This window comes from Maylandia zebra, linkage group LG15, assembly GCF_041146795.1.
Source record: "Maylandia zebra isolate NMK-2024a linkage group LG15, Mzebra_GT3a, whole genome shotgun sequence".
NCBI classification, from domain to species: Eukaryota; Metazoa; Chordata; class Actinopteri; order Cichliformes; family Cichlidae; genus Maylandia; species Maylandia zebra.
The window spans coordinates 8916236-9204593 of NC_135181.1; the positions used below are offsets into that span (position 1 = coordinate 8916236).

The 288358-nt window shown below is 39.2% G+C and overlaps 11 protein-coding genes and 2 long non-coding RNA genes across 23 annotated transcripts; 7 read left to right on the forward strand and 6 right to left on the reverse strand.

Annotated features, from left to right (window-relative positions):
* Positions 1-1043: 1043 nt before the first annotated feature.
* si:dkey-71h2.2 (low density lipoprotein receptor adapter protein 1) lies at positions 1044-105691 on the reverse strand. Of its 5 annotated transcripts, none has more exons than XM_012916616.3 (10): positions 105352-105691; positions 82606-82748; positions 79154-79266; positions 71163-71277; positions 70730-70802; positions 70490-70576; positions 68252-68379; positions 67058-67092; positions 63338-63366; positions 57636-62235 (listed from the first exon to the last, which is right to left on the reverse strand). In XM_012916616.3, the coding sequence occupies exons 1-10, from the start codon at positions 105434-105436 to the stop codon at positions 62189-62191; spliced, it is 855 nt and encodes a 284-aa protein (XP_012772070.1). In that variant the 5' UTR covers positions 105437-105691; the 3' UTR covers positions 57636-62188. The 5 variants fall into 5 exon arrangements, with proteins under 5 accessions (XP_076729934.1, XP_012772070.1, XP_004541958.1 ...); XM_076873818.1 differs by lacking the exon at positions 57636-62235 and adding an exon at positions 62249-62760; XM_076873819.1 differs by lacking the exons at positions 57636-62235; positions 63338-63366 and adding an exon at positions 1044-1843.
* Positions 5731-15893, forward strand: blk (BLK proto-oncogene, Src family tyrosine kinase). Its single transcript, XM_004541898.3, has 14 exons — positions 5731-5822; positions 6777-6863; positions 7037-7133; positions 7259-7289; positions 7640-7733; positions 7831-7929; positions 8061-8164; positions 8279-8428; positions 8926-9078; positions 9171-9350; positions 11064-11140; positions 11900-12050; positions 13550-13681; positions 13807-15893. The coding sequence occupies exons 3-14, from the start codon at positions 7038-7040 to the stop codon at positions 14007-14009; spliced, it is 1470 nt and encodes a 489-aa protein (XP_004541955.1). The 5' UTR covers positions 5731-5822; positions 6777-6863; position 7037; the 3' UTR covers positions 14010-15893.
* fndc4a (fibronectin type III domain containing 4a) lies at positions 27712-50159 on the forward strand. The gene is made up of 6 exons (XM_004541899.3): positions 27712-28836; positions 35908-36023; positions 38117-38321; positions 45141-45230; positions 47808-47941; positions 49146-50159. The coding sequence occupies exons 1-6, from the start codon at positions 28761-28763 to the stop codon at positions 49185-49187; spliced, it is 663 nt and encodes a 220-aa protein (XP_004541956.1). The 5' UTR covers positions 27712-28760; the 3' UTR covers positions 49188-50159.
* Positions 105692-109369: 3678 nt separating the features above from the next.
* si:ch211-278j3.3 (E3 ubiquitin-protein ligase RNF19A) lies at positions 109370-133152 on the reverse strand. 2 transcript variants are annotated; one of them, XM_004541897.3, is made up of 10 exons: positions 132856-133152; positions 124490-125034; positions 123519-124006; positions 120355-120560; positions 119117-119264; positions 116498-116660; positions 116016-116130; positions 111952-112083; positions 111554-111803; positions 109370-109888 (listed from the first exon to the last, which is right to left on the reverse strand). In XM_004541897.3, exons 2-10 carry the CDS (start codon positions 124640-124642, stop codon positions 109600-109602), a joined length of 1944 nt encoding a protein of 647 aa, XP_004541954.1. In that variant the 5' UTR covers positions 124643-125034; positions 132856-133152; the 3' UTR covers positions 109370-109599. The 2 variants fall into 2 exon arrangements, with proteins under 2 accessions (XP_004541954.1, XP_004541953.1); XM_004541896.3 differs by having other exon boundaries at positions 111554-111824; positions 132856-133151.
* LOC143412597 (uncharacterized) lies at positions 118854-120504 on the forward strand. The gene is made up of 3 exons (XR_013093114.1): positions 118854-118872; positions 118949-119048; positions 120364-120504. It is a non-coding gene; the product is annotated as an uncharacterized LOC143412597 (long non-coding RNA).
* A 2155-nt stretch (positions 133153-135307) lies between the features above and the next one.
* znf513a (zinc finger protein 513a) lies at positions 135308-146792 on the forward strand. 3 transcript variants are annotated; one of them, XM_004541891.5, is made up of 5 exons: positions 135308-135523; positions 136269-136378; positions 139711-139845; positions 143543-144304; positions 144415-146792. In XM_004541891.5, the coding sequence occupies exons 2-5, from the start codon at positions 136339-136341 to the stop codon at positions 145371-145373; spliced, it is 1896 nt and encodes a 631-aa protein (XP_004541948.3). In that variant the 5' UTR covers positions 135308-135523; positions 136269-136338; the 3' UTR covers positions 145374-146792. The 3 variants fall into 3 exon arrangements, with proteins under 3 accessions (XP_004541948.3, XP_014267240.1, XP_076729936.1); XM_014411754.3 differs by having other exon boundaries at positions 144421-146792; XM_076873821.1 differs by having other exon boundaries at positions 135308-135481.
* Positions 146793-148018: 1226 nt separating this feature from the next.
* On the reverse strand, positions 148019-175041 carry snx17 (sorting nexin 17). Its single transcript, XM_004541890.3, has 15 exons — positions 174230-175041; positions 168832-168906; positions 167006-167123; positions 165521-165585; positions 163745-163855; positions 161107-161197; positions 158988-159075; positions 155805-155874; positions 155123-155215; positions 154623-154826; positions 150858-150986; positions 150430-150507; positions 150215-150289; positions 150076-150117; positions 148019-149973 (listed from the first exon to the last, which is right to left on the reverse strand). The coding sequence occupies exons 1-15, from the start codon at positions 174287-174289 to the stop codon at positions 149872-149874; spliced, it is 1401 nt and encodes a 466-aa protein (XP_004541947.1). The 5' UTR covers positions 174290-175041; the 3' UTR covers positions 148019-149871.
* A 534-nt stretch (positions 175042-175575) lies between these two features.
* atraid (all-trans retinoic acid-induced differentiation factor) lies at positions 175576-179267 on the forward strand. The gene is made up of 7 exons (XM_004541889.3): positions 175576-175717; positions 175907-176040; positions 176591-176659; positions 177273-177344; positions 177425-177546; positions 177642-177742; positions 177834-179267. Exons 1-7 carry the CDS (start codon positions 175625-175627, stop codon positions 177936-177938), a joined length of 696 nt encoding a protein of 231 aa, XP_004541946.3. The 5' UTR covers positions 175576-175624; the 3' UTR covers positions 177939-179267.
* Positions 179268-179389: 122 nt separating this feature from the next.
* Positions 179390-184965, reverse strand: eif2b4 (eukaryotic translation initiation factor 2B, subunit 4 delta). Its single transcript, XM_004541888.3, has 13 exons — positions 184875-184965; positions 184380-184417; positions 184095-184275; positions 183780-183995; positions 182883-182965; positions 181834-181925; positions 181620-181734; positions 180868-180944; positions 180655-180757; positions 180398-180531; positions 180043-180220; positions 179785-179965; positions 179390-179672 (listed from the first exon to the last, which is right to left on the reverse strand). The coding sequence occupies exons 1-13, from the start codon at positions 184894-184896 to the stop codon at positions 179473-179475; spliced, it is 1620 nt and encodes a 539-aa protein (XP_004541945.1). The 5' UTR covers positions 184897-184965; the 3' UTR covers positions 179390-179472.
* Positions 184966-187036: 2071 nt separating this feature from the next.
* On the reverse strand, positions 187037-189744 carry LOC101472088 (uncharacterized). The gene is made up of 2 exons (XR_190951.4): positions 188904-189744; positions 187037-187483 (listed from the first exon to the last, which is right to left on the reverse strand). It is a non-coding gene; the product is annotated as an uncharacterized LOC101472088 (long non-coding RNA).
* Positions 189745-197145: 7401 nt separating this feature from the next.
* Positions 197146-202700, forward strand: nme6 (NME/NM23 nucleoside diphosphate kinase 6). The gene is made up of 6 exons (XM_004541884.3): positions 197146-197411; positions 197647-197749; positions 199234-199336; positions 199563-199602; positions 200261-200421; positions 201508-202700. Exons 2-6 carry the CDS (start codon positions 197657-197659, stop codon positions 201657-201659), a joined length of 549 nt encoding a protein of 182 aa, XP_004541941.1. The 5' UTR covers positions 197146-197411; positions 197647-197656; the 3' UTR covers positions 201660-202700.
* Positions 201813-219318, reverse strand: baalcb (BAALC binder of MAP3K1 and KLF4 b). 4 transcript variants are annotated; one of them, XM_076873824.1, is made up of 5 exons: positions 219192-219318; positions 205930-206105; positions 205473-205686; positions 204036-204235; positions 201813-202644 (listed from the first exon to the last, which is right to left on the reverse strand). In XM_076873824.1, exons 3-5 carry the CDS (start codon positions 205651-205653, stop codon positions 202480-202482), a joined length of 546 nt encoding a protein of 181 aa, XP_076729939.1. In that variant the 5' UTR covers positions 205654-205686; positions 205930-206105; positions 219192-219318; the 3' UTR covers positions 201813-202479. The 4 variants fall into 4 exon arrangements, with proteins under 4 accessions (XP_076729939.1, XP_076729938.1, XP_004541942.1 ...); XM_076873823.1 differs by lacking the exon at positions 219192-219318 and adding an exon at positions 206628-206837; XM_004541885.4 differs by lacking the exon at positions 219192-219318 and adding an exon at positions 206598-206837.
* Positions 219319-250244: 30926 nt separating this feature from the next.
* Positions 250245-282979, forward strand: LOC112436027 (uncharacterized). The gene is made up of 6 exons (XM_024805216.2): positions 250245-250490; positions 251118-251345; positions 251582-251735; positions 251935-252007; positions 252254-252596; positions 282892-282979. Exons 1-6 carry the CDS (start codon positions 250396-250398, stop codon positions 282977-282979), a joined length of 981 nt encoding a protein of 326 aa, XP_024660984.1. The 5' UTR covers positions 250245-250395.
* The last annotated feature ends 5379 nt before the right edge of the window (positions 282980-288358 follow it).

The window sequence follows — 288358 nt, forward strand, 5'->3', positions numbered from 1 at the left end:
GCTTTAAGTTTCTGTTATTAGAGGTGTGGCCAGTTGTGCTGACTAAGTAGCTAGCTATTTGCTAGGCTTCACCTGAGCTTATTTGACTTACTGTGTTTCAACAATTCATTTGTGTTGTTTGGGCCTTTTGGCTGTACCAAACAGCAGAAATAATGCCAACCGTAAGAAGCGTGCGATGTCACCACACCAGTCAAAAAAATTAGTCTAGTCCAGCAACCAACAGGTATTTTTTGTCCATTTAGTAAGCAGGGATGAGAATAGAGATCTTTTACATTATATGTCAATGTGCCTACTAAATAACTCTTTCTTAAAATATGTAGGAAAGCATAGTCTTATATAAACGAGCTCGTTTAAATCATAGTTATGTGTTTAAACATGCTCCAGATTACAGATGGAAGCTGTCTGCGATAAGGGCAGTCCCAGTTTGTTTACAGAGGAGGAAATGTGATCAACTGTTTTTCAAAATGAGTTTCACTGAAAGCAGAATCTGTTTTCAATTCGAAATGTCATCAGCATTTAATTCTAATCCTATCGAATAAAAATATTTGTTACTGTCTGGCAAGAATGTTGCAGGAGTGTTTGATTTGCTGAGATGAACTGAATCCTCAAATCTTCTGGAAAAGCAAAGACCTTTTGAGGAAGCACCTGCCCGCTGGCACAGGATAATTTCCACAGTAAACACTGGAAGAGTGAGGAACGTCATCCGGAGCACAATAATAAGGGGTTTTCCCGCAGCTATGTTTACCTCAGAGCAACTTGCCCCTGGAACAGCTGCACAGATTTGCTCCCAAGTACATTAATGCAAAATCCTACTGCATGTGTTTTTTGAAAGTTTCATAAGCAGCCTTTAATTAAGGGCAGTGCAGCTACTGGTAACTTAGAATCTTATAGTCATGCATTATTTTCACCTTAAATATGCAAAGGAAGAAATAACTGCTAGATAAACATGCTGAATTCAGCAAATTATAGCTGCTATCTTATATACAGTATACTGTCTGATTAAAAGTGCTATTACAGTGAATTTGACAAATGAAGCTATAATACAGCTGAACCAGTGGTGTGTTATGTCTGCAGTACAAAGAGCATAATATGGGAAAATAGTACAAGGAAAACTGAAGCTCAACTAAAACTCATGAACATCCTGGAGGTACAGCAAAAGGTTTTCAATACATCGGGGGAGCTCAATTGTTCCTTCTTTATTGACAATCACTTTGTCTTTTTATGGCAAATGTAACAGAAAGACCTTCTCTCAGTCTATGTGTGACAGAGGATAAAAAAGGTTCCCACACTGAGAGGAAGTCAAAGAGGGGCCACTTCTGATGCGGAGGGGGATCAAAATTGAGGAAAGTGCGTGCGTGTGAATGTGCGTGATCTAGGTATTACTCATCTTGTGGGGACCACAATCAAAAATGGACAAAAAGTACACGTGTGAGTGGATGTGTGTCTGTCTGTGTATCTAAATAAATAAAACCTATGGTAAGATTTGAAACAACACTAGCTTGCTGCACAGAAATCACTGTAGAGCTTTTCTGAAAACACCCCCACCCCCACTAACACACAATTATAAAACACGCACATTTGCAGTCACACGCAGTGCACACTCACATTAATAATGGGAGTTGAAAGTATCTATTGGCAGCATGTATACTTTTGGCACAGAGGTGGTCAGAAGTGCATTTACTAAAGGAGACCCACGCTCCCTTTCTTTCCCACTGTTGTTCAGGTTATCCTGTGGGGCCACTTATGACCCTTCTGCAGGCAGGATGCAATGTCTGGGGACCCCAACAGAGCTGTACACGAGCATCCGCCAAGCCCTGGGAAGAAAACAAGGGCTGATGGAAAACTAGAAGAAAAGAGTATAAAGAGAAACGGCAGTTAGTAACCAGGACGCACTCAATAACACTCACCATGCACCTGCAGCCTGTGTGTGTGTGTTGCTTTGTGTAAATGTGTGTACATGTGTGTACAGTGAAGCAAGGTTGTTCCTTCAGTGAACTACAGCATAGCACAATCCCCACACACAGCACAGGTGGTCCAAACAAAAACCTGTGAAGTGTTGCCCAGAGAGTAATATCCCCACGTTGTGTGTTGTATAAACCCCCCCATAGGAAACAAACACTTCCGGTGTTGCAAGATTTATTGTTCGGTGCACTTATAGGTTACAGTATACTGTGACTGATATCTTCCTTATACGGTTCTTTGATTTATTCTCAATATTTAATAGCAATTTAGCATGCACGGGAGACATGAAAGGGTCATAATTACTGCTAGATAACTCAAGGACATATTGTTTTGTGTTTATTGTCTCACTCTGAAGAAGAGGGGTGAATTCCCTTGGCAGTGCATTGTGTGGTGAAAAAAGGAAAGACCTGGTTAACTGTTTTGTATGGTGTGAAAAACCAAAGCATTGTTGTACTTTGATAGACTGACCGCACACCATCTTGCTAAATTTTTGCCCCAGATAAGTCACGTTTGCATTCGATTTCACATCTGCACACCTGCACCACATACATCACACAGAGGAATCCACAACGGTTCAACACTATGCTTCTATAGGTGATGTCATTGTAAAGGTCATATATACATAGAAACGCCAAGAATTAGTCACAAATGATTCCCCAACTTTGAACTGACCTACTGTAAGGACAATCTGGGATTAGAATAAGTCTGGTTACACCCTCTAGTGTCAACACTGGGGAACATCGGGAAGCAATAAATAAACAGACATTATATGTATTTCAGAACTGCCTATTAATTCCTTGTATGCCCTTCTATTTGCAGGCAACATTAAAACAAAACCAAAGAAAATATATACTGCCAAACCTAAGTCTCCTTTTGACTAGTGCTATAAACAACAATAGTATCAGAACCATTAAAAGTAAGCTAACTAACATAAGATTAAATTATGGCCACATTTTTGCCCAGTAACCATTTTATATACCAGCAGAAAGATGTCCTATCGATGCTCGACTCACTAACCTAAAGTGTATCTTTATTAAGTATTTGGTGGTATTGCATTGAGAAGTCATTATAAGCAACACACAGTCGTGTGAAAAAGAACATTGTCATAACACTCATTTCATACATTGCAATATTTATATGAAAAACACTAGTTAACACTAGCTTCTTAAGGGACCTTAGGTTCTTATGCCAGTCATCTATCGTCTACTGTCAGAAATCTGGGAGTAGTGCTGGACAGTTCCCTCAAATTAGATAAGCAAGTGGCTGCAGTGGTAAAAACCAGCTTCTACCAACTACGCCAAATTTCGAAGGCAATGCCTTACCTACGACACAAGGACCTTGAAAGGCTCATTCATGCTTTCATAACCTCTAGACTGGACTATTGTAATTCTCTTTACTTAGGCCTCCAACTCTCCCTCATCCAACGCCTACAATTAGTCCAGAATGCCGCAGCACGCCTTTTAAGCGGCACTAGAAGACAGGATCATATCACTCCTATTCTAGCTAACCTCCATTGGCTTCCTGTCAAGTACCGTATTGTTTTTAAAATTCTTCTATACACTTTTAAAATCTTAAATAACTTGGCACCCAGTTATTTGATTGACCTTCTTAATTTATATATCCCTACAAGGGCACTCAGATCCTCTAATCAGGGGCTCCTAATGCAACCAATGTCTCGACTAAAGACGAAGGGGGATCGTGCCTTTGCTTTTGCTGCACCAAAACTGTGGAACAGCCTGCCGGTTGATGTCCGTGCGTCGGAAACTATTCAATCTTTCAAATCACGGTTAAAAACCCATTTGTTTAAGCTTGCCTTTCAAACTACTTAGCTTAATTTCTTCCCGGTTCATGCTTGTTGCAATAGTACCATCCTATAACTGTATTTTTTGTTGTTGATTGTTTTCTTTTGCTGTAAACCTGCAAGTATGGCTCGTCTGTGAAGCACTTTGTTGTACCTGTGACTTTTAAATGTGCTATAGAAATAAAATTGAAATTGAAATTGAAATTAAGGTATTTGTGTATGCACAGCTCTCTTAATATCCTGTAACAGCATTTGAGGTCTGGACTTTGACTGGGTCACTAAAACATCTTGATTTTTTCAGACATACTCTTGTAGGTTTGCTGCTGTGCATTGTCCAGCTATTATTGTACAAGATCCAGTTTCAGCCAAACTTTAGCTGTTGGACAGATGACCTCACATTTGACTCTAAAATACTTTGGTTTAACGGTGAGTTCATGGTGGAGTCGATACCTGCAAGGTACCCAACTGCCATACTAGACAGTGGTATGAGGCGTTTGTGATAACATGCTGTGTTTGGTTTTGGTTTGTTTGGCAAAAGCATCATGGCCAAACATGTTCATGCTGGTCGTGTTGGTTGAAAAGACAGTATTTAAGTAGTCTAGGTTTATTCAGATCCATCTTTGCAAGCCTAAAATGCTCATTTTAGAGAGAAGAGCGTTTCCCCTTTGTGACCTTTTCAAACCGGCCATACTTATTCAGTTGTTTTGTAAACATGCTGCACTGAATGAGGCATTTAGAGTCTCAGATGTGGCTCTTGGGTTACCTTTACCTTCTTTATTGCTATGGAAGCCGTATGAGTGTTGTTTGTTTTTTACAGTACTGCACAGAGTGCTGGCATAACATTTTCATATGACTATATTTAACTATTTTGGGGTTTCCTGTGTAATAGAACTTATTGCATACAGCCTTTATAATGAAAAAGTATCAGTAAATCAGTAAATGGGAATTGTGAAATCTTGCTCTGTTATTACATGGAAACAGACTGAAACTGGGTGCATTTTTTGGATATACACATTCACACTTTACTGTTTTCTGTGGTCATCAGGCAATATAGGCAAAAGAAGAGCTGCAAGGCCCTCATTTGTTGCTATTGTTACTGCAATAAAAATATTAATTAACACAATAGCAATCAATTATTGACATTAAAACTTGCATAAAATTTATAAAAGGGGTATATTACCAGGGTGGTTGCACATCCCACTAGTAGCTAAACACTCCCTCTTGTGGCTCGAATTGTGTATTGTTTTACAGTATTACTGTAAACATGTTTCTTGACACTGAAAGGTAAAGATATGAGTAGCAGAGGCCAGCAGAGGAACTGAAATGTGTGTCATGGAAACTATGCCCTGTTTCTTTATCTTGCATCTTATACACTTGAGCAGACAACACTCCACCACACCTACATTTAACACCAATCACCCAGACACACAATACAAAACAGTGCAGACGTTTCTTTTTTCCATCGCATTGTTGATTTGATACCAAAGGTCATTTGCATTTTTAAAAAAAAGATCACAGGCACAAATTTTGCAAATCATTGACCGCATCTACACATTCTGAAGTACAACGAGCTCTACTGATAACTAACCTAAAGTCCTTCTTGACCAATAACTTTGAGGACCATACATTTGTGAGTTTTAATAGATGAAATACAGTTATCAGTTGTGCTCACTTACTAATTGCAGGACTGGGGCGGAGTAACTACTGCAAGTGAAGTTTAATCAGAAGATTATTTTTGCACTCTGTAGGTAGATCATCTGCCTGAGAATCAAGGGAGAAATATAAGAGAGCAGATAAAAAAGCAAACTGCTGTCTGTTTCCAGTAAACTGAATGTAACCCCCAAGGGGAGGTCCTGGTCTTCACTGTTAGAGAGAGAGAGAGAGCGAGAGCAAGAGAGAGAGAGAAATTAGAGCAGAGCAAAAGAGAGAGAGAAACTTTCCAAACCAAAATGAGTGAGTGAGAGTGACACACTGACAAGCACTCAGTTTTCAATGAGGAAATTGAAGACATTTTGCATCTGGAGTACTTCTGAAGACACGAGCCAAAGACAAGCTAAAGGTATTTATCTGCTGAATGAAAATATGACGTTATAGAGCAGTGACAGGGACTGAGAATTTCTAGATATTGTGAGGTAGTGGTGAACATAATAGTGTAAGTATTATTTTATTTAAATAATGTTGTACAATGTTGGTAAAACACATCACAAATTAAACAAAACATAACGCATAACGTGGATGATAAAATATGTGCGATAGAAAATTGGCAAAAGTATCAAGACTAATTATTATTATTAATTTTCATTCCAATTATCACTTTCTTTTGGGTGAAATCCATAAGTCAACGGTTTGTGTAAAGCCTCCCTAAAGTCATGCATTTCTTCACATGACATTTTGTTATTACAAACCACTGAATATTAAAGCACTGCTCTTGCTGTTTTAGGTGTAATTTTCCATTTTAAGACGTAATTAAACCATCGATATTCATAATACGGTACTTACGCTTACAGTATAAAACACACACAGTCCAAATCTGCTACATCGTTATTTTATCAGTGTTGTGTATTTGCATGTGCAGTCATTATCTTTAGCTTCTGTAATACACATTACATCAACTATATTTGACTTTGTGATCTAAAAAACACTTTTAACTTTTAACATTAACACCTCATACAACTTGCTTCAGATAAACAACAGTTCTTGTTTAACACCATCACTTAGTTTGGTGACATTTCTACACCAGTGTGTTTTTAGCTATTTTTAGCCGTTTTCTTTTCCTCTATTTTTAACTGGAACATGACAATGAAGCCCCACCGTAAACTGTACATGCTAATGCAATGGTAAAGAGCTGTAAACACATTTTCACTTCCTCTTTTGAGAGCCAGTTTTAGTTTTTTTGTTTTCTTGTTTCAATTTTATTATTTTTCTTGGGTCACCTGTTACCAAGCGATACACCTAAAGAGACGCTCACTAAATACATTTTAGCAATTTTGAGTCATTAGATGTCATTTTCCAGCACCGGGCATGAAGTCAAAGAGCAGGCCCTGCAGTGGGAGGAGTGGAGACTAAAAACAGCAGCAGTAAAGCTCATCTGTTTGATCAGGTAACAGCAAAGTAATAAGCACATTGTAGCTATGTGAATCTCTTTCCAGAAACTTATTGGATCATTGTTTACTGATACTACACTAAACAGTGCATTCTGTAATTAGATATGTGATTTTAGTAAATGTTAGCGTCATGTAACGTAGCTAAAAGAGGTTTCCACCAAACACGCAGGATGGGCTGCACTTGCAGTGGCGAGAAACAAGAAAAAGAAGAAGGATTCCGCAAAGGAAAACACAAATCACACGCCTCCCCGTCATCAAACCATATAGTAAGTAAAACACTAAAAAGATTTACTCGGATGTGAAACTAATTTTACTCTAATTACCTCAAAAGGTTTACTTGACACACTGGACATAATCAAAGTCTTCTTTTTTTCCTCCCAATTCTTTCAAGGGACGAAGTGGAAACGCCTATACAAATAATGGTAATCACAAACTTCCTTGCATATATCAACCATCATAGTGGAAAGTGACAGGCCTGCATTCACGGACCCAACTGCTGCTGCGTTAAGAGACATTAGTGGCAGTAATAAGAGCTACAGTTTTGTGATCAAAATCTTGGTTGAATTTCCTCTGTTCTCTTCTGGGGAATAGATGAGATTGCAAACACATGAAAGTAATGTTAATGTCACAGATGTAAAATAACACAGCGGTTGCTCGGAGAATGAAAACAATATCGCCACAAATTGCGCATGTTAGAACACAGGATCACGTCAGGTAAAAATTAGATTAAAAATACACTTTTAAAGAAACTCTGTGCTCTTCTTTCCTTTAGATGACACTATATTTATTGCACAACACGACTTCAAAGCGACCAACGACAGTGATCTGCCTTTCAGAAAGGGAGACAAACTTAAAGTATTGCAAGAGTAAGTCTCGTTCTATGGTTCCCACAGTAGTGAAAGTGACAATAAAGAAAGCGCACAGAGAAATAAAATGAATTCGGCATGTTTGTCTGGTGTACAGAACCGGAGAATGGTGGCTGGCCCGACTGCTGACGACTGGACAAGAAGGCTTGATACCATCGAATTATGTAGCCAGAGCAGATACGCTGGAAGTGGAAAAGTAAGCTTGAAATATTATGAAATGAAATGTAGCACACATCTATTGATTGATTAATGCTGTTATACGGGGTTTTTGTATTATTATATTCAGGAAGAGTGACTTCTGTGGTTTTGTGGTGCTCTCTCTTGCAGATGGTTTTTCAAGGATTTGGGCAGAAGAGAAACCGAGAGGCTACTTTTAGCACCCGGAAATAAACCAGGATCCTTTCTAATTCGAGAGAGTGAGACCTGTAAAGGTGACCACCATCAGTATCTTTCCGAGATCATGCCACAACTCACATTTTTAGCAGCTACCTCTATTTATTTTCATTGTGGTCAATAAACCCAAATGTCCTTTTTTCCCCTCTCAGGGTCATTCTCGCTGTCAGTCAAAGATTATGAAGGAGAAAGAGGAGATGTAGTAAAACATTACAAAATCCGTTGTTTGGACAAAGGTGGCTACTACATCTCCCCTTCCAACACGTTCCCGACCCTACAGGAATTGGTTCAATACTATACCCGTAAGTAACAACTACAAATACAACATCTCCACCCTCAAAAAGTTTGTATTTTCAGAGATGTATAATTTAAGAAACCATATCTATGCACAGGATTTTCTGTTTCCATGTTTCCAATTCAGCATTTATAATTGTAAAACCTGCATCTTGCATTAATTGGACTCATATTAAGCTTGCTGCTTTGAATTCTAAAACATCTGCAGTGACTTTGAATTAAAGGGGGAAGTTCGACCCTTGTGATGTGTTGTGCATTTCCTGAGTGAGAGGAGTGATAGTCTTTCCACTCCTGCGACTAAACCACAAGATAAGCAGGCCAGATCTTGAGAAAGGTTGTCTCAAAGATCAACTTATGAAAAAGAAATGCACGAACAAACATGCTTTTAGAATTATCTAATGAAAGATGAGATGTATAGTTTCTGTAACTATATTTATCACTTGTGCAAAGAAAGATGGAAAAGATTTTTGTTTGTTATATCTGAATGTATCGTATTTGGGTGCAGACACGGCAGATGGGTTATGTCAGCGACTGTATGCTCCCTGTAAGCCTATGGCCCCTCAGCAGCCATGGGCCCATGATGAATGGGAGATTCCTCGAGAGACAGTGAAAATGGTGAAGAAATTGGGGGCCGGACAGTTTGGGGAAGTGTGGATGGGTAAGGGAAAGCCACCGATCAAACTGTTTGAAGACACCTAATAAACCAAGACGGCAAAGTCAATAAAGCATTCTGTTTGAATTATTTGGCAGGTTACTACAAGAACACCCAGAAGGTTGCTATTAAGACCTTAAAGGAGGGGACAATGGCGCCTGAGGCCTTCCTTCAGGAGGCCAACCTGATGAAGCAGTTGAGGCATGACCGACTGGTACGACTTCATGCTGTTGTCACTAAGGAGCCCATTCTTATTGTCACCGAATTTATGATCAATGGTAAGTGAAACAAAGAAGAGTTTTAAGAGTTGCTAATAATTAAATATTAACTACAATATATATATATAATGTAGTACAAATTGGACTTTCACCAATAAATTAAAACAGAAGTAATCTGGTACTGATTTTCATGATTGTTTTTTAAAACAATTTACTTGAAAATATTAAAGAACATAGTCGCAGTGGCATTAAGGGCTGTCTTGATTGTCCGAACAACACAAGTGTTTCCAATAAACAAAAATATCTTTTTGGAAGCAGTTCGAAACTGTGGGCAAAGAGCGATTTTTTGGTTAGTCTTAATTCTATAGGCCAACCAAATATAAGATTTTTAAGATTGATACAAACACCAACATTTGGTGATTTGTAAATCTGATATTCCAACATATCAGCCAATATTGTTTTTCTTCCAGAGACACGAAATACAAACAGATTTGCATAACACTTGTTATTTATTTAATCATTTACACTCTTCACTCTGATTGGATCAGCTTATTGTTGTTTTTTGTCAACAGGGAAGTTGCAGAGTGCTCTCTGCTGAAGGGTGTTTTCTCCCCTCTCTTCTTTACATTTTAAATTTTCAGTCGTCATTACAAATTCCAGTACTGATAAACTGGCAACTAACTTGTATCATTCAATAAAACAGTAATACCTGACACTTCCCAATTAGTACTAAACCAAAAAGAGTGTTGATAACATACAAAATTTAGCAAAAATGCAAACCTTCTAACGATGCAGCTGGTGGTGTACCACAGCGCCACAGCGCCTGGAAGGTGGGAGGCGCCCAGTTGATATCGCTGATAAAATAAACCATAGCACAAGTTACGGATGTTTGTCACCCAAGGCCTAACTTTACTCATGCAGAAAGCATTTAACTTATGAACTGAATTTTACCCAATTGCAACTGATTAAAAGTTGGTTCCTTTTCTGAAGCGTATCACTGGTGGGAAACATGCTTTGAAGCATATTACTTGTTCTTCCTGACTTTGCTTTTATCATTTGCGGAAATGTGTGCGAACCTGTTGACGTCAACTATGCAACCATTTTTTGGCAAATGTTATAGAGAAGTTCACAGTCATAGCCGCTACGGTAACAACAAGGTGGGGGCGTAAAAAAACATCTGCGCCAGGGCCGATCGCAGAGTTGTTACGCCAAAATATATATAAAAATATATACACGTGGACATTAAGATAACATAAGATGACATGAGATATATGTTACACTTTTTCTTTTTTATATTCATCCCAAAGTTGAGGAATATAATGTATTATCTAAACACATTAACAACAATATTTGTGACTCTTTTAATATTCGTCTTTTGCAACTGTTTGATTATATGGCTATTGCTTAAGGCCTTAATGTTCGGTGTATTGGTGTGCTAAATGAGATTCTGTAGTAAAGGCAAGCTAATTTAAATATCACACCTACTGACTTCACCAGGAAATGAATATTAAAATCTTTGGTTTGGGTTTTGATTAGACTGGTGCTTGTTGTACTGACTCACTTTAGACTGAACAGACGGCTCTTATTATGGCTAACGGCTAGACAATTAAACACTCTGCCGTATCTTCATTTTTCAAAATGTGCACCAATCCAAAAGCCCCCAACAACAACTGGAACATTACAGAGCTTTTCTGTTAGGAGATATGTAGGTAGAAGTTTCAATTAAACCACAGTAGTTTCAGATAATATGTGCTTCTCTTTTTTTATTTGCAGGATGTCTTCTAGACTTTCTAAAAACAGACGAAGGGAAAAAGCTAAAGCTAAATAAGCTGATCGACATGTCAGCACAGGTAGGAAACTTCTAATAAAGAAATTCAGTTACATGATTTCAGTTAACTATCGTGTGTGCATGACATTTTCAGCGATAACAGTCACTGATACTGTAATCTTGTAAATGCCAAAACATTTCTTTTTGCTCTGAGTGTTTCCATAATTCTTTCATTTGTGTCTCTTCTGCTGCTTCTGACTGTGATAGTCAGCGTGACTTTAATCTTTAATTAAAAGATGAGTGTATGCTTTGTTAAAAAACAAATACACTAGCCATCTGGCTGACCTCAATGTCTATTTTTACATTCTTGCTGCTCTACAGTAACATTTTGAAAGTACCATATACTATGCGCTTTGGCATCACACACACGGAAACTGTCAGCAGATGCTATGTGGTTTCTGTGGTGGTGCTTTTGCTTGTCTGATTTGAAAGCCTCACCCTACGTCAATTATTAACATCCGGACAGGAAATCATGCTATTTTTCCATCCACAGTGAGCTCCCCCAGAACTCTTTTGGCCCTCCAAAAAACTTTTGACTTCCTGAGAGTTGGCACATCCTGTTAAACCCACTCTACTGTCATTTTTTTTTACAATGTGAACATAAGTATTAACACATACAGCTCGCTGTAGAGGCCTCATTGCATGTGCTCGGCTTTTATAAGACATTCAGATTCCTATCAAACTGATGTGCTGTTGTCTTGTGTGTTTTTACGATGGAAAACCAACATTTCTTGAATTGACATTTGATCTAACAAATCTGCTATTTCTTTGGATATACCAGATAGCTGAAGGCATGGCGTACATTGAGAAGAAGAACTACATCCACCGTGATCTGCGTGCAGCTAACATACTGGTCAGCGAGACGCTGCATTGCAAGATAGCAGACTTTGGCCTGGCCAGAATCATCGAGTCAGAATACACGGCTCAAGAAGGTGCAGTAGTTTTGACGTAAACGCGCCTCCGGTGCCACAAACAGGATTTTAGAAACACTCGCGTCACAAAGAAACGCTGATGTCTTGTCTGAAGACACATTTCCATCTCCTTTAGAAATTTATGACCCAAGTTTTCCTTCTTCTATTAGTAATATAGGTTGTTTTTATATAATGTATTTTTCTGTAGTTTTCAACATTAAGGACGACAATCAATAGTGTCTGATAAATGTCTCAAGAGGGCCTTTAGTTAATATACAGCAGAATATAGAATTCAATTCTTAACTTTAAACCAAAGTGCTCAATAATTAACAGATAATTAAATCATATTAAGTAGTGGAAACGTTAAAAAAAAATGTCTACACAGAAATTTTGACCTTTTTTGTTTAAGATACTGATTTTTTTTTTTAATAACTTGATTTGTTTCACAGATTAAGAAACCATCACTTAAAATTGGTAATTTCACATTACTTATTTCTATTGCGTCCTTCTCCTAGCCTGCACTTGTGCATTAATACTGTAGCGTTCGTTTCATTGTGTCGGGCAAGTTCTGGATTTGCAGCAGCATGCATGCTCTATTGCAATGAGTTGGTTGGTATGTGCTGATTTTTGGTGGGCAGGTTTCCGTAGCTTATAGTTGCTGAGATTTTGTTATATTTACTTTTGTTTCAAAAAAAGCAAAGCAGTAAAACCATGTTTGAACTGAGTTACGGGGTTTGTGACTATGACTGCGGTGGTACACACAGGAGTGCACGCAGCACGATGCGTCGTTCATTATAAGGAAGATTTTTGAAATTGTTTCAAAGCACTCTTGTTGATGCTCGTCGGGAGCGATATACTGCTTGGTGTGTGCGCGTGTGAGGGCGAATGTGTAAAATAGAAAAAATGTGATTTCATTTAATCATCTGAGCTTAACTTTAATTGAAAAAGGCACATATAGCACATATAGCATTCAATCACCACTTCACATGTAAGCGCAGCTGCCGAAATCCTTTTTTGAGCTGAAGGTCATTTCCTCTGTTAGCAGAAACTCACCCTCCTCCCCTACCAAAATTAGTAAAGAGTGATTGCTTCAATTATTTTTAAAACAGCATATTGTGTTTTTAAAGTATGTTATAAAAGTGTGAGTACAATGCCCATAATTTTCAATCAGGTGTATACAAGTGTATATTCTAATATCAATATATATTTGGAATTGTATTTACATTTTGTCTAACTCTGTGAATTAAAAACGTATAAATCTGTCACAGTGATTGAAAATCTTGTAAAAAAAACAAGAAAATAGAACCCACAGATTTATCAGAGCGACAGAATGATCTGTAAATTCTCTAATGGAAAGCTTTCTCATTATTTCAGAGTATTTCCTGCCCATTAATCATCCCACATTAAAAGGAAAATAAACATTTACACAAATGCGAACACACCTACATATCCTTCACAGTGAACAACAAGTAACACAACTTCCTTCCATTTTTTTCCTTTTACTTTTGTCTAATAATCAGGTGCTAAGTTTCCCATTAAATGGACGGCTCCAGAGGCCATCAACTTTGGGACGTTCAGCATCAAATCGGATGTCTGGTCCTTTGGGATCCTCCTGACAGAAATAGTCACCTACGGAAGAATACCATACCCAGGTATGGGTTATTTGAAATAACTTCATATTCACAGAAAACAGCTCAAATATTGCTTTGCTATCTTATGAAAAAAAAAAGTTACAAAGTATCTGTCAAAGTGCATGCTTTTTTTCTCTCTTCATCAGGTATGACGAACCCAGAGGTGATCAGGAGTCTAGACAGGTCATACAGGATGCCATGTCCAGACGGCTGTCCAGAGGAACTGTATGATATCATGATGGTGTGCTGGAAGCAGAAGCCTGACGACCGACCGACTTTTGAATATCTTCAGAACACTCTCAACGACTTTTTTATTGCCACGGAAGGACAATATGAGATGCAGCCGTGATGACAGAAAAAGAGAATGTTTTTCGTTGTGGACAATGAAATCTCTTAAAAAACCATGACTTGAATGGATAAAGGACCACATAGCTTTTTGATGATACTTTTTCTTTTAAATAGAGTGATGGATACGTTTTTCACACCTGCCTTCTAAGTGAATGTTAAAGATATTCATGGCTTCTTCTGTCTGTAGCGGATATCAGTCAGATATGCAACGCGGCTTCATGTCAGCGCCTTTTCTCGATGGAGCATAAGGTTGCATTCTTAGAACTGATGTATGATGCGTATTAGGACGATGGATATACAAATACAGTTCACTCATGTTGTAAAGCAACATCTGGACCCAGAGAAGTCAGCACAGGTAAAGTTGCAGATTAAACATTTGCATGGTACAGAAACTAGAACCCTGAGATTACATGCACAATACTTTGCACTTTTTTTTATTTTTCTAAAAAAAATAAGTAATTCAGCAGATTTTTTTTAAGTGCTTAGCAAAGAGACGTTATTCTTGCATTTATGTCTTTTGTAAATAAGAACTTGTAGTTCTTGTATTTAAATCAAAAATTTGAAATTACAATGCTGTAAAAGCATTTCTCATGTAGGGCTTTAGTGGTGACTATCACTTTTTACAGTTTGGTGTTTGAGACAACGAGGATGTGTCTCAGTTCACCGATCATTAGAGAAAATAGCAGCGTTTGTGTTTTGTTTTGTTTTTTAAAAAAGACGTTTGACATCTTAAGTGTGAAAGTAAAGCTAACACTCTGGATGAAACAAAAATAAAAAGAACTTTAAAATACATCACCTCCCTCGTGAAAACAAATGGCAGCAATGTGTAGACTGAGTTACTAACTCTAGTTTCGATCATGTTAAAATGATGAAAGGGGTGACTGACCCGAACATACCCCCCATTTTGAACGGCAACCCATAGGAAGCCTTTAAAAGCAGCTAACTACTAAATTACAGCAGTCTTCAACTGAGCCTTCCCAGGGGGAGCACAGACAGTTAGTGATAAGAGACTGGAATGGCTGTGTTAGCCAAGGGGTGAAACTCTGCCATTTCCTGAATGGACAGGAAACAGGAAGTGTGCGTCAGCATTCCTAAAATGCCACAAAGCTAGAACAGTCTCGCATACCAAGTTAGTAGTTGTCTTCACATTTTTCCTCCTGAAATACATCCGTTTGAAATTTACTTTTTGTTGTTATTGCTGATTGAGCGCCTCTGAATTTTGAGGGAGAGGGAAATTGTCATTTAACATAATAGTGATGGTAAATAAAAACCAAAACAACTTCAAGTATTCTTAAAATATATAAAACATTATTATTAATCTTATTCAATAAGAGCACATGAGAATAAACATGCATTATATCTAAAAATGTCTGCCATGTCTGTTTAAAAAAAATATGGCAGGTGATTTTATGTTGACATTTGTAATATAAAACTGAATATGTTTTAAAATAGCCTGTAAAGCCAGTTGAAATGTTTTTAATATGCCTGACCACTGGACTTTTTCCTTATAAATACAAATTAATCTTTAACCTCGCAGAAGACCCAAAGACGTTTCAACATTTTTAATCTCTCATATGATCCATGAATTCTGTCCCATGCATACTAATATCAGATATGGCAGGTGCTATGTCAGCATCAGCGACAGTGTATCAGTGTTTTACATTTTCTTGCTGTTGTTTTTTTAATGATTGCAAGCATGAATGTGTTAATAGTAGTTTAATTTCAGTTCATACTGGTTAATACCAGCAGTGTCTTGGAAATCAATTATATAGATTATTTATTCTCTGTAATTAGATTACTCTTTTCACCTTGTGGACAATGCAAATCAAATATGAAAATGCAAATACATGTGTATTTTTAAAAAATTAAAGTGGGAAGTGAAAAACTGAAAGGCCACAGGGCACAGTGCCGCAGTTCTTTTATACTCCTATCATCCTGCAGATGTCAGTGTTACACAGTATAGCATTCTGTAATGTATCTACAGTATAATGCATGATAGCTTTGAAAATTCTGGAAATTTTTCATAGAGGTATTTGAGAATAGTCCTGGTGAACTCACCGGAAACAGTAGTGTATATCAAAGTACTTAATAACAAAATGTCAACACTGAGTCTTAAGTTGCATTTAAAGTAAAAAGGGTTTATTTGCATACTGCTAGTTTCTCCCAACTTCCCCTAAACTGTTTTCATAAAATAAAAAGAAGGCAACATGCCGCTCTGCCTATGGCCAAAAAATAATATACTCACAAATGCTGTATGTTCTCCACCTTGTTCACAGCTGTGCTCACAAATTCTTCATAAATCACATATCAGTCTGAGCAATTACACAGAAATCCACACAGCTAACCATTCTGTCACGCACTGATCCTATCACAGTCATCTGTATGTATTTAGTCTCTGTCGCTCTAATTGGCTTTCTTTGCATCTGAAGGCCGTGTTGAAAGACATTTACACGGCAACACACACACACACACACATTTATTTAGGCTGTTTTTTATGTTAATTTCGCTCTTTACCGTGAATGAATTATCTATTCAACATCCAAATAAACTCATCAACTGAGGATGAGCGTATTAAGTTATGAGGCAAAGCCAAACATCGACACAGCAGTCTGTCAGCCAATCAACTGAAAGGATCGCCATTAAGAAAATCTCACACTGGAGAATGATTGATAAGAAACATCACCCTGAAAAGAGCTTCATGTTAACGCAAGATGACAAGACGCGAGGGGTAGAGGTTTAAAGGCCAAATCATCCTCGCTCCTCCTCCTGTGCATGACTGCTGGCTTAGAGTAATAATGAAGGGAAACAGTGGCTCGCACACAGATTAATGAGTGATCCCCCCAGAAGGCAACACATCATTAGCATTTGATAGCGATAACCCTGCATGGCCCTCTGGGACAAAAAAACAAACAAAAAACAAGCACATCACCACAGATGAAAAGAGATGTGCTTTCATCTTCCAATAATGTCTTCAGTGGTGTTTAGTTGGCATTATGCTCCTCATAAACATGTTTTCTCTTGGTCTCTCTCTTGGGCTTTGATGTCATTAAAATGATGGAGTCCATCAATCAAATGTGTTCGCTCTAATAGAATTGAGGGCTCTTGAACCCGTGACAGACGATGTTTCCAGAACATTTTACCAGAATAGATAAGAAAGTGCAGATAAGGAAAGAGGTGAACAGATGTAGTCATGAATTTCACTGAAATAGCTCTCACAATAGCAGCTATTTTGTGTTCTCTGATTAAACCTATGAAAAAATAATGACTTGCATCTCTCTCCTGAAACATTACCTAATTTTATGGGCTGTTTAACAACTAATGTGTAATACTTTGAAAAAGAAGCCCAGCTCTTTTCATGCGTGCGGTATGAAATGAATCTGTAAAAACTTGCTGTGCACGAGGTCAAGAAGTGAGATAAACAGGCCATTTTCTCGTGTACGCAGAAGAAAAATATGTCTAATGTTATACTATATCTCTGCGATGCCTTTTACAACACTCAGAAGCTCAATTTCAAGAGCTTATTCACGTAACATCACTCAATGGTGAAGATGCTCGGATTTGTGTTTTCTCACAAATCCAGCTAATTTTTAAATGTTAAATCCATCAAATCGTTGCATGTACAGCAAACACAGTTGCTCGAAGAACTGTTAACTTAAAAGCCTCTCAGTTCTGGAGAGCACTGTTTGCTTTCACATTAATTTTGCTTTCAGACCCAAAGCAAGAAGATGACCGACTACAACCGCAGCAAACGAGAAGCTTATAAAAGAACTCAACTGTCAGCACAGAGGCAGAAAGACAAAGCCTGGGACTAGCTGTTGAACATAAAGGAACCAGGATCAGACATTTCCCCTCACAAGTAGGTGAAAATCAGACTAAAGCTTTAAAGGGATTGCAACATTATACAGCAAGACACCCCAGCCAAAACAGGTTCAAATACAGACAATATTTCCCCAGTAAAAACTGGGGGTGTTATGACAGCAGACGAGCGCACAGGCCTACAAAGGTTGATGCTGTTTCCATGTACATTGTGATATCGTCGCATTATTACAATAAACAAAACAAATTGTTCAATTCCAACTACTTTGGTAAACTGTTGTAACTAACAGTCATTTAAACATAAGGCAACACATTTGTGCCAGTCATGTATACGTATATGTAAATAATAGCTTCTCTGCCCTGATGTTACATTGATAAGTCTGATTTGCGACCTACATGGTGTCTATCAGGTATATGTGTGGAAACGTATGATAGTCTATGCTACAGTATCACGCTCACCACCACCGCTTTAAAAGGAAGTGATGTGTTACACGCTTGCTTCTCTTTCTCCTAATTAAGTTGTGTCTCATGTGCTGTAGAGATATCGCCCTAAATTTTCATGTAATCGCAAGTGTTGTGTTAAGACTTTTCTAATTTCTTCCCCCAAATTATTAAATCAATACTTAATCAAAGCACTCAAACACTCACCAGTCATTTTGTTAGGTGCAACTGTTCGACTGGTACCTAATGAGTCAATCATATGACAGGTATTTCAGAAACTGCTGACCTACAGGGATTTTCCCATTGCCATGAGTCTACATCAGGGGTGCCCAATCCCGGTCCTCGAGAGCTACCGTCCTGCAGCTTTTAGATGCATCCTTGTTCCCACACACCCGAATCAAATGAATGGCTTGTTATCAGGCCTTTGCCAAACATGATGGCATGCTGAAGAGGTAATCAAACCATTTGATTCAGCTGTGTTGGAGTAGGGATGCATCTAAAAGCTGCAGGATAGTAGCTCTCGAGGACTGGGATTGGGCACCCCTGGTCTACATGGTCTGAGAGTCTTATCTTTTATCATCAGAAAGAAATAACCAGCTCCTAGAGGACAGGTGGAAGAGGATGGGCAGATGATTCCTGGAGCCAACAATTCCTAGCTGTATTTCTCCATCCTGCTCCAACCATGACAGGTTGTATAAGCAGCTGAAGAGAGCAGGTCACCAGGAAGAAGGTCGATGGTGCTGTCATAGGGGACAAAGATGACACTTTGTCTTTGCTGAATACCTCCTGTAGGCCATGACTACACCATCAACCTTCTTCCTGGTGACCTGCTCTCTCCAGCTGCTTATACAACCTGTCATGGTTGGAGCAGGATGGAGAAATACGGCTAGAAATCGTTGGCTGCAGGAATCGTCCACCTGTCCTCTTCTTCCCATCCTCTTCCCCAGTAGGAGCTGTTCTTTTCTTTGTGGTGATAAACAATAAGACTCTCAGACCATGTAGACTTTTGCGGGATCAATGACATCACAGTAAAAAATAAATATCCACTCTAATTAGCTCCACTTTTGAACCCCTCCATGGAACATTTGGTCCTCATCCAAGAGGGTGATGAATGAAAAACAGTTTTTAATACACCTCTCTGACACTTTGAGTACCTGGTCATGCCTTTTGGACTTACAGATGCTCTTGCGGTATTTCAGGCACTGGTAAATCATTTGTTAAGTCGTCGTATATCTTGACAACATTGTGATTTTTTTCTAAGACCTTGCAGTAGCACCAAGTTCACAACTACATTGTATTACCGCAGCTTCTGGAGAATTGACTCTGTGTCAAAGATGAAAAGTGCAAGTTTCACTCACCATCCATCACATTTTCGCTCTATATCTTAGCAGGGGGGCAGATGAAGACAGACATGCAGTCACAGAATGGCTCATGCTGACTTCACAAAAAAAGCTACAATGCTTCCTTGGATTCACCAATTTCTGCTGCTGCATCTGGAACTACAGTCAGGTAGTTTGGTCCCCAGATTCCGAAGCGGCCTTTTACAAATTGAAGGAGCCGTTCACCTCAGCAGGCTTGCTGGTCTCTGTTTTTTCTTCTTTAAAATCTCCTATCGCCCAGGTTCAATATATATCAAGCCAGATGCTCTCTCATGCCAGTTCTCAGAAAATGCAGTCAGCTGGATCAGCTGGACAAATCCTGCCGGCATCCTGTACTGTTGGAGCTCTAACCTAGGATTTGGAGGAGACCATCCAGCGTGCCCTGTCAGACGACCCTGACTGACACCCCATCGCTATGTTCCTACCACAGCCTTTTCCACTGTTATCCACTGGGGGCTCACTGCTACTTTGCCAGTCACCCTGGGGTAAGTAGAATGTGTTTTCTCAGACTATTTCTGGTGAGACACACTCAAGAAAGATGTCGAGAAAGATGTCTCAGGTAGCAGCCTGCACAGTCTGCACCTGAAACGCCAGGAAGAGCAGCATGCAACTGCTTCAGCCTCTAGCAGTTCCTCACTGGCTCTCATCTTGGTGGATTTTTTCACCAGTTTACCAGCCTAAAATGGTAAGCAGTCATCTTATCAATCATGGACAGATTCTATAAAGTAGCACCCAAAATCTAGCCACTGAATTTGGTATAAACAAGATGAAACTATGGGTCAATCTTGCCTCTAGTGGTGTAATAGTGTGGTGGATATGACACACTTTGGGCCCTTTAGTACCAACTGGTGATCATTTAAATGCCACAGCCCACTGATGCCTATTGATCCTGTTTATCTCTTTATGCCTTCAGTGCAGACATCTTCAGATGGCTGCTCCATTACGATAAGGCACCATATCATAAAGCTCAAATCATCTCAAAGTGGTAAACATGTCATTACACTCTAATAGCCTCCACAGTCACCAGATCTCAATCCACCAGAGCACCTTTGTGTTGTGCTGTGATGGGATATTCACATCATGAATGCATAGCCAACAAATCTGCAGCACCTGTGCGATTCTCTCACATCAACATGGACCAAATAGCTTCTATATCCTGTATCTTTTTTTGGAGCTGTACTTTTCAAAAGAAGATACAGGAAATGTTTGTGGTGTTTACCAAGAAAGCACCTACTTACCAAGAGTGGTGTCAGTTAATATAATTCACAGCTGTTATCTCGTGACAGTGTTCTAAATATAAATATAACTAAATGTATAAATATAACTAGCTTATTAATATAAGCTGAAACTGGATGACTTGCCTGTGTAAATGAAACAGTGATGCATCGCTTCTTGAACTGCACCCACACAAGAATCCCTTGTATTGACTTTATTGATAAAGTATTATTATCATAAAAGAATTGTCTTCTTAGAATCCAATTTTATATTATTTTCATAGAAAAAATGTTTTTAAAAACAATGATAAGGTTGTATGCTAAAGTAAGAACCATAGCAGTGGCAACTGTGAAACTGCAAAGGTACAGGAAACTCTATGTATTGCAACATCGACATAAATGACTTCTAGGCAAGTGATCTAAGTCTTCCACTCATAAATGCACATTATTTCCATTACATTTCAGTCACTCGAGCAGTCTTCTGCACTGTTCATGACCTAGACAATCGATATATTATGTAACAGCTCTGATGAACTCTGCTGAAAGTCCATTTGGCCAGTATAGTTTTTAAAAGTGTCACATTTTTCAGAGTGTCTGAGTGAGTGAGATTGCTTTCATGCACAGTAAAACCATGTGGCATATACGACTGTTATTGCTGATGTCAGTGTCCTTGAGAAGGACTCTATTCATATTTTCAATGATCTGGAGAAGAAAAATCCACCTTTTCTGTCTAAATTGGAAGCTAGTATCGGGCACCAAAAAACATTTTTATAAAGGGGTTGGGAGAAGAAAAGAGAGCAGCTTGTGCTTTAAAGATCTATACAACAAGCTGACTCAAATAAAGGCTTATGCACAGACCACTGCTGTTAATGGAATTTTCTTTGATGAAGCCAAAAACAAAAGAAATGGGCACACAGGGGGTAAAATTTATGACTGTCTGCTTCCTTTCTTTGGATTGACTGGGACGGATTTAGGAAACCATCTGCTAGATTTATTATTTTTCCTGATATATGAGTCTGTGTCAATTAATTTACTGTAGGAAACAGTAAAACCATGACGCAAAAATATAACCCCACCCACACAAATGTACAGACGTATTTGGTAACTGCGCTGTGGACGTGTTCAAGGGCACCAGTAACTACAGGGAAATGTAACTATATGTGCACTGGTGCAATAAAAAGTAGTAAAGGATCATGTTGGATAATGTTGGCCTGAAATGTAGCCACTGAATGTTCTCGCAGACTTTCTGCCTGTACAGGAGCATTATTCTAGAGACCGATCACCTCGGAAGGTATGACTGGGAGCATCGATAGAATAATTAACTCCTAATAAGCACATACACATTTTACTGGAACGTAAAACACTCACATTGCTGTCAACTTACAGTATGTAATGTGATGCATGGCATCTTAATTTATTCAAAATACAGTGCAATGCCAGTGTTCATCTTTAAACCCCTGCTGTCACCATATCTGTTCTCTTTAAGGATTGCATGGTTTTTATTTATGTACACTCAACAAAAATATAAACGCAACACCTTTGTTACTGCTCCCATTCCCCATGGGATGGACGTAGAGACCTAAAATTCATTCCAGATACACAATATAACCATCCCTCCCAAACAGTGGTCACAAATCAGTCCAAATGTGTGGTAGTGGGCACATCTGCTATATTGAGATAATCCATCCCACCTCACAGGTGTGCCACATCAGGATGCTGATCTGACATCATGAGTAGTGCACAGGTGTACCTCAGACTGCCCACAACAAAAGGCCACCCTGGAATGTGCAGTTTTTTGCGCTATTGGGGGTCTGGGGACCCAGAACCGGTCAGTATCTGGTGTGACCACCATTTGCCTCATGCAGTGCAACACATCGTCGCATGGAGTCTATCAGATTGTCAATTGTGGCCTGTGGAATGTTGGTCCACTCCACTTCAATGGCTGTGCGAGGTTGTTGGATATTCGTGGGAACTGGTACACGCTGTCGTATACGCCGGTCAAGCACATCCCGAACATGCTCAATGGGTGACATGTCCGGTGAGTATGCTGGCCATGCAAGAACTGGGACATTCTCAGCTGCCATCTGCCCTGAACAATGTGAACCATGATTCATCCGTGAAGCGCACACCTCTCCAACGTGCCAGACTCCATCGAATGTGAGCATTTGCCCACACAAGTCTGTTACGGCGACGAGCTGGAGTCAGGTCAAGACCCCGATGAGGACGACGGGCATGCAGTTGAGCGTCCCTGAGACGGTTTCTGACAGTTTGTGCAGAAATTGTTTGGTTGTGCAAACCAATTGTTCCAGCAGCTGTCTGGGTGGCTGGTCTCAGACGATCTTGGAGGTGAACCTGCTGGATGTGGAGGTCCTGGGCTGGTGTGGTTACACGAGGTCTGCGGTTGTGAGGCCGGTTGGATGTGCTGCCATATTCTCTGAAACGCCTGTGGAGACGGCTTATGGTTGAGAAATGAACATTCAATGCACGGGCGACAGATCTGGTTGACATTCCTGCTGTCAGCATGCCAATTGCACGCTCCCTCATTGCTTGTGGCATCTGTGGCATTTTGCTGTGAGACAAAACTGCACATTCCAGGGTGGCCTTTTGTTGTGGGCAGTCTGAGGTACACCTGTGCACTACTCATGATGTCAGATCAGCATCCTGATGTGGCACACCTGTGAGGTGGGATGGATTATCTCAATATGGCAGATGTGCCCACTACCACACATTTGGACTGATTTGTGACCACTGTTTGGGAGGGATGGTTATATTGTGTATCTGGAATGAATTTTAGGTCTCTACGTCCATCCCATGGGGAATGGGAGCAGTAACAAAGGTGTTGCGTTTATATTTTTGTTGAGTGTATATAGACAGCTCAAAAAATAAAATAAAATGAAATAAAGAAACACTTAGAAAGTGTTGGATGGACTGAAACATAATGTCCTTCTATTAGACTTAGGTCAGGTGATCATTGGTTCCAATCAGTGGTATCAGTTCCTTCATCCTCCAGGAACTGCCTGCATAATCTCGTCACATGATGCCAGGTATTGTCACTCACCAGGAGGAACCCAGGACCCACTGCACTAGTGTAGGGTCTGACAATGAGTCAGCCCAAGGATTTCCCCAACCTAATGGCAGTTGGGATGCCATCGCCTGTGGAGGTCAGAATTTCCATGGACATGCCTACCCACACCATCACTGACCCACTACCAAAAAGGTCATGTTAAATGATGTTGCAGATATCTCCACATCTTCTTCCAGACCCTTTCATGTCTGTCACATGTGCTCAGGGTGAACCTGCTGTCATCATGTCATCTGTGAAAAGCATAGGGTGCCGGTGGAGGACCTGCCAAGTCTGGTATTCTAGGGCCAATTGGGCTCCACAGTCCCTACAAGGCCCACAAGAGGTTTTTGGGTCCTCAGGCCATCATTATGAAGTCTGTTTCTGATTGTTTTGTCTGAGACATTCAAATGTGTGGCCTGCTGGAAGCCATTCTGTAGAACTCTGGCAGGACTCATCCTGTTCCTCCTTGCACAAAGAAGCAGGTACCAGTCCTCTTGATTGGTTAAGGACCTTCCACTGCCCCGTGCAGCTTTCCTACAGAAACTGATGTGCCATCCTGGAGGAGTTGAACTACCTGTGCAACCTCTGTAGGGTTCAGGTATCGGCTCCTGCTACCACTAGGCACACTGACACGAGCCAAACGCAAAACTAAAGACAAAACAGAAAAGATGCAGAGGGAAAAAATGTCAGCAGCCTCCACCTGTAAAACCATTCGTGTTTTGGAGGTTGTCTCATTGTTGCCACTCTAGTCCTGGTGTTCATTTCATAAACACTAAAACAGCTGAAACTGATCAACCCATAGGTTTAACAGACATGCTATACTCTGATTATAGTGTTCCTTTATTTTATTTTATTTTATTTTATTTTGTTTTGTTTTATTTTATTTTAGCAGCGTAATTGGTTTTGACTGGCGTCCCAAAGAACATACTCTAATAATGTGAAGAAAAAAACAACAAGACGGAAATTGCATGCAATATTTATGGGTTGTGTTCCTATTAAGTATTATTAATAGCATTCAGCAATTTACTACCACAGCTACATAGAGTGTTTTATAATGTCCTTTTACAAAATAACCATTAACTTTAGAACTGCTTCATACCCAAGCCAAAAAACTTTTAATGCATAGCAATATTTCTAATATTACACTTCAAGTATCTGAAAATAACCTGGCGGAGCAATAAAGAGTCTATGTCTGCTGTCATTTGTTAAGTCCCTGATATCTCATTACTCATAAAGTCCTTTTACTGGCCACTGAACACCAAGCAATTAACACTTTAAGTCTTCCTCGTGTCAAGTGATGCTTTCCTTTAGGGACTTTAAACCCCGGGATGCTAAAGAGATGCTTCCTGAAAGTTTTATTCAACTAAATGTAGACCTAATAGCACAGAGAAGAATTCAAAGTAAAGAGGAGGAGAGAGAGATAAATAGGTTTCAAAAGGGAGCCAAGGTGTGAAGTGACCTTCTACCTTTAAAAGGTTCTCTGCATTTCATGCATTTATTAAAATGAGCCTTTTAAGACACCACCTGCATAAAAAGATGTTTTGGTTACGTGAAGGTACAAAAATACTGCCAGAGGTTTGTAAAAGCCATTTTTTTCTTTCTTCAGAGTATAAGGAATGAATCTCAGTGAGTTTACCACAAGTTCGGAGAGTAGACAGAAAACAGTCAACAGTTCATAATGAGTTTGAAAATATACACTAAGAAGCAGTCAGTGTGAATGACGATCAACAAGACAAATGAACTGTGAAGTTAGTTATTAAAGCTCAAATAGTATTAAAATGGTTGCCTGGGTCTGATTTTGTAGGGGTTTTTTTCATCTTCATTGTAACCTATAAGCAAAAGAATCATCACTACAAAGTACGGTTTCATTGTACAGCACATACATTCCACCAACTGAGTTGCCAAAACTGATCTTCACCTCATAATGTAATCATTCACAGTATACTGTAAATTCTAATTTACATTGGAAATGTGTACAATGCACTCATAGTGAATTTTTCAAGTTTAAGCAAGAAGATAAAAACAGTTTAGAGCACTTAATATATTAAGTCCAACATTAGTGAAGTCTAGTCAGAATTGCAATTTTAAACAACTAATTTGAAAGTAATTTTTAAAAAATATAAAAATATTTTGTGGTTAACAAGAGTCTCATTTACTTGTTAAACCATGACGATTGACTGCCTGGAAAATGGCAAGTCAAACTCATACTTGCACATTTCAGAAATCCACAGTGATTAATGAAAACACAGTTTGATTTTCACCTTTCTGACTGACACTGCTCATCTGAAAAATGAATTTACACCAGTGGAAGGACAGTATGACAGTGAAGTGTGAACATTTTTGGTGGCATGATCTGTAGATGGGGCCCAAGTCGCACAAAAACAGGCTTAGTTTGCACAAGTTGGCACTGGTTACATAAAACAAGTCACAAAGCATGATTTCATTTCACCTGTGATGGGTTAAAGTCACTACAGGAGACAGTAACATTTTTTAAAGGCAGGAAGCTACTGCCATAGATTAAATAAAATCCAAATCACCAAGTATTAAACATTCAACTGTTTGGGATCTAATTCCTTTTATTCATTGTCTCCTGTTTTCAGATGGGTTTTTTTTTTTTTGCCTGTCCCATTTGGATCTTTAGCCATCAGAAATGTTGTCTGAAGGCCAAGAAAGATGCCAAGCGGCTATTTTTAGATGTTTAAAAGTGAATCTAAGTGAAGCTTGTGCTGGAATGTCACTCTGGATTTTATCATTTTATTTGAGATCCATTTTAGTGGACTCGAGCAGTGGCTCGAGATTGATCTTGGGATAATCTTTGGTCAATCTCTGTCTTTTGACTCTCATAATAAATCTGTGACCCACTCCTGCTTCTTTCATTTAAGAAATATTGCCAAAGGAGGTTTAGTACATTGTTTACAAATCACTGCAAAACTATCCTGACTTCCAGTCTTACACTGAAGCTGTAATAGTAGATAGAACTGGTCTGAATAAACTAATCTTTACATCTATAAAAAAAACTTTTTTATTACACTATAGAGAAAAGAAGTTAAGCTTGATGCAGAAGCTGAAAAAGAAAAACAACAGCACACGTCTGCCTCATCACAGAGTCCTCAATTTTACCATCAAACATCTGTATTTATATTGACTTTCATGCTGAGGGAACATTCACAAAAGAATACAGTCAATACAGTGAGTGCTAACCACAATAGACCCACTTTTCTGAGCTCTCATGAAGATAAATGCCATAGAAATGTCGGCCACAAATAGACAGCTGTCATGGCAACTCCATATCTAATATATAAAACGTCGCATCCGTCTGCTCAGACTCACAGAAAACTGGACACTAAAAGGTTAAGAGCGCTAATTTAGTTGGCAGAGTTATGAAAAAGAATTAAACGCACGATTAAGTTTTGAGAGGGTACGTGAGTAAGTGTTATTTTACTTCTTTATTCCTAGTAATTGAAAGATTTGCCACCCGTCCCCTGCTTTACAGTAACAAGAACCCAAATATTTGATGACTTCTTTCCTCTTGTCTGAATAAAGACCGCAGTAGCCCTGCGTGCGGCTGGCAGATTCCCCGTAGATAAGCAATCTGCCTTGAAACGCTCGTCCCATGAGGCAATGCACTCAGCTTATCAACGTGATTCATCTTCCTGATTGTTTGGCGTGTCTTAGGGCGCTGTGCAGTGTGCGGTGGGTGAGAGGCACATCGACCTGCTGCAGCTGGATGGTGGAACGAAATGCTAATCATCCGGTATTTATGATCAGCGGTTTAGTGCATGTGAAAGAACGGGAGGACAGGCTGTCTGTCCCATTGTACTGCCATTCACTCACTCCCCTGTTGCTTCCCTCACAGCACAGGCCAGCCTATTGCGGTAAACATTAGCCCCTGGCACTGCTGCTGAAATATTAAAGCATCTGGAGGAGGGTGTGCGCGCACAGGTAGGCGTGCAGCTGCTCCTCTCCTCTGATGACACGTGGAGGATTAATCAGTGCAATGCGCGCGCTTTGGCAGAATAGCTAAGTGTTAGGAACATCGCTGGTCTCATTGGCTACTTGGAGAGAGCGAGAGGTGGGGGGAGGCTTTTAAAAAAAAAAAAAAAAAAAAAAAAAAGGTCCGCAGGATGACCAGCCCCGCGTGCCGTGCGTGAATAAACACGTACAGGTCCGAAGCTGTAAACAGTTTAAAAAAAAAAAAAGAAAGAAAGAAGAAGAAGAAGAAAGAAAAGAAAAAGAAAAGAAAAGAAAAGAAAGGAAAAAAGAAAAAGAAGAAAAGGGGGAAAAAAAACCTTAGAGCGTAAGGGCTCGGCGGAAACTGGAAAACTTAGGCGCTGTCCATGGTGCTGAATTTGAATAGCCCCTCGCCGTCCCCTTGGGCCGTGGGGGGACCGGCGACCCCGCTGTGAAGCATCACATTGTTCGGCGACCTGCTCGTACCTGAGCTCACCGGATGATCGATGATCCGGAGGTCGGTGGTGATGGTGTACGATTCCAACCGGCAGGTTTAGAAGGACAGCAGACTCGGTCTCGGTTCGCACGGGAACATGGATGAAGGACTTGTGGGATTAAAAGCCCGAATGAAGACAACATGTCTCTGAGGAGGCGGCTCGCTACGTACTTTCACAGGTTATCTGTTTACTGAGCAGATCGAGCCCGATTCCGCTAGAAGCAGCAGGAGGAGCAGGATCTCAGTCACTCATCCCTCCATTCATGAGAGGAATTCCAATACGTTGCAAAAAAGATGAACTGCTGTAATTTAGTAACCCTTCAATAATAGGAGATTTGCATTAAAAAAATATTAACATTAATCTAAGAAGAGCAAATACATCCACCAAGGCATGGCTCGTCTTCTTGTTTTTGTCAACTCCGTGGTCCTGTTGCTTTTTGGCAGCGATGTGTTCTTGGTGGGAGCAAGTAAGTATGAGCCTCTCAAGCAGACTCAAATTAATTATTGTGCCTTCTTGTAGCCTTGTAAAATGCGCCATTACTCAAACTATTACAGCCCTTTGGAAGGGTTTACGCACCTCAATCCCACAACTCATTCATATACATCAAATACGTGCTAAAATACGATTATGCCGTTGCATCCAGCTTATAACACCTGTTTAACCTGCTGTATGATCTGGGCCTTACATTATCACTATTCTTACCTTATTTACTATCTCTAAATCACTAATAAAACCAGATATAGTGTTTGCAGTGTTTTAAATATACCTTTGGTGTTTTGAATAGCCTGATTACAGATAAACAAAAATCAAACCAAAAACTATTTTAACAAGTCTATCAAAAGAGCACATTCTTGTTTCCCCTCTACTCAATTTAAAGGTAATATTATGTGCAATTCTACTAAAGACAATTCAGTTTAGCCTGTTTTAATTAGACATCCAAATCCATACATTTAATTTCACTACAACAACACTAGTTGCAGAGCCAATGGCGCCTTAAGTTCAATGCAGCAAAGAGACAGATCACCAGTGCATAAACTGTGGTTTGTTTGCATTCTTTCCATTGCGAGGTCCGCTTCAGGCTTAAAATGTATGAATCCTTGCTATTTCTGCCACAGAAGTCTCCTGAGCCTCTGTGTGCATGCATCTACAGTATCTCTGTCTCTTTATCTGTCTACCTCTATCACTTTCCCCCTCGCCTCTCAAGGGAACTGAGTCCTACATGTGATAGCGCCTTGAGAGAATCAGATTGGCACTTCACGGTTTCTGTGGGTGGGTGTGCTCTGTCTGCCTCAGACACCTATTCAGAGCTTCTTCTTTTTTTTTTCGAATGTTTTGTGGCTGACATGTGACGCAAAAAGGCATCTCTGATCTCTGTGGAGTTTGCCCAGAGCGTAAGCTTGTCACTGCTGAACACATAAATGTTACACTCACAGATACAAATGTGGCGGCTGCTCTGAGGTTTAAAGTAAATTGAAATAAATGCTGGATTCATTACCGCCAGTCCAGACTAAGCTAGGAGAGTGCTGGATTCAGTCATTTAGAAGAAGGTGTGACTTAATTTTATGATAATTCGGTGCATGGTGAAGGTATGGAAAAGGATCATTTCAAGTCACTTGGAAGTCCAAATGAAAATGTGTATTTATGGCAAATGTTAGTGTAATACAAAGGCTCTGAAATTTATTTTTCCTTCATTTTCATGTCTTATTTCATCTGGGCCAAAAGCTTTTTCTGCAGCTTGTTAAAAACCGGTCTTGAAAGTAACGCATCAAACTCATCACTGCTCTTCCAATTTTTGAGAAAATTCCAGCACTTTCCAGACAAAACCAAAAGTGAGATGCAGTTCTTCCTTAAATCAATCAGTACAAGCATCCACACTCAATTTCTGTCATTCTAGGTGATATAAAAGACTTGAATAGTAGTACCTACGTTAACATTCACACACAAGCTAAAAGCAAGCACATTAGGAAATAGATCCCACGTGAGCGTCAGACACTAAACAAATGTAAATGAAAACTTATTGGATTTACTGGCTTGCCGGGCTCATATCATCCTTCAAATTGGCAATATGCTGTTCATAAACCTGGTGACACATTCATGACAAATAGATGTTCTCAGTTACAGATGAATTCATTAGTATGAAAGCCAATATTTGCCCATCTTGTCATAATTATCTGCCGTGACACAGTATTTATTTTAAACAGACACACACACATAACGAGGGGGAAACGCAAGGTAGATTTTCAGCGTGTTTTTGTGTGTCACTCTTGTCTTGTTCAGATGTCTGCAGAAACCAGTAAACACCCACTGTTGGTGCACATTACACTTTGAGGCGGATAAAGTGATGTCCGCTTGAAACTGAAAAGGCTCAAGGTTGGGCCAGTGATTATATTAACCTTAGAGCGGTGCCGTGTCCCATCTGGTCTCACTGCCATTTCACAGCCTCTGGATCTGCGAGTAATAACACAGAGGGTACCTACAGTAAAGAAAGGGGCGCTAAGTGGTCCTACAGTCAAGGGGATCTGAATTGTGGAGGAAAAGACGCAGGAGCTAGCCAGGCCCGCTTACACACATAACCACTTCAGACTGCTGTGGCAAAACTAAATAGAGAAGTGGATTGAAGCGAGAGACTTAAGATCACATCAAATCACTGCTCCCGCATGACATCATGTATGAAAGAAGAGGATTGAGAGTGAAACAAGAGGGAAAAGGCATTCGCAGGTAATACAGGGATGCACGGTGCTGCAGCGGAAATAAAAGCAGCACAGCACTGCTTAAAAGCTCGATAGCAAGCAATTTACAAGCAGATGTGTGACAACCTCCTGTTGTGCAGAGGAGAACATTTAGACTTCCCATGACTGACTCTGAAATATGTCCTGATGAAGCCATTTGAAGATTGACTGGACAACACGTCAAAATCGGAGGCTCAGTTCTTCCCTTTATTTATGTCAGCAAGAGTTTAATTTTACGAGGGAGGTAGACATTATAAGTATTAGATAAGGATTAAACTATAAGTAGTCCTTCAAACTGTCACTATCTTAGAGGTAATTGAAATGTGACTAATAATAAAGGAACATTAAAAAAAAGCCATTGTTCTGCCTTTAAATGTATTTTTACCAGTAAACAGATCAGTCCCCCTGGACCGTTTATGCCCTCTTAACTAAACACAAATTCATGTTAGGCAGCTTTTAAAGTAGCAGCAGCAGCAGTGTAGACGTTTACATAGAAAGACTGCAGAAAACATCAATACAGTTCAATTGAATTCATTTAAAAAAAATGTGGGAAGAATGGAAAACCACCATAAAATAGGTCAGATATTGTGATATCCAGCTGTAGCAGATTTTTTTTATATATGGTCATTTCATGAACCTTTTACAAAATAACATTAATAGATTTAGAAAATCTCTACACATGGGGAACAAAGCTGAATATCTACAATGAGCGACAGTGATCTTCAGGCACTCAGACAGTGTGTTAAAAGCAGTTATAACTCTGTAGTGGACATCACTGCATGGGCACAGAAACACTTCCAAAAACACACGCGATCACTACCCAATTCATCTATTCATCAAAAAATGGAAGTTAAAACTCTTGTGTGTGAAGAAAATCAGATATAAAAAAAGATCAGAAAAATGGTCCAGTGTAGGAGCTCATTTACATTTAGGTGAAACTAGGTTTGAATTTGTTTACATTCTTCTTCGAGCTAAAGCGGAGAGAGCATCAGTCTTATCAGAACACTTGGAGGACCACGCCTTCAAACACGCCCCCTCTGGGTCTTTTCTTTTATATATGCTCCCCCCCCCCCCAAGCTGTTTGTTCTCATTTTTGTGCCCCACCCTCTCTCCTGGTTTTCCACTCCCTTCACTTCTTCACTTCTCATTAGTACATGGGGATCTGCCAGGCCCGGGAGCCGCCTCCAGTCCCCATCGAGGTCTTCCCCAAACGGCAGCTCTATTCTTGATTAAGCCATTCACCTTTATCTACTAAAAAAACCCTGCCCAACCTAAAATAAGGCCCAGCTAGTGAAAGTATGTAAGATAGCATCCATGACTGTGTTGATGGCATACATAACTTAACTGAAGCTCAAGTTATCAATGAAGGAACCATTAATGTTGAGTGGCACAAAAAGATTTTGAAGCAACACAGCACAAAGCAACACAACCAGACAACTCTTTTTTTCCCCAGGGAAAGCGTTGCTTATTTCAGCAAAACAACAACAAATCTCATTTTGCACACATTCAATCACAGCGCTGTGATAAGACAGTCTGGGGTCTGACTGGGGACAGACCTACAAAACGCTGTTGAGGAGATGAAATCCCTTTTCAAGGCATAATAGGATAATGTCTTATTCCCAGCCTTAAAAATTCCTGTATTCCAAATATTGTCTTGTGTTGACAGACTCAAATCTTATAGATTTGAACTATAAAATGTTTTAATTTCAACATTTAATATTTTGTCTTTGTATTAATTTCACATAAAGATGCAGTTTAAAATACTTCAAAATCACTGAATTTTGTTTTTATTTTCATTTTTCACAGCGATCAAACTGTTTTGTTTTTTGTTTTTTAAAGTTGACTAAGTAAAAGCATAATCTCTCATTTTCCACTTCCAAATTCCTGTTTAACCATCGTGTCATGCTTATGCATTGCTGGGATAAAAAGCATCATAAGCTGTCTTCATACAGTAAATCTGAACTTTTATTTTCTGACCATAAAACATATCCAATTAGTCTTATGGTGTAAAGCATGAGCAGCCAATAAGAAAACAGGCAGTTCTGCTTCGCAAGCAAACATAGAGGTCAAAATAAGAGATGCTGCCCCTTTATCTGGCTCCGATAAACTCAACCTGGGCTCATTTCCACATGGCTCATCAGCCATTCAAAGATCCACCAGCCTTTTCTCCATGTCTGTGTGTGCACTCTGGTTAGATGGGGCACTAGCTAATGTGCTCTGCTTTGGCTATAAGCTATGATTCATCCTAGCAGTGCTCCCACATCCCGAGAGGGATGTACCTATTGCCTTTTTATTTCAGATCTTACATAATGCATTCCGTTGAGTGGGGCTTACCCCAGCCACATGGCAGATAACAAGTACTGAAGTCTCTGCCATGACAATCATTACTGCAGTGGAGAACATCAAAGAAGCTAGAGGGGATCATTTGAACTTCTGGGCTGCACATTAAACACAATGCTGTCTAATAAGCCAGCTGTGATTCAGTTTTATAAATGTAAACACCTATTTTGTTTATTTAGTCTTTCATATGATTGAATAGCAGTTTTAAATGTAAGCATTTCAGCAAATCCTTCATTTATAATGCCTCATGCTTCAGGTTTAAATATGCGCGTCCCAGTCAAATTTGCAAGTAATGGATACGGCACCTTATAGGAAGCGGGCTTCACGTAGTGCATTACATTAGCAATGATTCAAGGCCCGATTGCCCTTTACTGTCACGTGCTCCATCATCACCAAATGATCCGCAGACAGAGCATCATGGATACGAGCTGTTTCTTTACCCATGCGCGACTTCGTGTGACCTTCGTTACCTAAAGGACAATGAGCTAAAGAGAAATGAACACGTCCCATCTGGGATGAATGCTGCCCCCTGCTTCTGGCGAAGGCTCACTTTAGGGCACGTGCTGATGGCAATCAAGCCTTAATGGTCTGTCGCTCTGTTAACAGCGGAGTCAAGTGTGACCTCGCTAAACAACGAGCACGGGTAACTCTGCTGCAACAACAACTGAAGCTTCTGTGGAGCTCTGTTAAAAAGGCGCCATTACTGTCAGTCAGTCCCAGGATGTTGGGATTTAATTTGAGTGATGAAAGATTTGAGCATAAATATGACATATTCGCAGTCAGAAGACAATTAAACACTGTCACAACAGAAGGTCGTACATGATTGTACATATATATATCTACAATGTCCTAAAGGATTTCCAAAGTTCAAAGAAAATCAAAAACTATACAAGACTTTCTGTCAGTCTTAACACTGCATAGCCCCTTCTTACATAAAGTTGTTCTCATTACATGGACAAAATGAGGAAGATATAACCTCCAAACCTCTGTGTTACCCCCCTCCTCCCACCTCCCCCGTCCTCCCCCCGACTATCTCCACAGAACATTAATTTCCTCTCGCACTTTCCATCACAGGGTAAGAATTAGCCCGGTCCCTTGTTCAGCTCATTCACTCCCTTCCACAAACCAATCCGAGCGTGTCATGAGCCAGAGAAACCGAGCATCATGCTCGTGATTGACCCTGACCCCCATGTGCCACGTAGTGCCATGGGAGCTAGGGCAGGGAGACTGATAACCTTGTCTGACCCGGGCTCCATGGATCCACCTCAGTGTCACCTTTTGCACAGAACAGAGCGACTGCTGCTGATTCTCTCAAAGATAAAATAGGAGGCAGGAGTACCAGAGATTTAAAAAAAAAGAAAAAAAAGAAGAGAGACAGACGTATGTAGATAAGCGCGACTGAGCCAGGAAACCGCACATCATCTGAAAAACCTCTCAATTTCATCATTTCGGCTTTCATCTTTCTTTTTCAAGCAATATCTTTTATGGTCCATGCACAGCACATGCTGTGATCTCAAGACAGCTGTGTTATGTATTATTAAATCCATGCTGCATGACTTTACAAAAGTGACTGAAATACAAATTTACTTCATAGCTGTCAATTAATGCTCACTTTGAGGTGAATCGTTAGAGCAAGCATTACTTAAAGGGGCCAGTTGTATATGTTTTACAAGGTCTTCTTTGATGTCATTGCAGAAAATTTCCACTCATGTGACATTTTCCACATATCACCAGCTACCAAGAGGCCATTAGAAATAATGGTAGCAACAAAAGGCTCACAGATAGTGTCCAGGTTCCAAACTGTCGAGCCTGTCCCATCTTACCTATTCATCTGACCTGAGTGATTGCTTATCGCTGTTCAGGCCTCCCCCCGTCACTCTGTAATTCTCCTGCTCTTCGCTTGCCCCCGCTTTTGTTCCCACTTTGCAATCAGCATGTGTACTGGCAACCAAATCATGATAGATGGCTGCAAAGTGACAGGCTGAAGAAGCATAACCCTGTCTAGAGAGGTGAACATGATATAGACCACTATAAGGCTAGTCAGTCAGGCTGACCCAGAAGCTTGTCAGGACTAGTGCAAATATATTTGCAGGTTCATTTAAAATGCAAGTACACAGGTTATTTAAATGAATTTATTTGTCATTTATTGTAACTTTTGGGTTAAAAGAGGCAGGGAAATACTGGTCCCTTCAAAAACACACATTACAAATAATTAAAATAAGTCCAGAGTGTATTAACGGTTTGTGGATGCCTGTAGAAATAGATCTATTCCTGACCTGAGTACAGTACATTACATTTTACAAGTAAGACTGAAAGAAGTGAGTATGTGGGTTCTCTGAATCTTAGACTTCAGAGTACCAGCACGATTTTAGAGACCCCTCATGAACACAGATGGCGTGGGTCTACTCAAATATCTGGAAAAGCTGCTGGATTAACAGATCTCTCTCTTGCTGTTTACTCTCCTCCAGACCGGCCACCAGCTCCTGTCAATGTGTCTGTCATGCACCTGCGAGCCGACTCTGCAACTATATCATGGGAAGTTCCAGAGGGGGACATAATAATTGGTTTCTCCATCTCACAGCAGGTAATTCTTAAAACTTCAAATGCAAAAAAAGGAAAGAAAATTAAATTCAAAGCTTCCTTCTTTCTTTCTTTTTTGTTGTTTTAGCCCTTTTGATTTGTAAATAAGCTTTCATCATTTCCTGTTTTTGGTGCCAACATGCCAGCAGATAGACTGGTGAAGTGGTGCATAATAATAACCTGCATATAATTGGTACTGGCTGAATGGAGCATGGCTCTTAGCATGAAGCTAGAATAAAACCTGGTATGCCCAATTTGCAGAGAGAAAACATGAATGCACAGAAGTATGTGACGCTGCCAAAAGTGCATTTTTTTTTTTCATAATGAAAAAATTTCAGGCTTAAAATAGGAAAGCCAGTAAATGCTAACAACGAATGACAGAATGCAATACGCTGCTGTAATCATGTTTACGCTTTACGCAGCTGAAAATATTATGCACCCATTTACTTTGTTTTTCATTCAGTGTGACTGATGGGCTGAACACGACACCCACTCTCCTTCTTCCTCCTGTATAGCAGCTGCATTTGAACACCATCAGCATTCGCCTTCAGTGTCTATGGCAGTTTAATCAGAAGATTATTCATTGTTTACAGACAGCTACATGACTTTTTTCTCTCCCCCCAACAATAAAATCTCTCTGTCAAGCGCGGCCATAGAAATAAATAAGAAGACATTTGGCCTGACGTCACTCTAAGTGCAGATTGTTTGTGAGCGCTGAGATCCCTGCATGTTACTGGAGGAGTAATTCTTTTTTGCTTTAGGTCCTGATTGCTCCAATAGCGTTCGGAGAAGTCAAAGATAAAGTTTGAGATTGTGAAAACTTGTCTCCCGGCACTTGTGGTCTAACTTAATCAGACATCAATTCCTAGTCGAGACCCCATATGGTGAAAATAAAGTGCCAACTGCTAATATGATAAAATACTCAGCATGACTTTCACCAGAACCTGGAATATTTTCTGGTTGGTCACCTCTACCTCACATTGGTTCCCTGATTGTTTTTTTAATGACACTGGAGAGAAATACATTGTTGACTATAGCACTAGCATAAAGAAAAAACCTCATGAGGTGAAACAAAGACTGTCTTACCTTTAGAGCCATTTTGAGGTTGTATTTATGCTATCACTGAATCTACTCTGCTCTTTGCTTTCTGTTTAACCCTGCGATTTCACGCATTAACAATATTGCTAAATATCCAAATCATTTTTTAATGTTTCTGTAATGGTTATTCTACCAGTACTTGCAAGTTCCTTAATCCAAATTCTATTTTTAACGCTTTAATATGATTATTGTGTTTATCCATGAATTTTCTTATTTTTTGTTTTATCAAAAAGCTGGAAAAATAGTAAAGCGCATTATTATTCATTATGTTTTGATTAAGATGCTAATTACATTTATATACCTGCAATCCTGAACAGAAAAATGAGTTTTAGTGGTTAAATGTTAAACTCGATTAATTTCTGACTTGTCAGAGTAGTCACATTTGGTTATGTGCCTAGTAAATAAAAGATTTTTAGTTTTTGGCAGATTTCTAAAACATTTGTGGTATCTTATTTTTATGACTGGTGATCCAATGCATTTTTTAAACAGTGAATATTTTAAAAAAGATTGTACTTTTTTTTGGTCCGAATCTCAAGGTCTTGTTCAAAGAGAATTACTGTGTTTCGCTCTAGAATATATGTATGGTGGGTCTTTACCACAGAGTGTATATTAAGGAGTGACATAAAAACGACCTAAAATCTGCATTCTTTCTAACCATCAGCAAATGGGTTGCTGGTCTTATTTTGCACAACATGATGTTTGGTTTGTAAGTGATAGTGCAAGGAAAACAGATCATAGAGCAGGTTATGCTTTAGGGTGGACCTAACTTTTGATAAATTGTTAAAGGTGAGTGGGCAGCAGAGACACCCCTCATTTGTAATGTCTGGTTTAAAAGAACCAAGAAGGTGCCAGCCTAAATGCTTAGCTCAAGACTTCATTCTATAGTGCTTGCGTTACAATACAAACACTATGTAAACATTTGTTGTGAATTCACGCCAAATAATAGAGAACTGGATTCAATTCACTATCGCTTTGTTTTTCTTCTATTCAAACATTCAGAGGCAGGATGGACACATGCAGCGATTCATCCGGGAGGTCAACACAACCAGCCGTTCTTGCGTTCTTTGGGACCTGGAGGAGGATACAAACTATATCATTCAGGTCCAGTCTATTGGCCTCTATGGCGAGAGTCAAGCCAGCAAGAAGGTCCATTTTCATACCCTTAAGAAGTCAGACCGCTTTCCTTCCAACAGCTCCAACCAAGGTATGGTACTCTGAGACCTTGAGCAAAATTCCTCTAAAAAAAAGGGGGGGGGGGGTGTCTCACAACATGCTATGAGTCATTGAAGCTGTAGGCAGACATGATCAAGATTACTGCTACGCTTACAAATCATTGAGACCTGCATGTCTTCGACATGCTGTGGAAAGAAAAACAAAATGTGGCAAGAGCAGAATTCTTGACAGTTCTGCAAAGAGAACAAAATGATTCTCAAAATGAGATAAATATGTGGATTGCTATTGTGTTTCAAACTGAATACGCTCTTCATTTAGTGTCCGAGGAGCCTTCAATCTTCTAATCAGTCATTAAACGAATTAAACAGAGAAGTACGCGGCTAGGTGTTTGGTATTATTGTGTGCTCCACACAGAACAGCGAAAACGAAAAACAAAAGCAGCAAGTTGTCTGAGGAGATAAGAAAGAAAGGATTCCAAGGCATGATGAAGGTGAAGACTACAATACATCTCCAAGCAGCTTGAATCCTGTAACCAGAGATTAAATCTAATTAATAAGTTTGAGGGCCACAGGACTGCAGCCATCCTATCTGGAGATGGATGCAGAGAAAAACTGACACAAGACTGAATAGAAGTTTAGAATGTGTAGAAGGGAAGACAACCAAACTTTGAAACAGTACAATAAGTCCCTTTGGAGATTACAAAATCTGTCAAAAACTTGTTTAAAGCTAAAAATTATATTTCTCATTTATTGGGAAAATAACAAACTGAATTCATGTTTTTACACCCAAATGTGAGGCGGCACACTCAACCGGATTCTGAGAAGTCGCAACTTAATCAAGCGCAACATTCAACATTCACTAAAACTCATTTTACTGTTCAGAAATTCCAATGAATAACTGTAATTTAGCATCTTAATTTAAAAAATAATATATATATTTTAAATGTTTTCTTACAATTTTTTTTTGTAAAACTGAAAAATTGAACGTTTACAGATGAGAAACAACAATTATTTTTTGGCATTAAAAACATAATTCAGAATAAAGACTCCGTACATACTGCTGGATTAACCATTCCTAAACATAAAATGTGATTTTTGTAATTACCAAAATTTTGGGTAGCTATGGCATAAACCTTACACTGGGTGATTGTGTCAGAATTGTCGATGCAACACCTACTGTGCTTTACCATTTTTTAATCGATTTATTTATTTATTTATGGGTTTTTTTTGCAATTGGTGACACATGGTGGCATAAATGTGTACAGAGTACAATAAAACAAAAAAATCATCAGAGTGTCAGAGAGATCTACTGTGTCACAGCTGCTCTAACAGACCTCTAACATCTTAAAGCACCCATATTGACACGATTCAGAAGTGAGCTCTGAGTCCCAATCTTAACTCAGCCATAAGAAATCACACATTCAACCTGACAAAATACATTCAGGAAGAGTGAACAATCTACCAATCTATCAGATAAGACATGTGGAAGTCTAATTAAGTGCCAGATTCCTGCGATTGGCTTAAACAATCGTTATAAACGATTCGGTTAGGGTGGGCAAGATGCTGTCAAATTTGTCTAAGTGCAGTAGAATTGATAAGTTCACAAGAAGCCACAGCACCAGTTTTGTGCATTATGTAACACATTTGCTTTTAATTTTACACGGTTTGCCACGGGCCTCTTCCCCGAGGCACAGGCAGAAGCAACCCATTACAGGCACTCTTCCCGCTGTTGCACTAAAGCCTCTTCTTACTCCTGAATGCTTTTAAGCACCCTAACACTGAGAATGAAATGCAGTAAAGGTTAGACAAGAGCAAGTAACCAGAAGCTTCCTCTCAGAGCAGCTCTCTTGCAGGTGGGGGGAGTGGGTTTCAAGGTGAGGGGTTTTATTTCTCCTAGAAACCAACACATTATTGACAGAAGCTTCAAGCAGGTCTGCTGCCAAACTGCTCTGAATTTATGCAGCTCTATATCACTCTGGGTGTTCCTGTTCAAACTCTAGAACACCTCATATTCCATGTGTCGGATCAGCTCGCGGGCAGGAGAAAAAATGAAGACCGTGACCTAAAGAGAATAAGTTTAGTATCTCTCAATTTCATACAGCTCAGATGTGGAAAAGGCTATTTGCTTGTTATATACTTCAGAGCAAAGTCCTCTGGTAATCTTCTCCGCAGTACTTCAGCCACGATTGTGGGATGAGCCAAATGCATTAACTCATAGAATAACGGCAACATTGCTCTAGAAACACGCCTGACGCTTCAAAAACTGTTTTGTAATTTTTATAGTCTTGTCAAAGTCGTGAATATACGGAAGTGCTGATGCAAGGGAATCATAAATGTTTCTGTTCGGCTGACACAGGTTGCGTATCATTAGTTAAGCTGGCAAGCCTGGCCAAAGCAAAGAGGAAGAAACTAATTCCTGCTCAGCACACGAGTCTGCTCTCATGCAGGAACTGACATTGCATTCCTTTCCTGTTGCTTTACATTAAGTGTCCAGGAAATTATTTTTTTGGCACTTGTGTTTTTAACTTAAGTTTTCTTTAAGTAAAAAAATTGACCTCGGAAAGCTAAATAACCATCAATATATCTCAATAAATTGCTGAGCAAGAGCAAAGACATGGCCGGTGCAGACGCTTGGAAAAGATTTATTATGCAACATTAATCAGGATTTGTAGCCTCTCGAGTCATCCAACTGGGTCAGAGAAACAGCCCATTCAGTGATGCTCCTCATTTGTAGGATTTTGTTTTGGTGCGTAAAAGACATCAATGTCAGCTTTCCATAAATCTAATGCCGACACTGCTGACTCCTCACGCCCAAGCTTTAAAGTCCAATCACATCAAGTTTCTAGGTGCAACTTTTGTGAACCGCATTACTCAACTTCTCTTTTCTTGTTTGACCCTGTATCAGTATTTATGATTTCAATTTTCTTGTCAAACCTAATTCAGACTGAATTACATTCACACGTGGTGTGACTCACACAAACCATCATACACCAATTGAGGGTGTAGAGTATTGTGATTCTCCAATCAATGACAGCATCCATTCTTACATTTCACCCATGAAAACCTGTCCCAGCTTAACTCTTATAATAAGATCTGCAGGTTGAGCTACAGGAATCCAATGTGACCCATTTTTCACTAAGCATTCACCCACATGTTAAAAACAGAACTAGGCTGTCTGGTGGTCACAGCCCACAACTGGGTTATAAAAAAAAGTTTTCCACATTCAGGAGTGAATGTCTTAATGTTAAAATACGCATATAAAAATATCTGAACACTACAAGGGATCAAGCAGATGAAAAGACAGCAGACTCAGCTAGCTTATTATTTATCACAATATCAATAACAAAAAAGACTCCCCTAAATTTCTGCATATTAACAACAAACAAACAAACAAACAGAAAACGCAGTGTCTGTTATGTTTTTAATTTATAATTTTTTGAAATCTTAATGCGCACTGAGTTCATGTGATATTTTTTGTTGGAGATCTTCCTGCTGACTGTTGTTCCATAAAAGTCATTTTATCCTAGCTGGCTCCAGCACCACAGAGCCATTTCAGAGGTCCTTTGTCACAGCCAAGTGCCTTCTATTGAAACTAAATTGATTTGTGGTATACACCAGACAACCCAGAGTCAGAGCTATGATACATATGAATCAATAGGAGGGTTTTTTTTCTCTCTTTTTTGTGAACAAAGCAATTTTATTAATAATGTGATTACATATTGGTGTATATTATTTACCTGGGCTGGCCAGACTCTGCATCCTCCCATTTTCTATGAAGTATTTCCTGGCAAGATTCAATAAATACATTGGAATAGACTGCAGCACTCCTTTTATAGCATCGATGTCACTTTCCAAAGTCTATTTCAGCTTCATTAGTTTCACAGAAAGCTTGTGTGAGTGTATGTTTATGTGTGTCACCTGTCCTTCAAGAGAAGTAAGCTGTAGTTCTGCCTTTCACTTGATTCCCCTTTCAGTCAAATTTCAACTATACCAAGAAGATATATATATATATATGTATATATATATATATATAGATATAGATATAGATATATATATATAAGAAGAAATGAAGAAATGAGGAATGATTCAAATTTTTACACAGTACTATACATGCATATGCAATTGCAAATTTAAAAAAATTACTTGCACTTGAATGGAATTAATTTTAGTTAGATAAGCTTAGTTTAAATTCCAGTCACATGAATTTGGTTCGCAAAAGATTCAAACTTTCAGACAAAGTTGGGTAAACTAACACGTTTTGATTCAAACACAAAAATCATTCCGTAGCACAGCAACTGAGAAGAAACCGCTGACACCAAGTAACTTCCAATCCACTTCACACGGTGTAACAAAAAGGAAGAGTATTTTCAAAGGATGAAGACTTTGAGCAGTCTAACCTAACTAGGCAGGTGGTCCCCTTAGACACAATTACTGCATGATGCTTCAAAGCAGAGCTTAGCTGTCTCTGCTGAGTCAGAAGCTACACCTATAGGGTCTCCTACTAACAGCAGTGAGACAAAGGCATGCCACACACTGTCTAATAGCTTCATTATGATTCATACTTGGGCTTATCTCTATCTGCATTCAGTGATTTATATAAGGTTAAAGGCTATTACTCTAGAATATTATGCAACCAAAATAGCTGCAAAGAAATACTCTTATTATTATTATTATTACTATGTAAGTATAAGCATTATAAGTATATGCTTATTATGACTTTCATGGGGGCAACATGCATGACAAAAGCTGGGGCACAAGCTTGTTTATCACTATGTTACATCTGTTATTGCGAACTGAAGAGGCTGTTTTCTATAACTCAGCTGCTCAACGGCATGGGGCATCCTTTGTCACATTTGCTATATTACAATGTTCATGTGTTTGGGCAACACGTCCAAACTACAAGCGGGACAATTCAACTTTTGAACTTTTTGGGAAACATGGCTGCAACAAAAATTGTATTTACTTTCATTGTGATAATCAGTTAATAAGTCCGATCTTGAAGCAAACTTTTTCAGTGGAAAAACTTTTAAAGGAGCAATGCAGCCTAAAATAAAATTGCTCATTCTAAAGTAAACATTATGAAAGACTTCAATGATGCACCATTGTGGCATCAGCACAGAATCCCTGGTGTGTTGTCGCAGTTCACAGCCACAGCCAACATCTCGGGATTAGGGGGCGAGCAGAAGCAGGGTCGACTAATTATCTCTGCACAAATTATTTGGTGTACAGGAGGCAGCGAAATCTACTCATTCCTCTTTAGCACAAATTCACACAGCATATATGAGTCTGCCACCAACATAAAAAATTTATGAAACAACACATGGAAATGTTATTCAGATCTTTGTGTTATTACAGCATCATGTTTCTGCATATATAAGCCAATGATCCAAAGGGTAATGACCACTCACATCGAACAAATAAACAAGTCTTATTTTACAACACTTAAAAGATCTGGTGCCAATATCTTGGTGTCAGATACATTAGTAACCTGAGTTGTTTTGGTGGCAGAAGAAGGAGACATACAAGGTTATAATGGTTAGGTTTATCAGTGTAGTATATGCACACTATACAGCCTGTACCAGTGTGCTCTTGCAAGTGAAGTTTGATCATTAGATCAACTAAAAAACTTCTAAAAGGAACGAGAAGTTCAGTGGAGAAGTAAGAAGTCTCACAGATTGCATTCATCTCTGAAGCCGGTCTTTGATGTACCGTCATCAACCCAACGCTTCCACCAGAAGTCTCTCTACGCACAGACCCGGCTACGTTTTCAGAAGTATCTTGCAGTGTAGACACCAAGCCTTCCTACATATAAATGTTGAGTCCAAAGTAAGGTTCAGAACTTTTTCATCAGATTGGGATATCAGCTGCAACTCCTATCTCTCTCACATAGCACACAGCAAAAGACCATCACACTCACGAGGTTGCTGATTGGGTAGTCTTGAGGAGGCGTAACACAGGCCTCAGTACTGGACATACACTCGATATTTCACTCATACTAAAGTTTGGATAAAGCTGAATGAGTGTTTTTGTTTTTTGTGGCATAGGTTTACAACCAGAGCTGGCAGCAATCCTGGGTGCTATGACAGTTTTTCCACCACAACTTAACAAGATATTGGTATCCATGGGAACAAAATGATGGAAGTTGATGCTAAGAAAAAAAAAGAAGAAAAAAAAGGGGAAAAAGTTAATTTATCATGATTTTTGCTTTAATCCCTTCAAATATCCAGTCATCTGTAATTTTACATGTAGTTCCAAGTCTTTTTGGCAAATTAGCATCCTGCTTTTCTCTTTAATTTGTGGTTGATTTTGACGATGTACTCCTACTTCTGCCCTCTCGCCGCTGACATCCTCACACTATCAAGATGGGGGAAAATGTGACACTCCAATTGACCCAACTATCTGACTGTTTTTATGCGAAGAGAGCTGAGTGTCTGGCATTTGAAGCCAGTTTCTTGACAACTTGATTCCATAAAAGAGGCAATTGGGAAGAGTGGGGCTCTGGAAGAGTTCCATCCATACGAGCTGAGAGGCAGTTTGGAAAGTTTCTAGTCAATCCACTTAAAGGAGGATTAATGTTACAAGATTGATGTGTGGGAATGCCCACCAAAACTACTGTAGTTCTGTTAAATGGCATAACTGTCATGAAGGGTAGAGAAAGTATACATTTTTGTCAATCCGTGCAGACACAAAGTGAGTTTGATTCATATTATAAAGCAGACAGACTCTCTCAGACTGTGCCAGACTATTATTTCTACTCCATAAAATGTCCCAGTGGATTGTATTTAAATGCGCAGTGCCTCTTAGAGTTCATATTTAGTGTTCTGATGTGCTCTGTCTGTCCTCTCTCCAAGATGACCCCACTGTGCAGGGACTGGACAAGTCTCGACATCTACAAACTGGAGAGATGATCATAATTGTCGTGGTCTTGGTCATGTGGGCAGGTAAGTTTGTAGATTTCATTCAATTAAAAAAAAAGAAAGAATGAAGAAAAGAAAGAAGGACCAATAAGCAGGAAGAGGGGGGAATAAATATTCAGTGTGAAGCTCACTCAGGATCACTTTAGTCACAATAATAATTCTAATGTGTGCTTTGTACGATGACAGCAACATCACTCCTCCTTGCACCCACCATACAAAACAGAGCATCAGTAAAAACTGGCGGGACACTGATGAAGTAAGAAAAAACATAAAACAAAGAATCCTGAATCAGATTCAGGATCAGCTGATTTAGTATGAGACTACTTCTTATATTCAGGTATCATTAGTCTGACAGGAGATTGAGTACTGTCTAAAATGCAAATGTTACAGCAGTTGTTTTAAGTTAAATGAAAGCTCTGCAAAAAAAAAAGTCAGAACTATAATGGGACAGTTTTTTCACAGTAGGTAAAACCTGCGGCACAGCAATCAAGTTTAAGCTAAAGTACAAAAAAATGCAAGTGGGTCTGTCTGTAAACTAAATCTGACGACTGCGCAGCAGTGTCAAACCAACATCACACTTTTCTGAGCATTCTCGTCTTCTGGGGTTCTCCTTTGAAGTAGTGCGATGATTAATGAAGTGTTGAGGCATAATGAGAAGTGGCGTATCTGTCAGGCAGCTAGGAGCAGGGCTTCCCACCCACGAGGACCAGAGTGAGATGTTAAATAATACTAATGAGAGAAACCAAGGTAACGCGGAAGCTGTGAAGAGCGGGAGTGAAAGACAAGAAGCAACCCGTTTGGCATATTCATAATGGACTCCACATTTGTTATCCGTCAAGCTTAATGTCGGATTTACCTGATCCTCTTTGAATTTATTCATTTAGAGTTAAAACTTAAGACACTGCTCAAAGAAATCAAATCAAATAATAGGGAATAATTGATTCTGTCAGTGTAACACAAAGTCAGCTACACTTTAGGAATATCAATCAGTGCAGTTTGGAGCGGAAACCATCGTGAATCCAACCTGACCGAAGAAGCTTCTCGGATGAAAGCTGAAACGTCTTCAAGCAACTTAAAGAAGTCCAGACGCTTTTCTTTCTAAGCTCCTTAGACTACGATGACCTGGATGACTGAGAACCTTCACAGATATATAACCTGACCAATCTTTCTCTAGCTTTGCTTTTTGCTCGTGGAGTGAGCTGGGTTCTAGTGGCAGTTATGCCAGTTGAGCTGGATGGTGCTGGTCAGTGAGCACAGGTCACTAAAGGACACTGGGCCCTTTAGTGGGAGTCTATTCGTGACAGTTTGGTCAAATTCCTGCACATGAGATCATTTTGAAGCGCTCTGGCAGCGCTCCTCCAGCTCCTCCTTGCACAGAGGAGCAGATACAAGTCCCACTGTTGGGTTGATGCCCTTCCACAGCGCTGTAACTGTAGAAGGGCATCAATCTTTATGTAACTATCCATGTTTTGATAACTCATTCACACACTTTTGAGACTGCTGGGAGGCACAGCAAAGCTTCTTGTGACAGCATGTGTAAGTGTGTGATCCTAGAGATTCTGGACTACCTGTGCAACCCTGAATGGGCTTCTGGGATTGTCTCATGCTACCAGAAGTGACAAGCACACTAACAAAAAGAAAAACTAGAGAAAAATCAGTCAAGAAGGAGAAGGAGAGAGCAATGGTCTGTGACCACCACCTGCAAAACCTTTTTAGGGGCTGTCTTGGGGTTTCCTCTCCAGTGCACCTGTTGTCACTTTCATTTGCACCGAAGCAGCTGAGATGGATTCATAACAGTTTAAACTTACTAACGAGAAATTAATGTTCTAACATTTAACTGTCTGTCTTATATTGTGATGATCAAGTGCTTCTTTAATTTTTGGAGCAGTGTGGTATAACTAAGTGATTTTTAATATAGTGCTAATCTTTTCTGCTATTCTGTTTAAGATTTCAATGTACTAACTTAGTCCTGACTAAACCATACTTAAAGTGTAAAGAAAACAGCAATCAGACATACAAAGCTGTGTAGCTGAAGTTTTTGTGGATACTCTCATTCTCCACTTCCGCAAACGCCTTTGTAATTCTACGACAAAACAATGAGGATAGATGCAGAAGTACCCACTCGTACCTTTCTGCAGAGGGAATGACGTGGCTGCAATGCAGGAGACGACTTACATGATGCATGAATAATAATTTAACGAATGCGTCTCAGAACAGCTCTGTAACTCTCATTACCAGGACTGTATATCACTTTCTGAATATTTAATAAAAGCGCCCCCATAAAAATTCATGACCTCAGTGAAGCAAGGAAGATAATTGAGAATATACAGTACTTATCCAAATTGGAGGCAAATCTGCATCTGGCAGATTTAGCAGTGAAAGAAAGCAAAGAGTATAGTGAATGACTCTCCTCCAAGCTTTGAGATAAAGGCGCAGCCGTCACCCTCCCGTGGGAACAAAATTCCATTATCCACATGGCATTTCAGCATGTGCTGTTAGAGGAATTGGTGACATGACAGTGATTGACAGCTGCCTCACGACTGAATTCCTATCCTCTTTTGTGTTTTGTTGCAAATGTGCCCCTGTCTCACCTCCTGGCAGCTGTTATTGCCCTATTCTGCCGGCAGTATGACATCATTAAGGACAACGACTCCAGCAACAATAAGGAGAAGGCCAAGCCGTCGTCAGAAAGAAGCACGCCAGAGCACCACAGTGGAGGACTGCTAAGGAGCAAGGTGAAGTCTCAGGACTGAGGCCACACAGAGACGGAAATATTTGAATTCGGTTCTTGTTAAGCTTCACACCAGCCTCAAACAGCTGTATATATACATCCAAGTAAAGTCTCTCTATACACACCATATGTATTGCTATTTCATATTCCACTGCTATGACAAAAGTTTATTTTCTCTCACTCTCTTGACATACTAGTTGAGCTGAAACTTTCCCTGAGTTGATGGCTGAAGTAATACACTGTACGCTATCACAAATCTGATCTGAGTCACACCAATCTAATAAATTTCCACTGGAGGAACAAAATCATCCATTTTTCAGTAGGCAACTGTCCAATATTTACACATATAAAAATGTACAAACCTGAGACTATACTGGTCATTAAAAGTGCAGATTAAGTCCCTTGTCTTGAACAATACGTAGATAAAGCACCGGCAGAGCCTTAAAGAAGCATCAGACTGGAGTGGATAGATTAATGCAGAGCCCACGACCAATCAATTATCAAGGTCACTTACACTGAGAATTTTGACCTCAAGCAAAAATGTAACATTGCTAGACACTGAGTTCTCTCATCCTTATTAGGTAGTTGTCAGACACCTTGGATCAGTTTTCTCTTCTTAGATTTGGTGACTAGCACACTTGGTTTAACTTGAACCCAATAAATGTCTTAAATCATTTATTACTGAGACAGTGACAGCATACAGTTTGCTCCTTAAAGACAGAGTGGGGCCACATTTTGTCATTTCTTTGAAAAAGCAGAAAATTAACAATTCATCAACTGATGTAACTTGGAAGTACATGTTTAAAGTATTTTACATGCAAAATAAATTTTGACATTTCTTGATATTGATCAATCATTGGAGCTATAACTATATATTATTAAAATTAGTTGTTTTGTATAAGACGGTGCAACTTGAGTAAGCTAGCAGTGGCTTGCAACATATGAGCCAACACTGTCCAAACAAAATACAAAAGTATCAAAAGTATCAAGTTCAACAAAAGATAGAGCTGAATAGTTTAGTTTGTTTAGCCTCATGGCTGCTACTTTATTTCCTAAGGTGTTGCCATAGCTGATGGCAAATGTATTAACCACTACACCTAAAGCACAGTAAGGCTTTCACACTCCACGTTTAATGGCTCTGTTAAATTCTGAGATCAAGGCATCCATGTGAGCAGTGACTAATACTTATTTGTATTTTGTTTTTGCAGTTTCACCCTTCTGTGCCATCAATCAACATCATTGAAGTTTGAGAAGAAGAAAGCCAAACTTAAAATCCCATCTCTTCTACCATCAAAGCGTTTCGACCTTTCTCCCTGACGAGGGGGATGAAAGTAGAGAAAAGGAGAGAAATATACAAGGCTTCTGTTGGTCATCAGCAAAGAAAAAAAAAGTGTTGACAAAATACCTGCATGCACCCAGTATTTGTAGGAAAATGCAACACAAACCGACAGACACACTCCGAATGCCATCCAGTAATCCTATAGAAATCCACAAATGCCTACACACAGAAACACCAGAGAGTAAGTACAACAGAATTCTACTCCTGCGGGTTCATTGTACATAGATTAATGTTAACCCATGGTGCAGTTAACATTGATGTCTTTGCCAGGTGCTTGGTATATTATTGCAATACAATACACACAATACGACGTATAATCTCTGGGAAGCCTGTCTTAGTGACTTTAAATACGCAGTGTATTTTTGATATTGGCATGTGCAATTAGACACCACGTTCACACGTTATAGACAAGTGCAAATAGTATTAAAAACTGCCTGGTCACTAATGTATATTATTTTCTGAATACAGTCAGTAGACTAATAAGGCGAGAAAGCAAATACATTAATCTAAAATTAATTTGCTACATTTCTTAGTTGTTGTTTTTTAACCTAATATTACAGTTGAACTGCCCTGGTCTGGATGTTTTTCTTCATACATCATGTAAAACAGATATCTCTGTACATACTTCATCCATTTCCTAATAAAGTTGCATGCAAGTTATTTGCGTGTAGAATAGCCTTCAATGTGCATTCTAAGCTAGATGCCCCAAAATAGGGAAATAAACATGATTGCAGTACAATTAAGCTCTTAATGTTTTTATTCTTCTATTTTATCTGCTTTTAGAAAAAGGCACTGTCATTTATCATCCAGTGTTTTATTTCACATCTTGTACATCTTCTGCAAATTGTATTTTCTAAAGTGTAAAATAAAGCTTCTTTTGAAACTCCCATTACTAAATTGCAGCTAATGTAATAAACTTTCTCTCACCGAAAGGCATAAATCACTTTAACGTTGCACAAATTGCACTCTGACATATAAAAAGAACGTCAAATGTTACAAAGGTGCATGGTGTACATTAAGCGGGAGTGAGACTTACACCAGGAAAGTGCATTTCATGCACAAATTGCTTGGCAAGCCCCCTCACAAAAACGTGTTTTAATCCAAGTAATACTCTCCAAGAGCTACAAATTAGCCTGTTAATGATGTGGTGGCCAAAATCTAAACTAGGTTTCTTCACTTCCAGGTATAAAATGTGCACAATGCTTAAAAATTGACAGATTAATTTCTATCTTGTCACAGCAGTTTTTCTGATACAACATAAAAGCTCTTTGTGGCTGGTTTCTTACCAAAACGCTACATAAATAAATTTTACTTACTTAATTTTACTTACTAACTTTTGGAATATGCTGGAGAAGTAAAACAAATACAAAAAACATTAAAAAAAGAATCAATAAATAAAAATCTCATCAGTAAAAACTTACTATTTTACAGGTTCTAAACCTTTGCCAAACCTTTGTCACTTAACTTTCTGTTTGAGTTTGTGGTTACACACTGTTTTGTTTTTTGTTGTTTTTTTCCCCCCAATAGGTTTAAGGACCAGAGGAAAGATCACGATACAGCTGGGACAGTGATATCATGTACTGTTATGGGTACTCACAGGGACTTGGTGGAGATAAAGTCATGTCTTGTTAAAGCTCTCCAAATCAGCATGAGAAATGGCTGTGCTTAAGCTCTTCTTTGAAGTAATAAGACAAACACTCTATAAAAATCTCTAGACTAATGTCATACAAACCGTATATTACATTCATATAGCAAACAAAGCATTACCATTCAGGGATGTTTTTATTCACTGATCAAAGTGAAAAAAAAAACCAGAGCCAACACTGACTGAAAAACTGAAGTTATTTTAATGGCCACTGGAATTTAGCTTCAAAGCAAAATTGTCTGTTACTCAACACATGTAAACATGTTTAAAGATACAAAAATCGAACTTTTTTGACTCATTTAAAATGTACTAAGCTATGCATTGTTAGCACTGTGACCACTTTTACTGACACGTCGATGCTAACACATGCAACTGTTTCTGCGAGGCTAGCTTCTGCTAGACTTAAATTTTTCTTGGACTCTGGTGGTGTTGGTAGATTTCAGAGTAAGTTTATTAGCAAATATTTGATAAACAACATGGTATTTTTCACTTATAACTTTTTCAGCAAGCACCTGTGCCATGCGTCCAAGTAGTCTATGCAACTTTCTTACCAAGCTAGCCAGAATTAGCTGATATCAAAATATGGTCACTTCATAGGACTAAAGCTGAGGCTTCAAAATTCAGGCTTCTAAACCAATGAATGAATGATTGCCCTGTTCAATCTATGGTACAAACATCTGAATGCACATAAATACCTATATTTGCTGCTAATAATAAACAATCTACTTGCTTAAAATGGTCAATATTTACACGTTAAAATAGCTCAGAACAGTTGGTTAGTGCACCAGCAGCTGCTGCATTCATTTATAATGAGCCTTTAGTTATGAGACTGTCTGCTGCGGTGCTTTAGAGAACAATGAGCCATTTGATCTAGCCTTTAAACTAGAATGTTCCTAATCAAAAATGTAATTACACTAAAGTATCTAAGAATACAGCGCATCTTAAAATAGAAAGAGATTACAGTGTCCTGGGGATTAATAGGTAATATTGTATTCCCTCTTAACTCACTGTCCGTGCAGCACAGCAGACAATTTTTATTAGTTGTCCAGGTGATTTATGGGCTGTTAGGGCCAAGTGGTTAGATTTTAGATGTGATTCAGAGATCCAGGGATATGGTGAAGCTATAAATAAATAAAATCTATAAAAAAAAAAGGGTTTGCATTGGAGTCTACCTTCATTATTGTATTGCTTGGCCCCATCTTTCCAATATTAGCTTTCTCCTGTCTGTCAGTATTGGAGCCAAAATAGATAGGCAATGACGATATATAGAAAGACATTTATTGCAAGCTCACTGCAAGTTATTACAGTTTATATTGTGTGTTCTAAAATTCCAGTTTTATAAATATATTCATATTGGCCCCACATGCATATACGTGAATATGAAAAGACTGATGGTTCACAGGCACTGAAGAGCCAGCACATCCATATATATATAACTACATCAGTAAATGTGCTAAAAATGAAATGCAGGTTATGGCCCTCCCTATGATAACAATCTCAACTGCAGTGAAGTGTCAGCCTATCTGACCTCCACAAGCTGGTCTCTCCGGAGTCTCAGTATCAAATGGTACAACTATTACATACACAATATTAAGCCATTAGAGCAGGGCAGAGCACCTTATCAGTCACTAATTAGCCATCACAAAATTGTGTTAAATAGGCTATTAGCAATCAATTACACACTTATGAATACTAAATGAGCTGTTCATTGCCATATCCCGGGACACAAAGGACAAATATGACATTGGTAATCAACATATCCCTCGAAAGTTAAACAGTAATTTCAAATTTAGAATGACTGTTTAACTACGTCAAGTGTAATATTTTGTCCCGCGGAGCTAAATGAAAATAAGCCTTTTTCTTTCCCCATCATACGTGACCTTAATTTAATGTCTATGTCCAGAGGTGATTTGGATTACCACTCGTGAAGCAAAACAATGACAAAGCTATTTATTGCTGCTATAAAAAAATAACTGGTGATGGTACTGAATATTCTTACTCTTGCGATTTCTTTTCATGCACTAGGGTTTAATTGACTGCTGCAGACTTTGCTGACATGACATGCAGGTGAGCTCTGCTTCGTCACGCAGTGAGCTGAGAGCAGTTTAAGTGGAAAGATTTATGCACTCCAGTATAATCAACAAAACAAGGCCTGTGCTGCATCAACCCCAGTTTACACATATGTAATGGAAGCAGAAGCAGCACACTAACAATGCTGTTGTTGTCAGTGTGACAATACAATGAAATAACACAGTGTGCCTTTTTAGTCTCTAGTGAGTTCTCTGAAAACATCAAAGTGGAGATTTTCTGTCACTTTTCTTTGTTACTTGTGACAAGCTGATCTTCTTTCTGAGGGTGGGCCGGGTACTCCACACTCTTTGTTCACAGAGTCAGTGATTTCTGTCACACAACAGGTCTGTCATACAGCATTTTCATCATAGTGAAGTTTTCTCTGAAATGTTTAACTCTTCTGATCTAAAGTAGAAGACAGGCCTTCTTTGATCTCATGAATCTGATTAGTCAGTTCTCTATACACTGATCAAACATAACATTCTGACCACTGACAGGGGAAGTGAATAACACTGATTCGCTCTTCATCATTGCACTTGTTAGTGGGTGGGATATATTAGGGATCAATTGAACATTTTGTCCCCAAAGCTGATTTGTTAGAAGCAGGAAAAATGGGCAGGTATAAGGATTAATGTTTGATGATCAGATGACTGGATGGGATTTTCCCATCTTCCTGATCTGCAGTAGTCAGGATCTATTAAAAGTGGTCCAAGGAAGTAACAGTGGTGAACCTACGATGAGGTCATGGGTGGCCAAGGCTCACTGATGTACTGTACTTGAGGAACGAAGGTAGGCTCGCCTGCTGCTTCCAGATCCAGCAGGCGAGCTACTGAAGCTGAAATTCACAATTGACAATTCCCGACCCATGTCCATAACTGAAAACGCCAATAATGAGCACATGAGCAACAGAACTGGACCACGGACCAATGGAAGGAAGTGGTGTGGTCGGATGAATCATGTCTTCTCTTGCATTACATGCATGGCCAGATGCATGTAGGTCACTTACCTGCGAAACACCTGGCACCACACATTACTTTGACACATACCATCTACTGGAGGATTGCTGCAGACCATGTAAACCCTTTCGTGGAAATGCTATTTCCTGATAGCGGTGGCCTCTTTCAGCAGGATAATGAGCCCTGACACAAAGCAAAATGGTTCAGGAATGGTTTTAGGAGCAAAACGGTGAGTTTGAGGTGTTGATTTGACCTCCAAATTCCCCCGATTACAATACAATTGAACATCTGTGGGATGTGCTGGACAGACAAGTACAATCCATGGGAGGCCCACCTTGCAACTTTTAGAACTTAAAGAATCTGTTGCTAACATCTTGGTACCACAGCACAGCTTCAGGGGTTTAGCAGAGTCCATGCCTAGATGAGTCAGGGCTGAGTCAGAGCTTCTGCCATGAATCTCTAATATTTTAATCCCGAAACGTGATTGATTATTATCTTAAACACATATTTTTTTTAAACCACTTTGTGTCAGAGCTGATTCTCATTCCCACTTCTGCACACAGTCTGATAATGAGATTGGAGGCACCCTACTGCGATGCATCCTTGGAAATGAAAATATTTGCCAACCATAATTAATTGGTCTAAACAAACACTCAGATAGCTGACAGAAACACAAGCCCACAGAGCTGATCAGATTGGGATTTTTAAACGTGTGATAAAAGCCCTTGACACTTCAGTGAACTGTTCAGATGAGCTTGTACAGAAATATTCATTCTTTAAAGGCTTTCTCAGAAGTGTGATCATTCTTCATTCAATTAAAAGAAATAAATTGTTAAAAATCTGCAGTAATGTGCAAAAGCCTTGAGCCACCTCCTCATTTCTATATATTTTGATAGGAAAATATTTATTGAAATACGCAAACACAAAGGGAAATAATCCATAAAGTGTTTGAACAATTCTAATAAACTTGAAAGTCAATATTTGGCATGACTACCCTTATTCATCAACACAGCCTGAGCTCTTTTAGACAAACTTTCTTGTAATTTCTTTAAGTAGTCTTCAGGAATAGTTCTCCAGACTTCTCAAGGACATTCCATTCTCCATCAATTCATCCATTTTCCAACAAATTTCCCACGTGTTGGACTAATAAAGTTTATCTTATCTTATCCAGACAATCCCACATTGCTTCAATAACATTGAGGTCCACTGATTTTCAGTGCAGTTCTTGTGCAATATGGCATACTTCTGCATTTTCTTCTTGTTTCCCTTCCTTTATGAATTTCTCCTTGACAGCCACTGTTCCAATGAAAGCATTTATGCTGAGACAAAAGAGCAGAAGGATCAACTGAAGGGTCAGATGCATCTCTCGGGTCCTGTGTCAAATCTTTGCTGTATTTTCCCCACCGATTTTTTAAGGACATAACTCTTTGTTATTCACCTTTCTGGTGCAAATAAATGAGGAGTGTATATTATTGTTTACACTTACATTTATAAAATCTACTATACTAATCTATACTTTTATTAACATTTCACAGCATTTGTGCTGCAGTTCACCTGATTTTGTTTATAATGTTGTATATTGCGTTATCATCACTGACAATCAAACATAGGTGGCACCGTATTTGTGTTATGTTGGGTATGGTGCAATATTTTAAATGACTTTCATGTCAATTTTGGAACATATAATCTATAAATCCAACACAACTTAAGGTGAAAGAGCTGCAGAGGTCTGTGAACACAGTATCAAAACCAGCAACATCAATAGAAGGTGAGGTTTTACAGTTACAGTGGGGCAAAAAAGTATTTAGTCAGCCACCGATTGTGCAAGTTCCCCCACCTAAAATGATGACAGAGGTCAGTAATTTGCACCAGAGGTACACTTCAACTGTGAGAGACAGAATGTGAAAAAAAAAAAATCCATGAATCCACATGGTAGGATTTGTAAAGAATTTATTCGTAAATCAGGGTGGAAAATAAGTATTTGGTCAATAACAAAAATACAACTCAATACTTTGTAACATAACCTTTGTTGGCAATAACAGAGGTCAAACGTTTACTATAGGTCTTTACCAGGTTTGCACACACAGTAGCTGGTATTTTGGCCCATTCCTCCATGCAGATCTTCTCGAGAGCAGTGATGTTTTGGGGCTGTCGCCGAGCAACACGGACTTTCAACTCCCGCCACAGATTTTCTATGGGGTTGAGGTCTGGAGACTGGCTAGGCCACCCCAGGACCTTCAAATGCTTCTTACGGAGCCACTCCTTTGTTGCCCAGGCGGTGTGTTTTGGATCATTGTCATGTTGGAAGACCCAGCCTCGTTTCATCTTCAAAGTTCTCACTGATGGAAGGAGGTTTTGGCTCAAAATCTCACGATACATGGCCCCATTCATTCTGTCCTTAACACGGATCAGTCGTCCTGTCCCCTTGGCAGAAAAACAGCCCCATAGCATGATGTTTCCACCCCCATGCTTCACAGTAGGTATGGTGTTCTTGGGATGCAACTCGGTATTCTTCTTCCTCCAAACACGACGAGTTGAGTTTATACCAAAAAGTTCTACTTTGGTTTCATCTGACCACATGACATTCTCCCAATCCTCTGCTGTATCATCCATGTGCTCTCTGGCAAACTTCAGACGGGCCTGGACATGCACTGGCTTCAGCAGCGGAACACGTCTGGCACTGCGGGATTTGATTCCCTGCCGTTGTAGTGTGTTACTGATGGTGACCTTTGTTACTTTGGTCCCAGCTCTCTGCAGGTCATTCACCAGGTCCCCCCGTGTGGTTCTGGGATCTTTGCTCACCGTTCTCATGATCATTTTGACCCCACGGGATGAGATCTTGCGTGGAGCCCCAGATCGAGGGAGATTATCAGTGGTCTTGTATGTCTTCCATTTTCTGATGATTGCTCCCACAGCTGATTTTTTCACACCAAGCTGCTTGCCTATTGTAGATTCACTCTTCCCAGTCTGGTGCAGGTCTACAATACTTTTCCTGGTGTCCTTCGAAAGCTCTTTGGTCTTGGCCATGGCGGAGTTTGGAGTCTGACTGTTTGAGGCTGTGGACAGGTGTCTTTTATACAGATGATGAGTTCAAACAGGTGCCATTCATACAGGTAACGAGTGGGGGACAGAAAAGCTTCTTACAGAAGACGTTACAGGTCTGTGAGAGCCAGAGATTTTCCATGTTTGAGGTGACCAAATACTTATTTTCCACCCTGATTTACGAATAAATTCTTTACAAATCCTACCATGTGAATTCATGGATTTTTTTTTCACATTCTGTCTCTCACAGTTGAAGTGTACCTCTGGTGCAAATTACTGACCTCTGTCATCATTTTAAGTGGGGGAACTTGCACAATCGGTGGCTGACTAAATACTTTTTTGCCCCACTGTATACGCTAGACTGAAGAGTTTCCAGCCAGAGGAAGATTAGAAGTTAGATAAATATACATGTACTTTCCTTAAAGTCCTTCTTTGAATATTATCAGGGGTCACAAATCATTCTATCCATGCATGCAGTATTTAAAACAATTTTCACCTGAGTTTGTACTTTAAATGGCCGTGTAAATGACACTACACAGGCATTTTTATTGATAGCCAAGAAGAATCACCAGACACTACAAATGGTGTGCATTTTTTTAAACCTTTAATCAGGCAACAGCGGTCGACAGAATTTAGAGACATATTGATCAGACAGCCAAAGTGCACGTCCTTGGTTGTGATTGACCAGTAAACTGGGAAATGTTTGAGAAAAGTACAGATTGAATAAAATACTGTGGACAGTTTAGCAGAAAGAGCTAAATCAATAAAGACAAAGCAAACTGAAATGTTTGATTTTGAGCTGTTTGTCTGCAAACCGAACAGCTATTTTAAAGCTTCTTTTCTGAAGATTTTTTAAAACTTCAAGTTCAGAATCATTTTGATATTCTGGTAGTGTCCAAACAGGATCGTAGAAATTAAACAGCACGACAGAAGGCTTCTAGTTTAATAAAACACAGGCTTCTGTGGACTGGTTTCTTAATCCTGTAATTAAAATGACATTTCAGCAAAATGCAGAGTTTGTACAAAGTCCTTTATTATGCATAAATATGTAACAAACCATAACAGCCTCAAAATTCTGTACACAATTTTACACAGATTAGGACACCTGCTTGTGAATCATACACAAACTGCTATTAACATAATATCACAACACTGCTGGAAACCCACTATTTGCATAGATAGAAAATAAGCACCTTGGTAAAGTAAATTCATACTGTAAACGTCAGTGTTTATTTGGGGTTAAGAAGTACAGTAGGTTTTCTGAGAGTACTTGGCTTCCCCAGTCGAAACTCTTTCTCATTTTTTAAAAACCTAACAGCCTAAAATGCTTTCTGGGCTCAGAACCTCACAGGGTGATTTGTATTCAGTGCACATAAGACTCAGTTTGGCATGCTGTACCTCCAAGTGCTAGTTTCTCTCTCTTCACTCCCAAAGACAAAAGTCTCAGCTGTGCCAAAGAACCGCATCCAGTCAAGATTTGCTGGGAATCTGCCACATTGATGGCTTGCTGTTTCCAGTATACTAGCTACATGAAACAATACTCAGAGGAGCCTGATGGAATTATCTGCGTCATAATGTTATTAATCCAGGACTTTCTTCTTCTTACATTAGATTACTTTTTATGTTTTATTAATTTACAAATAATAATTTAGCTTTAAGCCTATACAGTACCACAATTTCACCTGGACGTTTTTTGGGACTTTAACACCATGACCATAGAGAAACTGTACAACAAAACCTGCCCATGCACTTTCTCTCATGTCTTTGGCCACTCGTGGATTAATTGTGCTGTGCAGGCAGTAACAGAGCTTTGAACGGCTGTTATTTCCTACGTGCCAAAAGTCACTAGCTTATCACTTTAACAACATTACAGTGCAAATAAAACTTAAAGTGTTTCGAGAATGAGTGTACATGATGTGCTCTGTCCTTATTACAACGCCCAGGACAACATTTCGTATTTAAACTGAGCTCACTACTACATTAATGATTACTACAATGTCATTTAGAAATATTAAGAGTGGTACATTAAAGATCATGGCACATTATCATGGTTAATGTGCCATTTTTTTTTTAAAACTATGCAACCTGTTTTTGCTATAACTGCTGCAGCATAAAGTAAAATAAAGGTTTAAAACCATAAAAAAAATGTTCCCAATATCTTTAATAGTATGTTTTAGTAGTACGTCTGTTTCTAAATTACCTGAGGTGTAAATGTAATACATTATCATAATTTAATATTATTATTATTATCCGGCTCCACAGGTTGAAACTATTGGGGGTTTTTTTTTAAACGGCAGATTTCACAGATTTCGCAGCTCTTGGACAGCAGCCAATCTTAAAATATCTAACGGCACTGAATCAGCAGACACATCCACACAGGAATCCATCAGTCAATCAATGACGGGTCTGAAAAAGGTGAGTACAGATCATTTGTGCATTACAGCATCGCACTGGCAGCGCACTCTGCTGACCTCCAAATTCACAGTCAATACTAAAGTGAACACATCGCTTCCTAGACCATCCTTGACATGACACAGGGCATTTCTGTTATCCATACTAAATAGTTTCGCTTTAAAATTTGTAATAGAGTTGGTATTTCAGACAGTCAGGAATGAAACAGTGTAATTAAGCCTCATGTCGTAACCTGATAAGCCATCCAATTATTCTGCAGCGGGTGTCATGACAACAATACGGAGCTCCCTGCTACCTCCCACCTACCACCGCCACAATTATTTTCAGTCGTGATGCCGTGAATACAGAGAAGACCACTTCAACCAGACTGTGGCACAATATAACATGCTCTTGACAACAAACAGCATTTGAGTGGTGGATATAAATAAACCGCACAGTCTAATAAAAAAACAAGAAAACAATTGGAATGTATCATTTCCATTAATGAAAAGAGATGTTTAAGAGAAAAGGAAAAGCATCCTTTAAAGAGGACAGTGTGAACTATGTAACTGAATATAACAAGTAAAAAAAAAGAGCGACTCCTGCAGTAGTAAAACCCAGTCATTTAAATCTGTACAATCGTCTAACCTAACGCAAAAGCACACAAGCATCTACACATCCACGTCCCAATTAGTGATAAAAAAAGCCCACCTGTGAAAAGCCCTGATTCTAATCATCCTACTTCATTTATAATGATACAATATGTATACATACAGTAAATAGGTACAACTTTGACACTGAAAAAATACAGCATATGGAAATAGGTTTCTTTAGTCTGATTTTGGGCTTGAAACACAGTTTCCATAACCTAACAGCATTAACAGTAACATTGTCTTTATGTACAGTGACAGCTGAATGAATGAGGAGATGCTAAACTCGCCGTATTCCAGTCGGACCGTGATGATCGTTACAGAAATCTCAGCCTGTTACTTTCGAGAGTAAATTCGCATTCATATTTAGCATTTAAGACAGAAAGAAAAACAACTATGTAAACTTTTATGTATGCAGTGCAAACCATAGGCAGATCACTCATTCACCCATAAAAGGCTGCATATGATTAAAATTTGCTTATCTTTTTTTTCTTATTTTGCACAACTACAGATCTTCGGCATAAAGCCTGGGGTGCAAATTGGTAGTGTGGTGAACTTTCAGACTTTAGCTGCTGCATTGTAGAAAACGGAAGGCAGGATTTTGGAATTAGTAGTCACAACACCATCTCACCCTCTGTTAGTTCAATTTTGATCACTGTTAGCATACATTTTTCTATTTATTACAGTTGTAAATTGCCAGAGTAACCGTTTTAACATAAAAACAGCTGGTTGTTGTGTGCATCCCTAATGGTCTTGAAGCTTTAGTTACTTAGTGAATACATAATTTTAAACCTGATAATGACACTAAATGCAAAAGGGATACCAAAATACTTTACCTATAAGGAAAAATAAAACATAGATAAAAGGTTCTTTCTTGACCTTGAAAATAACAATCTGGTAACTTTCCCAACATCCAAAGTTCAAGGACTCCTGAAGCTTTCTGCCTTATGTTTCCCAGCAGAAAGATGCACTCGGATTTAACAATTTCTGGGTCCTGTAACAAAAGACAGATGAATAAATTGGTAGTTAAATTCCCTCTTCTCATACATTATCTCTATTATAAATATGATGGATTCCAAACCCCCCCACCCACTGCAAACAATGACCCGATATATAACAAACTGAACCATTCCCATGACAACCTGGCACATCTATCTGCTGGGAAAGGTCACAATAAGTGAATGAAGTGAATACCCCTCAAGCAGTGAGAATTTGGGACCAAAAAACTACGATCATATACAGTTAGCTGGAGATTAAATTTAAGTACTCCACTTTACTTTGTAAATGTTACAAGTATTCTTCTTAAAGAAACATTTCCTTATTGACTGTGTTGCCAGGGAAAAAAAAACCTGACACACACTTTTATATATCTCTGTGTCTAATGGGGCCTTCATCCCCCAAAAGAAATGCTTTGTTCGATACAACAAACTGGATGATTCGTGTAAAACCCATTCAGCATCATGACAGAGTGTTCACTCCAGTGTCTGATGATGACTCCTAACACTGGACTTCCTCCAGCAAGTGCTGTGACTGGCAGCTGTTACTGCACCAAAACAAACAGCAAGATTAGAGAGTGCTCACATTTTCAGAAAGCGATAGCAGGCATATATACAGTGCACGCATCTTTGGACTGTGACGTTTGTGCAGTCTTTACTGTAATTTACAAGTGGAATCCACATGTGGAAATGTTTCACAAATTATTACTAAAAGGAGGAGACTCCAAACTTCATCCTGTGTGATTTGCATTGTGTACAAATTTGTGGTCCTTGCTCTCTTCGCTGTGGTGTATTGCACACTGTGTGCACCAAATTTTAAGATGGCAGGAGATGGCTGTTTACACTGAGAGAAGTGGGTTTTGACAGGCAGGCATTCATAGAAATAACATTTCATGATATCAGGGTATTCACTCTGGCTTCTCTGCAGCAGTGACTGAATATCAAATACAGGCTTTCTCATTCAGTTTGTGCACCGGGGAGGGTGATATGTTTTTTTCTTTCTGATTGAGTAAAGCATGCTGTTTTTGTCAGCCTGGGTACTGGAGCGTATGCTTTTTGTCTAATTTCTGTGGTGCTGTACGTCGGGCAGCTATTGCCGGTATGTTATTTAAACTCATTGTTGCAGACAGGCAACAGATTCTCAGTGGAGACCTCCGGGAGACTCAAAGCTGCATTGTCAGAGATGGGTTCGGAGCGGGACTCGGCCAGTCTGACAGAGACAGAGAAAAGCAGAGCATTGCTAGAACATTTTTTTCAGAAGACAAAGGGGTTTACAGTCTATACAAAGGTTTAAAAAACTGACAGAAGAAGGAAGCATATAATGTAGCAAGGTCACAGACACAAACACACAACGCCAGAGGATGTTGATTTGACTCAAAATGACAAAGAACAAATGGGAAAAGGGAGTGCTAGTGGATAAAGTGCAGCGTGTGAGGTCGTGAGTGGCAGACAACAAGAAAATTCAGTGTTTTTGATGTTGTTCGGAAAAACACTGGCAACACTGAAAACAAAAGCCAACTCCAAAATTGAACAGAAGCGCTACCCTCATTTATTTGGTATATTATATTTTAACAATAAACATTTTTCAGCACGCCAATGGCTTTGATGTGCAACTTAATGATTAAAATTATATCATTCACTCAGTCACTTTTTTTGCACTGGTGATGGACAGGATGACAGACGAGGTCAGGCAGGAGTCTCCGTGGGCTATGACGTTTGCAGATGACACTGTGATCTGCAGTGAGAGTAAGAAGCAGAGTAAGAAGAGTCTGGAGAGGTGGGGGTGTGCACTGGAGAGAAGAGGAATGAAAGCCAGTAAAAGCAAGATGGAATACGTGTGTGAATGAGAGGAGACAGGTGACCGAAGGATAGCAGCAAGAGTGAAAGGGACGGTTTACAAAGTGAAACCTGTTGAGGTATGGTTTGGTAATGGTGGCACCAACAAAAAGACAGGAGGTTGAGATGAAGATGTTAAGATTTACATTGGGCTGGACCACTAACCAAGGAAATGTAATATTAAAATTAATATTGAAAAACAGATTTTAAGTAATAGTTTAATCCTAATTGAAATCAAAATAATCTTTTCAGGTAAAAACAAACAAACAAACAAACAAAAACTTTAATGTGGCTCTGAGCGTAATATCATCTTCTTATTAGTGGAGTCACATACGTCCAGAGGCCAGTGCTTTCCCCTTGCAGAGAGCAGATTGGACTGGGATAATAATAGTTAGGATTTTTCACATTAGGCCTGAAATAAGGAGGCAGAGCAAGCATGTACTGTCCTAAAACAATACATTTATCACATCACTTACCAGTGTCTGTCTCCTCTGTTTCCATGTTGCTGCGTGCCAGATACAAGACAGAAGAAATCAAGACAAAGTGAATCAGTGCTAAAGGTTAGGATAAGTGAAGAAAAGGTGATAGGAACTGTTCTGGTAAAGGGCATCAGGAGTGTACATGCACACATTGTGAAGTGAGCTGCCCCACTTTCACCATGCGGTTAGCAAAGTGACACACAAAGAAGCCTAAACTAAACTAAAAAGAACACTTCAGATTTCAATGGGGAGAAGTACTTCAGTGCTAAATTGGCTGTTACACAGGGTCGCCGTTCATTTATGAAATTTTAAATACCATAAATGAATCATTTTAATTAAACCAGTTTGAACTGAAGCTGAAGTCAATAGTTGTGAGAACTTTTGGCTCTGCTAAAAATAGATTTTTTTAATGAGGTCTAAATCCTGACCTGTGCAGCTAAGTGTTAATTAAAATTATTCTACTGAAGTTGGTTTAACGGTATCAGCTGCAGCTCAACTCGCAAAACTACAAAGTGCTACCAGTGACCCCTAGAGGTCATGCTGCTGCTTACACCAAAGTGGATTAAAGAGATTTAAACTGAATCGCCAAACCGCAGACCAATAACGTGACCCCGATGCTATATTTAAACAAGCGCACTCGTAGATATACCAGGAAGCTGAAGAGGCACTGGTGATGGAAACTTACTGCAGTGTGTGCAAGAGATTCAGACAACCACCCAACCCCAAACCAAACAGACAATTCCTATACAAACACCTAATGTTATGAGCTATACAAAGTTAGAGCAAGAGTAAAGCAAGAGTAAAATACTTCACCAAAAACATTTTTAATGGGTACTAGCAAAATTCTTTGCCCCTTAAAGACGACCCTGACTGCTTCCCCAGTACCCTTAAGGACGAGTTTTGACACCTCATAATATATAAAGACATGGTTTAAGACCACTAGAATAGTTTCTGGGTTTTTTAAAGGGTAGCTGTAAAGGCAGAGACTACCTTCACTAACATTTGAGGCAAACCCAGTCATTCTGTTGTATAAGCAGGCCTGAAATATAACAGAAACCACTCAGTTCACAAAAGAGCTTTTTCTATTTAACAGTAAATCTTTGGCAGTTAAACATACTTACATTTTTAGGAACCAAAGGGCTAGAGAGTAGATAAACAGCAGAGACATTTTAAAACAGAGTTCTCCTTGAACATATGAAGAGCCACAAATAAAACCCTCCTCTGTTGTATCTAAAGGCATTCCCGAAGTCACATACAACATTAAATAGGTGTGACAGCCATGAAAACTCAATGTCACCCAGATTCTTCAGAGTTTCAGGCCGCGTCTCATTCACCAGTGCTGTACCACAACTGCAGCGCTTGACATCCTTGCTGACCCCTGCAGAGCACGTTCACTCTAAACACTTCAAACTCCTTTAGTGCGACTCCCAGGACGTCATATTTAGTAGACGTTTATCTAGAGTTTCACCTACCCACTATTTGACAACTGTCCCCATCCCTGCTGAGAAGTGCCTGAGTGATGACCTGCTTTCCTTTTCTGCTCTCCACGCATGTAAAAGCAACTTCCACAGAAACACACATGCAGAAAATCCCTTCGTCGAATTTACTCATTTGCCTTCCCCAAAACTTCCGTTAGCCACAGGCAGCACAGCTTAACGAGTGCAATGTCTTTAATGTGTGCAGCACCATCTTTCTGTAGCTCTTCTCTGTCTTTGTAGACAGATTTTACAGAGCTGTAGGATGTATACACAGTCTCAGAGACTGAAAGCTGGCTACACAACGAAATTAAGAGTCATGCAGACAATCATACATTTTGTGAGCTGCGAGTTTTCAGAGTGATCAAGTGCATTAAGTAGTAACAGGTGAAATATACTATGTTTATATATTTAATTTAAAAGATACCCAATTTAAAAATTGTGTATCTGCATGCAAGGATTTGTAACAATCAGGCAGAATTGGGGGTATTCCTTCACATCAGTTGTCACATTGACGTGTGACTTTTTCATATCCCTCATGTCTCACATTTCACCCGAGACTCACATTCCTGTCTCTGCAGGTATCCTACACCTATAAAAAGTCAATTTTACAAGCTGTCACACATCGTGGTATAAGCGCTGTATCGTAATCCTAGTTCAGTGACAAGGTGTTGATGCATTGTGGAGCTCCCGCACTGGTTTGAGCTGGTGTGCTCCTGAAACCTCTGTCTGGGAAAGTGGTGATCTTGTAGCAATCAAAGGAGGTTGCTTGTTCCACATGATCTCTATGAGTCAATTATGCTTGATGTTTAGAACAAGCTTACAGCTTTAAGGGTGCATGTTGTACAGTGATGCCCTATAAAACAAATAATGTATATTTATGGAAACCTATGAATAAAAATTCAGTCAAATTCACCTTTTCAAAAAAGGTTGGCCATTGCGTATAGAGCTAAATAATAATACAGATTTTCAAAACAAAACGCCACGTCATTAAAAATAAACACACAAATAAATAAGGAAATAAATTCCTCCTTTTAATGTGAAAACAACACATTTCACAGAAGCTGGGTGAGGGGTGATGAAAGACTGGAAAGTTTTTTTAATGCATTGGTGTGTACAGCAGTAACAGCATATAAATGTTTTTGGAGCAACACATGCTGTGGTGTATACATTTTTCAGGAAAAGCCTGGAATATTTCATCAAAAATGCTGATAACACCATTCTGCATGTACTTCAAAAGAGCGGCTCAACAGGAAGAGAACCAGGGTGTGCAGCCTGGAGTCCAGAGCTATCACCCCTTTAAAACATTTCATAAATTATGAAATGAAAAATAAGGCAAAAGAGTATCTGAACGGCCTCGGAGAAGCTGAGATTCTACAAGAAGCAAGAAAGGGAACATATTTTCTTTTCAAGACAACAGAATCTGGTCTCCTCAAGTTCACAGAGTTAAAAGAACAGTTAAATGATAATTACTATATTATTACTATACAGTAGTAGCACTATTTTCTTTTTTCTTTTTCTTTTTTTTTTTTAAATTGAAACACGTTTATCTTGTAAATAAGACACTAAGTCTCAGTGGGATTACCTGTAAAAATAAGGTTGAATAAAATAAAAGACAAATTTGCAGAATTCTGACACTAAATTTGGTGGAAAGGTGCCTCTCACACAACGGTCATATTAGTGGAGGATTCACAACAAAGTGAAACAGCGCAGCATAACTCCAGAGTGTGTAACTTGTAACTTGCAGAAGGTCTTTTGCATGAGTCAGATCATTTCTAAAGCTTTGAATTTTTCACACAACTCTTTGGAGATCAGATAATCCCACTCAACTATTCACAGTAAGAAATTTTGATTATGCCCACCCAAACCTTTGCATGCCACTGTGAAAATATCTTAAGACAGCTGCTTTGAATATCAAGTTATTTCACCAGTTTCAATGCCATCTTTTAGACCAAGGTACCTTGGAAAATCACGTTTATCACATTCGCCTGCTTATTTCAGTTTCTATGTGACTTTCAATATCTGTTTTCAAAAGAAAAGATATTTCATCCAAAGACTCAAAGGCCCTCAGTGTAACTCAGGAGCTATTCAACTGTAATCAAAAGGCAATATTCATTGTCACAATGTGTTGAATACATTTGTTTCTTATGGTAGTATTTAAATATTAGTGTGCATAAAACAAGAAAATCAGATTTTATTCTCATTAGCGCTCTGCAGAATTACAGTCACGAACAAAGCTCACCTTGAGAATGCATCCTCAAGTCCATCTTCCACATCCTGTTGAGACACAACAATAGGACTCAGTCCACGTTCAAAGTGCTTCAAGTTATAATCCTGCTCCTTCTGTACTTTCAAGCATTTGTGCATCTGCACTGAGCCAGGTGCTTGCCTGTTTGCTTATTCACATAAATGAACCGCTACTGAGGAATCAATCTGTGAAAATAGATTCTCTTAATCCAGTCACAGATGCAACTCAATTAACAGTCACAGTAATAGATATTTAGTACAATATGAGAAAGTACCCTGGAAAAATACCCCACTTAATAAGCACGGACAGATGATAAACTGCACAACTGCAGCAATAAAATGAACTTGAACCAGCTTGAACCAGGTCTCGTTCAGCCACAGGATCATTTCTCACTGAGAGGAAAGGCACATTAGGGAAAAATGTGCATCATCGGGATTTCCGTGTATGAGATCAGTGTATATGGGAGACATTCGTATGGGTATGGTGTCACCTAGTGTTGAAAATCTGCAACTGAACACCAGATTATATACAGATGTGCAATAAATGTATAAAATTAGCTCCCATTATTTTATACTTTGCACATATTTATTACGTTTTATAGAGGATAAATGGCAGGATATAACCAATAATCATGCTATACTATTCCTTCCCACTTTTACATTTTAATCTTTTTTTCCACTGAAATTTAAAGTTTCAATTTTTTCCATTTAAATTTGGCTCATGTAAAGAAGAGGTCCATGGATATATGACCATATTCATCATTCTAGTCCACTTATTCGGTTTAAAAGTTTAAAGCACATTTAATAGAAAGACAACATCAAACTAAGTTGAAATGATACATTTTACATGAAATAAACATGGTTTAAAAAACTAAAAACAAATATTATGTATGAACATTTAACAGTGGGATTATTTGATTGTGAAAGGAAGGCTATTGCAAAGCCTTGGAGCAGCAACCACAAAAGCGCAATGTCACTAACCACTAACCCCAGTATTTAAAAGCAGCTGGTTTGAGGATTTAACAGACATAGTGATATATTAGGAGTGGAGAACTTCTGAAATGTGCAGTACCCAAATGCTGAAGCAGGCATGGATTTATAGGCAAAAGGAGCAGACATTAATTCTGTATTTGACAGGTAGCAAGAGCACGCAAGCTAGCAATGATGTAACGCTTTAAAGCTGACCTACCCAAGAGTCATGTTTGATTGGTCGCCTTCGAGTAGGGTTACTACGAGGTGAGGGCGAGCTGAGCGAAGCAGAGAATAAGGGCCTCCGGAGCTTTTCCTCCATCCCACTGGGCTTATGTGTCTCTGGATCTATGAGAGATGGCAGGTGCTTATGAGAGGCTGCCAAACAATAAAGCAAAAGAGCAGGAAGAAGGAAACATAGAGGGCAGAGTAGAGACAGGCAGATGAGAGGTAAAGGACAGACACATCCGGACGCAAAGGAAAGGAAGAGCTGTCAGATTTCAAAGAGGTGAAACAACATTTCCAGCCCGTGGCACTCAAAAACTTCTTCATGACAGGCACAATTTAAATCATCTCTGTAAAACTTTAATGCATCTGTCCGTGTAGTTATTCCAAAGGTCCTTGAGGCTTTCACACCAGACTTTCTCTATGTCCTCAGGCCACTACCACTGGGAGCAGAGCAAATTTTAATTGAAAGAATCTGGGAAAACCAGGCCGCGACTAACAATGGATGATTAAGTCTCATTTTGTAAGTCTGCTGACCCTCTGAGGTCAGGAAAACATTTTGACCTATAAAGAATAATCTATAAATGTCACAGTCATTAGAAGGCGCTTAAAATTCACTGTTTCCCTGAAGGGTGATTTGCCCTGAGCGTGTATGACAAGTGACAGATGACTGATACATTTGTGAGAGAGCAGTGTCAATCAAAAACTTAAAAGCCAAAATTGTGATAGACTTAGTATAACTGAAAAGGTCATTTAAGATCATCATAGGACTGACTTGCAGTGACTTCCACTTAGTCACGATGAGTTGAAACGGATAGGTTTGTGCAGATGAAACAAATCAGCATCTTATTATTGCTTCACTTCAATAACACAGCATATTATTTTCCCAGCATTAATCAGATCCCCGTGTGCAGACTGATTTCAAACGCGGATCTTGAGAATTGATTACAGAAGCAACAAACCTGAAAAAAGGGTTTAAGAGAAAAGACACTCTTTGGCATTCTTGCTGAGAGATAGATGAGAAGATTGACGCCACTTTCTCGTCTCGACAGTAAATATTGTGCGACTCAAAAAGACAGCTGCAAGTTAGCAGAGCGTAAAAAGTGGAAACTGCAGGAAACTGTCAGCCGTGACGCATGATGAATTCTAATTTTCTGACATGAAGGCCCCAAACAGCTTGAGCAGCGTAGATCAAAACTTTCAGCTGTTTTAATGTGTCGTCTGCACCCAAACACAGAGTGGTTTAAAAAAGAAAACGTAATGCTGCACATCCCTAAAAACGCTTTTATCTTCTGAAACATGTTACCTGCCTCAAATTCATTAAAAATCACATTTTTTCAACATTTAAAAAGTTGTATTTGTACCATTTTCAATAAAATTAGAGCAATAATAAAGATTTTCAAGTCATGACCTTATTTTGGAAAGCAGATTGTGTAATCAGCCTCTGTCATATCTTAAAGACTTCATAGTACCTCATTATCCTAGCACAGAACTTCTCTCTCAGACTGTAGTAAGTGTTTCAAAAGTTTTCAACAGTAGAAAGAAAAAGTCGAATCCTGATAAATTTTGGAGTTAGGGCTGGATCAGATTACCCTGAAGCATCTCATTGTTATACTGCAACAGGCTTGCAGGCTATCCCATGATCCACTGAGTGTTTCTTCTTCACTCACCTCTTTTAACTCTCTGTGTGTTTATACATCACTACTATTTAATCATTAGCAACTATTAAACCCGGGTTCTATCTGCTCTCTTCTCCCCTCACCCCCAACTACTCATGGCAGATGGCTGCCCCTCTCTTAGCCTGATTCTATCAGAGGTTTCTTCCTGTTAAAATGGGGTTTTTCCTTCCCACTGTCACCAAGTGCCTGCTCGTCGGGGGTTGTCTGGTTGTCGGGGTTTCTTTTTAATACTGTAGGGTCTTTATGTTGTAATATAATTAATATAACACACCTTGGCACAATATTGATTATGAATTCAACAGAATTTTTATAATCCCCCCCGGTTTTATGGTGATGTGTCAGACTTGTTAAAAAGCAAAGAAAATGAATTTAATTTGGATTTGTTGCTATTTCTAATATTGAGAACTAGATAATTTGTTAAATCACATTAAAACAACTTCACAGTTAACACAGTATTTAACATTCTGCTGTCTTTTACCTTTCACTAATATAGTTATTTCTTGTTCGATATGCGGGGACACAATATGGATGAGGACACAATAAAATGAAGTTACCTGCTGGGACACACTGAGCGTCCGCTGCCTCTGTCTGCCCATTGCTTGCTGCGCACGTACAGCAGGTCCTGGCCTTCTTGCTTTTGTCTGTGAACCAAGAAGCTGTTTCAAACTCTTAGAAAATAACAGACTCCAACTATACTTGAAACTTTCATTTATGCACAGACAATTTAATGTCCACAAAATGCTGAGTATAAACGTAAGTTCCAGAGTCATTTCCTCTTTGTTCAGGGAACTTACCTTCCTGAGCAATCTCCCAAAGATCTAAGGCCACTTTAAAGGCCTGGGCTACTGTTAATGTTACAGCCTGAGCCTGGAAAGAGAATAACACAGAGAAACTAGATGAAATTAAATTATTTTTAATAATGGGTATTTGATTTTGTGATAAAGAAGATATTTTAACTTTTTCTTTGGATAAGAGTGTATCTATTGTGATAGATTTGTCAGAAAGCAGTATTTTTTTTAATACTAACCACAGAAGTAAATCTCAAGTATCACTAAGGAAACAGCCACAAGATGGAGCCACACGCCACCCATTGTTATGTTGCACTTAGAGTTCACAATTATTGGTCCTGAAACAAACTGAGCATCCTCCTAAAGTCTGACAACATATATCCAACACATCAGTCTAAATCCAGGTATATACAAGAAACCCACGGCACTGCAGACTTACAATTTTCTTCTTTTGGCAGAGAAAGGCATGGCACTCTAGAGTCTCGTTGAACTGACTCTGTGAAACATATGCAAAGACCTTATCCTGAGTTTTATCTGCTGTGCAGTATGAGATTCTGTTTTAAAGGAAAGAGAGAAATATGAGAGAGAACAGAATTTTATTGCAGTGTAGCAGTTCCATCAATTCACATGATATACAGTCAGTTACAACGGCTCTACATATTTCAGCCAAGCACATAAATAAAGCAATATCTAGTCCTTACCAGGTTTTAAAAATAGGTGAATAAAACTAAGATCATTAACAACACATGACATAAAACACCATGTTATTTTTATTTGACAAAAATGGAGCAAAATGCAGAAGGAACGCAGGAAAAACGAAGGTGATTTAGTAGTTTAGTAGAACCACATTTGATAACGATAACTTAAAGCAATAATTTTCTGTCTCTCACATTGCTGTGGAAGAATTTTGACCATCCTTTACAATGTTTTCTCAGTTCATTAGGTTTTGTTTATACACAGCAAACCTAAGGACTTGCCAAAGCATTCCAATGAGGTTGCGGTCTGGACTTTAATTGGGCTACTGCAATGACTTGATTTGGGTTTTTTTTTTTTTTTTTAAGCCATTTCTGTTATAAATTTGTCCCTTTGCTTTGAATCATCATCCTGTTGTATGGCCATATGTAAGCCACGTTTTAGCCATTAGACAGATTGCCTCACATTTGACTTATTATTGACACATTTGACATTGGTATGCAGAGGACTTCATGATCAGTAATAACTAAAAGGTGCCCAAAGACCAAATCATCACCCCTCCACCACTGTGTTTGACAGTTGGTGTAACATGTTTGTGCTGATATGCTCTGTTTGGTTTTCACCAAACATAGTGCTGTGCAAACATCTCGTCTATCCAGAAGTCTTCTGTTTTTTTCCAATGCAGCTTTCTTGAATGTTTTCCACTTGGGAATATTCCTTCTCGCTGCAGAATGATGGCCTGTTTTTATAATTGGCCTTAAAACACTTCCCAGATTGATGATCACCAACCGTTCATTCATTGCTGCAGTCTTCCCTCCTTGGCATTGTATTAACACATAGCTGAATGTTCTAAACCATAGAACTACCAAAATTTCTGATTTCATGGGAGATGCTAACATTTACTGATAACCAGTTAACAGTGGATTAGCAGCACGCAGCTGCTACTTACAGTCTTAACTCCTATGGAAGCGGTAAGGGTGTAATATCTCATGTGTTTCTGTTCATCTAAGGTTGTATTTAGTTAATTTTCAGACCCAGTGCGGACCATATAATGTTTTTTAATTATGTTCCGATATGTAAAACCTTAAGAGTTTGAATTTTGCCATGAGTGTACATCCATTTATAATGAATGATACACGAAAAAGTACAAATAGGAAGGCTTTAGTGTCACACATGCGACACAAAGTACACAACATTACCTACTAGTCCGCACTGTGAATGAAACCTCGTAGATCAAGGTAAGCTGCACTGCCTACATGTCAATTAAGGCTGTAACTTTGCGGTTTACTTTTTGCATATGCATGAGCACACCAGTCACAGCACCAGAGCAATGGATATGAATAATATGCTGATTGAGTCCCACAGCTGGGCAAAGACAAATGAGCAGCAGTGACATCCATAAGTGAGTTGTGCTTGAAGCTGTAGGAACTTCAGAGTTTGGATGGAGAGAAAGTGTTTCATGCCGAACTCGAGTGTTGATAAAATGTTACCTTTAAAGACTGAGCTTGTCGATTAACCCTGAATTTTCAGCAAAGGAGCATTATTTACACTTTTGTGATGAAAATGATAGAATTATTCAAAGGTAAAGGACTTTTTAAAAAAATATTATATTCAGATCAACTGTTTGCTGTTCCTCATTTTTTATCTGAGAGCATCAACCACTGCAGGAAGGCATTTGAAACTGCAGTAAATCTGCTGAAGATTTTCTGAAATAACCTCCCTGACAGTTACATAATATATTGCGAATTCTTTTCAACCGCAGAAAAATGTCCCCATCATGTGGGTATTTTTTTTTTTTTTCCTCTGAAACATTTAAATTTCTACCATCAGTGGAAAATAGAAAGTCTAAGATTACAAATTGATCTCCACTGTGATTGTATTGCATTTGAAACCTCATTCCCAGCAGTCACACTGAATCCACTATCTGGTTTTCAAGAAATCCAATTGTCTGCAAATCCAGCCACAGCCTCGGCCCTGTGATTTTCAATAGTTATCTAAAACCCAATCCAGACAAAGTCCACCAAGCCATTTTGTTCTCCCACAGCAGCTTGTTTGGGGCTCACTGAGGCAACAAAAGCAGTGAATTTCCTTTGTCAGATTTTACACAGGCTATTAGAAGCTGTATTGATCTTCAGTCACTCTGTGTATATGCGATGGTTACCTGAATCGGCAGCATGCGTCATTTGTTTGTTGCCTTAAATAGATATGCAAATTAGCCACGGTAAACGTTGCACTTGACCTTTTTCACTATAATTAAAAACAGCACAACAAGGACAATTAGGGGCTCCTTCCATAGAGCCGATAGCAGAACTCTTCGACACGAGCTATGTTGCTATTTTTTATATTCATGCTGTCATCATCATCACTGGAGAAAAGAGAAAGCTCTGGGTTGATGGCTGTATAATCTGCCATCATTAGAGCAAATTGTAAACTACGTGCAAAGGGGATTTGTGGATGGCTGACACTCATTTGCTACCCCAATTCAGAGGTGGGGGTTGGGTGGGTAGTGGTGCTAAAAATGAAGTTATGTATTAGATCAAACAACAACCATGAAATCAACAGCGCTCACTACTCCATCTCAGATTGTTTGCTGGCTTGCACCACTGATGCATGACCCACATAGCAATGCCCAGGATACCCAGCTTTGCGTATTACCCCCTCTCCCGAAGCGCGAACTTATATTTGGGGCCGTAATTGCATAAAAATGAGCAGGGAAAAGTTGAAAGGGTTGACCTATTTAAAATTAGAAAACAAGAATGACGAAACTCAAGTACTACTCAATACAACTCAATTATCATCCTATTGAGATAGTATGTGCTTTTAATTAACTTCATATATTTTCCACAAGATGAATTTCACTTATTTTAAATATTTAAGCATCCACATGCCTTCATAATTCTTTGTGTTCTCAGAATTTTATTTACTAAATAATATGCTCCCTTCAAGGCATCTCCTTGTGCACATCTGGATCGCTTCTAGCAAACATAGATTTCCATTCTTACCACTACACTGCATCTGCTATTTCGCAATCGACTTGCAAGTACAGAAAACACTACTGATGAGAAATTATCCTGACCTGTGTCTAAAGGTAACAAACGGAGCACAACCAAGAGCATAGCAATCTTTATTTTGGATTATGCAAGTTAAGCCTGTCAGTGACCCAAAAATTGTCTCGTACCATGCTTTCATCATGTTGCAACTATTCACACCACACTCAAAAACAGTTGTTTGGCCACACCAACACAATCCCTACTAAGCTACTGCCCTACTTGCCAGATTTGGCTCGCGCAAAATGAGATTTATTTTGAAGAATCATTATTTTGATCTAGTGGCAGACATCCAGCGCACATGCAACTGATCAGAAGGGGTGATCTAAAAATAACTGGGGCTTAAAGGAAGCAGACCCTGAAGGCGATAGCAGCTAAAAATTACATCAGGCGTGTTGTGTTTTTTGCATTTTTCTCGTTTCTTTCTTTTGCTTTTTAAGGACTGATCTGCTAACCTCAGAAAAAGTTCTATGAATAGAATTTAAATCAGTAACTGCAGCATTTGACATTTTATTTTTATTTAATGGCAGTATCTAAGCTTTAGCTGTTCTTGACATATTTTTAAAACCTTTTTTAGCCTTATTATGAAAAAAAATAAAACTTTTTCACAGTAAGTCTTTAGCTTTCCCAGAACAATGTGCTGTAAGCGAAATATTAAAATAGGTCAGTGCACACGCAGTGCATGTCTTGCAAGTCAGTGACCCCAAAGCTGTTTGTGCATCAGTTATGATTCACATTACTAATATTATTATTTTGCACTGGACTGTCCAAAATCCCAATATCACAATAATCATATTAAGAAGCACATGCCACATTGACTTCTACTGTCAACAGCATAAAAGTCAGACTTATACATATAGTTACATGTATTCATCAACAAAGAGGCCTCTGTCCAGTGAATGTACATGTAAGATTTAATCCATGTGCCAAAGACACGTTTCTTCTATTTATAAAAACTCTTAAGAAAACTTTTTAGTCATTACAGGATAATAAGTGTCAGACGTGCGGCGCAGTGGATCTTATTTTCAATACAGGCCTTCAGGTTTAAAGAACAACAGGAAAAAAAAACAACCTGACAGTATCGCATAGTTCCCGCTAAGCTTGAACAACAGAAGCTGAGCTGTCAGTCGCCATCATATCTCCAAAGGGGCTGTCTGGACTGCAAGCCTTTGATCTTCTTACTGTGTACCGCACCGGTATTTGTGAGGCAGCGAGAGAACGTCATTGGATATTATTTAAATATTTACAGTACAAAGCCTGAATAGATCTTCACACATCAAAGCCTCAAACCTTTCATACGCTGAATGAAACAGGTCTGCTGCTTAATTTGACAGTGATAACTTCTGTTCAATTTTCAACTTAGCAATACTATAAAAAAGAAAGAAAAAGCAGTGGGTTTTTTCATCTTTAAATAAAATGATGAAAGAAGCCATGTTTCCATGAATGTTTAGGATCACTGTTACACCCAATATCCTCAGCTTAGAGATCGTACAGACACATGTCAGAACCACGTGTATCATTACAAGGTGCGTTGTCAGTCTGCATTTCAGCTCTGCTTTTCTGACCCGTATGCTCTGCTAATTGATATGCTGGCTGTTCCCTGAGAGCTCTTGTCAGAATATGAATCAGCAACGCTAGCCCAGATGGAGTCTGAACACCCTCACAATGTTCTCTGCTGGGAGCATCTTCTGTCTGCATGTTTTAAACAAAGCATGTTTTTAAAAGGATGACAAACATCGATTACTGTATTGGCGTTGAATATCTGGATTTTTCTACACCAGCGCACATAAAGGCCTCTCCAGAGTGTCAGTACTCAAAAACAAACCAGCCACTTGTCTACTGATCCAGTAAGTGGCTGCATTAATCAAACTCCCACATCTTCTCCTACACCTGCAGATCTGCAAATCTGTGCATGACCCAGTAACAGAAAACACACAGATTACTTATATTTTGAACTAAACACAGGAAGATTTCTTCATCACTGATTATGGTTCAAACATCTATAGGAATCCTTTGTTAGAGACTGATCTAAGAACAAGAAGCTGTAACTTTAGCCTAGCATAAAGACTGGAGGTAAACAGCTAACCTGGCTCTTCTTGATAGAAAGCTGTCAAACCAAATAGGTTCTGACATTTAATTTGGATTAACTGGATCTGGTGAATCTTTGGACCCCACCTAATGTGCACTTTTGAAAATTGTGTTTTGTTAGAAGCAGAAAATTTGACTTCTCCCTAATAGGAACTCTGCTTCATTATCATATCAATGGATGTTTTCCACTTCCTTCCTTATATATAAGCTCCATCACTGATCTGTAAACTACTGACAGGTATTATCATTACAATCCAGGGTTATGCCTGAGGTAGAAAATCATCTATTCACCTCCTGTGTGGTGTAATCCTTCACTGCTGTTTGCAGTTAGACAACAGCAGCTCTGCAAATCCGGGAACATCAAGCTTGTGACAATAAGCTTTAACCCTTTAACATCAAAGTATACAGGCTACCTGGACTTATTTTTTAATTTTGGCTTTAAAATTGCAAAATAATTATCATCTTTCAGGAACCACTTAAATTTTCTCTATAGCGAAAACATTTCAGCAGTTATGATAATGTGAAGCGCACTGAGATTAATTTTCTGTGTTCAGACAGAGGACCTTGTGAAAGCTTTGTGCTACCATGACATGCCGAATATCCCCATAAAGCTTGTCTTCTCTCATTTCAGAAACCCTTTTAATTCTGTCTCTGGCACAAATGGTAACAGAGGGGGGGGGGGGGGGGGGGGGGGGGGGGGGTGTTAAAAGCTATTGGATATTTTGAAACTGTAAAAAGTGAAATTCCACCCATACAGGTTAGTATTGCATTGTTTTGGGTGTGGATGGGTGCAGTGGGAGGGTTATGGGTGCTGGGATCCTATTTTCTATGCCATGCACAATGCCCTCCTGTCTGTTTTCTAACCCCCACTAAGCTTCCCCTGAGGGGAAACAGACTGGCTTTAACCCAGTGTGAATCCAAAATTAATTCTACAAACACACAAATTTACATACACACTCACTGTGCAAGTTACATCCACAAAGTCACAATGCGTGGACATATGTGCACATAACTTGTGTATCTAACTCCCCCTGTGGATGCTACGCACTCTAAACACAGTCTTGATTTGCTTGATTTGAATTCTTTCACACTCTGCTTGCTTTCTTGGCCAACAAATGGATTATGTGCAGCAAAAAAAAAAAAAAAAAGATACGAGGGGGTGGGGTGGCTACAAGGAAGTGGAGGTGGGGGTGGGGTTCCATAAAATCTTCAGTCAACCCGAGCACGGCATGTGGTCCTTCACTGAGTCCTGTATCATATCTCGGCAAACAATCGAAGCTCGAGTTTCAGTCTAAGAACTCTGTTGTCCTGTGTTCAAAGCTCAGTTTAAGATAATGAGCATAAATAGGAGCTTTTTTTTCCTTAGACAGTATAAAGGAAAAGAGGAGAGAAAAGAAGGAGATCAAAGACGAGGCAGGTTTCACTAGCCTGTGGTCTGTTACTGCTGATAAGGTAGATCAAGAGGGGATCCAGAGCTACACCTGCACACACATCGATTCACCTTCAAACACATGCGTCTTTTATCAAAGCTTGTTCTGTAATCACAGTCCAGCCATATGATATTTAGACTGTAATCCCCAACAACAAGAGGCCAAGGCTGTATTATAGAATGCTACCCAGAGAGAAGCCAGCCAAACATATCATATCCACACACACACACACACACACACACTATGGGCTGATTTACCCACTTTCTGTTATGTTTTTGTTGTAATTGGTTTCCTTTACCCTTTGGTGCCAGGCAAAAGAAGATATTTCATTACCCTATTGTTCAACATTTAGTCCAAAATTGATGTGATACAACAGATAATCATCTTGTGATGTACCCCTAATTGACCCACTCACCACAGCTCTGAGCAGAAAACTGCTTAGTTTAATGCTGCAAAAGAAGCACGGCAATGGACAGAAGGGAAAATGACCTACATAGAAGGTCAAAAAATGAAGCCATATCATAACAACAACAGCAACAAGACTTATATTAAGAGCATTATATCAAAGAATGGCTGAACAAAGAATAAAATAAAGGAGAAATAAAATAGCAGCAAATTATTATAGAAAAGAGGGGACAAACCAATGACCTCTTGTAAAATGAATTAAAAAATAATAATTTAAGTGAATTTGAATTTAAATTGAGTTTGGTACAAATGAGTTCTCTGCTGGAGTGTTTGTCTCATTCAGTTCCAAATCCCTGCAGGTGTATCTGCTAACTCTGATAGCAAACTAGTATATTACATGCACACGCTGCTTGGGAAGTTTGAACCAATGCTGGTACCTCTGCAAGGTTGTAGTCCACTATAATGTTTTCCACTTTAATCAGTTTATATCTAGAGCACAGATAGACAGAGAGTACATTGTAGCAGTACAGTAGAGCCTGAGAGGAACTGTTTCTGATAATGAATGTCAACTTTTATGAACCATGCTGATTGTTCAGTTTTTGGGATTTTTTTTTTTTTTTTTTTTTTTTAAGAAAAGGGCAAAAAATTGAAGTACAGGAAAATGGGGTAAGGGAAGTTCTCTGGGAAACATGAGTATTAAAAAAAATCTTAGTAATCAATCACTGTTGTGGACTAACAGGTTCAGGATAGAAATGCGATGGCCGTACCTGTAAATGGAGACATTCTCTATGAGGTCTGTGGTTTCTGTGTCTGTGATAACGATGCCTTTCGGTGAGACTGTCAGTGTTACTTTCCGAAACTTCTTTGCACCGGCTCTGGCCTGTGGATATTGAACACAAAACATATACAGTAATGTGCAAAAGTCTTGAGCCACCCCTCATTTCGTCCAGTGAACCAGACTTTATTGACATTTGTAATGTGGTCTTGAACAACAGTTCTCCAGGCTTTCTGAAGGTCTTTCAAAGTTTTGGAATGTTTGTTGCTTTTTCACTCATTTTCAGTCCAGTCCTTGTACCTGACCATTTTCAGAGGATTTTTTTTCTTTTTGTTAAGATGCTTAACTCTCAAATATATATTTTTCAAGCATAAAGAGGTACCCAACTCAAGGGATGAACCTGTATCGTATGTACAAAAATAGACAACATAGCAAAGAAGAAACTTCAAGCAGTCTTTTTAAAGTGCATCTTTAAGCACTTTGTTACTAGTAGCCTGTGCCATTTCTTTAGTTGACATGAAATAGTCATTTTGTACAACCAATCAAGAGCAGGTGAAGAGTATATGAAGGTCATGTCTTTAAGAAATAGAAAGCAATCCATCAAAGACCTGACACAGGATCTAAGAGATGGATATAGCCCTTCAGTTGATCCGTCTACTGTTCTCTCAAGCCTCATCAAAGATGGTTGAAATGGAAGTGTGGCTGTATTTATGCCAAATTAAATCAGTGGCAAGAGTTCTGATGGGGTGATGAATTCAAAGTGACATTTTTGGTTCAAATTTCTGTCAACGTGTACGGATGAGGTCAGGAGAGAGGTACAACAGTGAGTATCTACAGCCAGCTGTAAAACACCTTGGAGGCTCTGTCATGGTTGCATTTTAGCCAGCGATGTTGGAGATCTTGTCAAAATGAATGCAATTATGAACGCAGAAAAATATAGTCAGATTTAGATCCAACATGTAATATCATCTGGAACGTGTCTCAATGGCATGTTCCAGATAGTATTTTTGCACGACAACAATCTCAAACTCGCTATAATAAAAGTATACCAGGATAAAAGAACAGACAATGAAACACTACCTTAATATTGTTGAGGCAGTGTGGGATCATCTTGATAAAGAATGGAAAAAAAGGCAGCCAAAATCCAAAAAAGAGCTTTGAATGTCCTTCAGTAACTTAGAGAAGTATTTCTGAATACTAGTTAAACATTTTTTCTTAAAAAAGAAAGCCTGGCTATGTTGAGGAATAAAGGAGGCCATTGCTGCACCCGTTTCTCATTTTCCTATCAAAAACTAGGAAAAAGGAAGGATGGCTCAAGACTTCTGCACAGCAGACGCACACTGTGTATACAAACATAGATGAAAGAAGATGAAGAAACTGGAGGAAATGTTGCCTCATAGAAGAAAATGCAGGCCTTCTATGTCACTCTGACATTAATACGAAATGACCTTCTGATCAAACACTAAAAGCCCTCAACTTGTAAACAGTATGCTGTTAAGCAAAACCAAGCAGCCTGCTTTATAAAAAGCGACAGAATGAGGGGAGAAAAGCTGCAACATGCAGCCCAGAATGAGCACTCCAGGTCGGGCCAGCAGCCACTGACTCTCCCTGAAACTTTACACCATCTGGACTTCCAGAAAATACTGTTGACAGTGACAATAACCTCCAGATAATACAATTAAATAGCAAATGACAGCAGTTTTTTGCGACACTCAACAGATATCAGGCTAAGCATCAGTAGAGTGACCACCAATGAATAGATTAAATACATATAAATACAAATACATTTAAAGAACTACATAATTTAGTATTTCCATATGTTGAATTGTGTAAGAACTCTTTTATTCATAAAAGAATGATGGTGAGAAGCTAAAGATCAGTAGGAGTGAGATCTTTGCTTAAACAAAACTAGGACTTCTCAAGGACAATGGGAATGGTGCCATGGCTTGCTGTAGGAATTGTAATACCCTGGAGATGGTGACATTGAACAATAGTCTCTGCTTAGAACCACAACGCTTAAAAGCGTGCTGTAGCTGATTGTGGTAGCTCTTTCATGCAGGAAGCGCTAACGGCTACAGTTGCCGGCGTCATGTTTCGAGTGCCATGCCACAAGGCAAAAACCAATCTGTCGGCTTGAGATACGCCAAGTTCAGCCTTTCTCTATGTTTGCTTCCCCTGTCTTGTCTAATCATGTCTTACTGAAGCATGTAGTGAACAGAAAAGTCACTTATTTATTCAATATACCCATTCAGTTCAGTCAATTATAATGGTTACCGAGGGAACAGACTTTTTGTCTTGGTGTAAATCAACTGAATCTTAATCCCACCATTAGGTTTGGTTCAGTCTCTAATTGAGAGGCGGGGGATTTATGATTGTACTGCTGCCTGTGCCAGGCTGTTCATTCTGCAAAGAAACATCAGACATTTGCATTGTTGAGAAAGTGCCAAGTGAATAGGTGTGCAAGTGTGAGCGTTAGTAGAAACAGAAACATGAGTATCAATTTGCATGAATAAAAACGGTCCAGGAATTGGCTTCTTGGTATGTTTCCAAGTTAACTGGTTTAAATGCAATGGTTTTCTTGTAGTTTCAAGAGAAAACTGCCAGCCGGCTGAACTAATGTAGAAAACCGTACCCAGAAATCCCCAGTATGCTGGTGGTAAGCACAAACATGAAAACAGAGATTGGCCTTCTGCATGTGTGCAACCCCTGATAATCCTGGATTAGCTGCTCTATTTCCATGCATATACGTGCAAACCCTGACACAGAGATAAACTTTGTAAACAACTTGGCAAGCATATTACAGAAATTTCCCTGTGAATGATGCTGATTACTTGGTTTAAGAGTAATCGCAGTAAGCTGTTAAATATTTCGCAGAACGTCTCAATCAAAAGATTTCCTTTAACTGAGCTGTTTATCCTTAATACTCATATAAGACAATAATCAAAGGTTATAGTTTAAATGATTCTGACAGTGTGACAGTGATTTTGCTCCTGTTATGATGACAATCAAATTCACTGACCCTTTGCTTGCTTATCTTTAAAACAATGTCCTGAGCCATTAAGATGACATGGATGAAATCTAAATTTAGCAATCAGTCATCTTAGAGTCACTCAGATAATGTGCACTGGAATTTGAAAGTACATTGTCACAGTAATCCTCTAAATAAATATCACTGCAGTTGAAATGTTCACAGTTTCCCTCTTTAAACTTTAGAAATATGATTGTGACCTTTGTGGTCTGGCTAACTAATTTCACTGTATAAGCAACTGTACATTGACAATAAAAACGTTCTAAGTTCTAGATCTTGATGACAGATTTTTGCTAATAGGGTATAATTTATACACTACTTAGTTTAGTAAAATCAAGTAATACCAGCACAGCTCATATAGTGACATGCATTATAATGCATTAGGTTTAAGCTTCTAATGGGGGATAGAGACTCACCGTGGCAACAATTCTGCGAATGGCAGCAGAGGCCATGTCCTCTCCTTTAGGCTGGCCCACCAGAGTCATACCCAGGTACTTCACGTTGAACACCATCCCCTCCAACAGAGTCTCCTTCGTGTCTGTCCAGTTCTCTGGCAGCTCTGGAAAAACAAGTTCATCCCAAAATAAGGTGTTAAGTTACTTTTTCTTTTTGGAAACCGACACACTTTCAAAGTAGTGCATTTGCAGGCTCATGCATATCACCTCAATTCCCAAAAAAGTTGTGACACTGTGGAAAATGGAAAACCAAAAGCAGAATGCAATCATTTGCAAATGTCACACATTCTGGAAATTTTTTTTCCCACTCTTTCAGGATCAGTTTCTAGGTCAGTGTGGTCATTCTAAAGATTGCTGAGCAAACAGTTTACGGTACTCAGCCCCAGCAACGTGTGAGCTGGCAAAGTGACATCACCGCTCCGCACATACTGGTATAAATATAGAGTCAGATTTTGTGTAACATTAGAAATGTAAAACATGAACAGCTCTAAATATTTAAAATATCTCTGTGATATTTTAAATGGGACTAATTTGAACTTCACTTTTAAATCTAAATTGATTTTGAATGAAATGGGTAACCACTTTTGAATGATTGCATCATTACAGTAGAAAATAGTATGAATTTTAGTAAAAAAAAAAACCAAAACAAAACAAAACATCCACTGGCAAGCAAATCCAGTATCAGGGCTCTGATAATGCCATAACAGAATGCCTGCAATATCCTGTTGTCTCTGCGATTCCCAACAGGTAGTACCAGCTGTCCTCGAGCTGACTATTGCAGGCAGTGTCAGTGACTGCACCCATGCAGAGAGCTGAAAATATCTTTCAGAGACACCTGGACACCCTACAGATGAGCAGCAGGAGAACAACAACAACTTACAAAACTGCTACAGGCCACATTCTGTGATAAAAACCAACAGTTGAACAAGGGAAACATCTGAGCTACAGATTTTCAAATGACTCTTCCAACACCAAAGTGTGATTAAACTACTATAAATATAAAACTATGAAATAATCAACATTAAGCTCTAGCGCTTTCCCCCTCTGTCTTTCTTCTCCATATAAATTCAATGCTGCTTACACAATTGAATGAAGTGAGAGAGTGAGATTGACAAAAGGAATGAGCAAGAAGAGCAGGGTGAGGGAAAAGAGACACGCACACACAGTGTCCAACACTCTATTGGGATATACTGGCACTAAATTCTCCACATGGGCTGAGCCATCTGTCACTGGCAGACCCCATGCAGCTGTGAAGCGAACAGCAAACACCGCCATCCCCGTCCCACTGCTTCCAACGACTCTGAATTATTAACTAATTTTCAATCACACTGTGGGGGCTGTTTCAGAACCAGGAAGCACATTTGGTGTTATGAAATGCAAATTCTAAGGTACGCAGTGGCCAGCTTACTGTAAATCATTTGACAGCTCTGGATGAGAGGTGGCTGCTGATAAGGAGTCCCATAATTTATCCTCCATGAAAGTTCTGCCTTTAAATGTAATATATTTACAGTCCCGTGTGACCTAGCTCACTACTACCTAGGAATGGTACTTGAATTATTTCCTGACCCCTTCTCACAGTGGTGTCCCTTCTCACAGAAGGTCAAAGGGCAGGTTTGGCTACATGACAGGAAAAAGGGGTTTCAGGCTTTTAAAGAAGAATACATGAAGGGAGAAATTAGATAAGGGACTCCATCCCTGGAAGGATTACTCACAAACAAATTCCATTGACTTTCACCGGCAAAGGGAGCAGGATTCTATATAATTACATTTTTGTTCTATTATGAATGGGTCGATGAGATTTTACTGAACTAATGCATTTAGGTTTTTCAAAATGTTACTGACCAAAGACGCAGATGCTGAAGGGACATTTAAAAAAAAAAAAAAAAAAAAAAAAAAAAAAAAAAGAGCACACACACGTTTTTTAAAACACTAAAAACTGATATCAGTTTTTGACTGTTTGCTGTACCCCTCAATAATCTCTTCCTTCCACTGCCCATACTTATCATTGTGGTGTGCTTCAGGCTACAGCATAGACAAGAGACATGCGCATAAATGTAAAGTATGGTTTAAAAGCTGTGCCTCTGCCCTGACAGAAGCTGCACACCCTTCCTAGCTTTCATAGTTAAATATAGCTTCAGAGAGCCACAGTATAAAATTATTTTTTACTTATGGTCTTAGGAAGTTTACACGAATAACTACATCTAACAAGTGTTATTAAAATTCTATTCAATTATATAAATAAAACTAAACTGAGAATGTATTACCAAATCACAACAACAGTCGCCTCAAGTTAAAGGAAATATTAGAAAGAAGCCCCATCAGATGAGCCACTATGAGCAAGTACATGGTGACAGTGGGAAGGAAAAACTCCCTATTAACAGGAAGAAACATCAAGCAAGACCAGCCTCAGGGAGGGCTAGCAATCTGCCGCCACCAAATGAGAGTGACACGAGGGAGAAATCAGTTTATGTTTTGTGTGTCTTAAAGAAAAAAATACCAGCTGAGATTGGCTTATTTTAACTATCAAATATCGGTATTAGTCTAAAAACCCAATATTAACCTAAATACATACAAATGTTTTTGTTTGTTTGTTTGTTTGGTTGGTTTTTACACAAACTGGTCAACAGATTACTCTCATGGGTGAAGTTGTCAAAAAAATATAGTCAATACTAATCGATAAAAATTAAAGAGAGCGGTCCCCAACCCCCGGGCCGAGTCGTTTGGTACCGTGCCGCGAGAGCTGAGGCTCGGGTGTGAAATGTATGGTTTTCAGGTTTTTTATCGTTAACTTGGTTTCCCTGACTCTTTTCCCGTGTTGTAGTTGTGTGTCTTATTTTGAAAGAAATAGTTACACGTTACATTAACGACCAGAGAGCATTAAGAGGAGGATGTTACTCTCAATGTTGTTGCCGCATTTCAGGAGGACGCTGCTAATAAAGTTACACAATTACACAGTGAATTCGTGTTTATTATTATATTTACAAAATACCACAGTTTTTCTCTTGGCCGTATCATTTTATTTTGTTGTATTTATCCGCGACACCTTAAAGGCCGGTCCATGAAAATATTGTCTGACATTAAACCGGCCCGTGGCGCAAAAAAGGTTGGGAACCTTAAACCTAACTGAAAAAAATAGCGTTTTACGCTCTTTTTGCACACTATGTTTTTCATACATGTCTTATAGTTGCGTTACTCTATTTTTTTATGCTATGTGAGAAATTGATGACATTAGTAAACTAGTATTATAATCCTATTCACAGTTAACTCATTTGTTACACGGCAGCTGTGCTCAGGCAAAGCCCTAATGTTTACCACTGCTCATGGGCTAATCTGTTTTAAAATATTAATAAAATATCTTACAAATAACAGGAGGAAAAAAAACACATTTTTGTAGTACACATGAGTCAAATTTTTAACATTTCCTGTTTAGTTTTCATCATTTCAGTTAAGGGATAGCTGACTTTACCTGGGACTTTTCTCAGTCTTTACCATCATATACCTATTTAAGACCCTTTTACATCACAAACGTTTTACACAAAAAAGTTAGATTTAATTAACAAGTTAAGCTCAGCTCATAAAATCTGCTTCTGAAACAACAACTATGTTTTATTTATTTGTTTTTTTCCCAGGCAATAAAATCTACACTTATCATCTAAAAATAAGACGTCTGTTTTTGTTTCCTCCTGTGCAAAATCAGGGAACCATTGTTTAAAAGGGGACCATTGGGGCGATCGTGGCTCAAGAGTTGGGCGTTCGTCTTGTAATCGGAAGGTTGCCGGTTCGAGCCCTGGCTCCGACAGTCTCGGTCGTTGTGTCCTTGGGCAAGACACTTCACCCGTTGCCTACTGGTGGTGGTCAGAGGGCCCGGTGGCGCCAGTGTCCGGCAGCCTCGCCTCTGTCAGTGCGCCCCAGGGCGGCTGTGGCTACACTGTAGCTTGCCATCACCAGTGTGTGAATGGGTGGATGATTGTGTATAGTGTAAAGCGCTTTGGGGTCCTTAGGACCAAGTAAAGCACTATACAAATACAGACCATTTACCATTTAAAAGGATTTTTGAGCCCGTCTGTCACAGCTGTCACTACAAACTGTATCCACGGTGTTAAAATAGAAATCCTGTCACATGGCGCTTCTGCAAGAGTGGCGGGGCTTAGAGATTGGTCAATCCAAAACAATTAAATACACTTCACCCTGTCAACTTTATTACCAATCTTTCAGTATCCATATGACTTTATGTCATTCAAAGCTGCAATGCGTCAGCTTCTGGTCGAAAGATTTATTGCACAGTTTGGCTCTGTAAAAATGTCACAGCAATACAAAGCTGAAGTGCCACAGTCCATATTGTGTCTTCCCCAAGCTACACAAATGAATTATTAAACAGCTTTATGTTGATGCTGCAGGGTTTCCAATATATTATCTGCCTAAAAGAGGAGGTCTTAAATTTTTAATAAATCCTATGTGAGTCTACAGAAGGACTGGGACTGATAAGAGTGGCAGGAACAAGCAGAGGGTGGCTAATTGGATTTAACACGTTGAAGAAAATCCTCAGGACAACTAAAAATGCGAAATTTAAACTTTAAAGTAGGCGTGCGCGCATACATTCGCGTTGTGTTTGCGAGATAGTTCTCATCAAGGCCAATCAAATTTGGATGAGGACAAAACAAGCTTAGGGTATGAGCGCGGCCTTGGCGGTGCACTGGTGACATTTGCATCTCTAACAAATTGATGCCTGGCAACACTTTCACACCGAGTACACTGCAGCAAGAGCACTGATTTCACTGTGTTCGCACAAAGGCTTCACAGTGGAGACACACTCTAAAGGAATCAGTGCATTACAACAAAGGCACAGAACAATTTAATAACATTTTGCTCCACGGGGCTTTAAGTGTATTCGTATAAAGTTACTTTATAATACTACCGCCTTGAGATGTTGAGCACTGTAAAATATTTCAGACTGTGTTAAACCAGCAAATGACAAGAGCAGCATTTCACAGTAGCTGATCTGACTCTGGGAAGTGCTGCTGTAGTATAATAGACGCCATGTGCTCTGCACGCCTTCAGCTACATGCCGTGATCACCAGCTGTCTTTCTGAGCTACACGCTCGGTAATTTAATTTGCTCTGAGAAGTCAAAATCATACCCAGGTGAATTCTGAACACCTCGGCTGATGGCTAATTAATAACATAAACACGAGTAAGCAGAGACGTAGAGGGCATATGGACAAACAGCGGGCCGATACGCTATTTTCCTCGAGACGCTTAATCTCAGTTACTTTCTAAAACTGCAGAAACAAGCATGACACCCAAATGAATTGTCTATTTTTTGCCTCCATCTCTTTACAGGCAAACTGGATATTCTTTCCTAGAATGTTTTTCACAGCAACTTGACTGGAGACCAGTGGATTGAATACACTATCATCATATGAGTAGAGATACATTCAGCTTGCTTTAAGACCCCTGCTGACACCCCCATCCTCCACATCCTTCTAGATGTAATCTTTTTGCCTTAGTGTTTTACTCATCTGATGGAACTTTGAATCTAGGACACCACCTTGACAGAGAAAATAGGCCGCACATTCAGGGAAGATGGTTGGCTGGGATGATGTGGGTGTATTGGGGGGGGTGTAACTGGTTTCCTGATTCTGCCTTGAGGGGAAACCAAGTAAAGCTAAGTCTTTTCATTCAAGCTCTCACTCTTCAAACTGCTTTTTTTAAATCCGTCCCCTAACTCACCTTATGCATCTTCAGTTCCTCTGGCACTAACTGAACGCACAGAATAAACTCCAGTTGTAGCTAATGAGAGCAGCTTGGGCTCCTCACAGCCAGGAGTGCAGTACAAGCTATTTCTCAAAGCCTGACAGCATAAAAAAAAAGATACGAAAACGCAATCATGGGATCAAACAGATGATGTCTGAAGCAGCGAGGTGGTACTTGCAAATAGCATTACTAAACACCTTGGCTAAGCATCAAAAGAAGTGGATCAACTACAGTGGAATAGTAGACCCTGCACACTCGGCTTGAGTAGTACATAAAAAAACCCACACATTCACCAACCCAGAGTACAAACCATCATGTCATTCTATTTTAAACCCTCACAATCACAGCTTTTGATTTTCTTCACTGTACTGCCCTTACACTGATAGACAAACCTGAATAGAAACTCACTCGAAAAAGGGTTAGGGTTATTAACAGAGTGCCTGATTCAATAGGAAGGAGAAGGAAATAAGCTTTACTAATAAAAACAACAGCCACATTACTTCAAAGTTTTTATGCAAAAGTACTCTAGATGGAAATAATATGATTGTATCCAGGTAGTCCTCTGAAAATTTGAGCTTGGAAGACTAGATAAGCACCATATACCCATTAGTCATGCACTTTTCTAATGGAATCACAACTTGTGGTCAGCTGATCGGAGAAGCTAAAATCTATTAGAGCTGCACAGATTGGCCGGGTAGGGTCTGCAATCCCTCGGTTCACAGCGTCCTCAGACCGGACTGGTCAGCCCTGTCATGCCTGTGCAACACTGGCACAGCAGCACAGGTAAATAGTTGCTCGCACAGTCACAGCTACACTATGAGCATGGCTATAGCTGTTAGTGAGTTCTTCACTATGAGTGAGGTTTGCTAAACTAAACCATGGGGAAACATGACAACTGTCATAACAAAATACCTAATTAAACACTTAAATACCTTTCATCCAGCTGAACACAGCTAACAAGGGGGAAGTAGCTATCTTTAGCTTTAGCCACTACCCCTCTTGTCTAGTTTAAAATGCATAAGAATATAGCTTCTCGGAAAAGAAGCTGAAACCCAACAGAAAAAAGAAGACAATGGATTTGGGTTGACACTGGTTCAGGTTTCTATTATTACTTTCATTATAACAACTTAAACAAAGCTACTGTTCTATTTGCTTCTAAGCTACTGTTTAATTTAAAATTTCTTGAGAGCTTGAAAAACCTTTTTATTCAACTGATGACTTTTGACATTCACACTTAAGTGTGATGCTTTTAATTTTCCCTGCCAGAAAAAGAAAACTTTTGGTACATTATTAAATCAGAAGACTATAGAGTGATTTATAGTGGATACAAGCCAACAAGATTCAGTTTGTACTTTGTAAAACATAGATATTTTATAATAGTTGCATCAAGCTCCTGAATTTAGAAAATTTCATTTATACCAACTGTAAGAATTCTCTAGCGTAAAATAATTTAGGTTAATAAACCAGCAATTTTCCCCAAACGTTTATCTGTGAATCCGTGCTAGTGCCCCCCATTCAGCATAATGTCTCTTTCAGCACACCACCCCTTGCTTTTACTTAAAACACTGTATCTGCTGTTAATGCTGATTGAATTATCTAGCATGGCTGAGCAAATAGAACAGAAGCAAAGTGGGAGCTGTTCTGTTGAGTGACTGACATGGGCTGAGCCTCTGTAATAAAAGACAGATAAGAAAGTAAATATTAGCAAAGAAAGATACCACCTAATACCACTCTTCATTAATGTGTTAAGCACTTTGTTTCAGCAAAAAGGGAAAAAAATCATGACTGTATTCAAAGCTTAAAACAACAATCTGCAGGGCCTTTAAACCACTCGAACTAAGACATAATATCTTGTTTGTGTAATACATACAAATTTTGCCAAGTTAGGCTTTTGTGGTCTTAAAAGAATGTTGGGACTGTTATTGATGTTCCCATCTAGATCTTGATTATGAAAAGCCAATTATGTCCTGAATGTTAATTGCCATAACTGTATTTATTATGCAAAACATAGACCTGAGCTCTCCCATCACAAAGCCTTCCAAAGGTTCCATGAATCCTTAATAAGAAAGCATTAAACTGACATTTGGGGATACAGCAGTGAAACGCTCTTATCTTTTCCTCAAAAACTAGGATGCTTTCTCCTCAGAAGTGTCCAGAGAATAAAATGGGATTAACATTAAGGTTATTTTGTGGACATGCATCATTACACGGTCAAATTAAAAGCCAACACAGACGTTTAGGGTTTGTTCCTGGATGATTTCCTGCACTCTATTTATAGCTGGCATCCCAGTGTGAAAATTGTGTTAATATTTACTCTGCAGACAGTGACAGTTGGTGTGTGGCTGGTATGATACTGTGCAGGAGGACTGAGCCAGATAAGCAGACAATGATTAAAAAAAGAGAGAGAGAGAGAAAGAAAGAGCCACATGGATTCATGCCATCATACAGAATTCAGTGTGTAATGGCACCAGAAAAACTGAAAACAGCATTCATTTTAATCTAGTAACTGTTGTCTCTTCTGGAAGAAGACGTAAAATGTTGCAACATGCTGTATCTATTTGGAACAAATGGTACTGGAAAGAGGTTGGGATTGTTTGCTGATCAGAAATCACAAAATCATTATATGTGTGCATTTTATCTTTATATTTACATGTTTTTACATGTTAATACATTAACTATAACTTGTTTTGGGGCAGCGTAATTACAAGCTGCCATTACCATAAAATATTGCTACTGATAATGTAAGTAACCACTGCATAAACTACACTGACACTCAGGACTGCTGTATTGATACACATCGTTAACACATTGCCATGTTGGGAATAAATGAACACACAATGTTTTTGCAGTTTATCCTTCATATTATTGATTGCTAGTATGTTGGAGTGCAGTGAGTCATTTGATCATAGGAGGGACACGGCTGTATTATTGTATTACATGTATGTATGTTTAGCTTAATGTCAGCTAGACTTGCCAACTACAGACTCATGCTAACCTGAAGAAACAAACAAACTTACCTCTGCCTCCTCACAGGGATGGTAACATAAGTGGGGTATAGATACAGGTGTGTTTGGTTCTACTGTTCTAAGTGTATTTACTTATTTATATTCACTTCCAAGTGAATGGCTTGTGGCTGGCTGTGAGCTCTGGATAGCTTTAGCCACTTTGTCTTTGTTAGCCTCTTTAAATTGCTCATGTTTGATAAACAGTGGTGCAATGGTTAGTATTGGCCCATCACAGCAGGGATGTCCTGGGTTCAAATCCAGTCTTTATGTGCAAATTTGCATGTTCTCCTCATATCAGTGTGGGTACTCCAGCTTCCTCTCACAGTCTAATAACATGCATGGAGTTATGCCAATTGGTGATTCCAATTTTATCAAGCGTGACTGGTTGTCTGTGTCAGTGTTAGCCCTGTGACAGACTGATGACCTGTCCAGGGTGTACCTTGCCTCTCACCCTGTGAAAGCTGGAATAGGCTCCAGCACAACCCTGAACTGAATAAGTGAAGGAAAATAGATGATTAGGTTTGTTGAAGCAACGGTTTTTTATAGTGGTTCCCCTGTAGTTTACTTTGGCAAACTATGTGCCTTCCCCATTCACAGCAAAGAACTTGTTAACAGCAAAGTCTCACTATCTTCTCGCTACGAGAAGATTTGCCTGTGCAGCTGTGCATGTGTTGCACATTCGTATGAAAACCATCCGATCCTGGTCCCCGGCTGGTTGATTGAGTTGTTTGGTGGAAAATAAATGTGCTTCAACATTTCAAACTCCTGCTGGATTGTCGTCCCGTTTCGCTTCGGCCAAGCTCACAGGCAGCTTGTTTTATATAATCACTAGAGCCAGCTTTCTAAGAACCCCTCTCACTCATTTTACTGAGAATATGATACTTAGGTCTAGGAAGATGAAAGGAAGATGGGATACACTCGTGTCTAGAATGTAACTCATGCCCTGCACTTTTGTTTTTAACAGTATGTCCATGATTGTTTCCGAACATTCATCAAGAAGCTTTAATTTTGCATATTTAATCAGACCTTAAAGATACACCTGTTAGGTCAGAAAAGCACCATTTAAAATGTTCAATTAGTTGTCTTACTATGCAACACAGAGCAGCCCTCGTTTGTCAAACAGGGTGTTTACAGTTTCTTGAGTTGTGGTCTAACATTGACTGAAGGGTACTAAATATGGAGGTGACTTGCACTTTAAGTGTCCATTAGAAACACCCTGAATCATCTGAGTGACTCGCATCCACCCTTGTTTATACATGTAGAGCGCTGTGTCTGTTAAATTATGTGATTTCCATACAGGTCTGAACCACTACGATCAATACCCAAGGATCTAAAATAACACTGCATCCTAGATTTATTACTTTAAAATGGTAAATGGACTAGTTCTTATATAGCGCTTTTCCACTCTTCTGAGCACTCAAAGCGCTTTACACAACTTGTGCATTCACCCATTCGCACAAGCACAACTGACATTCACACACATTCATACTCCGATGAATGCATCGGAGAGCAATTTCGGGTTAGTATCTTGCCCAAGGATATTTGGCATGCAGACTAGGGGAAGCCGGGAATCGAACCACCAACCTTCCGATCAGTAGATGACCTGCTCTACCACCTGAGCTACAGCCACCCACTTTACAACTTTTTAGATTGTAGCAATTGCTTGTGAAAGCACTAAACTCAGCCACAAAGGACAGACTGAAAACTACTAACTGTATAATTATGTACAGAGAGAACAATGGTTGTCATCACCTATAAAATGATTTTACATCAACGTTCACTAGAGGGAAAGTAAACATTTCCAAAGTCATGGCAAGTTAACACAGCAACAGAAGAGACACTTTAATATCGGAGCTATTTCCTCGCGGCCATTTATTCATAAAGTATAATCGCTCTGCACCATACAAGGATTGTTTTCATTAGCAATTCAAACAGGGCGTGATTTTCTCTGCGCTGATACGAATCTGTTCCCCCAGGAGTCCTCGAGCTCCCATTTCAACATCTTCATCAACTATAAATAGCCTCCCAAAAAGAAAATCTATTCCGGAAATAATAGGTTTATATTTAATATTTTGTTTTCAACTCAAGACTAAGGCTGTGACTCAAATGAAAAGAGGAAAACTAGAATCCCCACATTCCCCAGTGCTAATCTCAAGCTGAGTTCAAGGGACAAACAAAGCAGTCATTACTTTTCCCATCCATTATCACACCAAAGCAAAACAAGTCACCTTTGAGAGCTGCTGATCTAATTTAAGACAGTGTATCTCTGCACCCCTTTAATAGATGAGGGCATCTCACAGGAATCCCTTCTAATGCAGTGGAGCACTTCAGACCCTTCCATCTGACTGATGGATGTTAGTCCGGCAAGTACCAAATACATCAGCTTCTAGGGTGTTACACCTTTGGGATAACAAGATAAAGGGATAATCAATGTGAGTACTTGAGCTGTGCATTTGGAAACGACTGATTTCAACTGTATACATTTTCCTGGCGTTTTTGCCTTTCCTTTATATCAACTTGTGAGTTTCAAGATCCTTGGCTAGATTTCCAGAATGCTGCAGGCACTCCACAGGCAAGGTCATATTTTTTTAATGTGTTTGCCTGTTTGTTTGTGTGCCTGTAACTGTGTAGTGGTTAGTGCACTCGCTTGGCAAGCAAAAGGTCGCTGGTTTGATTCCAGCATGAGATACAAATCCCCTTTGGGGTTGCATCAGGAAGAGCATCCGGAGTAAAAACTCTGCCAAAGCAAACATGCAGTGCGACCCCTTCTGGCAAGGGAGAAGCTGAAAGTCTGATATTATCCAGCCACAAAAACTGACGGCCAGTTCCTGCATTTTGGAGCTTATTTTGCTTTCAAAAGAGCCATAGTGCTGTCATATGGTTACAGTAAATATAAAGCTAGAGCCAGCAGCTGTAAAGCTAAGCTTAGCACAAAGATGAAAAACAAGTGGAAATAACCTTCTGGATATAGCAGATCTTAGTAAGTCTCAAGCAGCAATTTCCCCCCTTTGTGGCAAATGTAGATGGGTTGATTCTTCTTCCAACTCTTTTGTTTAGATTTTATTGAGGCTTAAAGGTATATATTATTAGTCGCATGGCCACTTTGAGTAGTGATTCGGTGCTGAATCAAAATATCAACATCGCAGCGAACAGGGACACACCTTGCTACACATGCTAAGTAGCGCGCACTGCTATTAGCTGACTTCCCATGTTTTGATCCATCTAAACATGGTTATCTTACCTTAATTATACAGGATTATAACTGCAAAGATGCTGAACCTAAGCCTTCAAAATGGAAACTCTAAAACCACAGATTGCATAAAAGTAGCTGTAGCTAGCATAACAGGAGCCACTGGTTTCGACGTTGCATTTTGAGATGCCATCTTCTAAGACCCCACCCCCCAAAAAAAAACATTTAAATAATTTTGGATGTACAACAGATCTCAATAATTTAAACCCTAAAAAAATTATGTAAAATAATTCAGAATTCATCAAACAGCAATTTTCAGAAGCTTTTAAAGCCAATATTCATCAGATAGCCCCATAATTAATACCAGTATGATCAGAGGAATCCACTGAAGTATAACTAACTTATCTGAGCTGGGTTAAACACTTCCAGCTCATCTTAATAAACTGCAAAATCAAGATAACATGTCTTATGATAAAACTTCTACTGGGATTTTTGATGCTTTGTTTCAATAACAGCAAACAGAATGGATTTCTGTACAGTGCTGACGTTAGGCGTTTTCCCCTTTTAGTGTGACAGCATAGGGTTATTTTTAGGAGTGGGCTCCTCAGCTCTCAGTGCTGAGCTCAGGCAGGGACATGACGTGTCAGAAATGGTAAGGGGAGTTGAATTTTTCAGAGGTACAGAGCAGATATGGGATTTGGCTCTCCAGTGGAGGGACAGGTTCAGCAAGATATGCATGCGTGCACACGCACACACACAAGATGCATCTGCAATAGTTAATCTCTCTCCTACACATACAAACACACACACAGAATAACAATTGACAACATGCTGATAAAGACTCTTGACTGGAGTGACAGCATATCCTATTTCATAGACACCTGTCACAGGCATCAAACAAGACAGAACACTCAAATGTTTGGACTTCACACAGTAAACAGGAAGCAGTATTTGTGTGAGTGCGTGTGCACATTATAGCGGCTGTGTGAACAAGGACCTCTCCCGAGATAGGGGCTCTCAGTTTCTCTCTGTTGCATAATTCTCTTCACTTCAGGCCAGGGAACCTTGCTGGTGCTAAAAACACTCCAGAGAAAATGCATCGAATAACAGAATAACATTCAGCTCTCTTTAAGCCACTAAAACAGTAGTTTGGCTGCACATGTTACTGTTTATAAAGGGGAACGGTGACACGTGGGAGTGAATCATGTCCTCTTGGCCATTACTGATGTACTGGATGAAACTGTTAATAACCCCAAGGCTTTAAAAAATGAATTACCAAACATAAACATTTATAGCAAAAATTCTACTGTGGACCACGAGAAAACATTACGCTTGCCACAACACAACACAAAGAAAATCAATATAGAATATGATATGCTGCAGTTTTTAATAACACGAGGCTGAGGTTTTAAAAATCAATATTTGTGGAGTGAACCAGTGAAGAAAATAAACCTGCTTGCTTCAAATGTAACAGGCACAAGACAACATGTGGAAGATCGAACAAACAACGTCGTGAAAAATCTGATTTACTTTCTGAATGTTGGCTGAAATAGATACAACATATAGAAATGTACATAAAGGTAACATCTGTACCACCCTTTCACGAAAAATTTATAATACCATATGTAAAAATCAAACCTTAAAGTATTAATACAGAAATTATTACGCTGTGGAATACTACAACTCATCTTTAAATGAGGCTTCCTTCAGTTTCAAAATATCCACCGCAAACAGGGGGTTATCACACGTGACATGTGACAACATCCCAAAACCATTTAATACTGCATATTCTCATGGCTATGGAAAAATGAAGACCAAAACTTCACCTTTGCAGCCTGAACTGGGTTTACAAGAAGATGAAGCAAAGTGGCAAAAAATATGGAGGATATGCTAGTTTATAAATGTACTTCCCCTATCTAATACTACCAGGCAGAAATAAAAAAATGCACACTAACTAAACAAAAGAGTATATTACACAGTCAGTTCTATGTCTCTGAGCTAAATTTGTGCTAAGGGCAAAGCAATGCTTTGAATGAAATGCAAACAATGAGCGTGCCGATATCCTCCCAGCGGCAATGCCTGCAGGCTGGTGTTAAGTGGACAAAACATTTTTACAAAGATCATGCCCATATTTGCTAGTTTGTACAAAATTAGCACGCCACTTACCAACCCCATTTATTAGCTGTACCATGCTAGTATAAAAATGAGATTTAACAAGATCCTGAAAACATTCCTAAGAGATGACAGCATCACACATCAAAGCTCCTGTTCCACCACATCACAAAGGTGCTCTGTTGGATTGAGATCTGGAGACTGTGTTGAGTACATTGAACTAATTTGTCTTTTAAGCCATTTAAATGATGCTCAGGTGGCAATGAGGGACCCAAAATGTGCCCAAATATATCTTGCACACCAATACACCACCAGCAGCAGCAGCCACGATGCATACCTGATTTTATGTTATTTATGCATATTCTGACCCATTCATCCATCTTCTCCTGCTTATACAGGGCCAGGTCGCATGGGCAGCAGCCTAAGCAGAGAAGTCCAGACCTCCCTCTTCCCAGCCACCTCCTCCAGTTTGTCTGGGGGAACACCAAAGCATTTCCAGGCCAGCCGAGAGATATACTCTCTCCAGCATGTCCTGAGTCTGCCCCAGAGCCTCCTCCTGGTGGGACATGCCCGAAACACCTCACCTAGGAGGCGCCCCGGGGGCATCCTTATCAGATGCCTCAACTGCCTCAACTGGCTCCTTTCGATGTGGAGGAGCAGAGACTCTACTCTGAGCCCCTCTCGCTACTTCTCACCCTATCTCTAAGGGAGAGGGCTTCAAAGGAAGCTCATTTCTGCCGCTTGTATCCGCGATCTCGTTCTTTTAGTCACTACCCACAGTGACCATAGGTGAGGGTAGGAATGCAGATCGACAGCTAAAGTAAGAGCTTCACTTTTACACTCAGCTCTCTCTTTACTACGACAGGCAGGTACAGGGTCCTCATCACTGCAGCCGCCTTGTGAGAAAGTCCCAGTAGATCAGCAGTTTCTGAGATACTCAAACTAGTCTGCCTGGCACCAACAAGCATGTCCCATTCAAAGTCACTTTAATCAGCTTCCCTCTCCATTCTGATGCTCAGTTTCAACTTCAGCAGGTCATCTTAACCATGTCTACATGTCTGATTGAATAGAGTTGCTCCCAAGTGATTGGCTGATTAGATATTTGTTTTAACAAACAGCTGAACACAGTACAATGGAAAATTTTGACGTGCCATGGCCTGGTATAACACAGAAAGGCTTTGGATCAGCAAAGTGATTCATCCTCTTGTGGGTGCCAAGAACAATAACATTTCATCCATAAAGTAGTTATTGAGATATTTTAGCCAGAACAAAAATAGTGGACTGATACTTTCATTTTTCACCATCTAGAACGTGATGATAGCCGGTTGCTAGTCAACAACTCTTCAGATTACTCAATTATTTTGCCTCAGAGTTGAGGAGTTTTATTTAGTGACCAGCCGCTTCATGACACTGACATTTTTTTTCTCCCATTGTCGCTACAAGTCACTGAATTTCAGTGACATTCTGTGGTCTCTGGTTGCCACATGCCTGCCAGTCTCTTCCTGTGTAGGCGTCCCTTTAGACTCTCACTGCAAGCATGGCTAAAAAGGTCACACGCCAAGCACCAGGGTATTTGCTACTAGAAGCCTAAAATAAAATTTCTAACACAACATGGCATTTATATATATATATTTTTTGTCAGTTTCCTCATAAAACAATGCAGGAAAAAAAATTCAAACAAACTGTAGCGGAAAAAGGCTATGCAGAACTGTGAGATAGGTCTCTGTGCTTTTGACAGTAATCCCACTAATCAGACTGCTGGGGCGATAGAGCTCGTGCATTTCCCTTCTGAAGTGGAATGCTTGAAAAGACACTCAGACAAAAACATCTCTGCTGTTATCTATGCAACTAAACAGCACTGATTTGTGTTTGAAACATGGTTGTAAATAAAATTAAAAAAACACATTCAAAAAGAAAAAAATATGTCTGTTCAATTTCTTTTTAAATCAAAGACTTTATAAAGCCGTTAGCTGAAATTACAAGAAACACAATGAGATCCTATTTTCAGTCACAGTGTGGGTTCAGTTAGACACACAGTGGGTTAAATAATTTAAAATCTTTACTGCAAATAATAGCTCACAACTTAGATAGTACTAATTTTTGAAATAAAAAATCCATTAGACAGGTTTCTTGCCTTAAAGCACGCCCTGTAAAAACTCATTAGCAGCTTTTTATCATCTAATCTATCATCAGCATGCGACTGGTGGGACTGAGGAGTAGTGAACATGAATTATGCAGACTATAGGTGGGAAATCTGCTCACTCAAATCATCATCTGATGTACTGAAGCTCAGCTAATGGCATATACTGGCTTAACTGATCCTCTAAATCACTGTGTGCTTATACATGAACCCTAGTAAATGCAAAGCGAAATAAGAGTGCCTCTACTTTTAGCAGAAGAAATCCAAAAGCACAGCAACATCTGGCTGTATGTCAGACTAAATATATGCACTATTCTTGCTCCATTTGCCTCTTTCTGGGTGGATGATGTTTTTTAGTGCAACAGTAAATGGGACAGTGCTGGTTGTGTACTTTATGCTAATACAACCTTTCCTAAAGATGTCATGTTAAATGAATCAGGTCTCTACACTGAAGTAGCCAGTGCATTGAATCCATGCAGTCTACAGACATATTTGTACTGGTTTACTGTCAGGACTGCATTATCTAAAGCCAAGTACACTGACTTTTTCCAAAAACATGTTGCTGTTGACTATTTAATTTATAAATAGTTTTAGCACTGCCAATGTTGTGCTGTATCAGGGTCAAGAGTCATGTTTAAAACCTGATCACACACAGGGATAGCCACATGGCTACATCTGGTATTAAAATATAACTAGTTTAGTTTAGTTACAGTGCAATGAAAACATATTTTAGGCATGAATAAAATCTAGAATTTTATTAGGCCAATCATAATTTTGGTTTTGTTGTTTTGTTGATGTTGTGTGTTTTGCATCATCGTCCTGCAGCATAACTTCCTAAAAAGCTCCACTTGAGCTTCACGCCATGAACTGATGGCCAGACATTCTCCTTCAGGATTTTCTGGTAGAGAGCAGAATTCATGGACTGTCTAGGTTCTGAAACAACAAAGCAGCCCTGGACCATCACACTATCGCCACCATGTTTGACTGGTACTATGATGGTCTTTTTATAAAATGCTGTGTTAGTTCCATGCAGATGTAACCACACTCAAACCTTGTAAAAAGTTTAGTTTTGATCTTATCGGTTCAAAGAATATTTTTCCAGAAGTTTTAGGAATCATCAAGGTGCTTTTGAGCTCCTCCTGGCTGAGCTCTTTTTTAGTCTTGAAACTAAAGAAGTTTTTTCAGTTGTCTTTAAGAAACTTAAAGTCCAGTCGCTTGTCTATGCAAGCTCCTTAGATAACACCATATAATGTAATTAGTACCTAATAAAGTTACATTACTAGTACTTATTTCTGGATCCTAACACAGCTCTGACTGCTCAATCAGTCACTAATTCGTCATCTTATTTATCACATTCAGATCGTGGGAACCCTCTGTAAATTGATCTTTACTAATTCTGGTCTTCAGCCCTTTATTGACACTCAATTCTTCCTTAATGGTGGAGGGGGACTATGTTTCCTCTTCCTCCTCACTGCTATCTCTCTAGGTCACGGGTCCCTGAGTCTTAATGAGCCACTGAGAGATAATTGCTCCTTCAGGACACTGTTAACTGACACCAGTGTCTCCTGGATGACATTCAGTCAAGCCCCTGTCAGGTTCAATATAACCAAGGGCTATATGCACAGCCAGAGATTGAACCTAATGACTCCTGAGTCCACCAACTTCAGATCGAGCTATGATCCAAACTGCAAAGCACAGGAAACAAATTGCATATTCTGACAGTTTCTTCAAAGCCACAGGGCTTGAGACACCAGAGATTTTGTTAAAGATGCTTGTTGTCTTCTGTTTTCTTCTTCTCACATTGGTCCCACAGCTACGCAGCAAAAAAGAAGATATGCTCCGTTACAAAAAGCACTTATAAAATGCAATACTAAAGCAAATTACACAATCTTGCTTGGCTTCAGCTCAGTCTCCTCCAGTCACAGCATTTTGAACTGATGCAGCAGGGACATCCTTTAGTGCCAAGGGCAAGTGTGTGTGACTTCTAAGACACAGGAAAGGTCTGTACTGCTACTGTGTGACGTGATGCAAAGGGACGGCCTGTACTCAGGGTACATGCTGTGTCCTCTTCCATGCTGCCAGTGGCTTTGACCTCAACAGATGACAATGGGCAGCCACAGTGGGCGACTAGAAAGTGCTGCACATGTCAGTTTTCCACTTGCTAAAGGACTAAAGACTGACTACATTTAAGGTGGAGCAAATAGATCACTTTATTTTAATAAGGTTTATTAAGGTGGCTGGTTAAAAATAAAATTGTTATTATGCATTGTTTTTGTCTTTTTGGTTTACTAATGAAAAGAGTGTTCACTCCTCATTTCATAGAAACCTATAAATATGTTATATATATATAAAATTTTAAAGTGCTTTAATTCCACAGCTATTCACAGAGGGGGTTCGTGACTTTCACATGGTTGATGGTAGGTAGCAGTGGCCACAGTGACTCCAGAAATGCTCGCAAAAGTGTGGGACGGGTTTGACTACCACATGGACATATATCCAGAGGGGGACATATTGACCACTTGTAATAAAATAAATAAATAAATTTTTGTTATATAGGGTGTATTAAAAGAGAACCACACAATTTCAAAAGGGTAATTCAATTCAGTTTTTTCAATTCAATTTTATTTATATAGCGCCAATCATAACAACAGTCGCCTCAAGGTGCTTTATATTGTAAGGTAGACCCTACAATAATACATACAGAGAAAAATCCAACAATCAAATGACCCTCTATGAGCAAGCACTTTGGCGACAGTGGGAAGGAAAAACTCCCTTTTAGCAGGAAGAAACCTCTGGGAGAACCAGGCTCAGGGAGGGGCGGTAAGTTAAGTGTAACCTTACAGTGGTGGACAATTAGAGGTCAGGAGGCAATTAAATTAATCAGTGTAACACTCCAGACACAAGTGATCATCCAATTAAATTCCTCTGTCTCATTCCACCTTCACACTGGAGTCTCATTTAACCTATTAAGCCCCAAGCTTAACTGATCTCCTGCCTTTGCCCCCCGTATCAGGGGGCGCTGGGGCTTAAGGGGTTAAAACCAACTCTTACCTAAATTAACTAAATATTGTCCTTAAAAGTGATTATTTATCCACAGTGACTTACCATCCACGCTCCACATGCACTTTCAGTTGGCTGTCAGCACACAAATAATTCATCACTCTCTTTCAAACTTAACCACACCTAATGTGTGTGAAAGTGCCAACCGGCTGCGATGTTACCTTATTTAAATTCCGACAGGCAGCTCTGACGCATTGCCACATGCTGCCATACAGACACTGTCCTCTCTCCACTTTGCCTGCTTAAGTAGCATCTGGATATCAACAGCCGCTCTTACTGCCTGCACCGTTTCCTCACTGCTGCGTTCACATGTTTTCCCAGCCTGATCTCTGCGGTGTTTCTGAGACACAAACTGCTTCTGTCATCAGGCGCCGAAATCCAGCTGGATTCTGCTCTGGCAGTGTCACTCTGCCTTTTCTTATCTCTCTCACTGGCAACAACAATAAGAGAAGAAAAGCACAATGCAGGGGCTTCTGCTAACAATGTGTCACAATCGATGTCTTTCAAAATGACACGCTGATGGTTTGTTTGTCATCAAAAGTCAGCGCGGTTGATGCGCAGAGTATTGTGACGTGGAAAATTATGATTTTTTTTTTTTAAATCCCTCACTGTTTGTGCACAATCAAAAGTTTTAGCCCAGCAGTTATGAGAAGCTGACAAACCCAAGCACTTATTTGAGACAAGCCGCCACTTAAAACTGTCATTTTGTGCTCGAGCTGAGAAACAAAATGCTTTTAAAGCAACCAGAGACAATCATGAAAGCCCAAATCCAACAGATTTATGTTCGGGCATTCAATAATTTATGTAGAACATGTCCAACAGAGCAGAAGAAACTAAGAACATCTTGCTGGCTGTGAAATTAATCAGTCATGTTTAATGAAAGCTGGCACTAAGTAGGAATTTTGGATGAAGCATAACCAGCATGCTACCATTTATTGCAGTGGGAAGCTCACAGGCAAAGTAGCAGAGAGGAGGGAGCGTTCAAGACGGCGCTTGACACATTTGTGTTACAGCAGGGCTGCAGGCTGCAAGGCAGTCTGTCACTGATGGTGTGACAAGGTTTGCTGCTCTGACCCCTCACTCAGCACTCAAAACCTCCTGTACTTCGCACTGTAGTTGTCCTTAAGCAACATTGCATATTGAATATGGTCAAAAAAACTTTTTGAAAAACCAATAACTGAGAATTATGATGTAAATTCAGCTCAATTATTAAAGATGTGTTTGTTGCATATTCATTTATCTTCGTCGAATGATAATTGGTCGACCTCTGTGGATGAAACTCGCTGAAAAATTGGTTTCATTTTTATATTTTTTAAGTAGCTGTATAATCTTATTAGACAGCTGAAGTGTGTTCAACAGAAAAACTAACCTAGACCTTTAATTAGATCTTAGTAGGATTAAATCTTAGTATAGTCCTCAGTTCTACCTGCAACAAATGAATACCATGCTACTTTTAACTAAGATAGTCATAGCCAGAGGCAATTTGATTGCTGTTGCCAGTCTGCCCTTATCCCCAACCTATTTTCACTTTTTTGAACACCTTGATTGATTTTTTTTCCCATTAAGCACCAAAGGATGAACTTGGACCATAGGATGAGCACTGATTAGCATCTCAAGGTCACTGTGACCTCCCAAAACGCATTGTGACTGTAACTCAAGAATTAATGTGCTACTTATGACAAGATTTCATGAAAATATCTAACAGGATACAACAATGAAGTGAGGAGATTTTACAAGCAAAGGGTCAAAGGTCAACTTTCTGTGTTATTATAGTGTCCCTACAAACACGGGCATTATTCAGCTCCATAACTCAGGAACAGACTGGGACTATGCTTAACTTTGATTAGGTGTTTCAGTAATCTGTATTGTAATCTCTATAAAATCCCTGCAGTTTTCACTACTGATTGATGGCCGAATGTTCATCCTGATTTTACAAAGTACAAAGTTGCAGTATTGATTTATCAGCGGATTTATTTGTTTATTATCTATAACTACATATATAAAAGTGATGAGATCATAGTTTACGAACTGTGTAGGAACCTACTTTACAAATTAACAAATAGCTTACCTTATTTTTATTTATTTTTTTGGAATATTTTCCATTAAAATAAAGATTGCATTACAATTACAATTGCATTGTAGTATGTTACTAATAATACACTGTTATGAATATGCCTGTGATAGCAGAGAACATCTGATAGATATATAGGAATCAAAATACCTCATCATTTGTTTTACCTTCTTAGTGCCAGGTTGGACTCTCTTTTGCCTTCAGAGCTACCTAAATTCTTTGTGTCACAGATCCAACAAGGTGCCGGACACATTCCTCTGAGATTTTAGTCCATGTTGACATGATAGCATCACACAGTTCCTGTAGATTTAATTCAGCTGCACATCCACAATGTGAATCTCCTGTTTCACACCCTAAAAGTGCTTTACTGTTATAATAAAAGGTCATTTACGTTACCATTGCCATCCTAACAGCTCAAAGCAGTGTAGCTATTCTCCTCTGAAGCAAACTTCCCAGAGAACTGCAGCTCACTAGGTAGCTTCTCATTTTCACACCATTCTCTATAAAACCCAAGAGATATTTGCTGGAAAAAGCCCAACAGATCAGCAGTTTATAAAATACTCAGAGCAGCAGGTTTGGCACCAACCAAGTCGCTTAAATCACCCTTATTCTCCAATCAGATGCTCATTTTGAACTTCAGCAGGTTGTCTTGACTACATGCACTGAGTTGCTGCCATGTGATTGGCTGATTACAGATTTGCATTTATGCAAAGTTAAGCAGGTGTACCTAATGAAGTGGTAGGTGAGTGTAGATGGCTGTAAAACGCAGCTAGGTGGAAAACCTGTAAAGCTCTTATGCTAGCGTTCTCAATTAATCTATCAATTATTGTACATATTACTAGATTAAGCGAATCCAATGGGGAAAATGCCGAAAAGAAAGAGTCCTAAGATCCCAAAGTGAATGTTTCAGAGTTTCAAACAGTATAAAGCTTTAATATATTTAACTAAAAAACAAGAACAGCAGCTATTTAGATTTTAGTTTAACTTGTTTAAACTGGTAATGAAGAAATACTGGCTCTAAGTAGCCATTTATGTTGGTATGGGGCTTCTGGCAGCATTAGCTCCATATCACACAGTAAAAGTGACAGGACTGTGCTTGTGTTTCTTATTATGTGACAGCTCAGAGTCAACAGCATAATAAAACAGCTTGTAACTGTACAGCTATGGCGCTTAGATTTGGCAGAAGGACAAACAAAAGCGCCCGAGCAATAAAACAACAAGTCCACTAGCTTGCTGCGAGCAGCCAGAGGCACACACTGCCCTCCTTTCATACTCCCAATCTGACAGATGATGCTGCCGCTACGCCACATGAAGAAAAAAAAAAGAATCTTTGCAAAACTGTAACCGTTTCCAAACATTTGTATCATCTCACTCACTTTCGTGTTTTGAAGTTCCCCATGTGTGCCGCGGAACTCCCGGGCTCTTGATAATCGCTCTGCCGGCAGATTTCAGGGCATCCATCACGAGGTGTGTCTGCTCTCCGGCAGGTGGATTCCCCAGTCACCGGACCACAGGGAGGAAAAGACGGAACAGCCTGCGCTCGATGGCGGATACGCCGGAAAGGAAAAAGGCGAGGGAGATAGGACACAGATTCAAGTTCCAGCCCCGAGCCTCTCTTCCTCGTTCTCTCTCTCTCTGTCTTTACCTCTCTCTCTCTTTCCCAAGTGATAATGTGAGCGGCTGAGGGCACACACGAGTCCACTGCACCGTTTCCAAAGTTGAGGGCGTGTCCTTCTAACCTTCACGAGCTTCCTTCGGTGAGAGGGAGTGACCTTAATGAAAAAAGTCATTACAGTCTAATGTGTGTACCGAGGACTTAAACACACTAATGAGTTTATGCCTAATGAGCTTACAACTGCACTTTCTGTCTCATAGGATTTCTTGCGGGTTATTGATCAGTGGTGGGCCCATTGTTACCATGGTTTCTTTTTCTCTTAGTTTTATTTTTTTTAATTATCAAATAAAGTCATTTAGCCCTTTACCATGTTTAATATTTTAACCTTGACTAGAAACAACCCTACAGTTTTATTTAAGGGTGGTGATAAAATCATTAGCTACTGCTGACCATTTTCTGCCTTCTGTTTTCTTTAATGTTTTTTCCACATGTCCGTCTATGTTTCTTGTTAATAATAAACAAAGTAACAAAAGTAGTCAAAAGTCGAAATAATAAATAATTTGTTGGTATTCTGGCGCCATCTTTCGATTGTAGCTCGAAATTGCAATTTTCTTGTAATAACTGCTGTGACATCTTCACCTACTCGACAACATTTAGTAAGATTGTAAACAGATTAAAATGTCACTAAAATTTAAATGGCACGGAGAAAGTGCTTTAGTTTTAAAAGATCTCAAGACAAAAGGATAAAAATTCTGCACTCTAAATGTAAAATGAAACCGAAATATATAAAATTAAAGGTTTTTTTATTTAATAAAACTAAACGTATACCAACCACGTATATTTTATTTAACCAGATTCCATTAAATTTAACACTTTACTTACTCTTACACCTGTAATTTAATTAGTTAAAGTCAGCATATTGTGCATTTTTTAATGCAAGGGGCTAAAATCCACTGGTGTACCTTTAACATAAGCAAATATCTGTCTTTGATGTGTTCTGCCCAGGTTTCATATATTTCCCAATACCAAATAACAATCATAACATTTACAAACATTTGTTTCATATGTGATTATGCAATATTAAGACACAATGGTCTACAGTTGTGGTCAGAAGTTTATATGTGCAGATCATCGGCATGAAGGTCATGCTTGTCATGCTAATTTGGAGAATTTAATGATTTCTTTAAACAGCATATATCTTAAATGGCTATAAAAACAAGAACTGGGTACACAAGTTTGAATTGCTTTCTCTTTTCTCTAAGAGAAAGAAGATTTTCTGTAATTCACACAGGGTCAAAAGTATACATACAGCTTTGTATACTTTGACCACATATTTTTGGTGGTCATCAGCAAAAGTCTAGCTGGATATTTGATGACTCTTCTTGGCACAATTTCATTTAAATTGTCTGGTTTCCTACCATGGACCAAGCTTTTAAGTGTGGTGGACACATTTTCAACAGGGCTGAAAGTCGAGGTTTTCAAAAGGCCATTCCAGAAGCCTTCCAGTTAGCCTGCTTTGTCCATTCAAAAAAACAATTCTGATGTGTGTATGGATCATTGTTCTATTGAAGCACTCAACTGTATCCGAGTTTTAACTGCTTAGCTGTTAATGTGAGGTGATGTTGAAGACTTTGAAAGTAGTCCCCCTTCCTAATTATTCCATCCACTGTACAATGGATCAGTACCACTAATAGCAAAACAACCCCAGATGATGCTACCAGCACCATGCTTGACAGTTGGTGCATAGTTCTTAGGTTTGAAAGCCTCACCTTTACGCCTCAAACATACTTCTGGTCATTGTGGCCAAATAGTTCAGTCTTTGTCTTGTCTGATCACAGAAGCTCTTTCCGGAAGGCTTGTTCATTTCATTTGAGCTTTAAAGTATTGGTTTTGGAGCAGGGGCTTCTTTCTTGATGAGCACTTTCTCAGCTCATAATGATGTAAAGCTTGCTTTACAATGGACAGTGACGCCAATGTTCCAGCAGTTTCCAGTTCATGGCACATTTAAGCCTTTGTGGTTCTTGGATTGTTTCTCACTAACCTAACCAATTTCCTCTCATCTGAGGGTGGCAGTTTGGGTCTTCTTCGATACTTTGGCAAAGTGTTGATGGGTCCAAATAATTTGTACTTACAAACAATAGTTTGAACTGATGATCTTACAATTTGCAGTTGTTTTGAAATGGCTCCAAGAGACCTTCATGACTTGTGTAAATATTCATTTTTCTGAGTTTTATTCAAACAAACTCTTTTTGTGCTGGCAAAGAGAAACAAAGACTAATGGGGCCGAATTAGGCCTCATTAGGCCTTGTCAAGTTAAAAGACACAGAAGAACCTTTACCACCACAAAAATTAAGTGAGTGTATGTACATATTTGAGCCAGTATGCATACTTTTAACCCCGTGTGAATTACACCCAATTCTTTTTTTCTTTTTTTTTAAAAGTCATTAAAGATGTATGCTGTACAACAGTTCAAAGAAATAATTTAAAGCCACCACATTACCCTAACATCCATGCCCATGGATGAGTTAATGTAATCTTCTGACCACAACTACAAGTACTTGTACCAAAGAAAAATAATTTTTGAGACATAGAGAACATGAAATTTGTTGTTTTTTTCCTTCATGGTGAAATATTTATTTAAATTCTCTCCACAACCCAGCACAGATTACAACTTCTCATTTTAAGTCTAAGCTCATCTCACAAGTATGTCACACTCAGGAAGCTAAGCAGTGCGTGTACTGTATAGTCACAGATTTCTCACAAATCATCTAGAACGAGTTATTACGGTTTAGCCTGCGGTGGCATGCTTGCTGTTGTAGTAATTTCGGTGCTCTGTGGTCATTTGAGAGAGTCTTTAGTTTATATTTAATGCCCTGAGCAGCACACACTACTGCAACTACACTGACTGCTTTGCATGTGATCATGTGAGTATGTGCCAATCTGCACGTGTTAATGTGTTGCTATTCTGGATACAGCAAGTTGGAGAACCATGCAGCGTTTTAAAATTCAAGAAGGTTGTGTCGCTCCCACGTCGTCCTGCATCAGAGTGAGCATTTTTACAAACTAAAGAATCATCTCCCTCTTCAGTTTAAAAAAAGAAACAGCTTCTTGAAAGCTGAAAGCTGCACTGAAACAATGCAAAAGAAAACCCTCCGACCCCGCCTCCACCTGTTTTCATGGAAGACTGGATCTGTGATAAATCGTAATTCTTGGTATTTAGAAGCCCTCTAGTCACTGGCACATTGTCACAGAGCACCCCTGAATCCAATAAAAAATAGCGGTTCGAGGCTTTAGTTTCAAATTTAATCTTCCACTAGACTTCTTTGACAGAAGCGTAATCGAACAGTGCAGCATGCATCATCTGTTTAAGGTTGCCCAATTCATGTGTGAACACTGCATCATAAGATGCTTGAAATACCCATTTAGATTAAAACAAAAGAAAAAATCATCCTGTTTTGCAGCATGTTTTGGGAAAATGTTTACATCAAGTCACTGACAGGACATTTGTTAGAGTCTTAGTCCCCCATAAAACAATTCATGCTTCTGGTGGTCTCTGAATTTGTAAAGGGTGAGGAAGGCAAGATCGCTGAAAGAGCAGAGCCAGATGAAGGGGAGGACTTCATGAAATAGACTTAAATGAGAGGGAGAGAAAGGTAGTTTCTTTTAGAAAGGACAACATAGGAAAAAAAAACAGACTGGACTAGTCGGCTAACATGCTCTCCTGTCTGCTTTACAGTATATAGCCCTCCTGGGTTTTTTAAAATATCATAGCCTCATGCTTTTTGTCTCATACACACACTCAAACACACACTCTCATCTTTATTTCTAAACCCGCATCTTCCTCAGAGGGTGCAGCTACAAGGCATCTGGTTGGAGGGCCCATCTTGGAAGCAGAAGGTGACCTTTGCCAACTATTCTCAGGTCAATCCAATGTCAGGTGATGGATTAGTGTACATCCATAAAACCTGACGAAATCTTCAACCAAGCACAACACCTGCATTGAAGAACCTCATACACCGTCCGTTTCAAAGACTGGGAAAACCGTCCCTTCGTCTTCTCCCGTTTCCCCTCCTGGTTTCTCTCGTCCTTCCTGCTCCTCTCCTCCTCCTCTTCCTTCTCCCCCCTCTCGTCTCTCTTCTCGTTCTGAGGCACACGGGTAGTCTTGGGACTGGGGCTGCGGCTGTCCCAGTGACTCCGTTGACAAGCTGCGGCTAGACAGGATGCTACTTAGGCTGGACTGGCGGGCGCCCCTGGGGTGGGTCTCAATTTCAACGCGAACCTCAATATTCGTTCTTTCCCTGCGGTCACAATGAAGAAACACAGTGGAGTCATTATACAGTACCGTCCAAAAATATTGCCATTCCATAGTGCACTCCAGTCGATCCAAAAATCATTATTCAGCAGAAGACATCAAGCTCACAGAGCAAGTCATAAAGAGCTGTCATTGGTGATGAGACATAGTGGCACACAGAGTCCTGACCAAACATTATCGAATCAGTCTAGAAATGCATTTACAAGAAATACAAGCAAGTACTTGCACAAGTACTGTTTTAAAAGCAAAGACTGATATACAGAATACTGTGGTGGTTTGCTTCAGTTGTGTGTGCATTTGTCTATTTGGTTACTGCTCCATTAACTTTAAGGTGTATCTCCTGAACTCTAATAGCAATATGTAACAGCTGCTTTATCCCACTGACTAACAAGTGGTGGTAATGCACCAACAAATGCAGCAATGGCCCAGCCTCCGCTGCAGAAGAGGACTGCTTGCAAATAAACAGAGATGGGTGCTTTTCATTTTTCTGTTTTGTGCCTCCTCACCTCCTCTCTACTCCATCCACCTGCCGCTGACGTGAAAATGAATCTAAGCATGTTAAAGGAAGTCTGAATACCTAAAAGGGTCTCTCAAAGAGGGAGGAGTGAGGAGACAGGGTGTATCCTCTATGGAAGTCAGACTATAAGGACCACGGGGAAAGTTAGACTTAGCAAATATATGTTTGTAAGACTAACAAAAAATGTATATACACAGCTATTCTGGTGTCAAGATCCATGGAGTGTTGACCCAGAGTTTAGAGTTTTGTCAGTTCTTTATTCTTTTTGGATTTTTAAAGTGGTTTATGTTGATAGTGTTTTTGTAATTTCTTGGTCTTACAAGTTATTTTGATCCCTGGTTTTGGTTCCCTATTGTTTTGTTATTTTTGCCTCTACTTCTTAGTATCGATGATTTTAGGTTTATTAGTTCCCTTTAGCATTCCTGTCCTGTTCCCTCTGTCTCATCTTTGTGTTAGCCTTGTCTGTCTGCAAGTTAATCTCATTATCCGGTCCTGTTCTGTCTCTCCTCCTGTTTAATTCCTGTTTTGTTCTCTGTGTCTTGTGTCGAGCTCAACTTCCCGCATCTCGTCATCTCTGATTTGTTCCCGCCGTGTCTCCCATCTGTCAGTGTAAATAAAGGCTAGCACTCCATCATTTTTCAAGTTTAAATCAATGATGCCATGAAAACTTTTATGCTCATCTAACAAAGATAATAAAATGCAGCGGCCAGCTGCTGTAACAAAACAGATGACGCAGCTGCGCCAGTGACATTACTTTAAAATGACAGCTCCGTAGCGAGGAGGACTCTGCTTTCTTGATATGTTCCACTCTTCCACTCGCATCTCAGATGGCAGTGACTTCAAGCCAAAGATTTTCTTGATTAACTCTGAATAACTTTTGTTTGCTTAAAAGAAAATTTCCACAAGATATCTTTAATTTAATTGCGAGAACATACCTAAAACCTTTACACACAATACTGTGCAAGTGGCAAGTTATTTTATATAAACATTAATGCATCAGTCATTGGACAAACAAGTCATTGAGCTTAAGTATAGGCATTAAAGCAGGAGAAACTATAAATGGTTGCTTTCAAATATTAAAGTCCTGTGTAAAAACATGTAAACATCTGAGGAAATTGTAAAGGCAATAATTACCTTAAAGGAATCATTTGCATCTCATCAGTCTTGTTATCAGGCACAATAACCACCTTGCAGTCAGACTGGCTGTCCTGCTGGGTGTATCCATGGCGTTTTGTGGCTTCATCCAATCCGGCATATCTATCTGGCTCTGGCGGTGTGGTGCTCGTACTTGGGAGGTCGCCTACTTCCTGTACACTGACTCGAACTTCTTGGACGCTGGTGTTGTTGAGTGCTGGGTTGTTCTGACCCGTCCAGTGATCACTGACTACATGAGAGAATAGAAGATCTATAAGAGAAGTTGAAACTTCATCAGATCGGGTCAAAATTCGGGGCACAAATCATAACCGACTACTCATACGGTCAGACAGTATCCCTAACTTGAACTATAGACTGATTAAATTATTGATACTCACAGTTGGCTAAGTCTTCCAGCTGGATTTTGTGTGTTTCAGGGGGCTCACTCTGCGGTCGACACCAACCGTTCCTACAGAGTGACATGGGAACGACCCCATAGACATAAGTCAGCATTAGCGGTACACCCACACCTGAAAGAAAACAGCAAAGAGTAAAGACCTCGTTCTTAACATATTTTTCATAATGACTTTTCTGGACTTTGTGCTTAATGTTAATAATCATATAACCGAAATGTCTTTGTAATGGTGAAGCACTGGATTACAGATAGGCCCGTAAGGGTTTTTGAGCATTGTCTTGCCTCTGTGCGCTACGGTAGTGCATTTGAAATCAAAATATGATGATATGATCGACCTCCAAAGGTTGATTCAGTTCATCTGGACGTAGTGTTTTCAGTGGGAGAAACGTTTCGTCACTCATCCAAGTGACTTCTTCAGCCTTAGCTGACTGCAGGTTTCCCCAAATCTTATAAACAGTACATTTGACCTCCCAGCCCAATGTTCCTTCAAGGGGCTGGTTTCAGTCATTATGTAAATGTACTGTTTCTAAGATTGGGGAAACCTGCAGTCAGCTGAGACTGAAGAAGTCACTTGGATGATTGAGAATGCATCAAGACATGATGCATTCTCAATCATTTTTACACAAAGTGCCCCTTTAAGGACTTCAGTTATTGTCTTTTTATCATTATCATTATTATTATTATCACAACAACAACACAAAACAAACACAAGGGGGAGCCTTTCCCGCTTTACCCTGGACTGGACACATTCAAGCTGCCAGGCATTTATAGACACAGGCTTGTTTTTTTTAAGGCGTTTTAGCCCCAAGTAACTGGAAAAAATTAGGCATACAGAGTGGACCTAAAAAAGGAAGAAAAACTCATTTTCTCTGAAATTATATCCTCATAATTATTATGTTCTTTAAGTGAGTAACATTGGTTTCCTTCCAAGCTTTTCTAAAAATAATTTTAGTTGCAGACATCCAGGCAACTGGATCTTCCTTTAGTCATCTATTTTATGTGCTGTTTGTAAGAAGCTGTGTTTTGGTCTATTTTAGCAATAACAAACTTTTTTTTAACTTTCCTATTTCGTCCTTTTGATCATGATCATCATTTATATATAGGATTTTATGCTGTATATAGTATTTATTATAGGAGGCAAATAATTAGAAAGAGAGGTGAAATGTGTTTCCTGGTTAATTACTGTTATTAATATGAACTGATTATGGTGCGGACAATTGCGCAGTAGACACCTAAACAAAAAGTGTCTTCTTTGTTACATTTGTGAATGTAGAGATGAACACAAATGTTTCCTTAGAAGCTCTAAAAATGTGCAGTACATACCCTGTCAGGATACAATAAGACAGTTTTCACAAAAATAGATCATTAGTCACTCTTATGGATCGACTCATCATATTAGCAGAGCAAAGTTAGAATGTTGCAGGGCACAGCTGCGCTGGGAAAGTCAAATTTTATTTAACGAGCTGTACTTCTTTCGATTGTCCTTCGTAACCTTCACAAAAGTGCTTTGAATAAAGCCCAAGCTTGGTGACCAGCAGCCTCCCTACGCTGTGCAATTATGCAACCTGTGATTGAGACAGGAGTTTGAGAACACAAAGAAGAGTGCCAGCCAAACAAAGGGACATCATTAACACAGCAGGAACACTGGGGCGCTATTGACTCAGCAAGAGGGTGAAACCAGGGCAAGAGGATGAACCTGCCAGCCAAACAGATCACACAGGGAGAGGAGTGAAAGCGAAAGACAGTGTGCATCTGTGTCCAAGAGAGACACACACAAAAAAACAGAGTGCTTTGACTCAAATATGAGAAACAAAACAACAGTTGGAGGGCAGTGAGAGCACAAAATAGAAGATGTTCGACAAAACACATGGTGGAATGAAGTAAAACATGAAGTAAAAATGGCTAAAGAAACTGCACAGTATGCAAGCACAGTAGTACATGCAGGGGTAAGAGGTACGGTGACGAGTACAATGCGGCTAAATGTGTCTTTGAGTTTGTGTGCGGCAAGCAAGGACCAGTCAGAGTGGGGTACAGTTATGGCTGTGACACTGCAGGGGAAAGATAAGACGCTACTGAAGTCTTACGAATTTCTGTCACGGCTGGGACTGTTACCTAAAGTAGCATGAGTCACTGAAATGCTGCTTTGCACTGTGTGTGTGTGTGGAGCAATGAAATAAAGTGGTATGTTTGTATACAGAAGCCTGGCTTGTGGATATTTGTATGGCTGGCACTAAACCCTATGCAGATTGCTTGGCTGCATATTCAGATCTGTAGAATTTATGGAAAAAATACAGCAGGTTAGGAAAAATTCTTCACTGTCTTGCTGAGTTATATAAAATAAACTGTACAATACTGCATAGAGGTAACACATGCAGCCTTATTAATTAAAAGTCAAGGATGAGTTTAGAAAACAAATAGATTTATGATTTTTGGGGATTTTTTTTTTGTTTAGCAGGATGTTTTAGAGCTGCTGTTAGGTCAGACATATCAGTGTGAGCTAACACAGAAGGCATCAGTATCAGTCCATCATCAAACTTTCAGGGTGAAAGCAAAAATACAGTCATGTAAAAAAGAAAGTTTTCACAGCACTCTATGCTCTAACTCGCATCAAGTACATCCTTGATGCTTTTTATAAAAAATAACAGGGAACGTAGCAGCTGGGTGCTGCTAGTCGAACACACTTACCACCTCTGTAAAAGCAGAAGTTTGGGCAGTTTGCTGGTCTGAAGCATTCAGTTGTATGTTACCACAATGATACAACCTTCCCAGGAGTGAACACCCCACCAAATTCAACCAAAGATCAGGCTGTGCAATGCTTAGGAAAAGTGAAAAAAAACCCCAAAAAAAACAAGAGCTACACCTCAGGTTTGTAAATGTTAATGCACATGACCGTACAAGTAAAAAAAAGAAAATACTAGTAAGAAAAGACTAGAAAACATGTAAATATAAGAAAAAGACTGAAAAATGTGGCTTATTAGGTAGGGTTACTGGGAGAAAGTCTTTCTAAACATCTTTCTAAAAAGAACATAAGAGCACATAAGACCAAAGTGGAGATGCTTGGTCATAATCCACAGCAGCATGCTTGGGAAAACTAAACACAGCATTAAGCAAATCAACATAAACACCTCATAGCAACTGTTAAGCACGGTGGTGGAAGCGTGATGACTCGGGCTTGTTTTATAGCCAGAGGACCCGGGCATCTTTCAGTCGCTGAGTCAACCATGAACTCCACTAGAGCCAAAGCACTCTAGAGTCAAATGTGGCAGCTAAAGCTTGGCTAAAATTGAATCATGCTACTGGACAATGATCCCAAGCAGAGCAGCAACTCTAATACAGGATGCCCAAAAAAGAAAAGAATCAGATGTTGAAGTGGCACAAAGTCCAGACCTCAGCCTGAGTGAAATACTGTGACAGTACCTTAAGTAAGCTGTGCATAAACAAGTGCCAGCAAACTTCAATGAACTGAAGCAACACCGTAAAGAATAGTGGGCCAAAATTCCTCCACAATGATGTGAAAGACTGATACAGTCATACAGAAAGCGTTTACTTGAATTTGCGACTGGCAAAGATGTTTCCACAAGTTACTAAATCATATGGCACGCTCAGTTTTTGAATGGACTGAATGTATTTTACAAAAGGTTTACTTATTCCTTTCATTTTACGTTTTAAATTGAGTTCATTGCATGGTAAAAGATGAGGGTTTGCTCCTACAGTTCTCACTCTGATCACTGAGGAAACTATCCAAGATGGCCCAGAAAGAGCTGTGTGCTAGTCAAACTTTTCAAAAGTGACTTTCTGAGCATTGCCCTAGAAAAACTCTGACAAAACTACATCTTATTATACCGAAAGAGAAAGATCTGTCGAATTATCATTTTTAGCATCTTAGAGCTCCAAAGGGGATACATTTTCTGCAGTTTTATCCTTTTTTTTTTTTACTGAAATTCATTCTTTATAACACAAGATCAACAACAACAATATTTTGCCCTTTGAATTTTCTCTCTGGTTTGCAGGATAAAAAATGTAACATTACTATTATATGTTCCTTACCCACAGTGACAGCTGCTATGACCGGCGACACAAACACTGACATCATCACCCCACTTGCCACAGTCAAGTAGTGCTTACTTCCTGAGATATTGTTTTTCTTACAACGACCATGGACCTGAAAGGTAATAAACAGAGCACAAATCACATTACTGAAATTCAAAGTGCTCCGAGTTTTCATTTTCTATTTCTGCAGCCACTTACTCATGCCCAATAACACACACACACACACACACACACACACACACACACACACACACACACACACACACACACACACACACACACACACACTGCAGCATGCCTGTGAAGACTTTATAAGACACACCATGGCTCTGACAAAAAGAAAACTAATCATATCTAAGGGGATTTCATTTGCAGCTTAATTTCCCTAGGACATGTTTTTAGTTTCTAAGGTAAGGTAAGCTTTGATCTACTAGTCACATGTGAAGTGTGTTACACAGTGTGACATGGGCTTTACTGACCTTGCGGCCCATGTAGATTGGTATCCCCACAATGATGACTGGGATGGCAATGCCTGCTATAAGGGAGATGACCACAGGTGCTCCGAGCAACATGCCCACCTGCCACAGTACCTTGCGGGTTTGAGACCATGGTTTCTTCCCCCAGAATGTACATCCTGAGGGACTGAGAGACAAAGCAGACACATCAGGAGAGATCAGTTACTGTAAAACAACAAAAGATTTGGTACAGACATTCCCTGCAGACTTGGTGATCCCTTACAGTAACTCCCTTTTGATGTGCAAAAACAAATTAAATTCCTGTCAAAATGAGCGGTACTTTATTTTAAGACTTCAAATAAATGCCCTCATAATCATTTGCTATAACCAACAAAGCATCATCATGTACGCCTGATGTCGTATAAACCATTTTTGATATGCATTCCTTATTATAGTCCTGCTTTCATTTCCTGAAGTGCAATCATTTACTACTTATAATTTATTCAAATACTCATTTATCATATTTAACCATTTATGTTTGAGAAATCAGTAAAACAAAGCTGCCTGGATTGGTTTATCAGCAATAGCTAGTCTCTTACTTAAAATATGACTGGCTAAAAAAGTCTATTTTGCCTTCAGTGTTACCTTAATCTGCTACCAGCCTTTGACGCTGTGGTGTAACATTTAACTGTCTAGAAGAGCAATACAATGTGATGAGTGCTGTCTGATTTTAATCAAGCGGAAAAATAACTTTTATAAAGAACACAAATAGCAGCCAAGGGCTATGTTTTTCTCAAAGTATGCATTTAGGCCACTTTGGGGATTTTTAAAGCATGAGTGGGGGAAATTATGGTAAGAGATTATGGCTGCGTTATTCTGAACTCGCTGTGAGACTTTAAAAGCTTTGCCATTCTGTACAACATCTACTGTAATTTTTTATATGAAAGCCAGAAAAGACTGAAGGGAGAGGAGAGAACAAAGGAAGCGGGGAAAGGAAGACAAAATTAAATTAAACAAGGTAATCGGAAATAGTTGGTTTCACATGACAAAAAAAAAATACTTTCATTAAATACAGTGCATATTAAGTATCCAACTACAGTGTATTAATTTTTTTTGTTTAATCAAAGTTTAAATGTAGCACTTTGTCTTCCTGAAGAAAATAATTGGTTACCCTGTATAGGGCTATATTAAGACAGAGTTGATAATAATATATTTTTTTTTAAAGTCAGGTTAGTTTTTAATCGTATGCCTGACAATCTGATTACCACGCTTTTGTGGTTTTTAACTGTGTTAAATTATGAATAAGACACAGGTAATATTCCATATATTCCCAATAACATTGTTCAACGTATAGCTGCTACTGCAGGATGAGCATGAACCAGCAGGGGTTAAAATATGCATTGAAATTAAGATTAATGAAGATTATTTATATAGAAACACAAACAAATAAGAGCTTGAGAAACACAGTCTTAGCTCGACTTACACATTGTGCTGATTTAGGAGTATGGAAGGAGAAACACTGGAGGTGAATAACTGATGTCAAGTCAGCAGTGACTCCCTTCCAAGAATGTGAAAACAAATGAAAGCTGAGATGAACCATTTAAACTAGTGCAGCTTCTAAATTATGAAATACGGGCATGCTTCCCTGACTGGCACGGTTTTTATCTCTGACTAGCTACTGCATTGTTGATGCATTAGCAGTTGTGATGCACTGAAATCGATTGTTTTTAGGATGAACTTGTGCCACTGAATATCCCCCTCAAACATTTTACAGCTACCAAAACCGATGACGGTTGCTTTTGTCTGACCAGCTGCTTATAACTAAGCCTAAGAAATTCAAACCGGGCGATGTTCAGCATTTTTTTCTAATAGAAAATATCATCATCAGGCTTCTTAGGCTTACAGCTATAGAGTCAAGGTCCTGGTTTTTCGTCCCAGCGTTTTGAGTTTGTTTTTCATGGTTCTGTCTTTGGTTTAAGTTCATACTCTGGATTATTTTGTTCTGAGTTCAGTATGTCCTTTTGCTCCTGAGTTTTGCTTTCTACAGTTTCTATTTGTTGGTTTCTTGTTTCATTATGTTACTTCCGAGCCTCGTCTTTGTGTTTTGTCATGGGCATCCCCTGTGTTTAGTCCAAGTTGTCTCCCTGCTTTGCCTTCTGTCTGTGTCAAGTTCACACGTCTTAGTCCAGGTCAGTGTTAGTCATTTCCTGTTTTATTTTGATGACATCTTGTCTCTTGGGCTTTCTATTCAGTTCTACTTCCCCTGTCTAATTATCTGAGTGGTTTCAGCAGCCCTCCCACCTGCCACCTGTTCCCTCGTTACCCTCTGTGTACATATTGTCTCATTTTTCCCTTTGCCTTTTGTTGTGTCCTCCTTCATGGTTGTGTTGTCTCTTGCAGTGAGTTTCCTGAGCATTCATAAATGTAGTTTTCCTGTTTTCCTTGTTTTCTAACTTGCATTATTTTTGCACTAAGTTTAAGTTGGACGAAACTGCTTTTGGTTTACCCGTCATGTTTCCGAGTCCTGAGTTTGGGTCCTACTCCTGCCTGCTACACAGCCAACCTTGACATTAGAGTAAGCATTTAATAGGACTTCTGGCTGTTAGTTTTCTTGTTCTTGTGAGTTCAGCATGAACAGCATACCTGAGGTAGTGCACGTCAGTAATCTCCTGCATACACAGCCAGCAGAACTGACAGGCACACACAGTGCAGTTCATACGGTTACAGCTGCCATCATTGGTCTTCATGATGTAGGCACCACAGCGAGGGCATGCTTTGATTTCCTCTGCATCTGCAACGGAGGAAATACTTCAGCTACTACACACTTAACAAGCAATATCTATATGTCATCGTAAAGGAACAGTTTAATTTTTTGTAGATATGCTCTATTTTGTTCAGAAAAATATAGTTGGAAAGATGAGACTAAAGTGGAGAATACGTTTACTAATAATGCACAGTCCAAAATAGTCCATCTACACAAACACCTCATACCAGCTGTCAAGCACGGTGGTGGAGGCGTGATGATTTGGGCTTGTTTTATAGCCAAAGGACCTTGGCAGCAGTTATTGAGTCAATTATAAACTCCTCTGTATTCTAAAATATAACAGAATCAAATGTGAGGCCCTCTGTCTGACAGCTAAAGCTTGGCTAAAATTGGATCATGCAACTGAACAATGATCCCAACAACAGCAGCAAATCTACAACAGGATGGCCGAAAAAGTAAAGAATCAAGGTGTTACGATGGCCCAGTAAAGACCTCAACCTGAGTGACTGTGGCAGGACTTTAAGAGAGTTGTGCATAAAAAATAAAAAATGCTCAATGAACTGAAGTAACATTTAAAGAAAAGTGGGTCAAAATTCCTCCACGACTTCTACAAGAATCATAAAACTAAATGGAAAACTGTTTAGTTTTCAAGTTAGCTAAAGTTATTTCTACAAGCTACATCATGGTATGTACTTATTTTTTCACCTGACTGCATGGGGTCCTGTAAAAGCTCACCACCCTCCAAAAAACACTTGTTTCTATAATATACCAGGATGTGAACCAAAAGTGACGTAACTTTTCTCAAAATGAAATGTTGCAATGTTACCGTAAGTTACTGGCGCTGCCAAATTTGATGGAAATTATGGAAGAAATTACAGTATAACCATGACAGGATTTCAGTCTGTAGATAAGAAACTTATCTGTTAGACAGATAGACAAGTACAAAATATTTATGACCACATTTTGAGCCCATACTATCTGTCTAACAGACCTGAAAACCATACAGGCCTGGAAGTACTCGTGGCAAAACCAGGTAGACTTTTTCAAGTGGTTGTTTAGAGCAAAGAGGCCCACAAACGACTCGTAGCTTCATTTAATCACATGGCTCCTGTCTCACCTCCTCCAGGTTCTTCATTGAAGACGTACAGTGTAGAGGCATCGTTGCCGCCTGAGGTGTGGCGGGCTCGCTGACGCCGGGCCTGGTCGCACGTCTGGTTGGGGTGCCACAGCTGCCGACAGTGGTAGCAGAACTCTGTGTCACATCCCTCACGGCCACAGCTCAGCTTGGGACACTCTGCACAGCCGTAAGCTATCACAGCATAGCTGAGGAAAGAGAGAAACTACAGATAAAAATGACAGAAAAATATCAGACGTTCGGTTGGCTGATGGGGATTCTGGGGGACGGCTTTCCAGAACTGAAAACCTATCATCTGATAATAAACAGATATATGATAATCTTATTGGCTCCATACCCAAATATGACTTTTAAAACTTTGTATCAATAACTAAATAAAAAAATAAGGCAGTCTGGTCATGTGTGTGTGCTTGTTGTGTTTTTTAACAAACATTCATTTAGTGCAGTGTTGACTTTAAAGTTGTGGTGGTTTTTCTTCTTTGTTGGGTTAGGATTGGGGCAAAACCTACACCTCCCTCGTTGCTAGGAAACTGCAGATTATGTTAAAGTTATGGGCTCTTGATTTTTTTTTAACCTCACATTTGTTAAATAAAATCAAATAAGGTTTATGAGGAATGGAGACAGTACCATCTCCATTTTCTGATACAGGCATGTTCACAAGATTATGTGATTTAGCTATAACCAAAAAATAAAAAAAGTAAAAGCAATCTTAAATAATCTGAATGCCTCTGGGAATCAAACTCTGCTGTGAAAAACGAGGGCTCTGACAGGCTGGCATTTCCAGCTCTGAGTGGTTTTCTGTTTGTCAGACAGGCAAATGAATCAAACAAGCTGAAGGCAACACAGGCAAGAAGATAATTACAGCGTTACCTTGATTCCACTACGGTGTCAGACCAGATTTGAAGTGACTTTGATTCTCTAGTCCAACATGTCTGGCTGAAGAACAAAGCTGCTGTTCATGCATAAAATATTTCTAGATACCAGTGAGTATCCTGTATCCATGAAACAAGCAATAATTGGATTATTTATATTGTGTACAAACTTCTACGCCTTGTCATACAGAGAAATTAGAAAGAAACAGCTGCAAAGCCAATGACCACTTTAAGCGATTTTAATTCTACTTTTTTTATATATGCACCACACAGACACACACACACACACACATATATATATATATATATATATATATATATATATATATATATATATATATATATATATATATATATATATATAATTCAACCATTAAAACAAATGTGTATGTTTAGGAATGCAAGGACAAAACTGTAATTAATGATTTTGTGTGTGTTGACAAGGCCTAACACATCTAAAATAGTCTGCTTTGATGAATAATTTGTGTCTGATATGGGTAAGTCAGCTCATTTAACATGTTTGTGTGTGTTAGCCCCAAGGAAAATCCTCTTAGAACAAAGGAGTGCTGGAAATCAAAAGTATTAATTGCTGTTCACAGTGGCCACACTTAAATATAATCCTGTGAATTTCAGAAATGTATAGACCCCCTACTCTGACATCATAAATGTGTGGGGTATGTTTCTGTAACATGTTGGATTATGGTTATAAAATAAATTGAAGCCCAGAGCGTACTTTTAATCTGGTAGAGGTTTTTTGTTTTTGTTTTTTTACTGAGATATCTAAATAATTCCTACTTGTATTACACATGTAGATAAAACATGATTAGCTGCCCTCATAGACCCAAGTGTGTGTTACACAGTCAGACCTAGGGCAAAAACACACAGTTTTCACACTCTCTCTGAGAGTCTCTCTCCCGACATTATCTTCAGCTAAGCTTCTGTTACTAAGACCTCAGGGAATCTCTACATGTTGGAAACACAGGAATGCACCAATCATAACTGTTAAAGACCAGTTTACATAATTAATCACAGCTTCAAAGTCTCTTTTATGTGAGAAGTGTTATTCACTGTTATTCAAAATGCCATTTTGCACACTTGTACACCCTTCTAATAAATCAAACGCAAAACACACTGAATTTGTTGTAGATATTTTAAAAACAGGATCTCCTGTTTCTCTGCGTTATATTTAATTCACCACTGTGTATTGATTTTTGCTCCTCTCATTCATCATCGCTGAGCAGCAAGTACTGACAGACTTTCACTGAACGGGGTCCTGAGCCCTGGCGCGTACGTGCTTTTGACCACAAAAAATCCACTGAAAACGTTGCACACAAAAAAAATGGACGCACGTCGTGACTTCCCATCAGCCCCCCTTATCCAGTTACCCATGCATGAACATTAAGCTGATATAGCAAAGGATCAGTGTCAGCGCCAGTTCTGAACAACAGAAAAAAAAAAGAGAGCTGATTGACGCCAATGTCAGCGGAAAGAAAACAAATACATCTTTCCCTCGTAAGATTTACGACGACATCAAGGATCGATTTTGTAATGAAATCATATTGCAGCTGAGCTTTGCAGCTCAATGAAAGCTATATTTCAGGCAGTTATTCTGAGGGAAAAAGAGTAACAATACAATGGCGCCATAAATGTTAAGTACGGCACTAATAACATTTTAAACCGATTAAAGGTGAATGTTTCTTACATCTCACTAAGGAAAATCTTTTAGGTATTTCTGTTTGAGGCCTCAAAGAGTAACTCTTACCAATACGTAGAGGACTGGTTTATTCACAGTCCATTCTCTTTCGGGATCTGCAAAATATATATACTGCAGCAAACTTGGTGAACTATGGAAAAAGCTTTAAAAATGCTGCCAATTATCCTCTTAAATCTAAGTCAATTATTCTGACAGTGACAAATGCGTCAGTCTTGTGTTTTACAAAATAAAGCCGGCGGTGGGATGACAAGAATTTGACAAGGTCTGCCACATTGTAGTGCTGGATTAGCTCTAATGTTTTTTTTAATAAGTAATTAAATTGTAGTGGATTGTTGCTGTGTCAATCATGTCAATAAAAGACCTATTTTTTCACAAAACAAAGTCATTATTGTTAATTTCCAAAATATTATTCTCCCTTCTAATTAACAGTTTTTTGCTTATATCTTTATTAGATATAAGCAATAAAAAAACAAGATGTTCTAGTTTTATTACAGTACGCTTGAAACTGTTCTTGATGCCTAAAACAGCCTGTTGGTAGATGGTATCAGTTCACGTCTCACCTGCAGTCAGGCGCAGGGCACCAGCGTGTATCTGGATCAGAAGCCAGAAAACGCCTCAACTGGTACTCCTCAAACCTTTCCAGCAATGCCCGATCATCCAGAATGGCACGAACATCCAGAGGTGCCAGTGTTTCCGGGCACTGCGGGCACGCGATGCCCACCCGACTCTCCGATATCTCAATACGCAAGTACTGGCGTAGGCAGTCAGAGCATGCCCTGTGAGAACAGGAGGTGAGTCGCGGGAAGTGGCAGCGCGGTTGACTGAGCAGGCACAGTGGGCATTCTTCTAGGTGTTCGTCCAATAGCTGGTCCTGGCTGGAGGAGGAGAGGGACAGGACATCGGTGGACACCCGGCTGACCCCACCCACGCACTCGACTGTGGCAGCGCTGTTCTCGCCCACCTCAGCCAGTGATGCTGGCGGACCTCCTCTTTCTCCTTTTTCTGCTCCAGAAACTCTTGATTCTCCAGCCTCTTCTGCTGTGAGGTCCTAAGAACAGTTATAGGATATGGTGATTTACCAAATCCAAACACAGCACGCTTATGAGAATGAAGGGCTCTTAGAAATGAAGGGAGTATTGGTAAGTGTGTACATAGCTGGAATGCTGTAATTCATTTGGTTTCTTGGCAACGTCATTTGTACAAATGATCAATTAATTGTACAAACACACTAATGGATTTGTTCAGTAGCAGCGCAGAACAAAGCAAGCAAACGGGCATGGCTCTAAAGTTAATGATCAATAGCTTTGTTGCTTTTCTTTCGACATTTTCTGTGAGACATTTTCATCTTCTGACTGATGCAAGGATAATGATCCTGTATGAGCTACAAATTTCAAAAATAAACACAAATTTCAAAATGGTATACATATATGCCATAATACTCTACCATACTCTACCAAAACTTGTATAAACCCAAATAAAGAACTCCTTCATTGCTTACGCTCACTCCAAGCAGACGAAGCATCAATCTTACCTGTTCTGGATGCTCGCTTGGGGTCAGGGTAATGGCCACCTCCTCTTTGGGACAGGCTTCCACAGGCCTCTCCGCCCTTGGCTCTGATTTGGGCTTTCGGCTGAAGAAATTTAAGAAGCTCAAGGGCCCAGTCTGCTGCTTGGGCCTCTTCATGGTCTAGAACTAGAGCGGGAGCAGCAGCTGAGGAGAACAGGCCAACGACCATGAGCAGGATGCAAAAGCGATGTTAGAGTACGTGTGTGTTTGTGCGCGGGTGGGCGAGCACAGTGCGCTCTCACGGCTCAGAGTCTTGGAGCTGGACGGCTGCTCTGTTGTATGAGGGAGGGTGAGTGGGTGAGATGGAGAGAGAGACGACGGGGAGGAGGTAATCCCTGCCTGAGGGGAACATCACCGTTTTGGAGCCTTTCCGAGGCCTGATCATGTGGTTTACTTTGTCTCTCTTCAGTCTTCCTCCTCCACCCACACAGAAGTCTGAATTAGTCCTGAACTGGTCGACTGTTGTTCATCATTTTAGGCTTTTTCTCCACTGTTAGCAGTCCTTCAACCTGGAAACACAAGTAAGTAATGACTATAATACACAGCAAGAACTACAGACCTTTGGATGTGCATTTTGGTTCACTGGATATCAATTTTCTAAAAATAACATTACAATAAGAAATAAATTAAGAATATCTAGTCATAGCTTCTAAAAAATTGTTTTACACAATGAAAGAGTTTCAATCTGATGCAAGTCTCCTAAAGTCAATCCTCTTAAACTTCAATGTTAAAATCCCAACTTTATAGCAGAAGCCAGCATGTCTGACCTGAAACAGAAACATGGTTTTAGTTTCTATGGTTAATTTCCCCCTTTGATACAATCGGTTACAATTAGTTTAGATGACAGTCTATTAAATGGTTTTATGACAATCTTTCTATCAGCAGTCTCCAAAGATTTCAGGTCAAGTCTCCCTGTCATTACTACAGGCATTCCACAGGTTTTCATTGCTAGATGTCTTTTATTCACCTTCTACAGTATAATCTACACCTCCTAAATCTTGAAACCTATTTTTATGCAGATGACACCATCTTATATACCACTGGGTCCTTGTTGATCGGGCTATTGAAAAATCCAAAGTTTGCATTTCAAAATTATCTTATGAAACATAAGCTTGTTTTTCATTCTGATAAAACCAACTGAAAACTATTCACAAGGTCACCAAGGTCAGTATCCACCATACAGTCCATATTAAAACTCTCCAGTGTCATATAAAATACAAATACAAATACAAAAAGCAAATATTGGTTCTCATTAACTGTTGTATTAGGTACAATTTTGTCTGAGCTTGATTATTATTGTAGTGATAGTTTATATGGATACAATGACAGGTCCTTGGACATTTTAAGATTAGCTGTGCCTCTTACTGACATTAAACTTGGAAAAGAACAAATGGAAAGACTACAAAAGACTGCAAAGCTACATTCTGTGATTTCATAGCAGCTTTTTAAAATATGTTAAACTGTATGCAACTGTCCTTGCACATGCTTTTCTTAATTTCTGAACGCCTATAATGTGTCCTTGAATTTTCTGCCTGTCTACTAGTCTGTGTACTCTTAATCTGTAGATGTCATTTGTACACAGGTCTCTCTTGAAAAGCGATCTTGAGTCCATGAGACATCCTGTTTAAAATACTAATAATAACATAACACCAGTATTATAAATGGTGGAGTGCTAATCAGGCATGAGACTGAATGTAATTTCAATCAATCAAACGCATTACAGAGATCTGATTTAAAAAACTGATCATCAATAGTGTTGGACAAACAGCTATTTCAAACATAGGGTGTGTCATTTTTACTCTCGAATCTCTGTATGAGATACATTTAAAAATGCAAACACATGGAAGGGTGTTGTCTGCACCATGGCCCGTTTGTCATATAGCCCAGACAAGCAGTGAGGCCATTGCTATGAGACACAAAGAGCAGAAAGATGTGAAACTTGTGACTGATCAGACAAAAAGGACTCCCCCAGGAGGGTGAAGCAGTAGAGAGGCGGTGACAGACACCACAGACAACTCATTCTGCATCCATTAGGCAGCAGCAAGCTTTCATAATCAGCCCCAGAGAGCAAAGGGAGCATGAGGTGATTCATGAAACCCCAGACCAATTAAAATAGCTGTCTCCATGCAACTACATCAAATCAGACCAAGGAATATGGACTGAAATGTGATATGATTATAGATCATCTATTTCAAGCTCCCCAGTGCTGCTTTTAGTATTTTTTTAGTTGTGGAAAACAGTAAAATGTATGAAATCTATCTATCTCTTTGCTTGCCTTATCGTTATTATTAAATCAAATTCAATGACTACAGGAGTTGAGGTAATTCTGCAGATATTATAAGCTTCATCATTCTTTAAACAGAGATATACAAAGGATCTGCATTTCTGATACACTGAAGTACCTAAACTGCTCTCTCCCTGTCTGAGACCAGAGTTAGGGCTATACCTTTATTTCATTCGTGTTAAATCAACATGAACAGAATACCCTTTTTAGATCATTACTGTATATGGTAATTTAAGGGTAAAGAACCAACATTCTTGCCCTTTGAAAGTTATCTCCATATACTGAAGAGTCACGTTAATATTTTAGATATATATGACCTTAGTGTACCCCTCTTCTGATCTTCCAGCAGGATAACACATCGTGTCACAAAACTCAAACTAGTGTCCACCCAAGTCTTCCAGATTGCTTACTGCCTTGGGAATTCCCTTGAAGAACCCAAAAAAGATACTAAATATGATGGTACTTTTTCAAAAATCTTTTTCAAAATCATTAGGAAAAGCTTCAGATCAAGAACCACCAGGGTGTTTTGTATTTCAAATTAACTATCCTTTCCTCAAAACCCACCAGTTTAAAGAATTTGGAGTTCAGAGGTACAAAATCTTTACTTTCGACACATTTATTTAAAAACATCTTTACTACTGGTCCTCTAATGGCTTGGATTTCACATGGATGCCTTTGTTTGCTCTAAAATAAATATTTAAGTAAAGCAATCCAGTGGAAAACAAAGCAGCAACCAGCTCATCATTTCTATATCCAGCTATGTCCAGAGTCTAGTAACACAGTTCTATCCTAATATAGCATCCCAAATGTGCATCCACTTGAATTTCCCCATCATCCGTATTCTGTGGGGACTGACCTTCACCAAAGCACCAACCTCTGTGATGAACACACCACTGAGCTGCTGTTTATTTATAGAAATAATTCCCACAGATGAAAACATCAAAAGCGCACATGCTTATATGCTCATGTACATATAATTATGCAAATGAAGACACTCAAGCGCACGCCGGCAAACTGATGCATGTAGTATTGAGTGTTTTTAAAGCATAGCTCGGTGGGTTTGTTGCTCTACACTATGAGACAGATTGCCAAGCAATTAGACAACACAATTCGCTGCCTAACGACTTAGATAAGTTGTCACTGTGAGGAAATGAAGTAAAAATGAAGAGATAAGCAGGCAGTGCCTTTGTAGAGACTGCTCATTTGAGATCAGATTGTACAGAACATTATAGCAACAAGAAACAGAACATCTCAAAATCTAATTGACTAGATTACAGCCTAAAACCACATACTGGATTTCTTTATGGATTCATTGAAGTACAATTTCTGATGTTTTACTAGAATAATTTACCTACTTATATGTTTAACTCTTTTTTGCATTAAGATAAGATAAGATAAGATAAGATAAGATAAGATAAGACTTTATATACTACTACTATATACTATATATATTATATATATAGTGATTGTAATTCTCTGCTAAGTGTCTGTAAAGTTTGCTGGGTTTTGGCTCCAAATGACTAAATGTAACTTAGTGCTGATTCATGCTGCTGTCGGACCTGGCAAGGATTTTTGAGCTCCAGGTTATTAGGATGAGGGTCATCCCAAGTTAGCAGAACTACCAAGAAGATTTTCAGTCTAGTTATGGCTGAACATTCAAGAAAGGCAGTTTGAATATTGCATGAGTCTCTCAACTAAGTGCCTTAAACTTAAGTCACCACTGAGCTGCAATCCTTCTGGGTATCTTGGTTCTTTTTTTTCTCTTGTTTCTCTTGCTTGCTTATGTTCTTTTAATTAAATATCTGCTGCAGTCCAGCTTTCCAAACTACAGAGCATCCTTCAACTGTAATGCATCATGATTTAGAAACAGATCTCCCATCAACTGAAAATACTGACATGCACATGCACACACTTACATTTACCCACATCATCATATATATGCGTAACCTAATTATGTGGATACACAGATGAAATGGCCAAGAAGATGCTATCTGTTTTCCATGATCAGTTGCTAGAAAAGGGTCAGAATTAGTACAAACTGCTTTTCGGATCAGCTCAATGTCAACAATACCATCAAAATCGGACAGATAAGCATGATAATAATAACTTCATGAGGTTCACGTTAGGGAAATGCGCATTACATGATACACAACAAGATAATGGGAGAAATTAAATAATTTCCCCCAGGGATCAATAAAGTATTCTGATTCTGATTCTGATTCTGATTTCATTCAAGAACATCTTCAAATCAGGAATCACATGGTTCCAGTGTATCAGAACAAGCATATGAATGTGACCGTGACACTGTCACACACACAAACACAACTTTGACCTTATGTAACGCATGCCACACATAGTTTATAACATACATACTATATCTACATATACTCTAAAGAGATATAGTTAGTTAAAAAATTATTCATTTTAAATATTTCAAATGGAATAATTAGATAACAGAAATGAGTGATGTGGTGCTGTTACCATGGTGAGATATTCACAGAACTCCAAAACCACTGCAGTTGCAGTCTCTGGCTACTGACAATACACTCAAGCACTTTTTTGCCAAGCTGCGCATCTCTCCTAATAAATGAATCAACAATCCATCTCTATATATATTGTGAGACAAGAAGAGAGAGAAGAGCCCTGCTGTCATCTCTCAGAAAACTCAGGACAACAACAGTTAACACAGAGATGCTGTCCATAAAGAGTGAGCACACACTCTCTCTTTGGTCCAGGTATTATTAACATGTTGTCTCTATTACATGTATTATGGGAACAAAAGAAAGACAAGGCCCCATTAGCTGAATCAATTAATTTTCAATTAACTGTGTTTTAGCTTAGGCTTTAGAGAATTGGCATTAGAAGGTTTGTGAAGCTGAAGTATCTATAACCTGCACTGTTTTCACGGCCGGCAGGGTGCGGCTCCTCTAGCTTTCACATGCTGCTCTAAGAGGATATCCTCCAACGTATTAACATCAGCACAGAAACTGTGCATTGGGGGCTTCATGGCATGGGTTTCCGTTATACCTAGAGTGTAAGCGGATTACCATTTGTTAGTAAATCGCATTAGCAGGCTCTTCGGTGTGATAATATTAATCTTAAGTGACATTCATTTTTAGTCATTATTATTATTATTTAGCATATAATATTAATTACTTATTCATACTTCATAACTCATAACAAATTCATAGCATAAACCACCTTTCATTTATACCATTTTCAAATCAGGTCTTTATACTGTACGTAATATAGTTAATGAACAGAATAAATATAGTCACGAGAATTAGTCAGTGAGTTTATACGATGACAACCAAGTTGTGAATCACACATTTGGGATTCAAAGTTCAAAGAGACTGTGTGAATAATGCCAATAACTAACAAAAGAATGGAATCTATTATGAATCTTTTTGAAATAAATAACATGCTGAAATCTCAAAATCTGTCAGTACCATTAAAGGTTTAGAATCTTCACACCACAAAGTATGAGCGAAACCAGAAAATGTGAACCATAACCTGCTGTTATGTGTTTACTTAATCCATCTGCGTGCTTAGGCGCCACAAGTTCAAAGCACAACCCACTATAATTTTCTCAGAGCTCAGGGTACAAACAAATCACAATGAATTGACTCCCATTGGAGTTAATCTATATATATAATATTTTCAGAAGAAAAATAACCAATTTCGGTTCTAAACGAAAAATTCTCTGTAATCCATGAAAGTTTCTAAGAAAGTAATTACTTCCAAATCGAACTTTTCAGCCCATTTCTTTTTCTTCATCCATAAAATCATACCATCACCTGTGTATATTTGAGCTGTGAGGAATGGGTGAAAAGGAGCTAGGATCTTAAGATGATTTAAACAAGATGTCACCTTGTAACCTGTTTAAACTCCTCACAACTTCCTTTTTTAGCAAGCCAAAGGAAGTAATACTGTGAAACTGCCCTCCTTTCATGTCCTGTCAACGCAAAACAAAAGCTTAAAACCCTCATTTTAGTCTTAATTCACAGCAGCAAACACTGATTTTTTATTTATTTCAAAGAGGCGAAAGAAAACAGATCCCTCGGGCACAGTATCACTGGACATTATTACATAACATACTAAGGCATGTGCAGGAGTCTTGTATTGTTATCCTCTGACATGAATCAGCATGCTGATTCACACCGCCTTTACTGTGACCAAAAAGAGTGACACACACTCACACAGTTTCCCACAGAAAGCACACGTGAGCAAAGTTGGCAAGGCTGTTTTACTGATACATGCATAAAAGGTCATCCCATTTGTCCTCTGCGGTTTCAGAGGAGCTTTACAAAGATTAAAAGAAAAGTTGTGATGATGTCAGATGTTTTTGACTTTGAGACTTTTTATCAGAAAGTCTGTGTTGCAAACTGGCAGGGAAGGTCACACAAACTGATACTGTTAGTAGTGATGCAGGCCATCTGGGATGCGGCCTTTCTGAAAAAAAGAAAATCGATATCTGCTGCTTCTTGTTTTGACCATTTTCTTGTGAGTTCCCCAAATTTATTAAAGCACAATAAGAAATTACCTGAGTAAAATGTCTAGATATGGTTTAAAATACTCAAAATGTTTTATGTTTATCCCAAATGTGCTTCATTAATGTATACACAGACTACAACGGAGTCACCTCAGGGATATATAGAGAACTATAAAACACTTCAAGGGAGTAATGATCTATTGCTGTGACATTTGACCTTTTCAGATACCTGCTGTGGGTCAAAAGAATGTCGTCATCAATCATACATCATACAATTACAGTGAAACCATGAGTTCAATGTTTTTAAATCATGCCCCCATGCTATTTTTTATAAGTGAGCAAAGGTACACTTTGTAAAAAAAACGAATTCACTGTTCTTAACTCTGACTTCACGAATAATTACCTACAGTTAGCGTTTATACTTGTTTATGCCACTCCACCTCTAACAGATGGGATTATTACACAATCAGGATTCTGCCCCAAAGCAGCTTCCCATCCTCTGAAAAGCCAAACAGGGAAGAAACAGAGTACTTTTTTTTCAGAATCCTGTCCTCTGCATGAACCTTGCTGTCACAGCCATTATTACAGTATCTTCTCGCTTTGGAGGCGTTTTCGACGATGTGACACCTGTTAATAAGCTGTTGCTATTTTAAATAATAATAATAATAATAATAATAATAATAATAATAATAATAATAATAATAATAATAATAAAAAGAGTGAAATAAATAGTAGTTTTCAGACGGATGTTGAGTTCTGCCTCGGTGGAGGGAAGCGTGATGATACACCCTATTAAATATCCCTCCACTGGACAGATGCCCGCATGAGCAATGCGGGTTTCAGAGGCATGAGAGTGACCTCAGCCTACCCACACATAGACACACACTGGCGCGCGCACTTAAGCGCTCCACGGCATCCCTGACCAAAATATTGAGCTTCTGTGCCATGCGGCGCGTAGCGGACAGTGTTAGTGACCTGTGAAAACCTATAGTCTACTCGACTGTATTGAATAACCGCATGCAGCATAGGGGATTTAGTTTGATAAGACATCATACTATTGTTGTAGAATTTTACAACACTGTTAGACCATGTCTTCTAAATCCACGTTAACTCTCTGACACACATGTTTAAGCACTGTTAAAAATGATGCAGTTATACCGCAATTACCTTAAACTACTCAATAATATAAAGTATCGTTTTAAGAATAAACCACGGGCCTGCGGGGTTCATCTTGGGAGTGCATCTGGAAATTATATGAATGAAAAAAGCGGGTTATTATAAGGCAGCCGAGCGCAAGTACCACTCTTATTGGGGTTATTTGGGCATGCTGACAGAATATTTGAATCATTTAATGAGGATTTGTCCGGAGCATCAGTATGCTATTGCAGGGAGTGGCATGTCAGCCTACGTATTCGTATTCACCTCCACCTCCACGTACCCCACACGGCCACGAGTGAAAAACACCAATAAAAAGGGTCTGAATGCGCATCTGAAAGTGTGTCCGGGCAGCGGATAAAACGCACAATAATTTCTATTACGTAAAGGGTATCTTACCTCTCTGCACGGCGCCTTCTCTCCTCGCAAGCGTAGAATCGACAACTGGCTCCTCCCCCTTGAGGACCAAACAGTAGCACAGAAATCTGCACCCCACACCCACACCCACCTCCCTCCACTCCCCACCCAGGTCGCCTCCTCTTCACTGCCTCACACAAACCGTGTCCGCCCGACGGAGCTGCAGAGAGGGGGTGGGTATTGTGGTCCAGACCGGTCCGGTTGAGAGGCGAGCAGAGGAAAGGAGATCCGCAGTGAGGAAAGCCTTCCCTCTTACAGCAGCTGCCTGATGGCTTTTCTGTGCGGCGGCCTGGAGGGGAGGCACACTGCAGAGATGCGAGCCAATGACATGGCGCAGAATCCCAGGATCTCCTATTCATAAATGCCCAGTCCCATAAAAAAAAACAAAAAAACATTCTCCCTCGTTTCAGATATAAAGCCAAAGCAGTCTACATGCAGGACTCCTTCCTCTTCTTTTCTTTGTTTTTCCTTTTTTCCCGTTTTGACATCTTGTCCCAATTAACCTGGCAGATTGTTTATGTGGTTTTGGTCATTTATAGTGACACACGACAGCTTACTGTTGTGTCCACTGAGTGATTGTTTCTATTTTTGATTCCAGAGAAACCACACTCTCTTTGTTCTCTGGGATTTCTTGCAGCCCACTCTGCAGACACGAATTCTTCTTCAAGTTCCAATTTCTGTTGATGGGGAAGTACTCAAATGTACTCTCTATTCTTTTTTTTCTCGGTTAACCTAGATTTAAGTCCCATTTAAGTCTACAGGCTTTTGATCCAGCTTCCTGGAGAAACTGAGAGATTGATTGACCTACTTTGTATTGTACTTTATATCCTAATGTTTTACTACTGCTTTTATCGGTAACAGACAGCGTATCCGTGTGTCTTTGCACAGATAGAGCACCAAACTGCACAGTTTCTAGCCTCCTCAGACCTCCCAATAATTTTTAGTTGTCACATAACTATTCCTAAAAGCTCTATTTGATGCCAGTCGCATAGTAGCTGTTAGCCTTTGGCCAGTGGACTTAACTTTATGGTATTAAGTAGGATCTGTGATCATTTTGTAACCAGACATAATTTTCTTTTTAAGTACTGTAAAACAATTCAAGCATGACGCTCCTCGTCGCAACTATATACACAAGAACTACAACTACTATAATCCATTGAGGTACAGCAGCCGGAAATTATTTTCGGAACGGAAGCGTCTAAGGGCGAGAGATGTGCAGCCTTTACAATGGAGTGTGGAGTCAAGATTCATCCCGCAAGGAATAAAACATCCGGCATGCGCCTGGGTTTTCAAAATAAAGGCAGAGGGCTCAAAGCTCTTCACCGTTTTACGTGCTGCAGATTTAAATTTAACCAGACCAGTAAATTAATAATAACAATAAAGATAAATTGATAAAATGTCAGAAAAGTAAAAGGTAAATCGACGTATCACAGACCAAAAAGAACTAGAAACAAATGAATATTGTGAATTATTGTTTTGTTTTGTTTTTTGACAAAACTGCTTTAAAGTGAGATAGCTTAAGCTATCAAGCTATTAAGCTTTTCAAATTTGAAAAGTACAAAACAACGGCCATTGCACTCCAGCTCGTATCTTATCAATACACCAAGTTAACAGAAGGCTAGAAATTGCAAGAAATCTGAGCTTTTTATTCCTACAATGACAGGATGGCGTATCTCTGTGGTGACAATGTATGAAAAAAGACCCAAGAAGTCACTGAATAGTTTCACAGGTATGAAAAATAAATTAATTATATGCTATTACCTTTTCTTCAATCCCTTTTTACATCAATGGGGCATTTTTTATATGCAAGGGCAAAAGTGCTCACCACCTTAACCATCAAAGTAAAATGCCACATGAGGATATATTCTGGGATGTCTCCAGCAAAGATTCTCCGGACTTAGTACTAAAGGACCACATTAACTGAATTTTTCAGTTTTTCTACTACATAAAAACAGCTCAAATTAAATATATGTGTTTACAATTGTACTGTAAACTGTAAAACCTTGTTATATTGTTGTTTTCACTGTAGAGGATGTGCAGCTATTAAGGGTGCGCAAGTATTACTACTACAGATCTCAACAATGTTGAAACAGTATGGGATCATCTTGATACAGAATGGAGTAAAAGGCAGCCAACATCCAATGAAGATCTTTGAATGTCCTTAAAGAAGCCTGAGGAGCTATTCCTGAAGACAAGTTGAAGAAACGTTAAAGAAAAGTTTGCCCAAGAGAGTTCAGGTTATATTAAAGTCTAAAGGTGGTCATATTTAAATGTGACTCCAAAGCTCCGTCTTTACCTTATATAATGTATTTGCATGTATCCTATTTTCCAAGCAAAATAAAAAAAAAGGCCCGTATATACGAGCGTTTGTGGCGAAATAAGTTTTACTATTAAGTGGAGATGCCGCTTTTATTCTGAAAGACGTAAGCCGGAAGTGTCTTTGTTGTTGCTACCGCTGGATCACAGGCGAATCAGAAAATCAATTAAGTTATGAAAAATACCATTAATTGCCTTTCTTTGTCACCGCAGCTCATGAAGAAATGGCGGATTTCCAGACGTTGGACATTTAGGGAAAAACACTTGACACCTAATGGCGTTTTAACCGACGGTAACAACCATCTCAGTCGACAGGAATATTTACGTTTTTTAGGTAAGTTAGCTCGAAAGCTAACTAGTGAAGTTGACATTAGCTGCCCAGCTAATTTAGCTGAACGTTACCATGCTTAGCTCCCGGCTAATACTAAGTAAAGATGGCACTTGTCAATCATACTACGCGCTGACGAGGACGCGCTTTGATTAGACACTCGTAAGGTTGTGCGCCGCCAGTTTTCTCAGATCTTACTGTCATTTCTTGTTGTATACTGACATGGCCAGCTTCATGCAACACACGGGCATGTTTGAACTTAATTTGTTACCTGACTGAATGGTTTCCTCTGACGGGTTTCAGCACCAGAGCTAATGGGCTAGCCATTTTGTTTAAGTAGCTTGGTGGTCTTTACTTATACTGTTTACATGCACCAGCTCAAACCCCGATTCACCAGTGTCCTGCCAGTGTTGGTTATCTTTACGAGAATTTGATAATGCCACCATAACTGAATAAAGTGCTAATTTAGATTATGTTAATATCAATGTAATGTCCCCCCAGCTGGTGTTATTAAAATACATAAAAATAAATCCTGATCCAAACCATTATTGTTTTCTTATGCCCATGATTCGTCACACTTTATGAAAGTTGGCCTGTTAGTTTTTGCATGTTAATGGAATTCTCCTGTTATGTTAATTATATTTTGTATAGGTTTGTACGTGTTTTTAGTTATATCCCTCGATTAACGTGGTATGGTAACGTTGTACTTGAATCTGTAGAAATGCTGAGAACTACTTTCCAAATATTCCAGGCAAGAATGAGCTGATAGTTGTGGAAGTCTGCAAGAGGACATTGCAAACAGGAGAGAGGCTGACTGGAAGATGCCAAGAAAAAAACAACAGAATCCACAGCCAGTGAAGTGTAGGTATTCAGAGATGTTTTTTAATGTTGGGAACTTGATGCAGACCTGAGCCACAGTCCTAGAATTATTTGTCTCTCCACACCAGGTGTGTCAAGGATTAGCCCGGCAAAGACTCTAGTCAGGCCCACTGGGTAGCTTTGGAAAATGTGAAGGAGGTTTACATTTGTTTTCTTGTACAGTAAGCATAAGAAAACAATGAAATTTGCTCTGAACTAACAAGAACTTTATATTTTATAATTTGAGACAATCTGGACAATGAACTATCAGATTTATTTCTGTAATTTTACACATTTATTACATAGTTTCACTGGGCCAGCCCACTTAATATCAAAGTAAATTGCATGTGGGCCACAATGTAAAATGAGTTTGACATCCCTCCTCCACACTGACTGTAACTTTAGCATTTTAAATGAAATCTATGTCTATGTGTCTTGATTATTTATTTATTTTTACATTTATCCTCTTTTATTGCTCACCTCTTCGTTTTTAAGGAATTGAAATGTTTCATACTGACAGACGGTGCTGGAACAAATGTCAGTAGTAGTGTGAATGTTGAAGTCGCTTCTCCCATTGATGTAGTGCTATTTTGTGTTTTTAAAAGAAGATATTTCGAGTTATTTAATGGCAGAAAATTGCATGTTTCCTCTCTGTGTCTTATTCTGAGCAGTAGCTGAATTAGCATGAAACAAACCCATATGTTAGCAGTTGGATGCATTAGAAAGAGTTTAAACTGTAACATAAACTTAATGCCACCAGCATTAACCTCTCTTAACAACATAACATAACGTAAGTAGTTATTCTAATTGATATTGCAGGTTACCTTTGTTTTTTTTAGCAAAATGATGATTTTATCCTGAGGGCATGGATTTGATAGCTGGTAGAAGCCAAAATTATAACTGAACTTCAAATGTGATTAATTGCACAGTCCTAATTATACTGCCATTTTTTAACTTTCACATGGCTTTCTTCCACAGGCTAGTATTTTGATTTATTTAAGATAAGATAAGATAAGATAGAACTTTATTAATCCCTCGGGTGGGTTCCTCTGGGAAATTCGACTTCCAAAAAAAAGCACAGCAACGACCAAAGTTACAGTTACAGAATTGTTATATATATATATATATATATATATATATATATATATATATATATATACACACACACACACACACACACACACATATATATAAATACAGAGACAAATATAAATAAAATATACAAAGGGGATAAATAGAATAAATAGGAATAAAAAATAAAAATACAAGTGAATTGCACATTTCAAGTATTGAGTCTATTGCACTGTTGACTATTTACAAAAAGTATTGCACAAGGTATTGTACAGTGAGGTGAAGAGGCACTACAGCTTAGTTGTTCCCCCCTCCTTTGTCCTCCTGTTTCCTGTTTCCCCTCCCTCTCCCCTCCAGAGAGGAGTTAAACAGTCTGATGGCGTGTGGGACAAAGGAGTTTTTGACCAGAACACCATAAGGAGATGTTTTATTATCCACCTATTCATTTAAAATGTAAAAGTAGAATCATCCCACACAGTTACCATACATTATTGTTTATGTGCCAAATGCAAAAATGACCAGTAGATGGTAGCAAGATGCTGGTACAGGAGAGTTACCAAAATGGGCTGTTGAGCTTGATGCCCTACAACTGGCCTGATTCTAGTTTTCTGAAGAGTGACAGCTGTGCGATGGCAGTTTGGATTCCATCAAAAAAAAAAAAAAAAAAAAAACAAGTTAAAATTTCACACATCATTACTTGTAACTGTAGTACAAAAAAAACCTCCATCTGTTTGCTTGCAGATATTTTTGTTGTTGTTGTGGGGTAGAAAATTTCTGATTTTCCGCTTTTGGCTTTTAAAGCCATATTTAAATAGATACTACACTCTATTGCCAAAAAATATTTGATTGCCTGTCTTCACGTCCATATGGACTTTAGTGACATCCCGTTCTTAATCCATAGGGTTTAATATGATGTCGGCCCACCCTTTGCAGCTGCAACAGCTTCAACTCCTCTGATAGACTTTCTAAAAGGTTTAGGAGTGTTTATGGGAATTTTTGACAATTGTGGCAGAAACACATTTGTGAGGTCAGACACTGGACAGGAAGGCCTGGCTTGCTGGCCTCTCTGTTCATGTTTTCTATTGGGTTGAGGTCGGGACTCCGTGTAGGCCATTTAAGTTCTTCCCCACCGAACTTGCTCATCCATGTTTTTATGGGGCTTGCTTTGTGCACTGGTGTGTAGTCATGTTGGAAAAGGAAGGGGCCATCCCCAAACTGTTCCCCAAAGTTTGGAGGGTGAAATTGTCCAAAAGTTCTCGGTTTGCTTAAGCATTAAGAGTTCCTTTCACTGGAACTAAGGAGCCGACGAACTCCTAAAAAACACCCCCACACCATAATCCCCCCTCCACTAAACTTTACACTTGGTACAGCGCAGTTTAACAGGTACCGTTCTCCTGGTAACTGCCAATACCAGACTCGTCCATTGGATTGCCAGACAGAAAAGCATGATTCGTCACTCCAGAGAACATGTCTCGACTGCTCAGCAGTTAAGCTTTAGCGTGCTTTACACCACTGCATCCCCCGCTTTGCATTACACTTGGTGATGTCGGCCATGGAACCCCACACCTTGAAGCCATTTTTGATCTAATCTGAAGGCCACATGAAGTTTGGAGGTTTGTAATGTTTGGCTCTGTAAAAAGCAACCTCTGTGCACTTTGCACCTCAGCATCTGTTGCTGTTGATCCCAGTTGCTTCCAATTTGTTATAATATGACTAACAGCTGACTGTGGAATATTTACTAGCGAGGAAACTTCACGACAGGTGGCATCCTATCACGATATCACACTGGAATTCACTGAGCTCCTGAGAGCGACCCATTCTTTCACAAAATGTTTGTAAAAGGAGTTTGCGTGCCTAGGTGTTGATTGTAAACACCTGTGGGCATGGAAGTGATTGAAACAACTGAATTAAATTATTTGGATAGGTGAATGAATACTTTTGGCAATATAGTGTATCATGCTTTTATAAATGCTCAAAACTAGCATCCCCAAAACCAAATAATAAAGAAGAGAAGAAAGAAAAGAGGGAAATATCACTCCCTGGTTGATTTAAGGCAGTATACTTACCATAAACCTTTTTCGGCTAGGCTCATGTTCATAGTGAGTGAGATATCATGATTGTCATGGGATGTTTACATAAAAAAGTGTAGACAGCTCAACTTTCTAATGGAACAAAGTATGAATGGAAAAATATCTATGTAAAATATAATTAAATTGTAAAGAAGTGATATTAGTGATTAAATGTTTGATTCTCTGTGACTGTAGTGGATTCTGAAGATGATGTAGCCATTGAAGCCCCAGAAAACCTCCCCTTAGACACAGACTTCCTTCTAGGACAAGACCTTGAGTTTGATGATCCTGATCAGGACAACAAGATTCTAGGCCTGGAAAAGTTCTCAGGTTTGTAAACCCTTTTTTATGAATAAATCTAAAGTTTATAATCCTTACTGTTGTATTCCTGCTTGTTGTGTAGATACCTGTGGTTTCTGTGGTTGGTAACATCACTGCAGCTGTATCTGCACACAGTGCAACCAAATAAACTCATGATGATTTAATAAAGAAGTAAAAAAATAATGTAACCACAGGGTATTTTATGATGCACAGGGAGTTGGTATAGTGCAGGTTCATCTCAGTATTGCTGAGATGGTTGTTTTAAATAGAAACAAAAAAGGCATTACCTAAGGCTACGTTCACACTGCAGGCGAAAGCGCATCAAATCCGATTTTTTTGACCCTATGCGACCCATATCCGATCATGCTATGACAGTGTGAACGGCGCAAATCCGATATTTTCAAATCCGATCTGGGTCACTTTCGTATGTGGTACTGAATCCGATACATATCCGATGTTTTAGAAAGCGACTGCTGTTTGAACGGTCAAGTCGCATTAAATCCGCCTTTTACGTCACCGACACAAGACTGAAGCCAATTATCAGCGCCCGAGAAGACATCGCGAACGCTTCCTAGCCATCCAGTGTAGATGTCAGTGAAACTGTTGGGAAGACAACGTAAACATTTTATTTGTACTGTATAATCTGCAGATTCTGACAGAAATCTGCAGCTATCCTTTGAAGCACCGCTCCTCTCTTAAACAGCAATAAGGATCATTATTAGGTTATTTACATTATTATGTAAATAACAAAATAACTTAAAGCAAAAATTGGGAAACGTAAAGTCCGAAGTCTTTATATTAACGGCCATCAGTCAAACAATACTGTTTGTTCTTGGTCTAAACAGAGCGCGTTGTGTGTGACATCTTCTTTTGCGCATGCGGGCCGCTTTGAGCGTTCACACTAGAGCGCGTTTGCTGTCGCATTTTATTTGTAGTGTGAACGAGGAGACAAAAAAATCGGATTTGATCAAAAAATCGGAATTGAGCATTACGACCTGCAGTGTGAACGTAGCCTTAGACTGGCCTAATGGTGCACAGTACACCTACAGGGGCCAATATGGGTTGTAGCATTAGTGGCTCATTCCAAATCGATCTGTGTATTTGTTTTTTGGATTATTTTTTTTTTTCAACCTTAAATAAACCACATTTCTTGTGATGATTTCACAATAAAAGCCCCCTGTGTTTAATACAAAGCAGAGGCAGTCATAGTAAGTTAGTAACTTAAACAAGGTCTGATGCGGCACTGGGAGCGTGAACATGAAACCGTGAAGGCTTTCTCAGTTAAAGAAAATGCAAACGGCAATGATCCAAAATACTCTTTATTGTTACCATCCTCAGTACTTTTATATTTTGTATGGTGCCTCATTAAAATAAGTATAAAACAGATAAAATGTAGCGTAGAAATAAAATGTGCAGTGCTTTTATTTAAAGGTTAGCAGCAGCGATCATAGTGCACAATACAATATAAGCCTCCCACCACATAACAAAAAACTTTGTAGTGAGTTGCAGTAACTGTTAGTTAAAAGTACATTAAACAAATCATGCAGAGTATATAAAAACCTTGGTTTCCTTTCAGAAAAATCGTAGTGATTAATGATAGACACCATGTAAAATGAATGTAGTTTGCATGTCGAAAAAGTGAAGCCAATGCCGTAAAACTTGCATTCTTTGTAACGGCCAGCAGGGGGTGCTCTTTTGGTTGTAATAAAAGGCTTCTGTTTGTATTGAAGTTGTGGGAAAATATCCCTTGTATCACCCCCAGTAAACGCTTTTTTGATGACTTTAAAGTAATAAGTTAATTTTCTAAATTCTGATCATTATTAGAGTCAGAAAGGACGATGAGCCAGTGGATGCTCATTGGATAATAAAGTGCCATTCACCAGTTGTTAGCCAATGATAGTACTCTGCTGAAATGCTAGCATGTTCTCAAAAGGCAACAAGGCTGAACTGTCTGTGCACCAGCATCCTTCACTGTATCTGCTCATCTATTTATCCTCTAATTTTTACTCTTTTAGTGACTTTTACTTTTCTACTTGTGTCGTTTTTAAAAAATTCATTATTTATAAAGATCTCAGTGCACATTTCATAGAATTAGACTACTGATTAAACACTAAATGGACTGGATGATCACACATCTTTATACTGTATTTCAGCAGCGGCGCAGTGTGAAGCAGATTTGTTTCAAAACAATTGATTATATAAACGTAACATGGAAATAGCATATTAAATAGAATCAGCCACCTCTGTTTTTTTTCCCCGTGTGCCGGGGTCACAGGTTTGTACAGTTTGTCAGTAATGAAGTGTTGTCCCACAATGAATCAGTAAGAGAATGGGTGCTATCAGCTCACATTTCCCAGCATGCCTCTTTGTCAGAGTGATCTGAAAAATGGAAAAGTAGAGAAAGGAACTGAGACACCATTATTATATGGGGTCATAAAAATAGGACTATTACCATCAAGGACACCATTATAAAAGGGCATTTATTCATCATCATCATCATCGTCATCTGCTGCAGCCTCTGCTCCCACTACCCCACTGCCATTATCGTTTCCCCCCTCATCATCATCATCATCATCATCATCATCATCATCATCATCATCATCATCTACCCTCATCATCTACCCTCATCATCATTATCATCATCATCATCATCAGAAGCAGCAGCCTCGCCATTATAGTCATCATCATTATCATTAGGCTCGGTAATCATCCACGAGGGGTTTCCATGGGCCAGGATAAAAGGGCAGCCTCAGCTCTCGCCTCTCTCGCACTTCGTCTCAGCCTCACTGACGGAAGGTGGTCTCCTGGCCTTCTCGCTTTCCGACGTATCAGACGAAGCCACAGAGCGCTCTGCCCCGAAGCTTTTCTTTCTGCCCTTCTGGAAACAATATCTCTCTCCTTTTTCTTTTTTTCCTTTGATGTCTGAATATTCTCAGATGATATTTACAACATCTTAAAATGCACTTAACCTTGCAGCTCTGTGAGTATGAAGCGTTTTCATGAGATTCACTACTTCCCTCAGTTTGATGTGTTTGAGCATGTCTTCTTTTTAGTAATTGCTGGTTTGTGTTTAAATTGTGTCCATTAATTTTGAGTGATTAAGTGAGTTGACAGTGGGTTGGTGCCTTCAGATGTCCTTATGCTTCCTTTGTATCAATCCCCAGCCGTATAAAAAGAACTTCATTCATTTTTTTCCCTTTATGTTGAAATAAGTTTATTGGAGCGTGTCGTATTTTAGGACGAAAGTCAGTTTCATATTATATTGGCGTTTTTTCCTGTGACACTTTCAGTCACGGCACATTTCTAAACTTAAGGGATTAAGTTTTCTGAATAATAATGCATTTTATGTTGATGTATTTCACAATTTTTTGCAAAGACTGTATATTTTAAACTTTTAGTTATATGTTTATTTCATGATTCCTTATGAAATTGGATTTCTGTAAAAGTCATGCTCTCTTTTGAGCCAGCATGCCTGAATAATACAGATTAATAACAGATACCTGAGAATAGAACTGTACTATGTTCATTTTCTGTCTTCTTTTTTCTTCTTCTGTAGTTTCTCTTTCCTTAGATTTCTTAAGCTCAGTCATATTACCCGTTTAATTAGAGTTGCATACTGATTAATACAGGCAGTGCTGCAAATGTAAATGTAAGCACAGCTCTGAGAGCTGCCTAATCAAATATTTCTCTTGTCTTCCCTGCACAGAAGTTGCTGCCGAGATCGGTTTCTCCGTGTATCCTCTGGGTGATGAGAGTTCTGCTTACAGCCAGCTGAGCATGGAAAGTGAAACGGACAACTCGCGCAGCACGACGGACAATGGGAGGGAAGACGAAGGCAGAGCGACCCAGTCTGAGCCCAGTTTCCCTCCTTACCTGTCCTGCAGGGGCTGCGGACAGCTCCGTGATGAACCTCTGGGACCTGGCATTGACCTCGTTGGCCCGTACTGCCTTAGATGTTGCAAAGCCTCTCGGGAAGCTAAGAGTACGGACTTCTGCTCACCTTTTGGAAGCATCAGCGGTATCCGCTCAGGTTCTAATATGCAGCTTGATTGCGAAGAGGTGGGAAATGGGATGGGTGACAAGGCGCTGACAGCCGAGGACAAATCGGCTAAAATGCACTCGTGTCATCTCTGCGGATTCTCCTCGCGTTACGCCAACCACGTGAAGCGCCACATGAAGACGCACAATGGGGAGAAGCCTTTTAACTGCCCGCTGTGCACGTACGCCTCGGCTCAGCTGGTGAACCTCCAGAGACACCTTCGCATTCACACGGGGGAAAAACCTTACAAATGTGACAGCTGCACTTTTGCCTGCAGCTCTCTCGGCAACCTCAAGAGGCACCAGCGCATGCATGTACCCTGTGTGGGGGTGGGGCAGGACGCACCGTCACGACCCACCAGTGGCCAGAACAGTCTGAAGAGGCAAGGGACCGGGCAGAGAGAAGAGGTTTCTGGTGCTGCAGGCAAAGGTGTGTCTCATTTCTTTTACTTTAGTTGCTCAGTGCTGATGCATGAAAGCTCATTTTGATGTCTTTAAATCATCTTTGATGCCTAATAACTGTCTAATCTGATTGTGAAGTTACAGAGGTTGCACGGCCAACGTCAAACCTGACTTTGGCAGCCCAGAACAGCGACTACCTGTCAGCCTTTGATAGCCTAAAGGGAGCATCTCCGCCCCCCATAGCAGCTTCCAATCCAGCTCCGGGTCATCAACCTCCACCCTTGCTGGATACGACAGGCAGCAGCGAAAGCAGAGCATCAAGAGGAGGTGTAGCAGACAGGAGCGGCCTCCCACCGTCACTTTTCCCTTTTACCTGCCGGCTCTGTGGCATCGTCCTGGAAGACGAGGACGGCTCCTCGGCCCAGATTTGTGCCAAGTGTACCCTCGAAATGCTGACTAAAGACTCCTCGTCATCTCCCAACAGCCCCGGCGAGCGCAGTGACAAGGTTTACACGTGCGCCGCCTGCCCCTTTCTCACACACTACCCTAACCACTTGGCACGCCACATGAAAACTCACAGCGGCGAGAAACCCTACAAGTGCCCACAGTGCGATTACGCCTCAGCACACTTCGACAACCTCAAGCGACACCACAGAGTGCACACCGGCGAGAAACCCTACAAGTGCCATTTGTGTGATTACGCGTGCGGGAATCTGGCCAACCTAAAGCGCCATCAGCGGGTGCACTCTGGCGCCAAGCCCTTCCAGTGCGCCGTGTGCAGTTACAGCTGCAACCAGAGCATGAACCTGAAGCGGCACATGCTCCGGCACACCGGGGAGAAGCCCTATAAATGTCAAGAGTGCGGCTACACCACGGGCCACTGGGACAACTACAAGAGACACCAGAAGAAGCACGGCCTGGCCACAGACGGCTGGGTGAAAGTGCCGATGACGGGCAACAACGAAGAGCAGGAAGTGAGGAAAGGGATGGGAGCTGGGCTTCAAACTCACAGAAAGGAAGCAGGGGTCGATATGCAGTACATGCCAAGGGAGGGGAGTCAGACAATACACTCATGCTACAAACTTGAGATTGTATAAATTCTAACTCAGCAAAACTAAGCTACCAGCAAGTTGTCCTTTGATTTCCACAGAGCCTTTATATTGTTTTGGTGTGTGTCCGTCTTTCAGTGTTTTGTCAGATGTCTTCTGAGGCTGCTAATTGTTCGTTTGTAGGATCTCACACAAATATGATAATGTGTTGATGTCTTCTAGTCCTTTTTTTGTTTTGTTTTTTCATGTCAAGACTAAAGGACTTCTTTTTCTGTGGAAGTCCACTCCCTGTCTAATTCTATATGTTAACACACAGTAGGCTAACTGTAAAAATATTCCTCTCACACTGTAATACATATCTGATTGTTCGTTCTGACGAGGACACTACCAAATATTCCTTGTTACATGGAACTGATGCAACTATTTGCCTGGACTTTTAAAGCTGCACTGTGTAGTCTTTGAAATGTTTTCATGATGAAGTTCTTTGAATGTTCAAGATTGTGTTTTTCACATCTTACATCATTAGGAGACAGACGTTATTTTGACATGTGTTCTGTTTTTCTACTTTTCCCAAACTACACAGTGCAGCTTTAAGCAGAGATGAGTCCTTGAGCGGGCCATACTGTGCTTTGTTTGCTTTCAGCAACAAGCTCTGCCTTTGGTTTGATGTACTGATGTACTACTATAAAAGTGCTATTTAGTAGTACTGAAACACTTAACTCATCCCTCTGATTTGGTGCTAAAATGCTCAGATTATGGTAAAGAACAGATTAGAATAGAATTTTATTCTAAAACTGGACTCAAAATCATGTAGAAAGTTCATCTTCAGTCTGTATGCGGTAAAATAAAAAAGCACAATCTTACACACATAGCTGCAATTTCCAAGTTTGGATTAAGGTTAAAAAAAATACAAGTGAAAATGAAATGTATGAGCATGCTGTTCAATTTTTTTTTTTTTTTTGCCCCAAACACTAGTATTACAATGACATATCAGTTATTTCGGATTTAAATGATTTCACTGTTTTCAAAAGGTTCTTCTTTTTTAGAGGAAACCACTTAATCACCTCACTTGTGATTACTGTGAATTTTATTTTATTGTTTTGAGGAAAAAAAAGATGACACTGTTAGCAAGCATGTGAGTGTGTATTGGTTGTTTTCTTTTTCTAATGTGGCTCTTATACACTGCTAGAAGTGCATACTTTATAGAGTCTTATTTTGAATGTGTGGTGTGTTATTTGCTTGCCATGGGAATAATAACTGTGATTTCAGATTTACTCTTTGTGAATGACTGTTTTATGCAAGTGAGATGTTTGACAGGTCGCCAACTTGCCGTGTCATGATGGAGCATTGTACCTTTAGATTAGTGATGACATCCCGCAAGTGGCCATTTGTGTCTTTATGCAGTGTCTCATAAATGCCTTAAGTGAGGAACTTTTGAAATAAACACATGGAATTCATTTCATTGAATGTCAGATGTCAGACTTCTGATTTTTACTCAGATCTTTGTGACCTTTTCACACACAGGCATCTACATTCCTAAAGACAAAGGGACAAAATAACCAAACATAATCTGGTTTGAGAATGTTGTATATGTTCACTGATTGGATCATCAGGATGTGTTTACTGGTTACCAGAGTTTATTTCCACAGAAGGATAAGATAAACCAACAGGTTTATATTGGTTTGACTGTGTTTAGAAACAAATGTATTTATAAAATCCTATCAACAGACCATTACTGGATATAATATACTGGTTGGGAAGAAATACAGATAAACTAATCATCTAATCTGCATCTGATCAAAGGTGAAATATGGTTATAAGAGATGGACATGGTCAGCAACAATACTTAGGTAGGTATTTAAACAATGGCGAGCTGTTGCTAGGGGCTCCAAACTGCCAAGAAAATATCCCCGATACCATTACACCACCACCAGCAGCATAAACCACTGATACAAGGCAGGATAGATCCATGCTTTTGTGGTTCTGACCCTATCATCTGAATGTTGCACCAGAAGTTGAGATTCCTCACACCAGACGATCTTCTGTTGTCCAATTTTGGTGAGTCAGTGTGAATTGTTGCTCATTTTTCTATTTTTCGCTGACAGTAGTGGCTCTCTGTGTGGTCTTCTGCTGCTGGAGCCCATCTACATCAAAGTTCATCATGTCCGATCAAAGATGCTCTTCTGCAGATGCTGGTTGTAATAAGTGGTTATTCGAGTTACTGTTGCATTCCTATCAGCTCGAAGCAGTCTGGTCATTCTCCTCTGATGTCTGATATCAACAAGGCATTTTCCCCCAAAGAAACATTGCTCGGTAGATATTTTCTCTTTGTGCATTCTCAGTAAATGCCACAGATGGTTGTGTTGGAAAATTCCAGTACATCAGCCCGTCTGGCAACAGCAACCATGCCATTTTCAAAGTCATTTAAATCACATTTCCTTGCTGCCATTTGATTGGCTGATAGCATTTTTGTGTAAATAAGTAGCTGAACACTTGTAGCTGATGAAGTGCTTGGTGAGTTTATGTCTACAGTTAAAGTCTATAAACACTGCACCCCCTGGTATCTTGACACTTATCTGTGCTACTCTTAGCATATAACGTGGCAAAGTACAAAACTGCTGCTGCAAAATAAATGGGAGTAGTGGTAAAAGATGACTGTTACATAATAAATAAAATAAACCCACACATAATCGTTGAAGTTCAGAGTTTATTTTAAGCATCATGACCAAATGAACCGACAGCTGTCACTGAACATACCACTAAAAATCAACATGAAAATTAGTGGAATGTATCAAGACGGTACAACGTTCATAAAAGCAATGCTAAAGGAAAAAAACCAAAACAAAACGGCACATTAGAAAAATTTGGCACCTACACATACGCTAACATCAAGGACCTTGCAGCTTTGTGTACTTCATATCGACAGGAACAGAGAAAATATAAATGAATCGCTGCGACCGTGTCTCCCTACAGTGAAAGCAACCGAACAGAAGAATCACACCAGTGAAAGAACAAGACAATTATACTGAGAACATTTTTGTTTGCAGTTGTGGCTAAAAGTGACAGTAAAGCTGTTGATAGGTTGGCACTGATTTACAGTTAGCGTCTTTAAAATCTGCTGGCATGAAATAAGTCAAGTTGACAGCAAAAAAAGAAAAAAAATTAAAATTAATAATAATGGAATAACACACCTTATAAAAGTGGGATATGTTCACTCTTTAAAATTTTGTTCACTCCAGCAATTATGATCACATTAGCCGCTTCATCAAAGCACCTTTTACCAAATCCTCTGAGATGACTGGAACAACGTACGAACAAATTACAATGAACTGAAGCCCCGCGACGCCATCGCTCCCCCCAAAAAGAACAACACAAATCAAAATCAGATGCAAAAATTTGTAAACAATTTCCATTTGAACTAAAACATTATGTAAACATGATAAATGTTGGTCCATTTAAACTTTGTTCCATACAGCTTAGATTACATTAGATCTGATTACAATAAGCTAGATGATAAAGATATTAGTAAATGTTCAGAATACTTAATTGCATGTACATAATATAAAAAGTGACTTTTTAAAAATGTTTATTTTGTGCAAAATGCTTTAGTAAACTATAATTTGGCATTTATGAGAAACCTTTAAAAAAAATTGTTAAAAAAAAAAATCTGATGGATTTACTGAGCCCCCCAGGGTAAGAGCCTACGCACATTTATAAATTCATGCTCAAACATTCATCTCCACCCGTTATACTGTGCAAAAACGATGGGTTCAGCAAGTGCAAGCAGCTCAACCAAATCAACCATCCATTAAATTCTGCAAAATTCTAGTTAACATCTCTTTAGTTTCAACCCATGTGAGAAGGTGACCCCAGAAACTATATATTAAAAAAAAAAAAAAAAAAAAGCAAGTTAAGGCCTCGAACTACATCTGAATACATGTGACTCTAATGTCTAATATAAAATGAACCCCTGCTGATGATCTCTGTTAACTTGGCACACATGTAGCATGACGCACAAGAGGACCACTGACATCAGAGGAAGCATTTTGGTATATAGCAAAGCCGAACATTGATCGTCACGCAGCTAAGCAGTTGCTCTAAATATCCTACATTTTGAGTTAAAGAGAACATTCTCAGAAATATGCCTGGTAACTTCCAGAACAACTGCGTCCAGTTCTGCTGTATCTTCACTAGTGCCGGGTCTAACCAAACAGTTGGCTCTCTGGTTGGAAACGGACACGCAGCCAGTCAGGGAAGAATCCAGGATCTTCGAATAACGTACGTTAATGACGTGATAAGTTCAATAAGAGAGCTGGATGATATGATGATTGTAACTAAAATGCAAATCAAGATTACCCTTCAGAGTCTAAATCATGAAAGGTCACCGTCAAAGATTAAATGAGAGCTTAAGGCAGCAAATTCTCCGGGAAGTAGCTACAATATTGCAGAATCGGACGCCTGCGTGGACCGCTCGGCTCGGCTCAGCTCAGCTTGTAATCTTTGTCGTTAACAGTGGAATGAGTAGGGGAGGAAGGGGAATTGTGGGTTACAGGTCATCGTCTCCGATTCCCTCGAAAGCATAGTTGCTGATGTTGTTTGCCAAGTTGGAGGCGCTGACCCCTCTGAGAGACACCGAGGTCAGCTTGGTCTATATGGAATAATCAATATAAGTATAATTAATGCTTAGCTGATGCTAATTTATTGGAATATTTATTAGCTAGTCAGTAAAAACGACAAAGAAGGTACTCACTGAGAGTTTGACAATTTGTTCACGGTTTGAATCAGGGGAGTCCTGCAGCATGGAAGAAAAAAACAAAACAAAACAGACAGTCAAGAAAAAAAAGCTACAGCTGAGAATAAAAAACTTGGCATGCTATCCCGTTTCTCACCAGTAGAGGGGAAGATTTCACAGCTTGCTGACTGTCAGACCGGTGGATGGAGCCATTGTGTCGTTTCCTCAGCATCTGAAATGTGACAGAAGATGTCAAAAGAAATAGAATAAATGTCAAAGCTATAAATGAATGACTTATACATTTACAAACGCTGTGATATGTATGGAAAACAAAATGATGGCATAATGTTGTTAAATGCAGTCAACACAAACCTTTTTTATGCTGCCACCGGACTTCTTTACCATTAATTCATCCACCATAGACTGGAGGCAGATACTCATCATGATAGCCTGCAATCACATCCACACAGAAACCAGTCAGACATAAAGCAGCAAGCCTGTATAGTTTGAAAAAGAACAAAACGCACTAAAAATGGCCGATCACATAATGAGCTGCAAGCAACTTACAGTTACACCTCCTTAAAATCTCAGCTAAACTATGAAAAAACAAAACAACACGGCTGTTTTCAGCCTTGAGCCGCAGCATTTTTGAGGTAATCCAATGAGCACTAAAGAGGATTATGTACAGTACCTTAAGAAACTAAAAAATTCTAAATACACAAAGGGAAAAATTATCTTTAATGAATAAAAAAAGATCTAGTTTATCTATATAAAAGTGAAACTATCCATCATCCTCCTACCTGGTCGCTGGTGATGGTGACCCACTGGAGGCGGTCCTTGCTCATCAGGTACTCAAAGGAGAGCTCGAGTTTGATTTCAAATTGACCCGAGCTGCAGGGATTGGTTGTACCGTTGGCAATTGGAACTTGCTGCAGTGACAAAAACAAAGACAAAAAAAAGTCACCTTCTGTTATCATCGACCACTTCTGATTTGCTTATTCTGTTGTGGCCCTTTTCCTTCTTCCACTTTCAATTTGTTGTACTGTGTTTACATTTGAGAATGACAAAGAAACCGATTTCAATATTTTTTCAACCAGCATCAAACTTTCAATATTAAGCGGATAAGCTCCGTCGCTGGAGCTAAATCTCATTTTCTACCCTGCATGTCTTCTCCTTAAGCTGCTATTCTTGAACTCCTGCATCACAAATGACAGGCAGGCTAAAAGATAACATGAAAGAAATATTTGTGATGGGTGTGTTACGCTCCCTAGAAATAAGCCCTCATTCCTCGTTTAAGCAGTGTCTGCCCTTCACTGCTTCACAAACCATTTCCGCTCTGGGTCAGAATGTAGCTGTAGTGGAAATGCAAGACAAACAACGGTCTGACACAGATGCACAAACACATGTACATGCTAAGTGTTTATTTTGGGTTCTTCCGAATGTAATTTGGCTACAACGGATGGGGGGGGGGGGGGGGGGGGGGTGTCTTGCAGAGCTACAACAAATGAGATGTTTTGAATATTTGGCTGCTAAGGAAAGGACTCATTAAATGACTCTGACCTCTGAGAATGAGCTCAGGAATTAATCACCCCGCCTGGCAGTGTGGGGGCTCAGTCTGTAACACACAAGCTAGGATGCATTGCAATTTTAGATGTGATGCCACGTGTCCACATCATTAGCTCTTAGAGAATTGTAAAAGCTTCTTTGATACACATAATGACTGTAATGCTCAAACACAAACGCAGTACAAAAGTGAACTTTTTTGCCCATCTCCATTCAAATGACATATTTAAATGTTCCATCTTTCAAATGGCAGCAGAAATTGTGCGGGTAGAGCCTCAAGTAATGCTTTTCTCAGTAGTAAAATAGACTGTTCTGCTACGATTGGGTGCAAACACAAAAAATGCATATTTCAGCTGTTCCATGCACAATACTGTCATGGTCCGCGGCCCGGTGTCCGAGGAGCTGATGGGATGCCCACGCCCACGGGTGTGGCTGTTAACTCCACACCTGCATTCCATCTCAGGCGATTATCAGGTGGACTATTTGATCCAGCCCAGCCAGCTGCTCCACGCCAGTCCGTTAGTCGTCTCACAGCGGTAACGTACACCCACGGGAAGGCGGTTGTGAAAACCCTCATTTACCTGAACAAACGCTAATCTTTTCCTTTGCGCTCAGGTAACAGCTCGGCGTGTTTTTGAGCCACCTGCCTGTCCACCTGCCCGTCTGGAGTTTGGATCGCCTCCGGTACCAATCACCTCTACTTTCCTGGAGCTCCCCCGCGGACCCTCACCCCTCCCTCCGGCTCCCACGGCCCCGCTTTGACTGTAAGACTCATACTCTCCCCCACGTATGCTGCTATTTCCCTGCTTCCCAGTAACTCTCTTCCTCTTTCTGTTGCAGCCTCCCACAGTCCCGATTACAGCGTTCCTGCGTAACTCATCCCCCGGTCCCTTGGTTTTTCTAGTTTCTCGCGTGTTTTCCTTTGACCCTTCCGGGACACCTTTAGTTGAAATAAAGTTTATTTTTCGTACTCCTGTGCATGTTGTCTCTGCTTCTGGGTCCAGCTTGTGTACGGAACTTCGGTTCATGACAAATACTGGTTAATGAGATGCTTTACATTCCCAAAACAAGCCGTTTTTCTAGATGGCTTAAGAGCTGAAGTGTCAAATAAGGTAAAAAAAAAAAAAAAAAAAAAAAAAATCCAATTAATGAGTTAAATTTAGCCCATTTGAAATTGTAACTTTTTAAAAGGGGATCAAATGTATTTTGAAAAATGCACAGAAAGAACAAAATCTGTATAGCTGAAACTAAATATTGTTTAGTATTTGTGATACAGCAAAGAAAAGATGGTATAAGACCATCAATCTAATCTGTGCACAAAAATAGCCGAGCGCTGACGCAATCACAAACACAAGACCTTCCAACATTCCCGGTCTTTGTTATCTTAACTCCACTGTCTGCAAATATCTACCACAACTACAACTAACTTATGTTTAGAAGTTTAAATCTATTCATCATGTGGATGAATATCATGATAATTGGTAATTTTGATGATTTCCTTTAACTGTTCTTTTTCCATGGTGGAATGATTATGCAGGATACAGCTTTAATAAATCGATACCTTCAACCTAAACTGGAATCTGTAGCTGCCCACACAAACCAAATGTTTTTGTTTTTTTGCTGAGACAGACGCCCAGTTGAGAGAGACAGTCCTCCATCTGTAACATTTGAGGAAATGACAACAAGAGATGGTTTTTGTTCCTTCCCCCCCGCCATCAATGCAACAGATAACACTCATTAAATGCTGGGCATTGGACCAGCAATATGTTAGCCTGATCAATCAATTCCAGTCATATGCTCGAGGGACTCTGGCACCATCTCATGCTGATCAATTGATTTAAGGTCACAGTTGAAACAGAACCTTCATGGATTAACTCGTAAATCTTTGGTGTGTGATGTAGCACCATTACACTTTCATTAGACTCACCGCCCAAAAAAAAACAACACACTTTCAATGGGTTTAATTCAGTGTTAGTGGAGCTGTTAGTACTGTCTGATAGCTTTTTTTGAGGTTTTTCTGCACTTCAGCACACTTCAGAATAAGATAATGGATAAAATGCATTAAATTTCCAAAGTAGCCAAGAAGCAAAAACACTCAGCTAGTAAATGATTTCACCATCACAACATTTACAAGGAACTCACAGATGGCTCAGATGATGCAGAGTTGACATTTAGACTGATTTTGAGTTTTCTGTTAATATAAAAGGTAAAGAAGAGACTGCACAAGTGGTATGCTTTAACAAAGTTCAACAGACTAATGATAAAAATAGTTTCATTCACTGACTGAAAGAGGAAGCATGGAGGAGGAACAGCTCATGACCAGAAGTACTCCACCTTAATACCATAGCAGCCAGTGGACATGACACACTGATATTACTTTATTACTTACTGAAGGAAGTGGCAGCATTAATTCAAAGGCATGAAAAACAAGCAGAAGACCAGGCTGAGACAGCAATAAGTGGTTTCTGTGATTGCCTGAAGAGACTGCATCATGTCTGAGGGTAAAAAGACTAAAAGCAAAAACTGGCTTGAAATATGAAAAAAAAAAAAAACCCTACTGAGATAAAACTGAAGCGTGCATGTACTATCTGGTGTCTTACTTTGAATTCAGTGTATTAAAGAAACGCGCGAGAAATAAAACTTGACATTTACACTTTTTTTCTACACATGTAACTGTTTACAGAGGTGTGGAAGTACTTCCCCTCAATGCATGAATCTGCTTTTCCCAGCAGACAATTTGCAGTTCAAATACTGTTTTAGGTGTTAATCGATACAAAAGATCAATTCAGCACCATCCTTGTGTGGGCTGTGTGTTTGGGTAATTGGACTGATGACGATGGATGGTGTGGAGGTAAGCATTTTTAGCTAGCTGTTAATGCTAAAAAACTAACTATGGTTTGTTTCTGGTGCAATGCCAATAGGCCACTTTAGAAACAGGAGGGCCTTCATCTTGATAAAATAAAGGTACACTTAAACTCTCATGCATTCACGCTTCCACTTACAGAAGATGTGATTCGCCAGCACCTCATGCGAGTAACTTTGAAGCTCCCCTCTTTCATCTGTTCATTAGGCAGCTTGACATGGAAGTTGAGCTCATTGTTTCCGGCGCTGACGATGACTTGGCAGCCCTTCTCGGGGAAGTCAGTGACACAAGGGTCAAACTTAATATAGCCATAATATTTGAGGGTCTGGCCTAGATGGATGAACTGAGGAAAAAAAGAAAAAAAAAAACAACCAAACAATTTTTAGATGTCATTTTTTTAGGCTTACCTAATCCCTGATAGAAAATTCTGAAATTCTCTCCTGGGATGTGTTTAAAAATTCATATTATGGGGCAAACTAGGTTCATTGCATAACATGGAATTCACTAGAGGGAGTATTCTCTGTGGTCTACAGATTTGTCCTAGCACAAGGACATTTCTGAGCATCAGCTGGATTTAAGTGACAACTGGCAAAGAAAATTCAAATGGCAGAAACGTCAAAAAGAGGCACCCTTGCTTACTTCTTTCTTAGAGCCTTTCTCCTGCAACGATTTGAGCTGCCTGTGCTGGTCTTTGTTGACGAGTATCCAGCCTCGCTCAATGTCAGATACTGTCTGGTGAAGCAACAAACAGGAAGTTTATTTTTCTACACAGACAAATACAATAATTCAGGTCAATGAGTTTCCTTTGCTAGGAGAAACAACACTAAAAACGCCATGTTAACAGTGCAGCTCAACAAAATATGCACAAAAGCACAAGCTCGTTAGCACTATACTGCTTCGCAGAGGCAACGCTCAGAGGTTACAGATTCTAATCAAACTTGCCGCCCCGAAAATGCTTAATAAAATCAGACAACTGTTACAGCAGAGGGAAGTTACTATAATAGGAAGGACATCTCTTCTGAAAGAGGGACGCAGAGAGGATTCAAGGTGTTGCAATGTTAAAACAAGCTGACACCAATATTTCGATAATGGATGATCCCAGGGGATGCACAAAAGCATTTGGCAACCAAAAGATGAAGCAGCTGCTGATTCAGTTTTCTTGGTGAGAGGCTGGCACCAAGCAAGCTCAATAAAATACAACAGATGCAATCTGGAAACAAATACAATCAAGTCTAATTTAAATTTTCTGCTTGGGTGCACATCTCAGCGGGAGTTTAATTTAAAACAGTGTCTGGTTTACCTAAGTGATGAAGCCTCTTACCTGGGCATAAAGCAAATTCAGGCCAACTCTGTTTTCCATTACATCACTATCATATGCCATGTCCCAGTAGCTGAAGAGACAAAAAAAATAAGACAGTGTCAAATAAAGCAGAATTAACACAGCCTGATTGTCAACTTTGAGTGATTTGAAGAGAGCTAAGGGGGGTACTGTAGTCATGTGAAAAGCTTTGGCAGCAATAACCTGAAGTAATCATTTTCTGTATGACTCTGGCATCATTGTGAAGGAATTTTGGCCTACTCTTTCTAACAACACTGCTTCAGTTCAATAGTTTATTCACCGCTATTAGCCTCCTGCAACAGCAATCCAATAAGCTCTGGACTTTGACTGGGCCATTGCAACATCTTGATTTTGTTGTAGATTTACTGCTGTGCTTGGGATTTTTGTCTTGTTGCGTTCGCCAATTTTAGCCGAGCTTTAGCTGTCAGACAGATGGCCCCACACTCTAGAATACTTTGGTGTAGAGAGTCTGAGATGTAGCTCTTGATTTTGGGGGTTTTTTTTGCAGTTTTTCTGACCATGAACAATCTGGCCTCAGGGTGAATTTTGCTGGGATGTACACTCCTGGGAAGATTAGGGCATTGTGTTAACACACCTGAATGCTCCAGACCAGTCAACTGCCAAAATGTCGGCTTTTAAATAGTTGGTCTTTTCTAACATGCATGTACATGCAGCAGAAAGGAGTCAGCTGCATTCTTAATACTGATAATGCTACTATTTGTTTCAGATCAGACTGATACCATAAACTAAACGTGCAAGGAGCAGGACAGAGAACAAAAGACTGCTAGCCATCAATTCACTGTCTACTATAAGCCCTATTCACATCACATGGACTTTGTACCATGGAGCAAGCAATGCAATGCAATACAATGCATTAACAAACCTATTTCTATGGACTATGTATTTATCAATACAAGGCAATGGAGACGTCTGTCCGGTGTACAGTCAAACTCCATCCATGAAATGAGTGACTTATGGAGAAATCAGCTCAGTCAGTGAGTAAGGCATGCAAACATTCACCTCAAGAATTATTTACAGCTGAGTTTGAAAGGATGTGAGTGAAATGGTATAATTTCCACACAGCACTGTGGCAATATTAGAAGTACTGCTTGTACGTTTGTGCAAAGAGATGTGTGGGAGCCCGAGGCCAGCTTGAAAATCAGAACATGATGTTGAAAAAGAAATTCAAAAAATTCTATCTGACTGAGACAGACGAATCAGATCTGGGTCTATGTTTTTAAAAACACCCAGAACAACAGTATACAATTTAGATGTATCACTTCCTCACTGCTGGTTGTGAAATGTCTTAAGCAAACACTTTCTTTACACCACAACTGAGGCATTTTTCCTGCCCCAGTTACATTTTGTATTTACGTTTGTTCTTAAATAAAATCGTCCTTGAGCTCACGTTTCCCAACAGTTTAGCGCAAAGGTGTGAAACTTAACATGTAGGCGCTTGGCTGGGGTGCTATTAGGAGCAGTTGAATAGAGCAGTTGTTTGAGGAAATGTTAAGCTACTTGGCCACATCCGCAATTCAAAAACGACCAGTAAAACGTAGGGCGGTGAAAGGGAGCAAGAGAGTATGGGTGGTGGAATCAGAAGCACTGTGTTTGGTGAGTCTTTTTATTTTGTCTCATCAGATGTAATGGAAAGTGCACTTAAAGACCCTGTTGAGAGAAATAGTTTTGCTTGTTGGACTGGTTCAAACCACCTCCTGGATCTTCTTTACCGCATACAAAGACTGAAAATACCATAAAGCTACAATCTTACTAGTATATAAACTATATTGTACCGCTCACTAACCTTGACTGTTTTTCATAATCCTGTTTTCATTTTGTAGATGCTTTGAATAAAGCTTGGCAATAGAGAACTGCATCATACATTTTAGGTTTTCAGTAGTTTTCTTCCCTACATTCTTCCTCTTCGTCTGGATCTCATACACTGGGGGTCTGTTTTTTCTCCACCGCCACTTGTTAGTTCTACGTTTATTCTTCCCCTCACTCTTCTACACTCCACAGCGAAACTAGGTCAGCAGGACTGAGACTTTCCTTAAGGCAGAAAGAAAGTAAACATCCTGTGTACCTCCAGAGTCCACAGGAGGCAGAATAATGAAGGAAAAGAAAAAGGAGGAAGCAGATAAAAGTTATCTTGACAAAAAGCGGACAAATCAGCGGACTGGACTGTAGGCTTGAAACTGAATGAGCAGTTAGTATCTTCTCGTTTATTTAGCCGTTTCTCTCAAATAGAACAACATTAAGACTAATTCTATCACTTTTTCCCCCCCGTTTTTGTGACACATGCAATTCCTGGTGCACTGCTCTCCACACCAACAGCTCAGACTCAGTGGGTTTTTCTGTTAATTGAAAAGTAATACAGATATCTGCAGCAAAAAACACTGTTGATGCATTTCTTGTGCTGACATTTAGTTTCCTCTGATGTTTATTGAACCCTGACCCAGTCAAATAAATTATAAACCCGAAAAAAACAAAACAAAACACTGATGCAGCACAACAGTCTGTTGGAAATGTGACTTTCGTGAAGTGAGAAGTTCAATTATATAAAATATTTGAATCTATTTGTTTATTTTCAGGCTAAATTTTGTGTAAATAAAAAAGCGAAAGCTGGTAATCGATGAACCCCAAGAACAAGTTTAAATCTCAGAGTAAATGATTTATCAGAACTCTGGTTATCCAGTTAATTGGTAACGAAGATGTTAGATATTGCAACAGGCATTCTGCACCAAGGGTAAATGAATGAAATGAAATCTATAGCAAGATAAAATATAATATAAATTTGTTTGCAGTTATTTTGTCCTTTAATGTTTTGGTTTAGTTCTGGTTCAAAGATTAACTTGTTGGATCAGTGCAACTGATTGTTGTAGACGCTGTAGCTGTAAGGAATACCTACTGCAAAGACAAACTGCAAAGTGGTGAAATTTAAGTAGATGTAGAATTTATTGTCATTTCATTACATTTTCTGGACCGAGCCCACTTACTGTCAGGTGATGATCATCATTCTCCCTGACAACAAAAAAGGTAACCTTTCTAGCAGCCCATCTTTAACCTTCTCTTTTAACATGTCTACACCAAGAGCTTTACCACAGATAAAGAAAACAAGACGTGATCAGATTCATACTCATAATGTGAACAAGAGGAGGTACATACCTTTTCCGTAAGACTATGTGAAATTCTGAGCTCCGCGAGCTGGTAATGGATACATAGGGCAGCTCAAATTCTTGCAACTTCCGCACAACTGAAAGAGGAAAAAAAAAGCAGAATTTATCATAAATGTAGCTCAGGTACCAAAGACATGGATAACAATGTCTACAACGGGGAAGACACCATCTGTGCAGGCCCCAGCAGGATACAACTTGTGGTAAAATGTGTGTGTGTGACAATACTTTTTTAAAAGGGCTCTTGTGTACATGCACCCAGAATCTGCAGCTATTTTATTGCAGTCAGTTCCCTAAGGAGAGTGAAGCAGACTGAAGGTCGTTGCTGCTGTTACTTTGTTTTCACCCATCAATAAATGTGCTCAGTGCACACACACAAATACACACAAATGAGATGACTAAAGAGCCCTTTAGTTTACCATTAGGTTTATAAAAGTGTATTCTGTCTTTTTTATGGGCAGAGGGGCTGTGTACTGAAAACAGAAACACAGAGTGGTTACTTTGATGTTGAAAATTATCTGGCATAAAGAGAAACAAACTCAATACTTAACATGTAATGGGACATTTTTAAGCAAAATAAATCATCTCTGGAAAGCTAAAAATGCCACAAAAAGCAAATGAGAGCAGCACTAATTCAAACCACATCCTGGCTCTTCTCAACATGTCCGTAATATTTTACATTATATCCTGACTAACACTCCGACCTCAGGGAAATTACTGCCTGAATTTTTCTCATTATCCTGTTATGTCAATCATCCCACCATCAGTTCTGCTTGATCAATGACCTGCTGCGTTGTTAGCCATATTTAGCACATGCCTCTTCTTTTTCATATCACTCAGCCTCAGATTTAAATGGCAGGATGAACAACACGTCTGTAAAATATACAGACCCCTCTGAGTTCATCTGGGTTCACTTCCAGCCTGGTATCGATGCTCTCTGAGGCGAGCATGTGACAGGTGGAAACCATGAGAATCTCAGACTGTGGAGAGGTTTGACCTAAAAGGGCTCTCTTCCTCTGTCACTGGGGTATACATGAATGTGAATGCTAATACTTTGCAATGATGTGCGTCAAGTGAAACTGAGCCACATGAGATGTGGCCATTTGGTCTTTTGAGGCGGTCCTGTAAGTAACATTGACAACAAAAAGACAATGGACAAACCACATGCTAACTGCTACAGAGTCTTCACAAAATGTATATGGGCAAAAAAATGATTTTGCCCTGACTTGAAACAGTATCATTGTGTATTTCCATTTACAGCGTACTTTAAAAAAAAAACACATTTATAATATGCTGGAAGTCAACACTCCTCTTGCAGTCTGGAAAAACAATAACTTTACTAATCAGACGCCTGTAAATGTGGTACCACTCTGGAACTGTTGGTAAACCACAACATGCATTTCAGCCAAGAACACTGCAAAAAGGATGTTGTGCACACTCACACTCCAGCACTACAAAATGTTTTGCATGCACCAGCCAACAAATAGCTGACTCTCACTGGGAGTCAGAACAGCCCCCAAAAAATTTATTATACATTCTAGTTAGAGACAGAAATACAGCAGAATTTGGATTCAAGATAAACCCTCTAGAGGCGATACACAGCTTTTCTTTTTTCCTCAACTAAACTGAAGTATTTCTCAGAACAGAGAGACAAACACACTCAGCCGTATTCTTGTTGCCAGAATAAAGTTCCCTGCGGTTCCACAGGAATCTACTCTCTAGCAATTCTTAATGAAAGTTCAAGTGTTTACACCAAAATCCTACTTTCATTTATTTCTGTGTGATTTGTGTCTTCTGAGAATCGTCTCTTTTGGTTACTGAGAAATGAATTCCAGCTAGAACATAAATAATCAGCAGTAATAAATGATGGCTCTTTTTTTATGGCTCTTGTTAGCTGGAGAGATAATCCTTAAAACATTTGCTGGCAAACTACACTTTCAACTCAAATGGATTTTTGCTACAATTTACTTTACTTTACAATTCTTATCAGGGAACATTTCTGCAGCTTATGTAGCACGCAAAAGAAAACTTTCCAGCAATAACAGAAACGGGAGGATGCTGCACAAGTTCAAGTTGCTTTTATGGCTCTGTTTTTATGATTTTGAACTTACATGATAAACTTCCATCCACACCTTCACGAACCAGGAAAAGACTGAAGTAACCAACAAGGTCATCTGGGAGGTCAAGCTTTGTCGCAACAGCCTGCAGAAACAATAACATTTAATTTCAGCAACATTCAATCAATCGTTTCATCAGAGCTTTATTTTTCAGAAGGTTAAAAAAAGAGCAGATTAAAAATACTACACTAAAAAAACCAAAGAGATAAAAACAATAGAAAAAAAAATAGACTTCCATTAAAAATAAATAAATAGTATACTTATGTTGACAATTTGCTATAGCTTATTCGGATGATTAATAGCAGCTGGGACAAAGCCATTTCTGTAATGCTTAGAGACTGCAAACCTGAAATTACTAAGGGTGGGAGTCATTGTTTGGCTGATTGCTTAATGGTCATCTTCTGCAACTGTTTGATATAAATAGTTTAACTAGGTTAAACTGCAATTTGCCAATCAGCTTCTCTGACTAGTTTGACTGCATCAGTTTGTTCCTGTTCTTCAAAGACAGGTTACCGTATCAGGACACCAAGGAAAGAAGATTAAACTGACTAAAAGATCTATAAAATAGATAAAACTGCTCACATTCCACAGTTTGACCTTTAATGTTTTTGGCATCAGGTGTGGTGGAATTTTTGCTGAACTCCACAAAGCAGTTTAGTATTGCTGACATATTTACTGAAATACAAGAGCTTCCTTGAAAAGGACATCTGGATGGGAGCATATGTTGTTCTATAACCCGTTTATACCTTTCAGCATTAATGGTGCTTTTCCCAATTTAAGAGCTGCCAATTCCAAAGGCACTGATTCACCTCCACGCCATCAAAGATGAATGCTTTTCAACTAACCCTTGATAACAAGCCAGACGGTGTCTCATCTTTAACCCAGAACATCTGTGTTTTCCAAAAAAAGAACTTTACTTTTTTTTTTTCCGTCTGACCACAGAACAGTTTACCACTTAGATTCAGTCTATTTTAATCGAGCTTTGGCCCAGAGACAGCAAAGAAATTTCTCCAGATTCTTAAAATCTTTTGATATTATATACTGTAGATGATGAGATATTCAAAGTTTTCACAAAGCAAGGAACATTATTCTAACATTGTTCTGCAATTTGTAGATGTGGTTCTTAGCAGATGGGCAATTCAAATGAAACAATATGCCCCAGTTTAAAAATCAGATTTGTTTTCTGTGCTCTTGTGTGACTAAAATGTGGGTTTATGAGATTTTTTTTTATTTACATTTTACACATTTCTGGTTTTGAAGTTGTAATTCTCATAATTTAACGGTAAACAAAGCCACATGCAAACCACTGGTAGAGTTTTTGAACTGCCTAGACAAAACAAACAAACAAACAAACAAAAAATCTAGCATTTTAGTTAGTAAAATAATTAAGCAATACTACATTGAGGCAGAAACCCTGACTAAAATATACACCATCTGTGTGCTCTGACAGCTGCTGTTCTGATCAGAGGTTAACTGTGGTTAAACTTTTATAAGAGACTCAAACAAGTTTGATTTACAGCCAAGATCGACAAAGTGCACGCCACTGAGGCATCACCATGTTTACTGGGATGAGTTAGAGTGTGTACTTTAGTGTGTGTTTATGGTGAATAAAGAGTACAGGTGAAGTGCATATACTGAATGGTTTGGACATCACCATGTCTTGCACAGATTATTAAAAAAATAATAAAACAACAACAACAAAACAAGTCACATATAATAAAGCTGTTTGATAATAATACTGTATATTTGTTTCACTGGCACATTGTAATTGCTCTTTTGGGATTATGGCCTGAAAGCTTAAATAGGCCTGATGGGTATTTTCATCATGCCATCAAGTGTCTTTAGCGTGTGCTTAGATTTGTTTTCTTTCCATCTGTCTTGGTTGTGTTCCGAGTTTTCCTTAGTTTTGATTGAAGTAGGCCAGACTTCATAAAGTGCTTCGTGAAATATTGCTGTACTGAGGAGGTGCTATACAAATAAACATGGCTTAATTTGACTTATGGTATGTAGTGCCTCAGAGCTCACAGGAGATTGTAAAGCAATATTGCTTGCCTGAGGCAAATCCCTGGTGTCTATCAGATCTGTTATGAAGAGCTCAAATGCCTCTAGGTCAGAGATGACCATACCGATTTAAATGAAATAAGCAATGGGCCACACTTTAAATAACTGAACTGAAACATGGCCACAGGTTACAATGAAAATATTTATAACTTGCTTAGATGCCTACATAAATATTTAAAATACGCTACATTCTGGTAGTGTCCTGGTATATACGCTACTGCATGGGTCACTGATCAAACACACTGCATTGGAATTGAGTGAAATAGCAGCGCAGACTTATCTAGTTCATCCAATTCCAGCCCTCAGGGCTGAATTTTGTCCATGTGCTCTCCAACCAAACACACAGAACTAATTAAAAAAAAAGTTGAAACCAAACAGATAAAAGTTTAAGACTTTAGTTTCTTTTAACTATATCAAGATATGGAGCTGACAGCAGTATTCACTTATAGTTTTTTCATGTAAATATTTTTCTGTCTAAGCAAGATTTCAACAAACATGGCACTTAAAAAGCACCGTACTGTGCAAAACAGTAAAAACATGTTTACTCTCACTTTAAACATGCAGCACTTACATCAAGCACATCTTCCGTCTTATATGATGTGAAAATGTTGACTGTGACCTTCTGGCCATTACAGAGGCAGATATCTATTGCAACCTCTTCTGTGGGGATCTGCTGGGTCTCCTGTGGAAACAAAAGGATTGAATTCAACTTTCTGGGTGAGCTACATGTTTTCATTCCCATCAGTCAACAACAAAAATCACACCAAGCCACACAGATGGAAAAACTCTGTCTGGTTAGAGGGGGAACCACCCCCTCCCCCCCAAACCCTTTCCGACAATGGATGACCCTCCACTGTAACATTTTCTCAAACACAAATTTATAATGCACTTCAAACAAAATTTAATCCATTCAGTCTGATCACTTTTATCTTTACTGTCAATTTTGACATAAAAGCTTGAAAGATGTTCAAAGTATGTTATGGTTTAACTCAAATGGAGAAGGAACAAAGGCAATGGCTCACATATGGGAATTATTTAGTGCATATAAGAATAGGACCTGTGCAATGAACAGTCCACAATAACGAGTAATTAAATATTTTTAATTATTAAAATCACCTTTAATTATTCACTAACTTTTTGGGGGACTGGACAATACTGATCACATTCATTTTCTTTGTAATTGATTGTTATCTACATACTGTTTGGAAAATATGAAAATATTTACCATAACTTTAGTAAAGGGTTGCCTTGTTTTGTCCAAGCGACAGTCAAAAGGAAAAACCCCATAAAGATATTCAAAAGCAGGGAAATGTTTATTGGATATAGTGCTACATACAGTCTTTTGTTTTGGATAACAAACTTGTAAAAAAAAAAGCCACGATTTGACTACACATTACAAAACAATAAAAAAAAAAAAAAAAAAGCACCATTCAACAAAAATGCTTACTTAAAAAGGTAAAAGCAATATCATTATGTAAGAAAAGGCCTCTAACACTAATTAAACCAAGTCTGCATTAAAAAAAAGAAAAGAAAAACGTATGATAAGATGATTAAATAATCTCATCGTTTATATTAAGGGTGCAATGTTGAACTGGATGACTCCAGCTTCTTCTCTCTCTCGTCTTCCTGGCTAAATCATCTATCATCTTCCCTTTTCCCACAGCAGGGGGTCTCTGAGAGCACAGAAGGCACAGATGAAAAGCCTACACTGGGAGGCAAGTCATCTCCTATTCCAGACCTGCTTTCCTCACAGTACGTGAGAGAAGTGACATAAACACTGACTCTAATGTGCTAATCTGAGAGGAGAAGAGGGCGGAAGAAAAAAACAAAACAGGAGAATGGGTGCGATGTGGCTGCAGATGGATGAATCTGAATGGATTTGCAGCCTCAGGTAATGCAAGTCACAGACTAAATGATGCAACCTGCTATGAATAAGTTATGAATACACCATCCATTTGAAATGACATAGAATCAGATTTTTTTGGTATGGAAAAAGCTTGTTTTGAGCTGGATGTCTCTCACACAGACACACACACACACACACAGTAACTAAGTTGCTGTGTTTAACAAAAGACTTGTTACATGATTCATGTCATCATTTTCCATGTTTCAGCATGCAGGCCAGTCTTGATCTGACACATCTAACCAGAAGCTTACAAGTACAGATGACACAATCCAAGAAAGTGTATGTGTGCTGCTGCACTACCTAATTTCACCGCAATGTCAAAGTAATTACTAGTGAAGCAGAAATAACTGCCTCAGCATTTTAGTATAAGGTGCATTGCTCCTTTCAGACCTATTGACCGACAACAGCTTGATGCAGGTTAGATATAAAATAACCACCAACCTGTTGGGCCTTCCTTAAGAAACTGTTGAACAACTCGCTGGCTCCAAGCAAGGGATCCTGACGGACTGAAAAAAACAAAACAAAACAAAGGACAGTAAAGCAATAATTGAAAGTAACACAACTACATGAATGCCTAACTGGTGTTGGTATGCAATTTTCGGGGTTACTCATAAACATCAATGTTTTTAGGTGGAGCCACTTCCCATTTCTTAGTTTTCTGCTTTTTGAGCTTGCTATTGTGAAATAGGTCATACCTTCCAAGTTATTTGTAAAGGCAATTTAGCTTAGCGCATAAAAACTTTATGACAGAAGGGCTGACCTCTGGCAAAGGATCAACGACCTTAACTGCCACTAACCAGCTCCAACACACCATACTTAGTAAATAAAAGGCTGAATGAGCAACTCTCCTTTGCTTTGGCTTCTCATTTATTCCTGACACAGTTTTCAGTGGCAAAGCAGAGCATTTAACATAACATACAATATGACTTAGTGTGAGCATGTGTGTGTCATCCTGTATACTAACTTCACAAACTCCACTTGACAAAAAGGGAAATTTTGAAGCCATCTGCATCAGTGCATATTGTGTTTGCGTCAGTTTATTTTCCATAACTATGTCAAAAACCATGATGTAACCTAGTGAACTTGTAGCCAAGAACACCCTGAATGCGTATGCTCCCAGACTATGAGCAAATATGCACTCAAACAATGATCCCTTGTTCTGCTGTAACTTCCAGTGCTTGAAAGGATTAAAACCAACCCTCCATGTTGCTGCCAGTTGCACTTATTTGTGTATGTGTGTACTTGGATAGTTCACCTTTGACCTGTTTGCACAACGTGTAATATGCCGAAACCCTCTCGAATTGAAATACTCTGAATGGGTTTACTGACCTGATGCTAAATAAGCTTTTAAAACTGTCACGAGGTGTTCCACTTGGTTTTACCATGCCAAAGATTTTAATTATTCTTCATGGTACAAAAGCCGGGTATTTTTCCTCCAAAAAACCAACCAAAAAAACAAAAATCTCTTTACTAAAAAATTCAAATCAATAAAAAATTATTTAAATTACTGACACTTTCAGCTTTGAGATTCTGGGTCTCGATATTTTTCTTCATAAGGTGTGTCAACATTTCACTCCCAACTGAAGCAGTGTCCCTGCTCAGACACTATGCCCAGATTAACAGTTCTTTCACACTTATGTGGCATGAAGAGAACAGTGCATGTTTGGACTCCCTGCAGACACCAAGCAAACTTGTTCTTGTGATTGCTGTGGGGAAAGCTCTCAAGGAAACCGTGTTTGTCCTGCAAATATTCTGTTTTAAAAACACAGACTCGTTATACACACACACTACTAAAGAGGGGAATGTGTGCAACTTAAAAAACACTATCTAATTTAAACACTGGTTTAAACAACCACTCTGCATCTGAATGAAGTGAAATACAATACAAGCCATCTGTGAAAAGTTTATTCTGCATGAATAACTTACTAGCTTGCATGTATTTCTCCAGCTGTTCTCTCCTCTGTTCGACCTCAGCAGGGGTCAGTGTGAAGATCTTCTTTGGGGGGAAGGCAGGCACCACATTGCTTCCATATTCTTTCTTTATCTGTTGATGCAAACCACAAGTTGTGAAGCTCGGAGGGAACAAAGAGTCGGCACTCTTGGAAAAAACAAACCCTCGCAAACCAGTATTTCTCTGGTTTTAAGAGAAAACAGAGTTTGTTCAAGCAGTCTGCTAGCTACATTCTTATTTTAACAAAGCCATAATTACTGAAAAGAGATTTAAGTTTGAACTATTAAAAATGATAACTTTGCTATAGAACAGCAGTCTTCTGAATTAAAGATCTGTGGATTAATTTTTCTAAGAGGTACATTGAGGTTGTTTGAGATGAATCACAGGTTTATTTTAAGCACTGTTTCAACGGCTAGCTGCTGGAGTTTCCGTGCATAACAAACACAGACACAGACACACTCACACACGGACACATCTGGAACGCTGAATGTCTAGTCATTCCAAGTTTACTTTGTCTTCCAGCTTCTTGACTCATTTCTTTCCATTTTCTATCATCTGAGCACTGGTAGCTTGAACGATTGAAGTCTTACACCATTTGGTGTCTGATCTAAAAATCAAACACGTTTATGTGGTTTAATTTTTAACCTGCATATTGCTGCAGGTATGCTATGATGAAGGCAGACCACAGCGAGTGCTAGAGGAAAAGAGGCGATTTTCACCTCTGCATATTTCCCTGTGGTATTTTAAGTATGCCAGAGGCAGCAACTGGTTACACATACAAATAAGCTTTCACAGCCACACACACCGAGCACAGGTTGCAGATTCATAAAAGTCTGTCACATCTGAAATACATGTGAGCTCATGCGGAGCATTTTTGGCAGAGCTTGTCCTGTTTTTTACTGTTTGCTTTAAACAGGATTTGAATCTAGCACAGATTCTGCCGTGTTGCAAATCATTACAGGAGAAAACACATGAGAAGCACTTAAAAAAAAATCTAATTTTCTGAGCAATAACTGAGACGAGTGTGTGCACCACAATCAAGTGTGGAGTGTTTTGGGGTCATGAGTATGCCACAGGAAGCCCTTTGGGGTTGATGCTTAAAGATTTGAGTGTGTCTTTCCCACTCCCTGTTGCCAGGCAACAGCAACTGTCAGGATGATAACACAGAGTTGAGGATGGAGATTGTAAAGTTTGGCCCTAGCTCTCTTAGTTTGTAATGTGTATAAGCAAAAGGGGCATTGGGCACTCCTTTAGGGCCATGTTTTATGCTGTTGTATACATTTTAGTGCACAAAGCACTTAAAAACACATCTTTACAAGAAAGAAAAACACATGTGAAACACTGAATACACTAATTGCCTATTAACAGCTCTGAAATATCAGTCTGGCTGTGTGTAAAGCTCAGCTGAGGCAGAGACCAAACAACTCTCAAGAACAGACAACTCAACACTTTCCCACCACATTTCTTTTTCAGATTAAATTCCTTTTCCCAGCAGGTAAAGTGTAAGAAAGGCCAAGAACATTCTTTCCATGTCACACACCCCCACCCACCTCCCCCATAATACTGTCTATTTACAGCCAATAGCTGGAACTCTTGGAAAAGCGGAAGCCAAAGACTTCAAGGCATCGTAGTCATGATTAAAAGTGACGGGAGGCTGGCGTATCGACCGTATGACACAAATACGAGTAAAAGGTCACCATGGGTGGATGTGATGGCATTTATGTCAGAGCACCACACATAAAAACGTGCTTTGAAGCACACTGACAGTGTGGTTGGTATATTAACATGGCTGAAACCTTACCTGTTCATGGAGGCCAAGAAGTTGGCTATAGCGTACCCGACAGTGCAGCACACCATTGACATGGATGTTGTAGGCCTGTGGGGACAGACATAAGGACAAAGACTATGTAAAAAAAGCATAAAGCGAGTGCTGAATTTGTTTCTTTAAATGCACACCCAACAGTGATTTGGTGACTTCAGAGGCATTGTGTTTGCATGGAGGAAATAAAACCACAACCGCTGAAAGACGCTGGAAGAATCAGCATTTACCACCCTGTACCTTTAGCATCAAGTTTCACTACTGATTTCATCTGATTATCCCACTGCAGTGTGCTTCCTCGGCTTTTGTTTTCTTAGACCAAACAAATGAAGTGTGAACTGGATTCAATCATATTCCAGCGACTTCCATCCAAAGAGGAAAACAGAACCTGCTGCACAGTTTTCAATCCAAACCGCTTCGTTTGCCTCATCCAGACATTTAATATAGAGAGAAAGTATTTCATGTGGAATCTTTAACTCCTTCTCTGGAGACACTTTGCTTGTTTTGACAGGAGCTGTCACTGAAAACTCCTCCACAAAACAACCACTTGGAGCTAGCAGACCAAAAATCTGCTTGCCTTCATGTTGAGAGCCAGCCACAGAAAGCAAGGAAGAAATTTTTCATGTCATTAAGTACGATAGTAAACCAAATATACATAAAAATGTAATGCATCAATTACAGAACAACCTACATGGAATAATCCTATTAGTATTGTGTGAAGAATTATTCTTAAGAATTTGAGAATTATTATTTCCTCCTTCATATGCTAAACCCCCCCCCCCCCCCCAAAAAAACCCAATCAGCTTCCAGCAGGCTGTGCACAGTGATAAGGGAACAACAAGCTCACTGAGAAGACTTCATATTTGGATTAGAGATGGCACGATACCACTTTTTTATGTCCGATACCGATACCGATATCATAAATTTGGATATCTGCCGATACCGATATGAATCCGATATAGTGTTTTTTAATCAACAAAACTGTTTTTTAAATATCTTGCTGCATTTTGTATAAGTTCATACTCAAGTTTAAAACAACAACTACACTAAAGCTATTCTGTTATACCTGTATCCAAAAAAAATATTTCATAGTTCAGTAATACTGATCAATCTAATAAACTTAAACCTACACCATCCTCCCTATTCTGGTATTTTAAAGAGTACTTAGCATATATATTAAGCAACCTAACTAATAGGGTTCCAACTCCCAGCAACAACAAAAATAAATAAATAAAAAATAGGGAACCACCCCCCACCCTCCACCTCATGATGCTTAATCGACGTAATCAACCTTAATTTGATGCAGTGTGGAAAAAAAAAATGCACAGAAATCAATTATTTTTCAAGAAATATTAAATAGATTCAACATCTTTCTTCAACAAAATTGCAGACTGCACAGATGGTACCTTCCCAAAGGAAAATGTACTATAGCTTACTAGGGTGTATATATTAGACTTAATAGTTACTATATACAGTAATGGACTTCTATTCATTTTGCATCAAATTAAAACTTTGGCTGTCAGATAATTATTTATTAAAAGCTAGACATTTTAAATGAGAATAAGAAAGAAAAGTATGTCTTTGTGCCCCCTTTTCCCTGTTAATGCCCTATCGGCCCCCCTGGCTAAACTTTGCTAGATCCGCCCCTGCACAGTTACCAGCCGTCAGCTACGTAGAAAAAGATCCTCGAGTAGAAAGTAATATTAAATAAATTCTAACAACAGCTTATAGAGCTTAAACGTGCTGCTGTTGTTCAGCCGCTGGTTTCCTCTTTCTGGTGCAAAGTGGGCCAAAAGCAAACAAGAGAGACGTACTCCCGACAGAAAAGCCGATCAGCTGATCGTTAAGCAGTTTCATGATTGAAGTAGCAGCAAGAAGAGGCAGTCGTTTGTTAAGCTTAACGCAGGAATGCTTTACAAACATTCAGAGATGGACTTACACACTTGCTTTACTTCTCTCGGGGATAACTTTGTCGGAGATGAAATGCGGGGTTGCTAGCGAAGCTCCACATGCTATCCAGACCACCGACAGGTCCCGCATGCCACAGCCGCTCTATCACGTGATGCATACTGCTCCGACATGCTAACGTTCTGAGGTGAGTTAGGCGTGTTGCAAGTTTTGTGAGGTGCTTTCGTGATATTTAATGGATCGGATTACATTTTTTATTTTTCTCCGATATCCGATCCAGTAATTTAGGTCAGTATCGGACCGATACGTAATATCGGATCGGTCCATCTCTAATTTGGATATCAAGACATAAACTGCTGTAGTGCTTTAATCCTCTTCCCTTTCTATCTCAATTAATTCTTGCAGTCAACATGGCGGGTCATCTGTCCACACAAAAGGAATTTTACAGTTTCTGACTGCACATGTACATGCTCTTGCTGAACTGCACAAACAATCAAAGGGAAAAACAAGAATATCACGCCAAAAGTTGTTCTTGCAAAAGAGGAAGGCTTGGACAAAAAAAAAATATGTCTGTGTAGGCAGGATCCTGACAGGAAGGAAGAATGAGTATGCAGAATGTCTTGGCTCTAAAAATGCAAAAGTGCAACAACAACAAAAAAAAAAAAAAATACCCGAGTTTTTTTTTGGTGGCTACAAGCAGTTCAACTTGGGGACAGTTCAAGAGGCTGTATATGTTTTCCTCCATATTCCCACACTCATCTTTGTTTCTGCACCCCAAACTCTTACAAATGTATTAAATAGTGTTACATTTTGATCCTAGTTCCTCATCATGTCTAAAAGCTTTTGATTTCATAATCCAGCTGCTAATCTAAAATTTGTGTCATAATAAAGTTTCTTAATAAAGGAGTGAGATGCTGTCTGATCCCATTGCTGTAATCAGATCAAAACACTGAATGTTCAGTCCTGAGATAGACCAGATTTAATATGAGACGCCCTTATTAGAAACAAAACTGTCAGTGTTTTTACTTTTTTCATCACTGCCCACTTTAACCCCTAAAACCATATGTGATCTAATCTTGTGAACCAGTATCTGTGAGAGGATTTCCAAGATACCTGCTACTGTTAGCACATTTTAGGGAACCTCTCTGTGTCTCTAAGTTTATACATCTGGCTCAGTACATGGAGCCAACTGACACAGCTACACTGTTGAGCACAGCTTTCATGGTTTCAAAAAACAAAACAAAAACCAAAGTAATACAGACTTTGAATAATGAATAATGAACTAGTTTAGAGCTAAGTCTAAACCTGTTCCTCATCCTGAGTAAATGAGTTATCGTCACTTAATGTAACACCAAAGTCTCTTGTTCTCATATCCACAAACACTAAAAAAATTAGGTTGAAATAAAGGCAGAAGTGTAATAGCGGAAAAAAACAACAACCCAGGAACACTGCCATAAAAAAGAGGCCTTTTTAATTCTAAGAAAGCCCTTTGCAAACGCGGCAAATTCTGCGGCTTACTGGTTCCAAGGTACACAACCCATCTCTCAGTGTTACAATCAAGCAAAGTCCCTTCCTTTCAGCTGGTTATGGGAAGGTCACAGTGACAGTCACAGGACTCCCAGCTGAGAGGTGAAAGGCCTTTGCTTTTCCCACTGGAGTACAGGCTAAAAATGTGCTTGGTTAAGTAGAGATACGTCAGAGAACAACATCAGTGAGGAACGCGTGGAAAACACTGTAAAGAGGGAAATAATTCTGAATTATTCGACATGTCCACTACTTCTCTTGGAAAGCTTTTTATGTTTATTTCCTAATTCTGTGCCAATTCAAATATTATTATACCTACTCCAAGACTTTCTTCCAAATACACAGTCAAAATGGAAAATACTCATTTACAGGTGTATGACACTGAGAGCAGCCAGAGTAATGTTACATTAAAATCAGATGATGCAGTGTTTGTGTTTTTAAGTACACACACACACACACACACACACACACACACACACACAGGACAAAGGGACCTGACACACAAAAACACTTTTAATAAATACTATAGACACTGTTTTCTATAAAAATCCTGAATTATTAATTATTTGTTGCACGACATCAACACATGAGGAGAAGCAAACTTGGGAACCGAGAACAGGTTCCAAATGATCTGATCCATCAGAGCTCTGAGCTTTCCAGTTCCATTCATCGATGCTGTCAAGGTTTTCTGACAGTCGCACATTGCTAAACAATGACGTCCCACTCCTGGCAGTGGAGCTCTTGCACATCTGAGTCAGATGCAAACCTTTTTTCTACTCTGTGTTCAGAAGTAATGAAACTGTTGTACTTATGCCATAAACCTGGAAGGCCTACTGCTAGGAACAAATAAGAAAATGGATGAGGAATGGAAGCACAATTCATAATGACATCTTTAAAATCATTATCCATCTCAACTTGAACCCAAGCAGTTTTCTGGCAACTTGCAATCACCAATAGATCATATTTATCGTCTCTGTCCAAATAATCAAGCAACACAAGGAAGAAATCTTTTGAGTTGACGCAAACTTTGAGAAATAAACACTACATCTGGCAAACATTAATACAATGTATCCTGACTGTCAGTCACTGGGTTTTTCATAAATAGCAAAGAAAATGGTGCTATTACGGCTGTCCTTGATCAACCTTCACTTCAGAACACAGCAAAGCACAATGGTAATTCATGTTTCAAACAACATTAAACACAATAAGAAACAGAAAGAAGAAAATAAACATAAAGATTATGCTGCAGCTCCCAATGTGCTTTGAAGACTACCATAGTTTAGACTGATATATATAACTGCTAGTTAAGGGATGAAGTTAAAGCAATGCTGGCTGTATTCTCTTTTTCTAAATAACACGGGAGATGGCAACATCATGGTAAGCAAACCTCAAATCTCACTAAGAATTTAGGTGCTGGCTCAAACCTTTAAAACAAAAGAGACTTTGTTGTGGCTGATTTGAGCCTATAAAGAGACCGGGACACATGCAAGTTTGTGCATAAAGCTTTGAGGGTAAATCACAGTGTGTTAAACTTCAGACATGGCATAATGATGCTATATGTTTATACTGTAGAACTAATCCGCCAGATGAAGGTAAAATGGCAGAAACTGTGTTGAACACGATAAAAGCCACATTACTTTTCTGTTGATGTCTCAAAGAATCATGCTAAAATATTTTTTGCCCAATTTGCTCAAATTTTAATACAACAAATCAAGTTTTTAATCACCTATGCAAAGCATAAATGGCATGATTACACAGTAATGTTTATAGCTGATTTATAACCCAGCAGTTCCGCCTTCCCAATAATTTGTGCACAGTAAACACTGGAGCCCGTGCCGCACTGACATTAGCTCGACATGTGGGCAGCTGAAACAAGCATTAACACAGTCTGTGGTTAAAGCGGGTACAACAACAACAACAAAAAAGAAAGACACAACGTCGTGCTTACCACGTAGGTCGAACCGTTTTCTCCCGAACGAACCTCTGTGTCGGGTATGGAAAAATGCATCTTAGCTCGAAACACAAGCAGCTCCCAGATGATAAGTCCTTTAACGCCACCACAGTCTGCGATGGAGAGGAAGACACCACAGTTTCCCCACAAAGTCCACTGCAGTGACTAACGTCGGTGACTACGGAGGAGGAGGAGGACGAAGAGGAGGAGGAGGCGTCTCTCTCTCGGTTCAGCCACTGGTTTGAGAGTCCGGGGGGATACTGTTGCCGGACTACGGGGCGACTGCTTACGACTTTATTATGTGGACAACAACTCGCGTACCAAGTCGCACTAACGTTAAACTTCTCCCACGTCAGTGTTAAACTTTTCCCTCTGCCGTTCGAGTAGCAGCCATGTTGCAAGTGTAATTACACCTTCACTGTTAGCATTACAATATCCTATTAACTCACTTTAGGCAAGTTGTAAGAAAACCTTTAAAATCACCTATTTGTTAAAAAACAAAAAAACCCAAAACTCAGTTTCAAGCTGTGCAGTGAATTCAGTTCATTAGCGTAACCAGATGAAGTTGCTGGATAAAAGGTGCAGTTGGTTCTTGCAAGCCCAAGAGCGCCGCACAGCCCGTATGGTAAACCTTTCGAAATATATGAGCGGACAGTTTTACTTGAACGTTTCCTGCTTTCCCGACGTCCTACCTTTGCGGAAAAAAGTTTAAACAGCGACAAGGTATATAGATAGAGCAAATGTGGCAAATATCGCGTAAGAAACCAGAGGCTACCCCACCGTCCGGCCACTCTGTGTTCAGCGTACGTATTGGCAGATCAAGGTTTTGGGTCAAACCATCTTATCGTCGGCACACGGGTGTATACTGCAGTTTATGCAATTAAAATAACACAAATTCACCCCCAAGACATACAGTTATTTTACTTTATGGCACAATATTTTGTAAACATAACACAAAGGGTATTTTTTGTATTAGAATTAGTTTTACGTTATTTGATCCAATCCGTTAGTTGGTCCAATCCGAACTGACAGTGAACGCGCAGTCAAAATTCATTAGTCAAAAATGTTTTTTTCCGCTAGTTTTACAACACACACAGTTAAACGTTATATTTAAAAAAAATATTCGAAGACGTGAAAAACTACTTCAAATGTTTTGAATATTAAAAATATTTTGTATTTTGTAATATTTCTTATTTGACCTTTTTTCTACAGCTAGAAATGCTTACGGCATAATTTTATACTATTGTTTGTGATTGTGTGTAACAGAGAGCGTACAGAAGCAGGTAATGTTAGTTAAAATCCCATAAAATCCTGCAAACGTCATAAAATGCTGGACCCGCGTCCTGTCACGTGCCCTGCTGCGGTCTGATCATGTGACTCCAGTTGCTAAAAATGAAAGCTTTATGTAGCTGTATGAGATTTGTGGCGCTTGTTTTGATCCTTAATTTATTTTTCCAAGCAAGTTATCAGCTGACCGAGCTGCAGGTAAGGCTGGGCTTTCTAAATGCAATAACTGTAGTCTTTACTTCAACAACTCTGTGGCGCATATATATTACTAATAATACAACAGGTTCTGGTGTAACTGTATGTGCCAGAAAGGAAATGGCCAGCAAGATTGTTGTTTACAGGTGTCCCCCCCCCCCCCCCTCTCTTTGTTATGACGTGTAACCACAGGTATGTAACCTGTGTGGCGGGACCATCCTAAACAGCTCCGAGGTCGGTCACTTTTGCTTCTTATCCGCTGGACGGATAGACGGGCGTTGCTGTTTGAGAAATGACACCACAAACGACCCTGAACACATCATCGGGTAGGATTTGCTGCTTTCAGGGTCCGTCGGAAACAGAATTTACACCCAAGCTAAGATTTGTTAAGCTATTTTGTGAATAACTGTTAAAAAAAAAAAGAAAATGTAAATGTCTTTTTCCTTCTAGTGACTTCCAATGCTGACTGTGTATTAACTTGTGGGAAAGGTTTCGTCTTCATAATCTCACTAACAGACAGGAGGCTGAGCTGGAGGTGGCAGAATTGGCAGTGCTAGCATTTTCATTAGGAAGTACAGCTCAATTTGGGTTTTTTGGAGACACAGTTAGAGAGGCAAAGCTGAGATGGTTTGGATAGTGGGATATATTGGACAAAGGGTGTTGAATGTGGATCTGGCAGGCAGAATAAAAAGAGGAAGACCACAGAAATGATTCATGGATATAATGAAGAAGCACATGCACAGTTGGTAGAGAAGGATGCTAGGGATAGGGTGAGATGGAGGCAGATGATCAAATTTGGTAGTGACCCCTAAAGAGTGCAGCTGAAAGAGGAAGTTCTTCATTATCTGAACTTTATTTGTGTTTTTTGTTTGTCAGGTTGGATCTGTCCAACTGTTCACTAACTTGTGTGCAGGATCTTCAGGGAGCATCAACAGCTTTCATGATGTAAGAACAGTAAATACAGTTTCACATCTTTTTTTGCACAAATAATCCTCTCGTCTGCACGCAAAACAACAGAAGCTCCTGCTTACACATGCTTTTTCTTTGATTGTAAGGTTATTTTTAATTCAAAAGGAAATAACTGCTCTTATCGCTACTCCACAGTTTACATTTCATATGAAAAATTGTAGTAAAAGCCTGTATTGGTGTACCGAGAAAGACAAATGACACATGTGCAGGCGATTCCTCAGAATGATCTTCATGTTCATAAAAGCATTCTTGAGCAGCAGGAGTTTAGGAAAGTTTCTATTTCTGGCCATGCATAACAACTTTTATCTCCCCTTCTGGCAAGCACTAAAATGATTTAACTTCACAAAAAATAAATATAACTGAAGCAAATAAGGAGGACACAGGGCGGCTGTGGTTGAGCAGTTTCTCTACCAAATGGTTCACATATTGAAGTATCCTTGGGCAAGATGTATCAAAGTTAAACAAAGTGTTTTAGGCATAGATACAAGTGCAGTGTGACTGGATGACTGATAGTTGTACTAGAAAGTGCTAGTGTTTTTATCTATGTGGTCGCTCTTTTAAATGCATCCTATAAATGTTTATATTACAGAGACCTCTCGTTCAATCCCCTTGTCAACATCAGTGATACAGCTTTTCAAGGATTTAATAAGTTAAACTACATGTAAGTATTTTACCCAAATTATGACAGATTCTCCTCAGTATTAGATTGAGATTTTTTTTTCTAACTTAATTTCTCTGTAGGATTTTACCACAAAATATAGATTGTCCGGGAAGCAACACATCTTGGGAAAAGGTTAAAATCAAAGAGGGAAATCGCCATTGTGAAGGCCAAAGGAATATATGCAACGAGACTGGACAACTGTGTAAGTTCCTAACTTTTGCTGTGACACATGCCATCTAAAACTACAGTTAAATATGTTACACGTGACATCTATTCATACTTGTTGGTAATCCACAGCAATGAACTGTCCAGAGAACTCCCTCTGTGCCCCCTTCGGCCCAGGCTTCTTTGAGTGCAGCTGCGCTGAAAACTTCCGTGGATACAAGTGTCTTCGAGAGGTTGGTTCTGCAAGCAGCTTTATGCAAATCACCTTTTGATGCTAAGCTTTTCGATTATTTAAAGTTGTGCATTTGTTAAAACTGTCCATAGGGGGAGTTCCCAGCTCTGCAAGTCTTTGGGCCTCTTGCAGCTTCTACGGTTGTGATCTCGGTTCTTCTGTGGGCCACCCAGAGACGTAAAGCCAAATCACTCTAAAGCTGAACCTTAGTCAGCTGGTTTTAATCTCAAACTGACTGTTCTTAAAGGGAAGATACTGATAGGGGAAAATGCTGACAAAGTCTGAGGGGACTTTTACAGGGCTTCTTTTAAATGTGTTTTTATTCATTTTACACCTTTTTGAGGTCTGTTGTATTTTTTGTTTCAAGGAAATTTACACGTTTGACCTCAAAGATGTTTCAGTGCAATTTTAAAGAAAAGATTTGCTCCGCATTTCAAATATTTTTGTCAAAAATGACCACTATTAGCACATCAATTATATTTGTAAATGTATTTGACTGACACCATGTGATAGAAGGGAAAACACTGTGTTTTACAAAATCCTTCAGAAACTATGTGCACTTACACAAATACTGTCTTCAGTCCTAAAACCTGTCTGGGCAGACGTGCTGAATTTCCACTTTACTGACAGCAAAGACTAAGTTTGTTTTAAGGGTGCAAGCTTATTTGACATCTTTAAAAATTATTTTAATAGTCCAATAGGTTAAATTCCTTATTTTTTTTTCTATGTAGTTGAGCGACACAAAATCCTTTCTTTTGCAACAAACCTCTTTTTGAAGTGTGATGTTTTTATTTACATCTTTAATTTCAATTTCAGACAAAACACAAAATGTGGAAGATACTTGTCTGTTACAGCCACATTTTGTTTATAGGCCACATGTGCTAAATGTCTTGAGATTCAAGGGTAACCTCCTTTGATACTCTTCTCCAGTGAGATTCAGGGTTCTACTGAAGATTTTAAAACAGGATATCTGTTTCTATGCTTCGAGTATCATGTTTACATTATGCATATACAGGATTTAATTGTACATTAACTGATTTTCTAGCTGTTAAAATGTTGTGTTCTCCCATTGGGAAAATTCAGTGTTGAAGGGCAGCTCTAGTTGCTCTATGTTCAATACATTGCTTCTGGCTAAATAAGTTGTCTGAATGTTAATGCACTGACTAAATATTGCAACTACGGTAATAAATAATTCTTGTAAGGAGAGAGTGCATCTACAGCATGCAGAATATTTCTCCTGGTTTTAACTGAACTTGGTGACGATATATGAGCAGTGAGAACATAAACTCCTAGCTGCTTTACCAAAAACTGTAGTACCTGGTTAATGTCTTACTTTTCTTTTGTCATTAAACCTAACTTTATGGGAGCCATAACATTTATCTGATGCTTCAACTCCAACTGTAATTAGGAAAAATTTCTGTCTTGTTTCAAATTGCATGCCATGGTTAATAACTAGTGTTGTGACGCTCAGTGGGATTGTATTGACAATTAAATGTTCTGTTTCTAATAAACAGTGGGTCTTATAACATCTAGCACTACTTTTTTTTTAATAAACAGAACAGCCTTGTCACATTAGGCCAGGAAATATATTTCCATTCATCCAATACTACCATAAAAACACACATGGACTCAATTTAAAAAGCATATGTCACTTCAGATATATATTTATTGCATGCTAAAAGCACAATTTGTTGTGTGTGTACAAGCTCTGGTGCACACAAACTGAGTTGTTCACTGGTCCACGTTTTTGACTCGCAGCACCACGGGGACAGAGGTACACGGGATCATCCCGAGCTCTGTGATGACTAGATCTACGAAATCAGGCGGCGTCACGTCGTAGACCAGGTTAAGAAGGCCGAGAGAGGACTCGTTCTCCCATCCCTCCAGCGGAGTCGTTCCTTTACGGGTTACAATGAGGTCGTCGGGGTCATCTGGAAAGCAAAGATGAGGATAAACTGGTGTATGGAAATAAAGTTGAGCAAAAGGACAAATTGAGCTGAAAGGCTCGCAGACATTTATGTAGCAACTGAACACTTTCCATACCGAGTTCATTAGATACAAAGGAGTCTGTCTGCACCCTGTCGCAGAACTTGTAGGTCTCACAACACACCAGCACAGGCACATTAAAAGCTTTGGCCACCAGAGCTATCTGTGATGTCCCCACTCGAGACATGACGTAACCATTAGCCAGTAGAGCATGAGCACCAAGGAAAACCTTTGACACCTAGAAGAGAATAAAGAAACTCATTGTGCTTAGAACCAAATATTTTGGGGTTTACTCTAGTGTAGCTCCATGATTACCTCTGGAAGGATGTAAGAGACAGCAGAGATAAGAACATAGGTGCAACTGATGCCTTTCTGGACCAGGCGCCTCAGGGCCTCCTTGCCCTCTAGCCGAGGCCTGCTGTCCACAACAATAACACGGAATTTTCTGCTCTTCTCAAAGGCCTTGCAAAGGATGTGGTTGACCAGTGACGAGCTGTCAGGGAGGAGAGAGGAACATTTAATGTCAGGACAAAAATGCGGAAGGAAGGTTGCATCTAACCAAAACAGGGAAGAGAAAGTGTTAAGAATAAACAATTAAGCAATGCTCGCTAATAAAGAACAGATTTAACAGCTGAAACCAAGTACATGCACGCAGCTTTTAGAGACTTACCATCCATAAACTAGGATCACATCTCCATCACTGATCTTTTGTTTTTCTATGGCGCACTTGGCAATAGCTACACCAGCGAGAATAATCTTCTCATTAATGTAGGACTCGATACAGTTGAGCAGTTTGTTCTTTGCCTAAAAACAAAAGGAAGTGCATGAGTTCTCAAGTATTGGAAACTTAAAATGAACCACACAGTGTGATAAAAGTCTCACTACTTAAACAGATTATGTGATTGCAAATACACGAGTGTCACTAACCTCGTCTTCTTTACAGTTACTAGGAATATTAGAGATCTCCTTCTTGATGTATTTGATTGCATTACCCATGCTGGCTGACAGAGGGCGACACTGATTCAGAAAACTGAAATAAAAACAAAGCAAAAGGAATGATTTCATGTGTTAAACCAAAAACGTGTCAGTAGTGTAGGAAATAATGATGAATGACTAAAATCAGTATTTTTCTTCCTTTACCTGATATAAGGTTTTAGCTTGTTGACCAAGTCTCTTGATAGCTCTTCATTTTGAGGTGTAGTGTAATCCCTTATTACCTGAAGGGAAAAATGAAACACTGGACTTTGACTGGGCCATTACAACATTCTTTTCTTTTCCAGTCATTCTGTTGTAGATTTGCTGCTGTGCTTGCGATCGTTGTCCTGTTGCATGACCCAATTAAGGCCAGACTTTTAGGTGTCAGACAGATGGCCTCACATTGACTTTACAATACTTTTATATACATAGGAGCTCGTAGTAAACTCAGTGACTACAAAGTGCCCAGGTCCTGTGGCTGTAAAACAAGCCCAGATGCAACTTTGAAAAGCTAAGCTATACCACCATATTCTTTTTAGAAAGAATAAGCTTTCCCTATGACAACACTTCCAAACAAACCATACTTGTTCAGTGTTTTTCTAACTGTACTGTCATGAACTCACTGAGGCGTGTAGAGTCTGAGATCTAGTCCTTGAATTTTTTTTTTTTTTTGCAGCTTCTCTGAGCATTACACGCTCTCAACTTGGTGTGAATTTGAGATTGTATCTACCTGATTTTAATGACCAGATTCACTTTTACAATGTCTCCTGATAAGTAAAAACATGGACCCTCTCCAATACTGGCCGACTTCTTTGTAACTGACTGCAGTCAAACGGTCACTGTGTCAGCCTTAGCCTTGCCCATGAGAGAGGGAACAGTGGGGTTTGAAGAATGAATGGTCTATGTTGGGACTGTACCTGTTTGAAAGCATGCAGCAGGGCGACAGAGCGAGCATTGGATCCTGCAACAATGCCGTGTGAATACTGCAAACCCAGCCTGACAATAGCGGGATGAATCACTGTGGAAGGAATGCTGCAAACCACAAAAGAGATTTAAGGAAATCTTAAGAGGTTACATCTTATAACATGACATAAACAACACACTGTAACATACAATTTAAAGTCAGTTTACCTGAGTTGCTGTGTTAGAGGAGCTTTGCGACTGTACTGGTGGAGATGAGAAAACAGGCTGACTTTGTAGCCATAATCTGAGCGCAGTGGGATCTGAAATGCACAAAATGTACACCAGGTCAGAGATTACAGCTGAGTTAATGAGGTGAAAACAGGGAGTCTGTAGACTGTGCTCATTAAGAGTTACATTAAACTTTGAATTCTGTGTAGACCTAATAGAAAGAAAACTGACAAAATTAAAAATTACTGTTATAATAAATTATGACTAACAGAACAGCAGCAAGCAACGGACAGCCTGGTGTTTCGGTGACCACAGCAAACAACACACATACTGTAAAACCTACTTGCCAACTTAACAGCTGTCTACATGGAAGAGATGTTTTTACATCTCTACCATTAAGTTTGTAACAACCAACAATAATGGGTTAAACCGGATTAAGATAACAGGTTAGCAACTGAAACAGAACCAAAAAGGTTAAAGGCACACATTCTGTAAAGCCAGACGCCGATGGCTTATACCTTTTTAGCAGCATAGTGCTCTGGTGTCTGAAAGAAATGTTGGATACAGTCACATGCAATCACAACTGCTGGTTACTGGCTGCAATGACTCAACCAAATAAAGTTACTTTATTTTGGAGTTACTGTACAAATAACAGGAATTCTATTTATGTATACAACTGACTGACTTTTGTTTAATTAGAGAATGTCTCAGATTTAACTAGTAAAAGCTTAGATTTCCAAAAACGAACCATGCACCTGCAGGAAATGTCACACTTCTGTCCAATATAACATGTTGTAAACATACCAGCAGTGTTTTTTTCCATCAACTGAATTTGTTTACAATACAGTATGTTAGATTCAAACAAAAATAGTTACTTGAAGCATCCAAGATCAAGCCATTTTCATAAAATAAGTCAAACATTTCCCGATGAATCTATCCATCCTTACAACAAATTAAAAGGTTACTTAGAATCACTATGTATCGTGTGTATTCAGTGTGTCTTGAATCATTTTTAAGGGTCTTCAGAAGTTCCTCACAGCAATACTGACCTGTTGCCTTTCCAACTTCTTGGCAAGTTTCTTTAAAACGTCTGGGTTGTCCACTTGAATGTGTTCAGGGAGCCTCTTCACCACTGAAAATGCAAAGAGTGTTAATATTCTCCAGTTTGCTGACGAGCCAAAAAATTCTGCTGGTCGTTTGGGAGATGCTAAATAGCTGTACTGCGAAGCAGGATTTTATGTTATCCAGGTATTTGCACTGTCAAATTTGAACAAAGACTAAGGCTACATTCACACGTACAAGGGTATTTTTGGAATCTGAGATTTTCCGTTTTTAAAAAAAATCCCGTCCACACGTGCAGTTTTAAAAAATATCTCCATTCACATGTAAATAGGCTAAACTTTATCAAGTCTTGTCTAGCCTTACTGACCAAAGCACTTAAAGCTTACACTTTTGATATATTATTACGTTACAGTCATTTTCCCCTCTTACACACTCATATTGATTGTCTGTCTGCAGCAGCTGTATTGCTTTCAGTCTGTATTACATGTTTAATGTCTTCATATTTTCCCATATTTCTGTACAGGTTCACCTTCCAAAATCAGTCGCTCTACTGCTGATACACTTATTACCATTGCCACCGATATCACATGACCTTGACCTTTACATTTAACACTTCACTGGCACCAAAACCTTGCTGGTGAAGTTACCACCAGTCAGTCTTGTTTCAGCATATTTCCCTGCAGCCAATCATGAGGCCAACGTTTGACCCTACAACAATCACTGATCACTGTTAGTCTGTATTTATCACAGCCAGCTTCTGTGTTGGCAAAAACAGCTTCTCAAAGTTCTACAGGTAGCTGTCTGTTGTTCTGACTTGATTATTTTGAGTTAGATTATCCAAAAGATAAAACTGAACGCGCAAATGTTAGGTGCAACAGCAGTACCTGGCTGCAGATCACTGGGCGGAGCTTTTGGTTTGCTCGTGGCTGCCTGCTGTCCTGTCTCTCCCTTCTTGGTCTGTTTGCTGGCCCTCTCAGCCTCTTGCCGAGCTCTCCTCTCAGCTTTCAGCTCCGCTTTAGTCTTTGTTGGCTTGTCCGCCGGCACAGAAGCCTCCGAGGCAGGCACAGAAACAGGTGCAGTAGCAGGCACTGCTGAAGGAGCTGACAAAGACCATAACAGACACAGATGTTAGGATAAAGAATGAATCACACTGTGCACCCAGATACAACAACACTTGCTGCTGCCTAAATGGGAGGCACCTTTCTGCACTGTGGGTTGTGTCGGGGGCTGGGATGCTGGAGCTGCTGAAGTGACCGGCTTCTTCTCCTTCTCATTTTCCTGTGATGCCTTGTCATCTTTTTTCTCTTTGATTTTTTTCTGCTGTTTCTTCTCTTTCCTCAGCCGTTGCTTTTCCTCCTTGGTTAGGTCTTTGCCTTCACTCTGTCACGTGACAGGAAGAGGCGTCAAGAAAAACCTAACTATTAAGGAAAGCATTTATCCACACAAAAGGCTGTAATAAATTTCAAGAAAACACCTAGACTAACCTTTGCGCGTTCGATTTCATCTTTCCTCCCGGGTCCGTCTGTAAGACGAGCAACAGAGGATGATAATATTAGGTTATTTAGCATTATAACGTAGTTCTGTTACTTTTTCCACAAGAGGCGGTGATATTAAGGTCGAGTCTGTTAGCTGCTTTTAGTTTGCACCGTGTCAACGAAATCAGTAACAAAACAAGTGTAGTGCATCATCGTCACAGCACAGTGACAACTAGAAACATGAGTATTGTACATTTTAAAACTACTCGAAAAGATGATGCAATACATTCTCTGTCTACGGCATGAGTACCGTTTACATGCTCTCGACGCTAACGTTAGCAGGTCTAGCATCTGGGAAATTAACTTTGCTACCAGCTAATAACAAAGTCTACATAATAAGCGCTGTGAGTATGAGATACTTCTTCGTAACTCCTGCAACTAAAGAATAAGAACCAAAAGGAAAAACCAAATGAACTACAGCTATTTACACACTCTGAAACCCACCTATCACTCCACTGTCAGCCATGTTTACGATGCTGCTTCACCTCCTCTTCTGCTGTAGAAACTACTACCATAGAAACGTATATCGCCCCCTGGTGGATGACGTTGTATGTTGATGAGTATGTGCACATTAATATTAAGCATATTGATTTGCTCTCCTGATATTTAGACTATAGTATTGATATTTTAATCTTTGCCTTATGCCCATTAAACATTAATACTATTTTCCAAATAGTATTAATGTTTAATGGGTGTTATTAAGGCTCACTCAGTGACATACTGTTATTTATTTTATGTTTAGATGTGATTCTAAAGGCCGAACTTGCTACATCAACAAAAATAAAATAAAATCTAAAACTATTAAACTTCCTACATCATTAAGTAGCCTACTGTGAAAAAGTCTTGAGCATTCCCTTATTTCTTTAAACAAAAAATCTTTTGAGTATTATACATATGAACATTACAAGGGGAAATAAATAAATAGTGTTATGTATATACAGTTTTGGTTACTGCACGTAGAATTAAGTACTGCACAGTGATTGCACAGTAGAGGGAATCACTGTGCAATACATAGAGGGAATATTGAATATTGAAGTGAATATTGGAATATTGATCTGGTCAGTTAAGTAGCAGAGGGGGTTGTTGATCAGTTTTATCTGTTTTGGTGTGAATAAATTCACAACAGGTGCACTAGAGAGAAAACAATGAGACACCCCCATAACACTAATTATTTTACAGATGGAGGCCACTAACCTTTTTTCCAATTCTGGCATTGAAATGTCACATTGCCAGAAGGCTTGATGTGTCTCCTTACACAGTCTCAGCAGCAAGGAAGAGATTCCAAGAGACAGGCAGTCACTCTAGGAGAACTGGACGAGGTCGTGGAGGTCCTTAACCCACCAACAGAACTGGTATATGCTCCTTTGTCTAACAAGGAACAGGGTGAAATGAACTACAAACTACAACCGGACTGATTAGGAATGTTATTTTGGTGACTTTGCTGTAATGATAAGGGCAAAGGTTCATAATGAAAATCCATCCATCCATCCATCCATTGGGTAGGAGATATGTAAACCCTGGACAGATTGCCTGTCTATTCCTGATTAAAATGCTGACGTTAAATATCAGTTTACTGTCTATATTATGATCCAGTGAATTACAACTTCAGCATCCTGGCTTTTGGTCAGTGATTTCAATAACAGCAGCAGATTTAGCTGGTTTTGACAAAAGGTTTGAAGTGAAAAAGTTGGTAAGGGATGTGCAGCGCTGTTCTTTGTATGCTTATTTGCATCCCCATTACATCTGCATGCTTAGAGGAAGTTTATTTTCATGGAGACAGCTGGAGTGTCATTTTTGTGTGTATATTATCCTCCATCACAAAATAGACTGAAGACAGATTTTATTGTCCCACATTGTAGGAAATTTGGATCAGGTTTCCACCCAGGCTGTATTTATAAAAAATGTTTAAACACACATGAAATATGAGTGAAACAAGAACAAAAATACACAGACATAAGCATATGTGCTATTTATAGACCTATACAGTAGAGTGCAAAATAACTGTAAAATTCATGCAAACACTAAAAGTAAAAAGATCTGTCATTTTTTATTGATACATCCCTACCTCATCATTTAAAACTGAGCTTGAAGTTGGGATAAAAGAGATTTATTCTAGCTCTAGTCAGGCAGCACAGTGATATTCTAAACCTCCGAGTGGTACTTGGTGTGTAGCTCATATAGCGCAGGGTTATTAGATTGTTGGCTTGCCTCTGCACAGCCTGTTTGTAAATAGTCTGCAGGCATGTGTACACTCCACACCCACACAGAAGGCAACCTAGCTAGAAACAGCATATTACTGTATATATACATCATGCGTGCTATCCATGGTACTGAATTCTCTGGCCCGGACTGTAATATTAGCTTTTCCCATCTATTCTACAGTGTCTATCCCTGCACTGCTACACCTGCGTTCTTTTTCTGTTTAAATAATTTACTAAGTTATACTTTGCTGCCATTTTAGGCCTCATATTTATATCATCTCATACTGGGTCAGAGTCTATTCTGCAGAATAAGGTGGACTCAACTGCTAGACTTAATGTATCGTTGTGTTTTTCCTCGAGTACACAATGGACTGAACGTGAATCAGAAGAACAGGAATTCAACACTGTACATCATCAGTGATCTTTTATTTGGTTTCTAGTCACATATTACCATGGACAATCAACATAGTGCTCCTAAAGAAGATTCACGTTGCATCTGTGCTGTAAAATCTATTCTATTCACCACCTCCAGATTAAGCAGCGCTACACCACAACGTCACTGCGTGTTTGACTCCCAGCCGGTGTGTGCTGACTGAATTCACGGCGCAGTAGCTGGTTGAAGGGGACCAAACCTCACAGAAACACCTGACTTGGTTCCGTTTGACCAGCCACAGCAAGGCGTGTTGCTTCAGCTGCGAGTGGCAGAGCAAGAGGCAGAGCAGGAGGGGAGGGGCAGTCAGGAGGAAAGGTTACAGGGGTAAAGGTCACGGAAAAAGAGGGACATGAGAAAGACGGTAGGAGATGGACATCATCTGCAGGCAGTAAGGGCTGCTGAATCCTCTTCAGTCTTACCTGATGGAACACACAGAGAGAGAAAAGGAGAAGTTACAGCACAGGAACAAGTGCCTCCGTGTTACCAAGCAAATAGTTCCTATTTAGAGGCTTGAGAACTCTGACAGCCGGTGACATCTCTCCGTTTCCTTCCAAATCCAGCCCACGGCAGTGAACTTTCACCCTCAGTGACAGCTCCTGCATCTCTGCCCTTCCCTCCCCTCTTCCCTTTTTGAGAGCTCTGCGGTTGCTATAATGGGTGACAGCTGTGCTCTGTCAATCCTCCTTGACTGTCAGCAGTTGGGGCAGGGCAGGAATTTTTCAAGAAGTCCCTGAGACCCGATCAGCGGCCCTGGGAGTAATGCTAACTGCACACGTGCCTGAGCTGAAGGAGAGGGAACAGGCCTTTCACCTGTTGTCCTGCCACACACACACACACACACACACACACACACACACACACACACACACACACATGGTCATGAACTCTGACACCCCCCAAATGGTAAATGGCCTGTATTTGTATAGCTCTTTACACAACACACACACACACACACACACACACACACACACACACACACATACGCACACACACACACACACACACACACACACACATGGTCATGAACTCTGACACCCCCCAAATGGTAAATGGCCTGTATTTGTATAGCTCTTTACACAACACACACACACACACACACACACACACACACACACACACACACACACACACACATATAAAGTAGACAGACACCCTCACACAATTTTCTGAATGAAGACAAATGAAAGGACAATATGAGAAATGTCGACGTCGATGCTCAGGTCCCCTTGAAACCACACACTTCCTTACATTCCATAAGTGGCGTATTAATATGGGGATATAAGGAAGCATGTGCTCACAAGGGACAACAACTGGATTCGCTGCTCCTCGAGACACAAAGCACCCTTTCATAGCCACGCGTGAAGAGTAGCGGGAAGAACCGGCTTAACAGCGGTTAACTGTGACAGAGTGAGTGAGTGAATAAAGGAATAATGGAGCATGAGAGGCACAGAATGGTGGCTTCTATCATCTCCATGAAGCTAGAAGCAATTTGTATGGGTTAAACCTGACCATTGTTTTATTAGACAAATAAAAAGTGAATTTTCTGACACTGACAGATGACGGGACTGATCATACTGGCAGATACTTGATGGATAATGCCAGTGTGATGCTGCTGAAATGAGTTTAAATAACTCAGGCGGGTGAGGCAAATACCGGTTCCCATCAAACAAAGGTCATCGTCCTTTTTTTATTTCCCAAACATCGTGCCATGCCAAGTCAACGTGATGCCGACAGTTGTGTCAAGTGATCCTTAAAAGCGGAAAAAATTCAATTCATTTTAATTGCAACCCCTTATTAAAATAGCTTGAGCTGATTTTTAAAAAAATGCGTTTTACTCACCTTCGTCTGGTCTCCTTGCGCCTCCTCTTGTGGTTTTCTCACGGTGAGTAAATGGGGTTAAGATGAAGGCCTCAGTCCACCTCTCCTTCACAAGTGGTGACTTCCTTGATAAATCTAAACACTTCTGAACCAAATGGCCACCAGAAAGTCTGTCTCGTCTACTGTAATTAGACTAGGACGACTCCTCTGAGAGGCACCAGATTTCCTGATTCTTTCCTGCATCACATCTCAGCTTCCCCTCACCTGACACAACTGGCTGCCATGTTGTGCTGTGTCTTCAGTAAAAGTGAGAGAAAGCTGGTTTGATACCAGATTTTTACTCATATTGTGCTGAAGTTAAGCTGAAACCACACAAGCACAGTAACCCGAAGATTCTGTTGCCTGACATATGACTTTGTCTCTTCCTGCGCTGTGAACTAAAGTTTTAGAAGGAGAAATCACAGGAGTGATTCAAAAACAGACAAAACTCAGACCAACCTTACTCCTCATCCCTGAAGTTGTCCTCTGCCTTTTATCCACCCTTTAAAGCCAAGCTCATGAAACTAACCCTCCGCTTTCTGAGAACCACTCCCCGGCTTCACCCTCAGCTCTCCTGTGATCACCCATCCTCCTCTGTATCTGGTCAGTGGATTGTGCCCACAGCAGGCCTTGCAGATCGGCCTTTTCTATGGCTCCAGGAGCGGCCCCCTCCAATGCGGCCTCCCACCTGTTGGTGTCCTTTAGAAGCCCGGGCCTCTCCTGCGCCTCCTGTCCGGCCCAATCAGCGCTTTGACAGAGGGGAGCCAGCCTGTGAAATCACACCTCTCAGCTGTTCACACTGGGCTCGAGACATCCTACACCCCTGCCGTTCCTCTGTTCAGGCCCCCCCCACCCCACCCTGCCTCTATTTTACACCGAATGTCAATGGCTCCTTTTTGGATAAAAAAAAAAGAAAGGGAAAGAAAAAAGAAAAGAAAAGGGGATACAGGGAGAAACAAGGAAGCAACTGCAAGAGGGGCGTGTTTTACTGGGTCTGGGGGTACAGTCAGAGCAGCAGTTACGGCAGGCCGTGAGTCACAGCCGAAGCCAAGGTTGAGTTTCAGCCCTCTTTGGCTTCTTTGATTCACTTTAGCTTCATTGCATCGTTTACCGGGGAGGAAAAAGTGACGTATGTGCTTATCAAGTTCACAAAATAACATTTCAGGCCCCTTTATGCGGTGATTCGGGCAACTGAAACAGGTCCCTTTGGGAGACATCACATGATAAGAAGCCTGTATGCTTCACAGTGCACCAAATGTGGCAAATGCTTTGACAAACTGTAAAGTAAACCTCTGTCCACGAAGCATGGCCAGTAGGATATATAGGTGCTCCTGTGGCATCATAAAAAGAAAGCAATAAATTCTTCAGTGGCCACAAGATGACCATTCTGCCACCATGACTCTTAGAACGCAAGCACTCGATGTGAAATGAGCCACTTTAGGAGGCAAAAATCCAAAGCCTGGAAGAATATGTCTTTTCTCAGGATACGTGCTGCCATATAGAATGACAGGTCTGAAGGTGTGACAGCGCTGAAGCATCTACACGCACTGATCACCAGCAGTGTAGAGGCAAACAGACCCAGGCTCAGGGGGTTCATTTTCCTCTGCAGCAAGCACAAGCTGCTCCACTAAGGTCAACACCTGTGTTCTAAAATCAGCGCCGGGGTTGGGTGTGATAGGAACCCGGGCCTCATTCACAGAAAGCTCAAGCTCAGAGAGAGGGGCTTATATTGAAACCTAACGCTCTCGCTATTTTCGAGGCACTTGCCGTCCACAAATAGCAACCTGGCTGCATCTTTGTGGCTCCCGTTTTTTTTTTCACCCCACAGGATGTTGTCTAAATTCGACAGTTGTTCAATATTTCCCATGGCGCCGAGCCAGGGTGTATCACAAATGCAACATTTCCACTAATGCCAGCGATGTGCCACGGCCTTGCTTGTTACATCTGAGCGCTTGGAATATCAGATGACTTTTGTTGCTGAGTGAATTCTTGGTCGCTCGCACCGGACACGATGGTAAAGACACAAATCATAATCCTTGTGTTCCTCTTTTGCGGGAACAGCTGATCACTGTCACATACTGGCGCACAGGCCGGGGCTTTGCCAGCGAACGCTCTCATCTAATCATCTGTTTCTCCTTCATCATGTGTCATGCATCATTCAGAAGAGCTCACCTTACCCTCTGATTTTTTTTTCATCTGTCTACACCTTTTCTGTTTTTTGTTTTTTTTTATTTGACTTCCAGTCATCCAGTCTGGTGATTCTTTATACTTCCAGAACTCACTGTAAACATGGACACTGGATGACAGGATTTTGACTTGCTCACCAATTTTGAGATCAATTAAATCAACATGGGGGAAAGTCAGTGAAGGGGCTTAAGTGCCCAAGCTGCATGTTATCTTCAAATTGGGCTAGGGAGGTTATTTTTAACTACTGTTCACATACCGGGGCCCCCGTTTGCTAATCACTTTGTTCCCCTCTGTCATACCCATCTGCCCTGCTGCCAATGTCCCACTGCTTCTGGGGAGGTCACAACACACTTCACTTGGCAGGAGGAAATAATTTCCCTCAGGACAGCAGACAGGAGCTTTGAATGATGAACTCCAGAGCAGTTTCTTCAACAGCGGATAATATGGAATTCTATTGGTATAAATAAAGTGGCAGCTGACACCAGACCAGATCTTGCGCATGCACACGCACACGGAGTGACCCCCACCTCTTTTAGCAGGAAAGCTCCTGTAGGAGGTAGTGGTGGTGGTGGAAGGTGGGGGTGGGGGGTTAATAAATAACTTAATAACTTAACAACAAATAACTTAGAAGTAAGACTAAAACTGGGATTTGAGATTGTAAAATTGGCATCATGGCAACAGATAATAGCTTAAAGTGTCTAAAAAATTCACACACATTTTTTAATGTATTCTAAAGGCACACTAAAAGATTAGGAGCTGGCCTAGTTGAAAAAGCAATAGTGAGCTGCTTAATCCTGACAATGGTAAGACGGTACTGTGCTGCTGACTCATTACGTGGTCTGATATTAATGGCGCTCTCTGTCCTTCCCTGGGCACAGCAGTTGCCAGCATCGAGGTTGACACAGCTGCCAAAGGAAGCCCGGTCCGTGTGGCAAAGCAATGGAGCAGAAAGGTCAAAGGTCAGCAGCATTTATGCTGAAAGAGAGAACAGGTGATGGAGAGGTGAAGGAAACTCGCCCACATGATTCAAGGAGAGGACAGAAGGATTTAAACGGATGCTCTGAGGATGTGAGATTTAGGAGTGAGGAAATGCAGCAGTTGGTGACGTCAGCGTCTTTATTGTTTGGTGTTTGGTTAGAAAACAGCAAAGAGTTTTCATTTCATTTCACCAACACAGAGAAAAAAGCTTGTTATTAATGTGGCACCCTAAGTAATTCAATTCAAGTCAGTTTTATTTATATGGCACCAAATCACCACAACAGTTGCCTCGAGGTGCTTGGGACTAGGCTTCAGTCTGATACTGAAGCCATCCAAAGGTGCCAAAACAGGAAACACATCCCACACTTTTCTCACCAGCCCGACAGTTAGGACATGAAAGGGTTCTGGGTGTTACACTGGAGCCTGTGTCACCCTAGAAGGGCCTACTGCAGCAGTCAGAGGTGACACATGAGGTCTGATTTTGGACGATAGCAGGGGACAAATTAAGTACAATTTTATTAAACGATCATATTCACTGTGCTATTGTACCAAAGCATGGTAGGATGTTTTGTCAGCTCAATTACATAATGGCAATGACAGGCTGAAATGACTTCGCAGGCAAGCATATCTAACTGCTAATATTAAAAATCATAGCATCTATTAGTATTAGAAATTACTAAAATGACTTGTTGGAATGTTTCTGTAATGGTTAATCCACAAGTATGTGCCAGCTCTTTAATCAAATAATGTTTTGAGTGCTAAAATGTAACTATTGTTGTTATCCATGAATTTTCAAATTGACTATTTGACAAAATGTTTTTAGTTTTAGATTAAGATGCCAAATTATATTTATTTATTTTCATTTCTGAACAGAAAAAGCAGTTTTAGGGGTTTCTGAAAACCTGATTTCAGGTTTTAATCCTGCCTAATAAATAAAAATATGATTTTTTAAACAAGTTTTTGGTCTAATAAGTTTGTTAAACACTGTCTTTCAAATAATAACTGGATCACTTTGTGAATGTTTCTTGTCATAGAAACCAATACCTGAAGGCGATGTGACACCATACATCCTCCTGTGTATCGATATACAGTATGTGTGTATATAAATAGTAGTAAATCAGATGGAATTTTTACTAAATGCCTCACTGTAGAGGATAATAAAGGGTAATTATAAGGGAAGATATTAAACTGTTACTTGTTCAGGCTCATTATTTCCTCGTAAAATTTCTTAAACTGAACCATTTAGTTTGGATAAGGTTTAACAACTATGTTGTGTATGTAATAAATATTTAGTTTATTTTAATATTTATTTAAAACAACATATGCATTATTGTTGATAAAACAACCAAGTCTTTTACAGAAACAGAAATCATCAAGTGCATGAAACCATTAAAAAAAGGGACTTGATATAAAAATGATACAGCCTAAAAATTAAAAGAATAACAGGATAGTAATTAAAACCAGCAAGAGGGCAGCAAAAATATAACACATTTAGTTTAAAACCAATAAAATAAGCATACATTCAATAAATCAATCAATAATTGACACTCGTTTTAAACAGTGTAACTACGTGAAGATGCTGTGCACATTTCCATCACAGTTGGTCATGACAAAAGCTCAGTTTTTTCTCACATTAAGCATTCCTTTTCCACGTGATACTTTGCGGTGGCTACTGGCAAAAGAATGAGCAGCCTATGGACACCCAAGCACCCGTGGGGGTCGTGAGTAAGTCAGTTGTCAGCTGACTCCCACCAAAAGGGAACGACAACTGCAGGAGAGCCAGAAGCAAGGGAAGGAAGAGAAGCAAGAGAAGCAACAGCAGCAGTGGCACGGAGATGAAACAGAGATGAGTTTTATGGTGGTCAAAGAGTGCAGGATCAGCTGAATCAGCCGACCAGCTGAGAACACTTGAAGTGAGAGTCAGCAGTGACCATTACGGCAAGGCTGGGATGGTCAATTTGGTAAAGTGAATCCGTTGGGCATCTTTCTTTGCCTTTAGACAATAATTCTGATGGCAAAAGAGCCAAATGGGACAGGCAAAAAAAAAAAGGAACGGGAAAAAAAAAAAAGAGAGAGAGTCAGCAGTGAGCATCGATGATGTCTGTTCTGTCCAAGTGTTGCGCTCTACCATCTGAAAACTGCTTTTCAGGCAGTTTGGTGTACTTCTCAGTGACTGCTCCTCAATACATCATCTGCAGAGATGCTGAGCGGACACAGGCAGAATTGGAAGGAGCCCTTTGTGGAAAAAAAAAATCCTTTAACATTAACATTTAACAAGTTATTTCATATTAAGGCAATAACAATTTCAAGATTAAAACAAACACTATTTTTTAACACTTCTGAGCAGTTTAGGTATATAAATGGTCACAACAAATTATTTTTATCATTCCAAATTGCAATTATGATAGTGTGGCTTAAAAAGAAATACAAGAACGACTGATGTTTTAAAAAAAGTTTAACATTAAAAAACTATTTTTCCTGGAAAAGACGCTGGTGTTGTGTAAATTTAATGCTGCTTATATTACACGGATAGTATCAAACTCGCAGTATCTCCATAACCAGACAGTTCAGCCATATAAACTCATTTGGGGGATGTAAGGTCCTAAAAGTATTTCAGGTTATCCTGTTGACTGCTGGAACAAGATAATAAAATTCTTGCTGGTGTTAAATGTGCACTCATTAGTACAAGATCAAAGGGCGACTAGGGTACTTTTGCATGTAAAACTGAGCTACCTTTACATGTGTTACATGTATCTTCTTCCACTTATAATACTTGCTAATATGGTGCTGATTGCCAATGTGGTTATAAAATTTTGCTGATTAAAAATGTACAGGATATCTGTGTAAGCATGGCTGAACAGCCACATTTGATCCTGTCATGTTAATTTTTGATTTGATATCATGACGCCTTAGACCAGGGATGCCACACTCATTTTACATTGAGGGTTACTTTGATATTAAGTGGGCCAGAGGAGTGAAACTGCACTTTCTGTCAGTGTAAAGACATTTAGCGACATATTTAATCCCAGATATATCTTGATATGAGATGAAGTGTAATTTCAACAGCACATCTCAGTCTCTATACATGATCAATTTTCTTGTAGCTCACTGCTCAGACTGTCCTATATTTATAAAACATTAAGTTTTTTGTTGATTGATGAAATTTCTATACTCCACAATGAAAAACATAAATTCGTCTGTCATTTTATTGTTTATCTTTTACATATCTACTTAAGTGTAGTATGAAAGCTTCCAGGGGAGAGCTTTATCAGCAGGAAAAGCTGTAAAACCTATTAAAATATAGTTAAAAGTACAAAAGTTATATTTTCCCAAGTCATCCAGTGGGCCCAACTGGAATCTTCGGTGAGCAGATTTTGATCCTCACACCTTATGTTTGACACCCTACCTTAGACAAAATCATAAGTGTAAAAAACACAAAATCACCTGTATTTTGTGTCACTCAGCAACAGTATTTCATTTGCAATTTATTTACAGCAAAGCAAGTGATCATAAAACAGCACAACACCCTCACACAACTTTCATATCCAAGTTTCTTTTCTCTCACGTCTTCCTGACGATTGAGTTGAATGCCTTTATTGTCAGTGGAGGATGTGTATGGATATGTGTGGGTTGTAAAGCCATACAAAATACAAAAACTACAGGTTACATAGAATTTAGGTCTTCAGTCTGTACTCTTAAAATATATCCAATTTAACTCTGCACCTCTTCTTATCCTCTTCAGCCCTCTCATGGGAGGTAACAGCTGTCCTGTCACCCCAAGTCACATGACATGGGCAGGTGGGAGAAACCTATGTGGGACATCTAACTACCCTCCTCCCCCCATTCTGTCTCTCTGAATGTCAGACACACACACACACACACACACACACACACACACACACACACACACACACACACACACACACACACACACACACAATCTCTACTCTTCAAGGGTGTGGCCATTTTGCATTGCTGGAATGTGCGCTGTGTTTGTAATTCATACTGTATGTCTGATCTGCCCCAGTGTTGAAATACCAGAGACAAAAATCTGTCTCGTTCCAGTCCCTGCTTGTAGCTGGTGTGCTGCTGAACTCGACGTCTCGGTTTTATGTTCAAACATTCTTGCTCACTTTGATGTGCAGGGAAATTTCTCTATATCGATCGTTTATATCACATACTTGGAACTGCTGGTCCTTTGCTTTACAAGACAACCCAGGTGCAATATTCATTTAGTGTATATGTACAAAGAATTTCCTTCCAATAATCTAGGAAACAAATTAAACATTAATAACGAGAAGGGCACACTCACTGGACACTTGATCTGGTATATTTTGCTAGTATTGGTTTGCACCCACTCCCCTACTCCTCGCCTTCAGAACTGTCTAAATTTTCCAGGACACAGATTCAACAAAGTGCTGAAAACATTCCTCAAAAATGTGTGGTCCATATTGACATGACAGCATCAAACAGTTGCTCTAGATTTGTCTGCTCCACATCCATGATGCAAATCTCCAATTCTCCCACATCTTAGTGGATTGAGATCTGGTGACTGCGTCGTTTGAGTACAGTGAACTCACTGTTGAGATAATTTGATCTTTGTGACATGGAGTGTTATCTGTACAGTAACAATACTCAGGCATGCTGTGACTTTTTTGCAATGCTTAGTTGGTACTAAAGTTTTCCAAGAAAATATCTCCCACATCATTATACTGTTTACACTGAACAGTTTATATAAAGAATTATGGATCCATGCTTTTGTGTAATTTACATCAAATTCTGACACTGCCTTCTGACCAGATGACATTTTTCCATTTTCCTAGCGTTCCAATACGGGAACAATAGGAAAGTATTTGTCTCATTCCACTGCCAAATGCAATAATAAGTGCAGTATTTATATATGGAATCTCAGTATGCCAGTACCTACGTGTAGTTACGTTCCTATTCTACATACACATTTTGTGGAAATCAAGAAAAATAATTCCAAAAAGCTTCTATTAGAACTAAAATTTATAAGACATGAAATCTATGTTTTTACTTCTTCTCGCGGGGGAACAAACTCTGCTGGCACTGTTTCTGGGGACCCTTTTTACGAACGGACAGACCAAACAACGACTCGTTCAGCTAATTTTCACATTTTTAGCATTGTTTTTGGTGTAATTGGACAAGCAAGGATGCAGACTATATTCACACGCTACAGTTGTAGATAACCGCTAACTCCACAAAAATTACGCGTTTTTATTTAACAGTATGTCGGCGGCCGTTGCTCTGCTCCCCGTTACAAACTGATTGTTTTTTCTTTTTTGGACAGAAGTCACAACAGAGGTTAGTGTCAGTCACGAACTTAGCACTGATGGGTTGGAAACTGTCACGCAGAAAATCTTCGTATTTTTATTAACTTTATATGATTTATATTAATGGTAAATTAACGATTAAAAAAAATCGAAAAAGAAGTCGCATCTTCGTTGCTTGTGGTGTTTGTTTTGTATTAATTTAACTAAAAATGTAAGTACTTTTAGGCGAGTTGGATCTTATCATTGAGGGCGTATTTTCTGTTCAGTCTTTAGATAATGTTGCTGACAAGTGCTCGCCTGTCCAAAGTGCTGCAGCTCACCCTGGCGGTCATCAAACCAGATGCTGTGGCTCATCCTTTGATGCTAGAGGTAAGCTGCCCTGATGTTTAAGTTACAGAGTTTAAGACCTAAGATTACACAGTTGAAGTTGTAGTCTGAAAGCTACAGACTACCACAGATTCAACAAGGTGCTGCAAACATTCTTCTGAGATTTTGGTTGATATTGACATAATGGCACACAGTTGCTGCAGATTTGTTGGCTGTACATTCATGATGAGACTCTCTTGTTCCCACACATCCCAAAGGTTCTCTATTGGATTGAGCTCTGGTGACTGATCTGTGGAGGCCATTTGAGTGCCGTTATCTCATTGTCTATGTTCAAGAAACCAGTTTGAGATATTTTGAGCTTTCTGACAGTTGTAATACTCAGACAGGTTGTGGCATTTAAGTGTTGTTCAACTGGTACTAAAAGTGTTCCAAGAAAATCTCCATCATTACACAACCACCATCAGCCTAAACTATTTATACAAGGCAGGATGCATCCCTGCTTTAATGTTGTTTACACAAAATTCTGACTCTACCATCCAAATGTTACAGTAGAAATGGAGACTCATCAGAACCTGATAACATTTTCCACTCTTCTGTTGTCCAGTTAAGGTGAGCCTGTGTGAATTGTGGAGTCAGTTTCCTGTTCTGTGCTGACAGGACTGGCACCCAGTGTTTTCTTTTTGCTCATGTAGCCCATTTGCTTCAAGGTTCAACATGTTGAGAAATTCTCTTGTGCAGACCTTGGTTGTAATGGGCGATTGTTTGAGTCACCGTTGCCTTCCTATTAGCTCAAAGCAGTCTGGCCATCCTTCTCTGACCTCAGGCCCCAACAAGTAGATCATCGATTTCTGAAATACATCTATTCTGATGGTCTGTTTGAAGTTCAGCAGGTTGTTTTCATCATGCCTACATGTCTATTAACTTGCTGCCATGTGATTGGCTGATTTGATGAATGAGCAGTTGAACAGCTGTACCTAATAAAATGACCAGTGAATGTTATTTTAATTTTTCAAGATTTCAAACATTTGTTGCTCTTTCTCAGGGCGTAACAGTTTGCATGGTGTGATTTAAATACTGTGTTCCTTATTTGTTTAATCTATAAAGATTAGTTTTTGGAATTAATGAAGCATAAATGAACATATCTTTCCATTTAATTGCTTTTTTTTTTTAACCCACTGTCAAATAAAACAGCAATTAATTAATTGATGTTTTCTGTTCTGATATCAATTTTATCGAGTGGTAAAGAAGCATTTGCTCACCTCACAGACCTGGACGCTTCAAAATCATAGCAGCTGTGTCTATCATAAAATATTCCATCAGTGATAGGTTTAATTTCACTTGTTAATGTGCATTACTTTATTGTCATCTCAAGTTAAAGCACAAGAGGATGACCTTTTGAAGCAGAGCTGTCAATTTTTAACTTTTTCTCTGCAAAAAAATCTACACACAGGAAAAAGCATCTAAAGTTGATCCAGTCATGTTTTGATGCAACTTGGAGGACAAACATCGTGATTTCTGTCTTTCAGGCTCTTCACCAGAGAATTCTAGACAACAACTTTGGGATTGTTAGATGCCAAGATCTGGTCTGGAGACGACAGGACTCTGAGAGGTTTTATGCTGAACATTCAGGTTTGGAAACAATTCATTTGTGTTTAAGCTTTACTTAAAAATACTGCTGTAGTATATGATGTACCCAAATAAATGAGTCAGCAGCCTATTTTAGCAGGGTGCACTGTATGTATGACAGTTAAAAGAAATAAATGTCTTGTCAAATGAAGGATAGCTGATTTCTCCTTTTTGTTATTGAAGGTCTTTATTCTTTCTTTCTTTATTATTTCTGTTTTACAAATCTCAGGGAGATTCTTCTATCAAAGACTTGTTGAATTCATGTCAAGGTAAGCCTCCATGCTTATATCATGGACAGATTTCGTTGACTCCATGTGATTGAGTTACAATTTTATGTGTTTGGATGATTGTTGTTGGGTGTTGTATTTTAAATGGAATAATGGATGGAGAGCCATCAGCACCTCTGCTGATAGCACTCCAATTTCATGCTCAGTAAGGCACCAGTAAACGATTTTCCCAAAACAGGACAACAGGAGTTTCAGTTATTCGTGTTTAGAACACAATTCCCTGGTGCAGTAGCCTAAATATCGCTATGCAGACCACTCACAATAGGTCCTCCTGCTGCGAGCCTCCATTGGATTGTTAAAGGCGTTTGTAATTACTTTGTCTTTTTTTTTTGTCTGCTCACAGCAGTGAGGCAGTAGTTGCTACAGCAACCCTTCTCTGACTGCTGCTATTGATATCGCAAACATAGGAAGCATCTTCAAGTGTGTCAGCCAGTCAAGCTTGATGCCGCACCAGCTGGCATTGTTTAGCTCAAACGGATTTATTTATGGCTGAACTGTCTTCCCAGGAGGTCCTGGGGGTGAATAGATTAGATTTGTATGAAGAGTGTTTTTTTTTTTTTTTTTTTTTTGGTCTGTTATCTAGAAAACATCAGCAGTGTTCAAAGTCAGATTCATGACTGCTGTGGAAATTTGTCCTCAGTGGGCCAATGCGAGCGTACATTTTAGCCAGGGAGGATGCCATAAGCCACTGGAGAGAACTGATGGGGCCGACCAAAGTGTTCAGAGCCAGATTCAACTCGCCTGCTTCCATCAGGGGCCAGTTTGGACTCACAGACACAAGGAACACAACTCATGGCTCAGGTAAAAAAGCTCCCAAGCTTCATAATGCTAAAAAAATGATAACAAAATGATATGCGTAATGTTAATAATCTATTATTGTGAATATATTATCTTAAACATATGCAAGAGGTAATAGTGGGGCGATCGTGGCTCAAAGAGTTGGTGGTTCGTCTTGTAACCGGAAGGTTGCCGGTTCGAGCCCCGGCTCGGACAGTCTCGGTCGTTGTGTCCTTGGGCAAGACACTTCACCTACCGCCTACTGGTGATGGCCAGAGGGGCAATGGCGCGATATGGCAGCCTCGCTTCTGTCAGTCTGCCCCAGGGCAGCTGTGGCTACAACTGTAGCTGCCTCCACCAGTGTGTGAATGTGAGAGTTAATGAATAGTGGAATTGTAAAGCGCTTTGAGGGCCCCAAAAAGCGCTATATAAATGCAATCCATTATTATTATAACTATATATAACTTTACACATGACTCAATTTCACATCTTTTAAAGCCCATCAGTTTCTATAATGGTGTTTGGTGTCATTGGGCAGAAAACAGAATAGGCATAGTCTGTGCAAAACCCTCCTCTTTTCTTTTTGTTTCACTAGAAAATTGGGAAATGGGTACAATGATTTATTGAAACGTGCAAACATGCATGAAAATAAAAGGCAAAAACAGCTTTCTGTAGTTTCAGGAATAGTTCTCCAGGCTTTTTGAAGGACATGAAAAAACAAACAAAACATTCTTCAGAAGATGGTCAGGTAGAAGGACTGGACTGAAAATGAGGGAACAGCAGAAATCATGGAGAGCTATTTCTATTATAAGATTTATTATAAGTCTGGCTTATTTGGGAAAAAACTATAAAGAATTGAAGGCTCAAGACTTTTGCACAGTATTGTACATTTATATTTTGAACATGTGACAAGTAGTATTGCTGCATGAAAATGTAAGAAATGTTTAAGATTTGCGTTTATTTTCATAGCAGATCTTGGAATCCATCTTAATATTTTATAGTAACGTGTCTTTCTGGTTGCACATAAATGACATTTTTAGACCAATTAAAAAGAAGCCTGTAATTACTATGCAAATTTTTGATTTTCCATTCTGTTATTGTTTTCTGTAGATTCTCTTGAGTCGGCTCAAAGAGAGATTACTTTCTTCTTCCCAGACTTCTGTGCAGACGAGTGGATGAAAAAGGAGGAGCCATTGTTTAGATCAGGGCAGATCCGTTATGACCATCAAAACCAGATTCACACACTTTCATTGTCAAGCTGACACCAGATCAGCTCAACGCTGTCAACATCATCAGTATAAAGACTATTACTGTTGATCTATTGCTCACATATATACAGAGGTACCTCAGCTGAAGGCCACATGATTACCTGATTGTCTTTGAGCTTGCCAAATGAGTTCATTTTAAAAGGACAGTACATTTCGGTGTGTAATTTATTATCATTAGAAAACACAAATAACGACAGAATTTTAAAAAGTAACCTCAATATCTTACAAAACACGATGCTGTTCGTGAGCGCTTTTTCTTTTTTATTCTCACAAACCTCCGTCCAGGCTTCACTGTAAATAGTGCAATCGTCACAGTCAGTTTCCTGAGCCTTTTGCTTTGTAGGACAGCAGCGACTACAAATGGTGCATCAATGCCAAGTAACAAAACTATGAAACATTTATATCATATTAAATAATATTGCAGTAATAGTTTTACACCTATGTTAATGTTCAACCACATCTTAAAATGTGAAAATACTCTGGATTAAACTATTTTCGAGTTCAGTGCTAAGCAATGATTTCTTTACACTGATGTGGAAACAAGCTGTCAGCTGTAATATACTACAATTGCTTTTAATATGACATTCGCTGTAACATACCACGTTTTGTTTTGCCTGTTACCCCATGCTTGTTTGATCAAATGTCTCTTGTAAAAGTCTCCAACATGTCAGTAAAACATACATCGTAAAGTATTAAATGCACTAGAAATCAGATTTTTGTGCTTTCGACACCTGTCAGACCACAAAACCTGTTCGATTTCTTTCACAGTCATAATTATTTTCATTTTTTGGCTTCTTCCAATGTCCCCCTGCACTCAGGCGTTTTGTGTCGCCACCTGTTTGATAGCTTCCACTGGTTTCATGACCTCATATGTCGTGAGGGACTTCTTCACCTTCCCGTTCTTGTCCACCTGGTGGATGCTCTGGGTGACTGTAATGGTCACCTGCTTGGTCGACATCCGATTGTCCTGCCATTTTGTCTGTTAATGGAGAATAAATGGAGAATAAAAAATAATAAAAAACACTGAAATACTGACAGTGTGGTAAATATTCTTCCTGGGGTCCTACACACTCAAGCCAACATCAACAACATGTCAGTGTAAAACAAGCCAATTCTGCTTATACAGACAGCACTGAATTTCGCAGAACATAAAACTAGTTTATAAAAGGACACCAAAAGAAGCGATAGTCAACATCTGCATTACTTCATTGCATCCAAGTGACTTCTTCAGTCTCAGCTGACTGCAGGTTACCCCAACCTTATAAACAGTACATTTGCACAGTAACTGAAAACAGCCCACTGAATGAACAATAGGTTGACAGGTCAGTTCCTTGATCATTAATATGCAAATTGTCATGACCATTGATAAACAACCATTGATCAAAGACCATTGGTCAATGGCCATAAGTATCATTCACAGAGAGTTGGGGAATGGCTGCCATCACAGCATTGTAAGATGGTGAAAGATGTACCCTTTGGCCCCCTCCTCGATTCATAGATGGTCTTTCCCTTTTCACGTTATGTCTCTGTCTTCATGTCTTAACAAATATTTTAATTCATCTTTAGTACTCTGTTGCATAATATAAACTGGTAAGGAGTTCTATCCTATCATAGTTCTGTAAATTGTTTTCTGTGTGCACTTTTTAAAATTTCTTTTGATGAAGCACTCAACCAGATTACACTTCAGTAATCAAACTGCGACAGAACAAATTGATTTAAAACATGTTTTATAGCCTCTGATGTCATTAATGTTTAAACCACACCACTGACAGACCTCTACCTATATTACTTATTAAATTATAATATCAGTATGTTTCGACCATGTTAATTTACAATCCACTGTTCTACCTAATCAGTTTCTCTCCTGGTCTGCAACTGTTCCATGGGAATATTATTATTACCTAAGCTTAAGTATTTGTTTTGTTTTTGGTTGATACCTGCATTACCATACACTTTGGTTTGCTAACATTAAACATCAGTTTATTATCTTTCATCCAATTTTCTACTGCCTTCAAATATCTAACATATCAATTGAGACATTAAAATTTTAAAAAAAGAATCGTTAATAAAATCCAAAACTAACAGTGGTCCCAAACAGGTACCTTGGGGCACTCCACACATCACATTTCTTGTCTTTGACATACTATTAAAATAAATGGTCTGCCTGTGATTTGTCAGATAGCTTTCTAACAAATTTCAATGACATGCTTGCAAAATCTTAGAAGTGATTGTATGAATGTGTTTAGCTCCAAATGTGAAACGAAATGTTTGATGCGCCACACCTTAGATGTAGGTCAGTATTGCAGGGAAAAAAAGGTGCTGTGAGCTGTCTCGAGCACATTTAAACACATTACAGAAGGAAAGGCTTACAATCTCTTCAGTGTGCAAAACACTTCTGCGCTGCACTGTGGTTCCAGAAGAAGGCATCGTCGTGTCCTGCCGCGGAGAGCCCAGTGCTGTTGGTGTGCTGCTGGGCTTCACATCGTTCAGGCTGGCTTCAGACATGGCCGAGCAGACCTTTAGGTAGGCCTGAGCCGGTGGCGGGAGGCCGTCTTCAAAGAAATCTGGAACTGTAAAGATGTAGAGGTTCAGCTATGTCTGCTTATGTGTTTGTAGCTTTTATACATTTCTATGAATTTTCGTTTTTTTTCTCTTGAAGTTAATCAATTTCAGCTTGATAAGATAACCGCTATGCCACAATTAGCTTCTGTTAGAAGTCATCGGTAAATGAAACGGTAGCGATTACATATTGACAACTTAGTTGTCTTACACTGAACCAACTTGATGGTACTGTGGAGGCGTGAGCTGTGATCAGTTATTCGCAGGTAGTCGATGTTTGCATTTTACAGATGTGTGTACACCTCATCTCCTCGTTAATGTGTGACCATGTGTCTAATGATGACAGATGACATATGGTGCAGGTTGGACAAAACCAAAACACGAAATGAGGACATTTTAATGAATATTTTCTCTAGACATACTGAACCACAACTTATTATGATTGTTGTCATAAAAATCTGTTTGGTTCCCAGCTGCTGATTAATTTAGCCAATTTTGGGTCTGTTTTATCTCTCCACATTGAAGCTCAAGTCAATTTGCCTTCACAATTACATCAAGGCTCCTCTCCCTGCATTCACTCATGCCTGTATCTGTTGCCATGAGAGCTGAGCCCTGTTTGAGCACAGTGGCTTTTGAAGCAGCCTATCATCCCCATTTACGGACTCATCTCCCCTTGGCTTCAAAGAAAAGAAGAGGATCCATCTAAGAGATTTATCTGTTTCTGATGTCCTGACCTGTATGTAGAGACACATACAACTAACTGCACACTAGAAGAACAAAGGTCTCTAAAGTGGATACTTCCTCTGTCACGCATGTTTCTGTTTTCTTTCTTCTGCATAATGGATTCTTGTTGAAATCAGGCATGCCATCAGCACAGCCCTTGACATGAAGAGATGGTCCACTCCGCTTTGATAGAAAGAGTGTAAAGAATGGGCAAGTCATTGCTAGTATGTTCAAATTATTTACAGCAGTGAGATTTTAAAGGATGTACCTTACTCATGTAAAACGGCAGTAGAACAATAACATTAGAAACTACGGATTGATGCAAAAACAAACAGATTTAAAATCATCTGTTACAGATATATTAAATTCTGATGGGGAAGCCTCCCAGCCCCCTTTATATTTCTTCATACAGTAATCAAGGATATTTCTTTTCAGCAGGTTAAATTAATGCCTGCTCCGGTTAAGAGATTAATTCAGTATTCATTCACCCATCTGCTCAGCCATACAGTAATTCATTCTTCTTACCAGGGCTGATTGTTTTCTCAGAAGTGAAGCCAGCCTCTGAGTTCTCAGAGGGGATGCTCTGGATGGATGACAAGGGGATATCTGTGTCTGTGCTCGTCAGCCATGTGGACTCCGTCTCTTTTGTCCAGCTCTCCAGGTAGCGAGGCTCCAAAGCGTCAGTTCTGCTGCCCCCACAGCCCATGACTCTTCACTTCCCAGCTCAAAAAGATTCACACTGGAAGTGATTTGAATCACAGGAAACTGTGATGTTAAGTGTGTGTCTACTGATCCAGTTCTTTACACGACATGCACTGCAAAACAATCTAAATGACTTAAAAATGATGAGATAATTACTCAGTGTGCCTGCTGTGCACTGTTTGTGAACAAACAGACCTCTGCAACACAGGAGTCATCCAAATACACTTATTTATGCACGTTATTCTCTCATATGAGAGATATGACACAAACACATACTTACAGCACAGCACACAGCTGTGGGAGAAGCTGAGGGCCCTCATACAGTTAGTATGCATCAACTTCTATCCTTCAGAGAGCAGATTATGTGGTCCCACCCTCTGTTAACTCAGCTATGTTTAGGTTTGTTTATGCAGCATCTTCTGATTATTAAGTAGACCAGGGAGACCATGTTCAAATCTACAGGAGAGAGATGAGAGAAGTTATTGAAATGTGTGTTTTTCTATCTGTCTACGTATTGCAAAATCAAGTCTTCCTCAAATTGCATGTAAATAAATTCTCGGTTTCACTGATTGTCAGACACTGAATTAGCCGTTCGCAGTCAGGCCTTCGGGCTCTTTATACCGTCCTGTTTAACTTATTTAGCCCTCCCCCCCTTCAGATCATGTAGGTGGAGAGCGCTGCTGTAAAGCCATAAAGTCGCATATAGGCTGTTATATAAGCGAAGAAAAACACATAAATCATAGTATATGGATCTGTCAGCTGGCGATACATAGGCAGCTTTCGCGTCACTGTCATCGTCACAGGCCATAGGAAAAAAATATCAACACTGCCGTGAAATACATAAACAGAAAGACGAGATGTAAATATGTATGACGGAAACGCGAATGGCGCTGTAATGCAGATGAATCAAACACCGGACACTAACACAGATGATCTCTGAAGGCTTACGGATGCTGGAAAGTCGGGTTTTTGTCTTGCCTCGGTGCTTTTCCAGTGTGTCGTCTGCCAGTCAAACCAGTAACACACTGTTAGTAATAATAATAATTATACTAGCGACACGAGCACAGCCGGTAGCACACTGCGCGTCCGCACGCTGCTGCACCACCAGCCTCTTCATTCATCCTCCTGTAAACACACTGAACGGCGGATCTGTGGCGGAGCGGTGTATGTTAGAGCGTCCATCCTCTTGTCCTGAGGATGAGGGGGTGTACTTGAATTCAAGCAGAAAAAAAAATCAAAGTATTACCTCAGCTGTTGCCAGGTAAACTTCAAAATAAAATAACGGTCCTCTGCGAGCGTTGATTGACTTTTGTTTGATAACCGCGAACTGAGTTGCACTTTATTTATTTCATTTCATATTTTATGACAGTATCTGATTCCAAATTTCTTGTCTATGCGGCCTTTAAAAAACGTGTTTACAGTCCTGACATAAAAACTACTACTTCTACTATCTGAACACACCACAGACTGAACCTTGAAGCAGTCTGTGGTGAGGATGAGGGGGCTACAGCAGCAGTAGACCGCAATGGGTCCCACTCCTGAGAAAAGGAAGCGGAGATAGTCAGGCGGTTCTGAAAATGTTGTAAGGGCTGTTAGGGAAGATCAAATGTTATAACATATGTGAAACTATATACTTTAGGCATCTAAGTAGCAATAGTTTTGTGGTAGTAAGAGATGCTCTTCTGCAGACCTTGGTTCCGGTGAGTTGTTATTTGAGCTGCTGTTCCCTTCCTATCAGATTGAAGCAGTCTGGTTATTCTCCTCTGACTTCTGACATCAACAATTTTTTTCCGACAAAAACTTTCATAAATACATGACAGTCTGGGCAATGAGCAACAGAAAATTTTATGTAATTTTACACAATTAGCAGGTAGAAAAACTGAGACATGCTGCTGAAATTGCTCTTTAGATCTGTATGTGGGAAAATCCTAGTTAATCAGCAGTTCTTCAAGTACTCAGACCAGCATGTCTGGCACCAACAACCATTCTGGTTTGAACCTCATCTTGACCACTTCTACATGTCAGGCAGAGACACCATGGTTAGCCTCATAGCAAGAACCTTTCTGGGTTTGAATCCACCATCTGGCCGATGCCTTTCTTTGCGGGGTTTGCATGTTCTCCACGTGTCTGTGTCAGTTCTCTCTGGGTTCTCTGTCTTCCTTCCACAGTGTAAAAACAGGCAGTTAGTGGGGTTAGGTTCCATCCATCCATCCATCCTCATCCGCTTTATCCGAGGCCGGGTCGCGGGGGCAGCAGCCTAAGCAAAGAGGCCCAGACCTCCCTCTCCCCAGCCACCTCCTCCAGCTTATCCGGGGGAACACCAAGGCGTTCCCAGGCCAGCCGAGAGATATAATCTCTCCAGCGTGTCCTGGGTCTGCCCCGGGGCCTCCTGGTGGGACATGCCTGGAACACCTCACCCAGGAGGCGCCCAGGGGGCATCCTTGTCAGATGCCCGAACCACCTCAGCTGGCTCCTTTCGATGTGGAGCAGCAGCGGCTCTACTCTGAGCCCCTCCCGGATGGCCGAACTTCTCACCCTATCTCTAAGGGAGAGGCCAGCCACCCTTCGGAGGAAGCTCATTTCCTCCACTTGTATCCGCAATCTCGTTTTTTCAGTCAATACCCACAGCTCGTGGCCATAGGTGAGGGTAGGGACGTAGATCGACCGGTAAATTGAGAGCTTTGCTTTTACACTCAGCTCTCTCTTCCCTGGTAATTCTAAATTGCCCATTGGTGTGAATGCGAGTGTGAATGGTTGTGTGTCTCTCTGTGTAAGCCCTGCAACAGACTGGGGACCCTGTCTAGGGTTTACTCTGCCTCTCGCCTTATGGTAGGTGGGATAGACTCCAGTCCCCCAACCCTGAATTGGCTAAGCGGAAAAGAACAGATGGATGGATAAATGCACTGAGTTCCAGTGGTTCTCTACACTGACACGTCAAAAAATCCTGTGCACAAAAACACCCTGTAAACATTTAAATATGCTACTTCAGTACTGCTTCAGTATTGAAGCTTCCCTTTACAATAGAAAGGCCCCTTCTCTCTCAAATCTGCATTTCACTGATTGCTTGTGAAACTCCTCAGTTGGCTGCAAAGTGCACATTCATCACACTTCTGTGCTGCGGTTCCACAATGAATTGAATGAACAATAAACAGCATCCCTCTTTGTGCTTTACTGCAGAGAGAACACTACAGGTCTGCTTGTGGAAATAGAGGTCATTTATTCCTGACATATCTGCTGCCAATAAAGCACACTGCAAAAAACCAAAAAAAAAAAAAAACCCAACAAAAAACACGCACACACACAAACAAAGAATGGAGCTCAGACTGTAAAACCAATTCACTAATGTGATAGTTCGACATTTGTTCCTGTCAGAAAGAAAAGATTTAATGTGCAACATCATATGGTCTATGCCCCGGTCAGTTAGTGATGACTGCTCACAGTACTGCAGATGAGGTCCTTTAGATTCCAAAGACTTGGCGGGATACACCAAACTTCTTAAAATACAGGGGCAAACAGAAAACTCGTCATTGTTCACTTTTTCATGTTGAGGAAGCTCACCGTGAGCAGCTCTCACACACCTGACCACCCTCCTACACACAGGTGCATTAGACCAAAAGCAGAACACACATTTCACCTCTGGCTTTACTTTGGGGATTTACCAAACTGCCAGTTGCCCTTTAAATACACAATAAACCATTAATTTGTGCAGATCTGGCTGATCCTGAGCCAAATCACATCTCCATGACTTCCTGTGCTCATTCCCCTGTCACCTGGCAAATAAATCTTGCTTCCTGTGGACAGCCTTGTCAATATGAAGCCGGACAGCTTTGATTTGTATGTCCTGAGCCTCTGTCCTATTGGACTACTGGTCAATAGGCCTGTCTTCCCATTACCCTGGTGATTAATGTGGCACACGGCCAAATGCTACACAGGAGTAAATTATTCCAGCAACAAACAAAGATCCATGCAACAGCCTTTTATTTTAACAGTGAGCAAGTCTATGATACACTGTAATGAGTAACATTTTACATTTAAAATATGCATGGTGCATATGAAACATGTCCAAGGTGTCAAATAATGACATAAGTTTCAGATAGATTTTTAAACTGCTGTTCAAAACTTCTATTTACGAAGGGCAGCCAATCAAAAGGAAAGAGAAGGCATCATTAAAAGGAAGAATGCCAAAAACGACTTGTTTTCAGCTGGGGACAAACTGAGGAGGGGCTGTACCAAAGCCCCTGTGGAAGATCGATCATTTTGAATTTTGAATCATGCAAAGCTAATCTAATAAAGTCCAAGAATATTAAAACAATTGAGCTGTAAAGGTCCACTTTAAAAAGTTATTTCTTATAAAGCAGCTGCTAAAGTTCAGCAATTGTTAAATGCATGACACTCAAGATAAGAAGTGAGTTGTCATATTCCCTTTAAATTTATGTACAGTCTGTATGTGTCAAACCTCTCCCTTGTGTTTCCAGCTGGGTTTTGTTGATAGCAAAAATGTGCACTCTCCACTGATTTGCTAAAGTTTCTGTGAGAAAGAAAAGAACTTTTTCTGGCAAATTCAGTTAGGCAAGGGAGTAAATGAGCCTATGTGCAACAGTGAAGCGGCCAAATCCCAACTTTCACTGGGATTTTAGTGAGACAGCCAGTGTGTTACAGCACAGGAAAACTAATTAGGAAGCTTAGAATTTAGGGTGGGAAAAAACATGGTTTTGCAATCAGATTAGCTGCAATGATGATCAAAGGTATGCCATATTGTTCTAAAACTTAAAACTTTTAGAGTTTCAATTCTTTAAATTAACATCACTTGGAAAAACAAAACCCTTTGGGAGGGACACTGAGATGTTATCATGTCCGCTTGTCTGGATTCCATCAGCAAATTGTTGATACTGGAGCTGCCAGCGGCACAAAGAGCAGCTTATCCAGATTGAGGTTTGCCTCGAGGTTGTGGTTCATCGGCATCAATCACATCTCGGGGCTTTTTTCTGGCACAGACGCGCCTCCTCTCCTCAGACCGGCAGCGGCAGTCTCCTCCTCTCATGAGACGCTTTGCCAGAGATCTCTCCAGAGGTTGTGTTCTTTCAATCCATCACAATCTCAGCGAACATGGCACCTTTTCATTAGTGCAAAGTGTTCCAGAGCAGAGGAACGACCACTGCCCCGAATAAGCATGCGTGGCTAAAATAAAAGTATTTACTCAGTCAGTGTAATGAGCTGTGGATGGGTTTATTTACACAGGGCCGCGAGGGCTCAACGCAACACTTCTGAAAGATTGTCAAAAATTAGTAACAAATCTGTTTCCAGCTTAGTCTTTTTATTAAAGAAGAAATTACTTCTGGACTGTGTCCTAATAGAGCCAGGCGAAAGAAACCACACAGGACAGCTTCTTTAAATAGCTCTATATCCTCCTTCCTATTAAAAAATTCTAATCTGGGAACATGCTGTATAAATTAATGTATTTCACCATATCTTGATGAAATGGCTTTTTATCCTATTTAATTACCTAAGTAGCATGAAAAAAAAACACTGTGCTGCAATTCCTGTGCAGCACTAAAAGTCATGTTTGCCCTAAAAATGATTCATATTGGCTCCATAAAAACCTCATTCTCCATGACTGATTTATGTAATTTCAGTTACTGTCATTTTACATTATCAGGGGGAAGTGCTAAAATTGATCTTTAGCCACTCCTCTGGCCCCAATTGAATTTTCCGCCTTTTTAATTTCTGGCGAGGGCTGGCTCATAAACGCAGCCTTTGCACTTTATGTGCTCCATTCGTTTTATCCTGCTAAACACACAACTCTAATCCTATCAAAGGCAAAGAATATTCCAGAAAGGCCAATAGTGGAGCCTTAAGAAGCGAGAGAGCCGAGCATTAGTATTCATGGAATTTCTTTGGCGAGAACCTAGTTTTTAGGGAAAATTATCTCATGAAGGTGATGGAGCTTACATTAAACAAATGGCAGGAGCACCCCCCCTAACAAAAAAAAAGTCTGGAGGTCAGCTAAACTCTATCCAGTGACTATTTTGTGGTGAAAATCTTAATACCAGTGTGGATATGTATGTAGGAGTTTTAGAGACGACCATCTGGACCACCAGATCCTGCTGAAGGGTCCCTCCCAAATGCTGCGTAGAAATCAAATGGACGCGTAGAGTTCATCGCTGTCCTAACTGTGGGTTTTTTAATTTCATAGTGTAGTGGTTTACACATTAACCTAACAAGCAAAAGATCCCCTGTTTGATCCCAGGAAGAGATACAAATCCCGTTTGGGATGTAGCAGGAAAGGCGTGAAGAAGACAAATCAAATATGTGGACCTAACTGCTGTGGTGACTCCTTGCTAATAAGGGAGCAGCTGAAAGTTCAACATTGTATTGAAATGCCACGCATTGTATTTACTGTTACTGTCAAGTGAAGATGTGACTTTTTTTGCCTTTTGTGCCTCATCAATAATTTATATTGACAAAACTGTTTTACCTGATTATGTAATAAACTTAGCCAACAAAGAAAAAGCCAAATATTTTCTTTACCCTTTGCCAAAAATAATGTAAAACCCCCTTTATAATAAATTTAAGCTGAGTAAATGAGTTCAGAAAGCATGAGAGAAGTAGGTGGGCTGCAAAGTATTTTACTCTATATGTTAAGCATCCTAGTTTTTTTCATTCCAAACTCACAACAGAATACAAAGAAAAACCTCTGAGATTTGCTCATGGTACAAACTGTTGGAGCCTTACAGCAGTTAAAATATTCTCTAAATGTTGTGTTATGAGAGACACAACGTAAGTGTTTAGCAAAGGTTTTCCTTTAAGGAGCTATAATAAGCTCAAAAAACGTTTCAGAAATCACTGTGTCCCACTATATTCTGTAATATATGACTATATGATGGCTTTGGAAGACCAAAATCAATAGATGATCTTGTGCAGGCAGTGAGTCCTCAGAGCAATGCTGCAGCAGTTTTGCCTTTCGTGAAACAAAGAATATAAATTAATTGGCTTAAGAATGACACTAAAACTCATGTAATGGGAAAGAGGTCCTTAGGGGAGATGTGAAATAGTTCAGTAAATGTCAGGCTTACTCCCATTTCACATTCACAGCTTTGTATAAATTTAGTCTTATGTGTGGCAGCAGAACAGAGGGCGATGGGGTCATAATGAGTAGCCATTTACATTTTGAGTATCAAGAACAAATTCAGGTATCTTATGATGATGACAGTTTGACCTGCTGCAGGGAACCACACAGGGCAGGGATGTCAAACTCATTTCACATTGGGGCCACATTGCAGCACACTTTCATCTTAAGTTGGCTGAAACAGAAAAACTCTATTTTCTGTAATAGAGGTAATAGAAAAGAAGAAGTTACATTTATACAGTACGTCTCTGTTTTTCTATGTGGTGAAGAAATGCTGATGTAGTGAATGAAAAAAAATCTGTCAGCACAAATAAGTAGAAGAGTGAAATTACAAAAAAAGTTCTGTACCTCATTACCATCTCCTGCAATTACAGTTACAAGAGAGCAATTCATAGTTAATAAATTATAATTAAGAAATACTGGTGATATAGAAATGTCTATTATTGCTTATCTGTTACTTTGTTGCCATAGGAATGGCTATGGAGGAGGTCTGCCCTCCTTGACATTTTCTGGAGGTGTCCAATGGACCGGACTGGAGTTATATTTGGATTGGAGCTGGGCCGAACACGGTCCCCAGGCTTTATGTTTGATACCCTTAACATAGCATATTATTAGTAAGTTTGTTTGCATTTTTCCTGGTAAAATTTGATACTTTTTTCTTATGTGGAAGGACAGGCAACAGCACAATGCATAAATGTACCCCAATACCAACACCCTGCAAAGAAAGCTCCCAATCAAGTATAAGGCCAACATCTTGGTTCACCACTTTGATGTAACAAGAACTTTGTGATTCAAATGCACGGGCATGCAATGCAAAGGTTGTTCTGGGTTATCACTAACTGTGATGGATGGTGACAGTGAATTAAACCTGATTACCTTCCCATTCATTGACTGGCGTGCAGCTAATGCCTCTAAAAGCACGAGGACGTCTCTGAAAACAAAGGTGCGCTAGTTTGTGTGGGATCTCCACCAACAATTACACAGACCGGTATAATTCTGGAAGGCTATTTTGCTTTTTAATGGGAGTAATAAAGATACCGTGCGAAATACATCAGCCTTGATTTAATTTTCCGCATTCGATTAGTTGCACGGCTATTATTTCACAGCCACGAGTGACATTTTGACAGTGTAATTTCTACCATTGTTTAAAAAGTGCCTTAGCAGTGTCAAGAGCCATCCGAAGCTAATGAGCCCGCGAGATAATTTGGGTAATTAGTCACTCTATACTGTTTGAGTGCAGAGCCGCTAATTACTTTGAGGAACGATAATGTGCCCTCAGGGGAGCAGTCAGACATTCGTAAAGTCAATGGTATCAGTCAAAGAGCTAATTTAGATTCATTTCTGATATTTTCATCCAAATGCATAAAATGAGCTGTGGATCTGTTTGTTTAAAATGTTACAGATATCCTCATTTAGAAACTATGACACATTAGTTCACATTACACAGCAGTAATGTGAGTACACCAAAGAAGATCACCACCCATCTCCTGTCCGCTGACTATCTACCCCTTCTAATTAAATGGTGAGTGGTTGGCTGTGTTACAGTGATGACGAACTGCTGAGTCAGAGGATCAGCACTTGTGTGAGTCAGCTCATCTTAACTGGTTGTTTTTCAGATTTTCTTTTCATACCGAAGTGATACTTAAGCTCTGCTTGTATTATACAGTCTGCTTTCTCTGCATACCAACAATTTTCACCTTAATACAGAATCAATACATACCAAAATGAGTCCACATTACAGAAGTGTGTAGAACAATAAAAGAAGAGCAGGCGGTGCAGCAGATGGGATTGTTTCATACGCTGCTGATTCACGGTAATGGGAAGAGTGCACCTCCATGTCTTATAGCCTGATGCATGAGTCTCACAACTCAAACTGACAAGAGGACAGCGAGAAGAGAACATCTTATCATTATGGCTATTTCTTCCGAAAACCCGTTCCTATTTTTATTTAACCGAAGCTCCTGTTTGTTGTAGGTTTACACTGCTCGTTAGTCGCTGGACAAAATGATCTTAAAAGCAATCCTGATTTAAAAAAACAGAGGAATTAAACTTGTACAAAAGTGAGAGGAATGTATGTAAGAAGGATGAGAGAGACAAGGATGTGTTAGCCAAAAAAAGTGCACGTCTGAGATGATGCCCCTGCTAATCATGAAACTGTCAGAAAATAAATTTAAAGCGCAGGCAGACAAACTGGTCCACTGCTCTTATGTTTTATTATACATCACCACTGCTGAGGTGAGCTGCAGTGTGTATTTTTGCTGAAATGGGAGGAGCTCTGCTGCACGTTTGCTCTGAAAACACATAGAAGCTGCAGATTTATTTATTTTTGGATACTCAGTTACATAAACATATGTGTCACTCTGCAATCAATTTTAAAGCAGCACAAACTATGACGCGTGTTACTGTTTAAAAGGCCACATTAAACAGCTTTCCACTTTGAATGAGAATCCACATCAGTATCTTCTTGCACACGATCACAGAGTCACGGAGAACAACGAAAGACTTTTTGCACATTCTGGGCACCTCTTTGGCCTCAATGAACTATAAAACTGAGTTACAGCCAGCACTCTGATTGAGCCTCCTCTCTCTATGGCTGTTCACACTCACACATTTATCTGACGTGACATAAGCGCCAACCTTCAGCCGCTATGGCTGTGTTAGTGAGTGACTTTGTCAGTCATTTTGGCAGCCGCTATTGCTGATTCATGTCTCTGTCTTTCAGCAGAGCAGTTTGCACCCGCTGACAAAATCAAGTTACACGACATCAGTTCAATGACAGCTACCACTGCCTTTGGGCTTCATTTTAAAATTGTTCTTAATTGCAGGTGATGATCCTAATCGACCTGATGCTGACACATAGTTAGTCACCTGTGATGAAGTGCATCCCAAGTGGAAGATAATGACATTATTATTATGCTGGAGAATAATCACTTTTGGTTGGATATTTATCCAAAATTAAGAAAATTTAGGCAGGTACTCTTTAATGCATATGCAACATTTCTTTTGACATGTGAAAACAATGACAGACTAAATTTAACAAATCAGCTCATCAGATGATGGCTGACGTTTCTTATTTTGATCTGGAGCAAATCAGCTGATTGACTGATCAAATCTGCCATTATAGCATGACTGAAAGGCTAAACATCCACCTCTGACTCTGATCACATTACTAAGCCTTGAAAATTAGGAAAGTATTAAACAGTTGAAGAAGTGAATATTAATCCCAGATTATCTGCAATGACTGTTGAGATACTAGTCAATGAACAGCAGGATTAAGCGCAGAAAAAAACACAAAAAATACCCGAGTTGAACAGACAACATCCATTGAGGAGACACTTTATTAAGTATATTTTAAGTAGATCTTGCTAATACTGCGCTGGAACCCCTTTGGAGTTCAGGACTACCTTAAGTCTTCAGGGCATTGATTCAACTAAGTGTGAATTGTAGCCTTGGTTTTCTGTTCTTAGCTGATAGGAGTGCCACCCAGTGTGGTCTTCTGCTGCTACAGCAGAAGATGCTCTGCTGGATACCTTGGTTGTAATGAGTGGTTACCTGAGTTACTGTTAGTTTCCTATCAACGTAAAGGCTGTCTGACCAATCTCCTCTGACCTCTAGCATCAATAAGGCATTTTCGCCCAAAAAATGCTCACTGGATATTTTCTCTTTCTCATTCTCTGTAAAGCCAAGAGTTGGTTGTGTGGGAAAATCCCATCAGATTAACAATTTCTGAAAATCTCAAACCAGCTCGTCTGGTACAAACAACCATGCAACATTCAAAGACACTTAAATCCCTTTTCTTCCCCATTCTGATGCTCAGTTTGAACATCAAGAGGTTGTCTCGACCATTTCTGCATCACTAAATGCGTTGGGTTGCTGTGATATGATTGGTTCATTAGACATCCACATTGATGAGCAGTGGCTGGTGGCCAGAGACTGTGAGGTCAGTGATACAACTGTAGGCAGTGAATATTTCCCACTTCCACACACTTACCCATCTGGCTGAATAAAATTTTAATCATCCTCAATTATTACAGTGAGAGCTGAACACAAAGAAGGAACAATATGAAGACATGCTGAGCACAGTGCTGCATTTACCTATGATGACATCAGGTAAATCAGATGAATTTCTCCCAGTGAAATAAGCCTTGATGAGAAAAGCATATTGAAGTGGACTCTACATAATTAATTATAGACAAAGCTCATTATGATTCTTGAACATCTTTCGATATTCTTAAGGGAGGAAGTAGTAATGATAGTAGTAATTTCAGGAGCTGATGGAGCTCTACATTATGGTTCTGGGTGATAACACAGGTGTGTCAATGCTGACGTGCTCTTCAGATCAGACAGTGACTAATTCCACATAGATGCAGTTTCCATTTATCTTTCTGCTAAAGTTGCAGGCTCGTGTGCTTCTCGGAGAGCAAAGATGTGGAGGTGGGATGATAAATACAGCACAGTATGAGAAAGATGGATGATGCGTAAAACCTGAGGCTGTGAATTGTGTGACTGTGGAACAGGAACAGTGATTACAACCTTCAGACCTCACCCTGAACTCAGCTGTCCATCACGTCTGAAAACCATGGAAACGCTTCAGTGAGTGGGGCATCAGGTGGACCAAGGCTGTCTGTTCTTTTATCAAAAATCAGTTTAAGTTCATGTTATAGTTTCATTTGCCAAATACTTGGGAGGTTGAGTAAAATACAAATAGGCAAAAGACAAGAAAATGTCAATTGTTGAAGCTGATTTTGCTTTTTGAAAAATATAAGCTCATTGTGAATTTGATGCTTGCCCAAATATTTTCTATAGTGTTGAGACAGAGGCAGAGGTTTCAATTCCATCACCTCTTCTTTTCACTCTGTCTTTAAGGACCAATAGAACCAAATGGTTTCATTTTTTAAAATAAATTGTTTACCCATTTTTGCTTCATACAGGATTTTGGTTATGCTGCTTTGTTGTATTTTGTTTTATAATAAGTCAAATCAGAGTCAGGAAGTAAGTGTTTACCCAAAAGGCAGTTTTCTGCATGATGGCATATGTTGCTTCAAGGTCTGTATACAATATCACTTCACTGTCCACAGTGAAGTGAGTTTTACATCCCCATGAACCTAGAAGGTGTTGACCAAGAAAACTCAGTAAATCAAGCTTGATTGAAATTTGCAGCAGCCTGCATGGACAAGCTAAAGGCCTTCTGGAGAATTGTTTTATGACCAGATGAGACCAATATTGAGCTCTTAGGCCACAATGGAGGGTGAGGCTTTCAATCCCAAGAGCAATGTACCAGCTGTTAAGCATCGTGGTGGTAGCATCATGCTCTGGGGTTGCTTTGTTGCCTATGGTACTGGTACATTACACAAAGAGGATAGAAAAATGAAGAAGACTAGCTCCAAATTCTTCAACTTCACCTTAAAACAGCTAGATAGTGGAATCTTAAACAAAGTTGGGTTTTCCACCAGGACAGTTGGGTTGGGTTGGGTTTATATATATTTCAGCCTGTGTGCATACTTCTGAATGTGTAAATGCACTCTCACACCATTACAGAAGCTGAGTTTTGAAAAGTGTGTTGACAGCAAGCTGTATGGCTTTCTCCTATCTAGCTTCTTGTTTATTTTCCTTCTTGCTGAGCTGATGCAAAGGATTATATCTGATCTTAGGGGCCAAAGATCAGAGCCATGCAGTATTGATTTGTCTTTTTTTCTTGCATACAGAGATTTCTCTTGCATTCTTAAATTGCTGCACTGTTTGCCCAAACTGACTGCTTAGCCCCTGCCCATGATTACCCCCCAGATATCTCTGTGAATTTGAAGAACTAAAAGCGGTGGGTGAAACATCTCCAACAAGTCATATTCCTATGATTTGTTGGAGATACACTGCAGTGTTTAAACTGGACTTCTAAACAGACCATTTAAACTGATTTCATTTCTATTCCATATGCCATCTTGTATTTTAAAGTTTTATACTACAGAGAAACCCAAGCAGATAGTAGGAGTGTGTGAGCTATAAATTGGCTTGTACTACACTATGCCGAGTGCTGCAGACCTCTGATGAATAAGATTTCTTTTCTGTTAGTTCTGATTTTCTGCTCTGTTTGAATAATGCCAATAGTTCCAGAGCAATATTCAGCAGAGGCAGAGACTAACCTTGAATTTCCCTTCAGAGCCTGGGATTAGAAACTTTTTTTTTTTTTTGCATTAGATCAAATGCTGTCAAAAAACTGCACTTGTAATTTGTCACTCTGCTCTCTAAAATGCCATATTACGCGACTAACCCAAAGATTCTCACATAAACCCAAGTGAGATTTGAGCTGATAGGCTATTTTCTTAAAAATTCTTTATTCATGTCATGGTCCCTGTGCCTCCCCGGCCAGCCCAGTGTGGCCACAAGTGTTTGTTGTTTTTCTCTCACTCTGTCTCTCCTACCTGTCTGCCTGGGCGGAGCTCTGATTGGGCTCCTGCCCTTGGCCCACGCACCTGCAGCTGATCTCGAGCGGATTGCAGTTCTCTGGCTCTTAAGGCTGGGGCTCTGAGCTGTTCGTCGCTGGAATATTGAGTAACTCTCGTTAGTATTGCCTGGCTTCCTTGCGATTCTACTGTTCCCGTGTTTGCCTTCGACTTACCCTCGTCTGTGTAAACAGGTTTACCTGGATCAGCCCTTTTGTGACCCCTGGACCCCGTGAGTAGGAGAGTGAGCTGAGCTGCTTGTGTGGAGACTGTTTGGACGAGGAGCAGAGCGAGTGCGAAGAAGTGTGTCTCCCCAGCCAAGTGATCCCCGGGACCCTGGTGTTTCCCCCCCCTTCACGTGTATATAGTGCACCAGTGTGATTAATAAAGTGTCGTTGAACTGTGCTACCTCAGTCTGCGCCTGAGTCCGTTCCACTCCCGTGACAATTCACCAGCTCCTTTCCAGCACACTCAAATCTTTAACACTATTTTCTCAAACCACATGGTGGCAACAGTGTCTCATCTTATCACAGGCCAACTTTAATACAAAAAGAATTAAATTAAAGTAAAACAAAAATGAGACAACATGTGTTCTTCCTGCTGGCCAAAAAGGCATCGCTTTAGGTGTTACTACTGAGGATGACTCATAGAAAGAGAAGAAAAATACTTTAAAGGTTCACATCATGGGCACTTATAAAGTTAAAATGGAAACCACATACAGACAATAGACAGGGTAAATGTGAAGGGATCTTTCTAAAGTTACTGATAAAGGCAGTATTGTTTACATTGGTGATTCATTAATTGTGTAGCTGAAGATACTATTGATTTCTGAATGCTTTTTTAAAGGTACGTTTAAGCTATAATAATTATTTTTGATATTCAAATGTGATAGAGCTTGTGTTTTTTAAATGTTGGTTAGTACTGTCGCTTCATAGCAAGAAGACTGGGGCCATTCTGTGTGGAGCTTGAACGTTTTCTCTGCTGCTCTGTTTTCCTCCCACAGTCCAACGACATGCATGTCAGGTTAACTGGTGATCCCAAATGGAATAGGGGTCTGTCTGTCTGTGTTAGCCCTGTGATAGATTGGTGACCTGTCTAGGATAATCCCTGCCTCTTGCCACATGAAAACTGGCTCCAGTCTGTTAGTGGATGGATGAATGGACAGATGGATGGATAGTAATGGAAGAAATCAGAAATCTGAACACTTATTGTACTTCATCTGGTATTAAAGCAAAGAGGGAAATTATCATGAAAAGAAACAAGACAATAATATATAGAGGTCCTTACATGAGCAAATACACTCGCTCTCTTTCCTTTTTTTTTCTTTCTTTTTATACTAAGAAAAATCAGTCTGTGAATGAAGTTAATAAAAAGCAGTAGGCTTTCTAGAAGTGAGTGATTATTAGGTTATAGATGTAAACAACTGAATTATTGCTGGTTTTGATTCATGTTTAATTTGATTGCTTTAACATAATACTGTTTTACCAGTAACATCACTGCCAGCTCAAATGTCAGTTCATGACATTTATTTACATTCGAGTGTCAGGATCTGGTAACATAGTGCTTTGCATTGTCAGAGGCTACATTCAGTGTCATGGTCTTAATTAATTAATTAATTAATTATATTTAGTCCGCTTTCTTTCTTTTTTATCCATTAGTCACATTTTCTTCTTTTTCTTCTTCTTTTCATTCTGCTGATCTTCACATCCTTTGCCATCTGACATTTAGATTTCCGATTATGCTTTGTCAAAATCCAAGACTCTTTAATGTTTGAGTTGCTCTGGCCTTATGATGTATTATGTGTGTCAGATCACGGTCATTGTTCTGAAAAAGCAACTTCTGTAACCAACAACAAGCCTGTGCATTCACTCCATTTAAAATAAAGTACTGCAAACAGTAGTATGCATTTAAAGTAACAAAATACAGCAAATACAGTAACACACAGTGGCAGTAACAGAGTTCCAACAAGCTTGAAAGTCAATATTTAGTATGACTATCCTTAGTATTCAACACAACCTGGATTTCTAGTTTTCTATGTATGCTTTCATTGCATTGGCAGTGTGTTTGGGATCATAGTCATGCTGCTAAATGAAGTCGTTGCCAATCAGATACTTTCCAGATGGTTTTGCCTGGTGGATCAAAATCTGATGGTAATTTTCTGTGTTCATAATTCCATTGATTTTGAGACAATTCCTAACACCACTGGCTGAAACCACTACAGAGCCTCCAGTGCATATAACAGATGGCTGTAGACAATCACTTCATATATACTGACAGACTTTAACCCAAAAATTCAAATGTGGGTTCATAACTCCAAAGGTTCTGTTGCTGCTGATTTTCAGCTTATTTCTGAAAACTGAAAACCAGCCATTTCTCCCTGTTTGCCCTCCTTAAGAATGGCTTCTTCACAGCCACCCTTCCACTGAGACCACTTCAGTAGATGGATCAACTGAAGGTCCAGGTGCAGCTCTTAGATCCTGTGCCAGATCTTCACTATGTTTTCCTCGTTTAGCAAGAACATAAACATTTATCTCCTTCCTCTTTTGTCATCCACTTGTCCAGTTTCCTTAGATTTTTTTTAAAGACACACTGCACACTATGCTGAAATATGTCAAAGTTTTGCTTAATAACTGTGAGAACCAAATCTTTGTTGGTAATGGGAACACATTGTAAATGACCTTTAAATCATCAGACATATTTGGGTAATATTTTCACATATATATGTTTTGAAAATATTTTGGCTTTGGTTTGAAGTTCATGCTTTTATTTTGAAACAGGAAGTTGTAGCAAAAAACAGGGGAATGCACTAAGCAGAAAGAAATGTGAATTGCCTGTGTTAATAAGTACCTGATTGACAGTGATGTTTTCTTTATTGTAATAAGTTATGTGCGATCAATATCAGAGTTTATGTGTAGCTGTAAGCTAGTGAGGTAATATAGTTAAACAGGTGAAATGTAGTAGTGTCATAACAGTATTGTGATTTATTATGTAGGAGTTGACATATAAAAGATATTCTGCTTAAGATACATGATATAAAGCATGGACTTTAGATGTGTATGTTATAGTTTATGTGTGTGTAGGATAAACAAATGTTACCCTGATATTTAAATTTTAATATATTGCACTTTTTAAATTTTTGTTACTAATTTTTTTAGGGACATTTTGTTTAGTTCTTAAATGAATCATAGGTCAGCATTAAGTGCCAACGGATGAAAAAACAGCCTATGTCCAAAGAAAAGCTTTGAAAGCCCTTCAGAAAGCCTTGCTCAAGACCACTTAAAAAAACACCTCACAAGAAATTGTGGCTCCATATAAGCAAATCATAAAAAAACAAGGGATGGCTCAAGAATTTTGCACAGCACTAAATCTCCACCTTGATGCTAAAACTTTAAAGCACCACATATAAAAAGATCAAAGTTTAATGGTTTGAGGCTTACTTTAAATTGCCTTTGGCCCCCAGATTTTGAACACACCGTAAATCAGCAACAACCAAAATGTAGCTATTAAGGATGGATCCAGAGTTTAAGTACCATGCTTAAATTTGACTAAAAGAATAATTGAGGATTTTGAGAATTATGCATGCTTTCCAGATCAATATCATATTCATGTTTTTCTGTTAAATAGCAGACATACTGTGTTAATAAGTGAGCTTAATCGGTATGGACAAACCGCCTTTTTATTACCTTTGTACAAAGCCAGGCTGTCTGTTTCCCCTGTTCCCAAATTTTATGGCGAGATAAGCTTCTCAGCTGTTTGTTGTTTCTTCTTATTTAGGGCAGAGATAATAAGTTTTATTGATCTTCTTATCTAATTCAGCTTAGTTTCTCTAAATGTCAAACTATTTAAGCGCAATAATCGCAGGAACTCTGCTGCAGGACTAACAGGCACATGTGTTAAGTCTAATTTTTAATGCAAGGGTCAAAATAAAACTTTGCTTTGCTTGAAAAAAAAATCATAATCAGATTTAAAAAACAAACAAACAACAACGTCAGTGCCATTTAAGAAAGGGATGTGGAGAGCTTTTAACTCAAACAGGATTATTTTTCAGTTGTGTTAGATTTCCAGGCAACAGCATAAAAGTGTGAGGGTGTGGGAGAGTGGATGTTATATAGGAGTGGGTGATATGAGGTAATTCCGCAAACTTATTAAGCAACATCCAGATCTATATTACTTGGCATCAGTCTCAGCCATCTCATTTCTATAAACTATCTATCGAAGATGGTTTCTTGGCATTTATTAACGCAAATTCAGGAATATCCCTGTGTGCTTCTGTACTCTGTTTAAACTCTGTCTAAACTCCTGATAGAGCAGCAACTCCTCACTGGCTCTCTGAACCTTTCACAGCACTTCGTCTTTATCAGTATGGCCGATGGGAAGTGTGGGGTAGATGAGACTTGAAAAGAACAGCAGCTGATTACAAAAGCTCTTGGTGCTTGTTAACGTTCGTCTCACAAGAGATTATAACTTCCTAAACCTTTGCTTGTGATTTGGAACTTGAGACGAGGGTTTGCCACTTGTTTATTCAAACCCTGTTGCAGGAGATTCTCTGTGTCAGTCTGCACTATTGATTAAAACTTAAATCAGGCTCTGGGCACATCCAGATCATTTTGACTAGATATGTCCGGTGGGGCACGTATTCAAGCTGTCATAGTAATTCAGACTCAAGATGTACAAGCTGGCAGGAGCTAATATGTTAAAGATTCTTTATTTAAGAAACATTACGTCATAAAATTGTTAAGCTAAAGTTAAAGCTGGATTTTGTTTTAACCAAAGTGCATAATTTTCTTTTTAGACATGAATGAGTGATTATCCATGAAAATTGGATAATCACTCATTGAGAGGTTCTGTTGGCAGCTTAGGTCTGGCCATATTCCCACATTAGGCTAAAGTTTCAGCACCGGTGAATGCTGCTTGGTGCAAGATAAATGCTGGACCTCATTGGGAGAGAAACGTATAATAAGGTTCTGATATAAAAATAAATATATTTTTAAAGAATTACGTCCCATCTGTGCTTTGAAATAAGATAACTCCTACACACCTATCTAAATAAAATCATCTGTGGAAATAAGTACATCCCACAATTCAGTAGCATGTAAAAATTAGTTTAGTAGATATTTGTTTATGCACTCTTAAGGCCCCACCACAGCATTTCAGTCAGGTTGAGGTCTGGACTTTGACTCTGCCGCTGAAACAGCTTGATTCTTTTCTTTTTCAGTTGTTCTGTTGTAGATTTGCTGCTGTGATTGGGATCATTGTCCTGTCGCGAGGCCCAACTGACTGTTACCTGTTGAAGTTACGCAGCGGCTGGTTTCACTGGAGATGACGGCTCACTTTATCACGTTGCTGGGCTGTGGTCAGCATTTACTCAGCTTTTACATCACTCTGGGTTCCTGGCTAGCATAGCATTAGCATGCTGTGCTTGTAAAGAGCCAAAATTGTGTTAACAGTACAATGCAGATGTTTCTGTTCTGGAGCAGTCTCTACCATTGCGCTCTCGTCCTTTTGTGTAATAAAAATAAAAGTAATGCCCATATACTGTGCCACTATTTTCCCCCTCTGACACACAAACTGAAATCAGCTGATCGAGAGCGTAAGAACCGATTCCAGGCTAACGATTCCAAGGAATTGGACTACTGTGCATCCAGTGCTCTGCTTCTTGGATGGCTCACCCCTCTCTAGAAACCCTCTAAGAAATTCCAGCTCAATTTCCAGGTCCTCACTCTGGCCAAACACTACCCTGTTTTCTCTTCTCTGGCAGAAGTCCTGTCCCTGAAAGGCGCACTCTACTTGTTATTACCTACCTGTTTAACCTTGTGCCCTGTTGATTCCCTACACAAGTTAAATGGAACCTTTAAATCGTTTATTACTCCTTTTGAGTCCCAAAAAATGACAGATGTAGCTTTTGTGATTTTTGCAGTTTCTCTGAGCATTGCATAGTTTGACCTTGAGGTGAATTTGCCAGATTTACCACTCTTGGGAAAAATGTTGCATTGTGTTAACACACACCTGAATCCCCCAGACCTACAAACTGCTAAAAATTCTGCTTTTATAGAGATGCTCACACTTGCTGGTGGACAATTAATCAAGTGCATTTGATTAGCAGCACCTGGCTCCTACTTACTCTCTTAATTCCCATGGAAGCCACGAAGAGGTCCTTGGTTTTTCACAGGACTATAGTTACTCATTTTTATCCACCACTTTCTACAGTAATTATTTAAAAAGTTCTCTGAAATGTAAACCCTTGTTGTTGTACTTCAGTTTCTTTTTCATCTTTTTTTGTGAAATAACAAAGTTTATGACTTTTGCATGGATTAAGTGCTGCACAGTCAATTGCTTATTCATTGCTGAAGCACAGAGTTATTGCATTAAAACTGAATTGAATTGACGTGGGTTACCGAGCCTACTTTTGATGTCTTGAGATGGAGGCTGCAATCGTCTTCTCATCACATCGGCCAGGAATAACTTAGAGCTAATTAAAGAATTATAAAACACCACAGAAATGCTGTTAAACAGAGATCATGCAGATTTGGGACATTGTGGGAGGAATTTTAAAGCATTCTAATTTCTCCAGAGTGTAATAAATGTTTTATCTCTCCTTCAAGATCAGCAGATACCGTCTGATGTCAGATACGTTGCTCGCACGGTTTAATGAGGCTGCTTAAGATGACTGTGAAGATAATTCACTTTAACACCTCATCGCTATTGATTCTAATAGGGATGAATTGTGTTCCAGACTTCCTGCACTACTTTGTTTTTCTTTCTTCTTTTTTTGTCATGGATGTCAGGAGATGAAAACAACTAAGTAGCCTTTTCCTGCCTGTGCAAAAACAATAAAGACAGTGAAACAGCAGCGCTCACCTCATGACACAACAACTTCTGTGACTAAACGCATTCGTCACATCTAACCTGCATGCAAAGGAAATAACATTGCTTACTTCTAAGGCCAATTAGGAAAGAAAATGTCATTTTTAGTTCTCGTACATGCTGAAGAATTCTTATACTGCACATTTTAATGGTCCTACATGAAAATAAATCTCAGCTAGCCATAGCTTGAGTGGTTTTACTTCTAAATATCAAGCACTAAAGAACTGAATTTGAGGGAAATGTGTGGTTTTCTATCCTATTATTTATGAACCCAAGTTATATTTGACAGTCAGTGCTGAACTGTGAACTCTAGGAAGAGTAATTCCCAGACAACTGTCTCTGCACATCAGACATAAAGCTCAGAATCTGTCGGTCCTTTCGGTGGAAAAAGCCATTCAAGATATAACACAGTACTTTAATTTAAGGAGATATATTTATACATCCAGTTAATCAGGACTTCCTTAAAGTTCTGTCAGGAGGTCGAGGTTTAAAAGATTTAGTCTAGGGTCAAGAATGATAGAAAACAAAGCAATGTGGGTAAGGTTAACATGTCTAATGTGATAACATAATTAAGTTAAAGCATCATTTCTTTCAAGCTCACGGCTGCATTATTTTGCCATCACACTCTCTCCTTGTCAGCTCTTACTTCTTTTAGTTGCTTTTTTCTGTGTGTAGAGTTTGTGCACACAAACATATCCAGCTACAGACATTTAAAGCTATTTTTTAAAAAACTTTTCTAAGCAGAAAATATGCACTTCTAACGAACATGGATGTGTTCTGAGATGTTCATTCAATTCCAGGATACATATTTTAACATAAAGTTGGAGGATTCTTGTAATGTAGTGTCCTTCTTCAATATGAGGGAATAGGCAGTTGAAGATACCATGCTCATGCATTGATTTATTGCATTTACGCATTTGTATCTGGTCATAGATTACAGTTTTTGTCATGGCACATTTCTCTCTGTCAGCGCTGTAATGAATAATGTTGCATATCGATGATGCTGCCAGTCTATCTGTGAATTATAAACTTATCAAAACCACATGACCCTGACAGTTGGATAGTTCAGTGTCAAACCCAACCTGCAAACCTAGAAGGATATGATTTATACAACGTGGCATATATCTTTGATCGTAGAGGAGTGTTTACACCAAAGGGAAATGTGGCATATTAGAAATAGAATACACCGTCACGAGTCATAGCTCTGGGTGGAAGAACATGGTTAAATGTATGTATGTCTGTAAAGGGAATTTTACATTTGATAAGACGCGTGATGCTCTTGTGCACTGACATAAAAAAAGAGTAATATTGGTAACTATAGTCCGGAAAGCCCCACAAAGTAGCAGTTATAGAAGCTCAGTTCAAGGCGCTGAGCTTGGTGTCATGTAAGATGATTGGTTGATTCAAATCCTCTCAAAAAAGATCTTTGACAAAGAAAGGAAAACTAAGCCATAGCTACCTAAATGCGTAAAGCTGTGATGATGGAAATTGCATTCGTTTTGCAAGTGCTTTGCCATAAATATAGTCACTATAACCACTTCTGAAAGATGCAGATTATAACAAAGTAGTTTAATACTGTCATGTAAAACATAAAGATTTAATGTGATAATAACCTGTGATGAAAAGGATGCCTAGTGAGGTGCTTTGGCAATGTCTCACCAGGAGGGAACCCCGGGGCACTTTAAATGAAACACCTAACATCTCGAGATACTCCAAGAGCCACTTTCAGCAGTCAGAGAATGGACATCCAGGTCCTCTAAGACTGAGCACTAAGGCCTCTGCATATTTCTTATTCTCTGGCTTGGGAACACCTGGGTATCTTTACTTGGATTGCTATGATGAATGACTGGATGGATGGGTGATCTCCAGATATATTATAACATGCCTTATTAAACTCTAATAATAAGACTAACTACTCTACTTAGCAAAATACATCTTCTTCTTCTTCTTCTTCCTAGTAGTTTATATCCTGTGATGCAGGGTCCACTATTTTGCATGCCTTCCTTCACTTCTTCCTATCCAGGGCGTCTTCTGGTGTAACATTCGCAGCCTTCATATCATCTTTGATTTCGTCCATCCAGCGCTTTTTTGGTCCTCTCGTGGCCTGTTTCCACCCAGATCTAATTGCTGGGCTGTCTTTGCGATGGAGTTCTTATCACTACGGACAACATGGCCGTGCCATCGGAGCCTCGCCTCTCGCATCTTGTCTGTGATTGGTGTCACTCCCCATCATTTCCTGACATCTTTGTTCCTCGCTCGGTCAAGTCGTGTGAGACCCAGAGGCCACCTCAGCATCTTCATCTCCATGGTGTGAGATTGTGTTTGGTCGTCGCTGGCCAGCACTCTGACCTGTAGAGTGCCACTGGGCGCACAATCGTCTTATAGACTTTCGCCTTAAGATAGATTGGCATTCTCTTGTCGCATAAGACTCCACTGACCTGATGCCACTTCATCCACGCTGTGTTGACACGGAGTCTGGCGTCAGGTAGAGTTTTGCAGTCCGAGGTGACAAGGGACCCGAGGTACTTGAATTGGGCAACTTTAGTCAGCGGCTCGCCGTCGATAGTGATGGTACTGTTGGTCTGGGGGCCGCATTCAAGGTTACTCAGTCACTTAGCAAAATACATATTAGCTCCTTATTTTACCACCAGACTGACATCAGCCTCATAAAGAAGTGAGTTCACCTTTGACTCATTGTGTGGACTAAAGAGGTTGTTTGCCAGCAAATCACAGAAGATTTAAAACTTATAAAAACTGGGCCTTCAGATTTCATCTGAATGACTTAACTCAAGAGACTGTCAGCAAGTTGGTGCACCAAACTTTTCATTTCCCTTAACAATGACTTTTTACTTTTAGTTATCAAAGCATTTGATGATTAAATGTTGAAGAATGTATATATACATCTCTCAAAAACGCACACCTGACCTTTTCTAAGGATTGCAAGCTTTTCCACTGTACAATTTCCTTTGGTGGAAAAGTCAGATTGTGCAAAGGTTGCTGGGGTACTTCACTTTGGTACATGGGCTTTAAACTTCAAAAAGAAATTATATTTGGATTAGCATTCAGTATGAATTATTAAATAAAAACTGTTCCTGATGTTTCCCAGGTCAAAAAAGAAACTTTGCAGAGGAATAGAGCTCTGTCTTTTCACTGCCTGGATAAAAGAAAAAAAAACTTGTTCATTGTGCAGCAGAAATATGTTGTGGTTATCTTGGGCATATTGTGTTTATGCTACAGTGGCTCTCAAGAGGCATCTGTATGCTTGCTTGGGCAAACACAAAGCTGTCTGTGGCGAAGAGCAGATTTCATACCAGAGAGCTCCTTTTTCACATTCCTTGCTGAGGATAGAAAAAAGACCGATGAGTCCTAAAGATGAGACAAAATCTGACTTACTGAAATTGACTTATTAGCTACAGAGGAGGTAAACAAGCTCCTTAAGGAAATTGACTCATCTTGCAACTTTATGTGACCTTACTGAGCTGGGATGTCATTTTGTCTCCAGTGAGCTGTAGGAAGAAAAGTCAAGGCTGAGCATCACAGTACTGTAGATACAGGAAGATGGGGTTAAATATGGTTAAAAGCTGCCTTCTTGGACCTGTTGTGCTATCTACGAGCAACCAGTCTTTGAAATAGATATAAACAGTTAAAGAGAACATGAAGACAACGATGTATTTATTTAATCCTTGACTGTTGTTGAAACTGGCTTTATTCCTTCGTTTTTTGGCAACAGTAGCGCTGGCCTTTACCACAAACTTGGCTAAAGAATTGGCCATTGAGTATAATGTTTTGATAAAATGTCATTCACAGAAAAAGACACAGTTTCAGAAGTAAATTTAATTATTCCACATAAAAAAAAATCTATTGGAGCCTAAAGAGGTCTAATTCCCCATGTTGCTTAAAAAATGCTGTGACTACAAGTCACAGAGAGCATGTCAGAATCCATTTACCACTGCGTGAAATACGATCATAACTCATATTAAAGCCAGATGTTTCCTTTTAAATAAATAAATGAATGAACAAATAAATAGATTCACAAAGTTGTGAAAAAGTGTCTGCAGAATGTCTGCTTGCCAAAATGCATTCAACAGGCTTACCTAATAAAGTGGCTGGAAAGTGTACATATCTGTTTCACCATCACAATGTACAGCAAAAAATGTGTGCCTTCTATATCCGATAAGGGCTTTATCATTTATCCAAAAGATATTACCATCTTTGCACTGAAGGTTTTTTTTTCTTTGTACTGGACACCTACTGTAAAGCACCAGCCAGGAAAAAAGGCCCATACTTTCTCTTTAAACCTGGAATGAAAGAGCTTGAGTGTGCATAAATAACTTCAGCTCAACTGTCTGGCTGCTTGGTGGGCTCCAAAGCCAAGAGTGGCCGTTTTCAGTAATGAACAAAGGCGAGCTCGCTACTCGCTGTGCCAAGATGTGTCGGCACATTTGTGGCCATTCTAATGGCACTACTTAAACTAAATGCAGAGTCACTTTAGACAGTTGAGTCTAATAATAGCTTATGGAGGCTACTGAAAGGGAAAAAAAAATGCTTAACTTTGCTGGTTCTGACAGCAAAGCAATAACCCTGAGCCCATGACCAAAAAAATTCATTAAGTATCTGGCAGTAATTCAATTATCTGGATTTGATTCACTTACTAATGAGATGAAATGTTTCAATATTATTAACAGACTTTCCAAAACTCAAAGCCTCATTCAAAAAAACAGATCTGAAAATAACCCTAGCCATATTAGGGGACATGCTAGTGCAAAGGATGCACGAACAAGCTAAAAATAGTAAGTGAATGAAGTGTAATGTCTCACAAAGCATCAAACAAAATACAAAACACATTTTAATGAACAGAGAATGAGCACTAATGTACCTATTACTAAAATAATAGCTTGGACGTTCACTAAAGACATAGCTTTCATTAAAGACGTAGCTTTCACCTTTCTTAGCTGAGAGACCGATACTCAACCTCTAATCACGCTTTCTTGCCCTCTGTTTCACTGAAATTGCCTATAAAATTACTTTTCTTCTTTGCCATTTTTTCAAGGCAGTTTTTCCCCTTTGATCACACTGATGTGAGCTTGAACATGCGGCTAGCAATTTGTAGGTTAGAATTTCTGAAGTCTCATATATTATTGTGGTCCTGTACATACAATGATCATGGGCATGAATGCCATGGTAATTTTGGGCTTTTAAGGATTTCTTTAAAGGTTTTTTCCCCCCCATTGGATCAATATATTGTACATATGGACCAGTTACTCTGACGTAACCACAAAGGCTCAAGCCTGCTGGGAACTGCAAACTGCTGGAATAGCAGTGATACCACAGTGAAGTTTTACATTGATGTTTTACATTTTACAAACCTACCAGGAGTCAAGCATGGCAGTGGTAGCATCATGTTTTTCGGCTGTTTTGCTTCCAGTGGTACTCGCACATTTCAGAAAGTGGAAGGAATAATGAAGAAGGACTACCTTTAATTTCACCTCAGATCAACAGCTAGATGGTTGAAACTTGGACCCAGTTGCGTGCTCCGACAGGACAATGATCCTAATCACAAAATAAAACTGATTTTTGAATGGATAAAGCAGACTAACATTAAGTTTCTGAAATGGCCTTCCCAAAGCCCCAGCCTGAACCATACTGATAATTTGTGGACTTTGCCAAAATTGTGCAACAGTAAAGACATCATGTTACATCATGCTGTTGTAACAAATATTTTAGAAACAGCAACAAAATATATAAATTGTTCCAATATAATGGAACAACTATTTCCTTTAGTTTAAAATAACAGTTTTAAAATTTCTTTTTGCAATCAGAACATAAGGCAGTAGTTTAATAAAGACGCACTTCATGCACGCTGTGTGATCAAACCAATTTTGCAGAGAACTTAACTGAACATGCTTTCTAAAATCCTACACGAGCACTTTATAAATGTAAATGATCAAATGAGTGAGAGGCTAAAGATGGTCACTTCATTGGTTTTACTATCTGGTAATTACAAGGCTCTATAAAACACAGGGTTCATTTACCTGTGACATGAATGCTCTTATATAGTTGCCATGTGACCATGAAATATGACATAATTTACGTTTAGAGCCTAGAAGTGCCATCGCTCTTTGAAGTTCAATTAACCTGCATAAGTCAGGGAATGGACCAGTGCAAAGGGCGCAGTGGATGCTGTGAATGAGAGTTCAATTAACGGTTCTTCTGAACTGCCTTAATTATTTATGGCATAGATTGGAACGGAAACCACACACATTCTGGTCCATATTGACATGATAGCGTCACACAGTTGCGACAGACTTGTCATCAGCACATCCATGATGTAAATCTCTGGTTGCACCCCATCCCAAAGGTGCTCTGCTGGATTTGGTGACTATGGAGTCTGTGGGAGAATAGTGAGCTTGCAAAAAATGTTCAAGAAGTCAGTTTGAGATTATTGACACAATGTGTTATTCTGCTGGAAACAGCCATTAGAAGATGAGTATCCCCCTCTTAACTGTAACGTCACGGTTTCCGGGTCCAAACTCCTCTTCAGTTTCCAAACTCAAACAAACACAAACACTCAGTGGCATCACTGAGAGTTAAAAACTGTCTAAATGTTCAGATTAGATAGAGCAAGATACAAAGCATCAAAAAATGTTAAAAAGACAACAGCTTTAGTGAATACAGTGTAGTTTGGACCTGTGTAGTTTGGTTAACACCATAATCTCAGACTTCCCAGACCCCCAAACTGGACCACCTCGAGATGGCCCCTGCTGCCTGCTCCTGGATCTTCCAAACCAATCAGCCTCAATCAGTCCGACCCCCCTCGAAACAGTCTGGCCATTCTCCTCTGACATCTGGCATCAAAAAGGCACTTTTACTTAGGCTACGTTCACACTGCAGGTCTTAATGCTCAATTCCGATTTTTTGATCAAATCCGAATTTTTTGTCTGCTCGTTCACACTACAAATAAAATGCGACAGCAAACGAGCTCTAGTGTGAACGCTCAAAGCGGCCCGCATGTGCAAAAGAAGATGTCACACAACGCGCTCTGTTTAGACACAGAGCAAACAATATTGTTTGACTGATGGCCCTTAATATAAAGACTTCGGACTTCACGTTTCCCAATTTTTGCTTTAAGTTATTTTGTTATTTACATAATAATGTAGATAACCTAATAATGATCCTTATTGCTGTTTTAGAGAGGAGCGGTGCTTCAAAGGATAGTTGCAGATTTCTGTCAGAATCTGCAGATTATGCAGTACAAATAAAATGTTCACGTTTCTCCAACGTTGTCTTCCCAGCAGTTTCACCGGGTGGCCAGGAAGCGTTCGCGATGTCTTATCGGGCGCTTCTCCGGTGCTGATAATTGGCGTCTGTCTTGTGTCAGTGACGTAAAAGACGGATTTAATGCGACTTGACCGTTCACACAGCAGTCGCTTTCTGAAACATCGGATATGTATCGGATTCAGGACCACATACGAAATTGACCCAGATCGGATTTGAAAATATCGGATTTGTGCCGTTCACACTGTCATACCATGATCGGATATGGGTCGCATAGGGTCAAAAAAATCCGATTTGATGCGCTTTTGCCTGCAGTGTGAACGTAGCCTTAGCTGCATACTGCCACTCACTGGATATTTTCTCTGTTCTAATCATTTTCTGTAAACCCAAGAGGTGCATGCCTCAGTAGGTCAGTAGCTTCTGAAATACTTAGACCAGTCCGTCTGGCATTAATAACCATGCCGTCTTCAGAGTTACTTAAATCACTTTTCTTCTCTAGTTTTCTCACTTTGAACTTCAGCATGTTGTCTTGAACATGTCTACATACCAAAGTTCATGTGATTGACTGATTAGATATTTGAGTTAACAAGCGGTTTAACCGGTGTATTTAATAAAGTGGCTATAAAAGCTTAAAGAACACAAAAGACCTAAACATTTTTTTAATTTAAAATTTCTTAAATATATCTACTGTAACCGTCATAGACATCTACTATATACCACTTTGTGCAACAAGATGCTACAGTAAGTCTATGTAGCATTTAGCATTTTGTTTTTGCACTGAACAATTGATGTGACATGTTTGGGTCGTGTTGTTCTTTTGCCGTAAATAGCAGAAAACTGAAAGTGCATATTCATTGACACATTTCTGATAACATGTCACACACAATCGGTTACAAACAGTTCAGCCAATGCCTCCGACAGCAATCCTATCTACCTTAATGTTGCTGCTCACTATCGTTCTCACATACTATCCTTTTTGTCATTTCTGTTTTATCAAACAATAGAGATAGAAAGAAAGGGCCTTTTATCAGGATCAGTTGTCAAGTTCACAAGCTATTGCAGCACAGTGGTGCATCAGCTGGCCTTTTACTAACCTCCTGCTCTCTGTGATACCGCATTTAATGCAGCCACTTTTAGTATAGAAAATCTAAAATGCGGATGGGATGGTGAACAGAAGCATGTTGCATTCAATCAGGATAGTCCACAACTCAAGGCCACTTTGTGTTTACAGCAACAGCCATTCTGGAGAGTGGTGAATGAAACTACAGCAGAAACATATGACACCGTTACACCACTGTATTTTCCATGTTTAGCTCTTTCCATAAAGATGTGCCAGCCAAAACTAGCCATCCTAAACACATTAGACAAAATGCAGTCACATGTCAGCCCATCTGTCTTTCAGTGGTGCATGTAGAGAGCTTCAGCAGCTGCACATCTGACAGTACTGTATAATGTTGCCTCTTAGTGTTACCCGAGGTGACAGAATGTAAAAGGCACCTCCAGATTCAAGCTAGTGATAAGAGGGAGAGACGTGATTTGTAGCAGTAAATCACTCACAGTACTCCTCCTGTTGTACCTGATATAAATGTTATTCCTTTAGATTTTTTTTCAAGTGCAAGATAAACTCTGTAATATAATCACATATGGGCAAAAATGGGAGAAGAGGGTTGTAGTCAGTGTGTTGCTTTGTTCTGGTAAACTAGATACTCTATGAGCTTCAGAGTAAATACGTGTGTTATTATGTATTATGCAGCGAGGTATTTATAGTTAAGTTAAATAAAACTAAAAGCCAAAACAAGATGTGAGAAAACCTTTTAGTTCACTAAAACAAAGCTGCAAAAATAGACTTAAAAAAATCAAAACAAAATAAAATGATTTTGGGACATCTTGGAAAATTAATTAAAATAAAATGAAATGATAGAGGAAATAACCCCAGCTTTAGTATTTAAGTTTAGTAAAAATGTTATTACTACTTGCCCTATCGAGATATTAATGGATGTGTTCATTGACACTCTGGATGTCTAAAATACTGTGTCTAAAAGTTCAGTGTTTTCATCTTGCCTTTGACATCTCCATGCAATAATCTGAAAGCATAACTGTGATGCAGACATGCAGGGGCAATTTTACATATACTGTTTTTTTGAAACTTCACTTACCACGTGTTCGTCACTTGTTTGTGCTACTGCGACTACACGCTATGGTTAAGGAAGAACACACCGCGGTCGCGGCATCTTTTACTTTTAACTAATGAGATTAGTTTTTGCGCAGTTGAAATTGTTTTGTTAGTATTTGTGATAACCTACACAATCACTCAACCTTTTCTGAGGTATAGTGTTTCCTGTTTCATTCGGTGTTATGTAACACATAGAATGAAACAGTAGAGATGTACTATTTATCAATAAATAATTCAGAGTATTCATAACAAAAGATAATTAAAAACCGAATTTAAAGGTGAATAATTTAACACAGTCTAATCTCTTTTTAAAATGCTCAAACTGTGTACACAGTGGATCATGGCAAGCTAGTCCCTGATTAAAATCTATGGTTTTATTGTGATACTAATATAAACACCCCAGCATTTTAAAATTAGATTATATTGATGTGTTTTTTAATCTTACCTGCACTAAAATCTGTGTTCAACAGCTGAGGTGAGGGTGTTGTAACAGGAATGCATGTTGCATTTACAGGGAGACGCTTAATATTGATTTTGTGTGTCTTGTATGTAAGAATTCACAGTTGCTCATGTTTTATATCCACAAATAGCTCATAATGGCTGCATAATTAACTTTTATAATCAAACCTGGTGGCTACAGGGTTTGACCCTCACGCCGAAGATTGAAATGGATCCATCACAGGTTTTAGTTTTTTTCCATGGTCTCAAATGCAAATATTTAGGAGTTGTGCTTCCTGCACTAGTGTGTGAAATCTTCATATACACATCATATATAAATTATTATCCATGGTTTAAAAAGTTGACCTTTTCATAATAGTTAATTGCTAATAAGCCTAATATCCAGGGTTTCTACTCGTAATTAAAAGTATTGCGGTTTTAAATTTGTCATATTCAAACATATTCCTATTTTTGGTAAACCGTTGCATGGATCCTCTGATTTGTCACAAAGGTTTGAGTGCTTTCATAAAACATAAAATAGCAATGCATTGCAGAAGATTTAACAGAAGTAGCTCCATCTATATTCTTTTCAAAATGCGAAAAACCTGGAAATAAATAGAAAGAAAAATTCAGAATGGAACAAGCAGGGTTTTGGTCAATCAGGAAAACACAGACTCCTTAAGTGCAGAGGAAACGGACATTTACATGTGCATTACCATAAATTGAATCTGTCTCTTGTGTCTGTTGACAGATATTTTGAATGTCTTTAAAAGTGGGCCCGACAGTACCCTTTCTCTGTAAAGATGAATGTGAACACTAAAAGGGAAGTGCTTCTGACACTGGTTTTAAGTGGTATACTCAATGTGTAAAAACATGTCATCCATGAGTGATGATTTCATTACATACAGGATACAGAAGCACATGTTTAAGACAAAACGCAATACATAAGGTTGTAAAATGAGAGATTTACTTTTTTTTAACTGTAATATAAAACAGTGTATATCATATTTAAGGAATAGATTCAACTGAAAACAACCTCCAGCAGCTACTCACCAAATAGCAACACCTTAACAGTTATTAAAACATCTCAATCACTTCTAAGTTAAACCTAAGCAGAACACACCATCTCAGGGATACATCACACAGTCTTACATATTGCACCCACCCCCACAACATCAACAATGTATGTTACTCCACTTTTTATCACACCATAATCCCTATTGTGGAGAGGAGAACTTGTTTCAATGCTGCTGCTGATTTTACTTTTTTTTGCCCACAAAGCTTTAACTCCCAGAAACAGGCGGGTTTCATTTCTGAGAAAAAGAATGACATCTAATTCCCCTCGATTGCCCAGTGGAGGCAAACTAAAGCTGCTTTGAAAGGGCACTGATCTAAAGAGCCTCTCTGTTCAGGCTTATTTTCTGGTTTTGATCTATCTTTTGGTCACAGTGGGTCTCCATGAAGGATTTTATACATTGTTTGAGTTGACTGACCGAGCGCTGTGTCCTCTGGGTTTTACTGCATGCTGCTCTAGTGAAAGAAATGCAGCCATTTTCTCCTTGACTTCTCTGAAATAAAGCTATATAAATTCATATATTTGCATAATAATGTGTCTAAGGTAAAACAAACACTGTTATTTTAGTCTCTTTTCATACTAAGAAACTTTGTTTTCTGCTCTTAAAGCAAGAGGAGTTCCCACAAGGTATCTATGCAGTCTCTGTGAGTGAGGGCTATGTGTCTCATGCTGAATTCTGGTAAACTTGAGACCAGATCTTATTAGCACTGCCAGCAGGTGCAGGAGAATTTGTTAAAAAAATTCTTCAATGATCCACCATGTTGTTAATTAACAATAATCTCCCACTTATTTTACAATTTCAAAGCACACTATCCGGAGGGACATTGGTGCTTTGCACCATTCTGCTGCAGTCAGTAGTTTGACTTCTTCAGTTGGATCTTAAGAAGCGTCAGCTAAACATCAAAGGGCCTTTTTTTTTTAAACTCCTCAAGTTGTAGTTTGAACTGAAGGAAAAAGTGCTTGAGAAATATAATTGCATCCACATTGGGGAGCATGTTACACAAGCATAGAGATTAAGGCTTCATGTCCAGTGGCATTTCCTGAATGGTTTCTTCAACTTTGAATTTTTGCATGAGGTGTTAATGTTTGACTGTTTAACAAGCTTAAAATCAAGTCTATGTAAAGTGCACTTTTCCCCCAACAACTTTGGTAATTAATTAAGTAATTATATTTCACTGCTCAGAAGTTTAGTTTAAGTCAAATTTGCAAGTGATTGGTTGCATCACAGCCTTTGAACCCTTTCACTGTCCCTTTTATATTATTTACACAAGCCTCTGTTGGGTTTTATTTGAATGTTCTTTTTACTGGATAGTTCTTATCATTGGTTAATGTCTCAGAACTCTACCTGTGCACCTGATATTTATTGGTTAACACGCTTGAGGCAGAACTGCTCTTTTCAGATACCAACTTTAAACTATTTTCCTCAATCGGTAAAGCAGTGAAGGTGGGTCAACTGGTGCTTGATAGATGATCTTCATATATACATATTTTTTTATCAGTCACATTTTTGCATTTGTTTTAAGGAACGTCTGTGTTAGCATGTCTGTTTCACATTGTATTCATCAACCATAATATTCAGAATCAGCCTGTGGTGCAGAGTCACAGTTTTACCTCATCAACTGCCTCATGAGATGTGGGGTCCCACAGGGCTCAGTTCTTGGACCTATTGTCCTTTGGTTACATCTTCGTCCATACATCCATCCGCCCATCTATCCATACAGGTTGCTGGAGCCTATAATGGTTGAGATAGGCTATATAGGACAAGAGGCAGGGTACACCCTGGGCATGTAACCAGTTTGCATTCAGTTCTTTTTCTCATTTAGTCCTGACAAACGCACAAAAATTGACTGGATTACTTTTGATTTCTTACAACCGAGCGCTGATAAATCTGAAGTGCCACTACCCACCTTGGACGACTAATAACGACCCAAAGCAATCTGCTAGAAACATGGGCATAATTTTCAATCAGTGTCTCAATTTCAACCAGAATGTCAAAAGCCCTGTCCAGTCTTGCTTTGTACAGATTAAAAATACTGCAAAGGTCAGTCCAAGTCGCCGATTTCCTCCCTGCAACTCACTGTAAACATACAAAACACAGCGGCAAGACTCACAAACGCTTGGTGCAGGTAACACATTACTCCAGTGCTCACACAGTTGCACTGGCTTCCAATTTCCTTCACAGTCCAAATTAAGATTTTACTGCCTCCTTTTAAATCACTGCTATAATAGGGAAGGGGGAGATACTATAGTTGTGATCATAACTTTAAGATAAAAAGATACTATTTAATTTGCAAAACTTATTGTAGATGATGTAAGCATAACATTTTTCTCCAGATTTACTTTGATGATACACAGATGCTCAACATCAGTAAACTCGGTATCCACATACCAAATGGTATGTAAAAAATACCAATAAAAGTATAATAAATTTAGGTACAGTGTATTTTATTCACAAGTTACTTCTACTGTTTGCTAGATGCATTTCACCACAGGACCTTGTTCTTTATTGCAGAAGATAAATTTCACACTTACTGCTGTGATTTATATTGAAATGTTGGCTGATTTTCAAGAGCAACAAAGGAAAACGTTTCTCTTTAGCTTTCTAAAGGTACCAGTATATGCTGTACTGTTGCACTGCACTTTTAAAACACCTTTTTTCCACCAAAACGCTGCACTGCTTAGCTTCAGTCACCACATAAAGAATTCTGCACTCACCAATGCTATTTGCTCATATGAACCTTATTGTTACACATTATACTTGCCTGTCTACTTAATCACTGATGTTTTTTCCTCTATGCACTTGTCAAACTGCCCACATTGATTTGTCTTCTATATGTTTTGTGTTGCTTTTTGTTGAGATTTAGTAGCTCTCTACTTCTCTGGTATACCTCTCCAAAACAGAAGGGCCCGCGTTCCAACAGCTCATTGTTACTTCAAAGTACTAGTGGAAGAAGGACTCACAAGTGTTTCTGTCCTCCTGTAAACCTTTATGAGCTGCTTCATGACAGTGTATTGCAAAAGTAGTTCTGATAAAGCTGTAATAATTTTTGGCCAAAGTGGGGAGCTTGCCCAAACTGAAAAAAACTCTTTTTCAGGTGGTGCTTTAGGCGCATCAGTTTCTCAAGTACCCTCCACAATCAGCAATCATTCCCCAGGAAGGAAGATGTATGACTTCCCTTAACCCAGAGTTCCAAACTCAGTTCGATCAAGGGAGGAAACCACAACATGTAGTGTACCAGTTTTGTTTGGCTTTTTTTCTGTCTATAAAAATTATTACAATCAACCAAAAGGTTGATCTATATGAAAGCTATAACACTAATGAGGTTTGTTATAGAACCTCTTTATTTGGAGTGCTGTGGAGCTTCTGTGCCTGCAGGACATGATCAAAGATGAATCCTATAAAGGACCAATTAGAGATTCCAGTGAAAAAACTGAATAGAGATCAAAGCGAGAGGGGTGGGGAGGGGGGCATAATGTGACAGACCTGGGATTTTAAAAAAAAACCCCCAACTCTCTCCCATTATTATTGTGAGCACATCTGCTAATGGGACTTTTCAGAAAGGGAGCCATTATGGTTGCAGAATGATTAAGGTGTGTGCTGAGGTGCCGTTTGTAATCAGTGAAGCAACTGGGGTGTATTTCGTCAGGTTTTCAACATCACTGTGAAATAGACAACCTGTGGGTAGTGGCTTGAATTAGAAGAGATTTAATTCAGTTCAATTCAGGTTTATATATATGTATACATATCGTCAAATCACAACAACAGTTGCCTCAAGGTGCTTTATATTGTATTATTATTGCACACTCTCTCTGACTTTTCTACTTTTAAATTCCCTAGGAACCACAAGTAAGACAGTAGTCTGAAGTGATCTGTTGGGTTATTTGGTTGATATGCTACTATGAGGTCTTTAAGACAAGATGAGCCCCAATGCTTCAAGATGAAGTTAATATGGCTCCAACATTGTGAACTGTCATGTTATATTTAAAGTGATTCTAGATACAGCAGGAGAGCCTTTGTTATTGATGTAAGGCCATCTCCCCATATGAGAAACAGGTGAACATTATAAGACTGATGAAGCAAATCTAGTAAAAAACAATCAAACAACTGTTGCTTACAAGCATGATGGAAAACAGACGAACAAGAACATAGGATGTGAATAGTGGATTACATACTGCTGTGTGCCCTTACGTCACAAAATCCTATAAAGCAATATAAAAAAGTGGAATATTCAATTTGATGCAGTATTGTCTTCATTGTTCCTGTGATGCTGGGTGTGGAGGTAAGATTTCAGCAAAGTCACACAAGCTGAAAATCTATGACACAAAAAGAATTTGGCTGAAAACACAGTCTTGAACTTTATTTGAAGTTCACAACAACAAATAACTCAAGGCACTTTATATTGTAAAATCCTCGAACATCATATATCCTCCTCAAATACCCTCCAAGCAAAGCCTGAGTGATGGTTTTAACAGGAGGAGACCTTTGGCAGAACAAGTCTCAGGAACAAGTGTGGTTACAGGGAGGGGAAAGAGAAGACAGAAACAGGAGCATCGAGAGACGCTCAATAAAAAATATGAAAAAAAGCACAGAAGACAGCAGACAAAAGTAATGCTTCACTTATTCCACACTTTGTCATGTTACAGATTTATCCCAAAATTGATTAAACCTATTTTCACCTAAAATTCTACACACAATCTCCCAAAACAATGAAGTGAAAAACGTTTGCTCGAAATTCTTGGAAACTGATTCAGCCCTACCTGCACGTTTGATCAAAAAGGACATTTTTGAGCTTAATCCTCAAAGATAGTGTCTGTCTCTTGACACTGAACAGTAGCTGGTGCCACAGGACAGGGGTCTGAAGGCTGAAGGGTTTGCCTCCAACTATAGTTTTGTAATCACAAAATCCATCTTTAAGAAAGAAAATTGCCACACTAGTCCAGAAGTCTAGAAGTATCAAATGCACTAATTCTTCAGAATCAGTTGGCGACAGGTCTGTTCTTACAAAGGAAGCAGGCTAGAATGAGCTATTTGTTTAATCTATGGTTTAAAGCATGCGGTCCCCAACCTTTTTTGCGCCATGGACCGGTTTGTGCCCAACAATATTTTCACAGACCGGCCTTTAAGGTGTCGCGGATAAATACAACAAAATAAAACAAGTACTGGTACCAAAAAAAATATGATTTATTCATAACACACGTGAAAAGACCCAGGAAAAACGAGTTAACGAAAAAAACGATAACAAAATAATGATAAAAACCAATAAAAACCCTGAAAACCATACATTTCACACCCGAGTCTCAACTCTCGTGGCCCGGTACCAAATGACTCACGAACCGGCACCGGTCCGTGGCCCGGGGGTTGGGGACCACTGGTTAAAAGACATAGAATGAACATAGAATGGTTGCACAGAATGGCACTCTGTGCTTTTCACAGATGAGAGCAGGTGCACCCCGAGCAGGCACATTACCCTGTCCATCAGTACAGATATCCAGCATCATTTTTTCTTCTCTCCTATTCTTTTTTTTTTGAGGAAATATGGGATTGCTCAAGACTTTTTAATTTTATTAAATAAAAAAAGGGATAATCTGCATAGCAGCATAAATGTATGCAGTGTTTTTTTAAAACTTTTACCTAGTTAATGTCCCATTAACCCAGCTGTGTCATTTGTAGAGAATTGCACAGGTGACAAAAGTACAGACTTTCTTTACTTTCTTTACAGACAACTGGGTTAAAAAATACTCCAATAAAAGTTGACGTACTGAAGCAACTTTTTAAACTCCTGGAAGGACGAATGTACATTTTTTAAATTATGAATTTTAGTACAGGAAAATAAAAATATTATTTGAATCAAAGTTCTAATTCTAATGAAGGTATTCAGTTTGACTCTGTTATGGAGTGAAAAATAATTTTAAAAAATGTTCTGTTGTCTGCATTGTAGAAGGTGACTTTACATCCACACCTAGTAAAGTAAGTAAAGCAAGGGCGTAGATTTGGTTTTGGCATTGGTGGGGACGGATGATTCAACCACCGAACCCTGCCCCGTTTCTTTTTTTTCTTCTTCTTTTTGTCTTTGCTTCTTGATAAAAAAAGGAGAAATATACTTGCCTACATATGATATTCTACATGCTTTTAAACCATTTAAACTTACAATTCATAGTTTTATAATGTTAAATTACTATTAAACAAATGACTAAGTATTTTAGGCTTTAGTTTACTTCAGCCCTATTCCATATAAATCAGGTATCATACAAAAATAAAAATAGCTTCAAATACAGACATCACAATAAAAGAATATGACTTTAAGGACTTAACAACATTACTTCAGTTATAGTACACAAACATCTCTTACACATTAGCACTAAGGGAACACTGAATGCCCTGGTGGGTTTTGTCCATAAAACTACTCATCTAAGATTACCACAAAGTAAAAGATCTCACAGCAAAATTCTGCAACATTTTAGGCACTATTGCTCCTATCAACTCAGTGAGCTGGGATTTTTTTTTAATTCTAAATGAACTACTGTTACAGCAACATGAATTGCTGTCATTTTTTTTACATCACAAAAACCTGGCATTTGAACATGGGTGTGTAGATTTTTTTCTATAGCCACTGTACATGCGTTTTATCCTCAGATTAAAATTATTATTCTGTGCTTGATGTGCCTCACCTTTGGCCCTGGCTCTTCCCCTCTGACTGCACTAGGACATATTGCTACCTGATAAAATAACACATTGATTCGTGCCATATAAAAAGTGAGACATGTCAATTCAGATTCTTTGTCAAATATACACAAATGAATCAATTTACGTCAGCAGCCTAACAATTGTCATGATAATAAATACTAGTTAATCTATAGCACCAAATCATCAGTCAGTGCCTCTTCACCTCTGTCCGAGCTACAACATGGCAGAGCTGCCTCTGTCACCTGCTGAATAACAGTGAGACATTCCAAATACTACTACTCTGAGACTGAGATAACTAATAGTGCTGTTGTGCAGTTAGTTTCCAAAACACGTTATTCATGGTTACATACAATTTTAGACTGATGTGGGCCAAAGCCTAGCATAGCCTGTAACGTTATTATGACAGACACATTTTAGGAGTTAACTTGGCTTTAAGTGACTTACAGGTTTCTTTGAAAAATACTTTCTTATATCCAGGTTCATCCCCTTCTCCTCCTCGCAGGTCCTTGCAGCGCAGGCTTGCCGCTGATAAAACTAAACAGAGCTCCCTGAAAGGCACAGCCAATCACATTGGCCATATTTGTCACATGAGGTAGGACTCCAGTAGAGAACGTAATTTCATGATTTAAAATGCATCTTAATCTATTACAGTTGATATAAACCAACACTGACCATGCGCACCACAGCCACTCTGCACCAGTCCAGCGCACTGCTTTACAAGAAATTCACCACAGTATGACAAGCTAACCTCTTTATTAACTACACAGGATTTTCATGACATTTGAATAACACAAAAATAGAATAGCTTGTGATTAAAATTACAACATTAAGCTTTAAATCTGCAGTTTATCAAGCATCACTGAGCAGTCCTTACCTTTAAACCTAACCTGTCATCTTCCTCTCCTGTCCTGTCTTTTCTCACATCATTCTCCAACTCAGAGATTTTTCCTTTTTGTGCTTGTTGTGGTTTGCAGGACTAAGAATTCATCTTAATTACAGAGTCATAACGCCAAACATAACAATAAAATCCATAGACTCTAACCATACCACTGAGATTTTCACATTCAATCGCCCTGGTATTTCTTGCTGTTGTCCAAGTGGTTGGCCAATTTTGCTATAGCTCAACCTAGTTTGTTTTGGAAACACCATATGGATTTTTCTAAAAGATTAACATGCTGGCACAATCCTAACAGATGGTAATCACCATTGTAGCTGCTGTTTTGCAATACAACTCAGTGGCACTTTCAAATTGACATCTGGCTCCATCATTTAGTTCTATACACAAGTGGCAGAGAAGGAAAAAAACAAGTCAGCGGTCAGCGGCCAAAACAAGTTACTGATTTCACAGATTACAGATAAGGAACTAGATACAGTTATTGCCGAACAAAAAACAAATAAAGCCCCAGGAAGCGATGGCTTTCAGGCTGAATTTTACAAAGTTTTCAAAGAAGAACTCAAGCCACTTCTTCTATCTTGCTTCAACTGGACTCTGAATCAGGGAATAGCTCCACCATCATGGGGAGAAGCTATTATAACAATCTTACCCAAAGAAGGAAAAAACAAAGAATACTGCAAGAATTATAGACCCATTTCCCTCCTAAATAACGACTATAAATTGTACGCTTCGATCATTAGCAAAAGACTCCAAAAATTTGTACCAGATCTGATAGAAGTGGATCAAACTGGATTCATCAAGGGACGTCAGGCACAGGACAATATAAGGAGAGTCCTTCACATTATTGACAATGCAGAAAAAACGAATATCAGTACTGTGTTAATTAGCTTAGATCAAGAAAAGGCATTTGATAGCGTAAGCTGGCTCTTCCTATTTGGAGTATTGGAAAAATTCGGGTTTAAGGACAGCTCAATACAATGTATAAGGACAATCTATAATCAACCTACAGCTAGAATCAAGGTGAATGGTAGTCTGACAGATAGAATTCGGCTATATAGAGGTACAAAACAGGGCTGTGTCTTGTCACCAATTCTTTTTGCTTTATATGTTGAGCCACTAGCACAAGCAGTGCGACAACATTCAAAGTTGGAGGGGGTATCCCTTGCTGGACAAAAACACCTTATTGGATTGTTTGCTGATGACGTTATTATTTTTCTACGAAACCCTGACAAGTGCTTCCCAATTTTGATGCAACTATTCCATACCTTTGAATACTTATCAGGCTATAAAATTAATGTATCCAAAACACAAATTCTATCATTCAATTATATACCCTCCCAAAAGATCAGAGACGAATACAAATTAAATTGGCACTCGAACAACATGAACTATTTGGGCGTAACCTTGACAAAATCATTATCAGATATGGCGGACATAAACTATAATCAGGTGGAGGGCAACATTAGAAAAGATCTAGAACGGTGGTTGGCAACACCTACAAACTTCTACTCAAGAATCCAAATAATAAAGATGAATGTTCTCCCAAGACTGTTATACATGTTTCAGTCACTCCCACTTCCTATATCTCAAAAAAAATTCAAAATATGGGACAAGATGATATCAAGGTTTATTTGGGGTGGGAAGAAGCCCAGAATAAGACTAACAACACTGCAACTCCCGAAGCGCAAGGGAGGGATGGCCTTGCCGAACCTAAGGGAATACTTCTATGCAGCCCAACTCAGACCACTTGCTGGTTGGTGTAGACCAGAATATGAGGCAAGATGGAAGGAAATTGAGAAAGAAATCGAGGGAAACAACATTCAGATTTTTATCTCTGACAAACATTTAATGACAAAGAATAAAAGTGGAATGAATCAAATTGTGAAATTTACATTAGACATATGGCACACAGTAATAGAAAAATGTCAGTTAAAAGAACAATTATTTATACTCAGATGGTTTAGACATGATAAAAATTTCAAGGCAGGACAATTGGACCAAACATTCAAACAGTGGGAACTAAAAGGGATTACAGCAGTTTGTACCCTTATGAAAAACGGAGGACTAATGAGTTTCCAACAACTAAAAAACAAATACAAATTGGAAAATAGAGATTTCTTTAGATATTTGCAAGTTAGGGACTACTACGCAAAACAAATAAAATCTGACTGGCTTGGGAAACCACTGGGGGTTGTCGGAAAAGTAAAAGATTGCTATGAAAATAAACAATTTAAAACTATTTCCACCTTCTATAGGTCATTAGAAGAAAATAGACAAGATTCAACACTCTATATTAAAAAGAAATGGGAAGTTGAACTGACCATAAAAATAACAGAGAAAGAATGGCTCAATATGTGTGAATTGCAACACAGTACAACTAATTCGCCGTTGTGGAGGGAATTTTGTTGGAAAAATTTGACACGTTTTTTCATTACACCCAAAATAAAAAGCAAACTGACCTCAAGTTTACAAAATTGTTGGAGATTGTGTGGAGAAATGGAAGCGGATCATTCTCATGTATTCTGGAAATGCATTAAAATTAAAAAGTATTGGGAAGACTTAAAAATGAATATGGATAATATTTTGAGTTATACATTCCCAAATACTTGCCAAGTGATGTATCTAGGAAACATAAAAGAATACATACAAAAAGAGGACGTGTATTTAGTCAAAATAATTCTGGCCGCAACAAAAAAAGCAATTACAAAGAAGTGGTTACATCCAGATCCTCCCACCCAGCGGGATTGGATCAGTATTGTAGAGGATATCTCAGAGATGGAAAAAATAACACTCAACATTAGACTGATGGGAGGTAAATACGACAGACTATGGAGGAAGTGGAAAACATTCAGAAGTGACACAAATGAAATAACATAATAGGTTTTCTTTTTTTTTTTTTCTGCAATGTGATAAATGGAGAAAGATATGTAAACTCCAGACTCTATGTTTGTTTATATGTATGTCTGTTTGTTATTTTCTTTACTGTATGTCCACAATGTCAAAATAACCTATAAAAATCAAAGTAAAAAAAAAAAAAAAAAGAATAACACAAAAATAGAATAGCTTGTGATTAAAATTACAACATTAAGCTTTAAATCTGCAGTTTATCAAGCATCACTGAGCAGTCCTTACCTTTAAACCTAACCTGTCATCTTCCTCTCCTGTCCTGTCTTTTCTCACATCATTCTCCAACTCAGAGATTTTTCCTTTTTGTGCTTGTTGTGGTTTGCAGGACTAAGAATTCATCTTAATTACAGAGTCATAACGCCAAACATAACAATAAAATCCATAGACTCTAACCATACCACTGAGATTTTCACATTCAATCGCCCTGGTATTTCTTACTGTTGTCCAAGTGGTTGGCCAATTTTGCTATAGCTCAACCTAGTTTGTTTTGGAAACACCATATGGATTTTTCTAAAAGATTAACATGCTGGCACAATCCTAACAGATGGTAATCACCATTGTAGCTGCTGTTTTGCAATACAACTCAGTGGCACTTTCAAATTGACATCTGGCTCCATCATTTAGTTCTATACACAAGTGGCAGAGAAGGAAAAAAACAAGTCAGCGGTCACTTTTAAGGTCTATGTTGACCATGTCGAAGGCAAAGTGTCCACTTAATCAAACACTTTCCCCTCCAAAAGCCTCTCTCCCCTCATCTTCTTAAGGTGCATTTAAGGAATTAGAATATCCTTCATGATGGCGGAGGGGGAACAGTTTCTTGATCGCACGATGCGAAGCAGTGCAAGTTAGCATAATGAAAAGTGCCCAGTATATTTCTTTGCCTCACTTTTCTCCACTGTTCCTGTTTTCCCTGCTTGTGCTCTGTTAAGAAGGTATAGCGGGTCATCTACCAATTGGATGGTTAGTGATTCAGTCCCCGGCTCCTTTAGTCTACATGCCAAAGTACCCTTGTGCAAGATACTGACCCTCCAAATAGCCCAAAATGCATTCATTATTCAGTGTGAGTGTGTGAAGTTTAAAAAGGCAACAGCACAGAAAAAGGCACATGTGGGAACGAGGCGTGTACCGTAGTAAGAAGGCACTCAAATAGAGTCGATAAGCACTCAACCAATTTGAAGTTTTCAGTCCTTGCATTTTGGACTAATAATTTCACATGATTCATTAATTTACTTTTTGGTTCCAGCTTTTGTTAGTAAAGCTCCCCTTTCACTGTGCTTGGATTAAATTAAGACGGTACTGATGATTGATGTGCATAGTGTTTGTACTCAGGACTATACAGCCACTAAATGGCCTAAAGAGCATGAACATGGGCACCTTACACTATAATGAAATCGTTATCTCTGTATCAAGTCTATTTTTTCTGCCCGGTAACAAATTAATAAAGGCGAGAAATTTTCTATTACCGTTAAAACTTTTCAAATTACTGCTTTCATTTTCAGACTGACAGTGTCCCTCTCTAGATGATATCAAAATGAGCTGCTCAGATACAATTAGTCATAATTAGATTATCTGCAGAAAAGATTATGCTCATTTGCTAGAGAGCCAGAGCGTGATGAGATCACTTTCGAATTAACTTTTGAGTAATTGGGTCCATATTACCATAAATGCACATATAAATGCATATAAGCTTCAATATGTTGCTGTTTATTTGTTAAATGTGACGCAGAATAGCGGCAATAGAGGATGCTGTGAAACTGAGTGTGACTGTAAGAGAGAGACAGCTACGAATAATGGTTGTTCAGTGTGTCGGCAGAGGTGAAGTGCCCTGTCAGTGCCCGTGACGAGTCCTTATTCTGTGCACAACAACTGGGATGAAGCACGGCGACCGCGCTTAGCACACCGCAACAGCCGCTGTCAGGCCGCCGCCAGTCAGCCTGCTGGGTCAGTGGAGTCTGTGAAATCCAAACTCAGCCAGGTTTCCCAGACAGCCGATAATTAATAATTAGATCCCAAAACAAATGATTTCTTCAGTCAGCATCCATTATTGTGGAGGGTTTGTGAGTGTTTGGACGTCAGCAGAGTGTGTCTGATCATGCATGGAGCATAATTACCATCGAGGGAAAACAACCGCTTGTTTTCATTCTGTCCACCTTCTAACCTTCAAAACCCAGAAGACAAGCACCTACAAGTATTAGCATATTTATATTATGAATCTTAATTTTCCATTAATAAAGAGGTTTAAGTGAGTCTATTTTTTTCATATGGTGGCACAGCAGTTTTTGCCCAATTTACAAATTCACATTATATTATTAGTACGTAATTAATAATTCAGTCATGACCATATCACTTTTTCCATGTTGCTGAGAAGCCTAAACTTTTTTAAAAATTTTAAATTAAATTTTTTTTAAATTCATATATATATATATATATATATATATATACGTGTGTGTGTGTGTGTGTTATGGAATGCCCTTTAGGAAAATATTATATATATATTCCAACCAAAGTCTGAATATATAGAATGATCTTCTGAATATATAGAATGAAACTTGAATATATAGAATGATCTTCTGATCTTCTATAGAATGAAGCTTGACGTCACGGAGGCGCTTGCGCCATCTAGTGTTTTCCTTGTTTGTACCTGCGAGGAATGGCACTATGAGCAGGTCCGCACGGAATTTTGTGGCTCAAATTCTAAGGAATGAGGAGCTAATTAACACCCTGGCAAATGCATGTTCTGGCCAACCTAATATTTGTACTAGTGTACCGCATCGTACTACTGATGAAGAAATTTATTCACTTTTTCATCGTGGAAGACCAAATGCAGTGAACCTCTCCGGTCAGATAACCCCTGGTTATCCAGCTAACGTTATGGAGAATGTGCCTTCCACATCACAGGAGTGCCCCACAACAGGTCCCATCTACAATCTTAGACCTTTTACTCGAAAGGGCCCAAGGCAGAAGAGGTAAGACCAGAACTAAATGCACTGAAATTACTAGTGGAAGGTTAGTAATAGCCCGTAGGTTTCAATTGCTCGACGAAGCTAAGTAAACAAAAATATCACAAAAAAACAAACCAAAAAAACTGTGCGACAGACTGACAGCGTGTGGACGTGGAGACTAAACTGTGCACAACAGTTAATTTGTTTAATTGTGGAAACATGCGATTTCTATAATATTTCACGTCCCGTAAGCTTAATCTGCAAACATTGTGTAAAAGCAAAGCACATCAGTTGTTACAATACATAGTTGTTGGCAGTATATAATTTAATGAAACTTTTTTTAAAGCAACAAAAAGTACTCCGTGAATTGAAGACATTTGTTTATGTGATTGTTAAGTTTCTCCACCCACCCATCCCACTATCTTCCATCATCTATCCATCCATCCATTCATCCATCCATTCTCTTCCACTTATCCAATTCAGGATTCCAAGAGCCTATCCTAGCTACCATGGGGCTAGAGGGTGTTTATTAATGCAGATTAGACATGTGTACAGCATGGTGTATTTTTTTAATTAAATGTACTTCATTGATCAGAGAAGTGTGAGTATATTACATGCAGAAATGTTTAATTTGCCTTTATCCTCCATTAGGTTTCCAGCACAGCTAAGCAGGTCACATTCTGTGGCTCAGTCTTTCACCAAAGAAGTGATTCTCTTGCCAGACCATCTAACTACACATGTGCCAAGGCGTAACAAAAAAGCTTGGCTTTTTGAAAATGGACATATAAAATCTGCACTGGAGTTTAGCTGTGACTGGGACTCAGACAAAGTAATGCAGGCAATAAGGACTGCCTTCCAGCCAGTTCTTGAAGGATGCAGGTAAGCATTAGATCCTTTTTTATAAAAAATAAATAAATTTTTTGTTACTTAGATTATTATACTATTAAAGGTCAACTCTGGGTATTTCCAAAAAGGATCTGGGAGCACCGATCGGATGACTGGATTGATATCTTTTAGAGTTAACAAAAATTAAGCCTTTTAATGTATTGTATTGTATTGTAGTCTGTTAGCCTTAACAAAAATTTCATATACACTATGTTTTCTTCCTCCCCTAGGCTACAGATTTTGCTGGCATGCCACACCAAACTAGTTGAGCCATCACTCACTTCCAAACAGACTTTGAATGGAGACCTTGTGAAAAAACTGTTTCATCAGAAGTCAATTTATGTCAGACCTGACAAGGTCATCTTATGTGAGGACAATGAATCAGTAAGTAATCCTGATCATTTCAGCAAATGTATGTATGTTCATAAAATGAGAGTGAAAAAGGCAAAGATGGATTTTAAACTCCCTTAAACATTGTCACTTGTATTATGTTTTAATACATAATACATAAACATATTACTAATATTTATTATGACATTTTGTTGTCAGTAAAATGAAATGTATTCTCTGTTTTAATTTACAGACATATTCTGATGGCGAGAGTAGCCATACAAGCAGGCAGGATTTCACAGAAACGTTGAATTCTGACAAATGCGGTAAATATTCCTATCTAAAAGTCGCTCCAAATAAACTGTAAATTAAGTTGGTTCAGTGTCTGTTACTTAGTCATCTTAGCCATTGTGTCTTTAGTTAAGTGTCAAGTCTTTGTTAAAATCATATTTAAATTTAGTTTAATATTTTGAGCAGGAAGAAATGTACCCCTAAATACATGAAAAGCAAAAGCTATATATGTGATGAGATGTTATTCAAAAGTTAAACTCCTGTTCTTTGTGTTCTCACAGTTGAAATTTCTAAAGAAGTTCCCTCAGCCATTCCCATTGTTAACGCACAGTCCATGTCTGTTGATGATGAGGTCATCTGGTGCGTTGCAACCCAAGATGTTTGTACTGTTGAATCTTCCATCTCTGCTGACACCCTCACAATGTCCACCAATCCTGCTGTCGTTGCTACTGATGAGGATGAGCCTTACTCCAGTGGAACATCTGCCTTTGTCAGTTACAACACACCTGGCTTATCAGCGGGTTCTTCTGCCAGTGTTACTGGTGACACACGTGTCTTCTCTAGTAACACCTCCAGTGTGTCCAATGGACCTACCCAGCCAAGTTTATCCAGCACATCCTACAGGTATGTGTTTTGTACATGTTTGTATCTTTTAATCTTTTGAGCTATATTGTGCAAAAGTCATGAGCCACCCCTGCTTTCTTTGTATTTTGCTGGAAAAATAGGAAAGAAGCACAGTGATTTACTGAAGTCTACAAAATTCTGTCCAGAAACAGACATGGAAGCGCATTATATTAGAGTATTATATTAGAGTATATATATCTAATATATATATATATATATATATATATATATATATATATATATATATATATTAGACATGGGTTGCATCCTTCTCCCATATGCTCTTCCGGTATTGCTCCGTCTCCAGCCTTGGTGGTGCTGTTCTCTTATTGTTCCCTTGCCACTGAGAGTACACCTTTGCTGGTTCTGTGGAGAACAGCTGGTTTATTCTCCTGCCTTTGATCTCTCTGGTGTACCTCCTCAAGCGGCTGGCCAAGGCTGTGAGTCTTTGCTTGGCAGTTTCCAAGGCCTCAGGTATGGACAGCTTGCTGTATTTCTTAGGCACCTTATTTGTCGCACCTTTCTGCAACTCTGTTAGTTGGCTAACCTCCCTCCGTGCTACTTTGATCTTGCCCTCTAGCCTCCTTCTCCATGGAGGGTACTGCCCCTTGTCGCTGTTCAACTTGTAGCCAAGCATCTCACTGATCACTGCTGCCGTATTGTAGATCAGCTTGTTAGTGTCGGTAATCGTGGTTGTAGGTATTGCCCGTAGTGCTGCATTAATTAAGTGCAGTTAATTAACTGCATTAATTAAGTGCAGTTAATATATATATATATATATATATATATATATATATATATATATATATATATATATATGTGTGTGTTGGGAAGGTTACTTTTAAAATGTATTCCATTACAGAATACAGAATACATGCCCCAAAATGTATTCTGTAACGTATTCCGTTACGTTACTCAATGACAGTAACGTATTCTGAATACTTTGGATTACTTAATATATTATCGTGCTTTTTACAACAGCGTGAATGTACCATTGCTGTGTGATTTATTACTATTACTGAAGGTCCGCGACTCCGAACTGTAGTAAAGGGACCTCTGACTAATACGGCGGGGTCCCTGTCGGCTCGTATCCGAAAACTAGCTTTACTTTGTTGTGTGGGTCAACTTTGCCTGTGAGAGACAGAGAGAGGCGTTGAAAGGCTGCTCCAACGGAACTTATTTTTTTCGGAGGAAAACACGAACACGGTGTACAGTCGAGTCTTAATAGCTTACTTACAACTGGGCTCGTCAGGCACTCTTCTTGGCTGCAGTGGTTATTATTATATTTACATGCTTCCAGCTCCCGTTTTTCCTCGATAACAACTCGTACCTTTCCACTCCCCTTTTTCTCCCTCCTCGCGCTCACAGACCCATAACGTGTATGGCAGTCCATTCTCCCTGCAGCACGAACTACACTGGCCATGATGCTACATTCTTTAGAGCTATGCTTGTAGCATTCTGCCTGTTAGCTTAGCACAACAACAAAGAAAAGGCGCTCTCTCACCCAGGAAACACACAATCGCAGAGAGAGAGAGAGAGCGTCGCCCTGTAACCATGGCAACCGTAAGCTGCCGCCTGGAACAACAGAACGTAGCTGTCAAACAAAACCCAAACAGTCCTGACCCGCGACAAAATGAAACAGGAAAGTACCGCAGTGTAATCCATTTATTTCAACAAAGTAAAGTATTCTGAATACCACCTTTTTAAACGGTAACTGTAACGGAATACAGTTACTCATATTTTGTATTTTAAATACGTAACGGCGGTACATGTATTCCGTTACTCCCCAACACTGTGTATATATATATATATATATATATATATATATATATATATATATATATATATATATATATATATATATATATATATATATATATATATATATATATACATACATATATATATATGTTTACCCCACAAATGTTCAGTTTTTTAACTTACTGATTTGCCATGTTTGTTTGTTTTTTGCTTTGGTTGTTTTAAGTAGTTCATTTAAAGTTATTGTTGCAGTGTCAGTCCTATTTTTGATTTAATGATTTGTTAAATAAACTATTGAAATTAACCTGTTAGTTTAATATTCCTACATTTCCTGGGGTACAGTTCCCCAGGTGACACTGTATGTGTCTTTTTTCCAACTTTTTAGAGTACTGCCACAACCACATGTAAACATGTGGTGTGAGAGGGTTAAAACTCAGTCATTTTTATAACTAAATAGATTAATATATTGCACTGCAGTACTATAACGCTGTTTATATTACAGAACAACTATAATGTACAGCTTAGATCACTGCTGATATTGTTTTGAGGCATTTGAATGTCTAAATAAAAAATTTGACATTTTGTGCCTATCGCAGTTCTTTTGATAGTATCAGTGATTAAATAAAAACTATTCAGATTAGAAAATGCATCAGTGTGACAGCACTGTTGCCACAAGAAGAATGCAGCTCTAGTGACCTTATTCCCTAAACATAGCTGCGAAATTAATATAAGAGTGATGTCGTACTTCAGGTAATCATTTTGTCACACTCTGATAACCACAGAGGAAGGGTGGCTCAGCTGTGCAATGAAAGTGCTGAATTTGGTTAATCTATTCTTCACTGTTTTTGTATCAAGCAGAGTTTGAAGCAGTCACCTCTCATAAACACCTTGCCTATCAAGGGGGTGGAGAAGGTAAGTCGTGCTTCACTGTCCAGACTTTCCTCTGCCCTCAAATGAGGATATTGCAGTTAATAAACATGCTGTTTCCCTAACAACGTTTCTGTAATAGGGGGTGCATTGCTGTAGTACAGAGCCTGAGCGCATTAAAGGCACAGGAATCAGGATCAAACTAACTTTGTTGTTCATTATCTTTGCTAACCAGATGCCCCCTACAGCAAGCAGCTTTGATGTCAGCTAATTATAATCATATAATCAATCATGTGATTCACGTTTTCAGAATACCGTTTATTTCTCAAATTTTCCTACATAAATTTACACACATGAAGTCAAGAGAAAAAATGTTAAAGTAACAAAAGTCATAATTTCTAATTAATGCACACATTTTGCAAATTGCTCATTTATTTTATTTGGCTTCTGTCTTTGTAAAGTACTGCTATGGAAGTGTTGTGAGCAGCCTGATCACATTCATTTCCTTAACATTGCAGTACTTGTGATTATTTATAGCTCAGTGGGCTTTGGTTTTTGACAAAAGTAAAGGCTATACCATCCTCTGGGTGGCAATCTACTTCAGTTTGGGTAATTTAATTCAGATTGTGTTATTAACCTCTTAAGCCCCAAGAGGTTAATAACACAATCTGTTACATTTTGAGCTTCCTGCTCGAAAATGTAATGCCCAAATTTAATTTAATAATTCTCTGCAATTACAAACTCTGTCCTTACAATCTTGGTATCGAAATAAAGCTAACACTTGTGAGATTTCATCAGACGTGTAAGTATTGAAGCAGATATTACTGTGTCAAAGTTACTGAGACTGGAACACAGAAAAAGTAAGTAGATTTTATCCTCGCCTAATTTTTTATTTTTAGCATATAACCCTTTTAAAAATGTGCCTCAGTTCACATTTGATTCCAGAAATTCAGTAACCAATATATAAACATCATCTGTGCAAAGAGTTATGTTTCTAAAGTGAAACAGTGAAAAATTACAGGCCTGTCAATACATGAATATCCAGACGTTGTACAAAAATGTCCAATTTTGGCACACAATTGGACATCATACCAGTTGAATTTTTTTAGGTATTAAAGAGAATCAGAATCAGAATACTTTATTGATCCCTAGGGGAAATTATTTTTCGTTACAGTGCTCCATTATAAACAAACATTAACAAAGACAGATAATATGCTAACTAAGAATAGCACAATATATACAGGCATATATATACATAAAAGTTACTTATTAATAAGTAGCTGAAAAAGAATATGTGCAAGAAGGGTGCAGCTGTTGCAGTAAACAGTGTGTTAAGTGGATGAGCTGTACAGGGAGATGGCCACAGGCAGGAATGATTTCCTGTGTCGTTCAGTGGTGCTTTTCGGTAATCTGTCTCTCACTGAACGCGCTCCTGTGACTGACCAGCATGTCATGGAGTGGGTGCTGGTCAGTCACAGAAGCAGAAATTAATTAATTTTATTAATAGGCCTAAAAATGCTTTTTATTAAATATATTTTTTGAAGAATTAACCACACAATTACATGGCAATGGCCCTTTTCTGCCGTGCGCATGGAGAATTTAATTGGTCTCTGGCCCTTTAAAATCAGAGGGGCTGTAACTTTGGTTTCTTTTGGTCAATTTGCGTGATGACACCTGAAACTTGGTGTGTGGAGTCAGTGATAGCTCTGGAAGCTCACCAGCCTGTCTTTAGCCGGTGTTCTGGGAATCCATCCTACCTGACAAACCATCCTACCCATTGTTTCTATGCATGCGCACAAGGCAAGGCAAGGCAAGGCAAGTTTATTTGTATAGCACAATTCAACAACAAGGTGATTCAAAGTGCTTTACAGAGACATTAGAAACAAGAACAAATAAAAAGCATGATTTAAAATTGAATAAAACAAGCAAATAAACTAACTAACTAATTAACAAACAAACAAACAACAGTATATAAAATCAAAACAGATAAAATCAGAACAGTAGATAAAATCAGTAGTTAAATGTAAGTTTTGAAATTTAAGCTTAAAGTGTGGATTTGGTGCTTTATTCAAATGCAGCTGAGAACAGGTGAGTCTTCAACCTGGATTTAAATAAACTGAGTGTTTCAGCTGATCTGAGGCTTTCTGGGAGTTTGTTCCAGATATAAGGAGCATAAAAGCTGAATGCAGCTTCTCCGTGTCTGGTTCTGACTCTGGGAACTGATAAAAGACCGGATCCAGATGACCTGAGGGATCTGGATGGTTCATACTGGGTCAGGAGGTCATTGATGTATTTTGGTCCTAAATCATTCAGAGCTTTATAGGCCAGCATCAGAACTTTAAAGTCTATCCTCTGACGGACAGGCAGCCAGTGTAAGGACCTCAGAGCTGGACTGATGTGGTCCACTTTTTTGGTCTTAGTGAGGACTCGAGCAGCAGAGTTCTGAATGAGCTGTAGTTGTCTGACTGATTTTTTAGGTAGACCTGTAAAGATGCTGTTACAGTAATCAAGCCTACTAAAGATGAATGCATGGACTAGTTTTTCCAGGTCCTGTTGAGACATCAGATCTTTTATCCTTGATATATTCTTGAGGTGATAGTAAGCTGACTTTGTTATTGTCTTAATGTGTTTTTCTAAGTTTAGGTCTGCATCCATCACTACACCCAAATTTCTCGCCTGGTTTGTGGTTTTTAGATGTATAGATTGAAGTTCTCTGGTGACCTGTAATCGTTTTTCTTTGGCGCCAAAGACTATTACCTCAGTTTTGTTTTTGTTTAGCTGGAGAAAATTGTGGCACAACCAGTCATTGATTTCCTCAATGCATTTACCAAGAGCCTGTACAGGGCCTCGGTCTCCTGGTGACATTGTGATATATATTTGTGTGTCATCTGCATAGCTGTGATAGTTTATTTTGTTGTTGTTTATAATCTGTGCCAGTGGGAGCATGTAGATGTTAAACAGAAGGGGTCCCAAGATGGAACCTTGGGGAACTCCACATGTGATACTTGTCTGCTCAGATGTGAAGTTACCTATTGATACAAAGTATTTCCTGTTTTCTACGTATGTTTTGAACCAGTTTAGTACAGTTCCTGAAAGACCTGTCCAGTTCTCCAGTCGTTTGAGTAATATGTTGTGGTCAACTGTATCAAATGCTGCACTGAGATCCAGTAAAACTAGGACTGACATTTTTCCACTGTCTGTATTCAGACATATGTCATTAAACACTTTGGTCAGAGCGGTTTCAGTGCTGTGGTTCTGTCTAAAACCTGACTGGAAGGCATCGTAGCAATTATTCTGTTTTAAGAAGTAACTGAGCTGTTGGGAAACTGCTTTTTCAATGATCTTACTTAAAAACGGGAGATTTGAGATTGGCCTGTAGTTGTTCATTTGTGTCTTGTCAAGATTGTCCTTTTTCAGTATAGGTTTGATTACAGCAGTTTTTAGTGATTCTGGAAACACACCTGATAATAAAGAAAAGTTGACGATCTGTAACAGGTCTGACTCTAAAGTCTTTGAGACCTTTTTGAAAAAACTTGTTGGCAGGACATCTAAACAGCAGGAGGAGGAGTTCAGTTGACCTAAGATGTCCTCCAGGTCTTTGCTGTTAATAGGTTGAAACTGTTTCATGGTGTTTAAACAGTTTTTTGGTGGACACAGTACATATCCTGGATCTGCTGTTGATGTACCAATTGCTTGTCTAATTTTTTGGATTTTTTCAGTGAAGAATTTGGCAAAGTCATTGCAGGCCATGGTCGAATGAAGTTCAGCTGCCACTGACACAGGAGGGTTTGTTAGCCTGTCAACTGTAGAAAATAAGACCCGAGCATTATGGCTGTTTTTAGTGATGATGTCAGAGAAGTAGGACCTCCTTGCATTCCTCAGTTGTAAATTATAATTGTGAAGTTTCTCTTTATAAATGTCATAATGAACCTGGAGGTTTGTTTTTCTCCATCTGCGCTCAGCTTTCCTACACTCTCTTTTTTCATTTTTCACCAGTGTGGAGTTTCTCCATGGAGACTTTTTCCTTCCAGAGATAACCTTCACCTTAATGGGAGCAATAGTGTCCATTACATTTAACATGTTAGCATTGAAGCTATTGACGAGCTCATTGACTGACCCTCTGGGCAGGTCAGGTGTTAATGGGAAGACCTGGTTAAAAATTGCACTACTGTGTTCAGTTATACACCGTTTTGTGATCACTGTTGTTGATATATTTGTGTGGGCTGAGATTTTACTTTCAAAGAAAACACAGTAATGATCAGACAGGCCCACATCAGACACAGTAACCTTTGAAATGCTCAGGCCTTTGGAGATCAGTAGGTCAAGAGTGTGTCCTCTATTATGTGTGGCCTCTGTTACATGCTGAGTCAGCCCAAAGTTGCCCAGAGTGTCACTCAGGTCTTTAGTCCCTTTGTCCTGAGGGTTGTCCACATGAATGTTAAAATCCCCAACAATAATTACACAGTCAAAATCAACACAGATCACAGACAGCAGTTCACTGAGGTCATTAAAAAAGTCTGTGCAGTATTTGGGAGGCCTGTAAACATTAAGAAACACAACTTTGGATGGGGCCTTCAGCTGTAAAGCCACATATTCAAAAGACTGAAAACTTCCAGGAGATAGCTGCTTACATTGAAATGATTCATTAAATAAGACAGCAACCCCTCCTCCTCTCCTGCTCGCCCTGACCTCACTGATAAAACTGTAGTTAGGAGGGGTCGTCTCGATGAGAACAGCTCCACTGTTACTTTGGTCCAACCAAGTTTCAGTTAAAAACATAAAATCAAGGCTGTGCTCAGTGATTAAATCATTAATTAAAAATGTTTTCCCAGCTAGAGATCTAATGTTTAATAAAGCCAACTTAAGTGTTTTAGAGGTATTACTTGTCCCCTCATGTTTGGGAGCAGTCTGTGGCACACAAGGTATGTTTACTATGTTTAAAGATCTTTTAGAGTGCAGCTCTCTGTGTTTTGACCAGGCCACATGTCTCCTGTCACCTAAAAGTACAGAAATTTTAAAACCTTCTAGTAAACAGGGTCCCAGCTTCTCCTGGGAAAAGTCATCACTGCCATAATCCTCACAGCCCGGACCCTTCACATATCACATATCAGACTGCGGAGACAGGGCATGAAGAGGAACTAAGGGGGGCGAGGCTGGGCAATGTGACTTCGATTGCTCTGTTGAGGGTGGGGCTCGATGGTGAACCTTTGGCCGCTCTGGTGGGGGGTTTATGGGGGACAAAAAGGGATTGGGACGGGGGGTAGATCTGAGCCCAGCATTGACCCGCTCTATCATCTCCTCAGTGAATTTCAGGTGTGGGGAGGAGGGAGAAAGGGAGGGGGAGGAGGGTGATGGCCTGTCAAGGGTTTGGGGGACTGGGGAAGGTCGTGGTCCCTTGTCCTGGTCGTTGGTGTTGTTGAGAGAGTTGGAGGCAAATAGGGACCCCTCTTCTTGCCTTAGATGTCTCTCCTTTCTGAGGCTCTTCCTCAGATGCCATGGATGTCTCTCCTTTCTGAGGCTCTTCCCGAGTGGGGGCAAATGGAGCTCCTCCTCAAGGTTTCTGCTGGGCTTTGTCTGTTCTTGGAGTACTGTTTGTTCCTCTTTATGAGATAACTCCTCGTTTATCTCAGCCTTGGCACCAAGCACGGATGGATGACGTATGGAATAAAACAAGTTGGAGGTGAACAGTTTCACCCCTGACTTGTTAAAATTAAATCCATTTGCTTTGAACAGATGCCTGCGTTCCCAAAAAATATTAAAGTTGTCGATAAAATGCACTGAGTGGTCAGCACATGCTGATATAAGCCATTTATTCAGTGTAAACAACCTGCTGAATCTCTCGTCTCCTCCTCTGACCGGCGGTACAGGTCCGCTGATGAATACAGCTGCATTCAGAGAGTTTACAGTATTTAATAATCCAGTAAAGTCCCGTTTCAGAACCTCCGACTGTTGTTTGGACACATCGTTTGACCCTGTATGCAGAACAATGTTTGTCACAGTTGGATATTCATCTGCAATTTGAAGAATTCTCTCCTTCAGGTTGTTGACCATATCGTTAGGAAAGCAAAAGAAATTCAGCGGCGAATCTTCCTACCTTTGTGAATATAAGCTAAAAAACATACTCTGACGGGTAAAATTAAGTGCCAAACCATCCTACCTTTGTAAATGTGACGTACAAGCATACTTTAACAGCTAAAATTAAGTGGCGAACCATCCTACCTTTCTGAATATGAGCTAGAAGCATAATTTTACAGCTAGAATTCAGTGGCAAATCATCTTACCTTTGTTAATAAGAGCTAGAAACATACTCTGACGGGTAAAATTACGTGCCAAACCATGCTACCTTTGTGAATGTGACCTACAAGCATACTTTAACGGGTAAAATGAAGTGGCAAACCATCCTGGCTTTATGAATGTGAGCTACAAGCATACTCTGATGAGCAAAGTTAAGTGGCACGAAGTCTGGAGAATTTCTGGTTTGGTTTTGTTTGTTTAGCGGTCTCCTGCGCATTTACGTAACAGCTCGTTTAAGGGAGGGAAGACGATATCACATAATTTATTTGAGATATTGACACTATATTCACTTAACAACTCAGTAGCTTTTCATGGGAATAGCAATCTAGTTGTCAGAGACCATCAACAAATAATAAAGTCAAGCTAGCAGCTGTAGCAATAATACCTTTATCCAGCGGTCTCTTAGGAATATAATTCTGAAACCTGCCATGAATCATTTCGGTTATTATTGCAGATTTTAAGTTGAGAGTAAATTATAGCACGAGCTTAGAAAATAATGTTGTGAAAAATAAATCAAATATAAAATTGATCACAAACCGTCCCAAGAGAAAATCCAAGCATACTCTGCATTGTCTTGTTAGGATTTATTGACCTTGTTCAGTTAAACGCTACAAAAAAAAACTGGTTTTGTGACTCATGTCACTGATTCAGTTATTTAGTTTTGACTATGTAAAGCACCACACTGGATTTTAAATCAAACAAACACTAAATGATTAAAAAGCATGCTTGGACCTTTAATTCAAGGTATTTCACAGGTAATCTGTCATGAGTCATTTGGACAAATGTGTTGTTCTAGATTGCAACAGGAGAAAGTATATTATGGCATGAACTTATAAAAATACTTTTGTGGCAATTAACTAACATCTGATTCTCTAAGAGGCAATCGAAACAAAATCCACAAAGCCTTCATACAATTTATTGACCTTGTTGAGATAAGCTATACATGAAACCTGGTTTTGTGATTCCTATCAGTCTACAGTGCAGGTCACTGAAACACTTATGGCCTGTCTTATTGTAGCCTGACCAAATGATTCTGAAGGCAGGTGAAAGATTAAATAGTCATTCAGTCAAATGTCATTACTGACCTTCAACACCCACATATAGATTTACAATGTTCATCAAGTAGAAGAGGGATCAATAGATAGATTCTCTCCAGAAACACTAAACTGAGTGACAAATTTCAAGGTCACGCTATTTTTATTGTATGTTACAAAGGACATACGAAGGACAAAACGAAAGTATTCTTAATGATGCTTCTCATCACACATGCTTTGTAATCATCGCTTCATTTTATTTTTTTTAATCAAAAAATGGGACAAAGGTAGGTGAGGTGAACTGATTCTTTGTTGTATTGAGCTGAGAAGTAAAGAAACAGCTTCAGAAAGGACAGGGAAAAAGGCTTAATTCCATCTGTCGTCCAATCAGGCGCCTCTGCTGTTTGCGTGCCGGTCTCATTTCCCGGTCACAAATTCAATCCAACCAGAGCCTCTGCCTCTCTCGGGCACAGGCAGCTAGGTTGTTACTTTGAATATGTGTATTTTTTCTCATTTTAAGGAAGTCACCAGGTTCAAATTGATTCTCTGATACAAATACTTTGGAAAACAGACGGGGAATGAACCATCAACAAGTATGGTGGCTGGAGGTACTGTGTCACGGTCTGACTGGGGCAGACCGTATGTGTTGCAGAGGAGGACTCAAACGCAGACCAAAACGTGGTGTGGATTAACAAAACAAGCCGTTTATTGAGGTTAGCAACGAGGGTACAAAATAATAGGGCATCGGTGAAAACTAAACAATAACCTAAACTGGGTGAACTAATAACAAAACATGAAAAACCTTAACCATAGTGAACTGACATGGGTACCTGGAGATGAGACATGGATGAGCAGACGACCTGACAATGGCATGCAGAAAACAAAGGGCTTAAATACATACATGAGGTGATCAGGGGAGGTGGAGACACATGGGGGAAACAGCTGACAGACATAAACCTAATGACAGGACCAGGAGAGGAAAGCTAAATACAATAAACAAAGAACACATGACATTGTCAGAATAAAACAGGAAATACTAAAACTAAAACATGACAACACAACTTAACAGACCTAATATGTGATGAATAAATACAAAACCCCAAAACATAGAAAACCCAGGAACAATAACTGCCTAAACTAAAGGCAGATAGGAAATAACACAAACTAAATCACATAACAAAATGAGACAAATACAAACATGAACTCAGAGCGCTGGGTCAGAGACCCAGCCTGTGACATACTGTGCTTTTTTTCGGTTGATTTTTTCCTGCTTCTCACAGAACGCAGTACTATATGCAAAATAGTGTTTTAGGTTTATTGAAAGCTTTACTCCTACTTTTGTCTAAAAAGTGTACAAGAAAACAAAATACACTGATGGTGACTTTCTAAGGTGATAATAAAGTTATTGTAAAAAAAAAGTCACCAGGTCTGCAATCAGCAATTATGTACCAACTCAAATAAATATTTTTTAAAATGTAGTTTATAGAATAGAAAAAACATATTTGGAAGTACAAAAAGAGTCTGGTGGGCTAGGGTTGCCAAATTTTATCTTTTACTACTGGGCGGCTAATATCACCAAATTATTGCACTGGAAATATGTTTATGAGAACAGCGAGGGTGAGGCTTGGGTAAAAATGGAACTGATGTCTAATCCACTTCCCCTCCTAACCTCATCCCTAGCTCTAAATCAAAAACAGAAAATAACAAATCCAGTTGTAAGAACATCTATTAAAATATGGCTTCAATTCAGAAGGCACTTCTGTTTGCAACAGGTTAGTAATTTTTTCCCTGTTGCTTTTAACCCTTTTTTTTGCCATCCATTTCAGATAAAGCATTCCAAATTTGGCATAATAATGGTTTGAAGTTTTTTTACAATTTATTTTCAGGAGAAACTTTTAACACCTTTGACGCTCTGATGAGAGATTACAATATACCAACCTCACATATGTTTAGATACCTGCAAATAAGAAGTTTTGCAAAAACATTGTTTCCTTCTTTCCCCTACCTACCTCCTAAAAATCAAGTGGATACCATTTTGGAAATGGATCCTTTTGGCAAAAGGAGAATCTCCGTCATATACAAACTGATACAGAGCTTAAGGCCTATTACTTGGGAAAAAACTAAAAATAATTGGGAAAAAGACATTGGGGTGGATTTATCTGATGATGAGTGGAGATCTTGTTTGAATCGTATACATACTTCCTCCCTTTGCATTCGCCATGGTTTAATTCAGTTTAAAATTCTTCATCGTCTTCATTATACAAGAGAAAGGCTTTCAAAAATTTTCCCAGAAGCCGATCCTGCCTGTCCCAGGTGTGGACATAATCCAGCAAATGAGGGTCACATGATGTGGTCTTGTCCGAACCTGGATAATTACTGGGGAAATATATTTAAAGCATTATCTCATATCAGTGCGCAGAATTTAGTGCTTGATTTCCGCATTGGCATTTTTGGAGTTATGCCATCTCAATACAAAATTAGTAAATCTCAGGAAAATGCCATAGCGTTTGCTACATTGCTTGCCCATAGACTTATTCTATTCCACTGGAAGTCTGATAAGGCTCCTTCATATGGTTAAAGGAGGTGCTTTGGAACGTGCGACTTGGAACCCATTTATTGACTATATAAAAGCGTATTTTCCAGATGTGTGACATACATTTTTTGTTTGTTTTGTTCTGTTTCTCTTTACATGAGCCTCGGGTGGGGAGGGAGGGGGGGTTTCTCTTTTTTTTTTTGTATAATGGCATTCATTATGTATTGTGACCATGATTTGTGAAAAAAAAATTTTTAAAATAGAAATTTAAAAAAAAATAAAATAAAATGTAGTTTAATCACAAGAAACAGCAATAAATTCATATCCAGTCATTATTTCTGACCCAGTTCTCACTCAGGCACAAACAAAACAAGGTAGTTTCATTGTTTTTTTTAAATTTTTTATATCATAAGTATTTATAGTCACTCATCAAATACCCTCAGATAACTGTATCCAAAAATTCTGCGCTGACAGTGTATTCCTTACTCAAAACTGAGTCTTAAATCATCAGCATGTTAAAAAACACTTCACTTTGTAGAAATTAATAATGTTAAATCCTAGCAGGATGGTGCTACGATGATGAAGGATCGTGATTGGGTATTAAGCTTTCAGAGGAAAGTGGAGGTCAAGTCTGCCTACTGTCCACTGTTGCTTAATGAGCTAGTATTGAGCAGCTTTCAACACCGCCAACTGAAAGATTCCTTTTCCATTTTCTTATTAGATCTATGATATCATTAAATGCATATACTGACAATATTTCAAATTATACTGGATACTACATATTTGTAAAATAAAATTATGATTTAATCTATTAGTATTTTGTATTCATATTGCAAAATAAGTTTTTGTATCTATTTCTGCCCCATTTGAGGTGCTGTAGCAAAGACTGTAAACTTGAAGGAAAAATAATAGTCACAGGGAAAACAAAGCCCTTTATCTAGCTTTCTTTTTCCACTGGAAAACAGAACTGTTTAATAAAAGTAAGGCTTAAAGGGAACCAGTCTAATCATCAATTGTACCGTTCTTTGGCCACTATTATGTGGTTAGCATTTCCTGCACATCATAAGCTCTAAACTAAAAAACTTGTCTGTTGCACTGTCTTTTTACAGTGAGAACAGTGACATTCTGTCATGAAATCCAGGAGATGGAAAGCAGACTGGGTTAACAAAAGGCCAGACATTTATTAAGGTGATGCAAAAGTCCAAACCACAATCGAAACCGTCACAGGGGTACATGGAGGAGAAACAATCTGGGAAGAATAACAGATGCTGTGACAAAGAGTGAGGGGAAGGCAGGACTATTTATGCCCATGGGGTAATCAGGGAAGTGGGGACAGCTGTGGAGAGCAAGACATGAATGCAAAGAATCAAGACATTCACAGGAAAGGAAGGAAGACTGACTACCATAATAAAACACGAACCAGCTTAAAGGATAACTCGTAAGCACAGAGACAAACTACACTGGCCTGAAGGAATACGGAGGAATCTAAACACCAATAAACCGCAGAAACCTTAAGCAACACTCAGTTACAAATCAACTGCATAATGGCACCAATACTAGTTACATACAAATAAACCATCAAGTAATAAAGAATGAAGAAAAACTATGAATACAGAATCGTACCCAATCACAAACTAGAACGCAAAACTCAAAGGAACTCACACCGCAACATGATGCAGAACGAACCTGGGAGAAGTTTGATTAATAAACCTAAGACTGATCTGCTCTGAAATACAGAAACCAAAGCTTTAAAAATATAACAAAGGAATCAAATTCACTGTGGAATAAAATGAAACACCTTCACTCAAACATCTAAACTATAATCAAAATACAGGAGGAACCTAAACCACAGACGGAGGGCCACATATGCAACCCACTTTGATCTTAAGTGGACCGGACTGGTGAAACTACATGAAAAATGTGCAAAATTACAGAAAAATGATATGAATGATAGTTCATAGACTTTGCATAGACTTTCCTGTAATTATAAATTATACAGTTTTTGGAATTTTTTATTTACTGTGGAATAATAATTAAAAAAAAAAAACAGGAACTTAACTGTTTTCCAGTCTTCTTAACTGGACTCAAATCTGGCCCACGGGCCTTATCTTTGTCACCCACCCTAAAAAGCAACTCTGTCTTCTAAATTCAAAATGTGGCAAAACCCAAATACTGAAAGTTGCAAATTTAAATCCAAAAAGCCCTAAAGGGATATATTATACAAATAAATTATCAGTGATCAGTTCTAGGCACTGATTCTTAATGACGAGTTCTAGGTATTATTAAGTAATTAAAGGATTTTTTTCCTCTATTATGCTTTGTTCAGACTGTGTTCTTAAGCTGATGGCACCATGACCTAGGTCATAACGGTGAACTTGTGTTATCTTTCTAAAGGTTGTTTCTCATAATCTAAAAAGGTTTTGTCATTTGTTGAATTCTCCCAATTCTTTCATCTTTGGGCTGAAGGAAGGACAACACTCGGTGTATAAATGCTCAATCAACAATCATTTTATTTCATACAATTCTCATTATTCCATACAACACTTTTGCGCATTAACCATCCGGAGGGGAGATGAGCGCGGGAGGGTGTCCGCCTGATCTCGACGTGTCTGAGCGTTGCTCACATTCTTATAGCTTCAGCCCCCCTCCAAAGTCATAAAACCTAAACATCCACATTCTTTCTCTCTTTCAGTGAGCCTAAGGCTACGTTCACACTGCAGGTCTTAATACTCAATTCCGATTTTTTGATCAAATCCGATTTTTTTTGTCTGCTCGTTCACACTACAAATGAAATGCGACAGCAAACGCGCTCTAGTGTGAATGCTCAAAGCGGCCCGCATGCGCAAAAGAAGATGTCACACACAACGCGCTCTGTTTAGACCCAGAGCAACAGTATTGTTTGACTGATGGCCCTTAATATAAAGACTTCGGACTTCACGTTTCCCAATTTTTGCTTTAAGTTATTTTGTTATTTACATAATAATGTAAATAACCTAATAATGATCCTTATTGCTGTTTTAGAGGAGCGGTGCTTCAAAGGATAGCTGCAGATTTCTGTCAGAATCTGCAGATTATACAGTACAAATAAAATGTTTACGTTGTCTTCCCAACAGTTTCACTGACATCTACGCTGGATGGCCAGGAAGCGTTCGCGATGTCTTCTCGGGCGCTTCTCTGGCGCTGATAATTGGCTTCAGTCTTGTGTCGGTGACGTAAAAGGCGGATTTAATGCGACTTGACCGTTCAAACAGCAGTCGCTTTCTAATACATCGGATATGTATCGGATTCAGTACCACATATGAAAGTGACCCAGATCGGATTTGAAAATATCGGATTTGCGCCGTTCACACTGTCATAGCATGATCGGATATGGGTCGCATAGGGTCAAAAAAATCGGATTTGATGCGCTTTCGCCTGCAGTGTGAACGTAGCCTAAGTTATGACCTTGGCTTCCTGTTCAGTATGTTCTGTTCTTTTCTAATCAGACAAATAAGGACATGATTCTCTGAAAACAATATTTCTTATAACAGCAGTAACATGCATCATAAAACAATATCATTCATTCACAATAAATCAGCAGTCTAATGTAATACAAATCAGTTTAATAAATGTAATAGTTATCACCTTCTTCTAGGTCAGGAGAATAATGCAAACTAAAACTACATAATGATTTCACAATCTTTAATTAGGGGTATAATGTGGCATAAGATAATATAATAATCTCACACATTGTAAATTCAGTAAAAACTTCTTTGTTTCATCCAGAAATGTTAATCAAATATGCATTTTCATTTTTTACCAGACAGTAAATAAAATAAGTAAATAAATAATAAATAATTTAATTTGAAAAAGCACACATTCTGCAGCAACAAGCGTAAATAGAAAATAGAAAAATGTGAAACTGTTAAATGATTGAATGAGTGGAACAGACTTCCCCAATATGACATTGTCTGCTTGGCAGTCCTGATATACTTCAGGAAAGATTGCCATGTCAAATGACTCAGCATGGTGTCTCCTGCTTGAGTAAGAGAGTGCATGGATGTGTGTGGGAGGGTGGAGGGAATCCATAAAGTGAGAGGGACAACAAAATCAGCTATTGATGTGGAACCTTGCCTTCCAGTTTTATTCAGGTGCAGTCAGTCTGTTAGAAGCTACTGAGCTGGGGGCAATTATTGATCACACTCAGTAATCAGTGACTGGAAATGATAAATTTAGGACTGTGAATGCAGAGATAGCTGTCATTAAATGTGACTTTATTACACCCAGGAAAAAAGGAGATTACGTTTGCCTCCTGCAAATGATTTGCAGTCTTTTTTAAGTTTTTTCTTTCTTTCTTTTTTTTTTTTTTAAAGTTTTTAAAATGTAATAATCAGTTTTATTATCACCGGCTTGTCAGCTCCATGCAGTGAGCTCAGTATGAATATGAATTGGGTGCAATTGAGTCTAGTACCAGTTGTCCTGTCCATCAGAACTGGATGCCCCAAACTTGTCAGTTCTTTTTACCACTGTTGGCATGTTTTTCCTGTTGCTGCACATTACATAACAATGAACTCAAACTACCAGTAGAGCTTTTGCACACTTGTCAAATCCAAGTATTTAAATGATAATAAAACAATCCTGTTAGCTAGAAACCTGAAAACTTGGGCTGATAAGAAGTATTGATAAAGTCTATCCATCCATTCTCTTCTGCTTATCCTTTTCAGGGTTGCGGGGGGCTGGAGCCTACCCCAGCTGTCTTAGGGCGAGAAGCAGGGTACACCCTGGACAGATCGCCAGCCTGTCGCAGGGCTAACACATAGACACAGACAACCATTCACACTCAGATTCACACCAATGGGCAATTTAGAGTTACCAATTAACCTATCCCCACTAATTGTATGTCGTTGGACTGTGGGAGGAAGCCAGAGTACCTGGAAAGAACCCAAGCAAACACGAGGAGAACATGCAAACTCCACACAGAAAGACCCCGGCCTGATGCTGGAATTAAACTCTTGCTGTGAGGCAATAGTGCTAACCACCATGCCACCGTGCATAATGTTTGCCATTCTCATCAACCTCACTCCAAATCCCAGTTCTGCTGCTTGGACTGCATGCTACTTGACCAGAACAAATAACAAGCAGACAAAGTTAGCAGACAGTGAAAGAGCGAAAAGTTAAATCTGAAAGACTAGAAAGAAAGGCTAACACGTATTAAGGTTGAATAAGTTCATTTAAATGAATCTTTCATTATTTCCAGTCATGGGATGGAGATACTTGCTCAGTATCATGAAAATAGGTACCCGATGGCCTGTGTCATCAGCGCATCCCCTATTCTTCTCATCCCTGTGATACATTCAAGGTGTAGATGTAAAAAAAAAAGTTGCCGTTAGCTAGCTACTTCAGCATCTAGCTAGCTACTTCAGCATCTAGCTAGCGTTACAGAACTGAAGTAAACATAAACTCAGTAAGGTAGGGTTTTGTTTTTTTAGTTTTTTAGGGTCATGTAATTTCAGTGATAACGTTTTAAGCGGTTTAACAAACAGACAAACAGTTTCTGTACAGCTTATTACAAAATGTGTCTGCTAGCTAAATGTACAGTATGCTAATGTGCCTCACTCAGAGATGGAGAAAGACTTAAGAAAGTGAGGAGAGTTTATTTTCAAAGGTAAGGACTGTTCAGCATGTGAAACGTCATGAAATGAAGGAGACGGGAAACTGGAAATTTAAGTCCTACTTAGTCTAACTCATTGTAGGTTTTTAAATACAATGTTGGGTCCACATATTGTGTGTTGTTATGTTTTTGTAAAATGTGTTGTAAAACAAATTCAAGGATACTAATTTTGTGGTATTTAGAGGTTGCATGAAAATACTGCAGAAGAAAGTGTGTTACAGCTTAATGCGGGCTAAAACAGTTAGCTTGCCGTGCTGTGGTTAAGTTTGCCTTATGCACTCTGTTGGATCGGATGTGGTCTTCATGCTCGATGTTAGGTCACATTAGGCATAGCAGGTAATGGTGCTGATTAAATTAACTACCTGAATTTCTACATTTCTACATTTTTTTTATATTTCTGCTGTTTTTCCACTTTCTTTTCTCTAACATATTATATGAAACTAAATCTAATATTCACCAACACTGACATAAGAGCTTGAACCTTAATTTCATATAACAAACCTCAAAATAAGCATGTATAAGGGAAGAAGGGAGCTTATACCTCAATAATGAAAGCACTGTTGTATGTATGTGGGCATACATGTTTTTATTGGTTTGCCTCTGTACACGACCACACCTCAGCTATAAATTTAACAAAAGCAGTATGAAAATGGAATTACATCCATTTTCATACACAGTCCCCCATTTTTTTTAACTCACCGAATTCTACCTTTTACACTTGCTTTATAGTGTCTAGGCTTTATACATCAGCCATGTAGCTTCTAACAAATTAATATGTGACTTTTTTCTAAGTAAATCTTTTCCCCCACATTGCACTGTTACATGTTCTGGTTCCCCCATGTGCCACATCCCACTTTAACCTCTGATAACAAGCCAAATTTAATACCAAATGAATCATGGAAGAAAAAACGTAAAGACAACAAACAGAAACATAGATAGATATGGGGATAAATGCAAGGGAGGGGACGTTTTTCTAACCACAACTCTTGAAGTAAGTGGCTGATGTTCAGAGGGTCCCTGAAGAGACGATGTGATTTAATCAATGAATGTGGGATCAACGACACTAACAAATGTTAACTGACTGATGTCAGGGTTACGCAGTTGTTCATTTGTCTTCCTAGATGTTCTCAGACATGCAGGTCACAGGACTTAAGTGGTGACCCCATGTTCTTTGAAAAGTAACCATGCACACCGAGGAAAGAAAAAGCAAGCATGCCTGTTCAGCTTCCGACATGCCGTTTTCAGCATCATTATCTCAGTGCATTTCTTGTAGAACAGAAAGAAAACATTTCCTCAGAATAATTCATGCAGTTGCATATACAGAAAATCCTGTTTTTCCTTCAATTTAGTAAAAATTCAATATTTTCTAAACCCACAGTATGGACAGTCCCAAGATTACAGACAGTGGGTCAGCATCATCTGTGGTCATAACCGTTTCTGGCAATTTCCTGAATTGTGGGTTGGAGTAAAATGCGGTGACAGTTTGGTCTCCAATCAGGGTTCATGGCAGAAGAATTAAAGTCGATAGTTGGGGGGTGAGGCAGGTGAGGTGACTCAAGGCTAAGGCCTGACCTTGGGGCTAAGCAGTGATCTTCTGTACGTGTCATCCTGGCATTACTGATATGACGTGTTGTTTGTGTGTCGTGTGCGATGTGTGAAAAACAGGTCATGGCACCTATTTTTCAACCTAGAAATCTCTTACTTGTCCAACTAATTCTCCAAAGTATCCAAAGTTTTTTTTATATACTATTACTATCAAATGAAAGAGCAACAAATACAAACATAATGGATAATGCAGTAATATTCAAACCCTCCAAAAAGAGACAGTCGATGTCTAAAAGTTAATAGGATTATTTATCTCTTTTCTACTCTGCGTAAATGTGCTCCCATATCCTGCAATTACATTTGACAGACTTCAGAAAGCCTCTTATCAAACTTTACGACATATTTGTATCCCAGTGACAAGGTTATAGGTGCTCCAGTGTCTTGGTATTAAATTTCACTCTCGTAAAAGCATTTGGGAATACAGATGACTTCTTTCTCTGTCAACCTGGGCCTGTGACTAATGCTGACTATAGCCTGACTATGCCTGGGTGTTTAGGATATCGGGCTGGATGCTGTGCATCCGTTAAATGAATGACAGGTTAGGAAATGGTATTTCCTGGATCATGTAATAAAAAGAAACATTGATAAAATATGCAGTCCAATGGTATCTGTATGCTTGTGAATCCATCTCTTGACAATATCTACATCTGATAGTGACTGAATCAGGATATCGATTGCCCTATAATATATGACGCCTCTGCCTAAGCCATTGATTACTGTCTCAGCTGGAACATACATCCATGGATAAAATATACGATCATCCACATATTAATTATACTTCCTCTTCTACCTCCTCCTCCTAGCAGTAAGTCATGTCACAGCCACAGGACATCACACAATGTCAATCAATAACATCAAACAGCTGCTTCTGAGGTCATTAATATTAACTAGACATTCTTTTACCAGACATAAAGTGAAGATTTACTCTTCCTAATATTCTTTTTTCTTACCTCTAACAAGAACTCTTTGTTGGAAGTGACACATCACAAATAGGTGCCAAATTCCACTTCTCTTAAACGGGTTGGGTGGTGCCGCTCATAAACTGCACCAGAAATGAACACCACGAGTTTTGTTTGGCAAGGCTGAGCAGGTAAAGTATTAAGTCACTAAATTTCCCCTTGGTGAATTTCATTTCCCTTGTCAGCATTGCAAACAAAATGACAGCTAAGCATCTCATATACCAACAGCAAACTGCAAACAGCAGCAATTTTTTAAAACATCCTTTAGATGGGTGCAGTTTTGATGCGGTGGCGTGTTGCTGACCGACCGTGATGCTGCCTTCATGGTCATTATAAACGTGTCTGGCCTCTATGCGTGTTAAAAAAAACTGTAAATGTTTAAAAATGACCTTTAATTGAACACGGCCGTCTGTAAGTTGAGGAAAAGCAAGTGGCAGGCAACTCCCAGGTTTACCAATTTAACAGAATATCCAGCTTCAACGCTAAAGTGATGAATATTACAAACAGATTGGCTATATCATTCACATGAAGAGTGATCCTGTCCCAGGTGATGAGGAGGGGTGGACTGTACATCAATCATGTCTCCGCCTGCTGCTGAAAAAGGATTTAGTCCCAAACTCAAGATGTCTGAGATAGGAGCTGGTCGGCAGTGTTTATGACTAGTGGCCACATATAAAACAGGTGGAGGTGGGAGGGTGGGATAATTGACATGTCACTCATGAGATAGTGCCTCATCTTCTTTCGCTCCTGTGAAGTTCAGAGATTTATGATGGAGTGATTCACAGGCATTTACAGGCCTGCCCGTCATGCCCCTACTTTACGGGAGATAGCCTCTCAGTAGTTTGCAGTCCTGAGAGATTGGAAGACGGGCATTACTCTGCACATGCAACAACAGGCAACATGCCCTTCTGTCCCTGAGACAGTGCCAGTCCTCAAAGAAGGTGCAAGGCTTTTCAGAAAGACACTCACCTCTATCTAAAATGCCATTTCAGTCTACCTTGTTAATGGCAATAAGACAACCCTCAAGTAGATGGGAAACTTTCCAAGCATGTACTCTGCCCTTTGACCTTTTGCTCTCGCTCTCTCTCACTAACAGTGTTTCATTAAGTAAGCATAAACAAGCGTCCTTTGCAATCACAACAGCACAGTTGTTTTAATGTGACGAGTAGTTTTTGGCAAGTGAGCGTCTGCTGACATTATGTCCTTGTTTGAGATGCAAAATAAATCCGTTATTGATTAATGGCAAGATTTATGGTTGCAAGCAACATTCTGCAGTCTGTTTAAGTGAGAAGTCCACTTGATCAGAGCTGTTATAACCTCCATGCCCGACAAATGTGGCATTCAGAATAATGGCTAGTCCTCAGTGTTGACTGCAGTCATAAAACCAATTGGGAAATGCCATTTAGCCATATGAGTGGAAAGTATGGCCTTTTTAATTGCCTTGAATATTACTCGGCACACACATCACAAATTTGAACTGTACTCTGCCAAACAACTTTGATTATTTAACTGCTGATTTGCTTGAAGTAGATAATATTCATCAAAGCCTTCCTTGTTGCCTCTTTTTTCATACATGGAAACAAGATATAAAGGTCACTGTTTACCCCTTAATGTATCTTCTTTGCGGGCTTAAACTTAAAATCTGTTTCCACTGACTGCCACAGGATCAGAAGACCCAGGCACAGGTGTCATCTCCTGGCGGTGGAAGCTACGTCCATCTTTTATACTGTTTATGGCTGTTGGTTCTGACCTATTCTGTCACCATAACTGAGCCATGGGCTATTAGGATTTCTTCTCAGGTTTTTATTTGACCCAGCTGTCATCCATGTACCTGATCCATTGGCTATGCTGGGCCAAAATCAAAACCCAAGAAGTAGAGGCTTTCCACTAACACATCTACTCTGTGGACAAACGCATCAAGTTCACCAGGGAGGATACAAAGGAAGCTGGACTGCTATTCCTGGATGGTGCTGTGCTCATTGAGGAGAACAGAACATTGCAGTTTACTGGAAATCCACAAACACACAGGCCAGTGCTTACTCTTTGACCCCTAACACTCACTTGGGGTTATCAGGACACATGATTTAGATACTTCTTACCTGCTATTAAGTTGTTTACATTAAATACTCCACAGCATTTATTCATGCTTTTCCCATATTTAATATGCTGGACTTCCCCTAAAGGCTCAGCGTTTTATATGGCACAGATCCCAACACTATACCCATAACACCTTGCTTAATTTATTCTTTACCAGACCTCAGAAACCAATTATTATCAATTTTAGTCAACATATCATTTCTTGTCTTATGGGTTATGCTGCTATTTCTTCTATTGACGATCCTTATTGATCAGTCAAGAACAACTGACCTTGTTTTAGAAGGAATACATAGGCTGCACAAATCAGATCCACTAATCCAAGGAAAAGAAGCATGCAGGTTTGAAAGAGGCTCTTTATCAGCAGCTTGTATTGATTTCAAGATGGTAGAATATTTGAAAAAATCATTTTGATAATTATGTATACAAGTAACTAGTCACTGTTTTTTTCTTGAATCTATATCCCCAAATGTATGTGAATATTCACTAGAAAAATAACACATAGTTGCAGAAAAAATATACATGAAGTACATTTTACTGGACCTAACTTTAAAAGCTACAGCTGATGAGACTGTGACCTGTCGTTGCATGTTATAAAGTTTTCAATTACAGCCTGCAGTATTACGCTATAACAAACAGTGACACAGCACTGAGAAAACAATTTCTGTTGCTCCCTCTGATTGTTATCATTTTATTTTTATTTTAACGCTCTTCCTCCACACCGCTCCTTATTTACATATCCATTAAGTACGGAAAGGACACCTTGCTAATGAGAAACTGAGCTTGCCATTTTCCATTTCACTGCTTGAGGTTAGATTTTAACTGGCTGAGTTTCACTAGAAATATATATACAGTGAATACATTTTTCTTGTGTTAAATTATTTTTTTAAGTCATGACTAAAATTCATTTTTTTTATTTGACTGTGAAAAATCTGCTCGTAGTTTACCTTACTCTAACACTGGTCTGTGTGAGTTTACTTTGCTGTCTCATATCTGTTGTTGGCAGGGCAGTGTTTTACAACCGTTAATTTCATTGATCTTGTTTTTGCATCTGCTGATTTGTACAAGATATAAAAGCAGAACACAAATAAAACTGCAGTCAACAGAACATTTAACTTTATCTCGGTACCAGTAAAGCACTGCTGTGCTCTGCAAAGCCTTCATATTGTTGTATGTGTGAGAGGCAATATAAATAATTCAATTTATATGAAATTAAATTCCCCATTAAGGGCAAATTAGTGACTCCTCTGTGGCACAGATGGTTGGTGTTCAGAGCACACTCTACTGTATGCCGCACCTGGGTACAATCAGAAATAAATACAGGAAAAGTGCAACAAATCCACAAAGAAGACTTTCTTTGGATGAGATGGGGAGGGGCTTGAGTGGGATTGATTGAGTTCATCTAACATGACAGTACGGTTGACATGATGTTTAGGTTACCATTTAAGGAAAACTGTGAGTGTCTCTGCTGTGAAATCCATTTTATGGACAGCCAAAAAAAGCAAGAACCACATTTCCCGTTTCCACAGGGATGCAGTCCATCACGTAGTTAAAGTATAATAAGCTTTACTTGTAGCTTACTTTTATTGACTGTTGCTGTGCACAAGGCCATTAATGTAAAAGACTGGATGGTAGCGCAGGTTGCTCCAAAACCTAAATGTATCATTCAGGTTTACAGGGGTCTTGGCATGTAATAAGTACTAATGCAGCCACATCCTGGATGCTAGGGTTTTACCAGTGTGCTGATAAAAAGGCAGATAATCATTGTCCTGCTTAGCTGTGATCATGTGCCATCCATGATTTCCAAGTAAAATTCAAATTTTGATTTCCCAGATGACAGGCAAGGGTTTTCCATGTTGCCTCAGTCCACCTTATACCTGGATCTTTTATACGAGTCTTCTTTGGATGATAACGTTTTAACTCTTTTATGAATATAGCAACAAACTGTAAATACTAAAAAGTCCTGCTGAGCCAATGGTCTTCTCTACACAACTGTGTCTGTTTTTGATGAATGCTGCCTCAGGGGCTGAAGATCACAGCCATCGAGTATTGTTTTTCAGCGTTATCCCTTGTGTACAGTGATATTTCCCATTACCCCAATCTTATAATGATAATTATGTATCCTGCATGATCAATTTCCCAAATTATTTCCAATTTTACATTAGGAAATGCTATTGTTTCCCCTCATGACTCAGACTCTCTGGGTGCTCTTTTTGTTACCCAGTCATGTTATCAAAGTAGCTAATTAGTTGTGAGAGGTTTGAGTGGGTGTCTGTTTGAATCTTTAACCTCCCCTGTTACAACATTTTTTTACATGTTTTGCCTGATGAAGGCCCCCCCCCCCCTAAAAAAAAGTCACAATCTGTAACAAAACACAACACAATAAAAATGCAAACTAAAATACAGTAAAAGTAGATGTAACTATGTAAAGTCAGGCTTAGTAAAATTAAATAAAGATTATTATACTGACTTAAAAGGAAGAGTCACAATGCTTCTGTCATATGGTTTCATTGTGATGGATGTTAAGGCGAATGCTATTCTGTATTTTTTGATTTTGTGAAAAGCAACATCTGAATGCTCAAAAGTCTTCCACTGCTTTCACCCAAAGTTTATAATGAATACATACTACCAACCAAGTACCCCAAAAATATATCTATATTTGAAAATAAAGTAAAATAAAGGTTCAGATAACGATCTATGGCAGATTTAAGCTATTTTTAAGTGCTCTACATCTGGGTAACTCTTCACAACCCAGTGCTCTGAGTTTCTGTTTCTTTTACATCAGTTCACACACAAAGTGTTAAAAGAGCGTCCTTTCTGGTTAGCGTCCAGTGACCCCAGTTAGATGGTTCGAGTGCTGAGAAATGAGATCAATATGGCTCAGACCACTCCACATGTTTTCCAGATGCCTGTTGGAACTGCAGCATGAGATTATAAATTAAAGGTGATTGTAATACCTTCAACGACATGTCTTACTGTGTTTGCAAGTTTGTGATCTTAATTCTTTATGAAGCCAGAGAGCCAACAGTAAAGTGGTTGGTGTAACAAGGTTGTGGTCTGAGTTACAGTTAAAAAGTGAAGATTGATTACTGCAGTGGACTTCAGCTCCTCGTCTAATCAGATGGCTATCAACACTGGCTCATTTCAGATGTACGGACAGTTGGATAGACCTTGCCAATGTGCTCTTCCACTGCAGAGAGGTAACACAAAGTGGCATCTTCACAGGGCACAGGAGAAATGTGAAATTACCCATACCACCTGCCCATGGTCTTTGCCACGCTAGCTTTCAAGATAATGAATTCCTGCAGGCAGTCTCATTGAAGGCAACGCCACTTTACCACACTGCACAGCTGCACCACTTCAGCAGCAGAAACATTTCTAAATAGTCTCATTTGGCATAGGTACTGCAATAGAAAAGATCATTTTTCCACACTTCAAAAGTGTTCCGAATCATCCTGTCAGGGTAAAACCAAATTAGAAGTAAAAACATCAGTTGTATATTCCAGAAAAACTCTTCTATGCTTTCATTAAATAACTTTAGAATAAATAAATAATCTTAATTGTCAGCACTACTTTTTTACCTTGAGTTAAAAAAAAAGGGATGTAGGGCATGTGGGGATTTACATTTTAAAAAAAGAGTTAGCCATGAATTCAAAGAGCAAGTAAGGTAAATAACAATTTTATTCTATTTATTTATTTGCTTTTTATGTTCCCTAAAAATTTAAAGCTTCTAGATTTAAGTGCAAAAACCACCTTTCTAGTATAAAATTGGTTTACGTTTTCTCCATTACCAAATGAATAGTTGTAAATGCCAGTGACAATGCCATGCACAGTTTGTGCCTCTGTAACTTTACAGCTGGGCTTTATTCATCTTGTAGCCGGTTTAACTACTTGCAAATATAAAACAGATTTGTCCTCTGCATAATCTATAGGATTATTTCACTTAAAGCACACTGTAAATAAAAGTGAGTGAAAGCACGATGCTCTAGATGATTTTAAGCTGAAACTCTGATCATTACTTTGCTAATGACCAGGTTTTGTGTTCAGCATAAGTTACCATATTGATTTACATAAAAAAGAGTCACTTTCACTACTCAAAAAACTGCTATTTCAAGCTCAACGTAGCCCACTAACCCATTAATCTTGCTTCGTAGTACACCCTTCACACGTCCGCGTAGTTATTCAACTTGTGAAATGAACAAGGTTCAACCAAGGCACAGAAAAACATATCAGTGATTGTGGTGGAGCTTAGTGTTATCATGTGACCTCCCTGGTATGTTTGGAAACATTTGTATTTATGATGGACATAAAACAAGCACTGAGGCCTGAAAATATACATATACATACATAACTAGTTATGCACTTTGTTTCTTCTCACAGTAGAAGTGCAACCATCACTCTGTCACAACTTCCCTTTGACTTAATCTAAGCCTAATTAGTGCCTAATAGGTCCATTTGTCACCCTACTCGAGCATGGAGGCCTTTAATGGACTGCAATTAATCTGCTTCCAAATAACAGTTGTTGCTTTTTGTCATTTACATTTTTTGCTGTGATTTAGTAGAATGATGAATTATCAATAGCAAAGTAGCTATTTAAAACAACATTATGGCATGGGTGTGCATTTGTGCAGGCTATATATTACATAAAAAAGCATAACAAGTAGTTGACAAATTGTGGCCTAATCATGCCTGCCACCAAAAAGGAAAGTTTTCTTTGTGAGCTTGTGCTTCTGCACTAATTAATGCCATTGTGACATTGGAGGACACACCAGCAGTGGTGAGACTGTAGATGGATACATCGACCGGTCTGATGGCTTAGCCTCTGGGGACAGTGACCAGTATTTTTATGTTTCTGATGTAACCAGTGAATATCTTCAACTCCAGTTAATGTTTTTAATGCAGATAAATTTAAATAAAGAAAAAAAGAAATGCAAAATACTCATCAGACAATAGCCAGAGGTTCTGAAACTGAATTTTGGCTAAAACTCTCCAAGTGAAATGTTTACCTGCATGCAAGCAAAGTCTGCTGAAATATGATTGGTCGAAAAGCCTTAGAGGATGAACGGATGTCAGAAGGCGCTACTAAAAATCTTGTACTTTGAAAAGTGATGCTGTGTATTTATATTTAGATATTGATTTACTGAAAATTTCCAAAGACCGATCTGGCAAACGCAAGAAAGTACATAAGTGGCCATAAACCAAACATCTATTTCGGTATAAACTTACTACAACTTACTTAACTATTTTTTTTATTGTTTCAACTATGAATAATAGTAACAAACATTTAGAACATTTACCACAAGCGCATCAATTATCTAACCCACTTTAGGCAAGTGTCGCACTTTCTGTATTTTGATTTGATTCAGTTCTTTACTTTGCCTGAGATTATCAGATTATGTTTTATGAAAAAGAATTACAAATTTATATTTTTAAATTTGACGTTAAAACCTACAGACATAATTGAGGAAGCTGTACCACTGATGTCAACTGTAAAATAATAATTAAAAAAAAAGATTTTGTAGTAAACAATAAACCATCAAGAATGATTTAATTGGTGTCCCCTTTAAGGGACTCAAATGTCTTCTCAGGTTCACTTACTGAGACGAAAGTAAATTAAGGAACTCCACAGAGTGCTACCCGAAGGTCTTCTTTGAAAGACTGCCAAATAAACAACAACAACAACAACAAAAAATTAAACTGAGACACAAACCTTATCTCATTTGATTTGTGAGCCACTGTCAAGGCGATATACCTGCAGATGGATGCTTTTGTTATGGCTCTGATAGTTATGGTTCTAGTTTTAACTTAGGCACAGTAAAATGTGTAAAATAATAACTCTTACCAGTTCATTTCTTCTGCCTTTTCTTAAATTCATCCGTCCATTTTCTTCTGCTTATCAAATTCAGGATCATAGAGGTACTGGAGCTTATCCCAGCTGTCATGCAGTGAGAGACGCGGTATACACAGGACAGGCTACCAGTCTGAATAGGACTGACACAGAGATAGACAACCATTCATGCTCATATTGAAACCGACAGCCAATTTAGAGTCACTAATTAGTCTAAAATGTATGTCTGTAGACTGTTATTACATTATGATATCATATTGGTCCTTCTTTTGCTGCCAAAAGAGCCCTGGCCTGTCAAGGCATGGACTCCAAGTTTTCCAGTAGAACATTGCCCAAACTGTGTCTCCACCGGCTTGCCTTCTTCCCATAGTGCATCATGGTTCCCGATGTAAGCAACGCACATGCACTCGGCCACATAATGTAAAACAAAACATCATTCATCAGTCCAGCTTCTTCCTTTGCACTGCAGTCCAGTTCTGATGTACTCTTAGCTACTGTTGGTGCTTTGGGCAGTGGACAGGGGTCAGCATAAGCATCCTGACTGGCCTGCAGATATGCATCCCCAAACTGCAATGACCTTTGTATTCTGACACCTTTCTATCAGAACCAGCATTAACTTTTTTGGCAGTTTGAGCTATAGCTCGTGTGTTGTATCTGGCCACACAGACCTGTCTTTGTTCCCCATGTGTATCAGTGAGCCTTGGCCACCCATGATCCTGTCCCTGGGTCACTGCTGTCCCTTCATAGGATCACCTTTAGATAGATACTGACCACTGCAGACTTGGGAACACCCCACAAGAGCTGCAGTTTTGAAAACGCTCCAGCCCAGTCTTCTAGCCATTAAAATTTAGCCTCTGGCAAATTTGTTTAAATCCTAACAGCTACTCATATTTCCTGCTTCTAATACATACGACTTTGAGGACAACATTTCTCTTGCTCTCTAATATATCCCACCCCCTAACCACGATGAAGCGATAATCAGTGCTATTAACTTTACCTTTCAGTAATCATAATGTTATGTCTGTTCGGTGTATTTAAGGTACAGAAAGTACACATGCTCATTATGTAGAATGACATTTGTTCAAATACATGATCATAATTATGGCTTCACTAATGTTGCAGCTGCAGTTGATTTTAATTATGTGTTGCTGGGTAGCTTAGTCTATAACAATACAATTTATATGTGAATTAATAAGTAACTAAGGCTTTAAAATATGGACTAGAATCGTAGGGAATAGAAAGTATGATCTTTGGATACAAAATCTAAATGTTATATTTTTCTGTCTAACTAATGCAACAGTTAGACTCAAAAATCTGCTTTTTAAGCTTAGTTAAAAGATATGAAGATATATGCAAAAGATTTCCAGACATTTACAGAACAGCGTCAGGGACTCCAAATACCAGAAATCTCAGGGAACACAAAGGAAACCCACAGAAATGCAGACAACACAACAAAAGACAAAGGGAGACTCAGGTGATGTATACACAAGATAACAAGAAGAGAGGTAACATAGGGGGCAACACAGATGGGGGGATGTCCCGGAGTATCTCACGCTGGCCTGCTTTTTTAAAATTTTGTTTCTCTTTGTTGTTTTCTCTCTTTCTGTTAGTGTGTGTGCATGTGTGGGTCTTTTCTCTGTCTTCCTCTAGGCACTCGCCTATTCTTGTGCCTATGTGTGCCCTAGTCAAAGGAGCTTGCAAAGAAAAGCCTCTGGACTTCTTCTTTGAAGCGCCTTGAGGCGACTTATGTTGTGATTTGGCGCTATATAAATAAAATTGAATTGAATTGAATTGAATTGAATTTAAGTTGCTTGAAGACGTTTCACCTCTCATCTGAGGCGATGAGAGGTGAAACAACTTAAGCAACTTAAAGAAGTCCAGACGCTTTTCTTTGCAAGCTCCTTTGACTACGATGACCTGGATGACTGAGAACCTTCACAGACATATGTGTGCCCTAGGAAGCCACGCAATACCTGACCGTCTTTGAGGTTTTATTTGTACATGACAATGGAAGTGGAACTCAACACATGGCACAGAATGCAACAGCCGCCAAAATAAAACAGGAAGTGAGACATTGCTGAACAGTGGGATGAGCAAAGAAAGGCAAAGGATAAATGTAAGACTAGAACAGAAAGGAACACAAATAAGGAATTAAGTAAAAGCATAATAATAAAAATAATAACAATAATAATAGCAAATAGCAATACAACAAAGCAAAAACCATAAAGGGCCACAGAAAAAGGACATATAGACAAGGAATTAAACTAAACCAATGATTAAACAAATAGAAAACCAACTAAATTAATAAGTATTACAAAAGAAATGAAATCAAACATAAATCATTCTCAACACCAAAACCAGACATGAACTCATAAAAATATATGGACTGGGTAGGTAGAAACTATAATGATAAGATTTAGTCAACCCTTAAAAGGGATCGCCCATTTTCATTTTTAAAGTATAACTAATTGTTGACAAACTTCTGGTCCTCTTAAAACAACACTGTCTGAGCATTTGACATTATACAAAACAAGCCCAGTTCATACCCTTCAAAACTAATAAGCTTGTGCCCTCTTTGCATAATTGGAACATTTTCTGAGGCTCCAACTCAGGGCTCATAGCAATGAAAAAATATTTTTTAAACAGAAATGACATTGGAGCAAAGTAGAGTAACCTTGGCAATGTTAACACCAATCAGCCAAATATCTAAACATAAACTGAGATGGAGTCATTTGCAAACACTGCTTGTTTTGCAGTGGTGCATTTGTATTGACTGGTTTCTAACAACTGGGTTCATTAAATTTCCTGTCTGTGCCCACGTTGAACAGTTGTGAGTTCATTTTTCTACTTGACCTATTTTTAGTAGAATGGAGTAGTGTTTTCAAATGTGGAAATATATAAAGTCATTATACTTTGCTTATCTGATGTAACAGTATTACATCATATGACCAAGAAACTCAATATGAAAGCTCTTCTACTTTTAGAATAGAGAACAATTTGTAAAGGGACCAGTATAACAAATCAGAATTGATCAGAACTACCAAAAAGCAAAGCCTTTCAGTACACCAGGGCACAATAATTGCTCTAATAGAGGGTGTGTCTCAGGGATTGTCCAGGAGGACCCATTACTGGTTATAATCTGCTAGTATGGGGAATGTAAATGGAAAGCTCTCACGGTTATCAAAACATTGCTCATTAACTCTTACCATACCAACAAGCATTTCCATGCAAATGTAATAACTACAGCCTGACACTGATACATTGATTTACTCTTTCATTGTCATTATCTGTCATATGTGAACTTATTTGTCACGCCATAGCTGTGCTTCTGATAATGGAAGTGGGGCAGGAACCCAGAAAAAAACACATGATGGCAGAAATTCAAAGCCATAAAATGACGGTCACTGACTGTTAAGCATTTTTGGAAAAGTGCCTTGTACTGTACATGCATCCCCCACCAGCACAGAGCTATTATGAGAGCTAAATCATAGTTCTCTGCTGCCAACATGGAATTTGATATATAGAGATGGACAACAGTGTTTGACCCTGACTAAAGCCATGCCATCAGCTTGTTTTGTAACTAAGCACAGTAATGTGAGAGGAACAAGGCAGCACTGTCCCGAACTGAACTGAGCCCTTGCCCCAGGACAGCATACGCGGACAGACCACGCTGTTTGCATTGTGCAACTGTCATTGGAGAGACGCATGAGGAGAAACAGAAACAATGAGTCTGAATAGGAATAGGAAACATAGTCATTGATTTAGAAAACATATATTTGCACAAACCTTCTTTTGACACTTACTTTCGTTGCTTTGCTGTGACAGCTATAGAAAAATATCTAGTCTGTACGAATCAAATCAAAGTTCAAGAGAGAGCACCCTGTCAACTACACGTCTTTGTCAGCTTTGATGAGATATTGGCCGATGTGATATTACACATGGGTACATCCCATTCAATCTGAAAACCTTCACATGGAAAAGACTAACCGTGACAAGGCTGACCTGTCAAGTTTCTACAATGTGGTTCACCTCTTGAGGCACACCATGTGTCTTTACACTCTTACACTAAATCATGAGTTCAATTAACTGTGCAGCTTCACTGCTTCGACTTGGTAATTATATATACCATAAAACGGGTTCAGTGTTCAAGGTTGGTTTTACACAAGGCCAAAGAAAGGCAGTTAACCTTGGGAGAAAGAGTGGCAGAGGCAGATGGAAACTGTTTCATACCATACACTGCTTCTACGTGGTGTCAGACCATGCAACATGAGATTAGACGTCAAGGCAACCAATGCAGGTTGTGATTTTAACAATACCCAATACAAAAGTCCTAAACAAAGCAAACAACTACTTCAAGTCACATTAAAATATTCTTCTTTGATCTTGGATAGAAAAAAAGTAACTCGCAGAACCCAGAACACTCAGCTGTTTTAGTTTTGCAGGTGTTCAAACATAAATCAAACTACTGTATGAATCAAAATTCTGACCTGATGATGGTGCCAGATGAAAACTCTTCATCTACCATATTTTTTTTTTTGAGACATTTCACCAAAAGCCAAAACGATCAATTTGGGATGAGAAAAAGAATAGTTAGGATTTATCCCCTGGACGAGCTGGAGGAGGTGACTGGGGAGAAGGAGGTCTGGGCTTCTCTGCTGCCCCCATGACCCGGCCCCAGATAAGTGGAAGAAGATGGATGGATGGATTTATCAATGAATGTGCCTGTTTTTTAATGGAAATCTAATCCAAAGTTGTTCATATAGTCAAGTTCAGGCCGATGTGGCAAACCTATTGTGAGACTCTCAAGGAAGGAAAAAAACAAGGAAGTTAGATCATGTGTTAAGAATTATATATATATATATATATATATATATATATATATATATATATATATATATTTAACTTATAATCAGAATTTGACCTAAAATTATTAAAGATGAACGAAAGTGATTCTGAATATGGTGGTAGAACTAAAGCTGTGTACACACTGTAAGTGATTTTCAGCGATTCGGTGACCAGAAACCATAGAAAGTTAATCACTTTCAATGGCTTCCAGTGACTACGGGTGAAATAACCATGGGGACAGAAAGTGTGAGGGACCGAGTCTGAAAGTTTTCTCAACTTCCAGGTGAGTGATTGAAGTGACTACCAATGAGTTTGAAAAACACCCAGGATTAACATATGACCTGGTAGAAGATGAGATAGATGGCTACATGCTGGGGAAGTCCATAAGTGACAAGCTTCAATCTAGCCGCTGGGTTTTCACTGGTTTACAACAAAACAGTTTTAAACAACAAATGAACAGATGCACAATTTATCGTGCTTTTAAAAAAATTTTTTAGTTCAGTGTTGGTGGTGATGAATGCACTTTCTCACAGTAAAGCTACTACTCTAAGTGCCATTAAATGTTGCAATAGTTTCCTGTTTTATCTACCTCAAAATGTTCTAAACCAGGGGTGGGCAACTCCAGGCCTCAAGGGCCGGTGTCCCTGAAGGTTTTAGCTGTGTCCTTGAACCAACAAAGCTAATTTAAATGGCTAAATTAGCTCCTCAACATGTCCTGAAGTTCTCCAGAGGCCTGGTAACAAACTAATCATGTGATTCAGGTGTGTTGACCCAAGGTGAGATCTAAAACCTGCAGGACACCGGCCCTCGAGGCCTGGAATTGCCCACCCATGTTCTAAACTGTTTCTAAAATGTGCTGCCAGAGTACTTAGAATGACTTATGTGTGTATTTAAAGCATTTAAATACACATAGTCTATGTGTATTTAAATGCACACATAGTCTATGATCTTACATCACTCTCTTCTCTTCTTCCAATCTAGAAAGCAGGATGGTCCTCGTCCGAATTTGAATCTGTCCAACCCACCACGTTGACTGATTCATCTGGCATACTGAATGAAACAGCAGTTTCTCTGTTGAATAAGCAATCGATCCAATTACTGCCTTGTGAGGGGGTAATGACTAACCAATCAGTGCCATGGGTGTGACTCAGGCCATTGTCATCACTGTCAAGCTGTGTGCCATGACAAGGATATCTTGCGCCACCAGTACTTGCTTTGTTTTGGCACGCCTGAGCCACGAAATGTCAAATGGAAGAGCATGATGAATTGTTTTTCTTTTGCTCTGACTTATTCTGAAACCACAAGAAAATACTAAAAAGGAAAATATGTGTAGTGCTGACATTTCTGGTTGCTATGCTTGTAGGATGGTATTATAGTCCCACTGTGAGGAATTTTATTCCTCACAATGATTTTATTACGTTTTATTACATTTTTTAAGACAGACAGTTTAAAAAATAGACAAACAAACTGAATTTAGAATTTAAAAAAATATGCCAAACTTGTTTGAAAATCAAACTGATTTAAAAAAAAAAAAGCCTGAAACATTTATAAAGGTTTCTGTGCTTTTGTTTTATTTCATTTTGTTCAAACTGTGACGATATAAAGGGCAAACCATGACTGCTCCATATATTATATATATTATGTTATAAATTATACTTAGATCTTTCTCCAGATTTTTGATCTCCAACTTCTTGTTGATACTAAGTTTCTGACTTTCAATGCCAATAAGTGATGATTTAGTCAGTATTATAAATATGAATATACTTCCAGACATATCCTGGAGCAAGGTGAATATTGACATGTTGAATGATAAAAAAATTTGATGCAACTCCAATGTTTTACATTTGGTCTTCCATCTCGGATTTCTGTGACTATATAAACTTTGTATCAAGAGCCCAAGATATGCTAGCACCAAGTAAAAGGCAGCTGTTAAATCAGAAGGAACAAACACCTGCATGAAACACAAAATGTTTTCTACAAAAGAAGAAATCACACATTAGTCACGAAGGCTTTACGCAAGCTGAGCTGTGATTCCACCACCTTAAAGTAGCAACGGATCATCTTCAACGTTAAACTACTGACAAGTGTTGTGACTAACTTTGATCATCTCGTTACAATTAAATCTACTGCTAGGAAACTTTAGGTTCTGTAGATATAATTTTGACAGTCTGATTTTATCTAACCTATAGCTACTGTCTTGTAATGTATATGTGATCTGAACCTTATTCATAAGAAAAGATAGTAAAGTAAAACTTAGATCAGAGGTGTTGTT

What these genes read in the sequence shown, in the direction of transcription:
- eif2b4 (XM_004541888.3), bottom strand. Translation starts at nt 184,896, where the DNA reads ATGGCTGACAGTGGAGTGATAG. An exon ending in AGAAGTTGGAAAGGCAACAG is followed by an intron (nt 181,926 to 182,882) that starts GTCAGTATTGCT and finishes TGTGCATTTCAG; the next exon opens with ATCCCACTGCGCTCAGATTA. An exon ending in GTGATCCTAGTTTATGGATG is followed by an intron (nt 180,221 to 180,397) that starts GTAAGTCTCTAA and finishes CCTCCCTGACAG; the next exon opens with CTCGTCACTGGTCAACCACA.
- LOC112436027 (XM_024805216.2), top strand. Translation starts at nt 250,396, where the DNA reads ATGGAGAATGTGCCTTCCACATCACAGGAGTGCCCCACAACAGGTCCC. An exon ending in AAGGGCCCAAGGCAGAAGAG is followed by an intron (nt 250,491 to 251,117) that starts GTAAGACCAGAA and finishes ATCCTCCATTAG; the next exon opens with GTTTCCAGCACAGCTAAGCA. An exon ending in TATGTGAGGACAATGAATCA is followed by an intron (nt 251,736 to 251,934) that starts GTAAGTAATCCT and finishes TTTAATTTACAG; the next exon opens with ACATATTCTGATGGCGAGAG.
- baalcb (XM_076873824.1), bottom strand. Translation starts at nt 205,653, where the DNA reads ATGGGCTGTGGGGGCAGCAGAACTGACGCTTTGGAGCCTCGCTACCTG. An exon ending in TGAGAAAACAATCAGCCCTG is followed by an intron (nt 204,236 to 205,472) that starts GTAAGAAGAATG and finishes ACATCTTTACAG; the next exon opens with TTCCAGATTTCTTTGAAGAC. An exon ending in TTTTGCACACTGAAGAGATT is followed by an intron (nt 202,645 to 204,035) that starts GTAAGCCTTTCC and finishes CTCCATTAACAG; the next exon opens with ACAAAATGGCAGGACAATCG.
- si:ch211-278j3.3 (XM_004541896.3), bottom strand. Translation starts at nt 124,642, where the DNA reads ATGAAGAGGCCCAAGCAGCAGACTGGGCCCTTGAGCTTCTTAAATTTC. An exon ending in ACTGACGTGCACTACCTCAG is followed by an intron (nt 116,661 to 119,116) that starts GTATGCTGTTCA and finishes TTTGTCTCTCAG; the next exon opens with TCCCTCAGGATGTACATTCT. An exon ending in CAATCTACATGGGCCGCAAG is followed by an intron (nt 116,131 to 116,497) that starts GTCAGTAAAGCC and finishes ATTACCTTTCAG; the next exon opens with GTCCATGGTCGTTGTAAGAA.
- snx17 (XM_004541890.3), bottom strand. Translation starts at nt 174,289, where the DNA reads ATGCATTTTTCCATACCCGACACAGAGGTTCGTTCGGGAGAAAACGGT. An exon ending in GGAGAAATACATGCAAGCTA is followed by an intron (nt 165,586 to 167,005) that starts GTAAGTTATTCA and finishes TGTTTTTTTCAG; the next exon opens with TCCGTCAGGATCCCTTGCTT. An exon ending in TGAAATCTTCCCCTCTACTG is followed by an intron (nt 150,118 to 150,214) that starts GTGAGAAACGGG and finishes TCCATGCTGCAG; the next exon opens with GACTCCCCTGATTCAAACCG.
- si:dkey-71h2.2 (XM_076873819.1), bottom strand. Translation starts at nt 105,436, where the DNA reads ATGGATGCCCTGAAATCTGCCGGCAGAGCGATTATCAAGAGCCCGGGA. An exon ending in GGGAACTTCAAAACACGAAA is followed by an intron (nt 82,749 to 105,351) that starts GTGAGTGAGATG and finishes TTGTTTTTCCAG; the next exon opens with AGCTGCCAGAGAACTGGACA. An exon ending in CGCTCAGTGTGTCCCAGCAG is followed by an intron (nt 68,380 to 70,489) that starts GTAACTTCATTT and finishes CATCTCTCATAG; the next exon opens with ATCCAGAGACACATAAGCCC.
- znf513a (XM_004541891.5), top strand. Translation starts at nt 136,339, where the DNA reads ATGCCAAGAAAAAAACAACAGAATCCACAGCCAGTGAAGT. An exon ending in GAATCCACAGCCAGTGAAGT is followed by an intron (nt 136,379 to 139,710) that starts GTAGGTATTCAG and finishes CTGTGACTGTAG; the next exon opens with TGGATTCTGAAGATGATGTA. An exon ending in AGGCCTGGAAAAGTTCTCAG is followed by an intron (nt 139,846 to 143,542) that starts GTTTGTAAACCC and finishes TTCCCTGCACAG; the next exon opens with AAGTTGCTGCCGAGATCGGT.
- nme6 (XM_004541884.3), top strand. Translation starts at nt 197,657, where the DNA reads ATGTTGCTGACAAGTGCTCGCCTGTCCAAAGTGCTGCAGCTCACCCTG. An exon ending in GTTTTATGCTGAACATTCAG is followed by an intron (nt 199,337 to 199,562) that starts GTTTGGAAACAA and finishes TACAAATCTCAG; the next exon opens with GGAGATTCTTCTATCAAAGA. An exon ending in GAACACAACTCATGGCTCAG is followed by an intron (nt 200,422 to 201,507) that starts GTAAAAAAGCTC and finishes TGTTTTCTGTAG; the next exon opens with ATTCTCTTGAGTCGGCTCAA.
- blk (XM_004541898.3), top strand. Translation starts at nt 7,038, where the DNA reads ATGGGCTGCACTTGCAGTGGCGAGAAACAAGAAAAAGAAGAAGGATTC. An exon ending in CCCCGTCATCAAACCATATA is followed by an intron (nt 7,134 to 7,258) that starts GTAAGTAAAACA and finishes AATTCTTTCAAG; the next exon opens with GGACGAAGTGGAAACGCCTA. An exon ending in AAACGCCTATACAAATAATG is followed by an intron (nt 7,290 to 7,639) that starts GTAATCACAAAC and finishes TCTTTCCTTTAG; the next exon opens with ATGACACTATATTTATTGCA.
- atraid (XM_004541889.3), top strand. Translation starts at nt 175,625, where the DNA reads ATGAAAGCTTTATGTAGCTGTATGAGATTTGTGGCGCTTGTTTTGATC. An exon ending in GACCCTGAACACATCATCGG is followed by an intron (nt 176,041 to 176,590) that starts GTAGGATTTGCT and finishes TTTGTTTGTCAG; the next exon opens with GTTGGATCTGTCCAACTGTT. An exon ending in CAACGAGACTGGACAACTGT is followed by an intron (nt 177,547 to 177,641) that starts GTAAGTTCCTAA and finishes GGTAATCCACAG; the next exon opens with CAATGAACTGTCCAGAGAAC.
- fndc4a (XM_004541899.3), top strand. Translation starts at nt 28,761, where the DNA reads ATGGCTCGTCTTCTTGTTTTTGTCAACTCCGTGGTCCTGTTGCTTTTT. An exon ending in TGTGTTCTTGGTGGGAGCAA is followed by an intron (nt 28,837 to 35,907) that starts GTAAGTATGAGC and finishes ACTCTCCTCCAG; the next exon opens with ACCGGCCACCAGCTCCTGTC. An exon ending in GAGGACTGCTAAGGAGCAAG is followed by an intron (nt 47,942 to 49,145) that starts GTGAAGTCTCAG and finishes TTGTTTTTGCAG; the next exon opens with TTTCACCCTTCTGTGCCATC.